The 288,358-nt window shown below is 41.4% G+C and overlaps 2 protein-coding genes, 1 long non-coding RNA gene and 1 pseudogene across 7 annotated transcripts; 2 read left to right on the top strand and 2 right to left on the bottom strand.

Annotated features, from left to right (window-relative positions):
* Positions 1-77,562: 77,562 nt before the first annotated feature.
* Positions 77,563-169,428, bottom strand: TGFB2 (transforming growth factor beta 2). 3 transcript variants are annotated; one of them, XM_061160051.1, is made up of 8 exons: positions 168,413-169,428; positions 152,135-152,218; positions 113,114-113,277; positions 88,309-88,441; positions 88,074-88,184; positions 86,383-86,445; positions 84,551-84,704; positions 77,563-80,344 (listed from the first exon to the last, which is right to left on the bottom strand). In XM_061160051.1, exons 1-8 carry the CDS (start codon positions 168,756-168,758, stop codon positions 80,320-80,322), a joined length of 1,080 nt encoding a protein of 359 aa, XP_061016034.1. In that variant the 5' UTR covers positions 168,759-169,428; the 3' UTR covers positions 77,563-80,319. The 3 variants fall into 3 exon arrangements, with proteins under 3 accessions (XP_061016034.1, XP_061016032.1, XP_061016033.1); XM_061160049.1 differs by having other exon boundaries at positions 86,383-86,560; positions 168,413-169,286; XM_061160050.1 differs by lacking the exon at positions 152,135-152,218 and having other exon boundaries at positions 86,383-86,560; positions 168,413-169,273.
* Positions 135,423-135,522, top strand: LOC133069719 (U6 spliceosomal RNA; annotated as a pseudogene).
* On the top strand, positions 168,316-172,140 carry LOC133069019 (uncharacterized). Its single transcript, XR_009695757.1, has 2 exons — positions 168,316-168,421; positions 171,895-172,140. It is a non-coding gene; the product is annotated as an uncharacterized LOC133069019 (long non-coding RNA).
* A 12,523-nt stretch (positions 172,141-184,663) lies between these two features.
* Positions 184,664-240,297, bottom strand: RRP15 (ribosomal RNA processing 15 homolog). 3 transcript variants are annotated; one of them, XM_061160047.1, is made up of 6 exons: positions 240,150-240,297; positions 239,486-239,829; positions 228,137-228,411; positions 225,530-225,627; positions 222,968-223,169; positions 198,241-199,562 (listed from the first exon to the last, which is right to left on the bottom strand). In XM_061160047.1, exons 2-6 carry the CDS (start codon positions 239,679-239,681, stop codon positions 199,371-199,373), a joined length of 963 nt encoding a protein of 320 aa, XP_061016030.1. In that variant the 5' UTR covers positions 239,682-239,829; positions 240,150-240,297; the 3' UTR covers positions 198,241-199,370. The 3 variants fall into 3 exon arrangements, with proteins under 3 accessions (XP_061016031.1, XP_061016030.1, XP_061016028.1); XM_061160048.1 differs by lacking the exons at positions 198,241-199,562; positions 240,150-240,297 and adding an exon at positions 184,664-186,089 and having other exon boundaries at positions 239,486-239,866; XM_061160045.1 differs by lacking the exon at positions 240,150-240,297 and having other exon boundaries at positions 239,486-239,883.
* Between the last annotated feature and the right edge of the window lie 48,061 nt (positions 240,298-288,358).

Below are 288,358 nucleotides of genomic sequence, written 5' to 3'. Positions count from 1 at the left end.
GTCTTCTCCACCCAGCTGCCAATTCCATGAAAGCAGATGTCACGCCCAGTGCCGGAAACACTGCCTGAGGTACGTGCCTAAAATATTTGTTCCATGAACAAATGAAGTGACTTCCCCAGGATCAGGGGGAGGTGAAGGCCAGCCCTTGAACTAGCATCCAGTCTCTAATTCGTGTGCAAGGGCCAGTTGTTCATGTAGTTGGACTGATTTATGTGTTTTCAAGATGAAAGAGAACAGTCATCGGGTGAGAGGATGTTCTGAATAACTAGGAGTACAAGCAGAACTCTCAGTAAATATTAATCAACCCAATGTTAACATTCATTCCACAGATCTTGGCTATATTGCCAAACTGTTCACAGTCTACTAAAGTCAGACTCTTGACCTTATTCGAATGGAAATTGGAGCTCCATCATATGAAACACATCATGTTATTTACTTGTTTATTAGCATCTCAAAGGAAGCGACTTTACTAGTAAAGGAGAACAAAGTTGGCATATCATGTAATTTAAATATTAACCATTTTTTGTTGTTGTTTAGTTGCTAAGTCATGTCCAACTCTTTTGTGACCCCATAGACTATTACCTGCCTGGCTTCTCTGTCCATGGGATTTTCCAGGCAAGAACACTGGAGTGTGTTGTCATTTCCTTCTTCAGGAGATTTTCCTGACCCAGGGATTGAACCCACATCTCCTGCATTGGCAGGCAGTTTCTTTACCAATGAGCCACCAGGGAACCCCTAAATATTAAACATCAGTTCAGTTCAGTTTAGTCACTCAGTCGTGTCTGACTCTTTGCAACCCCATGGACTGCAGCATGCCAGGACATGCTGTCCATCACCAACTCCCGGAGCTTGCTCAAACTCTTATCCATCAAGTACGTGATGCTATCCAACCATCTCATCTCGGTTGTCCCCTTCTCCTCCTACTGTCAATCTTTGCCAGCATCAGGGTCTTTCCCAATGAGTCATTTCTTTGCATCAGGTGGCCAAAGTATTGGAGCTTTAGCTTTGGCATCAGTCTTTCCGATGAGTATTCTGGACTGATTTCCTTTAAGATTGACTGGTTTGATCTTGTAGTCCAAGGGACTCTCAAAAGTCTTCTCCAACACCACAGTTCAAAAGCATCAATTCCTTGGCACTCAACTTTCTTTATGGTCCAATTCTCATAGCCATACATGACTACTAGAAAAACCATAGCTTTGACTAGATGGACCTTTGTTGGCAAAGTAATGTCTCTGCTTTTTAATATGCTGTCTAGGTTGGTCATAGCTTTTCTTCCAAAGAGAAAGCATCTTTTAATTTCATGGCTTCAGTCACCATCTGCAGTGGTTTTGCAGCCGAAGAAAATAAAGTCTGGCACTGTTTCTGTTGTTTCCCCATCTACTTGCCATAAAGTGATGGGACCAGATGCCATGATCTTAGTTTTTTGAATGTTGAATTTTAAGCCAGATTTTTCACTCTCTTCTTTCATTTTCATGAAGCGGCTCTTTAATTCCTCTTCAGTTTCTGCCATAGGGTGGTGTCATCTGCATATCTGAGGTTATTGATAATTCTCCTGGCGATCTTAATTCCAGTTTGTGTTTCATCCAGCTTGGCATTTTGCATGATGTACTCTGCATATAAGTTAAATAAACAGGGTGACAGTATACAACCTTGATGTACTCCTTTCCCAATTTGGAACCAATCTGTTATTCCATGTCCAGTTCTAACTGTTGCTTCCTGACCTGCATACAGATTTCTCAGGAGACAGGTAAGGTAGTCTGGTATTCCCATTACCTGAAGAATTTTCCACAGTTTTGTGATTCACACAGTCAAAGGCTTTGGCATAGTCAATAGAGCAGAAGTAGATGTTTTTCTGGAATTCTCTTGCTTTTTCTATGATCCAGTAGATGTTCACAATTTGATCTCTGGTTCCTCTGCCTTTTCTAAATCCAGCTTGAACACCTGGAAGTTCATGGTTCACATGCTGATGAAGCCTGGCTTGGAGAATTTTGAGCATTACTTTGATAGAGTGTGAGATGAGTGCAATTGTGCAGTAGTTAGAACATTTTATGACATTGCCTTTCTTTGGGATTGAAATGAAAACTGACCTTTTCCAGTCCTGTGGCCACTGCTAAGTTTTCCAAATTTGCTGGCATATTGAGTGCAGCACTTTCACAACATCATCTTTTAGGACCTGAAATAGCTCAGCTGGAATTCCATCACTTCATAATATGCTTCAAAAAGTGTCAGACTGCAACTCTACCATCATCTCCTCCGTCAATCAAGCAACTTGAGTGTTAAGTGCAAAGACACTGGTTCACACTCAGTGTCCTCCACAACCTGAACATATGAGTTCATCTCTGAGCAAGGTGAGGAGTGTTTCTGATGTGGTCTCATCGTCAAGGATTCAACCAAATGAGTCAGCATTCTCCACCAATATCAAAGTTATCTATCACTTGTATATTTGTCTGTGGCTTTTACAACATCTTTTTAAATATTTATGTCTTTCTCATTTGCTATCCCATTGCGTTCAGCTACATTTGCATTCAAACCTTCATTGTCAAATGAATGTTCCTGACTGATTTCTTTTTTCCCATCTTGGAACAGAAGCAAATGACATACATCTGAAATCTACACCTCTCATTTCTTTTTTGGTCAATCCACTAAGTCATCGGCCTCTCGCTTTTCTCCACTGAAATGGGTGGTTGTTTCACCTGATTACCCAAAGTATAGCATTATTTCACTCTGAGTGGATGAGCTGACATTAACTGTCACAATTCAGATGCTAGGGAATTGTTTGTGATCACAAAATATATAGGCTTACAAATCAACTCGGCTCAACCAGAAGGAGTCTTTGAATCTTTCCTTCAATTCAAAACAGAAATTTCTAAAAAAGATAATTTCATTACTTTTAGGGGGACATTTAAGCCCTAGCTCTTCATATTTCCTTGGAAGGGAGGAAAATTCCATTTACTCCCAAAATGGGAAAAATGAGAGAATTGTTTCTGTCCTTTCTATCTTTTATTCACTCCCTAAAAGCAAAAAGATGAATTATCTGATTGGCAGGAATGAAAGAAGGAACAGAATATGCATCAACCAGTCCTTTCTAGTCCTTTCTAGCAAATTCAAGCATGCTTTCCATCTCTGCCCATGCCAGGCACAGCCTGCCTACTCTGTGCTGTCATAAATTGGTTCGACTTATGGAAAAGAACTTAGGAAGCTTGATTATAGGCTCTTCTTTATGCCATGATTTTTAATCTGTTATTTCAAATCCAAAAGCCAATATTCATGTATCTTATCATATTTATTTGTCTACCTGGTTTAGAATATAGAGGAAGACAAGGGTAGGATTAATTACCAAATCTCAACAAATATATACTTTCCTATTTTCCCTCAGAGCCCTTGGCTGGTTACATTGCTTACATCTCGCTGCCACCAGGAAAAATGAAGGCATTTGTAATCTTACATATGAGTATGAATCCTGCTGCTTACAAGATTTGTGACCTTCGGCTGAACAAATTAACTTCCCTGTGCCTCAATTCTCTCACTTCAAAGCAGGACCAAAAACAGCCACATTATTCTGTTTTATTCAGAATGAAATGAGTTAATTAATGCAGCTAATATGCAGTGTCTGGCTTGGAGAGGTCTTGGTTGGAATCCTAGCTCTGTCACTTACAAACCTTAAGATGTTTCCTGAAAGTCCCTATAAAGATAAAGCTAAGCAGAAGATAGAGGATGTCATCTACACAAAGCCTGTTATGTTTACCTCAGGAGAGAGTGCATTATCTAAAATAAACAAATGAGTGCCTGTAACAAAAGAGAAACAGACTCACAGACTCACAAACCTATGGGGAGAGCAAGGGGAGGAAGGGTATGGGATTATAGGGCTATGGGATTATGAGATACAAACTACTATGTATAAAGTAGATAAGTGACAAGGATACATCACATAACTCAGGGAATTATAACCATTATCTTGTAATAACCTCTAATGAAGTATCATCTGTAAAAATACTGAATCACTATGGTGTATACCTGAATCTAGTGTAATATTATAAATCAACTATACTTCAATAAATAGTAAGTAGAAAATAATAATAAAATAAATATCTCAGGTGGTTTAGATTCACCAAATAGTATTCGACTATCCCTGTCTTTCCTTCTGGGAGGAGAGTGGTCTCTCCCCACCACAATTCTGCTGAGAAACGCGTGTGTAAGGAACTGCTATTTACTGTAAAGCTAGACCAAGCAGCACATGGTTACCCATTCCAGTGATAATGGAGCAGAGAGACATGATCTGCCCTTCAAGCCTGAAGCAGAGTCTTTTGAAAACCTCATTGGGAGGGTCTCCGATTTTCAGCTCTCATGAGCAAATCCAAGTGGGTTAGATGCTGAGATAAAGAGCCCACATTGGGTAAGTGGGGCCATTGTGTTTGAACAAACACCTTTGAAAGGTAAGGATAGTTTGAATTTTTCCTTCTCCTAGAAACTGAAACTAGGGCTATTTTAGATTTCTTTATCCTGCCCTCTTGTGCAATTTCCTTTCCACTCTCAACTTCATTTTGCTCTACTTGTCATCACTTCATATTGCATGGATGGTATAAGCTCTTCTTTGTTCCTGCTATTTCAAGCTTCCTCCTTATCAGGGGACCGATACATGTTCCTTCTTTGCTCTATGGCCTCAACATCAGAATTGAAACCCCTAGACATGCCGGAGCCACACTGTTGAATCCCAGAAGAGCTAAAGGGGTTCCTTTTCTTTCCTGAGATATTTGCAGTTTCTTCATTGAGGTTCAGTTGTTGTTTTTTTTTTTTTTAAGGAGTTAGTTCATCTAATTGGAACTCCTAGAACATTTTTCTTCTATCAAAATGTTATGGAAGTTAGCAGGGGGTTTCCCTGCCACTTTCTATAATGAGAAAAAGTGGTTTCAAAGGGAAGTTGTGTGGGCAGTCTGTGTTGGTTTTATTATTATTATTTTTTGGTGCTACATGTCAACAGGAAGTAGTACAGTTTTAGTATTAATTTGAACCCAGAATCAATTTTATCCACATGTGGACTGTATAACTCCTTAAAGCACTTTAGTCTCCCTTAGCTGCTTGTTGATACCTGAGGTTACTTCTGTAGAAGAGAGAGCCTTTCAATCACCAAGCAGGGAGGAAAATCAAGAAAAATGCAACCGTTTAATAAAGTGATGTCTTGACTAAGACAGTGGTTCTCCACCTGGTTTATTTCTACCTCAAGAACCTGAAGGATATGATGCACAGCTATGACAGTGGCTCTCAGTGGTAGTCATTCTCCCTAGACTGAGGAGCAGAAAGCTTTAAGAATCATAGACACGAATTCCTTTTCAAAGAATAGTTTGATAGAAGGATAGACACTAGGAGAAAGGAGCCATAGGATAGGGAAGTCAAGAGCACTAAAGATAAAGTTGGAGGACTTTTTACCTCTGCCCATGGTTGACCTTGTCAAGAGCCAAAAGCACAAACTCTTCTGTGAAGTGCTGGAGTACTGCTGATACAGAGCTGCTATGCTATGAAGACTCCCAGTTCATGCTTCCATATTGATTGCTCCAGCATCCTTATATCTGCTCTTAAGTGGATCTGACAAAGTCTGAAGTGTGCAGTGCCCCCCACCCCTACACCTTCTCAGTTGCATAAGGAGCAAGCAATCTCTTCAGGGCAAGTAGAGACCCATGGAAGGACCACATATGATACAGAGTGGATAGATGTGAAGCTACAAAGATAGGAACCTAGTCCCTGTTCATTAAGGAGTAGTGTATGTCCCATACAAAGAGGGATTTGATACATATGTAATTCTTACACCTTCTCTGTCACATATCACTATTTTTAAGAAGAAATGGAAGTTTTGAGTCTCTGAATAACTTGATCACACAGCCACAGACTCCAAAAGTCTTTGGTCTTTCTACATCATATTCTCTTCTTCTTTCATACTCTGCAAAAATATTCAGGACCTACAGGTAAATTTTCCAGCTACTGGACAGATAGACAATCCTAGCCCAATTGCTAGGGCTATTTTGCTAGTATTCACTCCTGAATACTTTTTCAGGAGTGACATTTTTAGACTCATTCTTGGGAATTTAACCTGGGTATCCTAATATGGTAATCAACTAGATTAAGCATGACTCAGGTGAGCTAAGAAAAGTGTTCATGAAACAGATCAAACAATTTGTTCATTCACTCTCTAGGCATGCATCGGGGTCAAAATTTTGAAGCTACACAAGATCCTACTCTGCCTGACAACCTCCTAAAGGAAAAGCTGGCTTTCTGCTATAGTCCTCTGTGATTCTCAGAGGAGCAGCACCAGTGGCCCCTGGAAATGTGTTAGAAATGCAAATTCTTGGACTCCCTGGAAGTCCAGTGGCTAAGACTCTGCACTTCCAATGTAGGGGGCAAGTGTTTGATCCCTTCTCAGGGAACTAAGATCCCACATGTCATGTGGCAAAAAAAAGAAAGAAAGAAAAAGAAATGCAGATCCTGCAGCCATATCCAGGCCTACTGAATCAAAAATTCTGAGGATAGAGCTGGGCAATCAGTGTTTTAACAAAAAGGCTTCCAGGAGATTCTAAGGCACATAAAGTTTGAGAACCACTGACTTTTCCTCCTATACCTTGTTTGAGGGCTTCCCGGGTAGCTCAGCTGCTAAAGAATCAGCCTGCAATGCAGGAGACACCGTTTCAATTCCTGGGTCAGAAAGCTCCCCTGGAGAAAGGCTAGACTGCCTACTCCAGTATTCTTGGGCTTTCCTGGTGGCCCAATAAATTGTGGAAAATTCTTCAAGAGATGGGAATACCAGACCACTTGACCTGCATCCTGTGAAACCTACTTGCAGGTCAAGAAGCAACAGTTAGAACCAGACATGGACCAACAGACTGGTTACAAATCAGGAAAGGAGTATGTCAGGCTGTATATTGTCACCTTGCTTATTTAACTTATATGCAGAGTCTATCATGTGAAATGCCAGGCTGGATGTAGCACAAGCTGGAATCAAGATTGCTGGGAGAAATATTAGTAACTTCAGATATGTAGATGACACCATCACGAAGGCAGAAAGTGAAGAGGAATTACAGAGCCTCTTGATGAAGGTGAAAGAGGAGAGTGAAAAAGCTGGCTTAAAACTCAACATTCAAAAAACAAAGATCATGGCATCCAGTCCCATCACTTTATGGCAAATAGATGGGGAAACAACAGAAACAGTGACAGACTTTATTTTCTTGGGCTCCAGAATCACTGTGGACAGTGATTGCAGCTTTGAAATTAAAAGATGCTTGCTCCTTGGAAGAAGAACAATGACAAACCTTGACAGTATATGAAAAAGCAGAGACAGTACTTTGCTGACAAAGGTCTGTATAGTGAAAGCTATGGTTTCCCAGGAGTCATGTACAGATGTGACAGCTGGACAATAAAAAAGATTGAGCCCCAAAGAATTCATGCCTTCAAATTGTGGTGCTGGAGAAGACTCTTGAGAGTCCCTTAGACAGCAAGGAGATCAAACCAGTCAATCCTAAAGGAAATCAATCCTGAATATTCATTGGAAGGACTGATGCTGAAGCCGAAGCTCCAATACTTTGGCCACTTGATGCGAAGAGCTGACTCATTGAAAAAGACCCTGATGCTGGGAAAGACTGATGGCAGGGGGAGAAGGGGACACAGAGGATGAGAGAGTTGGATGGCATCACCGACGCAATGGACATGAGTTTGAGCAAACTCCGGGAGATGGTAGAGGACAGGGAAGCCAGGCATGCTGCAGTCCATGGGGTCACACAGAGTCAGACAGGACTGAGAGACTGAACCCCAGCAACATACCTTGATAATTCTGTTTTCATTGGTCCAACCATCCAGGTAAGTCACAAAGATTTCACGATCCCCAGCTGTACCAGTCTTGGTTGAACTATAAAAGAACCTTCTCCACCATCAAGGAATTACATCCAGATATGAAGCAAGTACTGAACAATCTGAGTTAGCACAGAATATCATGCTGCATCCTACAGTTCAGACTCCTAGAGAGAAACATGTGGCTTTTACATATGGTTAGCAGAGATCAGTCAATTATAATTCAGGTGAGCAGAGACGAGGCATACTCAAACACCACTTCAAACAATGCAAAAGTTCTGTGGATTGCTAAACAACTGTAGCAGCCAACGGCTGGTCTGATGCTAATCCCTTAGAAATGGGGTGGTTCTTGGAGAAAAGCATAAAGGACATGATACTTAGAATCACAAACAGCTCCAGATTCTACCCATAATTGCCTCTGGCTGGAAACCAAAGGCTTGCGTGCGCAGCGTGGGAAGCACTTTTGGTCCTGCACCAAGCCATACTTGTGCCCACAGATAGTGATCTGCACATTAAAGGATTCCAATGTCAAGGTCTAGGCAGATGGCTATGCAGACCAGTCAGTATAGTAGATAAGAGAGTCATATTTTGGGTGCAACCCAGAAGAAAGGATTGAGGAGTCACACTTGATCAACGGAAAACTGGCTGTCAAGTCACCATTCATTGCATGCCTTTTGTAACATAGAGAACGCTTATTGGATATAGAAGTATAAACAATACCCACTTTTGAACTTTGTAAGGAGTTACCAAATATCATAGAAATGCCTAAAGATAACAAATAAGCAATTAAAAAGCACAAAGTAGAACCATGTAAATACAGACTGAATTGTCTGCACTAAGCAGTTATCTCAGGAGTGACTAGACCCAGATACTGCTAGCAAAGGAAAACGCAACTCAAGTATGGACAACTAACAGACGGTAAAGATCTAATATTAAGAAAAAGAAAAGAGGATGTATGATGTTTGGAGGCATAATAGGAAGAGGATAGAAGAAGATTAAGAGCCTCCATTTGCTTGAGAATAAAAACAGAACATGTGGTAAGGAGGAATGGGAAAGACTCTGGGGAGGTCAGCGGATAGGGGGCCTTGGAATCTGGGGTCTAAGAACTTAACTCCAATTCTTTAAAGTTTATGTTCAGAAGTCAACATGGAATTCTAGAAAGAATAATGCCATGGTAGAAATGATGTCTCAGGACATCTTCCTATTTATTGCACACTAGTGCTGAGAGCAAGAGGGTTTCCATCTTGCTTTGTGGTTGCAGAGTCAGCAGCCAAGGAGAGAGAAAGGGAAAAAAAAAAAAAAAAAAAACCCATCATGGGGAAAAATGAAAAGGACTGAGTGGAAAGGTAGCAAATAAGTACCCAGGACTGGGTTAGATTTTCTCAACCCAGGTGCACTACAGAATTACGAATGCCCAACCAAAACCAATTCAATTCTTCTCTCTCAAGCTGACAAGACATTGGCACTTTTGAAAACCTCGTCCAGCATTTCTACAGTACAGCAAGAGTTAAAAGTTACTACTAGTCCAGGAGTCTCTGATTGGACGTGTTTAGTTAGTTGGTTGCAAGTGCTTTCAAAATAGATTTATCTGTAGTGAGGAGGAAGCAAGGAATTTTGTTAGAGTGCAAGACAGAAGAGGGGGGTTATTAACTTGCAGGGATCCACAGAGAGAACAGATGAACCATGCTTCCATGGTTTACAAAAATAAGGAGCAGGTTAAAGAAATGGGAGCTCAGGGAATGAAAATTAAAGACAGAGGTGGAGCCTCAATCATGATATCCAATTATCATGCTATCAGGATATCCAGTAAGTGACCTCTTGTTAATACTGGGGTTTGCCTGGTGGTTTGGACAGTAAAGGATCTGCCTGCAATGCAGGAGAACCGAGTTCAACCCCTGGGTTGGGAAGATCCCCTGGAGAAGGGAAAGGCAACCCACTCCAGTATTCCTGCCTGGGGAATCCCATGGACAGAGGCGCCTGGAGGACTACAGTCCATGGGGTCACAAAGAGTCGGACACAACTGAATGACTGACACTTTTACATTCACATGTCAATACTGAAATTTGAAATTTTGAATTTCTTCTTTTTCTTCCTTCCCTCCCCTTCTATTGGACTTGATTTTCTCAAGTAATTTCCCAGCTGTATCTGTAGACTTTTCCCTGTAAGTTCTTCCCAAGAGAAGGACTATTGCTTACTTACCGTCTTGTCTCTGACCTCCAGCTTGTAATTGGCATTCCCAGTGCTGTTTCCCTAGTCTCTGCACCATCATACGCTGTCTCCTGCTTAAAATTAGCCTGTACCTTACTATATGGATAAATCAGTTACGGCTTACCTATAGTTATAGATCGAAGTATTGCAAACATCTAGGGTGATTCATACCCACTAATATTAAACTGTTTAATATTTTTTAATTGAACTAAGCAGAAAACTTTGGTTCTGGATATAAATTAATATTATTGCTTTTTTTCTGCCTCTCAGCATCAAAGTAAAATGTTCAAAACTTGGGAAAATCTCAAAAAGGCAATCCCTTAAGTATTCATCTTTTAAATCCTGCTTAACTCAAATCATTTTAGATGAATAAGGGGTAAGAGGAGCATATTATTGTGATAGGTTCAGGCTAATCATTTGCAGTGGGAAAAGTTGGCAAGTCAGCCACAGTGATCACTGTGCTGGCCAGACTCTGGCAGGTCCTCACTGTCAAAGACCATGCTTGTCAGATTTCTCCAACATCACTTTCATTGACTTTATGAAACCCTTCATATGTTGCAAAACTTGCAAAGTCACTCTGTATGCACATGGGATTGTAAACAACCAATAGTAAGAGATGGACAGACACCATGAGATGGCAAGAGATGGAACATAAATGGTGGAGCTCAAGGTGAGATCATGAGAGACTGGGGTGTGGGTTCATTTGCTACATGGTCAGTTCATTAGTGAATATTTGTATGTGGTGGTTACTCTTGCTTCCCAGTGCTATCTTGTGACTTCTGAGACTCACATGATTCATCTTCTGATGAAAATATTCTTCCTTGTTACCATCTATAGGTTGTGGTATTTGCATTTCTAAGTGTGTTTCTTCACTCTGGTGTTGAATTTATCAGACATATCTTTCTTTCATGACTTTTGATTTTGTTTGTTTCCTTATTTGTTTTTAAAGTGAAACTTTGAAACCCAGATCTGATCAAGTCACCTTCTGGCTTAATCAGTGCTTTCCCACTGCTTTTAGGGTAAAGACCAAAATCACTAAAGAGGTCTTACAGAGACAGCCAAAGTATCAATAGATGAATGGATAATGAAATCATGGTATATATAGTTGTCCTTTGGTTTCCCTAGGGGATGGTTCCAGGACTGCTGGGGATACCACATCATGTTTGCTCAAGTCCCTCATATAATGTGGCATGGTACAGTTGGCCTCCATATCCACAGATAAGGAACCAATGGATACAGAAGGCCAACTACATACACAATGGAATATTCAGTTCAGTTCAGTCGCTCAGTCGTATCTGACTCTTTGCAACTCCATGGACTGCAGTACACCAGAACAAGAGTTTGAGCAAGCTCTGGGAGTTGGTGATGGACAGGGAAGCCTGGCATGCTGCAGGAGGAAAAAAAAAAGAGGGGCGGGGATTATTATTTAGTCATAAAAAGGAGAAAATCTTGCCATTTGCAACAACCTGGATGGACCTCGAGGGTACTGTGCTAAATGAGTAAGTTAGACAAAAAAAGACAGATGCTGTATGATTTCACATATATATGGAATCTAAAAGCAAAAGAAGACTTCATAGAAAAAGAGATCAGATTTATGGTTACAAGATGTGGGGTAGGGGAGGAAGGTAAGGAATTAGAGAAAGATGGTCAAAAGATACAAACTTCCAGCAATAAATAAATACTACGGAGGTAATGTACAGCATGATGACCGCAGTTAACACTACGGTCTGATGTATATATGCAAGATGTTGAAAGTAAATTCTAAGGTCATCATGAAAAAAGAAAACTTATTTTTTTCTTTTTATTGAATCTATATGACAGGATGGATGCTAACTAAATTTATTGTGGTAAGCATTTAACAATATAGGTAAGTCAAAGCTTTATATTGTACACCTTAAACTCATAGAGTGATTTTGCCAATTACTACATATGAACTGTGGTGTTGGAGAAGACTCTTGAGAGTCCCTTGGACCGCAAGGAGATCCAACCAGTCCATCCTAAAGGAGATCAGTCCTGGGTGTTCATTGGAAGGACTGATGCTGAAGCTGAAACTCCAGTACTTTGGCTACCTCATGCGAAGAGTTGACTCATTGGAAAAGACCCTGATGCTGGGAGGGATTGGGGGCAGGAGGAGAAGGGGATGACAGAGGATGAGATGGTTGGATGGCATCACCGACTCAATGGACATGAGTTTGAGTAAACTCTGGGAGTTTGTGATGGACAGGGAGGCCTGGCATGCTGCGATTCATGGGGTTGCAAAGAGTCGGAGACGACTGAGCAACTGAACTGAAGTGAACTGAACTGAATATTTCAATAAAAGCAGGGGGAAATCCTTAAGAGAGTCTACAGGACCTTGCAGAGTGGACCACTGTCTTCCTTGTTACATACTCTGCTTTTTATATTCCAGAATTTTTTCAACGGTTCAAGTAATAAGTTTGCTCACTTTAATTGTATGATGTTTTCTTTTGTTCTCCCAAATTTTCAAATAAAAGTTTCCTTCTACAGTAATAAAACATCTTAAAGAGAAGGAATTAGTTCAATTCTTATAGTTTTCATTTTTTAAAATAAAGTTTTAAGAGAAGTTTGTCAAAATAAATTTACATTAAAAAAGTATCTTCTCAAAACAGAAGACTTGTTCTTAGGCAGCCTGTTATTATTGCTATTTAAAATGTCATGTTTTTCTTTGCTAAATATATTGTTAATTCCTCTCCCCTGTTAACCTATTATTCTCCCTACCCTGCCATTTTTTGTACTTTTTATTACCCCCTGCATTATGCAACATTAACTTGTTCTTAAAAGTTTGTATGAGTGTTTGACAACATCTACTATAAAACACAAATAGATCTTATTAAATTTGAATTCTGAAGTCTGATCCTAGGTGATGTCTTTGCTCTAAGCCATCCATTTTCAATTATGCCAAGCTGCGAAAGGGGGCAATATTTGTTTCCCCTGATTCCACAAGCAATGTAGTCTTTGTAGAAAATGGGCAGAGCCTGGAAACGCATTAAAAAAAAAAAAAACAAACAGGAAAGCAGCATAGAATCTTAATACTCAGAGATAATCACTATTATCTCCCAGGTGTGTCCACTGTTCCCACTCTGGTCCTCTGTGATGTCATCCTGGACTATTACAACAGCCCCCTGAGCCCCTCTGTTCCACCTTGTCTTCCTGCCAGATCTTCAGACAAGCCAAACTGCTCCTGTCTCTTTTGCCTTCCTTTACAAAGACATATGTGTCCCTCCCTAAGTTCCTTCAGCTCTCTGCTCAAATACCCCCTTATCAGAGAGACTGTCCCTAATTAGCCCATCTTAAAACACCCCACCCCCACCACTATCCAGCAATCTCTGTTTTCTCTCCTGCTTTCCTTGACTTCTGAGCACTTAGCACTGTCTGACGTGTATCCATGCGTGCATTTATTCATTGGCTAATGGTCTGGCTCTTCTAGAGAGTGGACACTCTATGAGAGCAGGGAATTGGTTTTTGTCTACTGCCATTTTCATAGCATAGAACATAGTACCAGGCAAGTGGCCAGCATGCCATAAATGTTTGCAAAATAAATAAATAAGGGAATGAATAGTTTGGTTGACATTCATTTTACAAGGTCTTCTTTCAAAATATGTTGACATTTCAGTTCTCCTTCACTGGTTTCAAGCACGCCTCGAAACTGGGGCCTGATTTACACAGCCTTCAGAGTTAGGTGCTTGCTCCAATCTGCCAATGGGCCGGTTTCCACACAGGTTATCACAAATAGAGTTGATCTTTTGTGCCCGTCTTAATGCAAAGCATTCATTCTTTTGTGCATCTCACTGTCAGAAGCAAGACTCAGTAGCTTTACAACAGAAAAAGTCCAAGTCATCAGCAATCAAAATGGCAGCACACAATGTCTGGAAGATTTTTCTCTGGGCCATCAAGTATGATAGCTTCATTTCCACTCTTTTCATTTATTTTCCCAGAATGCCTGAGCAGCCTAGTGCTTTCATTCTTCCTTTTGCAAAATCCCAGCTTTTAGCCACTTCATTTTAAAACTAACATTTAAAGTGAGCATTCCCCTCGAATAAAAATGATAATGATGATAATGTTGATGATGATGAGAGATGAGATTACACTATTTCTCTGGCCATTTAAATCCTCTGGTGGATGCAGCATTCTAAGGCAGCAACATTATTGACCATCACTGTAGTACCGTATGCCAGGTGCTGAGGGAAATAATAAAGGTTTGTGTTATAAAGTCATTACCTTGGCCATGGAAAACACTCAATAAATATGTGTTGAGTGATTCATTATTGAGCTCTTTGGTTTCTGTATTCACACTCTGATTCAGTTCTTCTTCTGTTAATTTTTAGGCTAAATCCAAGGCATATTTTATGAAAACTTTTATTGCAACCCAATGAAAATAACTATTGGCCAAATTAGGAGTGAAAGAGAACCCAGATAATATAAGAAAGTATAGCAATATTTCATTTGAAAGCATAAAATAACTGGGAAACTGGTTCAGTCTCACCAAAAAGGAGCTTTTGCAGTGGCAGCCACCCAAGAGAGGTAAAAAGTTATCTGCTCCATTTGGATGGTCAAATTCTATAATTCAGACTCCACTTACTCAGACCACGTGATAATTCAAACAAGCCTGAGTTGAATTGAATTCTTGCCCGACATATATTTTAATGAGTTTTGTGAGGGGACAAATGGTTTAAACAAGAGTTGAAGCGAATAGTTAACCTACTTAAGGGAACGTGGCAGACGGTGCTGGCTGCCTCCCCGGTGTGCATTCTTTTATTCCTCCTTACTAACAGAGCCCAGATTCTGTTTAGGGCAGCAGTTCAGCCCAGGAAAAGCATTCACTTTCCCAGAATCTTTGCAGCTCCAGATGGTTGTATTGCCCAGCACAGGACAACGCGATAAAGTGGATGGGGAAAAGGTTGTCTTCCTAATGAAAAGGACCAGAGGCAGTTCTCAGGTGTCTTGGTATGTTTTGTCCTCATCTCTTCTCCTGTTTTCTCAGTCTCAAAGGTAAATGTGCTCCGTGGAGGTTGAAGGAGTCATCTTGCAACCATGAGGATGAAAACCACATGGTCAGAATCGTGGGCTAGGAAACTAGAAAATGCCTGTACCCTTGGTGACTTCTTTGAGTGGCTACACCAGCCTTGAACTTGAGACCTAATTGAAGCCACTGCCCCTGGTTTCCGTTACATGCAGCCTAATGCAATTGCAACTAACAGAGGTCCCATGAATGTGCAATTTGATACAGATATGACAAATGTACCATCAGTGATTTTCATTTTTTACCTGATTGTATGTTTGAGCCTTTGCTAGCCTGGTTCCTATCACTACAATGAACCATAAAATTTTGTGTCTTAAAAACAATGTACAATTAAAAATGTTTCACTGAGAAAGTCCACATGAGTATGATTATAAAACTTTCATCTCAGAATCGAAGGATCCTTTTTTCATTTTCTATTAAAATCTTTGATGTGGGCAACTGGAGAAAGAGGGATATATCTCAGTCTGTACAATTTCATAGTCAGGGGAACAGGGCTGGAACCCTACCCCCATCCCTTACATGCTTTATGACCCTGGACACATTACTTAACTTCTCCTTTCTCTGGTCACCATCTCATAAATCCTGTGTTAGTATATTCATCCCAGTTCCTGCCACATCACTGCTGAAACCACTCATTTACTTGCTTTTCTCCGAAACTGTACTGTAAACATTTTGAAACTAGGGACAGCTTCTTACATGACTGTCTTCTCCCTATATCTAGCTTTAGTGCCTGCCCTTCTTCAGATCTTCCCAACCCAAGGATTGAACCTGCATCTCTTATATCTCCTGCATTGGCAGCTGGGTTCTTTACCGCTGGCGCCACATGGGAAGGGCTTACTGCCTGCCGCCTAGAGGCTATTTAGTGAGGATTTGTTGAATGCCAAAGTAAACTACTCTGAAACCATAACTGACTCATCAGTTCTTCAAATATATTTTTCTACAGAGGAAGTTTAGAAAACATAGAGTTTGAAGATGGGAGAAGTTAGCTGGAAAATGGCCGTCATGAGCCATCAGAAGGAATATCACCCCGGAAAGCATTGCACCATCCCAGTGCAGTAACGGCCCCTCGAATGCAAAGGCAATACGCCTTCTCAGTCTGTCCTTCACAGCTCCCTAGTGCAACACGTGGGAATTTCAGTGGCTGCTCAATGGAATTCAAAGTCAATTTGAAACAAAATGATCCCCTGGACCTAGAGTCCATCACATTCCTTAGACTTGGCTTCCCTCCTTCCCATCTGTGGAGGACTCTCTGTACCCTGGATCGGTCAGCGTGTAGGAGCATAGAAGCCCCTTCGGCACGCATGTAACTGCAGTGTTAGCATCGCGCAGCCGGGCTCCGTGTGCCCCTGGGCCTGCAGATGGGAAGTGGCGCAGACATCCTGGCCGAGTGAGTGGATGGCTTCTCTGAAACAAGAATCCACATGCTGCCATGAGTCAGAGAATCCACAACACAGATGGAACACCCACTTTATTTAAAAACAAAGACAAACCCCCTCCAGGAGCCCTACAGCTGTAGGAGAGAGCTCTCTGATTAATGATACCCACAGTTTTGATTGAGAGCTTGTCACATGGGGCCCTGTGCAAATCATGTCCCAGGTCCCATTGCCTGGCATCCTTAGGAGGTGGGTGTTTTCTACTATCTCTCCATTCGCAGATGAGGAAATTAAGGTCAAGAAAGATGAAGCAATGTACCAGAGATTGCTCAGCTAGAAAATGAGGTCATCTGGGTTTCACCTTTGGGCTGTCATTCCAAAGTCCATGCCTTAAGCACTCTGATAAACTACCTCAATGAGCTAATGTCTAATGGGAAACGTACTTACCTATACATTGCACGTATATGCATAGTCACTCATATGTACATAAACATATTTACATACCCATGTTCACACACATGGACACACACACACACACACACACACACACACACACCCTCATTTGCCCACACATGCAGCAGTCCATCTAGGCTGCCCTTCTTCCCTCTCACTCCTCATAAAGGAATTAGCCGTGGATTCTTCCTTACAGAAAATACAAAGTGTTAAAAAGTCTCTGCAAAGAGCAGAGGCCTAAAAACACTTTGCAGAACAGGAGGTGATGTTCCTGTGTGAGGCTTTTGAAATGATTTTCAATTAGGATCTTCTTATTCTTGACCTCTTGAAAACACTTTTTGCTGTAAGGAAGTTACTTGTCTTTGGTTGGTTTTGTTAAAAGTCAACAGAATGAATGCAGAGACCTGATCTTCTAGTTCAGGCTTAAAAAAAAAAATCCCATTTCATTTTGCAGGATTTTTTTTTATCACCATTTTTTTGATACGAAGAGAACTGACTCCTTTTGTTACACATGATGTCACAGACGGTGAGAAGATAATCCTTAGAGAGCTTCTATTTGAAGTGGTTCAATTAAAAGATGAGTTGTATTCTCAAAACCATTTTCCAGGTTCTGAGATATTTTCCACTTTTTTTTTTTTTCTTTCCCACAGCCAACACAAGGAAAATGGACTGTGGGTCAGGTAATGTAAGCAACAGACCGCAAGATGATTGCCAAAAATGTAACCACCCCATCAGCTCCAAAGGAAAATATTCATTAAAGTGACACATGTTAATAGTATTGAATTCAAAACACTTGTTTGGACATCCACATGTCGGAAAGTGCCATATCCTGATTAGCTGAAATATTCTCGGTTCTTTCAGATCTTCCTTCCTTATTTTGATTGCAAGTCGAGTTGCAGGGAAATTCTTTCCCACTACTGTCTACTGATCACATCGCTCAAGCATTTTAAAATCTCACTTGTTTCCTATAAGAAGAAATGGAAAGCACAACCACAAATATTTGTGTAAATGTCACCATGTATTATTGGAAGCTTTGTTCAGGCGAATTATTGCAGCAAGCTCCCCTCACTGGATGCCTCTCAAACACTTGCTACATGGAACACACACCCAGACACACCCACACGCTCCGTCCATTTCTCTCTTGGTTTTTCTCAAGTGGGCATGATTCCCACATCTTCTCCCTTCTCTCTGAAGCCTTCAGGTAGAAGGTATATGTTCCTCATAATTTCAAGCCAAAGGAAAGAAGCGAGGCCAGACAGCTGCTCTCTTCCACGGAAGGCTGAAAACAAAATCTGGAGAAAGAGAGAAAAAGCACCCTTGGAAGACCACCAACTCAGCATCCCAGCCAGTCATTCACCAAAAAGGAAGAAAAAGAATGAGGCAGCAAGATTCAGCATTAACTCTTTCCTGGAAAGCTCTGAAGCATTTGCCCAGAGTCTCATTTTTACTGAATTAGATCACAAATGGGACCCAGCTTGCTGTTCAGTCATTTGTCACCAAATAGCAAGAATGTGGTGTCCTAACATGGAAAGAATGTCATGCCCTAAACATTTATTTCTGGCCGTGTCTTTCCCAGCCTTGAGATCAAAACTTCAGCTGATAGATAAGCATAGGTCATGGACCCCTTCTGCTCCCCACCCCTCACCTCCCCTGACAGATCGCACCCGGCTTGCCCAGCGGGCAGGTCTATGTCCTCCATATTTTCGCCTTGCTGGGGCTGCCATGATCTTTAACCTCAGTTATGTTTATCCAAGGAGCCTCCCTCAAACTTTCTCACACCCATTCATCCCCTTGCTAGAATCAGGATGCTTCTTGCCAGCTTCCTTTGTCTTGCTAGTGCTTCTAGGAAAACGATTCTGTCTTTTATTGATTGAATAAATAACGATCGTCTCTCCAAGTCTGTCACTCATGCATGGCCACTTCTATAAGCAGTGTGTGTCCTTGGGGAGTATGTGTGGGAGTGAAGAGGGATCTAGTGGATTTTCCAAGCTTGCAGGTGCTAGACTGGATGATCCTCGGGCAATATGACAAAATGCTGGAATTGGCCTTGCTTCCATAAGATCTGAGCATGTGGGATGATTCACCACATCAAAATTAACAGCCTCTGGCCCAACTGTCAAAGGTTTTGGTCCCTGCAGAGTCCATTCTGTGTCAAGGCAAGTGTACTTTCTTACACAGAGAAAAATCTAGATTGGCAAGTTCTCCACATTCTTTAACACTGTGTCTGTCTTTCCATGCCTAGGACTAGCATTTGCTACATGGTAATACAGAATTCAGGGGATTAATTTGATATCAGACTTTTCCAAACTTTAAAAAAAAAAAGAAGCAAAATCCTGAAAGATGCAAAGGAAAACGTTAACAAAACTGAATGACATTTGGATCCAAAGCAAGGGTTAACATTTTATTTCTCTTCTTATCTGAGTTGTGTGCAATGCTCTGCTCGAACTGTTTGTAAAGATGTGTCATTTTACATAAGAGCCATGATACCCAAATGTAGAAATACCCTTCGAAAGACGTGGGCACAGACCTAGGGTTAGACCATCTAGGGTTAAACTTCAGCTACACTTCCTGATAACAGTGTGGCTTTGGGCAAGTTACTGAACTTTCTAAACCTCAGTTTCGGAAAGTAGAGGATAATGATAGTACTTTACACTGAGAGATTTCAATGAGGTATTTCATATAAAGCTCTTAGCTCAGTACCTGGCAGAAGAGAAAAGGTTTATCAATGTTAATTACTGTGAATGATACTCTAACAAATTCTATTTTAAGAAACTGATAGCAGTTTACTAGTTCTAAGGAATCATTTTGCAAGGGGAAAAAACTTTTGCAAAGTGAAAAATTAAGCCCTAGTTAATTGTGGCATACATATAGATGGGTGGGGTAAAGTTAATTACATCAATTTCATTAATCAGTTTTTTAATACACACAAAGATATTTACACACACAAATACACATATATTATATACACACATAGGTACTGTATATATGTGCATGTGTGTGTGCTAAGTCGCTCTTTGCACCTTTGTGTCCAACTCTTTGCAACCCCATGGAGTGTAGCCTGCCAGATTCCTCTGTCCATGGGATTCTCCAGGCAAGAATACTGGGGCGGGTTGCTATTTCCTACTCCAGGGGATCTTCCTAACCCAGGGATTGAACCTGCATTTCTTGCATCTCCTGCATTGGCAAGTGGATTCTTTACCACTGATCCACGTGTCTATGTATGTATATGCATGCATATATATATATATATATATATATATATATATATATATATATATAATTTCTTTTTCTATCCCTGAATTAAATATCAGTGTTCCACAAATTGGAGGATCTGTTAAAGACACACACCAATGTTTTATTCTCCTCTAAGGATTCCAAGTATAAAAAATCACTTAGTAACCAAGAGCTTCCTGTACTGCAACAACCCAGGCTCCTTTCAGAGGATGAGTTTTAGTGACTCATATGTGTCATCAATGTTACTCCATCTACAGTCTCAGTCTGCAACTGCCTCCACAGATCTGGTCACCATGAGTACAAGCCTCTAGGGTTACCAGTAGGACTGTGCAGAGTTCCAGCCTCCTCTTAACGTTCAGAACATAAGTCATCACTTAGGTTGAACTGGTTCACACAGACTGGGACTCACTTTCTTACTGAGTAGCAAACCTTCAAAGGATTGAATGAGAGTCTCTCTCTACATATATTTCTCTGTGTCTCTCAAAGACAGAGGAAACGTAAAGTGAGTTTAAGCCTGGGTCATGCAATGTCTCCATAAACATTTTAACACCTTCCGTTTCTCCATTCCACTCTATTCTAATTAACCGCCATCAACTGTGTTCCATGGTTAGATTTTTCTCTTTGCAAAAAAAGAAAAAGATGGAAAAACTGAAACCACACAAAGAACAACATAATATCTCACCTAATGTGCTCTTATCTCTTTGGCCAGGATTATAGCTCAGCCATTCTAGACCATAAAGATGCTATCCTGTTTGGTTTTTGCTATCCTGTTTGGGTTTTGCTTTTGTCATACTTTTAACTTTTTTGTTTGTTTAAAACCTACAAAACTACAGTGGCCATGTTGCCTCTCCTTTGACTTCCTCACTTACCTAGTAATTCTCCTAACTTATCTGCATCTAATTTTGACCACTTAGTTCACATTTTCTTATCAAGAAGTCTCCCCCCAGAAAAAGATTGCCCAAGGAGAGACAGATAATATTTTTTTAAGAACTCATAAAGGACTTGTCTTTGGGATATGAGTGTGAGAATAGGTTTCAGTTGACGTATATTATACATTCAAACCTGTGCAGATCATGTCTCATCTGTGAGTGAGCATTTTGTCCAGAAACAACCCTAGTTACCTTTAGGCAGGAGTTGGTGGGGAGACAATGAGAACTATAGTAGTTGTCCTTCATTTGCCAATTTAGGATCCACTGAAGCTTCAGGATGAAGAGGAAAGGATGCAAGAGGAACAGAGGGGGAAGTGAAGGGAGAGGAAGATGGGAGAAGTCGCTCTCTTGTCTGTACTAGCAAACAAAATGAGAGGTACTGAAAGAATTGAAGCCCTGTCTACCTCCAACTTCAAATCCTCTTGAAAGCATTTCCCACCTGCATCCAAGATCATCCACTTTGACTGCATTGCTGGGTACACTCTCCCATTGCCTGATCCGGCTGATATTGGCCAAAACAAAGAATGCTTCATTCCAAACATAAATTTGTTCATTCTTTGAATAAAATGGTTCTCATTCATTCAGTTCACTAGGTTACAATAGCCTTCCCAGGCTCTTTAGTTTCCCTTCCCGTGGATGATGGCTTGGGTCTTTGAAATAACAGTTAAAGGCACTCAGGTCTTGTTATGTTGGCCCTTAGCAACAGCCATCCCCTAGATTGTTTAAGAGTGGGAAAGTCTTGGGAAAGGAGGAGAGAAAGGAGAGACCTGCTGGGCATTATTCTAATCAGGGTTCTCCGCTTGGCAGCGGGCACAGACAAGCTCCTGTTTTGCAGAGCAGTTCTCCCCAGGGTGCTGGAGGGAAGAATAGCAAGATGGAGCAGGTGCTGGGCTGGCCAGCTCACCATCAAGAGGGCTTTCATCCGCTTTGAGGGGAAAGTCAATGAGTCCACAGTGTCTCCAGACCAAGCTGAGGGGAGCAACTTGAGAAAAAGCTCGGAGACACAAAATCATCTTGGTCTGGAGACTATAATGGCTGTTGAGTCAGCGAGCTGGGTTGGAAAAGGTCTTTCCCTCCCTTGACCAACTTACATGTTTGGAGGCACATCTCCAAATGGATGCTGTCACAGAGCAGAGACATGGACCTAGAAATTGATATCCATCAATCATAATATCAGAAGCAACCAACAGTTCAACTGAAGACCTGGTTTTCGCAGAGAAATGACTCCTCAGTGCCACATAGGAGCATCTTGCAATGAAATCTCCTTTCTCTAAGATGTGAAAAGAGCCTTACTGCTTGAAAGCACGAGTGACATTTTCATGGTGCTTTCTATTTTATTTTTGGTCAAAAGTCTATTCTTGCTAGAAAGGGGAAATGCATCCCTTCATAAGTATTAGGAAAAGTGGTATGATGGCACGGAATAAAGCAGAAGGAGTGCATGGAATAAAACAGAAGGAGCACATGGAATGGGAACTGGGGGACCTGGGGTCTTGTCCTAGCCTCAGAAGACACATGACCCAACCTCAAAAGGTCTCAGTTTTCTCATCTGTAAAATAGGAGGATTAGACCAAATTGTCCCAAACCTCCTGCCATGGTGAGAGTCTGTGACTTGTGACAGTTTGTTATCAGATATTGGTCCCTTTCTGTAATGAGGCTGTGCTGGACTTCACACTTCAATGAACAGATGTGTGTCCAGATTCTATAAAGTTTCTCTCCTTCAACTGTAGCAACAGTCAAGGGGATAAAGCAAAAAAAACAAACAATAGAATTTGAATTAAGTGCCATTAGTTAATAGCTGTTGATCTGACTGAATTGTTCATGTTTTAACAAAACTATAGTGTGATGGGGGGAGACTAAGAATGCCATATACATAAAATTGAACAGAAAACATTAAACAAATAAAACTCATAATTAACAGTAGCCAGAGGCAAAGAATTGGTAAAATGTAGATCATGGAATAAGGGTGACAAGATCACTGACATTTGATGCTAGACTTATAGGCAGTATGAAGAGAACAGAGATATAAATGAGTTAGAAAACATCTAGAAAATCTTGCCTACTAAGAAGCTATCAGTCAGCTATAGTAACTATGAGGGTTGGGGCTTCCCCAGTGGTTCAGACGTAAAGACTCTGCCCGCCAATGCAGGAGCCACAGGAGACACGGGTTCCATCCCTGGGTCAGGAAGATCCCCTGGAGAAGTGAATGGCAACCCACTCCAGTATTTTTGCCTGGAGAATCCCATGGACAGAAGAGCCTGGTAGGTTACAGTCCACGGGGTCGCAAAGAGTCAGACATGACTGAAACAACTTCAAACGTACACACACACACAGAACTATGAGGGTTACCCGGTATAAAACTCAGTTTTGTGGATTTACTCAGTTTTGTGTCTTACTGATAACCATATATCGTGATTCTATGATAGAAGATTAGAAAACTTTCCCTCTATCTGGGACACCAGGCCAGGCTCACTGAGAGAGAAACCATCAAGATCCATTAGACTGCACAGATATAGGGTGCAAAGCTGCCCATTTGAATCTCACCTCTTCCCACATCTGCCTTGTTCTCTGCTGGACCCCCAGAACATCCCACAATGTTGGCACATGGAAGACACAGGCAAAAATGTGTTGACTAAATTTGAGTAATCACCACTTTATTTTTTTAAATCTTTGTCAGTTATGCAAACCCTGCAAATCAATCACTCCACTAGTTGCTAGTGATCAAATGTGTTCTGAGCTGACACTGCTCCTCTTTAGGAAAAGTTCCCTCTAGTAAAGGAGATACACATTAACCAGATGCTTGCATAAAAATGTCACATGTAGTTATAAGCAACAATATATACCATGAAGGAAAAAGTAGGGCAAGGAGAAGGGAGGCTCCAACTTGATTCTAGTCAAGGATGAGAAGGCCTATTCCAGAATCTTCCCCACAACGATTTTGGCCTGATACCTAAAAGAGGAGTAGCAGTCAAACAGGCAAAGATCGGGGAAGGGAGACTTAGAGAATGGCAGGTGGTAGAAAAGAGCACCTCATGTTAGGGAAAATTTTGAAAGGAAATCACGGTAGCCGAGCACAGACAGTGAGAAGACAAGTTAAGAGGCAGTGGCTGTTGGTAAGGGCTGCCTCCTGCAGGTCCTTGAAGAAAGTGAAAGTGGCAGTCACTCAGTCATATCCGCCTCTCTGCAACCCCATGAACTGTATAGTCTATGGACATTCTCCAGGCCACAGTCCTGGAGTGGGTGAAGTGAAGTGAAGTCGATCAGTTGTGTCCGACTCTTTTTGACCCCATGGACTATAGCCTACCAGGTTCCTCCATCCATGGGATTTTCCAGGCAAGAATACTGGAGTGGGCAGCCTTTCCCTTCTCCGGGGGATCTTCCCAACCCAGGGATCAAACCCAGGTCTCCCACACTGCAGGTGGATTCTTTACCAGCTGAGCCACAAAGGAAGCCCCCTACAGGTCCTTAGATGCCATTTAAGAGTTATCATCTGGGGACTTCCCTGGTGATCCAGTGGTTAAGAATCTGCCTGCCAATGCAGGGAACATGGGATTGATCCCTGGTCCAGGAAGATTCCACATGCTCTGGGGCAATTAAACCCCTGGTCCATAAGTACTGAGCCCAAGCTCTAGAGCTCAAGTTCCACAGCAAGAAAAGCCATGGCAATAAGAAACCCATGCACTGCAACTAGAGAAAGCCCACACACAGCAATGAAGACTCAACACAGGCAAAATAAATAAAATAAAATAAAGCCAGGACTGCCTCTATAGACTAAAAAAAAATAAAAAATAGAATGGCCATCTGGAATAGCCCATTACTGAGCAGCTATTTTGTGTAGGGCACTCTCCCACGAGCTGAGTACACCAAAAAGGTTAAGGCTCAATCTTTCTCTTCAAACAGATAGAACTCTTGTTTTGGAAAAGAGAATTGTTTTTACATTTTTTTTTTTTTGAAAGAGAGAAGATAACAAGTATTTCCCGCCAGAGACAAAGAGAATGGGTCCCAACATTCAAAGAATGGAGTGCTCAATGGACTTGGGAAGCTGGGAGAACCAGGAAGCTACCCCAGAAGACGAAAACCGTGACCTGACAGAGAAGGAAATGGCAACCCTCTAGTGGAACCAAGTCCATGAAGGCGCCAAGTATGAAGACCAGAGGGAGAAATGTACAGAGACGCTTGGGGAGTCATCTGAAGATGCCTCGACATGAGCCACCTGATAGCACTGTGGTTGTTGTTGTTAAGTCACTAAGTCATATCCAACTCTCTGAGACCCCACGGACTGTAGCCTGCCACGCTCTGCTGTCCAGGGGGTTTTCCAAGGCAAGGATACTGAAGTGGTTGTCATTTCCTTCTCCAGGGGATGTTTCTGACCCAGGGTTCAAACCCGCATCTCCTTTATCTCCTACAGGTAGGATTCTTTATTGTTGAGCCACCAGGAAAGCCTGTACCTAATAGTGTAAAGTCAAATGAAGAGGAGCATCAGGAAAACGGCCACATGAACACCCACACAGAATATCTGTGACTGATTTCAATTGTGTTCTTTCCTGAATTTCATCAAGACAGAGAGTAGATGACACACACCAATTTATTTACTTTGTGTAAATATCCCACAAAGATTAATTTGGCAAAAACACAGTCTGCATGTAAATTTTTCCATCTGCAACAGAGGGAAAATATACCTGCTCATAGCAACCTACCCAAGATTCAAGGGATTGATCCAGTGAAGGAGGGACATGCACTTAGCCATTTTTATTATATTCCTTGGGATAAAGTCAATGGGCATCTCTACCCTTAAGATGCGTTGTCTTTCAAGCCAGCTTTGGCAATTTTCTCAACACACTATCATGTTAGTGAGCTTGTTTCTAGAAGATTTAAGTACTTCACACACATCGCCTTATTTTAATCTTCACAACTACCCTAGGTGATTAGTACTGGTGTTTTCTCCATTTTACAGTTGAGAAAACTGAGGCACAGAGTCTTAACCCAGGCCTCAACTGGTCAGGAGAGGAACTGAGATTTGAACCCAGGATATTGGGCTCCAGAGTTACACTCTTACCCTTTACATTTTGCTTGTGCTTGTGCTAAGTTAGTTCAGTTGTGTCTGACTCTTTGTGACCCCATGGACTACAGCCCACCAAGCTCCTCAGTCCACGGGATTTCCCAGGAAGGAATACTAAAGTGGGTTGCCACTTTCTTCTCTGTGGGATCTTCCTGACCCAGGGATTGAACCTGTGTATCCTGCATTGCAGGAAGAGTCTTTAAAACTGAGGCATCAGGGAAGCCCCCCTTTACATTATACTGCCTCTCTAATGTACATAAACCAGAAATATGCAAATTTTTTCTAGAAAGGCTTAGATAAGAAATATTGTCAGCTTTGCAGGCCATACACCAGCTCTGTCTCTAGTTTTCCACTGTTGCGATGTGAAAGCAGCCACAGATAATCGATAAACAAGTGAGCATGGCTAGAGTGCTCTCCTAGCAGGTCTGACCCACCCCTGACATAACCTCTCATTGTCAATAAAAAGAGGATCATTTTTTTATGTATAGACATAGTATGAAAGGGATTTTGCTTATTGGTGTGATTAGTCCTCATTTGTACTTATTCATATATTTCTTCAACAAATCTGATCTCATACTCTGTGTAAGATACTTTTTAGATACTAAAAATACATGAGTGAACTAGATAGTTTCTGTCCCCCTGGAGCTACGTTCTGGTGGAAGAGACAGAAGACGATTAACATTAGAGATATGCTAGACATCTAAGATAGTATCAGAAAAACATTGCAGATCATGGAGCTAAAGATGGACAGTGGCTGGTTACTGCAGAGAGCATGGTTATGGAAAGTATCCTTGATGGGACAACAGGTATAGAAGTGGCCTATGAAGTCTGGGAGCTGGGGAAGATCACTTAGACAGTATGTACAGTTTGAGACAATAAGAGCTCCAAGGACTGAACCTTGCATATTCCAATATTTTGAAGCTAAGAAGTGAAGGTTCCAGAAAATACTGAGAAGGGGCAGCCAGTGGGGTAGGAGGAACATTAGGTTTAAAACACTAGGCATAGCTAAGTAATTTTCTGATTGTTGGTTACTTTTAGCTGAAATGCATTGCTCTCTTACTCTACTTTTTGGTAGTCATTCAGAGGGATAGGATGTGGGCATTTTTTAGAACTCTTAGGTCACTCCAAGTAAAATGATATCTCATACACAAACCATTGTGTCTGTAGGTTTGCTTAACTAATCTGTGGGTGATATAGGAGCAGAGAAAATAAGCTTTTTTCCCATGTAAGGACTGACTGAAAGCCTGAATGTGTCCAGCCACAGTGACGATTTCTGCAGGGTTCATGACTTTGGACCTGCTGGAAGAGCAGTCATCGTTTGCTACATTCTTGAGATGCACAAACGCCTTTGGAGGAAAGGTATCTTGTTTGGAGGAAATTCCAGGAACATTTTCAAATTCCAAGGTCTAGAGACGAAAGCAAAAATTAATTAGGCAGCATCTCCAAAATCCTGTTAAGAATACATGAAGAATAATGTCAAACTCCCTTTAAGATGTTTTGCATTCAGCATTTTCTCATTTTATTCTATGCAACAGAACATACAAATTTAGTGTAAGAAGGGGGGAAATTTGGAGTAGCTTCCTGAACTCTTGAAAGGCAGTCACCTTGACATTTGTGTATCCCACCAATGGCAATAGGCAGGTGTTTGATGAATGGATAAATGCATGAATGAATGAATGAGAAAACATACCTGAGGATTATAGTGATCTCTCACACACTGTTTCTGTGGTTTCTACTGCATGATTTATTCATCGTCCCCTTGTTTATCAGACCTAAGTAATTGAAGTCCATTTCTCAGGCCAGATTTAGTGAACAAAGCCTTTAATGATACCTGACATGTTTATAACGTACTACCAGAAATGTATTGGGGTATTTTTATTGTGCTACTAATTTTTGGTTTTGTTTCTTTTCCTTCCTTTTTAAAGTAACAGATGATACTTGCTTAACATTCAGGCTATTCATTCATTCAAAACACACACACTGCTGTGATCTAGACCAGTGTCCTAAATGTGGGAGATACCAAGGGTAGCAAGGTGCCAGACATCTGTGAGCTCACTGGCTGGAGGATGAGGCCATGACAAAGCACAGGGTAATTCTAGTAACAGCTCAGTTCTTCATCACCACCCTCTTGGATGTCACTAACACTCATCTTTTAATCATCCTGGTCCAGTCATGGTATGAACCCTACTTGTTTAACTTTGGAAATATCCCCTCTCTGTGCTCATTAGCAAAAGGAATGCCCAGTAGCTGCAGCATCATTACACAACCCTTATGAGGGCAAGACCCAGGTCTCCTCTGTTTTCTCCAGGCTTCACACAAAGATGAAGACTATATGCTGTCTTGGAAAGATTTCTGTTCTGGGTTCTGATTGCTCATAATGTCAGGACCTCTCTACATTTCAGTGTCCTTGAATATAAAATAAGATCATCGGAGTTAATCATCTTAAGATCTTTTCTGCGCTCTAATGACAGTGATTATTTAATACTAAAGAAATGTTCATTACTCAGCTAGAAGGAATCTGTCACCTATATGTACGTTTTGAAAGAAGTGTAGTTTAATAGTGAAATTTGACCTCTGAAGTACCCTGAAGAATCAGGAACAGGCTTTTAGATGCAAATATCTACTTTAGCACAAATGACACAAATTTAAAAGCTCTCTAAGAGCAGCAACTAAATAAAAAGGAACTACTTTTGCTAAACATTGCACCCAATTTTCCCAGGCCAGATGCAAGCAAGTACTTCAATCTGGTCAGAGACCTTTTTTTTTTTTAATTGGATCTTCCTGTTCTGGGAAAGTCAAGGCAGAAAGTTGTAGCAAATAAGCCCTGGACTCCAAGCACACAAACTTGCCCTCCAGGTCCTACTCTAACAGTGAGGGCTGGTGGCATTAGGTACCTCCCTGGCCCTGTTTTCTTCTCCATGAAATTAAATGATCCAATTCAGCAACAGTAAAAATCCACACAATTCTATCGAAACATGGTTTTAGGAAGTCTATAACATTAGCATGGCTATATACTTCAGAAGGGGCTTCCCAGGAGGCTCAGTAGTAAAGAATCCACCTGCCAATGCAGGAGATGAGGGTTCTATCACTGGGTCAGGAAGATCCATCCCTGGAGGAGTAAATGGCAACCCACTCTGGCGGGAAGTCGCATAGACAGAGGAGCCTGGCGTCCTGCAGTTTATGGGGTCAAAAAGAGTTGGCCACTCTGAGCGACTTCACAGCAAAAACAATACTTCTGCAAATAACCTGATATTTCAGAAGTCCTATACAGCATCAAAGTCGCCACATTAGATACTCAGTAATCCAGAAAATAGTAATTCTAATTTCAGCTTAAATTAAAACAAACTCATTGTTTCCTGTACTTAAGGAAAATGAGGAGGCCCAGATCAATTCAGTTGGTAATTAAGCAAATATGCATTCATAGAACTTGCTAGACTCTATACAGGAAACAGGTAAACATATCATAGATATTTCAATGGTGCTCAAGAAACCCCAAAGGTATATACAAGATACAGTTTATTTGTTCGTTTACAGTTCTTTAGGCCCAATAGTAACAGGGTTAGATATCTTCTGTCCCAGGCTAAAAAAAATGAAACTGGTTTTAACAATGTTGTGGATATGCATCCAGGCAAGACATGCATCTTAGGAAAACTGTTTGGCAGCTGCTATCATTATGGCTTGAATTGGGAAAGATAGAAAAGAGGAAGAGATAAGAGGTTGCTGGCAGAGGATCCTTGAGTCATAAAGATGTTTATTACATAATTATTAATAGTATGCAGAAAGCAAGAAATCACCATAAGTACTCATAATAGACATAGGTTGGAATATTCTATAATTATTAAAGTACATTTGCCAGTGAAACTACTGTGTATGACACTAGAATGGTAGATACATATTATAAATTTGTCCAAACCCATGGAAAGTACAAGACAAGGACTGAACCCTAACGTAAACTGTGGACTGCAGGTGATTATAATGGGTCAATGTAGATTCATCACATGTAGTTTGTTTACCACTCTGGTGGGAGATGTTGCTAACAGGGGAGGCTGAGCATGTGTGAGGGGAGGGATTACACGGGAAACCTCTGTACCTTCTGCTTAATCTTGCTATGAACCTAAAGTTCAGTCGCTTAGTCATGTCCAACCCTTTGTGGCCCCTTGGACTGGAGCATGCCAGGCTTCCCTGCCCATCACCAACTCCCGGAGCTTGCTCATACCCATGTCCATCGAGTCAGTGAAGCCATTCAATGCTTCTAAAAAAATAAAGTCTAATAAAGTCTGTTTGCCAGGAGTTTGCAACAACTTGAGGAAAACACTTTTTATTAAGCTAAATGAAAACGTGTTACAAGATAAAAAGTATATATGTATAATACACATCTTTGCATGAATGGATAGAGACATAGGAATACCTCTAAAATACACACAGATAAGTAGCTGAAATAAAGCATATATCTATTTCTAATTAGGAAGGCTGTAGGCAATGTTCTTTCTGATATTTCTTCTGATGTTCTCCTTGTTTTCCATAATTTTTACAATTATATAATGATATGATTAGCAAAAAAAAATATTTTTCAAAGAAGTTCAAGTAAGAGATGAAGGTAACTTGAGCTCCAGTATCAGCAAAGGGAATGTAAAAGTAAGAACTCGGTAATAGAATGTGGAAGACTTGCTTTTGGAACCCAAAGAGTCTTCAACTTCCTTCTCCATTTCGGCCAATAGCATCCATCACCTCTAGCATCAAATATTTCCACATGTGACGGGCTACATGGAGTCATGTTTAATTAAGAGCATCAGCCCTGGAGACAGAGAGCTTGGGTTTGAATTCTGTTCTGCCACTGACTAGCTTGGTGATCTTGGGCAAGTCGCTTACTAAGCCTCAGTCTCCTCATCTTTAAAATGGAATTAATCATACTGAGTTCCAAAGACTGGTGAAAGGACTCAATGAGGTCATATGTTTAATCATTAATAAACTGCTTGCCACAGCAAGGACTCAGTAGAGGCTGACTACTATTTTTTTAAGATACATTTATTTATCTATCTATTTTAGTCTGTGCAGGGTCTTCATTGCTGTGCATAGACTTCTTCTAGTTGTGATGAGGAGGCTACTCTCTAGTTGCTATGCGCCAGCTTCTCATTGCAGTGGTTTCTCTTGTTGCGGAGTCCAGGCTCCAGGCCAGTGGACTTCAATAGCTGCAGCACACGGTTCCATTGTCCTGTGACATGTGGGATCTTCCCAGACCAGGGATCAAACCCCTGTTCCCCTGCATTGGCAGGCAGACTCCTCACCGCTGAGTAACCAGGGAAGCCCCGGTTGCTACTTTTGTGGTTACTGTTTGCCTCGTCCACCCTCTAAGCAAGAATCAAGAGGAAAGGGGAGGTAATAAATGAGTTTCTGTTTCATTGGAGATAAAGAGGCAGCCCCCAGGCAAATGGAACCAGAAAAAAAAAAAAAACAGAAAAACCACTACCCACCAGACTCACATTTACGGGCATGCTGCACAACTGAAGCCTATCCCCAGGCAGGGTCCAGTTACCCTCTTCCGTTCTTGGCTGGTGTTGAGACCAGACTTTGCCTCTCTCACACCTTCAGAAACACAGTGATCATCTGCTAACACCTCACCAACCCATCCCCCTCCGTTATCAGCCAGCTCTGATTTCTTGGACCCTGTTCCCACTCAACCTTGCTCCACAAGGTGTTACTGGCATTTATGATGCTCACCATGAAATGGCAGAACTGCATCACTGCTTTAAGGAACTTCCAAAGATGCCAAAAGGAAGCACAATGCCTTCCTCTTGGGACCATCTTGCGTGACAATGTGTGTTTCAGGAATTAAAATAGAAGCTTTGTTTATTGTAAACTAAAAACTGGCCAAAAGGAAATAGTGCCTTTGTACCGTGACTTTCTGTGATTTTCCTGGATCAGAAAATGGTCCTCATTACTCATGATTACAAAACAGAGGCATTTCTGTTGTTAGTGTTGAAGAATTGTGTAGCGATCATCCAAAATATACTATTGACCTTCCTTTATCCAAAGGAGCAAGTCTACTTCTTTTAATTTGCTGCTTCAATTTTTTTTTCCACTGTTTTATCCTTCCTTTCTTGCTCCTTTCCATGTTAACGTAAACTGTGCAGATGGAAATATCAAATATTCTAGCAAATAGGATATGAAATAAGAACATAAATTCATTATACAAGTGTTTAAATAAAATATCATATTTACATATAGAAAAGTGAAAGTTGCTCAGTCGTGTCTGATTCTTTGTGACCTCATGGACTATACAGTCCATGGAATTCTCCGGGCCAGAATACTGGAGTGGGTAGCCATTCCCTTCTCCAAGGGATCTTCCCAACCCAGAGATCGAACCCAGGTCTCCTGCATTGCAGGTGGATTCTTTACCAGCTGTGCCACCAGGGAAGTCCAAGAATACTGGAGTGGGTAGCTTATCCCTTCTCCAGCAGATCTTCCCAACCCAGGAATCAAAACAGGGTCTCCTGCATTGCAGGCAGATTCTTTACCAGTTGAGCTACCAGGGAAGCCCTTTTTACATATAGGCATGTAGGCAAATATTTGGGCTTCCCAGATGGCACAGTGGTAAGGAATCTGCTTGCCAATGCAGGAGATGATAGAGATGTGAGTTCAATCCCTGGATTGGGAAAGAGCCCCTGGAAGCAGGTGTGGCAACCTACTCCAGTATTCTTGCCTGGAAAATCCCATGGACAGAGGAGCCTGGCAGGCTACAGTCCATAGGGTCTCAAAAAGTTGGACATGACTGAGCAACCGAACATGCATGCATGCAGGCAGATATTCAGACTATTTATATAGCTTCATGGTTAAATGCTGCTTTTTTGAGTCAATAGATAAAGAAACTTAAAGAAAGAGAAAACAGAAAAGTTACCAATGGTACAGTAGCAGGGAGGCAGTTGTAGATCCAAGAACAGAATACAGGAGCCCTCTCTGCTTATTCTATTTAATTATTTCTCCACATTATCCCCTTCAGAGCAAAGATAACACCCAACCTTTCTTGGAAAGCCTCACATTTTTCAGGCTATGTTTCTTTTGGAGTTGTTCTGGAGACAACAACATCATTAAAATTTGAGGCAAGGGACAGACACAATGTCTATCTGGTTGCTATTAGTGTTTTGGAGATGCCAAATGAAATGCTTCTTTCTAGTTAGCAACGAGAGGTGTTGATCAAACAATAGTTTCCTAGCCAACCGCAAATAGGATGTACCCAAATGACTTTGCACTCAAGCATTAGAATTTGAGGGTCTGTGAGTAAAGCTTGACTAAGTGTGGTATCCACCTTAGGATAGTTATGGAGGACCTACTGTGCCAAAAAAAAGTATGGCAAAAATAAATTCACATATTGTGTTTATGGCATGCTAGAGACAGCACTTAACATGGCATTACCAAACTCACGATCTAAAGCAACTTTGATGCAATGCTACAGGTCAGCAGAGTTCATGGCAATCTTTTTATTTTCAATTTTTAAAAATTTTTATTGGGGTATGGTTGGTTTACAATGTTGTGTTAGTTTCTACTATACAGCGATGTGAATCAGTTATACATGTATCCACTCTTTTTAAGATTCTTTGACCACATAGGCCATTACAGAGTACTTAGTAGGGTTCCCTGTGGTATACAGTAGGTCCTTATTAATTATTGGAGTTTATGGTAGCATATTGAATAATTAATCTCCCAGACACTCTTGTGCTCCATTTTGCAAACTGGAGAAAACACTCCAGGAATGAAAATATGGGAAAGCATTCAGATATGGATTACTGAAATAACTACAAGGAACTCTCACTGCACACACACAAGTTATGTTGACATGGAAGAATATCTCCCCATCAGTCTGAGTAAACTATTACATAACAGCTAAGCTATAATAAAATCCTGATTCCAAATCAAATAAGTCTCCCAGACTTCTAAAATGAGTCACCAACAGCTTTATAAACATACAAAATACTTGACAAGGAAGTCTCTGATAATTTTTTAGTAATTATGTCTGCAAATTGTTCCTTGCTGACATCACCATCAGAAATGGTTTCCCATAAGTTTGCATCGCCTCTTCACATCTGCTCATTAATCACCAATGCTTTGAATGTTTCTATCATTATTAGGTAATTCACAGGGTTTACACGATTCCACAGCACTTTCCTCGGTGGAATTTTTAATTAGTGGAATCAGTGTGATCAAAGCTGGTATAATCATGGTCTCATGTTCCTCACAGTGTTTTTTAGGGCAGCTTCACAATATTGACATACTTTTATCCTAAGATCATATTTCACAAACAAAGATGACACAATTTCTAAACATCTCAAAAAAAATGCAGAGAAGAGAAAAAGGAGCAGGGTCACTGGCCCTGGAGGGGCCACTGAATTGACATATTTTGTGTTAAAAGACATTTCAAAGCACTGGCGTCATCTCTCTTTGTGTTGGACGTGAGATTTAAAGCTTTGCTCTGACATGTGATTCACAAACCAGCCCTGAGCCAAATATGAGTGTCAGATACTGGGTTCCGCATACTGTATTGTCTGGTAGTGAAAACAGGAGGGAGAAGGAGCTATGAAAAACAGCACTGATGCTTCAGAATAAAGACAAAGCAGCTCACAGCCTGGGCACATGGGTTCATCCTGGGAGGGAGGGTAACATGGCAAAACATTTCAGGCTTAGACCCAGGAAAGTGCTTGGGAACAAGAGGGCTCCTTGGTCTACACTAGGCCAGTAAAATGGATATGACCCAGAATAAACTAAGTCCTTGATCTCTCTGTAACTGTACTCACCCAGTGATAAACACTGGCTCCCTGGAAGCCTGAGAAAGTATAATATTTAGAGGAGTTCAAAATGTATCTAAATGGAATTTGGATTTCTCCCTAGATGACCTGTGTGGCTGGCATGCCAGAAGCTTGCCACTGGAATGCCCCTGGAATGAAGATGGTTGAACAAGCAAAGGAGTAAGCACAGTACTTCCTGTTGAAAACAAAATTGCTATCTTCATTAGGCCTGAAGCCTTCAGTTTATTATGTATAATAAATACTTGGGAAAGATATCTTCTATGGGAAAATGGAAGTTCTGAGGATAAGTTTTAGCTTAATACCAAAGAAAAGCTTTTTATCATGAAAGCTGTCCAACATAGTAATGGATTGACTAACAAGGTGGTATTTCAGAACAAGAAGTGCTCTAGGAGAAGTTGTATGTAAGTGTCATATGAGCAGTTTATTTATTAACAGCACAGTATTTATGGAGTGTCTATGAAGCATAAGGAGCTGATAATACAGAGATTAATAAGATACAGCCCCTGACATCCAGGAGTTCACAGACTAGTGGGTGAGCCACTCCCCAATACAGAAAATTAAAATGCTGTGTAGTCAATGATGAGCTGATAACATGACCCAGTTTTGGACCACACATTGAACCTGACTTTAGAAGGTGCTGGAGAAATATATATCTTTCCACTGAGCCTCCGATGGGTTGCTTCTCTGTTCTTCCAAACAAGCAAAACTTTGGATCTATTGCTCATGTTACTGGAAGAAAAAATGATGCCTAGCCCTTTAATTTAAAGAGAAGCAGCAAGTTGGAATAATAGAAGAGTAGAACAAGTCGTGCTGCCAAAAAAGTGAATCAGTAGGGGGGAAAGATAAAGGAAAAAGAAAGTAACATTAGCAGACCCTTGGAAATCATGCTTTCTACTCAAAAAGCTTCTTCTCTCTCCTCCTCTGATCCAAGAAATAAATATTTTCTCATCACTCTAATAATGAGACCCTTCTGACTTCAGAAACTTGCACTGATAGGAAAATTCACTCACACCCACACTCTCACACATGCATATGAGCCTGTTTCAATAAGCTAACCATAACAATGATTTAAAAATTAAGAGTCAATCTTAATCTCCCAATTCATCCTACCGTCCCCTTCCCTCTTTGTGTCCACATGTCCATTCTCTATGTCTGCGTCTCTATTCCTGCCTGTTAATAGGTTCATCTGGACCATTTTTCTAAATTCCACATATATACATTAATATATGATATTTGTTTTTCTCTTTCTGACTTACTGCACTCTCTATGACAGACTCTCTGTCAATCCACATCTCTACAAATGACCCAATTTGGTTCCATTTTATGGCTGAATAAAGACCTAGAGAGGCGAGATGTGAGGGTGGGAGATCCAAGAGGAAGCAGATATATGTACAAATACAGCTGATTCACTTCATTGTACAGCAGAACCTAATGCAACACTGCAAAGCAATTACACTCCAATAAAGATAAAAACAAGAGTTAACAAAACCACTAATTTTTTTTTAATTAAAAAATTTTTAAATAAAAATTGAGTCATATAACCTATGCCAAGAATGCTTGAAAATAACTTTCAGGCTCAAAGAATAGAAAAAATATTAACAGGAAAGAATCAATGCTGAAAATGAATGAAGCCCAACTATTTATTTTATACAAGATCCCTGGGATAAGGAAACCAAAAGACGAGAACCATGAACCATTGTCAATTATTCTGAGGAGCTACGAAGGACATGAAAGGTGACAGAAGCCTGGAGAGAGAAAAACGTGGATGAAGCTTCTGGACCAAGCTCACCATGGGTTCCTTGAATTAAGCAAGAAGTATGAACTTATTTCCTGTTCTGACAGCTAAGAACCTTGACTGTCTGGGAAGGGCATTTGACAAGGTGAGTCATGGTGTCCTGGTGGGGAAAATGAAGAAATGTGGACTGAAATGACCAGTCAGTTGGTGACTTTATAAGTGTTCAAACAATTGTAACTTCCATGGGATGACTATGGACAGCCCTGAGCCTAGGAGGAGGACGCTCACACAAGCCATGAGTGTCCTGTCCAGGTTAACATATTTATCACTAAATTAAATGACGATGCTGCGAGTCAGCTGATTCCATAATTAGATAACATGAGACTGAGGGGGTACCCGATGAGTTAGCTGTGAGAATTCTGTTCCGAAGGAAAACTGGGTCAATCTGAAACAATGAGTCAACTAGTAAGGGGAAATGTAATAACTCTAAATAGAAAATTTTGTACCTGATCTCAAAAAAAAATTCCAATTTCAAAAAATGGAGGAATATGATTTAAGAAGAGAAAACTTTAAAAATAACTAGGGTTACATCATGATAATACCATCGCTACTGGAAGCCAGTGTGAAATTTCAGTAGTATTCAAAGTAGGATTGAGACAGTAGAACCAAGAAATTGAAAATATGCAGATTTCAGTGCAACACAAGGGAGAACTTTCTGGTCCTTAGACCTGTTGAAAGTGTAATGGGTTTCTGGGGGAGGGTCAGAGGATATTGGAAGATATCCTTTGTGACTACTTAGATCTGTGCTGTTCAATACAGTAACACAAATGACATGGGACCTTTGAGTACTCGAAGGGCAGCTAGTTCAAATTAAGATGTGCTTTCATTGGAAAATACCCTGAATTCTCAAGACTTGGTATGAAAAAAAAGAGTGTAAAATATCTCATTAATAACTTTATAATGATTACATGTTGAAGTAATAAATGTTTTGGACATATTGAGTTAAATAAAACTGTTAAAATTAATTTCACAGGTTTCTTCTTACTTTTTTAGTGTGACCATTAGAAAATTTTTAATTACATATGTGGCTTTATTTTTGGCTCACATTCTATTGCTAGAGGACAGCACTGATGTATTAACAGTGGCTGGATATGCATAGAGAGAATGGAGGGAGTTTACACATTGCATAAGGACTGAGTCCCATCTCTCAGTCCTTCAGACTCTGAACTTTATGCTATAGATTAAAGAACCACCAGCAGAAACTGAAAAGTAATTAAAACTTCATTGCTAAATTGCAAATTCTTCTCTGGCAACAGCCATTTGTTGATTTAGGAGTCCTGCTTAGGTTAAGACCATTTGTGGAAGAAACTGAATAGCAGTGACTCATCACACAAGTGTCTTTGAATTCTTGGCATTTTCTAATGGAGTCATCACGTTGATCAGCCATCATGTTGATAACTGCCGTCATTGACTCTTAGACTAGCAAACCATGATCTTTTAAAATGGCCCCTTTTAAGAATCATATTCAAGAATTTTCTAATTCTTATTTCCTATAGCATCTTGTAGATATTAAGTAAATAGTTGAATGAAGAACTTCAGAAAAGAGTAAAACAACTCAGGCTTGAGTATTTACTCTGTGCATGAAAGAGAATTGAGGGGAGCAAGTACAATCTATATTCATAAATTTTGTATAATGGGTACTCGTCTTGTCTCAGGATCGAACAATTCATCTCCTTAACTAGATTATTATAATGACCTTGAAATCAATATGCAAGTTCCTCCTGTGAAGTGTGAGCTTTGTACAGAGATCTGGGAGGTACTAGGTAGATGCTTGCTGCATGTAGAGATAACAGTACAGCTCACTATTTGGGGAAATTAGTTCATTTTCACACAGGAGTGGAATTTTCCGATAAGGCCAGAAAGCAGTACAGAAACTGATTCGATTTCAGATGACTATACATTCTAACTGCACTCTTCCTCCCTCCAGAATCTATAAGCCCTTCAAGGAGTTTGAATCTAGCTAAGGAACTCATCATCATGGATTATAGGATATTAGGGATGACTCTGAAACCGACATCTCCTGACTCCAGCCCTGACCTCTTAAAGTTTACCTGTATCTTATTACCTAGGCATCATGTATGATTATAAAGCCTTAGCATTTTAAGGTAAGAGAGTAGTGGCAGTTAGTTTTAGGGACAAACTTAGACTTGAAATGCTCTGTTCTTCAGTGACCTTAATCACTGATGATCTAAAAATTCTGACAAAATTTTAGGATCCCAAAGCTCTGCAGAGACTGCTTATATAATTGCTATTCATCTTGCTTTATAGGTATCTGGCTTAACAGGAAGCTAACAATGGGCATTTAAAAGTCAAATGACAAGAGTCATTAAGAATAGCCATGAAGGATGATGTAAAGGCATCTCCATTTCAGGCTGGAGAGAGTACAGAAATGTTCTACCTCCTGGATCATAGATTAAAAATAGCTGCCATCTCCTGGTGCCAGGGACTTTACATGATTCTCTCCTTGAATCCTCACGGCCACTTTATGAGATGGGTGCCATGTTACTCCGTGTAATACGTCAGGAATCTCAGGCAGGGAGAGGTTTTGTTACTTGTCAGATGTTACAGTCGGTCATGGGGTTGGAACCCCATCCTACGCTGATCTGAATCCCAAGCCTGCTCTTGGGGGTGGAGACTGGCCCTCCCACCAGGGAGCTGAGACGGTCTCAGATGAGCTCTTGCTTGGATCTTAGTGAACTGGAAAGAGCTGTTTCCTCTGAGAGCCGGAGCCAGGGAAGGGGAACTGCTTGGACTCTTGGGGAAGCCTGTGCCTAGAAACCCTTTGTGATGAAGGATCTTGCTCTGAGGAATCCCAGAGACCTCATGGCTCTATCCCTCACTCAGTAAGGCAACTAAAAACAACCAGCCTGTTGAATCTATTTGCAGAGCAGCAATGGAGACAGAGAACAGACTTGTGGACAGTGTGGAAGGGAGAAGATGGGATGAATTAAGAGAGTAGCGTGGAAACAGACATTACCACACGTGAAATAGATAACCTGTGGGGATTTGCCATGTGACACAGAGAGCTCAAGCCAGTGCTCTGTGACAGCCTAGAGGGGTGGGATGGGATGGGAGATGGGAGGGGACAAATGTATACCTGTGGCTGATTTATGTTGGTGTATGGCAGAAACCAGCACAATATTGGAAAGTAAACATCTTGCAATAAAAGTTTTTTAAAAACCAACATAAAATAAGCACTCAGAAACATTAGCAGTGCAATACCAGTAACAGTCCACATCCTAACTTCCAAAGGAAAGAAGTAAACCAATATCACTTGTTTCCCATTGAAACATCTCTTCTGTACCATTTTGTTGCTCCAGTGGAACTCTGTACAGATTAAACCCCCTTATGAACTTGCTATCTTTGTTTTAGATCCAAATTCAGTTGTAAAATGAAGGCCTCTGGTCACCATCAGTGGTGTTGCGGGGGGTGGCGGGGGGGCGGTGCCTGTGTATTATTCACACTAAGCTGTAGAGTCTTTATCCACGAACAGTGTTGGATCAGAAATGTTATCTTTGGGTAAGAAACGCCAAGCGAGAAACTGTGGAGGTGTTTCTCTCTGAGATCAGCAAGAAGGGTTCCAGGAAGGCGGGATGACCCCACGTCATGGAAACCGAGTTCTGAGTGAATGGAGCTCTGACAGCTCTCCTGAGAAAAGGAGGATGGAGGAAGAAAAGAAGATGAAGACCTTTCTCTCAGGAGAAAGACTGTTAAGGAAGAATGTGACATAACTAAGGGGACCACAGTGCAACAAGAGCTGGGCTAGGGAAAGGTCAGGAGCAGAGCATCTCCGCTGTGCACTTCCTGGGCTTCAATATCTGACCACAAGTAGAAGAAAACAACAGCTGGGAAGGAAAGGAAAGGGAAGAAAAGAAAGAAGAGACACATTAGTCAGTGGCTGTGAAACGTGAGGGCAAGTCAGATAGGCAGAAAAGTGGCACTTGATGTCAATGAGAGGACAGTGAGTCAGTGGGAAACCCTTCAGGCAAGAGGACAGAAAAGCATCACATGAAAAAGCATCTGCAGACAGCTACGAAGCCAAAAGCATATTGACTGTTTTGTGCAAAACCCAATTTAGACACCACGGAGGGAAAAGTGCCAGAAAAAGAAGCAGAAGGGAAGATAAGTCAGGAGGGCGAATGGCAGAAAGGTTGAGGGAATGGATGATAGGAGGCAAAGAAAACATACATGCTGACTTTGAAGAGTTTATCTTTCGCCAGCCTTCAATATCTGGCTCACGTGCAAGCAGTAGATAATCGATTCACACAAATCACAAGTCTGACGCGCTGCAGTCCATGAGGTCACAAAGAGTCAGACACAACTGAGCGACTGAACAACAACAGAAGAGGAGAGTTTGAATAAGAAAAAAATGTGCTTGAAGGGCAGGGCAGTCAATGACAAGTACAATGCAAATGACAGATATCATCTAACTTAACCCAGTCAAATGCTGTGCTTGCCCTCACCATTAAGGAAGAGCAATTGAACAAGGAATTCAGCTGGTAAAAAGGTACAATTCAGAAAAAGAAAGCAATTTCATATTTAACACTGTGTAAAGGGAATGGTCTCATTAAGTATGCATCAAAAGGGTGCATAATCTGTACCATTATTATTATTATTTATGAATAACAGCAAATGGAACCCAATTTCACAGTGGCTGAGGTCAGCCTCAAATGGGTGACTCACACACATGGCTGATCTACATAAATAGCATGTGCTAAGATTACCATCTGGTATAACAATCTACATCACAAGACTCCACATTTCCTGTTACCCAGGGTAAGTAAATTTCAAGCATGAGGGAAAATTTTAGCAAGTTTCTCCAAGTACCTTTACTGAGAGACTAATGTGGCTTACACAGAGAGGAGGGGAAGGGAAATTATGAGGTAAAGGTTAGTCTCTCTTTCATCTCCCCCTGACTTCCCACTCCCAAGAGAAGAGAGCCGCCCCCTTAGCTCTTCTGGCTCCTATCATTTAGAAAAGCAAACCTGCCTAATTAATCTCTAACAAAGGCACTCCAGACAGACTGCGAGACAAATATTTGAAATGTTAAAAACGAGCAGTGCACACTTGAAAATCTTTTTCCCTTCCTTTCTTTTCCGATTCTTTTTTTCCTTTCTTTCTTTTTTGAATGAAGATATCAACGTGTGTCATAGACCCACACAAAGGGAAGCTGTAACCTCCAAAGATGATTTTCATATTTTGCATTTCCAGTAAAGAAATCCATATCTGAAATCGTTCTCAGACAAAGCAAATTTTGATTCATTTTAAAGATTTCCCTACCCATAAAGATGTTATTACCGCTGTAGCTAGAACTGCCTGGTTTTCTATAATAGGCAGGTAAGGAAGCTCCTACTTTTCACACCTGTGTACATGATGCCTCTTGGCACATCAATATCCATCTCTTTTTACTGAGAACCATCTCCAGGGCCCACCAATCACAGAAGCCTTCAGAGGGACTTTTAGAGCATGGGACAAGCTAGCATCTCTATTGCTGGTTTGATTCTTCAAATCCTCTTTTATTATTTAATTTTCTTTTTTTCCTTCAAATTTTCATAAATTTGGAATTTTGCAATTCAGATTATAAAATTCAGGTTATAATTCATCCAGGCAATGCAATTTTGTCTCTTTTTGCCATCTGTAAGAAAGAGTGTTGTGTTCCATTAATTAAAAGTATAAACAAAGATTTAATATAACTGGGAAGAAAAGCAAATAGTTTACAGCACCTGTTGCTTGAGAGCAAGGACTATGCTTGTTATCAATAACAGAAATCCCTCATACAGTACTTTATAGCACCAATCAATAAGCTTTTTCAGATAGTAAATATTTTAGGCCTTCTGGGGCCAAGAGGCAAAGAAGAGGATATTACGGTGGTATTTTATAACCAAAAAGAAGACGAATGTCCATAAAATCTTTATTGAGGAAATTCAAAATGTAGTAATAATAACTGAGTGCAATTCTATTGTCATATAGACCTACAAGAAAAGAAAGAATTCTTGGATAAAGGGAGTGGTAACATTTTTCATGGACTCTCCAGTAGCTCAGTGGTGAAGAATCCACCTGGTTCGATCCCGGGGTCAGGAAGATCCCCCGGAGAAGGAATTGGCAACCCACTTCGGTATTCTTCCCTGATAACTTCTATGGACAGAGGAGCATGATAGGCTACAGTCCAAGGAGTCGCAAAGAGTCAGACACGACTGAAGTGACTTAGCATGTGAGCACGCACATATTGTTTAAAAGTATTTACTGAATTGTGTTACAATATTGTTTCTGTTTTCTGTTTTGGTGTTTTGGCCGGGAGGCAGGTGGGATCTTAGTTCTTCTGCTGAGCGCACCTCTTGAGCTGGAAGGCAAAGTCTTAACCACTGGACAGCTAGGGAGTTCCAATACACATATCCATTGGCACCATGCTCTGCTGATTGTCTGGACACAGACAGGCAACAGACTCAATCTGGCCTATAGTTTGCCAATCTTAGCTTGTAGTCTTGGAAGCTTTCAAACAATCAAAGCACTCTGACATCTACTGTCTCATTTGTGCTTCATAATTCCATGAGAAGTCTAGTTTGATACTATACCCCTATACTATGGTTGAAGTTCCCCAAACTTCCACAAACAAAGAAGCTTCTTGAGGGAATACAGCGGCAAACACTGGAACCAAGACTTAAACTTCTACTTCCTAACCACTCACCCATTCCAATTTAGGGCATATACTATATCTTTGCTTCCTCTGATTTGCCAAGGAAAACAGTCAAACTAATAATGTCCCAAGATCCTAACCCCAAATTTTTGCCATCTCATGTTTGAAGCATCTATCAGATTATCTTCAATGGTGGTACATCTCTTTCCTTAGACAATATATTTGGTTTTTGCAAAAAGCTCCAAAACATTTGAGTCCAAGTCTCATAAACATATAAGCTGCATTTGATATGCAAACAAGGCTTGGCTATAATATAATGAGACATTTTCTCTGGATTGACCTTCAAAGCCAATTCGGAAGAGAACATTCGAGAAGAAACACCTACCCCTGTCTGCAGAAAGCAAAGGAATCTTCACTGGAAAAATGAATAGGCTCCTAGTTGATTAACCTTTATACAATTTTAGAATTAGAAGGGACTTCTGTGATGGTTTTTTTTTTTTTCTTATTTATAGAAGATGAAGAAGGAAGCATACTCAGAAAGATTTATTTGAAGAATAGCATTTATAAAATCTCATATTTGGCTTTCAAACCTCTTTGTCAGTAGTAATAAACATGGAATTAATTTCCCTCCAGTATACATCTTATAAATAAAACTGGATATCGCAGTTTAGTGACATTAAACCAGCAAGAATAAGAAATCTGCCGTAACATGATTGGGAATTTTGGTCTTTTTAGGGTAAGTTATTGATTCAGATCAAACCAGTCAATTCTAAAGGAAATCAACCCTGAATACTCATTGGAAGGACCGTTGCTGAAGCTGCAGCTCCAATACTTTGGCCACCTGATGCAAAGAGCCAATTCATTGGCAAAGACCCTGATGCTGGGAAAGATTGAAGGCAGGAGGAGACGGGGGTGACAGAGGATGAGATAGTCTGATAGTATCACCAACTCAATGGACATGAATTTCAGCAAACTCTGGGAGATAGTGGGGGACAGAGGAGCTTGATATGCTACAGTCATGGGGTCACAAAGAGTTGAACAGGACTTAGTGACTGAAAAACAACTGGTTCAAATAATTTCTCAAAAGCTCTCTGAGCCCTCAAAACCCCATAATACTGTGGAAAACTATACAGAGTCAAATTCAAGTTTTGTAAGTAGTGGTAAACACTAATTACTTTCCATACGTCTTGCAGAGTTCTCAGGTCTCATAATCCTCATAACACTCCTCTTTGGTATTTAGTATTATCCACATTTTATAGATGAAGACATTTGCTTAGACAGATTGGATTCTAATCTACTCAGTTACTTGGGGCTCACTCAAAAAAGCAAAATCACCAGAACTGATATATATGAGTTGGCCAAAAAGTTTGTTTGGATTTTTCCAAAGAATGTTATAGAAAAATCCAAATGAAATTTTTAGTCAGACTTTATTTTTGGGGGCTCCAAAATCACTGCAGATGGTGATTGCAGCCATGAAATTAAAAGACGCTTACTCCTTGGAAGGAAAGTTGTGACCATCCTAGATAGCATATTAAAAAGCAGAGATATTACTTTGCCAACAAAGGTCCGTCTGGTCAAGGCTATGCTTTTTCCAGTGGTCATGTATGGATGTGAGAGTTGGACTGTGAAGAAAGCTGAGCACCAAAGAATTGATGCTTTTGAACTGTGGTATTCGAGAAGACTCTTGAGAGTCCCTTGGACTGCAAGGAGATCCAGCCAGTCTATCCTAAAGGGGATCAGTCCCAGGTGTTCATTGGAAGGACTGATGCTGAAGCTGAAACTCCAATACTTTGGCCACCTCATGTGAAGAGCTGACTCACTGGAAAAAACCCTGATGCTGAGATGGATTGGGGGCAGGAGGAGAAGGGGCCGACAGAGGATGAGATGGCTGGATGGCATCACCGACTCAATGGACATGAGTTTGAGTAAACTCTGGGATTTGGTGATGGACTGGGAGGCTGGCATGCTGCAATTCATGGGGTTGCAAAGAGTCAGACACGACTGAGCGACTGAACTGAACTGATATTTGCCCTTACACAATTATAGGATTTAACTGAATGGTTTACATACAGCTGGGCCTGAAGTCAGAAAGGCAGGATTTCAGGAAAGGAAAGGTGGACATGAAGGATGGGAGAGCAAGGACAAGCTACATCTATGAAAATAAGCTAGAAGCTTTGAGGATGAACTGGAGCCAATGTTATCCCAATGCCTCCAAGTCTCTGACTTCAATGACACATATCATCTGCACAAGAGCTGGTGCATTTTGCCAGAAAACTACATGAAAACCCATCAGATTCTCAACTTCCAGTTTAATGAAACCATTGCTATATCCACTGTCTTGAGGACTAAACCCTCTAGACCAATAGAGCAGGTACAGGTAGGGAAAATTTCACTAGCTTATCCCTAGGGATGATAATAAGAGACACCATTTGCATTTCCAACTCTTAATTCCTAGAATCCAAATCCTATCTATGGGAGAGAGAGTACCATATATTATGCACCGGCTTAGAGCAGAAAATGCATTCTGGAGGCTATTTGGGCTGAAGGTTCATGACATTGTACAGGAGGCAGTGATCAAGACCATCCTCAAGAAGAAGAAATGTAAAAAGCAAAATGGTTGTCTGAGGATGCCTTACAGATAGCTGAGACAAGAAGAGAAGTGAAATGCAAAAGAGAAAAGGAATGACATTGAATGCAGAGTTTCAAAGAATAGCAAGGAGAGAAAAGAAAGGCTTCCTCAGTGATCAGTGCAAAGAAACAGAGGAAAACAATAGAATGGGAAAGTCTAGAGATCTCTTCAAGAAAATTAGAGATACTAAGGGAACATTTCATGCAAAGATGGGTTCAATAAAGGACAGAAATGTTATGGACCCAACAGAAGCAGAAGATATTAAGAAGAGGTGTCAACAACACACATTAGAACTATGCAAATAAGATCTTCATGACTCAGATAACCATGATGGTGTGATCACTGGACTAGGGCCAGACATCCTGGAGTGGGAAATCAAGTGGGCATTAGGAAGCATCATTATGAACAAAGCTAGTGGAGGTGATGGAATTCCAATTGAGCTATTTCAAACCCTAAAAGATGGTGCTGTTAATATGTTGCACTCAATATGCCAGCAAATTTGGAAAAATCAGCAGTGGCCACAGGGTTGGAAAAAGTCAGCTTTCATTCCAATCCCCAAAAAAGGCAATGCCAAAGAATGTTCGAAACTACCACACAATTGCATTCATCTCATACACTAGTGAAGTAATGCTCAAAATTCTCCAAGCCAGGCTTCAACAATATGTGAACTGTGAACTTCCAGATGTTTAAGCTGGATTTAGAAAAGACAGAGGAACCAGAGATCAAATTGCCAACATCTGTTGGATCATTGATAAAGCAAGACAGTACCAGAAAAACATCTATTTCTGCTTTATTGACTATGCCAAAGCCTTTATGTGGATCACAAAAAAAATTGTGGAAAATACTTCAAGAGATGGGAATACCAGACCACCTGACCTGCCTCCTGAGAAATCTGTATACAGGTCAAGAAGCAACAGTTAGAACTGAACATGGAACAACAGAATGGTTTCAAATCAAGAGGGAGTATGTCAAGGCTGTATATTGTCACCCTGCTTATTTAACTTATATACAGAGTACATCATGCAAAATGCCAGACTGGATGAAGCACAAGCTGGAATCAAGATTGCCAGAAGAAATATCAATAACCTCAGATATGCAGATGACACCACCCTTATGGCAGAAAGTGAAGAACTAAAGAACCTCTTCATGAAAGTGAAAGAAGAGAGTGAAAGAGTTGACTTAAAACTCAATGTTCAGAAAACTATCATGGCACCTGGTCCCATCACTTCATGGCAAAAAGATGGGGAAACAATGGAAACACTGACAGACTTTATTTTCTTGGGCTCCAAAATCACTGCAGATGGTGACTGCAGCCATGAAATTAAAAGATGCTTGCTCCTTGGAAGAAAAGCTATGACAAACCTAGACAGCATATTAAAAAGCAGAGACATTACTTTGCCAACAAAGGTCCATCTAGTCAAAGCTATGCTTTTTCCAGTAGTCACGTATGGAAGTAAGAGTTGGACCATAAAGAAAACTGAGCGCTGAAGAATTTATGCTTTTGAACTATGGCATTGGAGAAAACTTGAGAGTCCCTTGGACCGGAAGGAGATCAAACCAGTGAATCCTAAAGGAAATTAGTCTTGAATATTCATTGGAAGGATGGATGCTAAAGCTGAAACTCCAATACTTTGGCCACCTGATGCGAAGAACTGACTCATTGGAAAAGACCCTGATGCTGAGAAAGATTGAAGACAGGAGGAAAAGGGGACAACAGAGGATGAGATGGTTGGATGGCATCACCAACTCAATGGACATGAGTCTGAGCAAACTCCAGGAGTTGGTGATGAACAGGGAAGCCTGGTTTGCTGCAGTCCATGGCATTGCAAAGAGTTGGACATGACAGGGTAGCTGAACTGAACTGAACTGAATTCCTAGAATGTAAATCCTATCTATGGGAGAGAAAGTACCATATATAACTCACTGGTTTAGAGCAGATAATACAGCCTGGATGCTATTTGGGCTTCCCTAGTGTCTCAGATCCGAGAAGGCAATGGCACCCCACTCCAGTACTCTTGCCTGGAAAATCCCATGGACGGAGGATCCTGGTAGGGTGCAGTCCATGGGGTCACTAGGAGTCGGACACAACTGAGTGATTTCACTTTCACTTTTCACCTTCACACATTGGAGAAGGAAATGGCAACCCACTCCAGTGTTATTGCCTGGAGAATCCCAGGAATGGCAGAACCAGGTGGGCTGCCGTCTATGGGGTCAGACAGAGTCAGGCACGACTCAGGTGACTTAGCAGCAGCAGCAGCAGCAGCAGCATCTCAGATGGTAAAGAATCTGCCTGCAATGCAGGAGACCTGGGTTCAATCCCTGGGTCAGGAAGATTCCCCTGGAGAAAGGAATGGCTACCCACTCCAGTATTCTTGCCTGGAGAATTCCATGGGCTCTTCTTCCATCTTCCAACCTATTCACATCCAGTTGGCACTGTAACAAGTCTCATAAGGTCCTTCTACTCTTCCATCAGGCCACCTGTTTCATAGTGGTGTGGAACCCAGTAAGACTAGTGAAATACAAGAGTAGGAGCCCATTGCTGCACTTAATTTCTTATGAATGAGGTCCTCCGTTGAAAGCAATGTTGTATGGTGATCATGGCATCTGTAAGTCTATAAATGTAGTATTGGCAGATGCACTGAAGGAAGTTAAGGGAAATCTACATCTGTTCCAATGCGAACAAAGTGCCAGTGCTGTCCCTTACATAATAGAACTGGCCCGATGGAATCAACCTGCCACCAAGTGTCTGTTTAAATCCTTCAGGGAGTGGTGCCATATTGGGAGTTCATTGTCAGTCTCTGCTATTGCAGGACATATCTTCAGCAGTCACTGAAGTGAAATCAGTCTTAGTGAGGAGTCTATATTGCTGAGCCCATGTATAACCTTCACCCCTATTTCTCTGCCCACTTTGTTCATAGAGCCAATTGGGCAAGGGTAAGGGTTGCTGGGAAGAGAAACTGACTGGTATCCATTAGACAGGCCATCTGTACACCTGTTTAGGTTGCTCTTTGATGTGTGTTCACAGAGGCCCACCCACAGTCAGAGCATGCCTGATTGACACTCTTGGAGGAAAGACCTATGACCAGTAACTTCCCAAGACCTCTTTGTCACTAACTTTCCCGTTGAGTTCCTTCCAAGTTCCTGACCATCTAGGCAAACCAATAGCCAGACTACAACCCATGAATTATTGTATATACACATCTTTTACTCTCTCCTTCTAAGAAAAATTAACAACCAAGTGCACTGCTTGAAGTTCCTTCCCTTACCACTGTCTTTAGGGCCACCCCAGAGTATGACTTGTGCTCAGTCACTAAGTTGTGTCCAACTCTTTGCCACCCCATTGATTATAGTCCACCGGTCTCCTCTGTCCATGGGATTTCCCAAGCAAGAATACTGGAAGTGGGTTGCCATTACCTTCCCCAGGGCATCTTCCCGACCCAAGGATGGAAACTGCATCTCCTGTGTCTCTACATTGCAGGTGGATTCTTTACCACTAAGCCACCTAGGAAGCTCAGGACTGTAATTGTCTACTTTGGGATAGTGCCAGCATATTGCCAAAAACCATCCATAAATGATCCTTCCTTAGCTGATAACGGGGAACAACCACAGGGCCATATGTTTGAGAAGGAAGAAGCTGTATATCTGAAGGCTGTCCTGTGAGCATCTTTGCCTTTGCACATACAACTTACATTAACCTTCAGGACCTGCTCTAACCTGATCTTGTTTACAGTGCTTCCATTTAGTCATGGAATGCTTCTATGCACAAACAGTGTTATGACCCAAACATGTGTGTTTCCATAACCCATGATCTTAACTATTGTGTTGCACCTCTGTTGGAGTTCATAACAAACAAGAACCATCATATTCAGTACAGAAAGAAACATCAAGTAACCACCATTCTTTACAACATCACCACAGACATACATTATGTTAACACTGCTGATTTCAAATATAAAGCAGATATAATGGGAGAGCTAAACCCAAGCAACTCCTGAGAAAATGATAATGGAAGGTGCCTGATTTACACTCTTGGAGATAATTATCTGTGATCAGTAACTACACAGGAGAAAAGACCTTTGAAATTATATATAATTTAAATCCTAAATATCTTTTAAAGTAAATAGGTGTTTCTAAAACTTTTTCTGTTAATGATGCATTCCCATGGCAAAAGAGCAAAGTAGCCAATCTTTTCTTAACTCTTCCATTTTCTTCTCAAGCTTTCTAAAATACAACAGACATTCTATGGTAATTGCTCAAAAATATAACATTATTTCATAATCAACCTTCAAACATCCTGCATCATATTTTGACAAATGTAATAAACTTTAACTATCTGATATGCTTGATTGCCCTTTTAGGAGATTCTACTTTGATTCAAGCAAATCTGATTTCTCAACCTCTGAACAAATAGAAAGTAAAAAAAAGAAAAATAAGTAAAAGAGAAGCATTTATTTTGCAAAGCATGAAGGGAAAAAAAAACTTATCTTAGGAAACAGACTGCAAATAGGACATTGTAAAAGCACAGTTTTGATGTTAATGCTACTACTCCACCCATCATGTATCAAAGGAAGAGTCCACATAAGATGGTGCATCTATGAATAAAGAGATGTCAACATTTCACAAGTGATAACAAGACGGATTGATTTTTCTTCCAAAGAGCTCTCCAAATATTGCATCTACAAAGATTACAATCTTAAAGGAAGAGTGAGACACCCTCAGAAATTTGAGCAAGGATTTTCCTTCTAGTCTTTGTCTGACTTTGACTCTCTGGGCTTCAGAAGGAAAGCTCTGCAACTCTGAGCACAACTGCCTTGCATTTGGCACCCTGGAAATTCTCTAGTTTTTCCTGGGCTGATTTTCCCACCCTGGCTACTCTTGGATATAAATAAGAAATGAAGTTGCAAATGTAGTCATTGTCAAAGCTTCAAAAAAAGGTGGGGGAAGGGGGTGGAGTGGTGACAAGGCTAATCCAAGAACTGCAGTTACTGTCAAATGTAAGGATAATCTAAGAATTGCAGTTAAGCCAAAGAGCTTTAATGCTTGGCTTTGGAATGGATCATGAAATTGAGAGAGCCTTCTTGTTGAACTCTAACAAATACTAAAATGAGTCTATCCCCTGGGGATAACCACCAACTCCTAGTTCTGGGAGGCCAGCCTACACTTAACATTTTTTTCAGTTGAGGTCCAATGTGGACAATCCACCCAGATAAATGGAGAATTGATTTTAAATGTCAGGTGATGAGAAATGCCAGTGTGGTAAGAGAAAGGAAGAAGAGATGGGGCAAGAAGGAGGCATAATTCACATGTCGCCGGGCCCACGGTGACTCCAATCAGACCCGTAATTCTATTCCCCATACTGAAGAAGATGCTTACAACAGTCATGGGTCACAACACAAGCTCCTTTATTCCCACGGCAAACAGCATCTGAAAATGATGCTCCATGCAATTAAGGCTTGTTGCGAACTTTTTTTTTCTTTTCACATATGGCAATATTTATCTTCAAAGTTTTCCTCTTTGGCTCATGGGCTCCTTCATGAGGCAGCTGGTCTTGTGTGGCCTAATTGTGAGATGATTTGTTGTGTGATTCAGTAGCATTGTTTATTTGTACAGTGGTTCAGTGGAATTTATAAACTGCATAATATTGTTCTAGACTGTTTTCTTTTTATTAAGAAGCCACATTTTCTCCAGCATTCATGACTGGGACTATAATTAGGCAGAGGATTCAAGATATTTTCAACCTAGCTTCCTCTGTTAATTAATGACATTAAACCAGAAACTCTTGTATTTAAATAAAAAGATGGGAACAGAACATGGAAAGAGAACTCAAGTGATGAATCAAGTTGAAATCAATCTTTGTTTTGCATACAAAGAGCTTGTTAACAAATACTCAGATGTAAGTAATACAAGCTGTAAGTTGTGTCTAATTAGTCCTAGCTGTTCTCAGGAAAATCGAGACAAACCATGGAGTCTTTTAGAAAAGATCCCTTTTACTATTCTTGGTCTGTCCCTGAGAAACCCTCAGTAAATGGTCCCAGTGACTTGTCACAAGTTCTTTAATGATGAAATATTTCCAGTGCTGCCAGGCCTATAAAAAGTTCTAAGAGCAATTTGACCTTCCCATTTAGTTTCCTTTATTAAAAAGAAGCTACATGTGGGGTTTTTTTGTTGTTGTTTTTTTCCAATAGGAATATTTCTAAATAAATTATGAATGGAATTCTCAAGGGACTCTGGAAGTAAAAAGGGATAATTGCAGGACCTGGGATGGGATGTGAAACCTGACCATGGTAAGATATGTTTAAGCTGAATAGAAAGGCTTAAGACAAAATAAGGAGTCGCAGGGGAGAGCTGGTTAGCTATGGGTCAAGCAGTTTCCAACATGGCATTGCTGTGGTGAGTGAGTCACAGACCAGTCTGGCCCTTTGCCTTTGCAGTCCCGTAACGACCTTATCTAGACTCTGAGATGTAGTCAGAATCTCGAGGAGAGATTCACACATTAAGTTCACAGAAGGGTAATGAGTGAATCCAAAGGTCAATTTACTAATTTCTTATGGAGGGTGTCTACGTCCGGGTGCTGAATGCTTGCCTCTCCCATCTAAGACATCCCTTTCCATGTACTGAGTAGACAGGAAGCTGGGTTATTCATCTGAATGCTGCTTGGTTGGCATGGAACTGAAACCCATGGGTGGGGAATGTTTGAGGATCACGTTATCTAAGTCAAAATAAGGCTCAATGAAATTCCCATCATTTCACAGGAACAACACTCTACAAAGATTTCTGTCTCCCAAACTTAGTCACTTCAGTCCACTCAATACGACTTAACATAAATCATTATTTCTTTCCCCTCTTTTCCTCTGTGCTGCACATCTTTATTTAAAGGTATTAAGTTTGTTAACCAATTATTGAATGGCTATTTCTGTGGATGCCAGAAGATACACTGTCGACTTCCATTATATGCTTACTTAATGTCTTTGAATCTTTAAGACTATTCTTTTTTATACTAAGTTTCTTGGGGAACCCTTGTTTCACTCCAATGTATCATCTTCAAAATTCAGGAGTCAATTGTTCACTGAAGATATATTTTTAATCAGTTCAGTTCAGTTCAGTTCAGTTCAGTCTCTCAGTCGTGTACAACTCTTTGCGACCCCATGAATCGCAGCACGCCAGGCCTCCCTGTCCATCACCAACTCCCGGAGTTTACTCAAACTCATGCCCATTGAGCCGGTGATGCCATCCAACCATCTCATCCTCTATTGTCCCCTTCTCCTCCTGCCCTCAATCTTTCCTAACATCAGGGTCTTTTCAAATGGGTCATTTCTTCGCATCAGGTGGCCAAATTATTGGAGTTTCAGCCTCAACATCAGTCCTTCCAGTGAACACCCAGGACTGATTTCCTTTAGGATGGACAGGTTGGATCTCCTTGAAGTCCAAGGAACTCTCAAGAGTCTTCTCCAACACTACAGTTCAAAAGCATAAATTCTTCTGCACTCAGCTTTCTTTATAGTCCAACTCTGACATCCATACATGACTACTGGAAAAACCATAGCCTTGACTAGACAGACCTTTGTTGGCAAAGTAATGTCTCTGCTTTTTATTATGCTGTCTAGGTTGGTCATAACTTTCCTGATATTTTTAATATCAGGAGTGTATTGAATATAAGTGCTTCTTAAGGGGAAGCCCTTATATATATAAAGCCACCTTTAAATATAAAGCCACCATTACCCAGATGGCTCAGTTGGTAAAGAACCTACCTGCAAAGGAGACATGGGTTGGACCCTTGGGTCTGGAAGATCTCCTGGAGAAGGAAATGGCAACCCATTCCAGTATTCTTGCCTAGTAAGTCCCAAGGACAGAAGAAGCTGGCAGGTTACAGTCTGTGGGGTTGCGAGAGTCATACACAACTTAGCTACTAAACCACCACCAAACCGAGAGTTAGGTTGGGTACAGTCAAAAGCACTGAGAGAAGGGGAGATGAACTCTGCTGTCAGGAAACCTCAAATCCAGGTAGGGAGATAAACTGTAGATCCATTCAGAAGAGCAGTGCTATGCAAAACGTGGCTTGGTGCCAGAGACATAGCAGTGTCCAAAGAAGGAAGAAAATGGGATTGTCCAGAGAAAGTTTAATGGAAGAAGTAGAATTTAGGAGGAAATTTGTATAAATTCCATGTTAGGTTAAGGTGGGTTTTCTTGCTTTAAGCACTAATGATTTTGTTGTGGGGGCCTTTTCCATGTATTGTAGGATGCCCACATCTTGGGCCTCTATCCAACATGCTGGTAATATCACTTGCTCAGTGGTAAAGAATTTGCCTGCCAATGCAGGAGATGCAGGTTTGATCGCTGGGTCAGGAAGATCCCCTGGAGGAGGGAATATCAACCCACTCAAGTATTCTTGACTAAGAAGTCCCAAGGACAGAGGATCCTGGAGGGTTACAGTCCATAGGGTCACAAAGAGTCAGACACAACTTAGTGACTAAACAACAAGTGTGACAACCAAAATAATCTCCAGATATTGTCATATATCCCCTGGGGCCTGCAAAATCACCACTCTTAGAACCCTTGTGGCAAAGGTAGCCTGTCATCCAAGTAAATTATTCAACTGCTCTTTAAAGATGGAGGACCACTGTTGCCCAGGAGAGAAGTCGGGGTAAAAATTCAGAATGGAGAGTTAGCATCACAACTGTGTGAATCTATAATATTGGGGACTAGGAAGAACAGTGACAATCAAAGAGAATAGGTCACACTGCAGGCAGACTCACCATCTGAGCTACCAGGAAAGCCCTTTTTTCAAGGGCCTGAGACTGGATATAACGTAAGACATAACAGTAGTTAGGAAACATATTTTTTGAAATTAAATTGTTGTTTTGAAAACCCTTAGAACATTCCTGCCTTTATTCTGAACTGGTGAGTTTTTTGATATACGGTTCTCCTTTGAAAAGACTCCAAGTAAAGGGAGAAGTTGGCTACATATGACTAATTATCTCAGAAGACATCTAAGTAACCTATAGGAACAAACATGACTACAGGCCTGACACCAGAACCAGACGGTTTTCAAGACAGAGAGCTCCCTTCTTACTACATACTATTTTGAGTGCTGAAATATATAATTATGACAGAACACATTTCAAAATGACATGCCACATAAATAATGTCACCACAATCCATCATATAATCCCTTTTCAGGGTGCTTTTTGCCAGGGCTGCACATGAGCAGAAGTCTTCAGCATCACCAATAGCCACTGTATGTGTGTGTGTGTGTGTGTGTGTGTGTGTGTGTGTGTGTGTTTTATTAACAGTCATATCTGACTCTTTTGCAACCCATGGACTGTAGCCCACCAGGCTCCTCTGTCCATGGGATTCTCCAGGCAAGAATACTGGAATGGAATGTCATTACCTTCTCCAGGGGATCTTCCTGATCCAGGGATCAAATCTGGGTTTCCTGCATTGCAGGCGGATTCTTACCATCAAAATGCCTAATGTCACAAGTCAGCTTAGAAGAAGAAATTAATACCTCTGCCCAACTTGCGACTTTGCTGAGGACCACGGAGGGGGACAGGGCTTCCCTGGTGGCTCAGGCCGTAAAGAGTCTGCCTGCCAATGCAGGAGACGAGAGTTCAATCCCTGGATTGGGAAGATCCCCTGGAGAAGGAAATGACACCCTACTCCGAGAATTTCAAGGACAAAGGAACCTGGCGGGCTACAGTCAATGGGGTCACAAAGAGTCAGACATGACTGAGCAACACTTTCTTTCTTTCTTTCTTGGAAGGGAACCAAGGAAAGACCCACAGGCAAAGGGGCACCTGATACTAGAGTAGGCCTGTTAATATTCTGTGGAGTGTTCAGCAGGCCTGTTGTCTCCCAGATTCATTTTGTAATCATTCTAGCAGGAAGTAAGAAGGCCCAGTGACTCATGCAGAAATACATCCTTTAAAAAAAAAGAAAGAAAGAAAACAAAAACAAAACCTAGTTGACCTTCCCAACTTGTTCAGATGTACACCGTTTAAACTTTTGCTTGTTTTTAATCCACCAAAATACAGGAACAGTGGGGAAGTACAGCTGGGCCTTGGGCAGAGGGGATCCGTAAGCTTAGAAGGTGGTGGGCAGGAGCACACAGGGGCGTGGAGGAGGGCAGTCTATCTGAAACCTTTACCAGCCTCACTGACTTTGTTTCAGATCTCTTTATTCACTCTTTGCCTGGACTCCAACGTGTCAGGAGCAGCAGTGCAGAAACAACGCTGATTCAGAAAGGCTGGTTGCCAGAAACAGAAAGGATTCTGTGCTGGGAGGGCAAGCTACACATGGCAAGGCCTATTATCCTTGCACACAGGAGAAACTGTCAGAATCTTTTGAATCAAAAATATCAGAGTGGAAAGCAGCCTTTAAAAAAAAAAATCTTTTTTTTTTTTTTTAAAGTGCTGACTCTTCTCTGATTTCCAGAGTCTTCTGGTTAGGCTTCAACTGGAAATGCCACTGTGGGTGCGACTGTGTGTGCGCTCAATTGCTCAGTCCTGTCTGACTCTTTGCAATGTCATGGACTATAGCCCGCAAGGCTCCTCTGTCCATGGGATTCTCCAGGCAAGAACACTGGAATGGGTTGCCATTTCCTTCTCCAGGGGATCTTCCTGACCCAAGGATTGAACCCTCATCTCCTGCATTGGCAGGCAGATTCTTTATCACTGAGCCACATGGGAAGCCCTGTGGTGGGATTATTCCAACACAATTCCTTTTTCCCCTCCACTCTCAGACTAAACCATTTCGAGGCAGTGATCCTTTAAAGCTATAGGCAAATGTTAAGGATAATTTTTATTTTATCCAAATGCTTTTATTCATCTCTTCCTTTGAATCCTCTCCTTGCCCAGCCATTACTATTTGCTTCCTTTTAAAAAAAAGAAGAAACCACTCACGTTATGACAGACACTAGAATAGCTCCAAGTCCTATTCTTAGATTGATACATAAGGAATTCACCACTCCCTTCAGGATTAAGGAGCATTAACCTTTGGAACACAGTCTCCATAGGCATGTCAGGGTATTTTTAAGAATGGGAAAACCCAAGATACAGATAAACAACAACAGTTCCAAACGGGGTATATTTTTAGATCTGAGATTCTGAAATATATAAAGTTACAGATACCAAAACGGTTCTCAGTCTGGTGGGCGTGCCCCTCCCAACACCTCCACAGACCGCTGTCCTCTGGCTCAGCCTCATCTGTTCACAGGCACACACATGTAAACACATGCGCACACATCTCAGACCCCTTCATAAAATCTGACTGCCACAACCCTTAGTTTAGATCATAATCCAAACCATGAAGAGGAGTAGAAATATTTAACTGTTTCCTGCAGACAAAAGACATTTATTACTAAGACTTTCCCCATAATTGTTTAGCCATTGAGCTGTGTCCGACTCTTTTGCGACCCCATGCACCATGGCCTGCCAGACTGCTCTGTCCATGGAATTTCCCAGGCAAGAATGGAGTGGCTTGCCATTTCCTTCTCCCGGGGATCTTCCCGACCCAGGGATCAAACCTGCATCTCTTGCACTGGCAGGCAGATTCTTTACCACTGAGCCACCAGGGAAACCCTTCCCCCGTAAAGCTGTAATTAAAAATGCCTGGGTTTTTGCAAATTTGTCCAGAGCATTTGAATATTAGTGATTTCTCCAAAACCACTCATGGACTCTGAGGCTGTCATGCAAAAATGTTGTGGATATTACCCTTCCTGCAGTGACTACTAACCACTGATCTTTAACAATGGACAGAGAGTGGGATTGCTGGGTCATACGGTAGTTCTATTTCCAGATGCCTTCATAGAGAACAGACTTACAGACACGGGAGCAGGGGGAGGGAGAAAGAGGAGAGGGTGGGACAAATGGAGAGAGTAACATGGAAGAATATACACTACCATGTGTAAAATAGATAACCAATGGAAATTTGCTTATGACTCAGGGAACTCAAACTGGAGCTCTGTAACAACCTAGAGCAGTGGGAATGGGTGGGAGGTGGGAAGGAGGTTCAAGAGAGAGGGGACATGTGTATACCTATGGCTGACTCATGTTCATGTATGGCAGAGGCCAACACAATATTGTGAAGCAATTATCCGTCAATTAAAAAAAAGTTTAGGGGAAAAAATGGACAGAGAGCCCACAGAAAAGAATGGGAAAAACTTCCTTACATGATGTGATATGAAAAATCTGCAGTGGAAAAGAAAGTAATAACACATGAAAGTTAACCCTATTTGGACTGATCTAGAGCAGTCTTTTGGGGTTCCACAAGGGGCGTGCAGACTCATGTGCTTATTCCAGAGCTGTGAATCTATCTAAAATATGGAGTACGCTTTAATGGAGCTTTGGTTTTCTGCTAATCTAGAACACATGGCATCCTTAAAGGACTAATGGGATCTGAGAGTAATGGAACTATTTGCTCTATCCTCTTGGAAAAAGCAGCAGCCGTATGGTTCTGGCACCTGGAGGGAATCAATTTCTCTAGTTGGTTTTACCCAGATCTGAGTCTGTTTATATTCCTGAGGAGTATCATTACGCTAATGATTTGTTAAATTTGTAAAAACTTCTTAGTCACCTGATACAATATCTGGGATTTATTTCAAAATAATCTGATGGGATGAAGAGGAAAGTGAATAGAGATATAGATAAAACACTTAGAGCTGAATAAAGGGTACAGGAGGTTTATTCTACTGTTCTTGCTGCTTTTGTGTGTGTTTGAAATTTTCCATAATAAAAAGCTTTTTAAAGTTTTATGCAGTCATTCATTTATTTTCCGTCTGAACTCTTTGAGTGGCTCCTTCAAAAAAAGCACAACTTCCCAGTTTAATTCACACAGTTAAAGCATACAGTTGGCAGCCTAGTTGCAGGGGGTTGTGGGCGGGGGGGGGGGCATTCTAAAGCAATGCAAACAATAAGACATCCAGGTACCCAAATCCTGATTTCAGGGAAAATGTCTACATCTCACTCTGTGATTTTACATTTAAAACTGAAGGCAATAGTACCTAGTTTATCAGAACTGTTATGAAGTTCAAAAAAGTTAATATACCCAAAAGGGTCCTGACCCTGTAGGTGATTAATACATGTCATTTTTATTTCTCAACAAAACCACTGATGGAATATCAAATGCTGAGTTTATTTCAAACACCAAAGAAACAGAACAAGAATCTTTTAGGCATGTATCTGCCTAAATAAGAATCTTTTGTGTGATTTGAACTGTGCTGGGCACAGCACAGAATAATATATGGTCATTGCTTTAGAGGATTCTGTAGCTTAGTGGTAGGCAGAGATACAAATTTATGCCACCAGTTGGGGAAAAACCAAAACAGGGGCTTATATGCAGAACTCTTGGAACCCTGGCCAGGACACTGTGAACTCAGTCAGGGGGGTCATGGAGTGGTTAATCAGGCACTCGAATAGGGCATCTTACTGACCACTAAGCCCTGCTCCACGGCCTCTCAGGGAATCCATCCAAGCTCCCAGCCAATCCATCGCCTCTCCTGGCCATATCCTAGGTAACCAGCAGACAGCCACGGAAACGGAGCATACACAGTGGAAGGAAACCAGAACAAATAACCTCTGGCATTTCCACTCATTTCAGGACAGTCCATCCGAATTGTTAATAAACAGAGAACAGAATTGTTGGAAGGAACAGAGCAGATTGGAGGGTCCCGCTTGAGGGTCTGGGGTGAGGGTTTGATGGGGGAGATATACTAGGAACACTTGAGTTCTTGAGAAGCTCTGAGGGCATCAGGGGCAGGGCCCCTGGGGCATGGGGCATCAGAAAGCAGTCTCTTGCAGGCTTTGCTTTTGGTCAGGGGACAAAGAAAACTTGAAAACTGAAAAAGAGAAATAGCCAGCATGGTGGTACACAGCAAGAGGCAAAATCCAAATAACCTGCCCCTCCTCTTTTCTATTGGCACTATAAATACCATTCTCAAATGTTACCGTAACTTAATGAGTCTCTTTTAGGAAGCACTGGGTCGTGAGTCATCTCAAAACTATGCATGAGGCTGAACACCCTGCTCAGATTCCGTGAACCTTCGCAACTGGCTCTTACTGGGTCTGGTTTGGAATCCCATTTCTGTGGCGAGGAAGCATCTGAGCTACATACAGGCGAGGTCAATTTGGCTGCCAAGATCTCACCAACTGCACTTATTCCTGTCTTGCCCTGGGGGGCTTCCAGGAGAAGTGATGCTCGTTCAGACACTTGCATGATGTGGATCCACTTTTAAAAGACAAGGTGGGGCTAATTTTAATGAGTGAAATGTTTTTAGAAGAAGACCCTTTGCAGATGACAGAAAGTAGACAAAAGGGAAACAGACTGAAGGCTCAAAGCAGGGACAGGGATGACTGCACCAAATCTCTTGGATCCCCTGGGGTTAGGGCTGCAGGGCTGGCCAAACTGCATCTTGGCCACTTGTCTAAGGAAATCCCCACAGGTGTCCTTTTAGGGCTCATCCCCTCAATCTCATGGCTCTCCAGAAAGTCAGCAGTCAAAACCATGACACACATCTGACAGCAATCCTAGCAAAATTATTGCATTACCTTACCAAGTGAGGGCCTGATCTTCTGGTTCACCCTCACCAAAATCTATGAAGTAGGCAGTGTTTACTAGCTTTAGCGTATTAATATTATTTAATGATTTTGCCTTTTGAGTAAAAATTATTTGTATGATAGTAATGTATGTTTACTACCTGAAGATTATAAGGCAAAATAATAAACCAGAGAAATAAGAACTGGGATCCAACCCTTGGACATAAGAACTGTTAGCATTTGAATATATTTCTCTGCTGAATTGCTTGGAACTTAAGGGAATAGATATGCTTTTCATCATAGGGAACTGGAATGCAAAAGTAGAAGTCAAGAGATACCTGGAATAACAGGCAAGTGTGGCCTTGGAGTACAAAATGAAGCAGGGAAAAGGCTAACAGAGTTTTGCCAAGAGAACATACTGGTCATAGCAAACACCCTCTTCCAACAACACAAGAGATGACTCTACACATAGACATCATCAGATGGTCAACACTGAAAATCAGATTAATTTTATTCTTTGCAGCCAAAGATGTAGAAGCTCTATACAGTGAGCAAAAACAAGACCAGAAGTTGACTGTGGCTCAGATCATGAACTCCTTATTGCAAAATTCAGAGTTGAACTGAAAAAAGTAGAGAAAACAACTAGACCATTTAGGTATGACCTAAATCAAATCCCTTATGATTATACAGTGGAAATAACAAATAGATTCAAGAGATTAGATCTGATAGACAGAGATAGACAGAAAAACTACTGACAGAGGTTCCTGACACTACAGGAGGCAGTGATCAAAACCATCCCCAAGAAGAAGAAATGCAAAAAAGGCAAAATGATTGTCTGAGGAGGCCTTACAAATAGTTGAGAAAAGAAGAGAAGTGAAAGACAAAAGAGAAAAGGAAAGATATATCCATTGAATGCAGAGTTCCAAAGAATAGCAAGGAGAGAAAACAAAGCCTTCCTTAGTGATCAATGCAAAGAAATAGAGCAAAACCATAGAATGGGAAAGACTAGAGATCTCTTCAAGAAAATTAGAGATACCAAGGGAACATTTCATGCAAAGATGGACACAATAAAGGACAGAAATGGTATGCACCTAACAGAAGCAGAAGATATTAAGAAGAGGTGTCAACAACACACAGAAGAACTATACAAAAAAGATCTTAATGACCCAGATAACCATGATGGTGTGATCACTCACCTAGAGCCAGACATCTGGAGTGTGAAGTCAAGTGGGCCTTGTTTGTTTGCTCCACGAACAAAGCTAGTGGAGCTGATGGAAATCCAGTTGAGCTATTTCAAATCCTGAAAGATGATGCTGTGAAAGTGCTGCACTCAACATGCCAGCAAATTTGGAAAACTCAGCAGTGGCCACAGGACTGGAAAAAGTCAGTTTTCATTCCAATCCCAAAGAAAGGCAATGCCAAAGAATGCTCAAACTACCACACAATTGCACTCATCTCAAATGCTAGCAAAGTAATGCTCAAAAGTCTCCAAGCTAGGCTTCAACTGTACATGAATTGAGAACTTCCAGATGTTCAAGCTGGATTTAGAAAAGGCAGAGTAACCAGAGATCAAATTGCTGACATCCACTGGATCATAGAAAAAGCAAGAGAATTCCAGAAAAATATCTACTTCTGCTTCATTGACTACACTAAAACCTTTGACTGTGTGGACCACAACAAATTGTGGAAAATTCTTCAAGAGATGGAAATACCAGACCACCTTACCTGCCTCCTGAGAAATCTGTATGCAGGTCAAGAAGCAACAGTTGGAACCAGACATGGAACAACAAACTGGTTCCAAATTGGGAAAGGATTACATCAAGGCTGTATGTTGTCACCCTGCTTATTTAACTTCTATGCAGAGTACAACATGCAAAATGCCAGACTGAATGAAATACAAGCTAGAATCAAGATTTCTGGGAGAAATATCAATAACCTCAGATATGCAGAGAACACCACCCTTATGGCAGAAAAGGAAGAGGAAATGAAGAGCTTCTTGATGAAAGTGAAAGAGGAGTGGAAAAGTGGGCTTAAAACTCAACATTCAAAAAACTAAGATCTTTGCATCCAGTCCCATCACATCATGGAAAATAGATGGGGAAACAATGGAAATAGTGACAAATTTTGTTTTCTTGGGCTCCAAAATCACTGCAGATGGTGACTGCAGCCATGAAATTAAAAGGCACTTGCTCCTTTGAAGAAAAGCTATGACAAACCTAGACAGCATATTAAAAAGCAAAGACATTGTTTTACCAACAAAGGTCCATAGAGTCAGAGCTATGGTTTTTCCAATAGTCAAGTATAGATATGCGAGTTGGACCATTAAAGAAATCTGAGTGCTAAAGAATTGATGCTTTTGAACTGTGGTGTTGGAGAAGACTCTTGAGAGTACCTTGGACAGCAAGGAGATCCAACCAGTCAATCCAAAAGAATTCAATCTTGAGTATTCATTGGAAGGATTGATGCTGAAGTTCCAATACTCTGGCCACCTGATGCAAAGAACTGACTCATTGGAAAAGACCCTGATGCTGGGAAAGATTGAAGGCAGGAGGAGAAGGGGATGGCAGAGGATGAGATGGTTGGATGGCATCACCGACTCAATGCACATGAGTTTGAGCAAGCTCCAGGAGTTGATGATGGACAGGGAAGCCTGGGGCGCTGCATTCCATGGGGTCACAAAGAGTCAGACATAACTGAGTGACTGAACTGACTAAGGGAATAGATGGAGACAGCTGACTGCTTTTATACTAGCTCCTCCACTTGAGACCTATGTGACTTCTTTTGTTTTTTATCGAAGTTTAGTTGTTATAGAATATTATAAAATTACTGGTATAAAATATAGTGATCCATAATTTTTAAAGGTTATACTCTATTTATAGTTATAAAATATTGACTATATTCCCCTTGTTGTAAAATATATCCTTGTAGCTTATTTTGTACATAAAAATTTGTACCTATTAATCCCTACCCCTATATTGTCCCACCCCCTTTGCATCTCCCCACTGGTAACCAGTAGCCTGTTTTCTGTAAGTCTGCCTTATTTGTTATATTCAGTAGTTTTTGTATTCTTTAAGATCCCACATATAAGTGATATTGAATAGTATATTGAACAGAAAGACAAAGTCTTTCTCTGTCTGACTTAGTTCACTTAGAATAATGCTCTCCAAGTCCATCCATATTTCTGCAAACGGCAAAATTTTGTTCATTTTTATGGCTGAGTAGTATTCCATTGTCCCTAGAGAAGGGCATGGCAACCTACTCCAGTACTCTTGCCTGGAGAATCCCATGGACAGAGGAGCCTGGCAGGCTATACAGTCCACAGGGTCACAAAGAGTCAGACACACTCGAAGTCACTCAGCACAAGAATTCCACTGGATACACATACCACACCTTCTTTATCCATTTATCTGTGGATGGACACTAAGGTTGCGTCCATATATTGGCAATTACAAATAACACTGCCGTGAACATTGGGATGCATGTATCTTGAATTAGCATTTTTGTTTTTTTCAAATATATATCCAGGATTGGAAGTGCTGGGTCATATAGCAACCTATGTGACTTTGGCCAGTCTATTCAACCTCACATCAACCAACTCTTTTTATCTGAAAAATGGGGACTATAATAAAACTGATCTCCAAGATCATTGTACAAACTAATCTCCAGAAAGGATGTGTCACAACCAAAAGAAAAATAACAGAGAGGAGCTCAGCAGTAGAGACCAGAGGAGCAGAAGGAAGGGGCAGATTCTTCCTGCCGTTTAAGCTAAGGAAATTCCTATGCTTGATTATAAAATTTAGCTCTGAGTTCACTGGCAGCCGAAATAAAAAATAAATAATTGATGCACTGTATTTTCTCACAATCTCATTAAAGAAAGCTTCATGTTACAACAAGAAAGGCATATTCTAGTAACAGCTGACTCCAAGAGGAGCTATTGTATGGTCTTTTCTATATGGGACCATAAAGAACATATTAGGGGCTGGATTTTAAATATTTACCCAAAACATAGATACTCCTCAGGTGACTGCCTCTCATCTTCTCTGGAGGGTCTCCATATGTATAATCATTTTCTTTTAAAACTGGATAATATTTGAAAAAACAAACATAAATCACCCCACATACAACAGATTGTTCTTGATTTAGTAGCTTCTATTTGCTTTATCTTAACTTTGTGTGGTTTAATGTGGCATTTCATTTTACAGCTATGGATAATTCCTACTTATACTCTTTTTTGATACAGATGTGAAAGAACAAAATTCAGTCAAGTAAATGTCAAAAATCTTAATTGGCCTTAGTCAGTGATTCATAAATCAGGCAGCAGTCAGTTGGGCAACAGATAGAAGCTGCAAAGAGTAGTACAATTTGAGAGGGTTTCATAACCAAAGTGAGCAGGAACAAGGAAGTTATTTTCGGGAAAAGCGGATTGGCTATTGCAAACGGCAAAATTTTGTTCATATTAAGTAAAGGGAAATCTTGGTGCCTTGTCAGGTAACATGTGCTAAGAAAGCAAACAATGATAACTTACACTTCCCTTTACTGGGAGAGCCGAGTATAGAAGCTTAGTTAACTTCTGGTTTGCCGCAGGAGAGATTCCATTTTGAGCCCAACAGAGATAATATATGAATTCATTCCCCTTTAGAAGAAAGTATGAATTAAAAATTAGTGCCAATATATTATGCTAATTGACCTTTCCCTGTGGCTCAGGGGTAAAAAATCCACCTGTAACGCAGGACACATGGGTTCGATCCCACGGAGATCCCCTGGAGAAGGACATGGCAGCCCACTCCAGTATTCTTGCCTGGAGAATCCCCGTGGACAGAGGAGTCTGGCAGGCTACAGTCCATGAGGCTGCAAAGAGTCAGACACGACTAAGTGACTAAGCACACAGCACACATTTTTAATAATTAATACATTCCTATAATTAAAGACAAATGATAAAAATAAGTCAGTGATCAGAACCAGTGCTCTAGAGCTGTGAATATCTCCAAAAGCATCCATGGAACACGCTTCCTTTTTTGAATGGCTAGTTTATTTTGCAAAAGATCACAGAAACCTCAAGATAGCATTTTCTTCATGTGAAAGAAAGAGTTAAGTAAGAGTTGACAAGATTCATATTTGGGAAATGACATCACAACTTTACCAAGAGTGACATTGGTTTGCTTCATCATTTGCGTACGTTCCAGTTTTGCTGATGCTGGTCAGTGGTCCTGGAGAGGGGAGCAGGGAGATTCTTTTTATACCACCTGCAGTGTACTTCTGTGGGGGTGACGGCCACTTTCAGGATGACTGATGAAATTGAAGGTGACAAAGTTTTAAACAACTCTACTCTTCTGAAACAGTCACCGAGCTTTGTGTGTCTCAGATGGGAAATGCCCAAGTATCGCCTACCACATTAGCATCCAACGCACCTAACCTTGGGGATATTTAGGCAGGAGAAATGGTGAAATAGAAGAAATGTCCAGCATACAAATTGAGGAAGAAATTTCTGCTCTGAGGCTCCATGGCTGACTCCAATTGGTTCCCTTTATTGGTAAAGTTTTTCTTTGTGGGTTTTCTTTCTGGTCTACTGAGGGCTTGACCAATAGCCCATGGAATGTGTCAGCTCTAATTGCCTGTGTGGATTGGCACAAGTCATGCCTCAAAATTGGAATGTTGTCACATATAACATAGCCCTCCAAAGGGATAAATGTGGCCTGGAAAATGTTTTATCCAAACATTCCTTAAAAGCAATTGTGTTCTGCTATGGCGAGGGGGCGGACGACTTTCAGAGAACCAGCTGAGCCAATTCCCAGGATACCGAAGTGGTTCAACACGAGTCAGGACACTGCTACCTCCCCTGGCCCCTAAAAATCAGATTTCATCTTCCTGCCAAGGAGACAGACAATGGCCGACTGCACTCTGGAGGTAAGCTGGCACTGGTGTCAGGGTAGGTTTCCAAGAGAAATGGGTAATTGGAGAGCTGTGAAGACAGATGAGGGATCTACAGACCTGGGCTCACTTTGGGAGTGAATCTTTACACAAGCGTTGCCCGTTGTGGTAATAGCTATCAATACAGCCTTGCTACAACAGGTTTGAGGAAAGTAAGGACACTGTGTTCACAGGGGAGGTTGGCTACAAAGAAAGATGCCATGAGTTAAGGACATAATGCAATTACGGAGACAAAAGACACGGAAATCTTGAGCACCTATATGTGCCAGGTCCTGTGAGTTGGCATTTTTATCATTTTTGTCATGGGACTCCAGAGGTCATTCAAGCACTCACATCCTCCTGAAGGGTCTGTTTTCTTTAGAAATAAATTGCGGCAACCTGGTTCCTATGAGCCAATTGAGTAGTAAATGTTGTGCCACACAGACAAATCAGTTCTTTGCTTATTCACTCTCTTTTCCTCTGCACCTGGCAGACAGGTGCTAGGGAAGGAAAACTGATGCTTCAACCAAATACTATATAGTTGGGAAAACATTCATTGCATATGCCTCAAGTCCAGATAATATTCCTGTTGCCTCAGATAACAATGCAGTCCAGACAACAATCCTCCTTAAAGCCACATAGGCAGGGACTTCCCTGATGGAGAAGTGGATAAGAATCTGCCTGCCAGTGTGGCAGACACAGGTTCAATCCCTAGTCAGGGAAGATTCCACTTGCCACGGAACTGTAGCCCTTGAGCCACATCTACTGAGCCAGTGTGCTGCAACTACTGAAGCCACCATGCCTGGAGCCTATGCTCTGCAACAAGAGAAGCCCATGCTGCCCCACACAACTACAGAAAGCCCGCACAAAGCAATGAAGATCCAGCATAGCCAAAAATCAAATAAAGGCACATAGGCAGACACCAACCCCCTGCTGGAAAACTAAACAAAAAAACTAGTTACATTGGGTACATATGATGAAGCAATTAGTAGACTGATTTGAATTTTGGGAAAATGAACAAATTTTGAATTGCTCTCTTTACCATGAGAGATTGAGCTGATTGTAGACCAACAGCAAAACAGAATTCAGCACCATTTGAGGACATGCAGTCAAGGCCTGCCATCAGAGAAGGACTCTCTACCAGAGAAACTCTCAAGAAAGTTCCCATAGAAAAACTCAGGCCCACAGGAAATGTCTAGTTGAGATGATGGATCACAGACCACACCATTTGCCAAACTTCCATTTCAAGCTCCTGCAGCCACCATCACGTGAAGAAACAATTCTCCTTTTCGTCCTGGGATACATCTTTTTTGGGAAATGACAAACTGGTCTTCTAAACATTTCATGTTTGATATTTGACATTTTCCCATGAGACCCAACCTCACCACGCAATGGACTGGAGATAAAGATGCTTCTTTTTTTAGAGGCAGGCAATACTGCTTTTGGAGAGCGAGACATAACCACAAGCACGTCTTAGCAGAGAATAGAGCTGTGACAATCAGATCCCTGGAGACGTGAGTGGGAGTCTATGAGCACACAACATTATCAATACTCATCTTCTGACTGACAACTTTTCAAATATTTACAGTGTCTGGAAATGCTCTCATTAAAAAGGTCCCATTTTTACGAACATTTTCTCATAAATTTATACCCATTTGTTTAGACAATACAGTGGACCAGTGGACCGTGTAGGAGTTAGGGGTGTCAATACTCCCCAAGCCGAAAATCCATGTATAATATAAACAGTTGATATATATTAATAAAATAAATAACCAAAAAGGACATACTGTGTAGCACAGGGAACTATGTTTAGTATTTTGTAATAGCATATAAATGAAAAGAATCTGAAAAAGTATATATATTTGTATACATGTGTATGTATATGTATATCTGAATCACTTTGCTATACACTTGAAACTAACGCAACATTGTAAATCAACTATACTTCAATAAAACAAGCAAACAAGACTTTTCATCTCTCACATCCAAGAATTCAGCCAACTGCAGACTGAATAATACAATAGTATTTAATAGTGAAAAAAATTTCATGTATAAATCCTGTTGTTCAACACTCAACTGTGATTGATAAATGAGACTGCATAAGATTTCCTTGAAAGATTTTCTTTTTTTTACTGTACAATTCCCTCTCTATCTCAAAAACAACCTGATTTAGTAGGCTGGGATGGACAGGAATCTCTGGTTTTTACATTCCTCCATGTGACTCTATTTTGTACCCTGGTGTAGGACCACTGTGTATAGACAGAGTACCCATCCTAAGGAATCATGACCTTTTTCCACCCCACCACTTTTCAAAATGTCTTATGAAGGAAACAGGGTAACAGAGTTTGGTCTAATTGGCCCACATTGTTCTCTATTATTGGCACAAATGTCTGGCCATAGCAGATATGTGTGTGTGTGTGTGTGTGTGCGCGCTCAGTCCCTTCAATCATTTCCTACCTACTCTTTGCGACCTCATGGACTGTAGCCCACCAGGCTCTTCTGTCCGTGAGACTTCCAAGGCAAGAATACTGGAGTGGGTTGCCATTTCCTACTCCTGGGGATCTTCCCCACTCAGGAATCAAGCCCTCATCTCTTACGTCTCCTGCATTGGCAGACAGATTTTTTACTGCTAGCGCTACATGGGACCTACAATAAACCAATTTCATATGGTCTGATCTAAGAATTTTACTAGACTTATTTTCTGTTGCTTGTTACTAAGAACCTTAATACATTTCTAATGCATTTCACGATGTATTATTATAACCCACTAATATCATTTCCATGTGTGTGTCATCTCAAAACCATTATATTCCCAGTACCCACAGAGTGCATACTACATCACAGGTGCTCAATAAATATTGGAAAAATTAACTGCTTTTGACTTCCAGATTGTACTTTATATATTAATATTTATATACCTAGTTCTTTCAGAAGACTAAAAACTTCATGGCCAGAGATTGTGGACTTCTTTTTATCTCTGAATCTCCAGCAATTTATACAGATCCTGCTAATATTAAAAGTTTCTGGGACTTCCCTGGTAGTTGAGGGGCTAAGACTCCACACTCCCAATGAGGGAAGCCAAGTTCAATCCCTGATCGCTGAAATAGATCCCAGACAGCACAGCTAAGAATTCACACGCTGCAACTTAAGATCCTGCACGCCACAATAAAGATTGAAGATCACGTGTGCCACAACGTGTGCACGTGTGCAGCCAAATAAATATGTATTTTTTAAAAGTTGCTGAGAGACTGAATTCAAAAAGTTATTTTTTGAGAGAAAAGAGTCCATGCAGATCATCCAATTAAAGTTCCAGTTTTACACAGGCTCTTAGTTTAAGTGATAAAAGTCATGCATCTAACTTAATTACAAAAGCAAAAAAATAGTCACTGTTTCAGTTATCATCACTGTATAACCAACCACCCCAAATTGGTGGCTTAAAATAGCAACAATTATTTTGATTATTGCCTTTTGTAGACAACTTCATACACCCTCAATAGAATTTTCTATTGCTACCAAACTCGAGTTTGGCTGCTATTCACTTGAAAGTGTTAACTGGAAAGGAAAGGATGTTTTATTCAGGAGGCTGGCAAACTGGGGAGAGGGCAGACTCATGTCCAAAATCGAACTCTGAAGATTATGCACAGCCATGAAAGTTTTTAAAGGGCGAATCATTTGGGGAGGGGGTCAGAGTCTTTGTTTTCTTCCGCGTGTGCAGACTTCCTCCAGGCTGGGTGGTAATGAGGTAACAGGGCGGTGCTCCAGGAATTGTGTGCTCAGCCCAAAGCTACCATCCTCCCCCCAGGTAGGGGCCTTGTTCCTGCAGAAGAACTAGGGTCCTGTTACATATATCCGCGGAGGAGGAAGCCGGATCCTGCTTTATTGATGAATTACTGTTTCTTAACTGTTCCACCTTAGTTTCTACATTCCTTCCTTTCCCTGATTAGCAACTCCTCAAATCTGCCTTTTGGAGCTCAAGGAAGGTCAAGAAAGCTTATTTCCTACAAACAAGTGGGGGACACAGAAAGGATTGGTACCCAGGAGGGTCCCAGAGGGTCCTACTCCACTTCACTGCTAATAAAGATGTTTCCTGATGCTTGCTTTCTCCTGAGAGACTTCTTAAGACTTCTGAACACACTGGGGTTGAAATGACATTCCAGTACATGCAGTCATAACTGGAGCTCTGTAATAGACACAGATTAATGAGTAACTTGCTTTAAAAGACTCTTGGGTTGAGGTGAAAGCTTTCAGAGACACTCACACTTCTGTTACTGGGTAACTAGACTGTTATTTCGGAAATTCGTTATAGTTACTCACACTACATTTCTGCAAATATGTTCATCAATATTTACTGTCTTGTGAAATACTTGAATACTACCAAATGTTGCTGAAGTTTTGATCTAGATCAGAGTTTCTCAGTCTCTGCAATACTGACATTATTTTGGCTAGAAAATTCTTTATCGAAGGAGACTGTCCTGTGCACTGAGGGATGCTTAGCTGCATGCCTGGCCTCTACCTCCTCAATGCCAATAGCACTTTCTGAGTTGTAACAACCAGAAATGTCTCCAGACTTTGTCAGATGTCCCATGGGGGGAAGGGGAGGAGGGAAAACAGCTCCCGGTTCAGAATCATTGGTTTAGATGGAACAAGTTAGCCATGGGAGATAAATCAAGATACACACACTTAGTAAGTTGCAGTGATGATTTTGTTGATGATGCTACTGCTGGCAACAAAATCAATGTAAGTATAATTGGACTCATTGTTTCTTTCACTCTAAACTGTGAGCTCCTGGGGTGCAGAACTAATTACTGTTCACTGTGGTGGAATAAGCATCTGAAGTCCTCTTTGCTGAGTCTCCACTTGTAACAGCAAAATGCTTCCAGTCTTTCTTCCTCACGAAGAGTGGTTTATCAACTCCTTCGTGCTGGGTTATAGCCCAGCTGCATCTTGGATCGGCAAATGAGAGGCTTGGCTCCACTGGAGAAAGTATTGAAGAAGAAGGGCTTCTTCCTTCTCCATTTCCTCTAAAATCAGCCAAAGAAGTGGCTGCTGATTCCACTTCCACCAGAGATGGTCAACCAAGCCTCAGCGCCTGCAGCAAGGAAAATACAGCAGGAGGGCCGATTACAGCACTTTCTTTAGGGTTTCACTGAAGTGAAATTCAACCCCCTCTACCTGGAGCATCACCTACTGAAGGCTCAGACTGGAGGGCCTGTTTTGTTCACTTGTGTGAACCTAGAACCTAAAACCTAGAAAAAATATCTAGTGTATATGATATGCTCTGTAATTATTTGTTGAATGAGTTGTAGTGAAGAGTTGTTTCACGCTCACTGGTGCAATCATAGAAAAACACACAGAGCATCCTACCAACCAGGAAAAAGAAAAAAAGGAATTGACAAAGGACTTTGTAGATCACCTAATCTCTTTTTTTTTTTTTTATTGAAAAAGACACTGAAAGTGATATCTCTGCATCCCAGATAGTGTGTCAGTGGTTGGGTTGAGGGTATAATCCCATCTCATGCTATTCTTTGACTTTTGTCATGAGCTAAGTTGTACAGTGGGCTTCCCTGCTGGGTCAGTTGGTAAAGAATCTGCATGCATTGTAAGAGATACAGTTTCAATCCCTGGATCAGGACGATCCCCTGAGAAGAAAGTGGCAAACCACATCAGTATTCTTGCCTGGAGAATCCCATGGACAGAGGGGCCTGGCAGGTTACAGTCCATGGGGTCACAAAAGCTTCAGACATGACTTAGCGACTAAGCCACAGCCACAGGTTGTATAGTAGGTGCTGAGGATTAAGATAAATGAGGATGAATCCAGAATAGGAAATTTAGGATTGGGATGGCTCAGCGTTCTGAGGGAGACTCCTGGGCGTGAGGTGTGACCATTCCTAACACCCAGCACAGCAGGGCAGAGACTGAGCAAAAAGAATTACTTCTTCCAGTCACATCACACATGCAACTAGCTTCTTTACTTCTTAAGACACCTACTGAAAAACAATGGCACATTAGAACTCCCCCTTTGAATCTTTTGCTTGAGCTTAAGCCCAGTTGACTAACTTGGTCTGTATTTCTCACCACATTTGTTTAGCTACTTTGGTGTTATATACAGACACCAATCTCTTGACTCAATGTGTGATGCACATAAAGTCTGGTGACCATGTAACCCCCTCCCTTTCCTGTCCGCCTCCTTGTCCCTCCTCACTCCTCCCCCTTTCATTGTGCCCTGAGTGTTCACTGGTATCACTATTCCAGATCCCAGATCAAGTGGAAATAAATCAGAATTGATCCTAGTATTCCCAGTAAATTAAAGGTTCTCGCTTAGTCACAAAAGAATTTGGAAATGAAGTGATAGGTGAGAAACAGATTTATTTAAGGAGAAACACACGCCACAGACAGAATATGGGCCATCTCAGAAGAAGGGAGAGAGTGACAGAGTTTAGAAATATGACATGGCTAGTTTTCATGGGCTGGGTAATTTCATAGGCTAATGAGTGGGAAGATTATTCCAATTATTTGGGGGAGGAGGCAGAGATTTCTAGGAATTGGGACATCACTCACTCTTTTAAGATTAGCCTCGGAACTGTCATGGCCTAATGGGTGTATCATTTAGCATGCTAATGTATTACAATGAGCATACACTCAGGCTCAAGATCTAGTGGAAGTTGACTCGTCCACCATCTTGACCTATTTGCTTCTAATTAGTTTGCCTTGTGTCCTTGGGCTTTGTCATTCTTTTAAAGATTGACTGCCTCCTGTCTCTCCCCTGCCCTCCTCCCTCCTGTTTCACTAGCACCTTTGGTTGGAATTATTCCCTGCACTACACCCATAAGGGTTCTAAAATTAAAATAAATGTTAAAAAAAAATCTATCTACCTACCTACCTATCTAGCTAATCTCCTTGGGGAAAATTCTATAGGAATAATTCCTCATGGTTGACTGTAAAAGCCTGCTGTCAAGGGCTTGCCAGACCTCCCTGGGTCTTCTTCAGATCTGCTATGCCACCTTCTCTCTGTATTTTACCTTTGTAGGAATCTGAATGTAGCCAGTGGCTTTGGAGGACACCAGGGTGTGAGCAAGTAGAAGATGTACACACTTGGTGATGTAAAATTTATTACTTCATGAAATGGACAACCACTGCTTGATTGAAAGTGCTCCTCCATTTTCCGTACTTTCACTTAATTTTGCTTCAAATGAAGAAATTAGTGTTACACCCATGCTTGAGGACAAGCCAAACTACATGACTTCACATCAACTTCAGAGCTGAATGGGATTATGTAATATCTTAACTTGTTTGCTCCCAACATCCTGAGATTCAGGACTTTCTATATGAATCAGAATGGAGATTTGGGCCTGAGGAGAGGGTTTCCATCTCTAGGGCTGGCCAAGACTTTACAGTGTCACCTGAGTCACCCATCTGTGTCCTTCTAGTTGGGTTGGCATCTATGGGAGACAAAAATCCCACTTTGGGGGAAAAGCCTCAGAAATGGTATTGGGCCTTTTTCTTGCCCACTAATGTCCTGCTTTGCTGTTTAATTATGTCTGTTCTCTTGGCCTGACTGATTTTCCTAGTTTTGATCACACAGTCTCCCTCAGTACATTCTGTTCCTTTTACTAGGTCTCTGTCCAATTACAGGAACACACTCATCTCTTCTCCAAACAGCCATTACTTGCTGAAATAGAGAAACCAACTACAAAGTGTTTCAGGGAAATAAGGACACAAGCACAATCATCCCAATGGGGGAGGGGAGGAGATCAGAGCAATTCTTTCCTTTCAAACAAAGTTAATTTAAATTTGCAATTTCAGGAGAAGTTATTTGTATCCCCTGATACAACTAGCTGATATTTATATGAACTCTATCTCCAATCTAATAGGGTGTTTCAAAAGAGGTATAAAAATAACATCACTTCTATTCCTCTGATCCAGAATGTTAGAAAAACCATGGTCTTTTTCTCCTTTGATCAGCAACAAGATGTGATCTAACAGAGGATTGAAAGAGATGGGATTTAGTTTTTGCTAGAATTACAAGGTGACCATCTGATAGGAACAAAGGCATGTGCTAGCTCGAAGCCCCAAGGCCAGTTTCAGTGAAGCTCTTACAGCTCAAAATGTTCTAGCTTCTCACTTTTATGGGCCTTTTCGAAGGCTCTGACTTTAATTTTGTATTTGCAATTTTAATTTTTTTGTAAAACAAAATCCTCCCTTATATAAGCTTCTGGAACACAAAGTCTGGATCCACCCTTCCAAGACCTGTTAGTAAAGGTGGTACAGCTTATTCACAGATAGGAAAGCAATGTCTTCTCAGTGACTTGAAGGAGCACAGTGAGTATTTGGCTTTCCCAGCCCACTTCAACAGAGTAGAAAACGTCATTACAGGTACGTTAATGAAGATTTCTATGAACTGAAAATATTTGCTACAATAGTCTCTTTACCCTAGAAATAGGTTGTACTGTCTTAGTAGTGCTTTGCTGACAGGTAACCATTAATTTTATCTAGAGCTTTGCCAGTAGAGCTTCTATGATATTTGTATCTTCACTAATACATCTGTCAATCAGTTCCAACTATTAGGTTGAACCTAGGTTTTATAGGTTGAACCCTAAAGAATTGGCAACATTCAACAAATCACAACCTACAAAAAGTCTCCTAGTGTTTGACTCAGTATTGTTTAATCATAGGTTAATTACAAAAACAAAAGCTGGTCATACAGTTTATGGGAATAGCTTAGTCTTTGAACAGAGCTGTTATTGAACTCTACACCATTCTATTCTCTACTCTAGTAGACAGCTGTCCAAGAGAGGTAGAAAGAACTTCTGGCTCCATGTGTAAGGAGCTTAGGAGTCACACTCTGTCCTAACAACTAATAAAAAGCTGAACCGACTGAAAAAAATCAGCAAATCTTCTTGGATCCAAAAAAGAGAAGAGGAAACCAGGCAAACCCCCTCCCTCCAAGGATGAAGAAACAGATGGTAGCAGACATGGCAGGGATGTTGGAATTACCAGATCTGTAATTTAAAACAACTAGGATTAATATGCCAGGGAAGGCTGGCGTGCTGCCGTCCATGAGGTTGAAGAGAGTCGGACAAAACTTAGCGACTAAACAACAACAATATGCAAAGGGCTCTAATGGATAAAGTAGATGGCATGTGAGAAGAGATGGGCAGAGTAAGCAGAGAGATGGGGAAGTTCTAAGAATCAAAAAGAAATTCTGGAGAGACAGAACATAGGGTACAAGTCCCATGTGTAAGTTTAAATTTTCTAATAGTTGTATTAAAAAAATAAAAAGAAACAGGTGAAATAATTTCAATAATATACTTTATTTAATCCCATATATTCAAAATAGTATTATTCAGACATGTAATCAATATAAAAAAGTAATGAGACATTTTACATTCTTTCTTTTTTGTCCTAAGTCTTCAAAGAATGGTTTGTATATTATACCTTGGAATAACTCAGTTCAGATTCACCACATTTCAGTTGCTTGAAAGTCACACATGACTAGTAGCTAGTGTATCGAACAATGAAGTTCTCAACCCTCCTCTTACAGACTGGGTGACCTTGGACATGTCATTTAACCATTCTGAGTCTGCTTACCTCTCTGTAAAATGGAATTCTATCAAAAAACCCTACATCCTAGGGTGATATGTGAGATTAAGTAAGATAACAGAGAACATAGCTGGTGGGTGCTCAACAAACTGGAGTTCTCACAACCATCATCTTAGAAAACGGGTCCTTCAACTAACCACCTTGACTCTCTTATTTTGAATTCAGTTGGTGGATTGGAAGCAGAGTCTTACCTGAACATTTCCCCACCAGCTGAAACAATTTCTGGTCATTCATGTGACCAAACAGTCAAGAAACAGAGTGACAGAATATTCTCCAAAATAACTGATGGCCTGATTCATCGAGGAGATGAGGGTCTAGAGGTTACACATTTATTTAGTAACAAGAGGAAGAAATATGGCCCCAGCTTAAAGTCTGAACAAACGTTAAAAAGTTCATTATAACAGGATTGCAGAGCCCAAACCAGCTCGGTTTGGGAAATGTTGTTAAGACTATGATTTACTGACCATCAACTACAGGCCAAACACCAAAGTACTTTTTGGACATCCATTTACTTAACAATAGGAAGGGTACAGAAACAAACATGCAAAGCCCTGTAAAGCAGGTCATCTCTTCCTCATTTTAAAGATAAGGAAACAGAGGCTCAGAGTGGCTGACAAATTTGTCCAAGTTGATATAGCTCTTAGGGGACTCTTTTCAGAACCCTATGATACTTTCTTATTCTCACGTGTCAGATAAAGGTGATGTGGGGTGGTACTGGCCTGGTACTAGCCCCCTGCAGAGCACACACGAATTATTTCAAAGTGAAACACTTCCTCTATGAGTTGAATATAAAAGATGAAACACAAATGGCAGCAAAGGAACCATTCTCTGGTCTACCTATTCACCTGAATGGATGGCTTGTTTCTAGGTGATGTTTTTAGACAACAGGCACAAACTAGTTGTCTCATGAGATAAAGCGGGCAATCAGATAGAGCCACAATGACTTTTTTTTTTTTAATTAGTTCTATTTATTAAGAGACTGGCAACTTGCTTGCAAAGTCTGGTCTTGTAGGGAACAGCCAAGGAAGCTTGCGGGAATAAGGGGTTTTTGGTACAGCGGTAGGGGAGAAATAGAGAGACGAGTAGCTGCTCTCAACGATCAATCCCGAAGAGCACATGGCTCTTGTTATATCTGGCTGGCTCAGCAACTATCCAAGTTATGGGGCTGCAGGGGATACTGTCTAGACCAGTTCTTTTGGCCCTGGGGTTGGCAGAACATAGGATCAGAAAGCCAAGGCATGGTCCAAACATCTCTCTGCATTTTTCTCTGGTAGACAGTCAAGCTGGATGGAAACTAAATCTCCAACAATTACCAAATAGCAATAAACAAGGGAATAAAAAGACTGCACAGGGCTTTCTTCAGGCTTTGATAGATACATCCTGGCTCTTGAACTATAAAGTATGACATCTCTGGACTGAATCTCTTTGAGGAAAAAAAAAAAAAAAGCATGATCTTAAAGCTGGTATGACTTTTCTAGCTTGAGCTTAAATGCTCTCTGCATTAGAAGCATTCTCTGATCTCCACAATGGACAGGAAAAACACATCGACATATCATTGAAATAATTTATTTACCACTAGAGCACCACAAAAACAGACATACATTGTGTTAAAATACAGCGTAATCAGTCATCAAAATACAAAACAGCTATTCTTATGTTCCATTTAAAAAAAAAAATCATGCCAACCATAAAACTGCATTGCTGTTTAACACAGAAAAACTGTAGCCCCATCCCACCCACATACTAACATTTTCCCCATTCCCTCCCACCTCCCTCCCGTCTCATGGCAATATTTACTTATGGGAAATAAAGGCCTTACAGAACCCCCCAAACTAAAAAAAAAAAAAAAAAAGATTCAAGATATCTTAAAATAGAGCATTTAAAATATTATCAGTGCATTCATGAGGAAAGACAAAATAATACAAAACAAAATGTCATTCTATCTGAAAAGAAAATACCTGCAGAAATAAAAGTGATTTACATAGAATGAATAGAAAAGTGGAAGAGAAAAAAAAAAATCAACACACTCCAATCTGGGATTGGGTTTCACCCAATCCAAAGGTTGTTTGGTATTGTGGCATCCTATCTCCTGCTTTTCCAGTTTTCAAACAAATCCAATCTGTCATTTTAATAATGGCCAGGAAATTCCAAGAAAAATTCTATATCAAACAACTTCACTCTGGATTCACACCTCACTGTGCTGCTCTTTAGGTAAAACTGCAAATATTCCATTGTCTTACTATTAATGATTATTCTAAAGCTAAATAAGTGACAACTGACAAACTGACATATCCTACAAACCCAAGGTTACCTCCTCTGCAAAAATGTAGCAAATCATGTATTTCGGCAAAGTAAATTCTAGCCTCTGATTTGGTAAGTCACATTCAGAGGAAAGAAAGGACTTTTTGATCACGGGAGAATTTGCCTTGTGCCTTTGCAACCTTCAAAGAACATCTATAAAAACCTTAATTTCAGTGAAATACACTAAATGATTTATGCTGACATGGGTTTATTTTTTCTTCCTTAAAAAAATCAACTAAAATGTTAATCTTTCCATTTTTCCCTGAACACTAAAAACTCGATTAAAGAAAAAGCTGTTTCCTGTGATCTGTCTGCTCTTTTTTTTAACAGCAGAATTCTGTGAAAATACTGACTAAACCAAGTTAGAGACACCTTTCTTAAACCAGTCACTAAGACTCTGAGTTCCATTCAGATCCTTAAGCCCTTGCTAAAACTGAAACATTTCACTTCAATTATCTATGTATCTATAATCCCCAATTTTCCTAAAATAAAAGCTCGTTAATGTCTGAAATGATTAGTAATGATGCTTAGAAAATGAAGGAAAACTATGTCTTTTTATAAAAGAAAAAAAAAGGACAAGTGGACTCAGGTAGTTTATGTCATAATAATGGACAATGAACAAGCACAAGTGGAACAAATACTATCAAACATGTATTTGTAGTGCAAGTCGAAATACAGGGGCTTTATTCAAAAGTTCTGGCCAGCTAAAGGAAACACACAATTCCCAACAATCATTAGAAAGAGCCCAAATTTAAGTCCAATCTAAATCGGAGTTGGTGTTACTAGAGAACATTAAAAAAATATGGTAAAAATTTACACATTACACATAAAGTAGTTAATGTTTTGATTTCATCATTTGCAAAAGAGATCTGCAGTTGTGTTTCCAATTATACTGGCTTCTATACCCATCTATTGTAATAATATAGGTATGGTTACATACACCGAAACGAAAGAAAAATCTAGAGCGTAGCTACACAGCAATACTTTAAGGTCTGAAGTTTGACCAGTACGTATCTAAACATCTCAACGTCTCACTGGTTGACTAAACTGACAGAGAACCATTTACAATTAAAGAGAACAAAAAAATCTTACAGACTTAATCTGACTGAAAGTTTCCTTTATTAACAGGCTTTTCAGTTTTGAACCTTACAAGAAGCTTCCTCGGGCAGTTGGTACAGAGCATGTATTTGCAGGGTCTTTCTCTTTATGTAGACTCGCTCGGTCATATAATAGATCTCACTCGCATTTTTCTTCTTGTTAATATGACCTCTTTTTGCTGGCCCGTTTAAGTTCAAGTTCCTTAAGCCATCCACGGGTTTCTGGCAAAGTATTTGGTCTCCACTTTTTTTACACCTGTTTTATTTTCCAAGGGCAATGAAATGTTCATTATATAGTAACACACAATAAATAACTCACTGTTAACTCTAAGAGTAAGAATGGGAAAGATACCTATTGCATAGCAATACAGAAAAATCAAGTGAGGCATGGGATAAGAACATATGTACAGCAACTCCACTGAACGGGATTTTCCTGTTTGTTTGTTTTTTTTCTTTCACATAATTAACACTAACAAATACTTCCAGTGTTTATTTTTTTCTTAAGAAAAAAAAGGTTTTGCTTCTTGTCTCTCTCACTTACAGAGTAGGTAAAATATAGAGTAAAGCCTTCAACTTTTTTTTCATTTCAGATGCCAGTTTTAACAAACAGAACACAAACTTCCAAAGTGTTTGAACTAGTACCGCTTTTTCAATTTTTTTTTTTAACACTGATGAAGCAAGGCTCTCTTGTGTTTTCTTGTTACAAACATTGCCTTTGTCACCATCATCACCATCATCATCGTGCGATTATCGTCTTGTCACTTTTCCGAGAATCTTAGCTGCATTTGCAAGACTTGACAATCATATTAGAAAGCTGTTCGATCTTGGGTGTTTTGCCAATGTAGTAGAGAATGGTGAGCGGCTCTAAATCTTGGGACACACAGCAAGGGGAAGCAGACGCTTCTGGATTTATGGTATTATATAAGCTGAGAACCTGAAAGAACGCAGGAGAAGAAAGAAAACATAGGAAAGGCCCAAACAAAAATAAGGGTAGTTATTTTTTAAATTTATTTATTTAATTGGAGGATAATTACTTTACATTATTGTGATGGTTTTTGCATACAATATGAATATGAATTATCAATATGAATTGGCCATAGGCATACATGTGTCCCCTCCATTCTGACCACTATGGAGAACAGTGTGGAGATTCCTTAAAAAACTAAGGCAGACATTTTTAAATAGAACCATCGCACAATGTTATCAGTTCCAGTACTGAGTAGGGATTTAAATGATTTGGGGCTTACACTTTACTTATTCTCCAATTATAGTCAAATAGGGAGGCATCCCCAAGAATCCCTGAATTTATCATTTTCCCACAGAATCCTTTTTTCATACATTGGACAAAATTGCTCATTCAACAGATTTTCCAGTTTTTCCAATGAGTCTTTACTTTGATCATAGCTTTGCTGTCTGCACTTCCCAGGCCCTCAGAAAACTAGGTCCAAATACCAAACTTGGCATTTGGTCTTGTAAATCTGCCTGCAATGCAGTTCGATTCCTGGATTGGGAACTTCCCCTGGAGAAGGGATAGGTTACCCACTCCAGTATTCTTGGGCATCCCTTGTGGCTCAGATGGTAAAGAAGTGAAGTGAAGTGAAAGTAGCTCAGTCATGTCTGACTCTTTGCAATTCTATACAGTTCATGGAATTCTCCAGGCCAGAATCTGAGTGGGTAGCCTTTCCCTTCTCCAGCGGATCTTCCCAACCCAGGAATCGAACTGGGGTCTCCTGCATTGCAGGTGGATTCTTTACCAACTGAGCTACAGAATCCATTTGCAATTCCGGGAGACCTGGGTTCAGTCCCTGAGTTGGGAAGATCCCCTGGAGGAGAGAATGGCAACCCACTCCAGTATTCTTGCCTGGAGAATCCCCATGGACAGAGGAGCCTAGCGAGCAACAGTCCATGGGGTCACAAAGAGATGGACACGACTGAGTAACTAAGCACAAGCCAGCACTACACTGCTTCATAACTGAAGTTGTTTCATGAGTAGATATTTTCAATTCCCACCCAGACGAAGAGTTCCTTTCAGTCAGGGACTCCACACACCTCATTTTTTTTTTTTTTTAGTAAGTCTTCTCTGGACAAAATAAGACTCATGTGCTAGGTGAAGAAACAAATACACAAATAAGTAAGAGAATAACTTTTTCTTTATTAAAATTCTTAGCAGAATGTTAATCTATCCTTAGGTAGAGCAAAAGACACCTGTCTGCAGTGTGAAATATTTCTACGCTAAGTGTCTTCTCAGGCCAATTTAATGTCACCTAAAATTTTCATTTAAAAGAAAAAAAAGTTCAAATTTTTTTCATTTGTCATTGCTTCATAAATACAATCATGTGGAAAAAATACCCTCAGAAACAATCCATGTTCTTAATTATGCAGTTGGTTACATTTTGCTTATAACAACGATGTTAATAATAAAAACATACTAATAATAATCAACCCTCCATTTAACTTTTCATGTGGTAAACGGTAGTGGCTAAGTTGGAGGGGTGGATAGCCAGTCTGAAAACAGAATGAAAAGGAGGTTCTACAGTTTGTGCTATACCTTTAACCCTGTCCTCTATCAAAAGAGCACATGACTGCTACCAACAGAAGGATGGCGCATCCTCAGTGATGATAAAGAGACCTTTCCAAGGATGCCATTAATGTGTCAGTCAAACAGCAAGTGACCTTTTCCTCGAGATCCACGGCAACATTTTCAGCCTAAGACAGAAAATCTCTTCAGCACACCAACACTGACTACTTTATTAAGCTACCTCTGGCTTTTTGGGTAACTGTCCAAACCACATATTTGTGATCATGACAGTGATTCTTCCTCTCTCCTTGAAAAACAAGCATGGTCTCAGCCTTCACACACTCCCTCTGTGTATCAAGAAGGAGAATTATGTTTCTACTTGGCAACTGGGCCTTCCCACATTACGGCTACTGTTGCCACAGCCCAGCTGAAGCAGCCTGGCCTGAGAGCTCAGACAAAGGGACAGGCAGGAGCAAGCTTCCCTCACATGGCCAACCACGTGGGCAGTCCCGAGAGCCAAAAATCTCCAGGGTAGTCGGCAAAACAGCTGAAGGAAGGGGGGCCGTGTTTGTCAACTGGAAGTTTTGTGGACGTAAGCATTTATCAATAAATAGACTTTATCCTCCACCAACACGTGATTCTTCCACTGAACACAAGAGGAATTTTCTAAGACAGATTGTCCAAAATAATGGATATTCCCCAAACTCTCGAATTCAGCTGAACACATTATGCGATCTTTTTTTGGCAGCGGATTCATTTTCCTACCCTGCAGTGAAAGGCAATTTTTCTAATGCTCCTTTAATAAGAAGATTTACAAAGGCATAACCCCAATGTGTAGCCAAGACAGAGCAAATGAAGGCCTGCTTATAAAACCAGGAGTCTTGCGTCCTAAGCTTTGGTTTGTCACCAACTGTTTGATCCTGGGTAAGTCATCTACATGATACAGACTCTAATTTTTTTAGAAAAATGAAGGATTTGGACAATATAACCCATTTTTTGTATTTTATCTTATGATTATTTTGTTTTCTATTGAATACAGTTGATTTAAAATGCTATGTTAGTTTCAGATGGACAGAAAAGTGATTCAGTTTTATATATATATATATATGTATTGAGCTGGCCAAAACAATCACTGGGGTTAAGATGTTATGGAAAGATCTGAACGAACTTTTTGGTCAACCCTATATATATATATATGTGTGTGTGTGTGTGTGTGTGTGTATTCTTTTTCCAATTCTTTTCCCTTATATGTCATTATAAAATACTGAGCACAGTTCTCTGTGCTGTATGGTAGGTCTTTGTTATTTATCTGTTTTATGGATAGTACCACAGGGTGGGACAAGATAACTTATCAAGTCCTTTCCATCTCTAAAATTCTACATGATGAGGCATCAGGAAAGGAGCATTTGGAAAAATATCATTATTACACAGAAAAAGTCTTGGCTAATCTGGGCGGGAAACTCATGGCATCTACTCTGGGACCTGACTTCTGAATGAGACTTCATTCCTCATCAAAGTAACTGAATAAAATTTTCAGATTCTCATTTATTCTAGATTATATTAAAAAAAGACTTAGGGATACTGGTTTTTGAAATCATTGTCACATATATCATCTTATGTTTTTCACATCTACTCTTGAGTTGGACATTATTATTTCAAAAATTATTTTTATTCTTTTTTACTGATAAGAAACTGAGGTTCAAAGAAGTTAAATAATTTCATAATCGTCATACACTAGTGAATCAGGTGGCACTAGTAAAGAACCTGCCTGCCAATGCAGGAGATGAGACTTAAAAACCACGGGTTTGATCCCTGGGTCTGGAAGATCCCCTGGAGGAAGGCATGGCAACCCACTCCAGTATTCTTGCCTGGAGAATTCTATGGAGAGAGGACCCTGGAGGATTATAGTCCATAGGGTCGCACAGAGTCGAACATAACTGAAGCGACTTAACAAGCAAGCAAGTGAAGCACTCAGGCTTCCCTGGTGGGTCAGTGACAAAGAACCCACCTGCCAATGCGGGAGATGTGGGTTTGATCCCTGATCCAGGAAGATCCCTTGGAGAAGGGAATGGCACCCCACTCCAGTATTCTTGCCTGGGAAATCCCATGGACAGACAGCCTGACTGGCTACAGTCCATGCGGTCGCAAAGAGTCAGACATGACTTAGTGATTGAACAACAACAACATTGAATCAGTCCACCAAAGCATCTATTGAAGTCGTCAGTGTTCTTTCTAGCATGATAAACCCGATTGGGGTGATAACACATCCTTTTTTCAGCTAGAGAACTGGGTCCCTGCACATTTTAACGGTATCTGACACTTAGTAAGATATTGATTCCACCTATTTATGCTTACAGCTGTTGAGAACATAAAACAAAGAGAAAATTAAAATTGTCCTCAGGTTGCTTACAGGCTAATTGGAAAGGCCAGACCTACTGTCTAAACTCATGCGGATTGCTTTCTGAGTTCACCTACAGCCCGAATTTTTTCTCATCATTCAAAAGGGTTTCTCCAGCATCCGTTTATGTGTGATGACAAAAGGGCACCAGGCTATTCAGTAAAACTGTCAGCAGTTACAATCAGCAGCCCAAGAACGAAGAGACAAGTGAAGCCTATACTTACCCTACTGTGCTGAGTGTCTGAGCTCCACAGATATGGGCACGCTCCAGCACAGAAGTTGGCATTGTACCCTTTAGGCTCATGAATCCATTTCCACCCAAGATCCCTCTTGAAATCAATGTAAAGTGGGCGTAGGCAACAATTATCCTGCACATTTCTGATAAAAGAAAGAGCAATGGAGAGTTTAAAGCTGATTTTCGTCCCACTCCAGGTCCCTTATTCCAAACCAGAAAAATGACTCATTTGTTTATTCAACAAGTAAATATGAGCATTGGGGTTCCCTGGTGGCTCAGCTGGTAAAGAATCCACCAGCATTGCAAGAGACCTGGGTTTGATTCCTGGGTTGAGAAGATCCCGTGGAGAAGGGAACAACTACCACTCTAATATTCTGGCCTGGAGAATTCCATGAACAGAGGAGCCTGGCAGGCTACAGCCCATGGAGTCACAAAGAGTCGGACACAACTGAGTGACTTTCATACATACATACATGAGCATATATCACAGACATGGTTTTAATGGTTGTATAACAATCTCAGAGACTTTCATAATGGAGTGTGATGGTGCTTTGCTGGACTGCTTTCCCTTGGGAGTTCTATACTCTGACCCTCTTACCTGTGTCCTCAAAAACCAAACCCTTCCCTTGAAGGATGAGACATAAGCAGAAAGGTGGCAGACGGAGACCAAGCCCCTTCCAACCTACAAAGCACAGTTTTGCCATCCAGCCTCTATTGCCTTTTCAAATGCAAAATGAATGAAGTACAACAGCTATTTACAGAGAACCATCTCAGGCATTTTCCTTTGAGAAAAAATCCTTTATTTCATTTCCTGGCCCTGGATCTAGGGATAAACCAGAGATCAAGAAACACGGAGTCTTACTTATTAGTGCAACCACTGGCTCTAGCAAACAAAAAACACTCTTTTTCTTGCACTTTATCAGTGAGGACCTCTCACCACCCCATAGCTCATGACATAAAGAAAGAGCCTTTCTCTTACCAGGCTCACTAAGAAACCACAGAAGGACATTCACACTTTCCCTCCATGAACTCATGTGGGAATAGGAGATAAATTTATGTTACTCCCCCTTCTCTCGTGTTCCGTAGCAAAAGACACAAAAAACAGCACTTTTCTTCTGTCTCTCTCATCACTGTTACTGTCTGTGAAGGAGATCTGACCATGGGTACCCTGCCAGGTGGCATGATAAAGAACCTGCCTGCCAATGCAGAAGATGTAAGAGATGCAGGTTCAATCCCTAGGTTGGGAAGATCCCCTGCAGGAGGGCATGGCGACCCACTCCAGTGCTCTTGCCTGGAGAATCCCATGGACAGAGGAGCCTGGAGGGCTACAGTCCATAGGGTCGCACAGAACTGAGGCAGGACTGAGGCAATTTAGCACACACGCATGCATGCACACCGTGCAGGGAGACGAAAGGCTCCTACAGATGGCGAGTCTCCCCAGTTAGGGAGCCGCCATCACGCTCCTCAAACAAACCTATCTCTGCTCTGGGAGTCGAGGGTTCCTTTTCTCCTCCAGCCTCAAAGTGCTTCAGAGAGACTTGGGGTGGGGGGGAAACTCAAGGGGCTAGTTTTCTCCCTTCATAGTGGGTTTGTTGCTCTCTTCCCAGGACTGGGTTTGTTGCTAAAGAACTGATGAGGACAGCATAGAAATAACTGTTTAAACCTCTGGTGTTACAAAATACGATGGCTCTGTTTTTCTATCCCCGGCTTTAAGCAACGAGTTACGGTCCAAGTCCATTTTCAGTAAAACAAAAGGCAAAGGCAGTATAGGAGTTAAACAGAAACACAATTCCTTTTTTGTTTTCTTTTTATGTCCTTTACCTAAAGCAATAGGCTGCATCCAGGGCACGCTTCTTCCGCCGGTTGGACTGTTGGGACTCAAGTCTGTAGGAGGGCAACAACATTAGCAGGAGATGTGGGCTCTTCCCACTGGTTTTTTTCCTAGTGGACTTTATTGTTTTCTGATCACCACTGGTATAGGTAGAGGTGCCATCAATACCTTGAAAAAATGCATTCGGGTAATAAACATTTAGCTTTACCTTCATCAAGTAGAATCAGCCACACCTTTTTTTTTTTTTTCCCCCTTTGTCTATTGTCACAAACAGCAGTGAAGACCACACAGCAGCAGCAGCAGCTGGCTCACTCCCCACAGCAACGGACAGGACGAGTACCGGTGACAAGGAACACGGCTAAATGGGGCTCTTGTCAGAAGGCAGTTCAGGGTCCAAGGCAGGGCGAGTTGGTTATGAAAGTCACTACAGAAGGAGTCTTTGACCTCTAGTCCAAGGGCACTCTTTCTCAGTAGCTCAGTCAGTCCTCAGCGGAGGCTGTGATCAAGCCTTCAACGACTGATGACACGGCTATAGAACATGCCTTGTCACCCGCTGGGTGCCTCTCTTCCCAGGACTGGTCAACTCAAAGACTTTCCTCATGAACCTAAACGGAGCCTTACACTAAACTGCAGTGAATGAGGTTCAAGTGAAACAGAAGTCACCCTTACCTAATGCTGTTTGGGGAAGCTGTGAAGAAAGGGCTTTTTCATTGATTTTTATGGCATCCTCAACACTTTCCTGATTCCATCTGAGATGGAGAAACCCGAGCTTCCCAGAGCATGCTCAAGAGACTGCCAGCTTAAGCATTTAATCTCTGTACGTCTCAAGAATCATGACTAGGTTAGAGACTGATATAAATCTCTAGACTTCTGGGAGGATTTTTCCATGAGCAAGGGCCACTGGAGCCTTCAGCCAAGGGATGGAGGTCCCCGGTGGGGTTAGTTAGGGAAGGGCGATCAGCTCCCTAAGCTGGTGGTATGGAGCAAGTGCTGCACCCGTAATTGGTCCAGACCCTCTGCTCCTGTCATCATCCAATGACTTGTCATCTAGTGGAAGACATGACTTGAACCCCTGGTATCTCCTCATCCCCTTCGACTTTTGGCTAATTCACTAAAAGGTGAGCAAGACTGGGGGGACAACTAAAACTCCCTTCTGTGTTTACAAATGAATTATGAAAGCCTGATAAGGAAGCCACTTGGAATATCGGGCATCAGTCAGCAAAGGGGGTGTGTTCTGACACAGATCAGGTTAGTTACAGAGGCTGTGGCAGGAGGGGACGTCCTTCTGAGAAATCCAGTGGTGGATTCCTGATGTTGGGTTTGGGAGCATTATCAATGGATGTCCTGGAATGCATGCTATCTTTTTCTTCTATAACATTAGCACTGAGGGAATGCTGGTTTGCTTAAATGAAGAATGAAGGGCTTAATAGGTTCTTTAAGAGTCTGGAAGGCTGGTAAGTCTGTCAATTAGTACTGCCAAGTCATCACTATGCTTTGAGCAATGTAAACTGGAAACCAATCCCTTTCTGCCTTCATGTATCTTACCCCAACGATAGTTTTGACCAAACAAATGACCAAACAATTGCAATCTCATTTTCACACACAAACTGACCTCATTCCCCCAGAAGATTATCGACAGAGGCCTTCCCTCCCCCACCTCCTTTGCCCATGTTTCATTTACCTGCAAATCGTGCTTCTAGTTCTTCACTTTTATTGGGGATGATGTAATTATTCGATGGTACAAAGGTGCAGCAGGGACAGTGTAAACTTATTTTAAATCCCAGGTTCCTGTCTGGAAAACATGAAGCCGAGGAGCTCATTTTTCTGGACATCTAATACCCTTCCACCTGCCAGTGCTTTGTAAATAATTTAGGATCACTGAACATCAAAGGAGGAAAACAGAGAGCAGTGGTCACCTTTATGGTGGAGCCATTCGTGAACAGCATCGGTGACATCGAAGGAGAGCCATTCGCCCTCTGCTCTGGTTTTCACGACTTTGCTATCGATGTAGCGCTGGGTTGGAGATGTTAAATCTTTGGATTTGAGAATCTAGAGGAGGAAAGGGCAAGAGAAAAAGCTCAGCTGGCATACTGACAGCAGGACCAAACCCACACTATTAACAGAATCCCAATTCACTATCTAAGTTGAGTCCCACTCCAGTCTACCCGAGTATTGTCATCTCATGGGCACGGCCACATGCATAAAAAAGTAACACCAGGCCATTTGCCATGAAAAACAGAGCTACTAAATCAGCCATGTGTTTTGATAAAGGTGACAGGAGCCATAAAGCCAAGTGTCTCAAAGAAAGTGACAGTAATTATTTTCTTCTGCTGACACAAGCTTTGCAAGATTTCAGCCATAAATTCTATGCTATTAAGTTAATGGTTTTGTTGTTCTGCTTCCCGACTGTATTTCATATGGGGAGCTGGGATGTGGGGAGGGACCAGAGGACCAGTCCAGGTCAGAGGATCCAGGCTCACCCTCGGAAGGCTCTGAATATAAATCTTCTTCAAATAAAGAGACAAAGGCCTTAATCTTGGTTCCTAAATCCACCACCATTTTAATAAAATATGGGACATGCCTCAACTTTGGAGGTAGGTCTCTAGCTGGGATTTTTACTCTCCCTGTGACTTGTTATGATTTATAAGGATATTCCACATCCCACAGACAAAGAACGAATTTGGGCAGGAGCAGTCTGGCATGGTGTGGAGGGAGAGTCTGAAAGGAAATCAGCCTGAACGCTAACAATTTAGAAAGATGCATTTATTTCAAATAAGTTAAGAGCAACTGCAGGCTGTTCTTAGGTTTCTATAGGAAGTGAACATTTTAAGTTGCTTTTTAAAAAACCTTTCTGTCTGTCTTTAAATGATAGTGTTTTATGAACCAGTCAAACCACGACTCTAAGTCTCCAAGAACTATATTAAATCCCTACCCAAACCTGTATCCTGCCTTTCCTCAGTACTTACGGGCTCAAGCCCTGTTGCTTTACATTTACTTCCTCAGACTGAGTCTAACCGTGATGTGGTTGCTTCATGTTTATGTGTTTGGTCTCTCCAACAAGTTCATAAACCTTGCTAGGGCTGGGATCTTCAATTTGATATCATCTCAAAGCACAGCTCTTGACTTAATCAATGTCCATTAATAGGACTGCCTGCATATCTAGAAAATTGATTTATGCCCCTTTAAACCTTGTAAAACAAAAATGCATAGTGTTCCTGCAGATTTTACAATTCATTTTCCTTCCATGTGTGGACATCATTGGTTTCAAGCAGTCCAACAACAGACACTTCCTAGGAAATTTGGCATTATAGTAGACTTTTTTTTTCTGGATTGTTGTTCAGTCACTAAGTTGTGTCCAACTCCTTGCAGTGCCTAGGACTGCAGCATGTCAGGCTTCCCTGTCCTTCACTATGTCCCAGAGTTTGCTCAAGTTCATGTACATTGAGTCAGTGTTGCTATATAACCATCTCATCTTCTGTTGCCCCCTTCTCCTTTTGCCTTTAACCTTTCCCAGCATCAGGGTCTTTTCCAATGAGTTGGCTCTTCATATCAGGTGGCCAAAGTATTAGAGCTTCTTCTGGATTAAGTAAGTACAAAATAGGGGAAAAAATCATATAACTGGACCTCAGACACCCTCATGAATCTTTAGACTAACCTTACGCCTACCTCTCAAGTGCAACAAACCCCACTATGTGCAGAGAATCTAGAGGTAATCATGATCTACCATACACAAGAGATGCCCTTTGTGAACTACAGGAAGAAAAGAAACATGACTTAAGGGCTAAGTACATGGGCCCTGAGTTTGGCACACATTATTTCATTTAATTTAATCCTGTCAGGTAGATGAAGGAAACCGAAACTCAGAGAGGTTGAATAACTTGCCCAAAGCTTCACAGTGAACAAATGATTCAAGGCAATTCCAAGTTATTTTTTCAACTCTGATGCTGGATTCTTGAAGGCCAAAAGAGTTGTCAGAGTCCCCTTGGATCACGATTCACCCTTACCCCTTTCCAGATGACAGAAAACAGTCCCTGACAGAGGCAAATATTTCTAATAAGATTATAGTAAATGTTGGTAGAAGATGAAAATATACCACGTGGGACATATATGTAGTTAATGCTGACATACCTATAACCTTCAAGATGCAACTTAACAGTTATATCCTCTGGAAATCAAACCTTGATTTGATTTCCTGCCTTGGAAATACTCCCAGTTGGGGAAATAAGACACTACGCATCCAATTCAGGAAAAACAGTACAATTCACCTAACATAGAATAACAAGGGTGAAACAATAGTTGAGAAGACATTTTTAGGCATTTCCATCTGTCTCACTGACTGAAAACTGTAACATTCCCAAAGCTCACCTTTCCATCTTTAAATTTCTTTCTCTAGCTGACTTTCTTTCATGATGTATTATTTCATAACGCTTTGTGTACTTGCTTTGTTCCTAATTAACATGTGCATGCTAAGTCAGTTCAATCAGTTCAATCAGTCTAACTCTTTGTGACCCTATGGATTGTAGCCCACCAGGCTCCTCTGTCCATGGAGTTTTCCAGGCAAGAATACTGGAGTGGGTTGTCATGCCCTCCTCCAGGGGATCTTTCTGACCCAGGGACTGAACCCGTGTCTCTCATGTCTCCTGCATCAGCAGGCAGATTCTTTACCAACAAGTGCCACTTGTTGTTCAGTCACTTAGTCATGTCCCACTCTTTGCGACCCCATGGACTGCAGCACTCCAGGCTTCCCTGTCCTTCACCATCTCCTGGAACTTGCTCAAACTCATGTCTATTGAGTCAGTGATGCCATCCAACCATCTTGTCCTCTGTCTTCCCTGTCTCCTCCTGTCTTCAATCTTTCCCAGCATCAGGGTCTTTTCTAATGAGTCGGCTCTTCACATCTGGTGGCCAAAGTACTGGAGCTTCAGCTTCAGTAGCAATCCTTCTAATGAATATTCAGGACTGATTTCCTTCAGGATTGACTGGCTTGATTTCCTTGCAGACCAAAGGATTCTCAATAGTCTTCTCAAACACCACAATTCAAAAGCATCAGTTCTTTGACTCTCAGCCTTCTTTATGGTCCAACTCTCACATCCATACATGACTACTGGAAAAACCATAGCTTTGACTAGATGGACCTTTGTCACCAAAGTAATGTCTCTGCTTTTTGATACACTGCCTAGGTTTGTCATAGCTTTTCTTCCAAGGGGCAAGTGTCTTTTAATTTCATGGCTGCAGTTACCATCTGCAGTAATTTTGGAGCCCAAGAAAATAAAGCCTGTCACTGTTTCCATTGTTTCCCCACCTATTTGCTATGAAGTGATGGGACTGGATGCCATGATCTTAGTTTTTTGAATGTTGAGTGTTAAGCCAGCTTTTTCCCAGTGCCACCTGGGAAGCTCTAATTATCATAGTGTATATCTTACGCATCTTCATATCCCTAATACTTAGATGCACTGTCTAGAACAAAACATTTCTTTCATTGTTGAATTAATTACATCTGATAAGTATATATCTATTATATATCAATATCTTCAATATGTATCTGTGAGATATATGTATATATCTCATAACTTAAGATATCATATATGTCTGTATACATATATATGTGTGTGTGTATTTGTATGTGGGCCTCCCCTGGTGGCTCAGATGGTAAAGAATCCACCTGCAATGCAAGAGACCCGAGTTGGGATCCCTGGGTTGGGAAGATCCCACAGAGAAGGGAATGGCTATCCACTCCAGTATTCTTGCCTGGAGAATTCCATGGACAGAGGAGCCTGGCAGGCTACAGTCCATGGGTCACAAACATTTGGACAGGACTGAGCAACTAACACTTTCACTTTTCACATATGTGTATATATACAAATACACAGAATCTCACTAAAAATACAGAATTTTTTTAAAAATTCATGACCACATTGACAACATGGGCAGAAAAAATGCACACTAGCAAATCTAATTAAATGCGTCTTTATAGAGAAGGTAGATCTAGATTATCTGACTTTAAAATCAAATAAAAGAGGAGCAAAGAGATTCTGAATTTTTTTTCTTTTTAAATCTTACTAGAAGATAAGTGCTTCCTCAGCCACAGAACACTAGTAAGTTCCAACATCACACAACCTCATACTCTCACCCGGGTGAAAGGTCCTCCATATCTTTTTACTAGTTCAAGAACAGGCCAGTTGAAACCACCAAGAAAGACAGTCAGTGAGCTACCAAATTCTGAAACAGAGAAATGACTTTGGTCTTGTGGGTTTGTTGTCTTGAACTTTATGGCCAAGGAGTTCTTAAACCCACTTGTTGCAATTTAACTCCATTCTTTCTTATCCAGTCCTTAGTGGAAACAGGAAACAGCTGCTTTCCATCACTCATAGAATATCCCTCATATTCTTGGAGACTATTATTAAGTCCCCCTCAGCATGCTCAGTCTCCCTCTCTAAGCTAAATAAACCCAATTCCTTTAGCCCATATTTAGAGGGCCAGTTTCCCAAACCTTTAATCACTTGGGTCACCAATAAGGATGGATGATGCTGTATAAAAGTACTCCTCCTACAGCTCGGTGATTTAATTTCAGAACTGGCTAGAAAACCTTCTAATCACATCCCAAAGTCTCGAATCTTAACTTGAAAGGTATTTTCTAAGAATAGGCACACTCTCCGTATTCCCTGTTTATCCTCCATTTATCACCCACGCTAAATTAAGTTGTAAGGAAAGAAAATCAACCCACTGCATTTATCGAGTAGAATTTTCTTAAATTCAAGAGTTGACACAAAAATGACCACCTTGCTCAACTTCCCATTCTATTTAGCCTTTTCTGTCAGCCTTTCTTCTGCTAGAGTCCCAACTAGTATATTGATGTTAACAGTCCTAGATGTTTTTTTTTTTTTCCTAGAATCACAATTGTTTCTAAATTCCTTTATACGTTTTATCATGACAAAGATAATTTAGTTGAATGGTAAAAACTCTCTTAACTGGCCGCCGTTTTACTGTCCAGATTAACCAGTATTCTCCATTTTTTCTATAATAGGTATTGGCTGTTGCCCACAGCACACTGGGACTCCTTAGTGGAAAGGTACTCTCTAGTATGTTCCAAGGACTTCTGGTCTTACCAGTTGAGTTGCATGCTTAGCAAGTATCAATTGTATGTTTCTAAGCTTGTTCAATATCAAGCTGAACTTGATACTGTAATTTTCCAAGTTCTTTAGATGGTCTAGAAACTGATGAAATACAGGACCAAAAGTAAAGAAAGCTGTTGCTTCTGTGAGAACCAAGCTGAATGTCTTAGAAAGTCTTCATAAAACAAGTTTCTTTAAAAAAAGATTTTTTTTTGGAAAATAGTTTGGTGAGTCCTCAAAAATGTAAACATGGAATTATCATATAATCTAGCAATTCCACTCCTAGATACATACCCAAAAGAATTCAAAATAAGGAATCAAATAAATGCTTGTATACCAATGTTCATAGCAGCATTATTCACAATAGCTAAATGATAAAAACAACCCAAGTGTCCATCAACAGATATACAGATAAAGAAAATGCAGTCTACACATACAATAGAATATTACTCAGCCATGAAAAGTAATGAAATGCTGACATATTAAAACATGGATGAATCTTGAAAACATTATGCTAAGTCAAATAAGCCAGACACAAAAGGACAAATATTGTACAATTTCACTTACACGAGATACCTAGAATAGGCAAATTTATGATGATATAAAGTAGGACAAAGGTGACCAGGGGCTGGGGGTAGCAGGAATGGGGAGTTATTTTTTATGGGCACAGTTTCCATTTAGGATGATGAAAATTTTTCTATAAATGGATAGCGGTGATGGTTGGACAACATTGTGAATTTACTTGATGCTACTGAATTGTATACTCTAAAACATGGTTAAAAGTTAAATTCTATGTTATATGTATTTTACCATGATAATTTTTTTCTAATTTTATATGTGGGAGAGACAGCTGTCAAATTAAAAAAAAAAAACCAATATGTTAAAAATCTAGAAGGATCCTGCACTCTGTTCACTTAGCAGATGTCCTGAAATGACTCTCTTCCTCAAAGAAACTAAAAACTAGAAATCATTGACAACGCACTATGGATGTGGCCTAGGGAAAATATAAGACATGGATTGGCAATTTGTTGTTGTCATTGTTCAGTTGCTAAATCACGTCCAACTCTTTGTGACCCTATGGACTGTAGCCCGCCAGGCTCCTTGTTCATGGGCTTCTCCAGGGAGGAATATTGGAATATTGCCATTTCCTTCTCCAGGGGATATTCCTGACCCAAGGACCTTATGTCTCTCATGTCTCCTACACTGGCAGGCAGATTCTTTAATACTAAGCCACCTGGGAAGCCCCGGATTGGCAACAGACAGAGCCATAGTCAAAGAAGAGTCCTTGGTCTTTTATAAAAAAACTCAGCATTTAAACTGTGTTTGGATGTGTCTGTTAAACATATATATATACACACACATATATATGTTTTAAGTTAAAATAAAAAGTTTACCTCCTGCCTTCCCCCCAATTTTGTTTTTATAATCTCCTGCTTTAACTTACTTTTTTCTTTAAATAACAGACCAACAACTGTTGTTGACTAAATTAGAAGAGAGTATCTAATATATTAAAAATGAGATATAGCTGTCTCTTACTTAGCTACCACCCACAGTGATGCCTGAATGGTACCTTCATTATGTTATTGATATATACACATTACCTGTAATATGTGTCAAATGCCCATATACTATCTTTGGCAAAGCTCTCAGTTCTTCCCTAAATTACAAAACTCCTTGCACAAAAGGATCCATTCATCCCTCTGACACTGGAAACCAGCCAATCAGGGAATGGAGAGAGGCAAAAGTCACCAGTGTTACCCAATAGTTTAGGAACAAGAAAAAAAAAAAAGAAGAAATAGAACTCTAGATGCAGAAATATAGCCAGAGGACATCTTAGTCTTAAAGGAAAAATGATGTAAATCAATTCAGAATTTGGCTTAGAACCCGAAGAAGACACCTCTTCCACTCCTATGAAACATTGCAAAGAGTTATAAGTAAGCACTGGGAATTCTAATTTACTTTCCATATTCAGACATCAATAGATTTATAGAAAAACCTAGGGGCCCATTCAAACCAGAATTTTAATGGAGAGATTTAATCATAGGGCCGGAGAGAAAAATTAAAATGAGGTTATCTAGTGTGGGCCCATCTTGTTCCTTTTTAATTTTTTTAATGTTTCTTTCTCTTTTTAAATTCATTTTTATTGGAGTATAGTTGCTTTACAATGTTGTGTTAGTTTCTACCATATAGCAAAATGAATCAGCTATATGTGTGTGTGGTTATTTTTTGGATTTCCTTTCCATTTTGGTCACCACGAGCACTGAGTAGGTTTCCGTAAGCTATACAGTAGGTTCTCATTAGTTATCTGTTTTAAACACAGGAGTGTATATACGCCAATCCCAATTTCCCAATCCATTCCACTCTCCTTCCCTCCTTGGTATGAGGAACAGTATGAAGGTTCCTTAAAAAGAACTCCATATGACCCAGCAATCCCACTACTGGGCATATATCCAGAGAAAAACATAATTTAAAAATCCACATGCACCACAATATTTACTGCAGCACTATTTACAATAGCCAGGCCATGAAAACATCCTACATGTCCATTGACAGAGGAATGGATAAAGAAGATGTAGCATATACATACAAAGAAATATTCCTCAGCCATAAAAAGGAACAAAGTTGGTTCATCTGTAGAGACAGGGATGGACTTTTAAATCTTTTTAATGAGCATGTGTGCTAAGTTGCTTCAGTCTTGTCCGACTCTGTGCGACCCTATGGACTGTAGCCCACCGGGTTCCTCTATTCACGGGATTCTCCACACAAGAATACTGGAGTGGGTTGCCATGCCCTCCTCCAGGGGGTCTTCCCAACTCAGGGATCAAACCTGCAACTCATGTCTCCTGCATTGGTAGGCAGGTTCTTCACCACTAGCAGAACCTGGGAAGCCTGATTTTTAATGTACTTAATGCTTAAATGTACTTAAGGTTTAAATGCATTTCAGTGTTTAAAACGTTTGCTGTGGCACACACTGGCATGCAGAGTGATGAGGCAATGCCAAATTAAACCTTCATTCTGCTAGCTCCAAGCACCAGTCTCTTAGATCTACCTCACCTCGAGTCACTGATCTCTGTGTCATGAAATACAAGCATCAGAGAGGCACTTAGGGGCCATCTCTCCAAACCAAAACAATTCATCCTCTAACATCTCTGTCTTGATCTGAAGACCCCTCATGACAGTGAACTTGCTACTTGTTGAGGAAGATCATCCCTCTTTGGGCCAACTATAGGTTGAAATGTTTCTTCATCTTGAACTTAAAATTTCCATCAACTCGTCTTAGTTAATAATAGTACCATTGGTTCATCATCACACAATTATGCTAGTTTTTCAAATATTGAAACATTGTCACATTTCTCAGTCTTCACAGACACCTGTGAAGTGGACATTCTAGCCCTTATCATCTAAATACTACAGCTGGAGGAGAAAAAGCCTGAGGGACTTACCTGGATTGCCAACAGCTTGCAGAAAAAGCCTGGAGACATCTTTCCCTGTTCATACCAGTGGAGGGGGCTTTCCAACACTGTATGTTTTCTGCCCTCTGGAACAATATGCCAAGTTCTCTTTCTTCTCTATGTCAGCCCCCCATCATAGGCGGGGGGCTTTCCTCAACTTCTTCCTTCAGGACAAGGTTTGTGGAGCTCTGCCATCCTTGTCAAACCCCTTTTCAATATCCCTCTGAAAACCAGTTCCTCAACAAACTCCAGGTACAGTCTAGTGCAATATGGCAAATACAGAGAATATGCCAAATGGGGAGGGGGCTGCCTCTTGCTTCCCTTCTTCTGGTCACTATTTTTAGTGCCAACTCTTTATTTTTGGCAGCAGCCACATCACACCACTGAGTCTAAACTTTTCGTAAAATAAAACCTTTGTTCTTACACAAACCGTTAAGTCAGATTTTCCACCCCAAGTCCTTTCTGGAATGACATTGAATAAAGACAAAGAAATGAAGGAAGGCAGAGAAGGAAGGTTGGTTTTTCTAGCCAGTGGTTCTCCAACTTCAGCCTGCATTGACACAACTAGATGGCTTATTAAAACATCTCTAGAGCTTCTGATATAATAGGGATAAGAGGGGCACAAGAACTTGTATTTCTAACATCTTCCTTGGCGATGCACCAGCTGCTGGTCTCGGGACCATTCAGAGAACTACTGTTCTAGTATATACTGACACAGTTCATTTCTGAATCTAAATGCAAATTAAACTTATGTCTCCATTAACTTTGAAGTTCTTATTTGACCTGGGTTTTTAGCACTTTAGAATCTCTCTGAACCTTAACTTTGCTATTCAGCATCTCAACTATCCTTGCCATAGTACCAGTCACTATGCATCCAATATCTTCATCGGGTTGATGAAGACATTCCATACCCTCTATAGTTCCTTAGGTTTCTTTGAAAAAACCCATGGAGTTTGCCAAGTGCCTTTGGAAATCATTAGGGTAGGGAAAAGTTCCTACACTAGGCTTTGAAGTCAGACAAACATAAACCATCACTTCGTGAGTATGATAAACTCTAGGGCCACCCACGTTGCTGCAAATGGCACTATTTCATTCTTTTATGGCTGAGTAATATTCCATTGTATATATCATTATACTACATCTTCTTTATCCATTCATGTATCAATGTTAACTTAGGTTCTTCCATGTCTTAGCTATTGTAAATAGTGCCACTATCAACATTGAGATGCACGTATATTTTCCAATTAGAATTTTCTCTGTATATATACCCAGGAGTGGGATTGTAGGATCATATGATAGCTCTGTTTTTAGTTTTTTAAGGAGCCTCCATACTGTTCTCTATAGCTGCTGTGCCAATTTACATTCCCAACAGTGTAGGAAGATTCCTTTTTCTCCACACTCTGTCCAGCATTTGTTATTTATAAATTTTTTTATGATGGCCATTCTGATGGCCATCAGTGTCAGGTGATACCTCACTGTAGTTCTGATTTGCATTTCTCTATTAATAATAATTGGAGATGTTGAACATCTTTTCATGTGCACATGGCTGTCCTCTTAGAAGGACACTGCCCATATAAAATTAGAAGCCTACCCTATTTCAGTATAACCTCACGTTAACGAATTATATCTGCAATGCACCTATTTCCAAATAAGGTCATGTTCTGAAGTGCTGAGGGTCAGGACGCCTACATATCTATTTTGAAGGGATATAATTCAACTTATAACAGTAGATGTTCATACATTACACAGGGTTGGGTATTTTTAGATGCTCAATCTGACTAGGAAGTTCTTCAAAGCAAAAAGCACTTTCTTATTCTTCCAAAGAGTATTTTCCACTGCAGTTTACATGGTCTAACTTTGGTAAATTCTTATAGACTAACAGACTTCATTAGAAAGACATATATGATCAAGTGACATATAAGCCCTGAACAATCAATCTTTTAGAAGTGATAGAAACTACTCAGAATTTCATACATACATACGACACACACTTCACAGAGACTTCATAGATAGACATCTGTATCTATATATCTTTATCTCTATCTGATGACAATGAATCACCAGACAATGTAAATGATTTTATACTGCATTTTACCTTACTTAATATATTTCATTGTGGGAATGAAAATGATGACAAAAAGCAAGAGAGCTGAATTTCCAAATAATAGTAAGTGGGGTCTTAGAGCAGAATTGGGTATAAAGACTTCTCCTCCATGAGGCATAAACGTAGTCCCCCAGCCCTGTTTAACTGCAGCCTCCTTGAGCAAAGCTGGGTCACCTTGCGGGTGTCTAACAAGCTCACATACTACATGAATCCTTTGAAAAGTGGCCTAACAGACCCAGCTCTTAGCCTCCTTCTCCCGTTGCCACGTCCTGTAATTGCCATGGCTCTCCTGTGACGGCATCCCTCTAGCGGGTTATAAGGAATACGTACTTCATAAGAGCTTCATGAGATCCTGTATAGTAGAAGCCTAAAGAATGCACATCAACTTTGAAAGGAAGACTCACCTAACAATACAGTCTCTTTGGAGCTGAGAAATCTACATTATTATGTCTGATATTAACTCTTTCTCTTTACTGACCAAAGTAATGCACATTGCTATGCTCCTATGTTACACAGATCCAAGTGCAATTAATAAAGTATGGCAGACAGAGGGCTTTAATGACCGTTATGGGAATGATACTTGCAAGCTACACATATACACACACCCCACACAAATGTACATCCACACATATATACACACACATACATACATGTACACAATATATTAATACATACACAGACATGTACTTAGTCATTTATCTGTGTCCAACTCTTTGCAACCCCATGGACTGTAGCTCGCCAGAATCCTCTGTCCATGGGGATTCTCAAAGCAAGAATACTGGAGTGGGTTGCCATGCCCTCCTCCAGGGGATCTCCCCAACCCAGGGATTGAACTCAGGTCTCCTGCATTGCAGGCGGATTCTTTACCATCTGAGCCACCAGGGAAGCCCAAGATTACTGGAGTGGGTAGCCTATCCCTTCTCCAGGGAATCTTCCAGACCCAGGAATCGAACAGGGTCTCCTGCATTGCAGGCAGATTCTTTACCAGCTGAGCTACCAGGGAAGCCCATACACACACATATACACACACATACATATACATACACACACACACGCACTCACACACAGGAAAGCCTCTCCTCTCTGATGGAAACACCTCATAATTCCCTATTGTTTCCTTCACTTTTTTTCAGTCTCCATACACAGGCCTTTGTGCTGACTGCACATCTGTATAAACAAGCAAATGCATCTCTACAAGTCTGGGGGATGAAGGAGTCCTTTGTGTAAATGGAAAGTCTCTGATGCTCTGCAGCTCAACAGCATTCACAAGACCATTGGATGTAAATCATACAACATAAAAAATGATTCAAGCAGTCACAAGTCACATCCTCACAGGCGAGGAAAGAGGCACCTGCCTTCCAACCATCAGTGATGGAATCTGAAGGGAAACAAAGTCAAGACCATAGTTCTAGTCGGTCCTTGGGGCGAAGCCACACACCTCAGTACCAAGGATGCTGATAACAACCCGGCTGTATCCTACCATGGGGTGAATCAGTCCTGCAACAAAACTTCAAGCTCTCTGAGGCCATATCTTCATTTCCTCATTCAATCTCCCCTTCCAATTCTGCTGCAACTTGACACGAACACACACATACTTAGGGAACACACATCCAACCCCACTCTCCTTCTTCCTGGCTCCCAACAACCCATGTGACCTGTACTATAATTCAAGTCCCAGCTCACATTCAGCTGAGCCCTTTAATTTAGGGGGTGTGACTCTAAAGTAATGAGTCTAAAAAAACAAAGAGCCTGTCTTTTCTACCATGTTGATGGGTTACCCAAGAGCATCAATTTCACTAATTTATTATATACATATGCATGTATTTTATCTACATGGTTATTATTCACTTAACCAGAAGTAGCTCTGTATAAGTAACAGAAAATGGGTAGCTATCCATGTTTCTTTCTTCGTAAATAGCTATGGTTAGAACAAATCTAGCAGAATTTCCAAATCCAAATAAATGATGTTTCTCAAGAGTCCCCTGATGATGTTACGCTCTTATTTCCACAGTGTTCTGTGGACTTAAATCTCATTTTGAAATGTTCCTTCAGGATATTCAAAGACGTTTGTCGAGCATCATCTATGCACTCGGTGCTGTTCTGGGAGTTTATCCCCAGAGGTACAGACAAGATCATAAATAAGATGAAGATAGAGAAGATCAAGCGTACCACAGGACATGAGTATGGAGCAGAAACAAACAGTGAAGAACGGGGATGGCACATGTCAGGAAGAGCGACCTTGAGATGTCACACAGGGTGGCCAGGGAGGTCTCTGAGTGAGTGACAGTTGAAGAAAGATCTGAAGGAATGACGAGAGAGAGGCTTCTAGGAAGCAGAAACGAGCATTGTGGGTGGAAGGAACAGCAGCTGCAGACGTGAGCAGGAGATGAGCCCAGGGTGTCTGAGGAGCAGCAAAGAGGGAAGGATGAAGCACCCCCCGAGTGGCGGCAGTCATGGCTGGGGCTGGGGGACGAGTGAGCAGTGGGTCGGGGACGGCCTCACGAGGCACAAGAAGGCTGTTGGCTCTTACACAGGGTGAGGTAAGAAGCCGCGACAGGGCTCTGGGCAGGAGGTTTGGATCTAAGCCACCTCTTGGGAGAAATCAGCCCCACCACTGTGTTGCAAATGGCCTTGAACGGGGCCAGGGTGCAAACAGCGAGATGAGGCCATTGCAAAAGTCCAAGTCTTGCAACCACTCTAGTAGAGGTAGAGAAGTGGTTGGATTTTGGATCCATCCTTTAAACACTTTAAATCACATAGGAAAAACAACTTAGCTATTTTTATTTTCGACTTTCATTAAAACTTTGTTGGCTGGGACTTCCCTGATGGTCCAGTGGTAAAAAAAAAAAAAAAAAAAAAAAATCTGCTTTCCAGTGCAGGGGATGCAGGTTCGATCCCTGGCCAGGGAACTAAGAGTCCACATGCTACAGAGAAACTAAGCCCATGTGCTACAACCATGGAGTCTATGGGCCGCAACTACTGAACCCACGTGCTCTAGACCCCACGCAGTGCAACTAGAGAAGCCTGGATGTCGCAGGGAAGACCCAGCACAGCCAAAACCAGAAAGTGTGGAAATACTGAAATAAAACAAATTTATCAAAAAAGACAAAAAACAAAAACTTTGGCCATTTTCAAGAATCAACAGGATCTTTCAAACCTATAGATTTGTCCCCATTGAAGGAATTCACAGTTCAGTATTTGTAGGTTCTAAATACAGTTCTAAAACAAAAGTTCCCCCAAATATTCTGATTACTGTTGCTACCAGGAAATAAACATGTATCCTTCTTTGGAACAATTTTTTGCCCCGGTGGAGTTACAGAAAAATTGGCATACAATTATAAGATGCAAATAAAACTATTGAAGTCAACACAGGAAGCAAGTATCAAGCCTATTTGTGCGGTGGTGAGGCAGAGAGAGCTACAATGACATCCTCACTGGGGTCGGTCATTCTGTAAAGGTTTCTTCAAAAAAAAGCCAGACACATCACAAAGTCAACTCATCAGAGCTGTGTCAGAGTTCTGATAAAGCAAACATCCAGAGCGCTAACACCTTGACCGTTCCCATCATCCTGCTCTGCTCTGCTGATCCCCGGAAATGGGTCAGAGGAGACCTGTCTAACCAGAGATGAATGACATCATCCAACCAGAGACGACTGACATCATCGAGGAGTAGTTTTACGATCACAACCTCACTCTAGGGGAAATATAAACAAGTTCTAGATGACAAGCAAAACCCTGATGAAAATAATCCACTCCTGACACAGCCAATGTGCCAGACACTCTACAGCGGTGCTCTCTTCACAGAAACTCATTAGACAAGAACTGTTGTCTCCATGAAAAACTGAGGCTCAGAGAGATGAGTGATTTGTAAGAGCAGAAAACTAATATTAATAAACAAAAAAAGGCAAAAGGTGAACCCAGGGCAGACTGGCTGCAATGTTCCTTTTCTTTCCTACCCAGAGCTACTCACCAGCAATTGAATGAGACCACCACCTGAAGAGTGAGTTGAAAATATTATTTAAATAAGTCCTGAAGTAAACTCGTGGGACAGCCACTGCACACCCAGGACCTGGAGAGCTAGGGTCTAAGGTGAGAATTCTCATTTCTAAGAGATTTTGAAAAGATTGCAAATGTAAGAAATGGTTTCTGATAAAAGTTCAAAATCAGTGCTTTGGGAATACTACTACTACTAATCATTGAGTAGACTCTTGTGCTAGGAATTTCCATGCATTCACTCATGCCTTACAAAATCCTGGCCAACTAGGTGTTTTTATTTACTTTTAACAGATAGAGAAATCATTTCGGTGCTGTGCCTTTCTCAGATTCCCCAAAGTCACACTTGGAACCCACACTGGCCCAACTCGGAAGCCTGGGATCCTCCTACCAGTAGGATAAAGTAAGCAACAGCACAGCTTCTGGGGCTAGGCCACCTAGGTTCAAATCCTGGCCCTGTCTCCTCCAAGTTATGTGGCCTGGACAAGTTGCTCAACTTCTCTGGGCCTCTGTTTCCTCATTTGTAAAATTAAGATAATAATAAGATTATTATAGTGATTAAATGAATCAATCATTATAAAGCACTTAAAATAATGCCCTGCACATGGTTAGTAATGCATATGTCAGTGATAATTATCAACATGGTTACTGAGCCACATTATGCAAAAGAACAGAGAATTATTAGTTACAATCGCATGATTATTAACATTTTTTTTAATACAGTGGGGAAGGGTGGCTGTTTGCACCACTTTTGGGGTCCAGTCTGCTCACAGGGTTCCTAGAGTCTGGGTAACGTCATAACTTAATGCAAATGATAACGATCCAATTTCCTTATGAGGCAAGCATGTCATTCGATCAGTTTGCAAAAACCTGAGATATTAATAGCCTTGTGCAAACAAAGTGTTTATTATACCTCATGGCTTTTTTTTTTTAAGTGGGTTACTATACTGCGTGTGTCTCCAATGTGGCGCCAGAGTTAGGATCAGTATTAAGGGGATTGTATGCTGTAAAATTCTAGACAACAGGAGCACAGTATAACTTTTTTTTTCAGTGGCATTTTTTGCAAGTCTAATTTAACAGACAGTCAGTTTTCTTGGCTGACCTCTTTATATTTTATAAACCCTTGGGCAATATGAGAACTGAAAGCTGAACTCTGTGTGTGTGTGCGTGTGTGTGTGTGTGTGTGTGTGTGTGTGTGTGTGTGTGTGTGCAAGGCATGATGGCACATATGCGCATGTGCACATGCATGGGTTTGGGATCAGGAAAACGGTGCAGTTTTCATTAACCCCATTGAGTACTCTGGTCCTTGCAATGACAAGAACCTCATCCTTCATTCTGCAGTTTTGTTGTTGTGTTCAGTCACTCAAGTCGTGCCTGACTCTTTGTGACCCCATGGACTGTAGTGCGCCAGGCTTCCCTGTTCTCCACTATCTCCCCGAGTTTGCTCAAGTTCATGTCCAATTAGTTGGTGATACCATCTAACCATCTCATCCTCTGCTGCCCTCTTCTTTTGCCTTCAGTCTTTCCCAGCATCAGGGTCTTTCCCAATCAGTCAACTCTTCACATCAGGTGGCCAAAGTATTGTAGCTTCAGTTTAGTATCAGTCCTGCGAGTGAATATTCAGGGTTGAATTGCAGTTTTAGAGTCCCTTAAAAAGCAAGTTGAGGCCATCTACTTTGAATTTTCACTGTAAAGCCTTAGGGGTGTGCATAGTTTAAAATCTTTCTCAGAGATGAGATACAAGGTTTATTTAAAGTGGTGGGTGATTCACTCCTTCCCACTAAAATCTTCGTTTATTTATTTTGCTCCATAACCATCAGGTCACGCTTTCACTTGCAACTCTGAAAAGTCATTTCATGTGTACTGTACAGTTTAAAGCCAGAGATAAATGGATGTGACCTAGATTTAGCCACTGTTTTTGCATAGCCTTGCAAGAGATCTCTAAAGATAAGAAATCATCACATTCGACAAGCCTGTCTAAACGCAAATCCAACTAGGCATTAAAATCCAAGGATTGGGAATTCCCTGGAGGTCCACTGCTTAGGACTCTGTGCTTCCACTTCAGGGGGCATGGGCTCAATCCCTGGTTGGGGAACTAAGATCCCACCCATACAGCATGGTCCAAAAAAATAAATAAAATCCAAAGGATTAAAGAAAGGGATGAGGAAAAGCAGAAGGACAGATTGTATTTTACTTTTGTTCATCAAAGTTCTGATAGAGTATCCAGTAGAGGTGGGGTGGGAATCCCTTGTTAAGGCAAAGGTAACTTCAACTGAAGCTGAATGCTCCATCTCTACAAAAATAAACACCACTACTGTCCTTCTTATGGCCAAGGTCAGGAAATCTGTTTCCTTGGAAATCCACTGAGCTCATCTCACCCCAACACATTTATCTTCTACTGACTAACAGAGAACCACTAGCAGACTGTATTCTAGCAAGCTATCTGACAGCAACCTCTGTGGTCTCACAACAGCCCCATGTGAGAAGATGACATTTCTCTCCTGATGTTTCATGATATATCAACCCAGTATATCACATTGCCTATCAAGGAGTTCTTCTGTTTTTCTTTTAGTGGCCTCAAGCTAATAAATTAACCTAAAAAATAATTGGCAACTGACTTTGATAGGTAATTTTGTAAAAGGCTCTTCCTCTTGGAGGAAGTAAAGACTTAGAAGTCAAAATCTAAGAGATAACAAGGAAGGAAGGGAACTAACATAGATCGACTGCCCACTCTCCATCCAGCAGGTATACACACGGTTTTATTTCACCCTTAACAATAAACAGCAACTGAACTGGAATTATTAAGAAAATTTAGATCACAATACTCACACCAATGAACACTACACCATGCTGTCTCATTAAGGGTGACTAGTGAACTAGTGAATGAAAGAAAATACTGTGCAGAGTAATTCACTAAACCTACTCCTATCTCAAGCTGAAGCATTCAGATATTTCTGCTATAAGTATTGCTGGGCTCAAAGAAATATCCTGATTCAGGCAGATGGTGTATTATCTTGGAATTATCTGCCTGTCCACCCAAGGAATCAAACCAAGATGGTAGGATGTTGCCAAATCCTCACAATGCCCTTCTGGAAGAAATGAGTTCTGAGGCATTCCTCTGGATTCTCCAGATTTTACACTAGAAGTCTCTTGGGTATATTTCAATTAGTAGAAAGATGGTACTGTTGAAACACCATTTACACATCTGTTCCTCCACCAGACCCTGAGCAACTGCAAGGCACAAGCTGAGTCTGATATATATTGCTAGATTACTTATGTTGTTCAGTCATTAAGTTTGAACTCTGACTCTCTGCAGAGTGTGGACTGCAGCACACCAGGCTTCCCTATCCTTCACTACCTCCGGAATTTGCTCAAACTCATGCCCATCGAGTCAGTGATGCCATCTAACCATCACACCCTCTGTCATCCCCTTCTCCTGCTCTCAGTCTGTCCCAGCATCAGGGTCTTTTCCAATAAGTCGGCTCTTTGACATCAGGTGGCCCGAGTATTGGAGCTTCAGCATCAGTCCTTCCAATGAATATTCAGGGTTGATTTCCTTTAGGATTGACTGGTTTGATCTACCTGCAGCCCAAGGGATTCTCAAGAGTCTTCTCCAGCACCACAGTTCAAAAGTACAATTCTTTGGTGTTCAGCCTTCTTTATGATCTAACTCTCACATCCATACATGACCATAGCTTTGACTATCTGGACCTTTGTCAGCAAAGTGATGTCTCTGTTGCTTAATATGCTGTCTAGGTTTGTCATAGCTTTTCTTCCATATTGCAAGATGACTGGCAGTAATTCTGGTACCAATGCTAGGAGGTGCTCACTCAGAGTTTTCTGTCTATGACCCTGTTCAGTGTGTTGGTGTGGCAGACTAAAGATGGGTGCAACTTCTTTGACACTCTTTCTACCAAGAGATGGGGTCTATTTACTTTCCCTTTGAATTTCGCCTGGGTTGCAGCACATTTGATCAATAGAATAAGGTGAAAGGGAAGCTCTGCTAGGTTTGGACCTTGTCTTTAAGTGGACTGGCAGCTTCTGCCTTGGACCCTTGGGCCCCTGAGCCTCAGGTAAAAAAGCCTGACTCCTCTTCTGGGAAGACCACATGGGTACATCCTGAAACTACTTAGGGAGGAGGAGGGCTCAGTCATCCCATCCCAGCTCCAAGCTTAGAAGCAAATTCATCATAGATCACCCATTTCAGCCCAGCTGCAACCTGAGCACCATCAAGTGACCCAGGTCAAAGCCACATGGAGCAGGAGAACAGCCCAGTCAAGTCCTGCCCAAGTTTCTGACTCCTAAAAATCGATACAAAATTGGTATTTGAGGCCATAAAATGTGGGGTAGTCGGTTAAACAGTGACTGTTCAAAAAAGTGATAAAGGTACAAATCTTATTATCCTAGAGGTGAAAAAGTTTGAAATGCAGTAAACAGAGCCACAGACACAAAAAACAAACATCATCACCAAAGGGAAAACGGAGGTGGGTAGGCATAAATTAGAAGCTTGAGGATCAAAAAAAAAAAAAAAAAAAGAGTTTGAGGATCTACTGTACACCACAGGGATGTATACTCAATATTTTGTAATAATCTATAAGGGAAGAGAACTTGACAAAGAATATATATACATATATATATGTATATATTATATATATAACTGAATCACTTTGCTATGCACCTGAAACTAACACAACATTGTAAATCAACTTGACTTCAATTTAAAAAAAGGGGGGGGGGGCAGTAAGTGTGAAAAGGGTATAAGTTGGTGAGAGGAAGCTATAAATAGCTGGAAGGTCCAAGGTCTTTGGAGGTCAGCATCCCTAAACACAAGTATTCCTTGGTGGTCCCATGTGGCCACAAGGTCAGAGACACCCTTAAATAACTTATTAATTTCTTGGTGACTCATTTCTTCTCTTGTAAATTTGAGGACTTAGCTTCCTCCAAGGTGGCAGATTCACTTGCTCATGCTGGCAATATCCAAATTGAAGAAGATTCCTCTTTCTTATTTTTTCCCCTTCTCATAACTCTGGGCATGATTTTAATCATAAATACAAGCGTGACTTAATCAAATAAAGATGTATTCAATTTTCCAAAAAGGCTAAGAGCTCTACTAAATATTAGTAGGTTCAAAAACATTTCCCAGAGCACGGGAGCTTTATCGGAGCACATTTCAATAAAGGCTGCCTTTGGCATAGATCTCTAAAAATACAGTAAGGGTCACTGCTATTTGGAAAAAAAATTCAGTTTTCCTCTTTTTCCCCCTCCTCCTTCCCTTCATATCAGAAGGCTTTATCCCTTTCCTATTCCGTGTGATATTGCTGTCCATCAGAAGTCATATCATGATCACACCAGTATATGCTCTTTGGAGTCCGTGAACATAAGAGAAGTCAGGGATAGGAGGAGGACAGGAAGGTTTTATGTTACCACCATTCATCACGGCTCTGACAGACTATTCTGTAGAGAGGGGAAGGAGAGAGCCGCCTTGCCAAACTAAACATGATTTCCACAGAAGCTCGGGTGTCTTGACTCTCCCGGGCAGGGAGAAATCAACAGACGCAGAACCCCAGATGAAACTGACTCTGAGCATGCTCCCAGAAATGCTATCTTAGGTCTTTCCTGCCTGGGATTCTGACTCTAGAAAGAGTAACCATCTATAAGTATGGGACAGAATGACCCCCAACCTTGGGATATGTTTCAAATCTGTGATGCCCATGGCGAATGACCGCATCTGAATCACAAGGAGAGCTCTTAGAAACCACATCTGCCCACAGGGAAATCTTTTCCTCTCCAGGGACAATCAGAATCTCCAGGAAAGAGGCCATGGGCAGGCCTTGTAGAAGCTCCCCCAGGGCTTTTATAGGAAGGGGCGTACCTCCTACACCCACATGGCAGCACGCATGAGCACATACCCACATACTCTTCCCCTGCATAAAATCAGTGTCCTGAATAATCCTGATAAATCATCCATATAACCATCTAAACACCCTGAAAACCTCTTCTAGTGATCCTATCTTCCTCTAGGAAGTAGACTGTCAGCTATGTGTTAAGTAATACAGTAATCAAAGGGCATTTAGAAATTTCAGAGGTTTTGTCCTTCTGAATAGTTGAGCTCTCCAAATAGCTAAAGATCTGTCCATTTAAGTCTTTTATTTTTCAAAATAACCTTTAAGCAATTTTGGATATAAAACTCTCTAGCATTTTATGGCATGCATTCAAGTCATTACCCAAATATAATTTAGCCTCACCTACGTAACTCAAGGCTGTTATCATAAGCATCCATTTCTGCCCCCTAACAGAAGGGAGTTTTATACCAGGGAGTTTTACCACTGAAGGCTGCAAAGACTTCCAAATACACTGAAGGCAAGTGGAAAGTTGGAGAAAAACAAGCCAAAATTGGATTTCCAATGAGGCCACAGCAGGTATCAGAAGACAGGTAGGGTGCCACAGAGACAAAGATTGCGTTAACTACAAACAGGGTAAGATTTAGGAAAATTGTCCGTAAGAGACATTGCATTCTGTGACTTGATCTTCTGGACTGGCATCACTGGGGTGCACTGGCAAACACTGCAAGTCTAAAGGTTCACCTCCTCCTATCAGAGTGTCTTCCTCCAGCACTCCTTCCTATCCAGTGCTTCAAATTTCTTGGTCCCAGAGAGGACCAAAGGCTGCCTTTCCAGTGATTCAGTTCCATGTGTGCTGTGTCTTCTGTGAGGTGTTCAGGGATCTCTCTGACTTACTTCTGGACCTTGGCTGTGTTTCAGGAGGTTAGACTGCAGCATAGCTGAGCTCCAGATAGATAAGGAGATGTTAGTCTTCCTTATTTTCCTTAAAACTACCTCCTTCCCAGATTCCTGTGTTCAGTGACATTGAACAAACCCAAGGTCACAGTCTCCATTCAATGGGCTTCCATCTTGAGCTGTATCTTTTCCAATTGTTGTTGTTCAGTCTCTAAGTTGTCTCTTTGAGACCTCATGGACTATAGCCTACCAGGCTCCTCTGTCCAGGCAAGAATACTGGAGTGGGTTGCTATTTCCTTCTCCAGGGGATCTTCCCAACTCAGGGATCGAACCCGTGTCTCCTGCTTGGCAGGCAGATTCTTTACTGCTGAGCCACCAGGGAAGCCCCATCTTTTCCAATTTGGGGACTTTAATTGGAGCAGAGCTTGCTGCTCATGTCATGGGGCGGCCAGTGCTGCAGTAATCTCTGGGAACGTACACATCCCTTGAGGACTCATTAAGGTCCTCTAAATTCCAGCCTCCAAGTACAGATCCCCTCCTGGAGATGAGACGGCCTCTGGGAGGAAGATAAACCATCAGTATTCCGCTATCAGAGGTCACACCTCAGGGCAAAAAGTCAGGAGCCAAAGAATAATAGTGATTTAGCAGCTTACATTACAGGCAACAAAACTTAACAAACCTTGCATTCAATTAACTGAAGTCACATGTCACATAATTAAAACAGGGCCAGAGAGCACAATCCATCTGTATAGGGAGGCATGTAAGAGTGGCTTAATTGAAAAAAGAAGAAAAAGGAGGACAGGGAATCATGTTTTTAATTTTCAAATCATCTTATAATATCTCTGACTAACTTTGATCAAGCTGCTTTTTCAGAGAACTCAGTCTTTGCTTTCCCTCCAAATATCACTCCACCCTCTGGCCGGCCTAGTTTCTCTTATTTTTCTTCTATTCTGGCTGATTTTGAGGCAAAGAGGTAGGAAAGGATTTGCTACAAACAGCACATGTGGTGAGGAGTGAACACTTGGGAGTCAGAGTTGGACTTGTATCCCAGCCCTGCCCCCTCCTAGCTCAGTGACTCTGGCCAAGTGACTTAATTTCTCTGTGACTCAGCAACTTCTTCTGTAAAAAGAAGAAAGAATACAGGAGTAGAAAGAATATTTTAACTGGGTGAAGGTGGTCCAAAGGCACAAGCTTCCTACAGCTGTAAGATGAGTAAGTTCTAGGGATGTAATGTACAACACAGGGACCATAGTTAGCAATACTATATGGAATATTTGAAAGTTGCTACTAGAGTAAATCTTAGCAGTTCTCACCACAAAGAAAAACAGACGTGTGAGTATGTGAAGCAATGGGTGTTAGCTGAACTTATTGTAGTGATCATTTTGCAATATATACACATATTAAATCCTTATATTGTACACCTTGAACTAATACAATGTTATGTGGCTATTATATGTCAATAAATGGGGGGGGGGGAAGATGCCTCATCATGCAAACTTCATAGCAGAGCTGTGAGAACAGAGATAATATTAAAAAAGGGCTTAGCAGAGGGTCTGGTACACAGAAAGGTGACTCTGTCTGATGCTTTTAGAACGTGCCTTAAAATTCGAAGGTCTCCAAGGAAGTTACCTGAGGATCCATTATAGCAAGCAAGAATCACTGTTCATGAACACATATGTAACTAGTATTTGAAAACTCTTAACAGCTTTAACTTCATTCTCGAGATTTCATAACCAACATTTATTTGTATGATAATTTTTCCAATTTCCTAATAAATGCAAAGAAAAGTCTTCACCAAATTTCCAAACATTTACAATCCAGGACAATTAGAGGTTTCCACCTACAGATGTCAATTCCTCTCATTCCCTCAGATATGCCCACTTCTCAGTCTTATTGTCTCACATGTTTCCTCCATAACATTGGGTTTCTTGGGTCTGTCTTTGACCTTGTTTTGTCTCCCTTTACATACCTTCCCTGGAGGGCAACCCTCTCCCTGAGTCTTTCCTCATCCCCTAGCACTGAGCACCATCTCTGTAGTATCTTCTACAGGCCCCTTCAAGGGAGACCCTGTTTTTGCACAGGTGACTCCTTCTGTCAAGAATGATCATCCCTCATCCTGCTTTAACAGACGCTTCTTGAGGCCCCACCCAAACATCAAGTTCATAGTGAAATCTTTCCAACTCTGCCCCCTACATACCGTGTTTATATGACACTATGACATATTCATTATGACCATGTCTGTCTCCCCTACTAGACTCAGGGCTTTTAGCAATGCTTTCATGGGCATCAGAATCCCCTAAAGATCTTGGGTCATGCTGATGCCACATGAGTAATAAGCTATTAAGAACATCTCTCACCTCTCAGTAACTTGGCATCATCACCATCATCATCACCATCATCACCATCACCATTATCATCACCATCATTCATCACCATCATCACCATCACCATCATCATTCATCACCATCATCATCACCATCATCACCATCATCTTCATCACCATCATTCATCACCATCACCATCATCACCATCATCTTTCATCACCATCATCATCACCATCATCATTCATCACCATCATTACCACCACCATTATCATCACCATCACCATCCATCACCATCACCATCATCACCATCATCATCACCATCATCACCACCATCATCACCATCATCATCATCACCATTATCATCACCATCATCATTCATCACCATCATCACCATCATCTTTCGACACGGCTGCCCAGCAGCTGTACTTGGGGAGATGAGATGCCAGGGCTGCCTGAAATAATGCAGGGCAGAGGTGAACAGAAGATGTGCATTTGGTGGGGGATGGACTGGAAAGCCTGAGTAGAATCAGAGAGGAAGAGGAGGCTGGATGAGGTTAGTGAAGAGACAGGAGGTAGCAAAGACAAGAAGAAAAGAGAGTAAAAAGGATGGAGAGGGGACAACAGGAAGGGAAGAAAAGGAGAAAGAGATGGCCATCAGATGAGAAAAGAAAGGTGCTGACTTCTCTCCTTGGGGAGGGATTGGTCTTGCACCATATGACTTTCCAGAGTAGGGGGTGAATTTCAGGACTGGAGCCTTCCAGAGGATGGTCATTCCAGCCATTTACGCTCAGAGCTTCCCCCCTTCACATTAAAGGTTCTGCCTTCCTGAGCAACTCAGGAATGAGCTGTCACTGTGAGAGGAATAACAAATGAGGGCCTGTCCCATGATTGTGAGTATATAAAATGTCATATCAGTTCAGAAAAATCTCAGTCTGTAGTTAAGTCCTTTACCCTAAGATTTAAAATTCATTGTCCATTCAAACAACCCAAACAAAATTACCTGATACAGCTCGATCCGTTGTTCAGGCACTCTGGCTTTTGGGTTCTGTAAACGAAAGACTCTGAACTCGGCCTTCACCAAATTGGAAGCATTCTTCTCCATCGCAGAGACGTCAAATCGGACAATTCTAAAATACGGTCTGTAGAAAGTGGGTGGGATGGCATCTGTAAAAAGTTAGAGCAATCATTGAAAATGATAAAAATCCATTGTTCTCTCACAAAAGACCCTGCAGCATTAGACAGCCTTAAGGAACCATACAGGAAATATCTATAGAATGATTTCGTTTCCAATGGCCAATTTAATATCATTAACAATTGAACTAGGAAAAAAAATAAACATGTGCATTTGGTTACAGGAGTAGCCGATTAAAAGGGATTAACAAACCACTTCCAATTCCATTTGAGGGCATGAAGTTAACCCTTTCCTTTGAAAGTTGACGGAGTGGTGGAAAATCCTAAATGGTTATGAACTGGAACAAGTTCATGACAGTTGATGCCTGGAGAAAGCTGTCAGGCTTGCATACACTTTAATCAAATGTGCCAAGAAAATAGCTCCTAATGGCAAGCAGTTTGCCCATGTATTTTTTCCCTTGAAATTTTGGCACCCAAACACTCCACTCTCTCCAGGTTCATGGACTGCATCTTTTTTGGCTTCTATAATTTGGTCTTTGACACACACAGGACCAAATACACCCTCTAGTGAAGCTAGGGTGAGGACAGTTGAATGAAAATACACACATAGTGGTGATACCAGGTCCAGTCTTAAAATTCTTTATTCGGCATAAATGTTCATGGGTGGGAGGGAATCCTAGTGAATGAAGAGAAAGAATCAACCCCAAGGCCTTCTGCTCTGAGCCATGAAAAACACAGATTTGCAGGCAGCCCACGACAATTTCAAGTTCATGGGCTGCTAGAATGTTGCTGTTATTTTGAGATAACCTGTCTTTGCCTTTGGATATATAACTTGAGGTTAAAACAAAAACAAAGCAAGTTTGAATTCTATCCCCATACTTCCTATACAACACCCATTTATTCAGTACCTACACTGGGCAGGCTAGCTGTTACAGGTATGTTTCTACAGTATAGGTAGAATAGGTATATTCCTACAATACTCTTTGAAAATCTCCTGCAAACTTACTTTCATTATTCTGGAATGTATCAACCAACTCTGGTGGTTCGATGATGTTCTACCCCCTCCTCAATTATGTCACATCATTACAACATAATCATTCTCAGTTTTTATGGCCCCTTACAAATGTTTTCTTTTCTTGGGGGGGGGGGGGGGCGGGGAGTGGAAGGAGGGGCTTCCCTGGTGGCTCAGATGGTAAAGAATCTGCCTGCAATGGGGGAGACCCAGGTTCAACCCCTGGATTGGGAAGATCCCCTGAAGGAAATGGCTACCCACTCCAGTATTCTTGACTGGAGAAGAATTCTATGGATAGAGGAGTCTGGAGGGCTACAGTCCACTTACAAATGTTTTTATTATTTTGCTATTATGCTTGTTTATTTTGTTTTCCCCAGTGAAATTTTAAGAATCCTGAGGACTGATAGTATTTTCCATATATTTTTCCGCACCTACTAGAACAGGAGTCTGCACATATGAAGTTCACCCAATATCCACTGTTTGCTTACTTGGTCATCAACAGGAGTTTTGAAAGACTTAAGCATCTGGTTATTGGCAAGACTAGCTTCTTATTAAATAAATGTACCATCTCGCTGATCTTAAAATAGAAATAAATACCTTTCATGATTTCCTGGGAAATCCTTGCTCTGGGATGATCACACTGAAAAATCAAATGCTAGGAACACACCAGCATTTCATCATCTTAAGAGCTCTGCACTTTTTCCCCTCACAGAGGCTTTTCCCCATCCTTTCCCCATGTCCCGTGACACTCAGAAAGCATTTCATGGGGAAGTGATGCATTTCAAACCATGCTCTGCTTGATGACTGCTTCACAAACGACTGTGTGAACTGAAACTTTGCAGATCCAAAGTCTCAGAAACAATCAAACAAACAAACCTCCTCAAATCTAAAGCATCCAGGTTTCAGAGAAAAGAACCCACTTGCGCAGACACAGGGCTGACACACTGCATCGTTAATGTGAAACATTTGCTGGACAGTTTCAGGAGGGCAAACATTCACCCAGGCAGAAAGGTCATGGGAGCCGCCAGCACAGCAGTTTGAAAAGGTAGCTGCACCCACATTACTTGTCCACGCCCCGTGTAAGATCATTTGTGAATGAGATACTGAGATGAACCGAAATGTCATTCAGTTACCAGTGAGGGATCCTTCCTAGAATCTGCAGTGATCTTGGCCACAGCCCCCAAATCCAAATTTGTTATAGTTTGGATTTACATTGCTATAGCATCTGCCTTTGGCAAAAAAGCAATGCCTACTGACATTTTTGGTTGTTTTAAGATTGAAATGTAAAATGCAGGAGATAGTACCATTAAAAATCCAACCACCTGTGTAAAAAAAAAAAGAAGAAATCAACCTTTCTGCCGGAACATGACCAGCCCAGGATGGGACCGGCCCAGAACAGGCTGGTCCCATCCTGACAGCTCAGCTGAAAATAGGCTGGGAATCCAGGCAGAGAGGCCTGGGAGGAGGGCTTCGCACACTCTCCAGGTTGGCCAGAACCTTCCACAGGCCTAGTTTCTGCATTTATCTTCTCATAGCCTCCCCATTAGAGAGCAGAAGCTTCAAATATGCTTGGAAAGAGCATCCTGAAAGGGCAAGCCTGCTTCAGTGGGTTTCCTGTCATTAGAAAGAGTAAACAATCTTGTCGGTTTCCCCTTTCCTTTCAGTGGAAACCATCCCCCCCACCCCGGGGGCCTACACTACTTCCACAGACATGCAGCGTTCACACCCGGCCACCCCAATCTTATCCTTCCATCAAGTTTGTAAATAAGCGCTCTTGAGATTTATTTTTATTCTCTTTTGTGTTTATTAAACTTTGAACAATTTTTTTCCCTTTCTGGTCATCTGCCCGTACACACACTTGCTTTTTATGGCTGCTTCAGACCAGGAGGTCAATTTTGTTTCTCCTTCTTCTAAGCAAATCATCCAATGATCCGGTCCTAGGCGTTCGAGCTTTGAAGGGGTGTTTGCAAATATTTACGGGCGTCACTGGCTAGTTAAGTACGTTGTTCTCTTCTGCTCCCTATAAGCTGGCAATCAGCCCTCCTCCCTTCTGGCCATGATATCCGTGTTGGCTGTTTTGACTGCCTGATAATATAAATCCACATATCTGGTGCTCATTTTATAAGTCAAAGCTGTTCACGGAGGAGGTGAAATGACAGTTAGACATCCCTTCCCTCCCCGCCAGTGCCTGGGCTTTGGACTCATGACGCCGCGAAGGGACCAGGCCAGCAGGACACAGCCGTCTTTCCCAAACCCCTGCTCCAGCACCCAAGAGCAGGAGCTCATTGGATAAAGACTGGTAACTCAAGAACTGACCACCACTTCTAAGGGTCAGTCCCAGCTGTCCCCAGCTGTCCTCTGCTATGGGTGACCGGCCCCCAGCCTGGCTAAGGTACTTGAACAACTTCCCAAATACTTCTGCACTGGAGGAAATAATAAAAGTCACAGCAAATTGCTCAGACCCAGCTCATGATCCTGCCCTTACCTCTTAGAAGCTCTCAGAGGCAAGGTGCAAAGAGCTGAACACGGCCCTTCTATACCAGCCTGATGCTGAGGCTCCTTTCCCGTGCTCGTGTTTAATGGCTTGATCCAACCACCTGGCCTGGGAGGGATGCAGATTTTTTTCTCCACCTTCTGCAAGGACTCGTGTCCCCCTTTGGAATGGGAGCTCTCTCTAAAGGCCTCTGATGTTTCAACTCAGCTTCTACCCCATTGCGAGGTATTCAAGGACTTGGGTTTGACCTTTGCCAACTTGCCCTCATTTATCCTAGTTGGCACTCTCCTTTCAATGTCTGACCCACTTCTTTTTTTTTGGTTCCCAGATGCACCTTCCGCCAGCTCTGAGGATTTCAGACCACCAAACTGGTTCTGCTCCCCTACCCTACCTCTCCCTTCCCCCTCACCTCCCACTGTCCCATATGCTTTCCTGTCTCAAAAAGGCTTGCACCTAGGAGATTCCAGAATGTCACCCAATGAGCAGTGTTCCCCTCACCTCAAATCCCTGCTAATTCCCACATAGGAGAGTAGACAGAGGGGAAAAAAAAGGAGGAAGTCTAACTACTGATTTCTAAAGTCTAGTACCTTAAAAATAAAGTACATAATAAATGTCATGAGTTTGAATAAACTCCAAACCATCCCTGCTCTCCCCACTCTCCAGCCCTTGGAAGAATTGTCTTCCACAAAACCAGTCTCTGGTGCCAAAAAGGTTGGGGACCACTGGTGTACAGAATGCCCCAGTGACAGCGTCTGATCACAAGCTACTTTCATAAGCATTCTAGGTCGACTTGTCATCTGTTCCAAATAACTTATCGACTCATTGTAAATTGTCTCCACCCCATGTTAGCACCTCATGGTCAGCAATCTTCACTTAGTCCTTCGGTTCCCCATGGCCCAGGGATGGCTTCATGGGCATGTGGTCATGGCAGTTGTACCAGTTCCCAAGCTCAGAAAAGGCTCACACTGGAATCTGATATTCTGTGGTTGCCATCTTCAACCCCTTGATCATTTCACCTTTAAATTTAGGCTTCAAATGTGACATCTACTGGGACAACGGGGATGGAGTGGGGGCATGGAGCCTCACTCATGTGCTCTGCCACCCTTCCATGCTCCTGGCCTCCCCAGAATTGGTGCTGGGCCCCCTGCCCACCCAGAAAGCTGGTGCCAGTCACCCATACCCGAAGCATCTCAGAGAGGGCACGGGGGCAGCTGTTTCACCCGAGGCTGGCAATGCAACAGCACAATCACTCGCAACTCAGTGGGAGCAGGGACCGAGTCTTGCCACAGTCCCATATAATTATAGGATCTGCATGCAGGGGCTCCTTTAAGGCCACATGAATTTTAACCCCAAATCAAAAAAGGCTTATCTATGTGGCAACAGAGACAGCATTTAACTTTTCAGAGCCTGTTTCTTCATCTATATAACAAGGTAAATAATCCCCTACTTCATATGTATTGACTCAGGTTGTCAGGATCACACAAATGAGCAAATGGAACATTCGAGAACTGAGTCTAGAACAAATTTCCTCTCAGAAAAGGTCCCTTCCTATCCCCTTTTCCAGCCAGCAACAAAGGGGCTAAGTGATCCTTGGGCCTTCCTTGAATGTCCCACAGAGAGAGAAAACCCTCACACCACCTAACTGAATTAGAGGAGAAGGAGAAAAGTGTCCTGGGGCAGTTTATCAAGGACTCTGGGTATTCGATTCCTGCCCGCTGCAGAGAGGAAGGACAGTTACCACTGTACTCACAGACTCCCCACCACCAAACTTTAATATTTACCTGTTGCGCTCAATCCTGACCATCAGAAAGGATGACAAGAGAATTCTATCCTCCCACCAAACACCCTCTGCATCAAACAACTCCACCTCCCATGACAATGCTCGGATTAGAACTGTTTAACAAGGAAGTTAGTGAAAAACACAAACCGAAGAAAGGTCTTACAACATCACCAATATGTGAGGAGCTCTGGCTGAAAGAGGAGATTTGGAGCCTGAAAGAAATACCCAAGGACATCCAGAGTTCAGCCTTTAGGGGGGCAATGCTTCAATCATCTCTATCTGATGTCTATTCCCTATTAGGCTGCTTACACCATAAAACTGGTGGGGAAAAAGTGTGTGACAGACATTGGAATTGTGGGTCAAGTATCCCTGAGTATTTGTTGCATTTAGTAAAGTTTAGACCACAGCATCTGCCTCACCTGGGAACCTGGGATAAGTGCAAATTATCCAAGGAAGCCTGATGCACCATCAAAGTTTAAGAACCACTGTGCTAAAAGGTACCAGTTGGCTGCTAACTGGAGAGGCCAGTGCTACTTCACAAAGCAAGCAGATTAGCAGAGGCCAAGAAGAAGAAAGAGGCCTTAATTTCTAACAACTGCTTTCTTGAAGCTGGCACTCACAGAACTCCCAAGGGACACCGGCACTGGTCCCAACGTCCTTGGGGAATTTCTAGGAAAAGTCAGAGGGCAGTAGTTGAAAGTGAAAGGTAAAAGATATGCATCATACTCAGTCGCTTCAGTCATGTCTGACTCTTTGTGACCCCATGGACTGTATAGCCTGCCAGGCTCTTCTGTCCATGGGATTTTCCAGGCAAGAATACTGGAGTGAATTGCCATTTCCTTCTCCAGGGGATCTTCCTGACACAGGGATCAAACTCACATCTTTTATGTCTCCTGCATTGGCAGGCAGGTTCTTTACCACTAGTGCCGCCCATGAAATTAAAAGACACTTGCTCTTTGGAAGAAAAGTTATGACAAACCTAGACAGCATATTAAAAAACAGAGACATCAGTTTACTGACAAAAGTCCCTATAGTCAAAGCTATGGTTTTTTAGTAGTCATGTATGGATGTGAGAGCTGGACCATAAAGAAGGCTGAAAGCCAAAGAATTGATGCTTTAAAACTGTAGTGTTAGAAAAGGCTTAGACTGGGGACTCTACCCCAGGTAAAGGAAATCAACCCTGAAAACTCACTGGAAGGGCTGATACTGAAGCTGAAGCTCCAATAATTTGGCCACCTGACGAGAAGAGCCAACTCACTGGGAAAGACCCTGATGCTGGGAAAGACTGAAGGCAAAAGGAGAAGAGGCAGCAGGATGAGACAGTTGGATGGCATCACTGGCTCAGTGGACATGAATTTGAGCAAACTCCAAGAGACAGTGGAGGACAGAGGAGCCTGGCATGCTGCGATCCATGGGGTCACAAAGAGTCAAACAGATACGATTTAGCAGCTGAACAACAGCATGGGGATGAAGGATTGTTAGAGGCCCAGAGCTTCTGTTTGTCTTACTCCCTGAAGCACTCACTAGTTGCCTGAATTTCATTTTATGTTTTATTAATCTTTATTGGAATTTAATTGCTTTACAACGCGGTGTTAGCTTCTGCTGTACCACCAAGTGAACCAGGTGTACACATACATGCATCTCCTCTTTTTTGGATTTCCTTCCCTTTTCGGTCACCCCAGATCATTTAAGTAGAGTTTCCTGTGCAATACAGTAGGTTCCTATTAATTATCTATTTAATATATGGTATCAAGTGTGTATATTACTGAATTTTAAATACAAGCTAAATTCCTCTGTAGGGAAGAAGGTGTAAGAGGCTTACAGAGCATCCCAGGGCCCTGTTGTTTAGTGTGGATGTATAGATCCTATTCTATAGCAGGTTTCTCATGAGTGGGCATGGGGTAATGCTCAATGCTCTGCATTTTAACAAACTCTTGTGCAATTCTTATGTACCCTAAAGTTTGAGGACCACTGAAAGAAACCATGGGCTTCCCAGTTGGTGCTAATGGTAAAGAACTCATCTGCCAGTGCAGAAGATGGTATAAGAGACTCAGGTTTGATCCCTGGGTCAGGAAGATCCCCTGGATGTGGAAATGACAACCCGCTCTTGTATTCTTGCCTGGGAGATTCCATGGACAGAGGAGCCCGGCAGGCTACAGTCTGTGGGTTGTAAAGAGTCAGACACAGTTTAGTGACTGAGCACAGATGCATGAACGCCCTAGACTACAGTTTATAAGTTCACTATAGACTATAATGAACTTGGCTAGGCTTCTCCTCCTTTCAATCTCATGAACTAGTTAGGGATGAATAAAATACATCCATTCCCCCATCTCCACCCTGAAAAGAACAGTCTCAACTCAGCCTCAGAATTTTATTTCACAATCCGCTCCCATTTTCTAAGATAAATTGGAGAATTTGTTTCATTTCTGCTAAGGAATGCTAAGGAAACACCTCCTTTACAAGTTTCATTTCTGCTAAGGAGGTCTTTCTATCCCCATTTCACAGATAAAGAAATCAAGAGCAAGGAGAGTGAAATAACTTCTGGCTAAGGTCAAGGTAAGACTGGCCTGTCAATAAAAAGCTCTGGCTTTTCACCACAATATCCTGCCTTCTGCACAAAGGAGTCCCATGAGTCAAAGACATGAATCCAACCCCAGGCAGAAATACCAACACAAGTGTTTTCAACACTTGTGCAAAAAACGGGCACAAGGAAGCAACTCCTGTACAACTGTTTAACCCATTAAAAGCTCCAGAAACTTGAATGCAAAGCCTAGTATTTTCACGGATGATCCTGAAAAGAATGGCTCTGATACGGTGATCTGTGGTTGCTCAGTGCAAAAGCTCCCCCATAAGAGACACAGTGCTAAGGTCAGGATGGCTCACGATCTCTTGAACCCCCATAAAGATATTCATGATGCCTCGAGCCTGGGAAGCATTCACTGGTACTCATCCCCAGGCTCCTCAAATAAACAGAACAAACTTCTCATCCCTCTTTCCAGAAATGACTATATGTTCCCTGAAGCTCTGCAATGATCCACGTGGACTTTCAACAGCGCTTAATGAGGACTCCTCATTCCTGATGTCCCCAGCTTTGAGGGAAGTAGTTTGGGGTTCATTAGACATCCTCTGGGGTGCAGCAAGACAAGCAACCCACCGCAGGGCCGGAGGGCAAGAATGAGCTGCTGTTTGTTGTGCACACAGACACAGCCAGCAAGAAACCAAGACGATTGTGTTCGGGGGTTTTCTCCAATTTGTCTTGGCACACGGGGATAGATTTGATTTCACTCCCACAGCCCAAGCACTGCTGACACTCAAGTCACAGCAATTTAATACAAAATGACTGAGGAATAAACAGCGCATCACTAGCGGTTGCTGATTTTCTCCCCGGCCATCCCTCCTATTAAGTGTAACCCAGCCCTGGAGCACTTTTGATGGAAACTGGGTGTCTCGGAGAGGCAGATGGTGTCAGACCTGTCATGCTGCTGGCAGTCCGGAGTCTAATTGTGTCAGCATCAGCGTATGTGACTTGGCCCTCATCTAGCTACTAGTTGAGACTGTGCATGCTGTCAGCAGAACTGTTTGGGCCCCTTCTTACACGGGGCCAAAAAAAGAAAGAAAGTAAAAATCACAGTGATGCCAGCCCAGGGTGGTTGGTTTTATTGAACTATGACAGACACAGGGTTCCTAGCTTCAACTCCAAAGTTTCCATCACCGTCATAAAACTCCACTTACGTGGAGACACCTGTTCCATTTTGATTTCTCTACTTTTCTCATCGTGCTCAGAATTGTGTATGGAGGGGGCGCCTGGATCCACTTGTACAGGCAGGTGGGCCACACATGGGACACACGCCTTACGAATGATGTCACGGTGGGAGGCTCTCCTCCTGGCTGGACCAAGTGATCAAAGTCACTCTTCTCTGCCATTGTCTCATTTTTAAATACATAAAACTTTTTTTTTTCTTTCTCCCTCCTTGTCTTCTCTCCTTCCATTGCTCCACTTTTTCTCTCTTATCTTATTTCTCTTCAATCTATGCTTTTTTTTTTTCTTGTAAAAAATGGGGGCAAAGCAGTCATGACTCAATGGACATGAGTTCCAGCAGCAAGGTTTGGGAGTTGGACAGGTTCCCTGATGGACAGGGAAGCCTGGCATGCCTGCAGTCCATGGGGTCGCAAAGAGTCGGACATGACTGAGCAACTGAACTGAACCGAATGGCCAGTGACCTCAAGACATAGTTAACCACACAGCCATTCTAGATCTCAGCAATGGCCACAACACAGTCAACAAAAAGAAGGCAAATGGCAGCCAATGGCTAGGACCCTCTGCACTCCCAAACGTAGGGGACCCAGGTCCAATCCCTGGTCAGGGAACTAGATCCCACGTGCTGCAACTAAAGATCCTGCATGCCTCAAAGAAAATCAAAGGTCACACGTGCCACAACTAAGACCTGGCACAGCCAAAGAAACAAATATTTTTTAAAATTTTTGTAAAAAAAATAAGCATTGATTCCACTAACAAAGTAAACTTGGAAATGTAGGATCTCACCCTTAATCTCTTCATGGATGAGAGGCACCTTTTATTTTTAATCTTCTTCTGCAGATTGAGAAACGAGTAAAATCTTTTGCCAGAATTACACAAAGCATTGGCAAAATAAAGATGAAAATGTACCCTGTTGGACATTCTGGCTCATCCCTGTAGAGAGCTTTCCTAACCCAGAACAAACAGACATTCCCCTTTCCAGAAACTCTGCACTTTCCCTGGAGCTCTGTGATGATTGGTGTGGACTGTTTGACATGCTTAATGGGTGTAGTGGCTCTAATTAGCTTGCAAATCTTTCTCTAATCTTCCTAAAATTATAGCGGTGATGCATATAATGGCCATTGCGTGTCTTGTACTGGGAGCTCGTGTCTCTGTGCTGTCTGTAAGCCTCTTGCTTGTGGCCTGACTTCTCTGTCAGGCAATCACCTAATTACTTGGAGTCACTGTGCTGGTTTGCTGCTCTGCCCTGGAGCTAAGCTAATAAGCAACGGGCACACCCTGCTAGGATTGCAAGCTATTTACCAACTTCACCAAGTGGGACAGGCTATTATTGCTGATGTATTAAATTCATGACTGGGGAGTGAGGACATGTGAAGAGGAAGAGATGGTCTGGATTATCTCGTTTGAAAAGGAAAGTAAATACAGCTAACCTTGATTCTCCCTGAAACTTCATTGCACTTAGAAATGAGAACACATACAGGGCTTGCCTGGCACCTATTATGTGCTCTCTCCATGTTCCTGGGATCTGATTCCCTCTTGCTGCAGTGTTCTCTTGTCTCAAGACAAGAGTATCTTCTAGAACTCCTTCAGGGACAGAGACCTCAAAACTCAGGCAGATGACCTGCTGCAGTCTCTGACGGCTCCAGCTGTACAGAGTTCTTCCCCATGTTGGACGGAGATCTGCTCACCTCCAAGGTCCGTCTCCTGGGGCTGGGGCTGCCACCCAAGATGATTCACGCCCTTTTCCACATGACCCTACTCAGAAATTGTGAGGCCAGATTTCATGTCTCCTTGCCCCCATTCTTTTCTAAGCAAACATTCCTATTTCTTTTTATTATGACAGCCTTTTACCTCCACGGATGGTCTCCTCTCTGCTCCAATTTTAAAACTGAACCCTTAAATTTGAACATAATTCTCAAGTCAGAATAGAGTAGAATTATCACCTTCCTTATGGTAGAACTTATACTTTTATGAATGCATCCCAACAGTGAATTACTCTCATTCTCTCTCTCTTTTAACCTTTCTACTCATAATTTTTTCTATGTGTTTTGGGTGCATAATAAATTAGAAGTTTTCCGTTTTTTCCACACAACCTATATTTTACAGATGTCATTATCTTATGTTTCATACCCTGAGGCCTTTTTGTGTGCAAATTTTACAGTGTGCCCCTATTCAATATGCATTTATTTGATTTGACTACTCATTTCAAATATGCTCAGATGGATGTGAAATCTGATTTGGTGAACCTGTGTATTCATTTTGCAGAGGTCAGAGTCAAAATCAGAACTATTCTGCTAAATGCCAGTCTTGAGTCTTGACTAGAAGGATGGTAGGCAGTAAGAATTGCTTGAAAGGAATTTTTAGTTATCAGATATCTTTATTAGCATTTCAGTAGATGGTCATTCAGTACCTTACAAAGAATACCAGAGTTTCAAAAGATGGAGCTTTCTTAGGGTTGGTAGATGTATTCACTAAGGGCGTGGACTCTTCCCCCATCCTGTTTGTACTGGCAACACAGCTATGGGCAATTAAGATATGGGAACATACAGGAATTATAGGAATCCAGATGAACTGTGGCATGACCGAGTTCTGGAATGGAGCCGCAGGTGTTATGCTTGTTTTAAGAATTCTTATGCATTTGGGCGCTAAGCAGCTTTCTGTTCAAGTTCGAGCCACCATTTGCAAAAGGAGAAAGCACAGCTTTTAAAGTGAGAATCTCCAAGGCAGAGCTAGACCACAGATAAGTACCTTGAAATGTTTGAGTGTTTTATTTTTATTTAATTATCTGACGGCAAGCCCTACCATCTAGCTTCAATCTCATGATGTTGGTGTATAGAGGTATAACATGTACACATTTTCATCTGCTCATAGGGACTCTGGGAAAGAAAACTGATTAAATAGTAGAAGGCAGGACCTCCACAGAGTGAATCCAATCGGTCCCAAGTTACTTTACACCCCAGCAGAGGAAAAAGGCACTGTCATTTTGAGAATGGAAGGAGAATTCTTGAGGAAAAAAAGAAAAAACGTTTCTTCTCTTTGGGGAAGCTTTGGCTCTGTCTTACAGCTCTATTATCTTTCTAAGCCTTCGGAAGCCTTAGTGGTGGACTTCTTGATGGTCCAGTGGCTAAGAATCTACCTGCCAATGCAGGCACTCGGGTTTGACCCCTGATCCAGGAAGATTCCACATGCCACAGGGCAATTAAGCCGGAGTATCACAACTACTGAAGCTGGTTAACCCTAGAGCCCATGCTCCACAACAAGAAGCTCTTGCACACAACTAGAGAGTAGCCCCTGCTCTCTGCACCTAGAGAAAGTCCACACATAGCAACAAAGACCCAGTGCAGCCAGAAACAAATAAATAATGTTAAAAAAAAATTATAAAAAGGAAAGACAAAGTCTTGGTGGTAGGGGTCAAAACTCAGGCACTTTCTGAAGCTTTCCCCACTCTCTTTTCTCAGAGGTGGATGTGTAGATGGCACAGACCAACACCTTTATTTAGTTCTAAGCCAAGGGCTGGCCTGCACTTCTTAAAAAAGCATTTACTAAGCATCTTCTAAAGAAGAGCTTGTTGAAAAAGCTTCAAAAGCTTTTTGAAAGTCACTCAGTCGTGTCCAACTATTTGTGACTCCATGGACAGCGGCCCGCCAGGCTCCATGGAATTCTCCAGGTAAGAATACTGGAGTGGGTTGCCATTCCCTTCCCCAGGGGATTTTCCTGACCCAGGGATTGAACCTGGGTCTCTGGCATTGCAGGCAGACTCTTTACCACCTGAGCCACCAGGGAAGCCCCTTTGAATAAGCCAGTACTTCTTAAATGTGTTGGACTTCCCTAGTGGCTCAGACGGTAAAGTGTCTGTCTACAATGTGGGAGACCTGGGTTTGATCCCTGGGTCAGGAAGATTCCCTAGAGAAGGAAATGGCAACCCACTCTAGTACTCTTGCCTAGAAAATCCCATGGACGGAGAAGCCTGGTGTTTATGGGGTCGCAAAGAGTCAGACACGACTGAGTGACTTCACTTTCTTAAATGTGTTAGAGTGGAAGCAAATAGAACTCCCAGGGCACCATAGTGATGTATACACACATGCATAACCAGAATAAAATAATCAGCAAACGCAGGGAGAGAGACAGAACCTTTCTACAACACCAGCATGGGGTTTACCTGCATGTACTCAAGGATGCCCTAAAATCAAGGGAATAAGTTTTACCAGGTTCGGGTGTGTCTATTACGTCCCTGACCAAATTCCATTTCTTGTCATATTACACTGGTTTCATTCGACTATTCTTAAAGCATAGACAACATGTCAGAAAGATTTATGCATGTCAGAAAACTGAGAAAATAGCCAGTTTCATAATATCACTGGAATAAATTAATTGAGCTTTTGTGTGTACACGGACAGGAAGATCACTAATAAAGAAAGTACACAATGCACGACAGAGCATGTGACACTGTCCTGAGGGCAGCTGCTGCCAGAGGAGGTTTGACAGTGGAAACCTGGTAACACTTCTCAATTCCTTTCAAGGACTCTTAGACACCCCAAGAATTCTCCTCAAGGAAAGCAAGTCATGTTGCTGCTTGGCTATAGCACTCGACTGGAGACCCCCGAGGGTCAGGAAGCGGTCTGCACACATCTATTTCACCTATAGGAGAGCTCCTTTTTAGTCCTTTGTGACGAGCTGCCCCTTGGACTGACACAGGGAAGTCGGGCCCTTGGAACGTTGCCTCTGTGTTGGAGGGACAAGCCTTCGTAAGTCTCATGAGTACAGAGACTGAAACTTCTCCCTCCCCAATGCCTCCCGGTACATAATCAGTGCTCAGTAAGTATCACCATGGAGATAAATCCTTTTCTCAATGATGACAACCAGCGTAAATCACAAGCTCTAACATTTTCCCAGGATTTTATGCCCTACAATGTACTTTCACATACATTGTGAGCCTGATAACTCCATAAACTAGGTAGTGTTATCTTCATCCTACTGTTGAGGAAACCACAGTTCAGAGGCCAGTTTTATTTAAATGAGTCTGGGGACCCTTGGTGTTAACCTCTGACACCAGGCTCAGGACCCGCCCCCTCCTGTAAGATATAAATCCATTGATGGAGCCGTACAACCTCTTAGACAATGCATTCTTGAGTGAAGACTGGGGAGACCAGTTCTGAGGTCTTCATGGTATTCCAACTTGAAGAGATATGGAAACATTAAAATAAACACACCATCTGTTCCACCAGCCCTGATGCTCTCTGGTGAAAACAGTTCATTGTTATTGTGAAGGGCTATTCTAGTGCCAAGGGCACTACATGTCCAGCAGCCTCTGAGAGCATCTGAGAGGGACAGTGCTTAGAAGGGACCAAGATGGAGAACGTGACTTATGCTCAGGCAGCTACCTTGGGGATCATGACATACAATGAGTGACCTTCCCTGGAACTAGTACTTCGGGAATGACAAAGAAATTCCAGAGGGAAGAAGGGAGCAGTTGCCCCCATGTTTCAGTGGGGGGATTAAGATGTCTTTAGGACATCTCTATCTTCCACAGTGGATGAGGGAGAGACTGGGCCACAGGCAACTGCATGTGTGCATGTGTGCTGAGTCGCTTCAGTCCTGTCAGACTCTGTGCAACCCCATGGACTGTAGCCCACCAGACTCCTCTGTCCATGGGATTCTCCAGGCAAGAATACTGGAGTGGGTTGCCATTTCCTCCTCCAGGGGATCTTCCTGACCCAGGGATCAAACTTGCATCTTCTATGTCTCTTGCATGGACAGCTGGGTTTTTTTACCACTAGTGTCACCTGAGGCAGTGGGCCTAAGATTCAGAGGGACTTCCCGTAGGTCCAGTGATTGGGATTCTGTGTTTCCACTGCAGGAGGGGGCATGGTTTTGATCCCTAGTCAGGGAACTAAGGTCCCATAAGCCATATTGTGGAGCAAAAAATTAAAAAATAAAAATTAAAAAAGCAATATTAAAAAATGAATGAAAGACTCAGTGATGCTTTTTGACCATCAGCCACTACGACAAAATCACTTTTTGGTGTATAAAGTAATTCCACAACTATTCGGACATTTACTGCATTTGTAAAATTTTTTCTCTGAATGTAGGATATCAGCTGTGACCTCTCTTCCCTCAGGATGGCCTCACAGAAGTCATTCTGCCTTGAACAGGTAATCAGGGCAGCCCAAACTCAGACAGACTTTTACAAAGCCCAGCTAGTTGCTTTTTTGAAATCAATTCATCATATATTCATTATTCCTTGTTCATTGTAAGAAGGAAGCTAGGGAGCTCTCAAAGGCAAAAATGCCTTCTCTGTAGCTCTACTAGGGGTTTACCAGGTGGCACTAGTGGTAAAGAACCCGTCTGCCCATGCAGGAGATGCAAGAGGCACAGGTTCAATCCCTGAGTTGGTAAGATCCCCTGGAGGCGGGCATGGCAACCCACTCCAGTATTCCTGCCTACAGAATCCCATGGATGAATGACCTACAGAATCCCATGGATGAATGAGCCTGGCGGGCTACAGTCCATGTAATGGCAATACGACTGAGTGACTGAGCATAAAGTGAAAAGTGAAGTCGCTCAGTCGTGTCTGACTCTTTGCGACCCCATGGACTATAGCCTACCAGGCTCCTCCATCCATGGGATTTTCCAGGCAAGAGTACTGAAGTGGGGTGCCATTTCCTTCTATATAGCTCTACTATAATTGCACATGTGTCTAATAAGCCCAGGCTCATGAGTCTAACCAGAGCTTCTAATCTCACACAGGACAGACACATCTTGCTCTTGGTGGGCCTTTTGGGCTGCGTTGGTTTCCGTAAAGGATAAGGCTGAAGGGAGGAATGTTGGGGTATGCACAAGGGGTGCACAGACAGACACATGAACTTCAAGGCATGTTTAGCAACGTAAACTATCCCTGAGAAGAATCCTAGAATCCCAAAAGCACCTTATGAGTCTGACATATGGAGAGACAGTCAGCATGGACTCAGTTCTATTTGCCCAGACTTCCATCGGACCAGCTTTCCTCCCAAGTCAAGAGTGAGAAAAGAGAAGTGCAATGCGCAAGCGGCGCAGGTGTGGGACAGTGGCCATTCGGCCCGCGGAGGGATTTACACGCAGTGTGGGCGGGGCTCTGCAGACGTCAGGCAGATGAGGTCGCGGCGGTGTGACCTCTAGGGAGATCTCTTATGGGGTATCAAAAACCTCTCCGGGTCTCAGTTCCCTGGGCTGGGACTAGACTCCAAGGCTGGGGGACTCACTCCCTACCCGTAAGGTCACAGTGGCCTTTTCTAGCTTGTCAAGATACCATGGTACAAGGAAAACCCACTTTTCTTCGCAGCCATCCTTTTCTCTCTCTTAACCCCTACCCAGTGAAAAGTCCTGACAATTTTCAAACGAAGAGACAACTCCAAGGCACGCCTTGCTTTGTCCCCTGGGACCCCAACCTGCGTCCCTAGCTTTGTGGGCATACCGTCATCTCTGCTACCCTGTACCCTGCCCACCCACCCTCACCACAGCTGACTCGGCCCCAAGCGCTAAATGCACCATCTGACTTCTGATCTCCAAACATGCCAAATGCTGACACCCCGCCACGCCCCATGCCACATGAATCCTTCACCTAGAAACCCTTTACATTTGGCAAATTCTACTCATTCTTGAAGGTCCGGCCCGGTCTGTTCTCTTTTCAGAAGAATTTCCAGCTCTTCCGGAGCAGAAGCCATCTCTCCCTTCTTTGGGCGCGACAATACTCTTGTGTATGACGGTTCTCTCTTTACATTTTACCTGATAGATGAGCGCGAGGACTCAGATTCATTTCTGGGTAATAATACTCACTCTTGCTTGTAAGAATCACTCTAAGGGTTAACTAAGGTAATGACTATGAACACAGCCAGTGCTCAAGAAATGTAAGTTTATATTATCAACAGACCACTGGGAGCAGAGGGGGAAAGGCAGCATCCAGTCTCAGAGTCTGATGCCAGGAAGACTCTCCTAAAGAAGAAGTCACATAGGTCAAAACTACAGGAGACTCTGAAACACTGTGGATGGGAGGTAGTTTCTCTTGCCTTTGGAGTCAAACAAAGCACAGTCAAACCAGCACAGTCCTTGGCCCCATCTCTCCTACTCAGGGGATAACTGTTAGTATCAGGACCCTATGAGCCCAACCCAATGGACTTATTAGATTTCCTGACCTGTTGGATAACTCACATAAAACCAGGTGTAAAAGGAGATTTCTGGTGATTTTACTATTAAAAGTCACTAACGTGCAGTTTACAACATGCTTTCTTGGATATGATCTCATTTTTTACTTCAGTGACATCTCATTTAGATGCTCTCATACAAGAACAGTGCCTGCTATGAGCCAGCACCCGCCTCTCGTTGTACAAATGAAGAGATAGGTTTAGAGCAGGCAAGTCACTCATGCATACAGTTAAGAGCAGTGGCTGAAAATCGCAAAGCAAGTCTATCTAGCCCCAACTCCACACTCTTTCTACTGCTCCATGGTCCTTTCTTCCCAATAAGGGCTCATGCTGAAGTTCTTCAAGGTGGAAAGTTCCAGAAGAACAGCCAAAGCTCAGTAAATGATGAGCCACATCTAAGTGTCAGAACCATCCACAGAAGGAGTCCGAAGCCTCTGACTGGGAACAGCCAGAGTCTCAGGACAAGGAGAGATGACAGAACCCGATGTCCTTTGAAATGTGACCATCCTGACAACTTGTGACACTGTGCTCAAGCTCATTAGACAAGTCTGGTTTTCAGCCTCTTGAATCTTCTGTTTTCCTCAAAGAGCAAATATGGGGAAGGAGACAGAACACTGAGGGTTCAGAGGCTGAGCTTCTGAAAAGCCTCCTTTAGGTTTTGAAGGCGTGATATGTCTGTGTTATTGCTCCTTCACCGTGGCTCCTTACCAGCCAAGCACATGATGTGTGTGTGTGAGTTTCTAGCTCCTGATTCAATGCTGTCTGTAGCAACTAAGTTGCTGCCACTGAGTGAGGAGACTGGTCTTCATCTCACCTTGTGGTTGTGTTAAAAACCTTCAGTACAAAACTCTCAGACCTGGTTAAAGCGAGGAAGGGTTTATGTGAACGTGAAAGTGTGAGTCGCTCAGTTGTGTGTGATTCTTTGTCACCCCATGGACTGTAGCCTGCCTGGCTTCTCTGTCCATTCTCCAGGGAAGCATACTGGAGTGGGTTGTCATTCCCTCCTCCAGGGGATCTTTCCAACCCAGGGATTGAAACCAGGTCTCCTGCATTGGCAGGTGGATTCTTTATCATCTGAGCCATTGGAAAGTCCATACACAGGACTACAACTTCTTAGTAAGAATTCCCATTTGCCTCTGAAACTGTGTTGTTTTAGATCTCTCTGTGCCTTTAGAGCTCGTGACCACTTTACAGGGCTCTGGTCAGGCTCAAATATGGTGATGTATGTGAAAGGGTTTTGTTAAATGCAAAGTAATCCATAAGTGCAAGGTGGCATGACTGTATTTATGCTTATTCTTTGTTAATATCTTTTTTACATTGAAGTATAATTGACTTACAATATTAGTTTCAGGTGTACAATGGTGATTCAGTATTTTTAAACACTGAAAAATGATCACCATGATAAGTCTCACTACCACCTGTCACCACACAACGTTATTATAGTATAATTGACTCTTCCCAATGCTGTGAATTATATCTCAAGATTTATTTATTTAATAACTGGTAGTCTGTACCTCTTGGTCTCCCTCACCTATTTTACTTATCTTTCCACTCCCTCTCCTCTGGCAACCACCTGTCTGTTCTCGGAATCTATGAGTCAGTTTCTGCTTTGTTTGTTCACTTGTTTTGTGCTTTAGCTATCATGTATAAGTGAAACCATATGGTATTTATCTTTCTCTGTCTGACTTATTTCACTTAGCATAATACCCTCTAGGTCCATTCATGTTGTCATAAATGGCAAGATTTTATTCTTTTTTATGGCTGAGTAATATTCCATTGCATGCATATGTGTGTGTGTGTATATATGTATATACATCTTTATTCATTTCTCCATGGACACTTAGGTAGCTTCCTTGTCTTAGCTATTGTAAATAATGTTGCTAAGAACATGCAGCGTACATGTGTCTTTTCAAATGAGTATTTTTGTTTTCTTTAGATGAGCACCCAGAAGTGAAATTGCTGGATCTATTTTGAAATTTTGTAGGAACCTCCATACTGTTTTCTGCAGGGGCTGTACCACATTCCCTCAACGCACAAGAGTTCCCTTTCCTCCACATCCTCCCCAACACTCATTATTTGTTCTTTGTTTGGTGACAGCCTTTCTGACACTCTCACTGAAGAAGAATGTACCCGCCGCACCTCCTCAGAGGTCACTCAGAGATAACAAGCAATTGCTTACACAAGCTGATCTGTACCCCCAGAAACAACTTTTGAGGTACCTATCCCACTCTTCAGATAAGGAAACCGAGGCTCAGAGCTGGAACCAGAAAGCACTGGTAAGTGGATTATCAAACCCAAATCCTGACTCCCACCTCACCGCAGAGAAGGATCCTGCAGGTTACTATGCACAAAACCCAAGCCCTCTCAGGGGTCTGTGAGACCATAGCATCATCAGTCCTAAGAATGATACCTGCCCGCGGCCCCGAAGCATGTGTAACCAACCCTCATCTGTCTCCTTGGCTTCCCTGAAGCCCCTCAGGTCATCCCCCAAGTTGCCTTTTAACCAACAGATTTGAGTTTTGCCTTCTGTCCCTTTTTGGCCAGACCTGAGGGATGTGAAGGACTGTCATAGCCCCTGAGCTTAAGGATGAATGAGGTGGAGCACATGCACAGTAGGTACGCTGCCTCAAAGTCTGCTTTTAATATGTAAGTTACCAATAATAAAAGCAGTGGATCAGATTCCTACCTGCATTCTCTCCTTCAAACTTCACAAAAACTCGACAAGGTAGACACTCTTTTTGTTCCCATTTTGCAGATGAGGATACTAAGGTTTAGGAGGATTCCATCATTTATCTAGGGTAGGACTGATGATGAAGCTGAAGCTCCAATACTTTGGCCACCTGATGCAAAGAACTGCCTCACTGGAAAAGACCCTCATGCTCAGAAAGATTGAGAGAAGGAAGAGAAAAAGGTGACAGGGGATGAGATTGTCTAATTACATCACTGACTCAATAGACATGAATTTGAGGAAACTGAAGGAGATAGTGAAGGACAGGGAAGCTCGTCATGCTGCAGTTCACACATGACTTAGTGATTGAACAACAATATAGCCAATAAGTGATACAACTTTTAGCACTTCATTTCATAATGTAAGAGAAATCCATTTACACACAGTCTTGTTTATATTCACAGAGTGTTTAACACACCTGCTTTTCTCAGCTTGGCAAACAGACCACATACCCATTAATGCTTTCTCCACCTCAAGTTATTCTGATTCTATTCCAACATACATAACAATTTTAATTGTCTACATGAAAAAGGTTATAACTTCTAACCCTACAAAATAATAAATGACAATCCATGGTCATCAAAAAATAAGACACATATCCAGTGCACTCAAAACATGTCTGCTACAAAATTCCTTTTTTCATTTTTAAAAAAATGAATCAAGATGTTTTGGTTGAGGGATGGGGCACCCCATGAATTACCTTATACTATTTAAATGAATCTTAAATAAATTTTCCCCTTATCTCATTTCTACAGACTGTCACACCACCATAAAATTGCCACGCATGATGAACTCTGTGAGGCAGAAACGAAGGGTGGAGGGAAGGCATTCTTGTATTATTTCACAATTTCTGGGAGGCTCCAGAATGTGGTACTCTCCGGTCAGTGTGTGTTTATGCTCTACCTTTTAAGGTGGGGAAATCCAAAGGCAACAGTTTTTCCTTGAAAATGTGTTTCATGGAAAGTTCTTCAGAAGCTTGTGGTTAATTTTGTTGCAGCTTCTAACTCCTTGAAACCTGACTCATAGAACGTATCATCAAATCTGGCATGTAGCTGTGTTAAAATTCTTCAGCAAAAAACTTCCAGACATCATGGTTAAAGGGATAAACAGTTTATGTAAGGGGTGCCGCTTCTTACTGCCTCTGCAGCCAAGAGGAGCCTTTGTAACAATGAAGGTCTATGACTCCCTCCCCCACCTCACCTGCTTCGCCATCAAACATAAAAGGGACCTCTGAAGGGTACACAAGCAACCTTATCACTGCATTTCCAAATGTTCCTGTGCTTTACTCAATGTAGATTCATATTTACAATAGATGATACATTTTCTTTAAAGGCACACATGCTCTCTTGCAGCTCTGACCTTCCTAAAACAGCACTTACAAATCCCAGGAGGATTCTAATTAACAAAACAGCAGTGGGCTATCCCGTCTAAATGGGAGTGCATCTGTGCTTCTAGGCTTCCCACTGAACCTCTGTTTAGATCATAAATCCAGCTGCACAGCTCTTCTCTAACATCCCAGGGCAGCATCCACATTTCCGAGGGTCTGTCACATGGCTTCCTTTCCTCCTGACTGGGAACTGTCTTTCCTCTTGCTTTCTATTCTTCCTTGAAACCTTTCCTAACCATCTAGTGTTTAATTCAAAACCCCAGTTATTTCCAAGAGGACTGTGAAAATAATGTACAGTAGAGTTGTGTCATGTGACAACCTCCTAGCCTCCACAGACACTAATTTTCAAAAACTGAGATGAAGGGGATTTCCCTGGTGGCCCAGTGGCTAAGACACTGTGCTCCCAGTGCAGGGGGTTCAGGTTCTATCTCTGGTCAGGGACTTAGATCCCACATGCCACATCGAAGGCCTGATGCAGCCAAGTAAATCAATAAAAATAAATATTTTTTAATAACTGAGATGAGGTATCAAAAGAGAAAGGGCACATCATAGCTCCATATACCACCAGAACTTGAAAAGGAAAGCCCATTAAAGACCTGCGCTCCTAAGAAAACTAAAGACAGTATTTGATGATGATCTTAGCATTATGTTGGGAGCAGGAGTCAGTGACTTTCATCCTCCTCTTTCTAATCCTGACTCCTTTCCTTAAACACTAGCTGTTTCACCAAAGGCAAGTTACTCCTCTCTCCTCTGCTTCAAGATTTTGTTGAAGGCATCCCTTTCTGCACACATAAGCCTGTGCATTTCACTATATGCAAATAGTATTTCCATTAAGAATGGGGAGTGCTCACTTTGGCAGCACATATACTAAAGTGGGAACAACACAGAGAAGATTTGCATGGTCTCTTTGTGAATGCAAATTCACAAAGCATTCCATATTTGGGGTTGGGGGGGGCATTGAGTTGGGAGTTTGGGATTAGCAGATGCAAACTATTATATGTAGACTGGATAAATAACAAGATCCTACTGTATAGCACAGGGAACTATATTCAATATCCTGTAATAAACTATAATGGAAAATAATATTAAAAAAGAATATATATACATATATAAAACTGAATGACTTTGCAGTATACCAGAGACTAACAGTATTGCAAATCAACCATACTTCAATTAAGAAAAAAAATAATTAATAAGAAAAAAAGAATGGGGAAAAAAGAAACTAGAAGGATGACAATGCATATAAATAATTTAAAAATAATACCTCTAAGAAATGTCCTACAAAAGAAATACTAGTCCCAGGAAGTTGTACAGAAGAATCTCACTAGACTTTTAGGAAGTACATCATTCTAAACCATGCAGACTATCCCAGAGAAAGTACTGGGGAAATATCCCAACTCACTCAGGCAGGCAGTATACACTTGATGCCAAAACCGAATCAGAAAGGGAGATGTAGAGACCAAATCCACTCATGAAACAAAATCCATTCCACAAAATAGTAGCATAACCAAGGTCTGTCGTATTTATGACCCCCTCCACCACCACCACCACCACACTTTGAAATGATGAAACATCATCCTTTGGATTCAGTTCCTGTGACAAATGTCCAGTTCAGGACACAGCAGCACTGTGAAGGTAGTAAAGAAAAATTCCGAATTTCCACAGAGAAAGAAACCTGTCTACCGACTTCAGTGTGGGAGTGAAACCAAGTGCTTAAGACCAGTCCCTTTATCAGTCTCGCCAGCGCCGCTGCTGCGGGGCGTCAGGGGCCCTGCTCCAGTGTGGATGGGACTCTTGGAGCGACTTGGTCTATGCTGGGGGCGACTTCTTCCACTGACAACACTCACCAAAGAGCTTCATTTCACACCTTTGCTTTTATAATTTTCCATCTTCAGCTAAAAATACAGCTTTTTGGGTGAGATTCAACCAAAGCATCACCCACCCCACCCCCCCAAAGCCAAGGGAGCAGTAGCGAATAAGGGCTCTTGCAAGGGGCCCCCAGGCAAACTAGCTCTTCTGTTTATATTTCCAGCCTCATTGGAAGACGGCCCTGAGCACTTCGGGTGGGGGCGGGGGGCTGCTGCCAATGCTCTGGCTTCACTTTCAGTCAAACACTCCTACGCCAAAAAAACAGAAAAAAATACCAGCTATGGTGAGGGTGCTGATGGCAGCCCCCATCCGGGAAGGGCAGAAAGAACTAGAGACTGGTTTCACCATCTCCTTTTGCTGACCTTGGGGATCTTGTCTCTATTTACTCATCTGATGAAGTGATGATGAAAGTAAAATATGGTTCATTACACATGTGCTGCTGTGGCAACTGCTGACCTCTTTGATTTGAAAATCATTCTCATCTCCTCCAGCCTGTGACTGCCTCACTGTTTGTGCGTGGACACACGTGTGCACCACACACACACACACACACGCACACACACACTCTTAATCACACTGTCTCATTTACTAGCTCTGTTTATTGACACACGGGGTTCAGGATTAGGCTGTCTGAAATAGCCTCCAGCCCCTTCTCCCAACTGAGGGACACCACAGAGAGCGGTGCTTGTCCGGAGTTTTATGATGGGCTTTTGTTTGTAAGCTCAGCACTGCCAGCTGATGAAGACAGTGCTATTACGCCAGATTTAAGGTCTGGGACTCAGCAGCCCCCGATTCTGCTTTGGCTTTGTCACTTAAAAAAGCTGGCTGTGGGCACCTCTCTTCAGCTTTCTAGGTCTCAGTTTCCTCACCGGTAGGGAGCGAGGAACACCTGCCTGGCAGGGAGGCTGGGAAGGTCAGAGGAAGGGAGACCCAAGAGAGGCTACAGGGAGTGAGTCAGCCCCACTTGGCCACCTTCACCTCCTTTCTCCAAATCAGTTTTACTAAAGTCAAAATAAAGACAGACTTTGGAAGAGGACTAAATATGTGAGCTTGGGCAATCTATTTATGTCTCTAAACCACGTTGAAAGTAAAAGTCGCTCCGTTGTGTCCAACTCTGTGCGACCCCGTGGACTATACAGTCCGTGGAATTCTCCAGGCCAGAATACTGGAGTGGGTAGCCTTTCCCTTCTCCAAGGGATTTTTCCAACCCAAGGATTGAACCCAGATCTCCCACATTGCAGGCAGATTCTCTACCAGCTGAGCCACAAGGGAAGCCCAAGAATACTGGAGTGGGTAGCCTATCCCTTCTCCAGCAGATCTTCTTGATCCAGGAATCGAACTGGGGTCTCCTGCATTGCAGGCAGATTCTTTACCAACTGAGCTATCAGGGAAGCCCTGAGCTGCATCACCCCCATCTATAAAATGGGGACAAGACAGCATCTATCACCTAGAGACGTGAGGATAAAATAGGATTGTGAAAGCAAAAGCACTCTGCCCTATGAGTTTGCTGGGCACCCCAACCACGTAAGGTCTGTTATTTTTTCCTAGATTCCCGGCTGCCAGGAAAAAGGCTTGTTTCTGGCAGATCTGTGCTCACCTCCCCAGCTCCCTGCTCGTTCGGGGATGCCTCTGCACACGGAGCTCCCTTCCCAGCAGCCAGGCCCGCCCCGACTCTGGGCAGCTCTGCTCTTCATCTCCAGATGAAGCAAAAATCTGGTAAATATTACACTTACAAGGTAACAGGTCTGGAATGCTCGGCATCCCAGTGGAGCACAGTTGCTTCTTGGCATTCAGACACATATAGGCTGCAGCTCAGGGCCAACTGCATTTGGCTGCTTTGTGTAAATCAAATAAAGATATTAAAAATCCTCCAACTCTATCAACATCTGTACTGTTTGCTAATCAGAGGGGTGAGTTTTAAAAAGTCATCTGGAGAGAACTTGGCATGTTTGACTGCTCTTTTCAGTTTCATCCCAAAGGAGCGCTGCGTGGGTGGATATTCGCCACATAGGTTTCTCATATATATAAGTGATTTCTATATTTTAAGCCAGGTGGACTCTGCTTTCAGACCTCACTGCCTTTCCCCAAACAGTTTTCTGGAGCAGTTTTCATCCCAGAGTTTGTGCCCTCAACCATGACACAGCATTGCCACTTCCGTGTCACATGATCAGCTCAAGGGTCAATTAATGGGAGTGATGATGATAATGGCAGATATGGGGGGGGGGGTCCTGTTTCTTCCCCTTATTAGCTATGGAATGGGGAGTGATTTCATCTATCTCTGTGCCTTGGTTTCCTCCCATGTGAAATGGAGAAAATAATAATATCTACCTAGTATTGCCAGGATCAAATGAGTCAGTTATCTCTAAAGTGCTTAGGAAGGTCCCTAGGGTTGAAGCACTACATGGATATAAGTAATAAATGTTATTATTATAAATATTGTTCTTTTTGTTGTTATTGTTTATTTTGGACCAAATACTAATTGTGAATAAAAGAAACTAGATACAGATTCTTAGCAAAGGGTGACTGGTTGCCCCCATCAGTAAAAGAAGTTAAGTGTAATTAGGCATCTTTAGGTCCACCTTTCTCTCTATTAACTAGCAGCAAGTAGAGAAAAGTGGTAAAATCAGATTCTAACACAGCTAGTGACTTAAACTTTGGGCTTCACTGATTTGATCAGGACTGAACTTCCCTCAGTTAAGAGTACAGAAACAGGACACCGTTTTCAATCGGCTTCGTCTTACTTTCCGAATAGCCGACCTCAGCACTTTTAAAGAAAACCTCCTCCCAAATGGCAATCTTGAGAAAAAATATCAAGGCGGACTTGGAGCATTAGGCGGAAACAAAGGTACACCGCTGTCCTAAGAAGAGAGGAAATAGAGCATACTCTTCTCTCGGTCTGCTTTGACAGTTAAAGGTAATGGTGAAGCCTGACATTCCCTGTGGGTAATTCTGGAAGGTCCGGGATTTCCAGGATGACAGCTCAAGGCAGACACCCTTCTGGCTTCACTAGCCTGGGAAGGTGCTGCCCCATGAGGAATGGCCAAGTCCAGACAGCGAGCAGGTGAAGGCTGCCCCCGTCCTTTGCACACCTGTCTCCCACCCTCCCTTCCTCTCCTCCCCTCTGGGCTCCCCGTGCATTCACGACCCCTGCAGCTGCCTGAGGTCCCTACTGCGTAAGAACAAGAGCGAAAAAGCAGTACAAGACACATAAGGAATGAAAACAAAGCTGAGGGCTAGTGGGGACCTCAAGATTCCCATTACAGAGGATGCAACAGGAAGCCAGTTGTACTGGCAGAGACAGGGCAAAATTGTTTACTCGGTAAGGTTTGCTGGGACCTCAGGCCACATCCTCCGGAGACATCTATCCTGTGTCCCTATGATAATGAGGCCACAGACACCCCAGAACAGGACGGGGCTTCCCAGGGGTCAGGATGGGGCATGCGAGACAACACAGGAGCAGGCAGACCGGCCCAAGAGGGGGACTTTCTGTTCTCTGTATTGGAAGAAGGCTGCCTCTCTCGATACAGAGGCTACCACCGGGAGAGGCACTAAACTGAATGAATCACAGTGCTGATTGGGGGGTGGGGCTGGCGGGGAGGGATGTCCTTGTGGTTAACCACATTTTACTGGGCTTTTTATTGATTGCAGTTGTATTGAAATAGACATGACTCAGACATACCGTATCCGAAGCCACGTAAAGCAGTGGATTCTAATGGAATTTCAATGTATGGAAACATCAAGAACTGTACTCTGAGATGTGAAAAGCTTTGCTATCAACACAGATATCATTTGCTTCTGTCCTTTAACAGCTGAAGGAGACACCGACTTTCCTATTTCCCTTTCAATACGGAGGTTGTGGCTATTCACTGCTCAGGTACATGTAGCAATCTGCATACAATACGGGTCGAATTTTTTTTTAAGTTGTTTTTATGCCTCAGTCATTTTGTCTTTGTGTTACCATTGGTACCATTGGCCTTGGCTTGTAGATATCATTCAGCAACTTTTGAATGGTTCTGCTGCTTTGTGTAGGGTGGTGGGTATATTAACTTGTTTTCACAAATAGGGTATAAGCTACTTGGGGGCAGGTATAATAGAAGAATAACAATAAAAAGAATAAGAAGAACATTGACAAAAGCAACATCACACATTTTGAGGCACACACCCTCTGTCATGTACCCACCATGATTATCGCATTTTGGCGTGAGCTGAGAAACTGAGGCTTAAAGAAGGAGCGTGCCCAATCATTATCCTATAAAAATAAACCTGGTGTCTCCACTCACACCTGTGTCTTGTGATCACCGTGTCTTTCCCTGGGCTAGCTGTGCTGCCTCCTCTGGTGGGGGAGGGGGGTTCTCCCCTACTCTCCCCATTTTTATTCACCTCTGTGATTCAGGCAGCAAGCCCTGGAGTCAGTACATGCTCAGTGAATATTTATTGAATTAAATTGAATCAAACAATATTTTCCACATTACTGTTTTCAGGGACAGTCCAGGAAGAGATTACAGTAAAATAACACACACAAAAATGTTGTTTAAACTGAAAACAAAAGTATGATCAGGAGCCTATGTGGTGTATTTTCTAATATTTTGTTCATTTCATAGAAGCCTAATTTGGCAAACAAAAGTGAACTGGAATATATCTCAAAGGTTAATATGTATGTAAGTGTGCATGTACATCATGCATAATATTGTCCATATGTAATGAAAACCTGCAAAATGCTTAAAAATAAAGTGAAATAACAAGGGAGAGAGATGCACCACTTAGTTGCAGAAATAGTTACTAACAAAGAGAGTTCTTTTAGGCAGGTTCTGAGAATTTTGAGTCCTTCTGATACAACAGAGAATATCATTCTACCTTATTTACCTCTACCAATGTTTAAGTGATATCTCCAATATTACTTTTGTCTAACAGAAATTGGTACTATCAATTTTCTCCTAGGCTTAAAAAATATCTATCACTTGCTTTGCTCAATGTATGACTTGATATTAAAAATATGGGCTGGAATTTCTGGTTTTCTTAGAGTTCTCAAAATACAAAAAGCAGGAAAAGTTAAGTCTTTACTGATCACCTTGAATGAATGAATGAATAAAAAATATATTCACTCCCTACCACATGCAAGGCATTTTTATGTGTTAATCTCTCTCTTTTTAAGTACCATTAAAAAGAGTATTTTAAAAAATTAATTCTCATTTTAAAGAAGAGAAAAATGAGGTTCAGAGAGGGTAAGTGACTTGCCTAATATTTCACAGTCAGGATTTTTACCCAGGATTCTCCTTTATGCAAAATCTATGTTTTCTTTCTATTATATCACAGACTGTGTCACACTTGAGAGTCATCTTTGGCTCCTGTGTGAGTCACTTTCTTGGCTTATCAACAGTAGGCTGGGATTAAAAAACCAAAGGTTGACATCCTCATAGAGTTGAAAGGAAGGGACCACCGTCTGTTATAACAAAGCAAAAGAAACAGAGAGGCCCATTATATGAACTCGTCTGTCTAGACAGATGACTAAATAGGGGTCCCTCCAGGGTTAGACTTGAATTTCCTCTGTTCAGCCTGTTGGATAGTTAGCAATAAAAAAAAAATTGCTCAAAGGCTGTGGTACTAATCCAAGCCCTCCTACATTACCCAGAGAGTAGTTTAAAAGTCATTTCTATGCAGCCTGCATGTGTTAAAGTTTCAAGCAGAAATTAGATTGAGAGGCGAAGAGCCCTAAAAATATTTGTGCTGTCTGGCTGAGGACCCAACTGCCCCTTTATAACTCCAGGGACAGCAGTTTGAACCCACAGCGGGAGCGGGGGCTAATCTAGGTGTTCCCGTGGGACCATCCACGACAAGAATGCATCAACGCTGGGCTTGGCTTTCCCATGGGCTGGCAAGTAACTTGCCTCTTTCTCTCTCCACTCCTAGGGACTCTGAATTTTACCAACTTATAACATGAAAAATGCTGCTGAGACTGAAGAAAAAGGCAGTGTCCTTTCATCCAGGCTGAGAGATATAAACAGAATTCAGTGATAATAAGACTGTTCTAACCCTATTAATATTGCTGTACGTAGTGTACAAAAAGTTACCCCAGGAAGGAATTAGGAGTTGGCTAACTGACCAAGTGGCCCCCTGGAGAAACTGGGAGCAGACCAGTGGACTAAGACCTCGCTCATTTCCCAAGAAATCCTTAGCAATATGCTATTTCTATTATGGTCCATATTTGCAAAGTTCATTCACTCCCTCACTTAACAAATATTTACTGGATGCCTCAATCTGCAACATTCTTTCACATGTATGGGTATACATAGGGTAGCCAAGAGCTGGAGATGGAATTTCCAGGGCCTTGGTCTGGTACCATTCTGAACTTTTAAAGGGCATTGAAGGATTAATGGAGTAGTTTAAGAACTCAGATTTACTAGCCTGAAAAAAAAAAAAAAAAAGTTGTTCTTATATAGGGAGGAAAAAAATGAAAAACGCCAGGATTTTACCTTGCACACTCCAGTAATTACCCGGTGTGGACAAGAGAATCACTTAAGGATACCATACAGTGTACAAGTTTGGATAAGAAGCAACCATTGTCGTTCCTCAAACGGGGAATACAGGAGGTAAAGACGAGCTAAACTCAGAAGCCACTGCCTAATTCCAACATTGTCATTTAAGTCATTGGGTTCTGCTGCTCACTCTGAATTTCCATAGGTTTGGAGGAGACAAATATTGGCTTCAAAAGAAAATAAGAAAGCCATCCAAATATATCTTTTTTTTTCTTCCTTCTTCAGAAAAGAACGATCTCCCTTAAATATAGTAACATATTATTTTCACTCAGTGAATTCTCCTTTCTTGACATCGCATCCCTTCACCCCAAATATTCTTGTTCATATTTAAGTTTATCGTCTTAGGGGAGTGACCGAGTTCGATGAGCTTTGGAGCCAGAAAGACCAAGTTCAAGTTCTGGCTCTGCCACTTGTTATCTACGTGACTGTGGGGAAATTACATGATGTCTGTAAGACTCGGTTTCCTCATCTATAAAACTGAAAATAACAGTAGTGTTTATCCTATGATGTGCTGGGCTGTGTAAGTCATTCAGTTGTGTCTGACTCTTTGTGACCCCATGGACTGTAGCCCACCAGGCTCCTCTGTTCATGGGGATTCTCCAGGCAAGAATACTGGAGTGAGTTGTCATGCCCTCCTCCAGGGGATCTTCCCAAGTCAGGGATCGAACCCAGGTTTCCCACATTGCAGGCAGATTTTTTACCATCTGAGCCACCAGGGAAGCCCAAGAATACTGGAATGGGTAGCCTATCTCTTCTCCAGGGGAACTTCTTGACCCAGGAATCGAACTGGGGTCTCCTTCATTACGGGTGGATTCTTTACAAGATGCGCTAACAGGGAAGCCCTGTTTATCCTATAGGGCTAATATAAAGATTAGCACAGTGCCTATATAAGTATGCAATAACTAACAATGATCAATAGCATTACTATTCATTTTCTTATTACTAAAGCCAGGATCCAGCCTCTTCATTTATCAACAGCCCACCTAGATCTTTGCCTTTTTCCATGCAGAAATTCATGCAGAAACTCATAACAGGACATGGATAGCTAGACAAAAATCACAGTAGCAAATGTTACATAAACTCCCAAAAACAGAGGTTCTCAAATCTGGCTGCACGTCAGAATGCCCTGGGAAGCTGTTTAAAACTAAAGGTGCCAGCTCCCACCCCAGACCAACCAAATCAGAATTTCTGGAGGTGGACCCCAGTCTGAGTTTATGATTTTTATATTATACACAGTGAAGTTGAGTATCTCAGTAGCAGAGCACCCAAGTAGAGACCACAGCCCTGAGGGTCAGCACTTGCAGGAGAGGATCTGAGTGCTCTGCTATCTGAAGTCCAAGTTTTTGTCATAGTACCAGCATACCTGTGGGTGAGTTGGTCCTGACGCTTCCCCTATTCAGCTTCTGAAAACCAGTCAGCTCTCTCCCTAACAATAACACTCGAGTTAACCATCCCTGAAGCCACAGTGGCCGCGGTACCACAGGGAGCTGCCCTCCTGCTCTCCTGAAAACACACAATGGACGAGGTAAATAGCAGCCTTGAGAAAACAAGCAACTCAGAGCAGAAAAACAAAGAAGCAACCCCTGCCGTGGACGTGAACACAAACGAATCAGCTCCACTTCAGAGCAAAGATACAGTCCAACTGAAGATTAGAAAAATATGGTCTGACCGTTTAGATTTCACAAGGATCCAAAACCAATTTAGAGTCCAGTCGGTGGACAAAGTTCACATTCAGCAAAACAGCTCCAGCAGTTGCATCATCCACACAACAGGGCGATTCAGAAATACAGATGTCCAGCCATGTGCAAAACAATGCTTTCATTTTTTTCTGCTCTTTCCCACTGCTGACCCCAAAAGCAGGATGGAGATGCTCAGCATCTGCTGCTACTAAGAATAGGCTGCCGAGATGATGGGGAACTTGCAAGCAGGGAGTTACCCAGCATGCTCAGGGGCATTCAGAGAGGATGGCTGCTGCCCCTGGGTTGAGAGGGGCACAGGAGATGCCCCATGCCAGGCGGGATCATTCTGCAGTGTTCTCACTGGACACAGCAGGAAGGAGCCTGACACTAAGCCTTTGACCTCATCAGTCACTGTCAGGAGACTAAGGCTCAGGTAACATAGAATTTGAGGGAGCCACATGGTACTACTCAAAGTTTAACTCATTCAATTGGCGTGGAACTCATACAAAAGAGATAAGAAATAGGAGAGTCATGGTACCTCTAGCTACAGCTAAGCATCTTCAGACTTACAGTCTTATAGAAACTTAACCTGGATTATGAAGAACACTTACCAGATACTGCTGGGCATGTCAGGAACATATTGGCAACCTGAGACCCTAAGGCGAAGAGATGTGAGTACATGTTTTGGAGGTAAGCCTGAGTTTCCCTAACACACATAAATTTCACATAACATATCAGGACTTGCTTCCTAAACCTAGTACTACCAACCGTGCCTCTGACACCAAACAAACTTGTTTTGGTTGGAGGAATAAGTTGTATATAAAAATGAAGGGAACTTCCCTGGCGGTCCAATGGCTAAGACTGCCTTCCAATGCAGGGATGTGGGTTCCATCCGTGGTCAGGGAGTTAAGATCCCACATGGCCCATAGCCAAAAAACCAAAACATAAAGCAGAAGCAATATTGTAACAAATTCAACAAAGACTTTAAAAATAATAATAAAATAAAAGTGGAGCAGAAGGAAACTGATGTCTGTCTTACAAAGCCAACTGACTAAGTATTCAGCAAATACCCATTATAAAGCTCCTTATAATTCCATGGAGAAAGCAAAAGTGTGGATCCATCCATGCCATACCATCAACATGCAAAGTTTTTAACATGGGTGAAATCCTCTTTTCCCCAACTCCTCCACTTACACTGTGGTAGACTATACCATTTGGTCAAAATCCTCTTTTCTAGACCCACCGCCAAACAAATCTTTCTCTTGCACCCCTTCTGGCCCTATTGAGGTCATGCTTGGCCAATGGAATGTAGTTGTGGAAACTGTACATCTCCTGCGGTCCAGCCAGGAGGTCAGCATGCCCAGGTTAGATGCTGCTCCCTCAGCCTGGATCCCACAACGAAAGATGTCATGGAGCAGAGCTACTGCCAACCCACAAATCCATAGCATATAAGTGAGGGATCAACCTTTGTGATGTGCCCTTAAGAAGAAGGGGAAAGAAGCTCTAATGACTCTGAACTTGCATAATGGATTTTATACACCAAGGGTCCATTATGTCTTCTGAATAACAAATACCTGATGTAATGATCTTACCCTGTTCTCCAGCTTTACTATTTCATAGTGGGTCTCCTGTAGGTATACATTCAATTTTTCAAAGACTACATTAAGTGCTTCTGATGTTTCATGATTCATCAAGACAGGAGTCATACAAGCTCAAAGAGGGAGAAAACATGAAAGGGCAAATCTTCCCTTTCATGAAAACTGAAAACTTCCTAGTGCTACTGATTGACTGCCAAACTATCCTCCCAAAGGTCATCTTTTCAAGCAGCAAATACCAGCTCCCCCTGAGAAGGCATCCTTGACCTCTCTAGAGCAAGTCCATCAATTCTTCTGACCTCTCAGACCCTTACTTATAATCAACCACATGGTATCAGCTTCTCAGTTTGGTTGGGCTGGTTTGGTCTGCCTGAGCTCCTCACTAAGGCGAAGGCTCCTGAAGTCAGGATCTGTGTTCTATTCCTCATCCATCGGCAGAGCTCACACAGCACCTGAATGCAGTAGACTCGATTGACGTGTATTATACAGATGGATGAAGGAATCGAACCAACATCCCAGTGTACAGTCTTGCTGCTCAAAACTTAAAAATTGGAACACAAACTCTGGTCCAACAGAAATGCTTTTTGACTGATAAAAGACATAGTTTTACACATTCCCTGGCTTATGACCTCATTTCAAAGTTTAGGCAAACGTACAAGGCACAGCTGGACAGATCCAAAGAGCCTTCCAAGTCTGACTTTCCACTTCCTACAGGAAGAGACAGCTTGTCATTCTCAGAGGCCAGCTGTGGTCACCTATGAGTGTAGTGTCTTGTGTTCCTGGTCATGAATCGAGGGTGGCCAAGACTAAGCAGTCTAGTAAGTAGAGCCTCCAGCAGCGGCCATTCCACACTTGTCAGCACAAGATTGGAGACCCAAGAGGTTATTTTCATACACAGAAGGTGCAAAGGTAGCTTCTTTCCAGAAAGGAAGGGGGTGGGTTGCCAGTAATTCAGGAGTGTCCATTTAAAACAAACAAACAAAACATATTCTATATACAGAACCCATTTGTGACCGGCCTATCAAATTATCTGTTAAAGAATGAACTCAGCACAAGGGAGGTCTTGTTGAAGTTCCAAGTTGTTGGAACTTCCTTGTGCTGAGTGCCTTCCCAGTGCATTGCCAAGACCAGCTCACTGGGCTTCCTGCACCCGCCTTGGTCACTGTCCTCAATTTTGCCACAGAACCCCTTGGCTAAAACCACCCTTCTCCCCATTTGATTCAGAGGAAAAACCACAGACTTGGCAATGGCCTCCAAGTCCCCACCTGACCCATCTGTCATTATCTCTCTAATCTCATCTCCTAGGATATTTCTGATCAAATTGCAACTCATCTCCCCACTGCCCCCTCCCATTGACCACATTCTACCATTCTCATCTCATCTTTTTAATTAATTGTCTATCTTCTTTCTCCAAAATGTGAAGTTCCCCAAGGGCAAAGTTTTCTGTTTTATTCACTGATGGCATCGCTAGTGCCTAGATGGATGCCTAGTACATTGAGACAATGAACACTGGAGTGAATGACTGTATCGTAAGAATGTCTCGTATTTACCTTCGTCTTCCTGTGATCTCTGCATGCATTAGACATCTATCTTACAACTAGATCTATATTTGTAGTGCATGTAGAGACTTTTTTAGTGGAAGGCTGGCTGGGAAGTAGAATGAATACGACTAGTCATTCTTTTCCTGCTTCAATAGAAAAATGCTTATTCCCATTGTTTAAATCTGCAAAGTGATGAGTGTTCTTATAATATTAAGACTTTATAAACTTCCTGTTTTCCAGTGGTTATTAAGCCTGACCAGTATAATCCTAGGGCAGCTATAAAGTAACCACTGTAGTTAGTGCCTCTTCCTCTGGTGTTAGTTCACTGTTATATTTACTCTTCACCACATAGCAAACAACCTAGCTCTCAAACTGGTAGAAATAACAGAGAAATCACTTGGGGCACAAAGACAATTTCTGGGCATGTTTATTTTAAAAAATGCTTTTTTTTTTGGTTTGTTTAGTGATACACGGCACATAGAAGGACTGGCTAATTCTCTATCTTGATTGTCAAAAACACTACAGTAGTTATAGAATAGCCATACTGTGTGGTTGGATTCAAAATACTGGATGGTTCTAAAACAACATCAAAACAACAGCAGATCTAGGTTGCACAAAGAAAATACCAAGTCATTTATTATTAACTTTTTCTGTTTAATATCTGGGTCAGATTTTCACCTGCTCGAATACCTCTGGTTGAAAAAAAAGACCAAAACACTATTTGGAAGGAGAAAACTTCAGTTACTTGGAACTGAGTTGGGCTGAGTGAGTAGAGTTTACATTCCATTGTTGGCGAGATCCTTACCCCATGGAATGTCTCAGAACAGATTTCAGGCCATGAAGAGGTCAGCAGTGCTTTGACCAAACACTACCTCAGCGAATTAAACATTATACATTGGCTACGGCATTGTAAATTGTACATCACTTGCACATTATACATTTATTGTGAAACTGCGCTGCCCAATCCAGCCTCACACATAACCTCCCAAGGAGGCACCCACCCGCCGCCACGTGGTCATCTGCCTGCACATTCACAGCCCCTCTGTGGTGGGTGGTAAGCAGGGGTGATGTGGGATCAGCGTGATTAACCACGGACCTAACTCAATCGTTGTATGCATTTGGGGACATGGAGAGCACAGGGTGAAAACGTGGTCACGCTATGGATTCGGGGTCTCACACTTGCAGGACCAGCTGATCAAACAGAGGCCCTGCTAGATCTGAATCCTTCAGGCTGAAGGACTTGGAGTAAACAGACCGGCAGAATAGGAGCCTCCACTGCCTCAGCCTAGTGGGGACAGGCGCACCTGCACTGCCTTTTAAAGGTATAGACTCCTCAGTTCCACCCGCCCCAGAGACTCTGACTCAAGACAGGTCCGGGAATCTGCTTTGATGACCCTTTGGAACGTCCAAAAAAATGCAGGCCACGCTCTGAGAAACCCACCTTTAAATCTGAACCATGCTAACGAAAGGCATCACGCTCAGCAAATACTTAAAGAACAAACAAAGTTGGATTTGCCTTCATGACTCTTAACCCATTCCTTCCTGGAGAGACCCTCCAGACTGCTTATCTCCTGGACTCATCTATCTTAGAAGAAAAACCTTCAGGCAGGCTAAGCTCATCTCAACCTACGTTTTGGAGGAGAGTGACCTTAAAGGGGGGAAAAAATGATGCAGCAGCCACATAGGCTGCGAGGAGCAAGGAAGATGTCCTCCTCCAGGGTATCTGATGTAAAACTGAGGAGGCATCAGCGCTGCCAGTCCAAGCATGGGTGTCAGGACACGTTGTGGTAACTACACCCAGGTTAGAGAGGGAGGGAGGAAAGCCAGAGGCACCACGGGCGTCCCCACCACCCCCCGCCCCGACTCCCTGCAGCCACTCCCAACATCTCCTTGGAATGGAGAGGCGGTTCACACAAGGTGACAGGGATGACCCTCGAGCCGCTTGGCACCAGCCAGCCTCCACTTAACGAGTGTTCAGAATCACAGTCAGCATGGAGAAATTCACCCTGACCCTGGACGCCTGCCCCCTGGCATCGGCTCACTTACATTTTTACTCAATTACTATTTCTAAGAACAGAGACCAAAAAAAAAAAAAAAAAATTGCAGAGCCCCACTGCTCAGCAGTCTTGCATGAAAGGTCTGGAAGGGTCTGCAGGCTTGACTCCCAGGCGGGAAGCTGGGTGGGGCAGGAGGGCCTCCCACTGAACAAGGATCTCTTTCCCTGGCCACACCCTCTGAGACACTCCTGATTTTCCCAGACTCAGGAGGGGCAGGGTGGGTTTCCAATGTTTTTCCACCAAAGAAAGGGGGAAGCTTGCAGCCATTAAATGACCAAAAATAACCCCAAGTGAGAAGGCGTGTCCGAGGACAAGTGGAAGGGTAGACCTCTCCACTTGTTGACTATGAGGAAAAGATGAAAAGGAAATGAATCCAAAGTGGTAGGTAAGAAAATTATAAAATAATAATGGGATGGGATTCCCAAGGGAAACAAAAGGAAGGTAAAAAAAAAGAAGTTTGGGGTCTCTGTGGGGTGGTGGAGGGCACGCGGGCCAGACCTGAATTCAGAATTTGCTTCTCCTCCCTTTGCTAGTTTGATGACTGAGGACAAGGTATTCACCTCTCCAAGCCAGAGTTCCCTGAAAAATGGGGATTTCATCCCACCCTCGCCACCCAACCAACGTGTGGAGGATAAGGCTGACATGCCTTCAGTACCAGGGACATGGGGGCGGGGTGGGGCGACTGGAATTCAACACATGTTTTCCTTCTCTCATCCCTTTCCCTCGTCTTTTCCAACAAGCTGACGAAACAAACAAACAAACAAAAATCAGACAATTAACTCCTTGGTTTAGACAGTACAATAAAATACAAATTTAGAGATGGAAAACCAAACACAATCTGCCTTACAAATGGGAACTTAAGCATGTTTGAAGTCATTCACTCTTTTTATTCACATGGCAGCTTCTAGCCATTCTGAGGCCTTCTGTATGCAAATAAATATACATTCTCAGTGGAATCAGTTTTGTTTTTGAGGAAAGCCCAGCTTAGGTCACCGTAAATAAACTATTTCATTTCTTGATTCCTTGATTCCTAAGGAGCAAACTTAGTAGCTCAGTTGGTAAAGAATCTGCCTGCAGTGCAGGAGACCCAGATCTTCCCCTGGGTCAGGAAGATCCTCTAGAGAAGGAAATGGCAATCCACTCCAGTATTCTTGCCTGGAAAATCCCATGGACAGAGGAGCCTGATGGGCTGCAGTTCATGGGGTCACAAAGAGTCAGGCATGACGGAGTGACTAACACTTTCAAGGTTAGGCGTGGTAAAGTGCACATCAGGATAACCCAGGGAGTGCAGACATCTATTGGGGAAACAAAAACATTTCTCCTGTCTTTATTTGGGATCTCCACTTGAATTTAGAATCCATGTAATTCATGCTTCCTCAGGGCCTCAAAAGTGTAGAGGGAACCAATGCCAGGACGAGAAGTCCACTTCCTGCCTCCCTGAGCGTGGATCAGGGTACCACCTGGGCCAGAGTGTTTGAGTGTCACGATCACCTAAGACCTGTTCTTTGCTCTGGTCTCACGGCTCAGCAGACGATAAAAGCTGGCTGATTTATTAATGTTTCAAATCAGAAAGGGGTGAGCCTTCCAGCTTTGGTGACCTCCCCCCCACCCCAGCCTATCACACGGGGTTAGGCTCTGAGGGGCCTGCACTTGCCCTGAGGATCAGGGCTCAGTGGCAAGCTCTCAGGTTCAGCCAACTGAAGCCTTAACTGTAATCAGCCCCTTCTCTCATACAACCCATTAATGACCGTATGAAGGCCACAAACAATGATCAGCATACATTTCCCACTGTCCTCCCTCTAGAACTTCAAAGGAGAGAAAAGTCTCCTTCTTCCCTTCCAGTTCAGTACCAGAAACATTCACTGAGCCATTACTGTGTGTCAGAAATAAGAACACAGGCTCAAATAAGAGAACAAAATAAAGAACCCTTGACATTCTGGCCATACAATCCCCCCCACAGAGTATCCTCCCAGGGAGTCAAGAGATCAATCTATCAAATCACTTGGGAAGCCCTGGATCACATATCTCATAGACCCACAATCCATCCTTCCCCATATTACAATCAAGTCATCAGAGTACTTCAAAGCATTCATGAATATTTTTTGGATAGACACTCTGACTACAAGATTGGGGGCACCTGTGTGACTGTCCAGCTACGAGGCTGCACTTCAGAATTCTCTTTTGCCTCTGACAAGTCCCCCCCACCCAGGAGACAAACACTACAGATGGACCGGCTATCACTACGTCAAATGAGGTATATAAAGCAGACGAGTGTACTCACCAAGGTACCCACAGAAAACCTGGGACTGTCTGGAGCACAAGCTGCCCACTGAGCCAGAGGGTGTTGTAACAACTGGGCAGACAGCTAGGAGTTTTAAAAAGCACAGTCATTAGCTATTTTACTGAGGAGATGCCTATACAGAGCTATACAAAGATTCAATGCAGAAGAGGGACTCAATGCATGTATTTATCATTCCCCCAGAAGCAGAAGGGCCCCGCTGCTCAGGGCCAGGGGACCACAGGGTAAGCAAGTCTGGGGGATTGTGAATTCTCACCCCAGGCCTTTTGACATGCCTTAACCAGCAATCAGGCTCCTGAATATAGCATTCCCCTTAACACATTCTAGTGTTAAAATGACAGTGTACAATTTATATACTGAAACAGTCACATAAATACCTTGACTTATATTAAAGATGAATGGGAAAGGCCCTGACCTTTTGAACAAAAGACAGCCTCCCTCTTAAGAGGGATTTTCATTTGGTTGGCCTCGATGTCAGTTTTCTTAAAACCACCTGTTACCATTTCTAATTCACACATGAAAACTCCTACATCAGGGATCAAAAATTCAAGTATATACTGGTTTAGGGCTACTTAGTGACAATTTAAAAATCTAGACCTCCTTGGACTGGATTATATGCATCTTCCATGATACTTTTTGACATCCTGAAATTCTGAACTCTGCTTTCTTTAAAGACCTTGTATGCGTACTAAATGTCAGATTTTTGCATGAGATGATGTAGATGGACACCCCTGCTCTGTCATCAGTCTCCTGGAATCTTTGAACAAATGCCTCGATGCACCTAAGCCACTGTTGCTATAAAATGAAACTGACATCATGCTATTCCTGAGGGTTTGTGAAAGATTAAAATGAGATATTTAAAAGAAACTGACAAATAAAAAGTGCTCTGGGATATCATAATATCAGTTATCTAACATATCTGATAGGTGAATTCCCGATGGCCTTCCAGATCTGAATGAACAGACTTCCATCCCAGCTCCTTATATCAATTTAAAGCCGTCCATGCACCTTCCATTCACCTAGGGCATGTCTTCTAAAAGTAGCATGACCACTATTCATAAATGACTTGAAGATTTCTTTGGACAAAACATACAGATCTTGTGGACTTCCCCCTCCCCGCCCCCCTTTTCTTTTGGCCAGATTTTTATGTTTCTCTCTCAATTCTAAAGCAGATAAAGAAAATTTTTTTCCATGCCCTATAACTTACCACCTCCAACATTCAGCCCCCTAACAAGATCCCAGGGACACATTTTCACACTTGTGGGGATTACACCTGCCAGTCAAAACCCTCTTTAATTGAGATGCGGGAGGTGCCCAGCCTGAATGGCCCAGAAGATGAAGGCCCAAAACCCAGGCCTCGGAAACACATTGCTCTCACGTCGCCACCATACGCTGCTACCAGCTGACATCTGCTCACACATGTTCTCACCCACAAGCAACCACGGTGTTTATTTTCAGAGCCCTCTCTACAGCTCTACAGCCCAAGAGAAAATTCCCTCCCATCACCCGTCAGCAAAGATAGGAAGCTACAGACAGGGTAGAAACTATGTCACAACATCAGCAAGGCACACAATATCTTCTCATTCAGATCTGACCTCTAAAAAGAGATGCTGAAAGCTCTCTGCGATAAAAATCTCAAGGAACAGAACCAGAGACAGGCAGGGCATGCAGAGTGTGGCTGGGTCAGCAGCACATTCTCTTCACACGAGGGCCCTGTGCATTTCTGGGGGGATTTCACTCCTTTTCCTGGGAAATAGCACCTTCTTCAGGCCAGTGGCTGTGTGGTGCTGCAGAGGGATACTGATTCTGTTAATGGAATCCAGATCCCTGAACTCACCCCTGATCACCCAGGTCAAAGGAAGTCTATGAGAGAACAGGCAAGCTAACTGTCGTCATCTGTCATGTCCAACAAGCAGTCCTCAAGTATGCACCTTTGGTTTACTCTCGCTCTGCTATCAAGTACAGCATTAAAATCCTTTCTTTCCTCCCTCCCCTTTTTGTCTTGTTTTGTTTATTTTGTTTTGTTTTTAAGCACGGCCAAAGAACAGGGTGAGCTTCACTAGTGGCTCAGTTGTTAAAGAATCTGTGATGCAAGAGTCATGGGTTCGATCCCTAGGTTGGGAAGATCCCCCTGGAAAAAGAAATGGCGACTCACTCCAGTATTCTTGCCTGAAAAAAATCCCATGGACAGAGGAGCCTGGCAATCTACAGACTATAGGGTTGCAAAGAGTCGGACAGGACTGAGCGACTAAACCACCTCCATAAAGAACAGGGTGCTCTGGTGCTGATCCAGGGCCTCAGAAGTTAAGACCATGAATCAGATGGAGATATAAGTGATGCAAATAAGGGTGATTTACGCCAAAGAAAGTAACTGTTAGTTTTGGGTTTTTTTAATCAATTTTCAAGATCTATGTGTTTGAAGTCACACTATAATACAGGTAAACTTTTTCTATTAATAAGGTTTGGGGTCCATGTGAAATGCTTTTTAAAATGTGAAACCCTAGGGAAAATCTGAGACATGAATAGTCTTAGAGATACAATCATTTTAAGAAGTCCCTGGATAATACTCATGGATAATGGGGGAGCATGGCTCAGGTAAGTCAGAAGATAGAAACAGTCCTGGAATTAAAATTTTGCATAATTTATAAAATAACTAAAAGACAATGAAACTAACTATAAAAGTGCTAGGACTCCTTTTTGCCTGTGACGACACAACTAAGAAATAAAGCAATCAAACTTAAACACACAGGGTTTCCAAAGTGTGCTTCTGAGCTACCTACTTGAAGATCACCTGGCCATCTCGTCAAGAGGCAGTTACCTGGAGCTCACCTTGAAATTAAAGAATAATCATCTTGGTAACTCCATGGTGGTCCAGTGATTAGGACAATGAGAGCTCAAGACTGAGGACCCCAGTTAGATCCCTGGTGGGGAACTAAAATCCCTCAAACCACAAGACATGGCCAAGAAAAAAAAAACCAAAAATTAAAACTATTGAATAATAATTTGGATGGAGGGTAGGAGACAAAGTTCTGGGAATCCACACCTAGCACTCCAGGCGATCCCTTTGCTTGGTAGAATTCAAGAAACACTAGTATAGCCTTTGTGACCTAGAGGTTAGAAAGGCTTTTTACAAAAAGTTCATTTGTCCTCAAAACAACCCAATCAGGTGGATCACAGAGAAACGATCCTCTCATAAGGGTTGTCTGTTCTGGGTAATTAGTCTTTTTATGTAGCGTGAAAGTGTCTCTTAGCCAGAGAGAAAGACATTCTTGCTGCAATGACATCTCAAGCAGAATTACATGTCACTAAAAATGGGCTTCCCAGGTGGTGCTAGTGATTAAGAACCTGCCCGCCAATGCAGGGGATGCAAGAGACTCAGGTTCCATTCCTGGGTCAGGAAGATCCCCTAGAGGAGGGCGTGGCAACCCACCCCAGTATTCTTGCCTGGAGAATCCCGTGGGCAGAGAAGCCTGGCGGGCTCCATAGGGTCACAAAGAGTCACATCTGAGTGACTTAGCAGGAGCAGCAAAAATGCTGCAGTAAACTCCACATCAAATTAGTCCCTGCCTCAACCCCTCCCCAGCCTCCACACAAACGTTCTCTACACAGATATCTCTCATGATGACAACAGTTCCAGAAGTGGGCACCATTATCTCTCCCAGCACGAGATGACAGGGAGTTTCTATTCCTCTCAGAGGATTCCCAGCAAAGGTTTCTTACAAACTGCTGATCCCCAATGTCTAATGACTCAGGGTCAGTTTGGCTCAAGACCCTCTTTCTAGAATCCGGGTACACCTGCCAAAGAATTAATGAGACTAGACCTGACCCTATACACAGTTTCATGGTTGATGGTGATGCTTTCTGACAGCAGAATTCCTCTGAAATATATCTTGCTCCAAGACAAACCAGCGGCTGCCACCTCATTCCATGGAGGTGAAATGCACAGTAGGTGAAATAGTGGCCATTCAGGACTGAGTTCACACATATGAACAGCAAACTCCACTAACACACTAAACAACCTAAAGTTTGAGTGAGAACTGCTGCCTGAGAACCTTAGGTGATAGCCATCATTCTCCTTTGGTTCTGCCCAGCTACTTCTGGGTAAAAGCTGCTTCTCTCTCCTTAACTTCCGGAGCCAGATGCTAAGATGCAAGCTTGGATGTGGAAACCCTTCTTCTAGAAAGCCCTGACAGACGTCCAAGTAGGCAATTCCTTTACCAGATCATCCATCTTCTGTAAAGACATGTCCTCAGTCTGTGATTTTCTTTCTTTTTTTTTTTCCCTCCTTCTAAAGTCGAATCAGAGTTAAGTCACCCACCCATTTTTCTTTCTTTTTTTGGCCTTTCTCAGCTAGCAACTTAATGATAGGAGTTTACTACAAGGAAAGAACAACTTCAATGGCATAGTCATTAAGCTGTCAAAACAGAAGTGAAAACGAGATGAAGCCAACGGATCAGGAAATGTGCTGTGTGCTCAGTCACTAAGTAGTGTCCGACTCTTTGCAACTCCATGGGCTGTAGCCCACCAGACTCCTCTTCCATGGGATTATCCAGGCAAGAACACTGGAGTGGGCTGCTGTTTTCTTCTTCAAGGGATCGTCCAACCCAGGGATTGAACCTAGGTCTCCTGCACTGGCAAGCAGATTTTTTACCACTGAGCCACCTGAGGGGCCCAGAGAGGGAAATAAATAATCCCATAAGAAGAAAACCCCCCCACCAATGGAAGGAATAATAAAGTTATTGCTACATATGATCTAGAGAGGATAACCTTAGTTGAATTTGGTCTAAGAAGTACTAAATTCCCAATACTGAAATGACTCCAAAACTTAAAAATTAGGTTATAGTTCTTAGAAAATTCCCATTTATGGCCAATAGTATATTTTAGTGACCTTAAAATGCATGAAAAACTACTGTCTCCTCGTGTAGACAGTTCTTCCTCTGAGATCAATGTCTCTCTTAAAACCAAACTCTGCCTTCTCATTCACATGCTGGAGTAACAGACAAGGGCTGTGACAACAGCCTGAAGTTATGAATGAGCAGTTATTTGTGAACACGCTTGTCAAGACAGATGTGGAATCTGTCAGTGTGGTGTGGGTTAGATAGGGAAAGCCAAATGAACTGAGCCAAGGTCAAAGTCACAACATTTTTCTTTTTCCTCCTTGAGACTGGAAAGATGCTACAGGGCTTCCTGAAACTAACATCTCCAAAAAAGCAGCCCGAGTGTTACTCAGGCTCATGGTTGCCTCGTGACCCTCCTTTCCAAAACACCGTGTCTCTTCCTCAGGAACATGCTGCTTTCTACTGAGCCACGTGGAGGCCGCGAGGAAGGCCTGAAGGAAGAGCCACACTCTCTCCTGTGGACAGAGATGCATGCCGCATGCCAGTGTGAGAGCAAACAGCTGCCCGAGGAGGCTGGAAATGCATCTGAACTATTTTCAGAAGGTCTGGGCTTTGCAACATCCAGAAAGCATTTTCCATTTGCTTTAAGTTCCTCAAGTTGTTGTGATTAAAGGGGACATCTAAGCCCCACATTTCTGGCTTATCAGGCAGAACCAAATCCAAGGGCTCATTTCTGAGAAAGAAGGGAAGGGGTTGGTCCACAGAGAAGAACTTTGTGGGCACCAGAAGGCATTCCCCTCCTTCCAACAGCCCCTGCTGCAGCTGCTGTGTCCACCTCTGTGTGACCCTATGGACTGCAGCCCACCAGGCTCCTCTGTCCATGGAATTCTCCAGGCAAGAATACTGGAATGGGTTGCCATGCCGTCCTCCAGGGAAACTTCCTAACCCAGGGATCTTCCCAACCCAGGGTCTCCTGCATTGTAGGCAGATTCTTTACCAGTGAGGCACCAGGGAAGCCCCCTAACAGACCCTAAGCCCAGTAAACTCGATTCCCTTTGGACAGCACTGTCCTCTCACGCCAGTGAAGTGGTTTGACTCAGTGGCTCCAGGAAAGCCAGGATGCTGCGTCAAACAGAGAGAACCTTCCTCTATTGACAGCTGCTGCTGCCCAAGTGCGGCCTGTCCTCTCGGACAACACCTCCTCCGTTTTCATTTCCTCCTCAAACCCTTTGCAGTAACTTCCCACCACCCTCTCCCATTCTTCCCACCCATCCTCCTCTGGGAGACTTCTACCCTGTAATGGCATTTTGTTGCTGATGTCTGTTGCTAAATGAATTGCCTGGGACTTCCCCAGCAGTCCAGTGGTTAAGACTTCGCCTTCTAATGCAGGGGTTGTGGGTTGGGTCCCTGGTCAGAGAGCTAAGATCTCACATGCCTCATGGCCAAAAATCCAGAACTTAGAAAAAAATAAAAAAGAAAAAGAAGAAGAATACTGTAACCAATTCAATAAAACTTTTAAAAATGGTCTGCATTAAAAAAAAAAAAAGTCTTTAAAAATGTTAGAATAATATAATAATTATTATATTATTATATATTATATATAATATATATTATATTATATATAATTATATATATATTTATAATTATATATATATATAATAAAATAATAAGTAATAAATAAATAAATTGCCTGGCAGTGAAGAAACCGCTGTGGCTGGTTCCTGGTCATGAAAGTTAGATGAGGTCCAAACATCCTGGCTACCTTCTCAATAGAGCCTCTCAACAGGGGAGGCGATGAGACAAGGAACCTGAGAGAAGGGGCCGAGCGCGGCCCAGAGACAAGCTGCCCGGAAGCCCCCTCAGCATATTAGCCTTTTATGAACAACATCCTCCCCCATCCGCACCCCAACCTTTGTTGGGTTTCAGCCTTTAGGGCCCAGAAAGATAAAGAGGCGAGTATTACATAACTCATATGCATATTCAGAGAGATCAGTTAAAATCATTTCAAAAAAAATTTCCCTAGAAATGTACAGGCCCTTTGAAACAACTAGCAACACCCTGAGATGTCAAAAAAAAAAAAAAAAGAATGAAAAAGAAAACTGGATATTAATGCACTGAGCATGCCTAGCCAGACACTCCAGCTGGGAGGAATCCAGGATGCAGATCTCCTGTTTCTGGTGCCTGAGGTGGCTATTACCAGTCAGAGGCTCTGAAAATTTATTAAATAGATACGTTTCCTGAGGGCAGATATCACGCCCCCTCTTAATTTTATTTTCAATGTGTTTCTAGAACAGAGCGCTCTGCTATATACACATGGACCGCTACTCTTCCAATCCACAAACATGAATGTGACTTCCCTGATGCTAGGTATTTTTCATATTCTAATACCTCTGAAATCCCAACGCCCTCTTAGAAACAATGGCATGTTACAATTAATTAATTGGCAATGAGAGCTCTAACTGGCATATGAAATTACGGACTGTTGCTTCAGGCATGTCTGACTCTGCGACCCCAAGGACTGTAGCCTGCCACGCTCCTCTGTCCAAGGGATTCTCAAGAATACTGGAGTGGGTTGCCATTTCCTACTTCAGGGGATCTTCTCAACCTAGGGATCCATATGAAATTACGGTGCATTGTGAAATCAGTGGTGCTTGAGATTCAATGCATAATAACTGCCTACAAAGCAAGCCTGTTAAGTGCCAGAAGCAGCTACACTGGGAATTTCTTTGCACATCATCACCCATCCTCCACGACCCTAGGGGGCAGGGCTCATCTTCTTCATGACAAGTGAAAAAACAGATCAGCTTAAGTGCTGGGGTTGTAGCCCAGCCACTAAGCCACGATGGCAGAGCCAAGATCTGAATTCAGCAGTGTGTGTTAAGTCGCTTCAGTTGTATCAGACTCTTTGCACCCCCATGGACTGTAGGCTGCCAGGCTCCCCTGTCCATGGAATTCTCCAGGCAAGAATACTGGAGTAGGTTGCCATTTCCTCCTCCAGGGGATCTTCCTGACCCAGGGATCAAGCCCGAGTCTATGTCTCCTGCACTGGTAGGCAGGTTCTTTACCACTAGCACCACCTGGGAAGCCCCTCAGCAGGAAGCAGCTGAAATGTCCATGAGGCAGTTTGAGACAGCCAGGTGGCTCACCCAGACAAGAGCACATTTTAACAACTTCCATCGGCCTGGCATAGGACTTCTTGCCTTTGAAGCTCCCTTTTCCCTTTCAGCCTCTGAGATTGTTCTGGTGCAATTCCCTTTTACTTATTCTCTTTCTTTTACTTATTGGATCTGTCTGGCTCTCAAGCCTATGCTCATTAGACAACACCATCCTGCGTTACCGAATCAATTTTCAAGAGACAAGATGAATCTCCTATCAATCAAATTTAGAAAAGTTTTGCAAAGAAATGATGGCAGTTCAAGATGAAGACCAGGAGACTTGAGAGATCACAATATTTGTATCAACTACCTGCAGAGATAAAAGCAGAATGTGTTAAAAACAAGAAAAAAGACCCAGGGTTGTAGAAAAGGATTCATAAATATAGTGCCTTCTGGAGGAAAAGAATGCGGAGCTTCTTGGAATAGAATTCCTGCCAGGAGAGGAAAGTCACCACCCTTTCAGGGATGTTCTATGTCACTTTTCAAGAGGGCAGGAAAAGTCATGCTCTCCATTTCCTAAATGGTCTCTATTTAGGGCTTCTATTACTTATACCTAAAAGCCTGACTTTCAATAAGACATCACTGATAGAAATAGTTATAGCCATGTCCTCAGATGTTGCAGGAAAATACTCGAATGAACTATACAGGGTTACTTGTGAGAAGGAAATACGTGCACACATGTAAAATATTTAAAACTATGCTTGGCACACAGTGTGTACCTGCTGAGGGTTAGCTTTCATCATCATCATTATCACCATCATTTTCACTCTTATCTGCAAAACTGGAAACAGGAACTGGGTGGTTCTGAAAGGCCTGGTATTGCCTTTAGCATAGGAACAAGATCCATCAGGCATGGTTTCCCTGATAACGGAGGTAAGATTTCCATCTCTCCACATCTCCTGGTCTTAATGCTTTCAACTCATAGATCTTTCTTCTGGTGACTTAGTCTTATTCTCTAAAGGGAAACCCTCATTCATTTATTAAGTATTGGTTGAGCAAAAACAATCAGCTATAAGAACATAGCTAAGTCCAAGTGGGTTCTCGTTCTGAAGTAGGTCACCAACTGATGAAGAAGACAGATCAGGACACAGCTAGATTTTACCTACAGCAAAAGAAAAGAGGCTGAGATAGAGATGAGTATCAGGACTGTGAGAGTGCCGAGGAAGAGCTAATTAAATATGACGAGGAACATCAAAGAAGGTTTCATAAGAGGATGGCACTCACTAAACCTCGAAGGATCCTTAAAGGTGTTAAAAGATGGCTCTCTAAGTGGAAGAAACAACATAAACAAAGGCCTGACGGCAGGAAAATAAACAGCCCCTTTGGGTAAAGGCAAAGTAGGTTGCCTTTGTGATCTGGCTGGAGTGTGATTTTCATGAGAGGATTCAGTTGGGGGCAGAATGCTAAGCAAGGAGGGACCAGACCCTAAAAGGTCTTGGATGTTATCTAAGATATCTGAGATCTTATCCGCAAAGCCAAAATTCTCAAGGCCTTCCTATGTTAGGATTAGACAGTGATGGGCCTGCTAGACTACCAGCCCTGCCAGCCTCTGTTCCCACCCTCTTGGGTGGCAAAAATCACCTAAGGAGCAATCCGAGTGAGCCACAGAAACAGATCCTCTGAGGGAAAGTTACACAGAAATGAATGAGATGGAGGTCCTGAGACATCTGGGCTGGTGGGAGTGGCTCCCAGAGGGTTACTTTTAACCACATCGGAATACCTCTAAAATATCTTTTTAATATCTCATAACCAGTGGCATGTTATAGTCAATTGTCAGTGATGTTTCTTTCTTCAGGGCACATAAAATAAGGGTGCACCTTAAAATCAATGGTGTTTGGGAATCAGTGATTAATAGGTACCCTGCAAGGAAGGTCCACCAAGTGTCAGAGGCAGGGTTTGGGACCTCTTTACACAGGTCATGGTCAGTCCTTTGCAACCCTAGGAAGCCAGCATCTTCTTCATCTTAACAGGTGAAGAAACAAGAGGCATGGGTCAATGATGTTCCCCACCCTACACACGGGTATTCCAGAAGAGAGAAGAACAGGAAGGCAATCTAGAGCCTGTGGGGAAGAGGTCAACAGGGAGAGTTTATGAAGAGTTGAGGCCACCAAGCCCATCTGGCAGTAAGGTGGTGGTCACAGCGCAGAGCCGTTCTAACCTACCGGAGGTTAGAAAAGAAACGAAACCAGTGACAACCACTGAAACCGACTTGTGGTTGCAGCGCGACTCGAATTTCTCTCAAACACAGGATGGAAGCAAGCTTTGCAGTCTAAACAAACCCATCAAAGAGTCCCTAGTATGTGATTAAAGTGAAACTACCTGGAGGACACAATTCCTAGGTTAACAACTATCCTTATTTAAAGAATATTAAAAGACAAAGCTCACCGTATGGTTTCAAAATGACAATGGAAATTGTGTTTATCTCGGCCAGAGGCACGCTTCACCGAGCTGTTCAGCATGGGCCCACCCTTCGGTAGACGGGGAGAATGAGCACATTTGGGAAACCCACACCCTCTCTGCAGGGTCCCTCAGGACCAGAGGTGCTGCAGGAGGAGGGCTGAGCAGGACCGGAAGTGCTCCACGAGGAAGGCTGAGCAGAACCGGAAGTGCTCCACGAGGAAGGCTGAGCAGAACCGGAAGTAGTCCATGAGTAAGGCTGAGGGAGCTGCTTCCAGAGCTCTTCCTCGCCCTGCTCACCTTAATACTGGGCTTCCCAGGGGGCGCTAGTGGCCAAGAATCCCCTGCCAATGCAGGAAACGTACGAGATGAAGGTTCGATTCCTGGGTCAGGAAGATTCCCCTGGAGAAGGCAATGGCAACCCACTCCAGTATTCTTGACTGGGAAACCCTATGGACAGAAGAACCTGGAGGGTTACAGTCCACGGGGTTGCAAAGAGTCAGACACGACTGAGTGCACGTGCATGCACGCACACACACCCCCCCACCCCTTAATACTGAACTTGTAAAGGGGTGGGTGGGACCAGGGAGGGAGAAGGACCCCCAGAGTCCCACCTTGGTGGTCGGTTTGCACATCTCCCTCAGGGGCAGTCTCCTCCACTCTTCTTCCCTAACCTTCTAAAAATGCAGCCTGAAGTGTGTTGTAATCTCTGGGCAAAGGCCTAGCAGTCGGTGACCTCCTCTGTTCTAACCCAGATTTGATATGGGATCAACAGTGAGTCATTAGCCCTTTTTTCACATCTCCGTTTCCGCTAGGAAACAGGATCTGTCATTCTTTCATATCTTTTTATATGAAAGAGGCTGTGCCTGGGTTACATCAACTTTTCACTAGGGAGAAGGCAGCATTCAAAAAGTGCAGTTCCTTGAGTCGACCCCAGGGGTCGCTGTGGAGACACAGCCGGCTCCCGAAGCCTCTGCCAGGTCAGCGGGTCCCCACCTACTCCTCCAGCTTGACAAAGCCCAGCCTCCATCCGGTTTGTAGGGACTCCTCGGAAGAAGAGAGCGGCCTCCCTTGGCAACAAAGACCGCCCAACTGCTTCAGTTATAACCACTATATTTCTTTTAGGGGTTTTCCCAGACTTTGAAAAGTAAAAGAAAGAAAAGAGGAAACCCTGGAAGAGAAGAACGTGGCCTAAGTTAAATGTGACCACAATTAGGCACTAGAGTTAGTACAAGCAATGATGCAATTCAATACAAGTGGGAGAATTAAAACTTGGTCTGCTGTGTATTAGTAACTCAGTCATTGGGGAAGTCTAGGGAAGAAGTTCAAGTCTGTCTTTGATCTCTGTGTCTCTCTTACTCACACATCCACACACAGAGAATCTTCAAAAATGAAATCCCTATCACTTGGCTGTAGACCTGAAACTAACACAATATTATAAATCAACTATAGTTCAATAAAAGAAAAAGAAAAATAATCCCTGACTATCCAGCAAAAATACTACTGTATTCTAGCAACTGCTAGTATTTTCCTTCATTGGGCAATTGGTTGACAGTCCAGCAATGTATTGGAGAAGGAAATGGTAACCCACTCCAGTATTCTTGCCTGGAGAATCCCATGGACAGAGGAGCCTGGCGGGCTACAGTCCATGGTGTCGCAAGAGTCGGATATGACCTAGTGACTAAACCACCACCACCAGCAATATGTACATAGAAAAGATACATCCATGAATAGAATGGTAAGTTGCACCCCTGCCCCAAACCATACAGTGCTACTACTGTGTCCATTCTATGTTCCATGATTTCACTTGGAAATTTACAGGGGAAATAGAAAAGAAGATTGCCTGGTATTAAATGTTTAGCATTTATGTGAGTGAGTTACAAAAGAAACCTCATCATGTCTCCTGCTGTACAGTTTGGTTTATCTAATTCAATATGACAGAATAAACCAACATGATTATTTACTTTCTTCCATTGCGTAGCTTGGAGATTCCACTCTTCCTGAACATGAGCTGCTTATTTTCCTTGCAAGGAAAATCCAAGATAATCCCACACTTCTTTTTTCTCTGTCCTGACTAATATAATACTGCTGCTGACTGAAGTTACAGATGGGTAGAGTGACGCTACTGCTTAGGCTAAATGAATGGGAAGTTTTGATGCCTCTCATTGAAGCCCTTTAAGATCATCATAATATACTATATATCATACAAAAGAGTGAAATTCATAGTCCAACTTACTTAAGAAAACTTACTGATTATCTGTCTATTCCATGTTAATGTCCTTTTGATCCTAAAGATGTTTTATTTTTAGGTTATTACTTTGGAGGTGGTGCTACTGCAGAATTTAGCAATCCCAAATAAATCCCAGGGTCACCGGGCTTCTCCACATAGGAATTTCACAATTTTTTGATGTAAGGGGGTTGGGAGTGGGAAGAGGACCTGTCCTGTGCATTCTAGAGTGGTTAACAGCAATCCCTGGCTTCTCCATCCCCAGTCATGACATTCAAAAATGTCTCCAGACATTCCCAAACATTCCCTGAGGGAGGGGATAGCAAAAGCGGTAACATCACCACAATAAGAACCACAACACCTGCCTGAAATTTGTTACATGGGAAAGAGAGGAGAAAGAAAGAAAAAAAAAGTTTTGTCTCGTCCTTTTTCCTTTTTTGACTATCCAAGTGTCTACATATTTCAATTGTTAATCATTTGGATTCTTACTCCATTAAGTGGAATCACTCTTTCTAAATTTCTAAAGCCTAGTACAGTGTCTTTGGAATAGATGTGCCTTGAGATTCCAGTGGATTGTCAAAGGATGAGAAGTCCGCTAATTCCCACTGGGTAAAGTGTGGATTAACCTTAGCATAACTCCACTTTGAGCCTTAAACTAACAGCATGTGAAAAGATCAATACAAATAAATTCAAAACTAATCAGACCCCTTCTTCAAATGTTGACACAGTATTATTTATAACCCATAAATACCTTCTTGACTAAAATTTATCCTAGGAGATTGGCACCTGGCCAGTTCTATTCATATTTACTGTATTTATATAGTACACTGGTCCAAGGATAATATTTAAGACAAAATATGCTTCAAGGCATATACAATATCTCTTATATTTTTACTTTTAAAACTTTGCATTGCTAAAAATATTCGTCTGAACTGTATAAAATGTCCTGCAAAGGACTATCAAGAATCTGTAATGATATATAGCTCATTGAGTATAATTAGAGCATATTTGTAATATTTGAGTTGAAGTCACTCCCTGAACGCTAATAAGTTGGTGGTAAAAAATGAACCAGTGATCTTTCCCATGCCTCCATCCCTGGGGCTCGTGACCGTCCTCGGATTCCCTTTGAGAAATGACAGGCGCACTCCCTCCCCACAGCAGCGTCAGTTAAAAGTTAGGCGGAACAGTCCTAAAGAGGGAGACTTGGTATATAAGCCAATGCTGTCCTTTCAATTTGCCCTTTAAAAAATATGGTGGAGTGATTTTTTTTTTCTTTTCTCCCCTCTTTTTTTTGGAAGGGTTCTCTATATTCCAGTATAACGAGAAAGTGCTGGAAAATCAGTTAACCTACTTTCTATAAAATATCCACAGTCCTAGCACAGTAGTATCAAATCTGCTATTAATAAGACTTTCTGCTCCTAAACTTCCTTTCAGGCTTTAAGAAGCCTGCATTCTTTGTAGGAAAACTGATAGTGTATATTTTATCCTGTGCTGATCAGAGGTTTTCAGTTTCTTTGGTAGCTGGGAGTGGAAACAGAAGGGAATCCACACACCCATCTTTAATGCCAACCTCTGAAATTCTAATAATCTGAGAATTTTCCCAGTTTGGTGATGATTATGATCCCGAGTGGGATCATCTCAATTCTTGAGATTGAAGAGGGTTTGAAAGAATGAACACCCTCTTGGGTAACTTGCTCTCTCCACACCTATCTCAGGAAGAGATCAGACCTCCTCTGTGTTATAAAAATACCAGCAGCTCATTAAAGCTGTTGCAGGTAAACACTGAAGGGTTGGCTTGTTCTGATTCTACATAACATATCTGCCTGCCTGCCTGCCCAAATTCCAGTAGAACGTCGCACGTGCTAGAGAAAGCAAACTGACTCAACTCCCTGTTGGGTCTCAATGATTTTGCACTAAATTACAATGAACTTTATTTCCTAATATCTCCAGGGCTCCATCCCAGGTAGAAAGCTTTCCTTCCTCCCACCCTCCTTACCGGCCTTCCCCCCACCCAGCATCACCAAGATGGAGTGTATATTATCACCACTGTGGTGAATGGTGTCATAATTACAATAATAAAATCGACCCCCTTGCCAGGATCTATCTCAGCTCTGCTCTTAAACAAGAGATGCTGCTGCTGCAAAACAGAGGTCGCCAGGAAGACTGGGGTTGTATACGTCAGCCGATATTCTGAGACCATCAGATACAAGACATGGCAAGTCCCGGAACTAGGACTTGTCAAACTAAATATAAATACTCAAAAAGAAAATCACCACCCTGCAATTAGAACCTCTAGGATAAAACTACCAAGATGGCCATATTATCTCTGTAGGCAAGACACAGAGACTTTGTGAAGGCAGCCAGAGAGTATATAGGGCATGAAAAGGGGCGGAGAGAAATGGGCAACCAATGAAAAGTGTACGACTTGGGACTTGGAATACGCAAAAGTTGGAGCTTTTTTTTTTCTTCTCCTTTCTTTTTCTTCTTCCTGGTATTTAACCCTCTCAGGTATCAATATATGCTTCTTCTTTGCTTTTTCTTTTTCTAAGAACTTGGAAATCATTCTAAGCTAACTGCCCTCTTCCCTTCCCCCCAAGAAACTCCAACAATAAATCATTTCACTTCCATGGCTACTGTATGCCAGCTGGTTTTGAGGACACTGCCCTCAGAGAAGCCAGTTTAAAAAAAAAAAAATCGGCTGTCCTCTACGCTGAGATTCAGGAATGCAACGAAGTGACTGCAGGAAGCCTATGAAAGGGCAGGGAACACCGGGCTTCAGAGTGAGAAAGATTAACGATAAACGCCTAAGAAAAAGGATTTGCTACACCGGCGATTTTAAGAAGGCAGGTTTGAGAGGATTCTGGAAAAAAAAAAAAAAGGAAGGAAAAACTCTTTTAAACGTAGTCAGAAACGAAGCTGTCCTTTCTACCATTCCAGGTGAAATCAAAAGGGGACGTGGTTACAAGATCTCGCCTTGGCGGGGGCGGGGGGATGTAAACACCCCGTCGAGGTCAGAGATTCACGAATTGAGGGGTTGGAGGTCGGTTTTTGGAGGGGTTGCCAGATCGGGTTTCGTCTTGGCGATGCTGACTTTTTTCGGGGAGTTAGAGACAATAGGGAAGGCTCGCGGAATCAGCTGATAGGTCGGCACGGAGTGGGGCGCCTTCCGGTGAGGCTCGTTTTGAGCCACTTTTTTTTTTTTTTTAACCCTTCGCGCCCCAGTTCGGCGGGCTCCAGGCCAATCGGAGCAAAGAAAACAAACCCACCGAGGTTTCTCGGTTTAACTCGGCCCCGGGGAGCGCCTGGAGTTTGACAGAGGAGGGCTGACTCCTAGCCGGTGGCCGAGTCGAGAATTCCAGGGAGAAGAAAAAAAAGAGAGAGCGAGAATAACGCCTTCTAAAGGACGGGGGAGTTGGGGGGGGGGGGGGGAGAAATGGAGAAAATAAAGTCGCAAGTCCACGTTTTAAAACCTAATGTTCTCAAGCACACAGCTGGCAAGGAGGTGGGTGGGACGGAGGACCAGAGAAGGGGAAGGAGCGAGCCGGGGACCCCAGAGGGCAGGGCGATCCCCGGAGTGGCTGCGATTCTGGAAGCCTCGGGCAGCGCTAAGCCCCGGGGAATGGAAGCGAGGAGCGGTACTTACTTTCTGAGGGTAAGAAGGGCGGCATGTCTATTTTGTAAACCTCCTTGGCGTAGTATTCCTCGTCGCTCCGCTCGCGCTCGCAGGCGGCCGCCCTCCGGCTCGCCTTCTCCTGGAGCAAGTCCCTGGTGCTGTTGTAGATGGAGATCACCTCCGGGGGGACCTCCTCGGGTTCGGGGTAGTCTTCTGGGGGGCTGGTGAGCTTCAGCTTGCTCAGGATCTGCCCGCGGATCGCCTCGATCCTCTTGCGCATGAACTGGTCCATGTCGAGCGTGCTGCAGGTAGACAGGCTGAGCGCGACCGTGACCAGATGCAGGAGCAGAAACGCGCTCAGCACACAGTAGTGCATTTTTTTAAAGGTGGAAAAAAATTTTTTTTTCTTTTAAGTAAAAAAGTAAGAAGAAGAAAAAAAAAAAAAAAAAAAACCTAGCAACTCTCAAAGTACAGATCAGGTAGATTTTTTTTTTTTTTTTTTAATGCGAAACTTTTGCAAACAATCGAGAGTCAATGTCCGAGAGAAAAAGGTATCTTGCTTGAATTCCTTTCAAAAGAAAAGGCAACGTCGTTCCCCAAGTGGAAATATTAATACACGACGGGCAGGGGAAACCTGCACTTGAGGGAGTCGGCAAAAGTTTTCTTGGAGCGACGAGATGGAGGGGAGGGGGGGCGGAAAAAAGAGACGAGTGGCTATTAGGCAGAAATAAATTTAGCAGGAGGAAACGGAGTTCAGTATGTCAGTTTCGGGTGCGGAGTGGCGAATCTGAACTCGGCTCCTCCGGCCAAAAGGGAAGAGATGAAAAGGTCCCGGGGCTGGCAGCGGGCGCGCCGGCGGGAGGGGCGCGGGCCGCGCTGTCAGGGGGGCGGCCGAGGCCGGCCGGCTCCAATTTATATATTTCAAGAAGGAGCGGCGCGGCGCGGCCCTGCCTTCCACTGCGGCGCTGAGAGCAGGAGCGGCAGCAGCTCCGGAGCGAAGGAGCGCACACGTGTGTGAGTGTGTGAGTGAGTGTGCGTGTGAGTGTGTGTGGTGTGAGTGTGGGCGCGCGCGCGCCCGGGTGCGCGCGCTGGGGGCGAGCCCGGCCCGCGGCGGGGAGGCGGGAGAGCTTCGCTCGGCGCCCGGGACTCGGCCGGGTCCGGCGCGGGCCGCGGAGGCCGCGCAGGGAGGCGGCGAGGATCCTGCTCCCGGAGCTGCGCGCGGGGGCCGACACCCCGGCCGGCGCGCCGACCCGCCGGCTCACTCCACGTTGCCGCCGCCGCCGCCGCTGGCGAACGCGTCCGGCCTCCAGCTCCCTCCTTCTGCTCCTCCTTCTGCTCTCGCTCCAAACGCCAACCCGGCAACAGGCGAGCGGCGGCCGCCGCCGCCGTGGCTCTCGCCGCCCGCGGACCGCAGCGGCAGCCGGGCGACGCGCCGGCGGGGGAGTTTTATTCCTAGGGGGGGTGGCGAAGGGGTTCCCTCGGACTCCCACCCCGTCCCACCCTCGCCTGATTTCTCTCCCACGTGGGCTTTTCTCGCTTAGGGCAGCAGGCACTTGGCAGCCCGCAGTGGGTCCTCTCCTGCTTGCTTTCTGCAGCCGGGCAGCCCCCTCGGTTTGCGCCCGGACGGCTCCCTAGACCGTTATCCTAGCTCTCCATCCCTCTCCGCGGGCCTGCTTCACTTGCGCTCTCGCCCTTCCGTGTCTCTTCTTTCTGCCTCTCTCTCGGTCCCTCGGTATCTCTCTGGCTGACCTTCTCTCTCTCTCTCCCTGTCTCTGTCTCTCTCTCGTCGGGAGCTTCTGGAGCTCCCCTCAGAGCGAACCTTCTGCTGGCAGCAGATAACATCACGGTCCTGCCTGGGAGGAGAGATTTATAAGTTCTCCCCGAACCACGTGTTTGCCTTCAACAAAGTGACGTGCTAGGATTCCAGTCAGGAGTCCTCTCGTTTACTTAGACCACGAGCTCGCCCTGAACCGTTGAGGGGGTGTGGAAATGAGGATGGCTGAGGGGCAGGGAGGGAGGAGGTGCCGTGTGCGCCCTGACAACAGTGATTTATGGTATTTACTTTATATAGTCATTTTGGACCCGTCTGGTGAAGGACAGGCGATCAAGCCTCCCATTTTTACTTCGTGTGGCTTGCTCACGGCTTCCCAGATGGGACCACTTGCTCCAGAAGCAAGTCTTCCCTCCTGTATTGTACACAAACACACACACTCCAGAAGCAAGTCTTCCCTCCTGTATTGTACACACACACACACACACACACACACACACACACACACACACCCGCACACTTAGGCAAATGAGCATCCAACAGTTGACTCTGGGCCAGGCTGGCCCCTGAGATAGGTCATCCAAGCTCCACCTTCTTTGTAGTTCAGTCACTAAGTCATGTTCCACTCTTTGCGACCCCGTGGACTGCAGCTGCCAGGCTTCCCTGTCCTTCTCTATCTCCCGGAGTTTGCCCAAATTCATGTTCATTGAGTCGGTGATGCTATCTAATTTCTCATCCTCTGCCACCTTATCCTCCTTTTGCCTTGTCTTTCCCAGCGGCAGGGTCTTTTCGTGGTCGTTTTCTGAGATTCCACAGCACCTGTGCTGGCACCTCTGTCCTAAAGCTTATTATGGTTTGTTGTTCACAGCCTGGTTCTGCACTTGAAACAGAACTTTATCTTGTGCACCCAGAGAATGAATTGCATTTATTTTGCTGTTTGAATGAATGGATATCCTCTTAAGTTGCTGCCGAAGGCTTTCTCTTCACCTTCTTCCCCAGCTAGACCTGAGTGACCAACTTCATTTTTTCCACAGCCTATACCCAGGAAGCTGGGATTTTAAGTGTTTGATGTCTGTTGTTATACACTACTCATAACTTGACATTTTCTATTTCAACCTAGTCCAAATGAGATGAATAAAAATAATGCTTGCCCCTGTTCACTTCTCTTTTTCTTTTACCTTTACTCAAAAAACTTTTTCATCATGACTGTAGCCATACCAACTAGACAGATGATTTAAACTGCCAACTGTTGAGTTTTCCCCCAGACTCAAAGCCACTATATCATTCTGTAGTTTAGATGTTCCTTTTATTACAGAAAGGTCACAAGGAACTTTCTCTAACTTTTGGAATTTAAACTTCCCATGTGTATGGGGTCTATATTAGTAAGTAGAGAGTTAAATAGCCACAGCTAACAGTAGCAGACACATTTTACACTTAGTAATGTACTGTGCTGTGCTGAGTCACTCAGTCGTGTCCTACTCTTTGCGACCCCATGGACTACAAGCCCTCCAGGCTCCTCTGTCCATGGCATTCTCCAGGCAAGAATACTGGAGTGGGTTGTCATGCCCTCCTCCAGGGGATCTTCCCTACCTAAGGATTGAACACAGGTCTCCTGCATTGCAGGCAGATTCTTTACTGTTTGATCCACTAGGGAAGCCGGTAGATCCTTAGATGTATATATGTTCATTTAATCTTCACAATGACACTCTAAAGTATTTTTATTATCATCTCTATTTTGCAGATGAAGAGACTGTGGTATAAGAAGCAGAGCTGGATTTTGTGAACAGAATCCATTTCCATGTTCTTACCCATCATGTATTTCTAAGAAGCACTGGTTCCAGAACCTGTCTGATAAACAAGGATTCTGTGATGAAGTTAAGTTTAGGAGATACTGGGTACTATTGCCCTCTCACTGGCTCATATTTCCCACCATGTTAAAGGCTGACTCTCATGGAAAACAAACCTGTTTAACTCTTTTAACCCAGCATATTCTGAACTCCTGTGGATTTTTCCTTATTAAAACACATTGGAAAACTCTGACATAAAGGAATGGTTCCAAACCACCCTGAATAATTCTGAAAATTACGTATAAATCGACATAGGTGTGTTCCTTTCGGTCAGCTGCAAATTGAAACAGCTTGAAAGGAGTTAAGACAACCAGCTACAATTCCAATAGTCAAAGCAAATTAAGAGGCCCTACCATGGGGCTAGCAGTTTCATCACATTGTCATCCCTTTGAGTTAAGTTTGCAAACTACTCTAATCTAGCTAGACACAAATGAGGAAAACTGAATATCCTTACCCTGGGGGCAATGACAGAACATAAAGCAGGAGTGACTGAGTGAAGATGTGGCTTTGGAAGGCGCTGGTTACCTCAGGCACCATACTCTGCCAAGGACAGAGGTTCAGCCTCCCCTCAAATTAGGGAGGCTACCTTCAAGATATAAATGTAAACGCACCTGAGGTTAAGTGGATTCAGATTCCAGTGTGGATAAAGCAGCAAAAGTCCATCTCCATCACTGCTAGGAAAACAAGCTAAGCCATAAATCCTTCTGACAGCCCCCTTCCCAATATAAATACACACACTTTTGTCCATAATATTTAGTTTGTTGAACACATATTGCTTACTTTAAAACTCCTTAGACTCCTGGCCTATTCATAAGAGGCTACTTTTAGTACTTCCACTGCCTAAGGGAGGACAGCGGAGGGGTTTGTAAGAGTGGTGTGGTTGAGCAGTGTCTTGAGCATAGCAGGAGAGGAGGAGCCCTTTCTATCACTCAGGTGAGCAGTCCCTTGAAGATGCAACAGGTAAGACTTCAAGAGCCGTCTCCCCAGTTTACCATAGCCATATGGATATTTGACCTCCACAGACCATCTTGATTCCCTCAAGGTGGCAGGTGAGCATTGTGGTTGGAAAAAAAAAAAAAAGAAGGTAGGTTCCAGATTCAAGTTTTCTTGGATTCAAATATCTGTCACTTTCTGGCTTTATGATCCTGGACAAGTTACTCAGACACCTTCTGTTAGTTTATCTATGAAATGGGGATAACACACAGTTACCAAGAACGTAAGATGATTGTGAATTACACAAGGTACCAAGAGAGCTTCTAACACAACCTGGCATTTAATACGTGTTCATTAAATGTTAGTGACCACTTTTGTATTCTCTCATGGCTTCAATTTGTCAGATCTTTCCCCAATATAAATAGGATGAAAAAGCCAGGGAAGATGCTGATAAGAATTTGCTTCGTGATAATGCTTCCATGCAGTTCCTATATGCACATGCTTACTGTTATTTTAAATGTTATGATATTTTGCCCCTACTAGTTATAGGAAGAAAGGATAAGAAAATACACTTTTGGTGAATAGAACACTAAGTGATTACCAAAATCCAATTAAGTCCAAATTCCAGTTTAAGTTCTTATTATTTAACACCCTAAAATAGAATTCTTTGTTTCCCAGATCAGAGCAGTAGAGGGTACAGCTGTTTCAACCGCTAGCCCTTCTCTGCTCATTAATGGGTCTATTCATTTAACTGATGTGCAGTTCCTACAAGACCCTAAACAAATGCTTGATGTCAAAACAATTACTCACCCCTACAGAGGAGTTTTACCCCTAAGGATCACAGACAAGAGTTTATAACCTAGTAGGTCCTTCCTAAGTCTGGTGGAAGAATAACTTCATTTGTAACAATGCTGAAAGCTTCCCCAATGGTTTCAAGCCTTAAAAACCAGGAGGTACAGAAAAGAAATATATGGAGCTAATGTAATTGACTATATTTTACTCTCAATAGTTAACACTTGATAAATGAAAAATAACTCTTTAATGTTAAGACATACCAAAAGCCTTTTTAAGTTCTAACTTATATCTTTGGTTTTGTCTTGTTTACTTGCTTAGTTGTGTCCGACTCTGCAGAATCTGACTCTACAGACCCCGAGTACTATAGCCTCCCAGGCTTCCTCTGTCCAGGGGATTTCCCAGGCTAGAATATTGGAATGGGTTGCCATTATCTTTGGTAACACGATTCAAAAACAATTTTTTGGTCCATACGATGTTTTGTCTCATGTTCTGTATACATGTCTATGCAAGGTTCTCCTCTCAAAATAATGAAATGATACAGTTTTCCCCAAGAAAAATCATCCAATTATCGTTTCCATTCTGTATCTACAGGTTTATCTTAAGAAAGAAGTGATATAGGATGAAGGATAGGGAGGAAAAGAGCTGAGAGAGAAGATCACAGGTGGTAAACAATAAAGGGGTGAACTCAGGACAGGGACACAGGAAAGCAGAGCATATCAGCAGGTTGTGAGGTTTTAAAGAGATAAACTCTTCACACTTTGATGATGCACTATGGGGAACGCTGGTCTTACACCTTGGGCCTGTGATTAGTTGATGGATTACTTCTGGTGGCTTTGGGGCCCTTCCACCTGTACATTTTCTTCAGCTCCATGAGATTTCCAACAAACCTCCAGAGGCCTGTATCCTGTCAATGCCAGGGCTTACAGAAATCAGCCAGAGACGCTAGTTACTCTGGTTCTTGCCCCAGGCGCAACTCAGCCACTGAAATAGCACTTGGTGACTGGTATCAATGAATAGCATTGAGTGATAGATACAAATAAGTGAACGTCATGGGGACACTGGTCATACAGTAAAATATGGATATGTGCTTGATGAAACACTAATGCTGATCAAAGGAAGCCAGCAGCAGAGGTTTCCTTAGTTTTTAGGGCAGGGTTTGACACTTGCCTTTACAGAATCTCTGCTCCTACTTCACTGACTGCACTAGGTCAGCAGTCACCAGACTCTTCACAAAGCAAGAGACTGGAATGAGGCTGCTGGGGGAAAAGGGTGTCAGAGTAGTATGAACAAAGTAAAAATGTAAAAATGAGGGAGGAAAAGAAAAGGCAAAGGATAAGAGGAAAACAGAATGACAGTCTCACAATTAAAACGAGTAGGACAACATGAAGTGGAATTTTTATCTTTTAACATAGACAGTCTTTAAAGGAATCTTTCATCCTTTCAGTGGGCTTCGTAGACTGTGGAAAAATTTCAATGTGTAAATTTCCATAAGCAAAGGTACCAACCATGTTTCAAACAACTTTACCTTTCTGCTGCTTCAATTATCCTGCAATTAAAACAATGAAAATAAAACAAGAACCAACAGGCAGTAGCAACTGCACATGAACAGAAAACCTGGATGTAGTTTTTCTAAACATTAGGAGGAAGACCTAGCAAATACGTCCTTTAAAAAGCAAAGTGTAAATATATTTTAATAAATATTGTAAAAAGCAAAGCCATACGGTAGTAATGGTTTGTAAAAATGGAGACTAAGGGCCACAAACTTTTCCCGATATTTGTTTCAAGTCTCAGAAAAGAAGGTTAGTCCTCACATCGAGAGTATAATTCATCACACAAACCTGAATACCTTCAAGAGTGAAGAGGACGCTTTTCATCAACACATGGGACAACAGGAAGAAACCAGGACCGTCCCAGGCTGTTGCCCTAAAACGAAGCTACCTTCAAATCTGAACCTGTAACAATGCATCAGTTAAATTTCCACCTTTTCTCGGCTACAAGAGGGATATATCAGTATTTTGCATATTTTAAAGGCTTTTTTTTTTTTTCTTTGCCTATGCTACTGATTCTAGCAATCACTATCAGAGCTATAATTTGAAAATGCTGAATTGTATGATTGTAGCCTTTATATAAACATGCATCACCCCCAAGATGAAGCCCCTGAAAGGTACCTGGTCAAGATTCTTCTGAGCTCAATGAAAGCCCATCTGCCACATGGACAGGAAGAAGAAGATGAAGATGAAAATGACTGGGGATTAACAAGTGTTTCTTGTAACAAGATTCTGGGTACAGCCAACCTCACTTTTAAATTTTGGAAAGTGAGCAACAGAGAAAGAATCTGCAAGGTAAAAATAAAGTGTCCTCTTCCCATTTTAGTGTACAGAAAAAAAGAACAGAATGTTTGTGTCATTTGCTGCTTCCGGGTCATGTCATACTGACTTTTTACATGTTGATCTTTCCAGTTTAGTAAACAGTAAAGGCTGCAACAAAACCAGGTATGCCTGAGAACTGCACCACCTCTACTTCTGGTTTTTTGGATTGTTTCAGCTATATCTATGTGTCTTTCCAAGTACAAAGGCAGTTCCTATCAAATGGCAAGCTGTTTACCAAAGACCAAAGAAATAAATTCAGAAAAGAGTGCATGCTAGGAGGCAGAGAGACTTCAGCAATACATTAAAATGATTTTAGTTACCTAGTTATTAGAGATAACAACTTTTTGTTTTTAAGAAGTCTTTGTTAATTAAGTTACTTAAAGTCACTAAACTACATATTGTTATAAGATCAATCTGGTTATGTGACCAGTTATAACAATTAAATGGAATCAACACTCCTGTTGAGGGGGAAAAAAAGAAAAAAAAAAAAAAAAAAAATCAGTTAATTCAATGAGAGCCTAACTCATGCCCCCTAGAGGAGAAAAGCGGTATGTCTCACAACTTTCTATTTGTGGAGAAAACTGACATGCTCAGTTTCCCTGGATGTTTTCATCACAGCCTATTAAACAATCAGAGGATGTCACTGGGCTATAATTTAAACAGAAAAACTGCAATTAAGCATCACCTCAAGAATATTTTCCATTGACTTTTTTTTCCAGAGGAAAACTTATAAAGTTTTAGTTACCTGTTATCCCCTGGCCAATAATATTCTAAACTAAAATCTACTCTGAAAGCAGTTTGAATATCTACATTCTTAATAGCAAAAATGTCAGCCCTTACACTTTCATGAGCCATCTAATGTTATGAAGTATAACAACCAAAGTTATATCATATTTTAGCATAAAAGGAGCTACAGTCATGTTCCAATAGATACCACTCCAATAGTTAAGGTGGTTCCATTTCTGCAGCATCCAGATAATCAGATAGTAGTAAAGTTTAGTTGTCAGACATACTCAAACAAGATCTATAATAAATTCTCCAATAGCATGTTGCATAATAAACTAACCAAAACAAAGCCTATCTTGAAATTGTTTAACGTCCAAGAAAATGCCTTTTGATATGTGCTGTCCACCCCTACCCTCCACTAGCCATAGGTTCATGTCATGAGTATATGAGACTAAAAAATGTAATATGCTTTTTTTCCCCAGAACAAAGCATACATTTCTAGAATCTCACTTTAAGACATTAATATCATCTAAAATGTGAGTAAATCATTGTTGTGCTTAACAGGGTCTATGACTGGAATTTGGATTGTATTAGTTGGCTTTGTATGCTGAGGCAAGTTATTTAACCTACTACTGCCTGTTCCCTTAACTGTATGTTGGGGATAATAACAGCACCTCCTTCACAAGGTTATAGGAATACAGACTGGATGAGTTAAGGGTATTATAAAATGTTAGATAGTATCTGGAACATGGTAATTACTGTATAAAGAGTTGCTGTTATCACTTATTCTTCCAACTCATATTGGAAGGGTTGATGGGACAGTCTTCATGCAGTCACCAATTGCATCTCTCCAGTGATAAAGAATCCGCCTGCCAAGCAGGAGACATGGATTTGATCCCTGGATAGGGAAGATCCCCTGGAGGAGGAAATGGCAACTGGTTGAATATTCTTGCCTGGGAAATCCCATGGACAGAGAAGCCTGGCGCGGTACAGTCCATGGGGAGGCAAACTTAGCAACTAAAACAACAACTGTCAACCCTTAAAATGTTGTATTAAGACAGTATTTAGAGTTTGGGTTCTGGAACAGATGAAGTGGGCAGTAAATATGTCTTAGGCTCTCATTTAAATGTCAGAATCTTGGTACTCAGTGTGAGACTTGTCTTTTCAGACCATCAAAAGTTATTTTCTTAAAAAGAGATTATGTTCTTATATTCATCTGGTGAATTTCTGGCATTTGAAAAATGTACTTAAGCTAGCCATAATGCTTTTAATCTTACAGGTTCAGTCTACATGCATTCTTGACATGTGATTTCACCAGTCTTCACAGCCTTCATGTTAAATGGTAGCACACACGTGGAAGTTACCATAGTTGATTGACATTTGTATGTGTCCTCCTTTCACTGAACTTGTCTATAATTTGTTGCTGTTAAAAATAATATTATATTGTTCACTCAGTAGTTTCTATAATTGAGATCTTTTCCTGTGGAGGGTTTTTAGAAATAGAATCACTGGGTGTTCACAAGTACCTACTGTCTGCAAGGCTTTAAACTTTTATGGGGGGAACTCATTATCGAGAAGAGGAATACTTAGGATTACATAGCTCAGAAATGAATACCGTATCGACATGCACACCACCTAGTTCTCCAACTACATAACACTGTTTCTTCAGACTCCCCCTCCTATAGAGCAGGCACTGGGCTAGACAGCTGCTGTGCATGCATGATTCCACTCCCTCCAATGTAAACAAATGGATCCCTATGCCTGAGCCACATGTGTGATGGGCTTATTCGCTCAGCTGTGTCTCTTTGTGACCCTATGGACTGTAGCCCACCCGGGTCCTCTGTCCATGGGGATTCTCCAGGCAAGAATGCTAGAGTGGGTTGCCATGCCCTCCTCCAGGGGATCTTCCCAATCCAGGGACTGAACCCAGGTCTCCAGCATTGTAGGTGGATTCTTTACCATCTGAGCCACCAGGGAAGTCTGAGCTACAAACTAGCCTCAAAAAGTTTTCACATTTTTGCAAGGACACATGGCTTAATAAGAGTCCAAACTGAATTCTGAACTTAGTTTTGATTCCAAAATTATGCCTTTTGTCATTTTTAACAATGAATACTGGTATTTTTAAAAATATTCCATGTAAATTATAGGTTCATTTATCATTAAAAAGCATACTTGGGAGTCCTCATGAAGGATAAAATATGGCAGTTCTGCATGCAATAGATATTCCTATCATTTCTACCATTTGTAAAGAAGGACAATGTCACCTTGAACTTTCTGAACTCTCGAGCTTATTTACAATACACTTAAAGACAGCCCAGTGTTATTATACAAAGACAAATATTATGCAGAAACAGCCCTGATGTTATGCTTGGTACTACTCAGTATTTCAGGGTAACTGCTGTGTCTGGCTGCCTCGCTGATGTTTTGAGAGCTGATGTCAACCCATTGTTTATGTCCATCCCAGGGGAGGGGATCCATTTTTACCTCAGACTGAAGACTGGTTCTGTGAGTGTGCAGAGGCAACTGTCTAGTAGCTCAGGGGTGAATCAACAGCTGCAAGGCCACCCACGCAAAGGACACAGCTCTCAGCTGTCTCTCCATTCAGAGCCCCAGTTGGTCCTGACCCCATACAAATCTGGTGTTCCTGCTTTGATGTTTATGAACCGATTGCATTAAAGATGCAGGATAATGATTCAGGGGTTAGAGAAACAGTTATTTATACAAATACGGTTAACACCTCATCATTTTAAGCTGGCTGTGCTAATAATGCTCATGGTGCACTTTGTTTTCTGTTGTTTTTGGGTTTTTTTTTTGCCCCAATCTGCAAGCTACATTTGCTCGGGCAGGATGTCCAGTGTGCGCTGGGACAGATCAGAGCTGCCGGACACCTCGGGAGCCCTGCCACCAAAGGCACTTCCTCTGGAGACCCCCAAAATAAGGAGGCTCCTGACCAAACTCCCCAGCACTGGGATGCACTGGCTGAGATGGTACCTGCTATCTGCTGCTCCTGCAGTCCTCCAAGTCCTTTTCTGGGTATCACACACCTAACACCTATTCTTTCAGCACACAGCAATGAGACTTAAAAGTTCAGTGTGTGCATTCTGAAAGCCGCAGGTGATAGTACTAAAGACTCAAATGCTATTTGTTATGCACAGTGGCCTAACAGGTAAGGATAATAGTTACACCTCAGGAAGTAATTATAAAGCAACTTAACATATCTCTTTAAAAAATACAAGTAGTGCAAAAGACATCAAACATAATTTAGTCAATAAAATCACACCAGTATTTGTATGTATAAATTGTATCTATCATAGTTTATGGGAGAATTTGAGGTAGACTGATGATTCCAAAATTGGCTGATGTTTTATTAGACTAAGTATATGCTCTGTAACTTTATTCTGATTCCAAAATTGGCTGATGTTTCATTAGACTAAGTATATGCTCTGTAACTTTATTCTCTTCACAGATAGACATACTACCACTAGCCACATGCAGCTTTTAAAACTTTTAAAGTAATTATGTGAAATGAAAAATACCTTCTTTGTATCCTCGCCCACATCGGAGATGCTCAACAGCCACTTGGGCTCCCACATTGGGCAATGGAGATACATTCCCATCATCACAAAAAGTGCTACTGGGCAGTACTGAGGTAGGGACTACACCTGTAAAAAATTAAACCCACTTCTCCAGCATATACCCTTGTTCAACGATTCAGGGAAAAACCAAACAGCACTAACAGAAATACACACACCTGCTACGGAGGGTTGGGGGTGTGTGTGAGTGAGGTGAGCAATGTTGGGCCAGATATTGTTAACTAAACATACTTTGTAACTCTGTCTCCTAGTACACCTCATCTAAGTACAGAAGGCTCATCACACACCTCCATAAAAAGCCCGAAGTCATAACTCCCTGGAAGGATGCTCACTAGACCAGATGAAGAATAGTTAAGTGTGGTTCTAAGCTAGAAAACGTCCTTTAGAGGACTAAAATTGTTTAAGAATTGCTGGAAGATACCTTTTCAATCTACAGAGTTCTGATTAGATTCATTACAACTCTTAGGACTTAATTAAACACCAGTCATTATTCTAAACATCTTGCCACCTATCTCAGACACGGTTTTATTTCCCAATGTGTTCAAGGATTCTCATGACTGATTTTTGAAGCCTCAGTTTTTATAGCTGATGTGTGTGTGCGGTCATGTCTAACTCTTTGTGACCCCCGTGGACTGGAGCCCACCAGTTGCCATTTCCTCCACCAGGGGACCTTCCCAACCCAGGGATTGAACCATCTCTCGCGTCTCCTGCATTGGCAGGTGGTTTCTTTACCACTAGCACCACCTGGGAAGCCCCTCATGATTGATATTTTTAGTCAAGTTTCAGAAAAGCTCACCCAAAGGAAAAATTCACCAGGGGGCCTAACTGTACTGAAGTAGTAAGATTCATCTATCCAGCTGGCCCAAAATTATAGATTCCTGCTTTCTTGGGGGAAGGATTGAGAGCTTTCTGTCGACATGAATGCGTCCTCTCTCCTATTTCCAAAATTTGTTCCAACTGCCAATTCACCTCAAACAGTCTTCATACTGTTTCTGCAGAACTTAACAGACTCTCTACCTATCACTGATACTCTCTACCTATCACTGATACTCTCTACCTATCACTGATACCCGGAGTGGAGATAAACACTAGTCCCATTGATCTTAACAGATGAATTTAAGGAAAGAGCAGTTATGAACTCTGCTTCCCTCAACTGAAAATTGTTTCCAAGTAAAAATGAACTTAATGTCAATAGTGTACTGACAAATTAATCTATTTACAGACCTAATCCACTGAGTACAGACAAGCTCCATTATTCCAGGACCTGTTTCTGTACATTTATTATACAATTCTATTGTAATAGACTTTTAATGTGCAATTTAATCTGAATCTTTAATCTGTGCAACATCCACTATAATCTTTAAAAGATTATTTTTTTAACAAGTATTTTTTAAGTCACGGTAGATAACTGATTTACTTCAAGTTATCACTGTTAATCCAAACTGCCACAAGATTCAAATCACACAGTGGGTACTTACTGCAGGAAGTCAACTTTGGAAAGGAAGAGGAGGTTTGACTTTTTGATCTTTAAAGGAGTAAAATTATCCCTTATTTTGCATAAATAATATCATCACTCAAATAATTCTAGCACAGTTCTTGGAACAGGTACTCAATGAATGCCAGATTAATGTTTCACTTCACTTTCTAATTCTATTAAAAAATTTATTAGGAAATTTAAGTTAAGAAAAACAAGGGCAGCTAAAGTTATTTCATGTCTATGTAAAAATGTACCGTTTGCTATTTTATACACTGCTATGGACTGGAATTGTGCATCCTCCCCGCAGTGTGTTCTCCACTTCCTATGCTGAAGCTCTGTTCCTGATGTGATAATATCGGAGGTGGAGTCCTTGAGGAGATAACTGGGTCATGAGGGAGGTGCCCTTGTAAGAGACACTGAGAAAGACACTCTCTCCCTCAAGTAAAGACACAGCTAGAGGTCAGCTGTTGACAAACCAGGAGGAGGGTGCTCATCAGACATCAAGTCTGCCAGCACCTTGACCCTGGACTTCCCAACCTCCGGAACCACGAGAAGTAACTGTTGGCTGTCTTCGCCGCCCAGTCTACGCTATCTGGCACAGCAGCCTGGACTAGCACACACACTCCACCCCACTTCCTTAAGAAATCACAAATGTCAAAAAATGCTTACTGATTTCTTCAAATGTTTGTTTTAAAAGTGAGATTCATGTGGCACAGATGTATTAATAATAAATAATGTACTAAGCACACTAATGGTCCTCTGTGGGCATTTAAAAAGCCTGAAAAAACAAAACTCCCATCCCATTTCACTGATGACTCCTTCAACACTTATATTCATAAAAATCTGTGACGAAAATAAGTAAACATATAGAGAGAGGAAAAAAATTATCCAGAAGATGCCAAAGTGTCAACTTATTTGACCTCCTATCTCTTTTAAAGAAACATTTATGCCTTATGAAGTCTTTTACAGGCGTCTTCTTAGGCCTTATAATTCCTTTCACCCCTCAGCAACACAATTTGTCTTCAGTTTGTCCATGTTCCTGTTCACACTTCAACCTTAGGACTTCTCTGCTATTCTATGTTTGACAGGGACATCTTTGAGTGTCTATAAACTCTAATTAAATGGCTTCATGGTTCAGTACTTCATGGTCCTCAAGACCAGCACGGGTGGCTATAGATTAGGCTAGTTGATAGCCACCGAATATTAAGTATGTTTATATGTGCAAAAACACAATAAGAAGTCCTAAGAGGTTTTCCACAATTTAAACATTCCCTTCACCCACTTATCATAAAAGACAAAATATTTTAGAAGGATTGGACTTACCCTTCAATAAATCTACAACTTCCTACAGAATCATTTCAGGTTATAAGTACTGAAAGTGAGCCTTCAAACTAGTCCACCCAAAGTGTTTCCCAGATACATTTTTTAATGAATAGAGTAACACCTGATCTAGTAGAAGTCTTAAGTAACTTAAAAAATTCAGTATTTTAAAGTACTAAACTACTGTAATGATTCTAAGTTACTGTCAGTCTATAACTTTGTGAGATTGCAAAGCCTAAAAACAAAAAAATAAGTTAATTCTAAACTATGCTAATACTGAGAATATTCTCCCCAGTGATCTGAACATCCAGATAAGGGAATATGATAATACCTAGTAATTGGATTCTTGGTTAACTATTTTCCATTGTTCTTTCTAAACAAAAATAAAATCTATTTATTACTATTACCCTAAACAGTTAACCAAAACATATACCCAAATATTGTTATATTTTAGGTGTCAGAATTTAAATGTTGTAGGATAAAATATTTAGGGTAAAGATGAAAGGTTACTTAAAACATTCACCTAAAGATACACACTTAGTTTCTAAAATAATATGCTAATCCTTGGATTCAAGTATGGTGGTATTTTGCTCAATTATCTGATAGTCAATATACAGAAATACTAATACACATTCCATCTTTATGATAAAAATTATTTCACATAATTTAAATATGCTTTATAGCCATTTAGCATAAGTGATACATGTTTTCCTTACAACAGCACTTCAATTTAATTTTGGAATAAAATAACTTCTGAGAGAAGAAAATCTACAAATATATTCTCTTACTATCAGTTTGAAGTTAAACCAAGGACTATACAAAAACAACTTTTTTTTTAAACTAAATGAGAAGTTATTTACCCATTTCTATCACTTGATGTTAGTACAGGAGAATTTCTGCAAAGCTTTAATATGATTCAGAAACGGATTAATAGCAAAAAAAAAAAAATTAAAATCTTTGATTGTGAGAAGGTAAGTTTTTAGGTGCTGCAAATTTCTCAGAATTATCCACATTATTAGGTTGCACTGAAATATTTATGTGTGTTAAGTTATATTGAGATATTCAGGTGCTCATGTTACTACTGAGGAATATCTGTTCACATTTATTTATATTACACTGACAAAACAGCAGGTCCTATAATTCAAGAAGACACTAAATTTCAAAAGTTTAGATAAATATAGAAGTACATTTTGAGCTCTGCTGGTTTAAGCATTTGATATCTTGAATGTATACCTTCCTTTTAGGATAACAAATATCAGGCCATGGACTAATTTGACTCTGGTTACATAATACTTGGAACACTCAAATGGGTTTGCAAATATAAACATCTCTGCTCTAGCATAGTTCTAAGGGGAGGATTATCCTTCCACATATAACACGCAAACAAGTGCAACTGGGTAGTAGGAGGCAACTATTTTTATTATGGAAAGATGGCGAAAGAGATGAATCATAAAAAAGAACAGATCACTTTTATTAATAATTCCCCTACAAACTTTGCAGCTTAGGCCCAGTGTCACAGAAATTTTGGAATGGTATTTAAATAGTCCTGCTTTCTCATCTCTTTCTGTTTAACATCTAGACTAAAAGTCACCCAATTTAGTAATCTTTAAGGCTACTATAAGCAATCAAGCTTCAACTCAGATGCAGCTTTCTGACGCAGACTATCTATTGTCTGGGCTTCCCTGCTAGCTCAGTGGTGGAGAACCTGCCTGCAAGTCAGGAGCCGCAGAAGATGATGGTTCGATCCCTGGGTAGGAAAGATCCCCTGGAGGAGGGCATGGCAATCCACTCCAGTATTCTTGCCTGGAGAATGCCATGGACAGAGGAACACGGTGGGCTACAGTCCACAGGGTTGCAAAGAATCAGATAAGACTGAAGTGATTAAGCACACACATATGCATCTATTGTCTACCATTTCACTTGTCAGCCCATCCATAAAAGAGAATTTAAGCTGACTCAAATATAGAGAAAAAAGGGAAAAAAACCTCAAAAATAGGGAAAAGAAGAGAAACTAGAACATGTCAACTATGCTTCCTAAGAAATTATGCCTCACTGTATAAGTTAAATATGAGAATTTCCACCTCAGTAAATCTCTCATACAAAAATAAACTAACATTTAAAATAAATCTAAGTCATTATTTATATACATTACTTAGCATATAAAAGACAATATAAAAGTAGAAATTTGATACTTCTTAAATCATTATTTGCCAGAGTATCTATAGATAAAATCATTACCCCAAATCAGAAATGCTATGATTTAAAAATTGTTATTAATACATAGGTTTTCTCAATACCTCACCAAAACAGCCACCAACCCTTTCCCACAAAAAATATACATATACAAGTTTGTAAGTTAGAAGCTAAAAAATACTAACATCAAGGAGTTCATTTTAATTATAAATTGATGTTGCATTTCCACAAACACTGGTGATAGCTGAATGAAATAACAATATCCAAGAGCAGTATGTAAACCTATAGTGAACCTAGCAAAATGCACCTCTCAAGTAGAAATATTTCTTTTTACAAATGTTCTAAGGAACAATGCTTAAAATCATATAAGGTTTGAAATATAATTTTAACAAAGTTTACATGAAAAAAGGAAACACCAAAGTTGGTAATAATGGAAGTCTTTTGGCTTTCTTACAAATGCAATCTTTATAATTTCCCAACCTTCAGAGTATGAACTGTTTTCCCAGGAAAGTAAAATGTAAACTGAGCTTCTTATGTAGCTTTATGTGTCAGTCACTCCCAGACCCCGGTCTGCTGTCATCTGCTCCGTCACTTTCTTTGTCCCAGTCTTTCATGGATGCGCCCATCATGAAATCATCACGCAAGATTGTCCATCCTGGGCCCTCTTCTGATTTTGCTTCAGTCTAAGGGAAAGCACATGATCAAAATATTCAAAAGTCAATTTTACCATAAGGAAATTTTAAAACTCTAGGCTACAAAACAAACTTGTCAACACTTTGTTTTATAATAGGAGTGAAACCAAGACAAACTATAGATTAACTTTACACATTATGATCGTATACATACACATATGTAGTGCTGTGTTAAGAAATGTGGGCCTCATACAAGAACCACAGAAGCAGAATTCCATTTTTTATTTGCAGTGTGTGTATGTGTGTGGAGGTGGGGTGGGGGGGGGGTTGTTTGTGGTGATATAGTAAAATCTAGGTTTGGGATCAATTTTTCAAATCTTCTGACAATCAAAACAGACTTATAAAATGTTATTTAACATTCAGTGATAACCTATTAGAAAACATTTGGCAAATTATTTTAACACACAGAGAAATTTTTAACAAAGTATCTTAATCCAAAATTAATTAAAACAGTGAAAAATGAAACTAACCTGATACTGTGCTAGGTGTTTATAGATGCTATCACATTTAAAATTTGATAAAAAGCTGAACCAAATGTTATATAAGTTATGATCTCACTGCCTCCCCAAATCATGGACTCAAAAGACTACTCACACGCTAAAACCATAAATAACCAAAGCAGGCAATAAACATAATGGTAGTCAATTCATTTTGTTTATTCATAGGATTTATATAAAACTATGCAAGAATTACAGTCTTTTATTTCACAGTACAACAGTACCACCTTGTGGCATTAATTAAGTAGTGCAGGATGCTGAACTAGTTTCTTTTCTTCATTTCGCAAATATTCACTGAGAACTGCGTTATCAAACACTGTCCTGAGTGTTAGAAAGAATGATGAACAAAACAAAGTCCCTGTCTTCATGGAGCTAACAGTCTGTGCTTTTCTACTTACTCCATGCACAGAAATACACAATGTGGGGAAAAAAATCGAAATATACAAAACCCATTTGGTTAGAGAAAACAGTTACTTTATGGGAGCCTACTAACCTATAAAAAGCAATTATTAGGAGAAAAGATGTTAAAAACACTTACAGGGTTAAGAGATTACTTATCTAATTCTGTTGAAGCCATTTTTTTTTTAATTTAAAAAAATACAGCCCTGAATACCATTTTTTTTTTTAAAGGATGCTATCACAAACAGGAAAAAATGTCCTCTTGGCTTACTCGTCAAAGCTTTTTCCTAAATAGAACCTGAAGACTGGAGAGCATATAAATGTGAACAAAGATTTCAGAACTGACTTCGTGAATCAAACAGTACACTTGGTACTATAATTTAACCAGCATGAAGAAACAAGAGCCATCTGTGTTGGTTAAAAACCCACCATAGAACAGTTCCAAGGCTTTCTGTGCCGCACTGACAGAGCAACAAAGCAGAAAGGCAATTTATAACGCTGCTGCTGGAGGACGCGGACACGCCTCCATCCCTCCTCTCTGCAGGACCAAACCCACATTCCTAAAGGACTTCTGCTTCTGTTAGATTAAGCTACCTAACTGAATAAAAGGCCATGTTCCCTGAGTCAGCTAAAGTTTTCCCTGCCAATCTCACCTTACTTAAATAAGCGAGAGTTGTTCCCAATGAACAGAGATCCACTTTGAACCGTTAACTGTAACACCTCTGCCAAGTTAATTATTCAAGGCTTTCAAATAAATTCTAAAAAGTATATGCTTCCTGGTATTTGTTGTTGTTTAGTCACTAGTGAAGTGAAAGTCACTCAGTCATATCTGACCCTCTGCAACCCCATGGATTATATACAGTCCATGGAATTCTCCAGGCCATCGGACACTTTGCGACCCCATGGAGTGTAGCCCACCAGGCTCCTCTGTTCATGGGATTTCCCAGAGGCAAGAATACTGGGGTGGGTTACCATTTCCTTCTCCAGGGGATCTTCATGACCCAGGGATCAAACCCACGTAGGAGACACGGGTTTGATCCCTGGGCTCCTGCATTGGCAAGTGGATTTTTTTACCACTGTGCCACCTGGGAAGCTCAATCCATGAGGACAAGATCCAAACAGAAAAGAGCAACACGATTTTAGAAGGTGGAAGCAGATGGACCATGTCTTGGCAAAGCCAAGGAAGGTGAATCCTACAACTCCAATTGTCAGTCTGACAACTAACCCAATTCACCCTGCAGACTCTTCAGGGGAAAAAACCAAAACCTAGGAATAGGCAGTTCTGGTACTTTTGGAAGTAAGGGTAGAACGGAGGAATCAAGATAAAGACAACTGGGTGAAAGTTAGACTGGGAAACAATCAGACTGTTTCCCCTGGATGCCCCTCCCCACTCCCCTGGCAGAACTAGAGGCTTAACCTCTGGAGGGGTAATGGGCGGTCACAGATGTAAGCGCAGGCTTCCAAAACCAGGGCATTAAGTCACACACAGGCACATACACTTCACCTCCAATGATGAGTCCCAGCCTTCTTCTCATGGTGGACTCCCAAAATGCTGGTAGCCAGAGCTTTTTCCTCCAGGGAGCAGGTCAGGAATACGCCATAGAAAATCTAACCAGTAACTAATAAATAACAATAACAAACTAAGAGAAGGCTACATTAAAGCTCACATGTCATGTGTACAACTCCACATATTCAGAGCGTCCAGTCAACTTTTTGATTATTTGTTCTAATCATGAACAAATAAGATTTATCAAAAAGAAGAGGAAGAATAATATAAACAAACATTTAAAAAGCAACTTCTAAGAAAAAGAAACTATTCAACTAAGAAAAGAAAAACTTAGGGGAAAATACCATTAATATCCCTGAAGAGTTAGGAGATTATATTATATCTACAAGATGAGAACAGTTGCTATTTTAAAAGAAACATTAAGAGAATAACAAAGAGCTTAGAAATAAAAGCATGATGGCTGAAAAAAAAAAGTATAAAGGTGAGAAGACAAAGCTAAGAAAATCATGCAGAAGGAAAAAAGTGATGAAAAACATTAGAAAAAGTAGGATAGATATCCAGATATCCAGTAGGATAACTGCAAGAACAGCCTGGGAGACTCCAGCGTGGTGACTACAGTCAGGCAGGAGGAAAGCCTGAACAGTGGCCTCGAGGAAGACAAAACCCCTGGGGGCTGCTGCTCAGTCACTAAGTCGTGTCCGACTCTGCAACCCCATGGCCTGAAGCCCATCAGGCTCCCCTGTTCATGGGGTTTCGTATGCTTTACCAAAATAGTGGGGGTATCAATTTACATTCCCACCAGTCATACAGGAAGGTTCCCTTTTCTCCACACCCTCTCCAGCATTTGATTTTTACCAGCAACACAAGAGGGTTCCCTTTTCCCCACACCCTCTCCAGAATTTATTGTTGGTAGACTTTTTGATGATGGCCATTCTGACTGATGTGTGGTGGTATCTCATTGTAGTTTTGATTTGCACTTCTCTAACAATGAGTGGTGTTGAGCATCTTTTCATGTGTTTGTTAGCCACTTGTATGTCTTCTTTGGAGAAATGTCTGTTTAGGTCTTTTTTTCCCACTTTTTGATGGGCAGTTTGTTTTTCCAGTATTGAGTTGTATGAGCTGCTTGTATATTTTGTAAATTAATTCTCTTGTCAGTTGTTTCCCTTGCTATTATTTTCTCCCATTCTGAGGGTTTCCTTTTCACCTTGTTTGTAATTTATTTTGCTGTGCAAAAGCATTCAAGTTTAATTACATCCCACTTGTTTATTTTTGTTTTTATTTCCATTATTCTAGGAGAAGGGTCACAGATGATCTTGCTTTGATTTATGTTATGGAGGGTTCGACCTATGTTTTCCTCTGTTTTATAGTTTCCAGTCTTACATTTAGGTCTTTATCTTTGCGTATGGCATTAGGAAGTGTTTTAATTTCATTCTTTTCAACTGAGCTGTCCAGTTTTCCCAGCACCACTTACACAGGGCACTATGGAAGATGGTGAAGTTGCTCAGTTGTGTCCAACTCTTTGTGACCCCATGTACTATACAGTCCATGGAATTCTCCAGGCTAGAATACTGGAGTGGGTAGCTGTTCCATTCACCAGGGGATCTTCATAACGCAGGGATCAAACCCAGGTCTCCAGCATTACAGGTGGATTCTTGACCAGCTGAGTAATACATGGGTGCAATCTCAAAAACGACAGAATGATCTCTGTTCGTTTCCAAGGCAAACCATTCAGTATCACAGTAATCCAAGTCTATGCCCCAACCACTAATGCTGAAGAAGCTGAGGTTGAACATATACCCTAACCACTAATGCCAAAGAAACTGAAGTTGAACAGTGCTATGATGACTTACAAGACCTTCTAGAACTAACATCAAAAAAAGATGTCCTTCTCATCATAGGGGACTGGAATGCAAAAGTGAGAAGTCAAGAGATAGCTGGAGTAACAGGCAAATTTGGCTTTGGAGTACAGAATGAAGCAGGGCAAAGGTTAATAGAGTTTTGCCAAGAGAACACACTGCTCATAGCAAACACCCTCTTCCAACAACACAAGAGATGACTCTACACATGGACATTATCAGGTGGTCAATACCAAAATCAGATTGATTGCATTCCTTGCAGCTGAAGATGGAGAAGCTCTATACAGTCAGCAAAAACAAGACCAAGAACTGATTGTGGCTCAGATCATGAACTTCTTATTGCAAAATTCAGACTTAAATTTAAAAGCAGGGAAAACCACTCAACCATTCAGGTATGACCTAAATCAAATCCCTTACGATTATACAGTGAAAGTGACAAAAAAGATTCAAGGGATTAGATCTGACAGAGTGCCTGAAGAACTATGGGAGGTTCGTGACACTGTACAGGAGGCAGTGATCAAGACCATCACCAAGAAAAAGAAATGCAAAAAGGCAAAGTGGTTGTCTAAGGAGGTCTTCGGAGAAGGCAATGGCACCCCACTCCAGTACTCTTGCCTGGAAAATCCCATGGACGGAGGAGCCTGGTAGGCTGCAGTCCATGCGGTTGCAAAGAGTCAGACATGACTGAGCAACTTCACTTTCACTTTTCACTTTTCTGCATTGGAGAAGGAAATGGCAACCCACTCCAGTGTTCTTGCCTGGAGAATCCCAGGGATGGGGTCGCACAGAGTCGGACACGACTAAAGTGACTTAGTAGTAGCAGTAGCAAGGAGGTCTTACAAATAGCTGTGAAAAGCAGAGAAGCCAAAGACAAAGGCGAAAAGGCAAGATATACCCATGTGAATATAGAGTTCCAAAGAATAGCCAAGAGAGATAAGAAGGCTTTCCTCAATGATCAATGCAAAGAAATAGAGGAAAACAACAGAATGGGAAAGACTAGAAATCTCTTCAAGAAAACTGGATACACAAAGGGAACATTTCATGCAAGGATGGGCACAATAAAGGACAGAAATGGGATGGACCTAACAGAAGCAGGAGATATTAAGAGGTGGCAAGAATACACAGAAGAACTATACAAAAAAGATCTTAATGACCCAGGTAATTACGATGGAGTGATCACTAACCACACATCCTGGAAAACAAGGTCAAGTAGGCCTTAGGAAGTATCACTATGAACAAAGGAGTGGAGGTGATGGATAGTGGAGGTGATGGAATTCCAGCTCAGCTATTTGAAATCCTAAAAGATGGTGCTGTGAAAGTGCTGCACTCAATATGTCAGCAATTCTGGAAAACTCAGCAGTGGCCACGGGACTGGAAAAGGTCAGTTTTCATTCCAATCCCAAAAAAAGGCAATACCAAAGAATGTTCAAACTATAGCACAATTGCACTCATCTCACATGCTAGCAAGGTAATGCTCAAAATTCTCCAAGGTAGGGTTCAACAGTACGTGAACCAAGAACTTCCAGATATTCAAGCTGGATTTAGGAAAGGCAGAGGAACCAGAGATCAAATAGACAGCATCCAATGGATCACAGAAAAAGTAAGAGAATTCCACAAAAACATCTATTTCTGCTTTACTGACTACACCAAAGCCTTTGTGCGGATCACAATAAACTGCAAAACATTCTTAAAGAGAAGAGAATACCAGACTACCCTACCTGCCTCCTGAGAAATCTGTATGCAGGTCAGGAAGCAACAGTTAGAACTGGACACAGAACAACAGACTGGTTCCAAATCGGGAAAGGAGTATGTCAAGGCTGCATACTGTCACCTGCTTGTTTAACTTATATGCAGAGTGCATTATGCAAAACGCCAGGCTAGAGGAAGCACAAGTTGGAATTGAGATTGCTGGGAGATATATCAATAACCTAAGTTATGCAGACGATACCACCCTTATGACAGAAAGGGAAGAGGAACTAAAGAGCCTCTTGATGCAAGTGAAAGAGGAGAGTGAAAAAGCTAGCTTAAGACTCAATATTCAAAAAACAAAGATCATGGCATCTGGCCCCATAACTTCACTGCAAGTAGATGGCGAAACAATGGAAACAGTGACAGACTTTATTTCCTTGGCCTTCAAAATCACTGCAAATGGTGAATGCAGCCATGAAATTAAAAGAAGCTTGTTCCTTGGAAGAAAAGCTATGACAAACCTAGACAGTGCATTAAAAAGCAGAGACATCACTTTGCTGACAAAGGTCCATCTAATCAAAGCTATGGTTTTTCTAGTATTCATGTATGGATGTGAGAGCTAGACCATAAAGAAAGCTGAGCACCAAAGAACTGATGCTCTTGAACCGTGGTGTTGGAGAAGACTCTTGAGAGTCCTTTGGACTGTCCAGCCAGTCCATCCTAAAGGAAATCAGTCCTGAATGTTCATTGGAAGGACTGATGCTGAAGCTTAAAGCTCCAAGTCTTTGGCCACCTGATGTGAAGAACTGACTCATTGGAAAAGACCCCAATGCTGGGAAAGATTGAAGGCAGGAGGAGAAGGGGATGACAGAGGATGAAACGGTTGGATCCGACTGCATGGACGTGAGCTTTAGCAAGCTCCCAGGAGTTGATGATGGACAGGGAAGCCTGGTATGTTGCAGTCCATGGGTTGCAAAGAGTCAGACAAGACTGAACGACTCAACGACTCAAGACAGTATGGAGATTCCTTTAAAAACTAGGAATAAAACCACCATATGACTCAGCTATCCCACTAGTAGGCACATGCCTTGAGGAAACCAAAATTGAAAAATAGACATGTACCCCAATATTCACTGCAGCACTATTTACAATAGCTAGAACATGGAAGCAACTGTGATGTCCATCAACAGATGAATGGATAAAGAAGCTGTGGTACATACATACAATGGAATACTACTCAGTCATTGAGGTGGATGAAACTAGAGCCTATTATACAGCATGAAGTAACTCAGAAAGAGAAATATAAGTACTGTATACCAACACATATATATGGAATTTAAAAAGATGGTACTGATGAAGTTATTTTCAGGGCAGCAATGGAGAAACAGACACAGAGAACAGACCTAAGGACGGGGGAGGCGAGGAGGGAGAGGGTGAGATGTATGAAGACAGTAACATGGAAACTTACATTACCATGTGTAAAACAGATAGCAGTGGGAGTCTGCTGAATGACTCGGGGAACTCAAACAGTGGCTCCGTGACAATCTAGAAGGGTGGGATGGGAAGTGAGATGGGAGGGAGGGGACGTGGGTGTACCTCCCGCTGATTCTTCCTGATGTTTGACAGAAAAGCACACAATTCTGTAAAACAACTATCCTTCCATTAAAAAAATAAAGTGGCAAAAAAACAAACAAAAAACAGTGGGAGTAAACCAAGGAAGAAGAGGACACTAGATCCAGGAAACAGGGAATCTAACCCTGGAGACATTCCCAGGATCATAAGAAATTTATGTCCCAGGATGACCACTGTGAAGTGGCCCAAGAGAGCAACCAGCCCAGAAAAAGGAAAATAGAGGACTCTAGGAAAGAATGTCTCCAAGGAAGTTATTATAGTAGATACATTACCTGACGCAATTTGATTTTGAAAGACTAAAATTTTTTAAGTTAAATATGAAAAATCAAGGCAATTATTAGTTTCCCTTCTATTTGTCTTCCTTAAAATTAAGTAAGGAATATTATAACTTTCAGCTATAAATAATACTTGACTAGGCATAATGATATATGGTGAATACAGAATTAGCAAACTATTACAGACTAACTATATTGAAAAGGATGGAGGGGAAGAAACAGACAGTGTAAGAGATTGAACTCTTGGCCTACAACAACAGAAAGCCAGTAGGTAATACCTCAAATTGACAAGTGAAAAGACCTGACTCTGTGATAGCTGGGAGGTGTCTAAGGGCCAGCAGAGCCGCAGCCATAGGAGCTGGCTGCCCAGGTGGCCCTCGGGTCAGAACTGTGCGAAGCGGACAGAATGGGGCAGAAACCTGCTTCATCTAACATAACGGACTTTCTGGCAAAATGTGGTCTTTTAAACTACATGCAGAAGTGGAAATTAATTTAAAGGACAACAAGGAGAAAACCAACTATTCTTCAATTATTTCCACAAATCTGAAGTTTTATCAGTTTCCTCCAAAGCCTTCCTAAAAGATCTCCACCAAGAAACCTTTCTGGTTTTATTAACTATAATGTTTCTCTTTTCCTGTCTAACTTCTTCAATAACAAAAGAATTATATTAATACTATGAACTATATACTATGAAGCTATTATGTGCCAGACACTTTATATAATATTGTCTTGCTTCTAATTCTCTTAAGATTCTTAGCCAGAAAGCTATCATCTTTCTCATCTTTAATAAGGAAACTAAGACTCGAAGAAGAGAAGCAACTTAGTTAAGTCAGAGTTAATAAATGGCTGAATCAATACTTAAATCCAGATCCACTTGACTCCAAAGTCCAAGTTCTTTCCACAACACTACACTGCTGTAAAACTTAATCAGTATGAACACAGCTCAGTTCAGTTCAGTCGCTCAGTCGTGTCCAATTTTTTGCGACCCCATGGACTGCAGCACGCCAGGCCTCCCTGTCCATCACCAACTCCCGGAGACCACTCAAACTCATGTCCAGCAAGTCAGTGACGCCGACCAACCATCTCATCCTCTGTCACTCCTTCTCCTCCTGCCTTCAGTCTTTCCAGCATCAGGGTCTTTTCCAATGAGTCAGCTCTTTGCGCCAGGTGGCCAAAGTATTGGAGTTTCAGCTTCAACATAAATTCTTCCAATGAATACTCAGGACGTTTCCTTTAGGATGGATTGGTTGGATCTCCTTGCATAAGGGACTCTCAAGAGTCTTCTCCAACGCCACACATGAACACAACATGCTACTAAATCATCTGTTATAACCTAAAAATTACACAGTAGAATGAGTACTAAAATACACTGAGAACTGAAGCATACTTTAATTTCTATGAAAGTCAGAAGTTGGGCAAATTATCTCACATAACAGATATACATAATTGCAACTTACTGGATCTTTTCCATAAAGATGTCTTACCATTAAGTATAAAACTTCCTTAAGAAAATGAATCACCCACAAAGAAAAGGTGGATCAGAGATTAATATAAGAGAAAGAGAAAAAGCATGAGGCAAATTCCAAATGTGTTATTCACTGGTAAAATTTGCCTAAGGTGATTCCGATACTGTTGTTGTTCAGTCACTGAGTTGTGTCTGACTCTTTGTGACCCCCACTGACTACAGCCCGTCTGGCTCCTCTGTCCATGGGATTTCCCACTAGAGGGGGTTGCCATTTCCTTCTCCAAAGGATCTTCCTGATCTAGGGATCAAACTGTCATCTCCTGCATTGGCAGGCAGATTCTTTACCTGTGACCCACCAGGGAAGTCCAATCCCTAGAGAGAGTTCATTAAATTTTGAGACATCATGAGAATTAAAAGCTTTTGTTTTGTTTGTAAAACAGAAGCAATGGCAAACTGATGTAATATGATTACAAAAGGAATAAAAAACCCAGACAGTTCTGGATTTGAATTACTGGTTAACTGCTGCCTACAACACTACAAATGAGAAAGTTTAGACAGAGGTCTAAGACTGGAAAGAAACTAAATGTCCTTCCCATTCTCCACCTTGATATTAATATAATGTAAGAGACAAGTACCCACACTGTACACATGAGACTCAGACATTTACCTCCGTCAGACGAAGTTGTGTTGACTGACCAAAATTTACCAGCTTATGAAGTTTGTCAGATTTACTGCATGGCAACAATGACTCAATGACCTAAAGCAACCTACAAGACAACTCTCTGTGCCTACTTCAACTGAAAAATAAAACTGACTTAAATGCAAAAACTTAATGAAAACCATATGACACATGGAAACAAAATAGTCCCCACCCTCACTGGCCTGGCTCTGTACAAACATTTAATCACGATCATACAGAAGCAGTCTGTGTTGATTTTGAAGATGAAGACAACCCTTCAAAATGTTAATCAGCTTCCATTTCATGGATCAAACATACACTGGCAGCTACTGAAAAGGAAAACTGAAAACAGAATTTTGGGATTATTCATTAGTTTAATACCTAATAACTAAGAGCTTAAACTCATTTCAGTTTTGAAGGGGGAAAAATTAAAGTCAAATCCTAAAAAAATAAACATGATAATCATATCTATATTTAGCCATCAGCAACAGCTGATTTCATTGCTTTCCCTAAGAAGATCGTTATGTTTTCATTTTAATTTATTTTCACCTAAACTAAAAAAGGTTCACACTACTGGCTAAATTCATAATACCTTTGCTGCTGTAAATTTTTTTACACGATTTACAACTGTAGTTAGTAAATCTCCCCTACATGTGTGAAAGGCAATCAAAATGGAATCAGTAGTGTGCTGAGAGAGCCCTCTAAAACGGAGCTGAGAAGCCATTAGAAGTATGACTCATGCACACCTCTGTCTGGATGGAATCTGACCTTCTGATCGGATGAAGCCATTCAGGACATTTGCCAGAAACTCATGACAGCAGAGTCTTATCTACTTGTTGGACCTCCTACGCTGAAACAACTCATGATTCCTTAAGGACAAATCTCTGATTTGAGTCAGTCAATCACAATTCTTGGTGGGTGACTTTTGTTAAGTCCCTATCTCTTTCTCTTCCAAGATTATCCAAATCTGCCTCCCTCAAATTGTAATTCTTAAGATCCAACAAATAAGCTCTTTTCTTATTTGCAGCCTTCTGCATTGAGGTGGTGGTGGTGGTGAAAGATACTATCTTAAAGTTCTGCCTATGAAATTAAGAGCATACAAAAAACCCCTTCATATTAAAAAACGTATTCTGGTAGAAATCAACAGCAGTAAAATATAGCCCCAAATCTTTAGAATCTGAATAAGAACATCAATGGTTTTCTAACTGTGGAAGACACTGTGACATCCCACTAAAGAATTGAAAATTTAATCATAAGAACTGAATATTTTCAATCTTGAATATAAGAGAATTTCAATGAAAAGCCTACTGATTCAAGATTATATGGAAGATCCCATGTTTAAGCAAACAACTTTTCTTTAATTCTCAAAGAATTCTTTGAGATAAGAATAAGCAATTCCCAAGTGAAGAGCAACTAAACAGCCTCTTGATGAAAGTGAAAGAGAGGGGGAAAAGCTGTCTTAAAACTAACATTCAAAAACCAAGAAAATGACATCTGGTCCCACCACTTCATGGCAAATAGATAAGGAAGAAGTGGAAACAGTGGCAGATTTTATTTTCTTGGGCTCCAAAATCACTGCAGATGGTGACTGCAGCCATGAAATTAACAGCTTGCTCCTTGGAAGAAAAGCTATGACAAACCTAGAGAGTGCATTAAAAAGCAGAAACATCACTTTGCCGACAAAACAACATCTAGTGAAAGCTATGTTTTTCCAGTAGTCATGTACAGATGTGAGAGTTGGACCATAAAGAAGGCTGAGCACCACAGAATTGATGTTTTCAAACTGTGGTGCTGGAGAAGATTCTTCAGAGTCCTTTGGACAGCAAGATCAAACCAGTGAATCCTAAAGGAAATCAATCCTGAATATTCACTGGACGCACTGATGCTGAAGCTGAAGCTCCAAGCCTTTGACCACCTGATGCGAAGAATCTACTCATTGGAAAAGACCCTGATGCTGTGAAAGATTGAGGGCAGGAGAAGGGGGCAACAGAGGATAAGATGATTGTATGGCATCATCGACTCAATGGACATGAGTTTGAGCAAATTCCAGGAGATAGTGAAGGACAGGGAAGCCCGGTGTGCTGCAGTCCACAGGTTCGCAGTCGGACACAACTAAGTGACTGAACAACTGTCTTGATCAATTTTTGCCTTCTCCTTCCTTCACAGGCTTTTTCAGTTCTTTTACCTGTCTTACCATGATGGTATTCTGTCAACAAGCCCACCTGAGCTTCATTTTTATTAACTTTTTGTTGTTTCCAGATTCTCATATAGATTACCAATTCAGATGGATAATTTCTAAGATCCTAGCAAACTAGAAAAAAGCATTTAGGAGTATATCCCAGGTAAAAAAAGATCAAGATGCTGAAATCACATCACCTTTAATTATAGCCTAAGCATACATTAAATGTACAGAGCTCTCTAAGAAAAACAAATTCTGCCTGGCTTTCCAAGAATTCAGGCCTCATGCTCCTGGAAAATACGCTTCTTCAATGCATTTTTTTTTCATCCACATACTGTTTTTTATTTTTTAATTCCATTTGCTGCCCTTGACTTAACTATGGACTTAATTAACACTTACGTCCTTGCTCAACAAAGACTCTTTCTGGTTTCTTCTATTCTAACTTGCATCCATCCAGCTCCACAGAATTAAATTTTAGGAAACATTCCTGCAACTCTGATTTTCTTCATTGTGTATAATCTCTGAAGGATTGCTAATAAGTTAAAGTTGACAAAACTGCCTAAAAGGACAAAAGTAACATCTCAAGGAATCTTTTGACACAAGCCCTCTATACACTTTCATACTTGATTAGGAACATGAGATATTCAGAATACACTCCATCAGTCTCTTAAAGTACATCATTATTTTTTTATTTGCTACATTACACAGTACATATCAATGAGAATTCAGATTTATAACCAATGAGCAGAGCTGTGAATTTATCTAGAAAACAGATACCAATGTTTTAGTATCACAAACTGTTAAAACCTTAAATGACACAAACATACATAAGCCTCTCTTCTGTGTGAGAACATAGCAAGAAGGCACCTCTAATGATCCAGGAAGCAGGTCCTCTCTAGATACCAAATCTCCCAGTGCCCTGATGTTGGACTCCCAGCCCCCAGCATCGTGAGAAATGAATGTCTGTTGTTTTTAAGCCACCCAGTCTGTGATAATCTGGTGGAGCAGTCTGAATGGGCTGAAAGAATATGTGACCTGACAATTCCCTCTTCTGAAATGTGAGGGATGATAATAAATACCCCCTCTCTCACGTATTACATGCACAGCCAGCCATATAGGTCACTGATTATAAACACATGGCTGCTTTTACCACCAAACAGACTCCTTGTCAGTCTTTTAAATGTAATACATGATGATTCTCCCTCCATTCTTCTCTTTAACTTGTTGAAGAACACCATCACGGCCCTTGCAGCAACAGAATGCAGAGAATTCTTGCTAGTCCAGCACTGTAGTTAATGAGACAAGGTATCAACAAACAAAAAAATGCAAAAAAAAAAAAAAGAAAAAATTTTTTAAGTTCTTTGTAAGATCATGAAAAGCTATACAAACGAAATGAAGTTTTATCTGGTAGATAACATGCGTAGTATCAATCTACTGAAGTCAAGAAAATATCTAAAAATAAATGTATTGTCTCACTAGAGTTCCCTGTACAAACAGGTAATTCCAAGTCTGGGATACAGGAAGTTCAAGGTTCAGTGCGGGACATCTTCCTGTCCCAGAAAGCAAGAAAGCACTCAAAGAAAAATGAGGTCACGTCAAAAGGCCATGAGGGTTAGTATGCACTGGTTCTCATTACCTCATTTGTGAATTTACGTGTCAAAAAGCACAATGATTGTAAAGGACTGAACAAATAATAACTCCTGTGTCCATGATATTAAAAAAAACAAACAACAAAAAAAACAAAAACCAAAGGCAAAAGGGGAGGGAAAGAAAGTTCACTTGTGACAACTCGAGATGACTGTTAAACCAACTTCCCACTCCAGAAGGCAATAATTAAAGGGAAAGGAATCTTAGCCCCCACCTTTAGGAACTTAAATTCAGTCTTAGAAAAACAAACAAAAAGTAAATGAGAAAGTTATCATCATTCTGTAAATGACATTAACTGTTTTAGGCAAGAACAATCAATTGATGCTAAAAGGCAAAGATACACAGGGAAAGGTATACTAGATACTAGCTCCTTTCAAGTACACACCCCAGAAATGACTTTATAACTGTAGGGGGGAAATGTACCCTTAATAAGGGACTATTTATTACCACTTTAACCAAATGAGAAACAACCATCACTAATATGAGATGTGATGCAACAGGAAGTACAGAGCATTTAAGTATCACACCTATGAAACAGGCCGAGAGCCTACCCTAAATCCTAACCTTTAGTCCTAACTTCCGGCTTATGTAAAAAGGACACAGAGGAACAAGTTAGTAGAAGACATCATGACAAAATAATCAGCTGAATTCAGAATCTGGATTCATCTTCAAGACAACTGGTTTCTCTCTATACATAGGGTCTCCTTAAAAGGGGAGGGGGCGCACGTGGGATGGGGAGGACCAGGGACTGGTCAGGAAGAGGAGGGAGGGACCAAGGTTAACAGAACCAAACGTAAGGTGTGAACCCTGACTGGATTCTGGGTCTCAAAGTTACAAAGGAATTCTTTGAATTTTGTGGTATGTGAATCACATCTCAATAAAGCTCTTTCTTTAAAAAAGAGTCTCTGAGACAGTATAGAGAATATCTTCACGTAATCCCCCCAAACAAACAAAACCCAGATGGAGAGAGAATAGGCAGACAGCTGTATAAAAAAAACACATGGACAACTGCTAACAACTTCAGCAACGAGGTGAGAGAAATAGTGGTCTTTCATACTTTTTTCCTGTTAAAAAATCTTGTATAAAATAACTGAGGGGAAAAAAAGGATTCTAAAATTTCTATTAGGCAAACGATTAAATGATATCCAGTAACTTTACAAAATTTCTTGATAAATGAATGGAAAGTCAATTCCAACAGTAAACTTATAACGAATTTTCTCTTCTTTGGCCACACTGCGTGACTAGCTAGATCTCAGTTTCCTGACCAGGAACTGAACCCAGGCCCACTGCAGTAAAAGCGCAGAGTCTTAAGCACTGGACAACGAGGGAATTCCCTAAAGAATCTACCAAATGAGTTTAATAAATTTCATTATTCTGAAGTGTTTCACTATGATAATGTTTTTATCTTGCTTCCTTCTTACCAGTTTTGAGGAATAAGATTTTAAAATGAGTCATTCCCAAGTGCTACCAAGCAACCAGCGAAGGGGAGCTGAGACTCAGGAGAACTCAGCACGCTGCTCGGCTCCCCACTTGGTCCAGTCTGGGCAGGTGACACTGTGGCTCGCCAGGCAGCCCCCTTCTTTCCAGGTTATCTAGGTGAGAGAACGGAGAGTTTTCTGTTTTGCTTCTAAACAAGTACCTCACTACCCTAAGCACATAGGCACTGACAGCTAAAAGAGGGTTCTGAAGCAACACAGACTGGGTTTTGATCCAGAGTCTGTCCATTATTATCAGTGGGACCTGGGGCAGGCCATTTAATCTCACTTTGGGTTTCTCAACTCTAAAATGGAAGTTCTAGTATCTCTTAAAGTGATAATTACAGAAAAACACCTTCCATAGTATCTGGTGCAAACAATAAGACGGCCCCTCCCAGCCCCGCTACCACAATTCCTACCTAGAAATGCCTTGAGTTGTCACGCACACACAGAACTCCCAACTCAGGACATCTGTGATATTCTAATGATGCCCTGTGCTTTGCTCACAATGATGAGAATGCTCAAATAGTAGGAAAGCACACACTTAGAAATCAAAGCCTCCCTGGTAAAGAAAATCTTTTGGGTAATATATTTCAACCACAGCTTGAAGTGAGGGGTAAGAAAAAGTGGACACATTTCTAGGTCCTCAAATCTAGCTCTATTATTTTGCTAAGAATTACGCATGAGTAAACCAGATACACCTAAAACGAGAGTAGTAGTTGTTTAGTTGTTTGAGTTGTGTCTGACTCTTTGCAACCCCAGGGACTGTAGCCCACCAGGCTCCTCTGTCCATGGGATTTCCCAGTCAGTACTGGAGTGGGTTGCCATTTCCTTCTCCAGGGGATCTTCCCAACCCAGGGAATGAACCCGTGTCCCCTGCATTGGCGGGTGAGTTCTTTACCACTGAGCCTCCAGGGAACTGCAAAATGAGAGACAATTTTCTGAACACAATTTTAATTCAATTATTGGATAATTTTTGGACTATCTTGTAGTTCAGCAGAAGTAACAACAGTTTCCCTTCAAACTAGCTTCCAACTTTAGATTCATCTTTGCCTATTTGTTAGGAAAAAAATAAGAACTGAATATAAGAAATTCATTCTAATAATGACATGCAGTTGCAAACATTTATATAGCGCTAACCAGATGCCAAGCATTGTTCTAATTCTAAACACTTTACAAATACTAATCCACTTGACCCTCACAGTTATCTCTGTGAGGTGATTATAACCCCTAGAATGACTGTCTCAAACAGAGGAAAAACCTGAAGTTTGGTGAGGCTAAGCAACCTTCCTTCACCAAGTGTAGACCAAGTATTTGGAACCCAGTTGGTCTGGCTCTGGAGTCTGGCATCTCTGCCACTATGTGTAATACACGATCCATCCCTATACACATACTCAACTGCCTACAACACAGAAACAATGGTTTTTAGCGAGAAACAATAAAATATTCTTTTGATTTTAAAAAATGCACCATAAGTGCAAACACATGCTACAAGACATACTTTATGCAGGACATTTAAATTTTTAAAAAAGCCTCAATCTCACTGATGAAAATTCTATGTAGGCAGCCACTTCAACAACTTCAAACAGAACATTTCTTCAAAGAGGGCCAGAAGATGTATGGCACCATTATTAATTTTTATTTTAACAGTAACTGAAAATTTCCACAGCAGCTCCATAACTATATTCTTCACTTATACCCGTATTTTCCCCATGTCAATGCTGCACGTTACCATATTGCCAAACTTAAGTTCACTGTGATTACAACTGCTGTTCACATCAGAAGCCGCCCTACATTAAAATTAAACAGCGTATTTTAAAAGGAGTGCATACAAAGAGAAACTGGCTTTAACCTCTTCCCATCAACAGCAGTGTGCACAGTCATGTGCGTTCTCATCTCAAACTCCAGAGAGTCTCTCTTTTGTCTAAACTCTAATCTATTTAGGCATTTTCAGTAAACAAACATTAAGCTGAATTATTTAGAAAGTTAGCATTCCACACATTCCTGTTAGAGCAGCTTTTATGTGAGAGTAAAATACTGTTGCCTTGCAATGTAGGGGCAACTTAAGGACAGCATCTTTCTCTACACCCCCCACCCTCACCCCGCCTGCCGTCCACACCCCCAACTCCTTTTAAAAACTGAGGCCTGAAAATGGCTGGGGGACCACTGAGGGACATGTGTGAGGAGTCCCTCCATTCTGAGGCGTTCTCCTTTGGGAGCAGGAATTCAAAAGGTCTAGGAACTAGCATGAATGCACAATTTTAAAAGTACACAGCAATTAAGAGTCTAGGTCTAAGTTACCAAGATACCAAAGAAGCCAGGTATTTCAAAAGTATTCCCACCACTAAATATCTAGCTGTGAAGAAATTACACGGCTGCCATTTATGAGAAACAGAGTCCCCTAACTTATCTCTGTGTTTGCGCTATCACAAAATCAGAAACAAGTAAACACCTTATCTCTTCTAGTAACTTCTGCCCTTGATTTTGATCGAAATTTGCTGCCCTGCAATCACTAGGGAAGCTACTTTCTAACAGAAACTAGCTGGCACTTTCCCTTACTACAAGATTACCATTGTAGTTTCATTATCACAAAAGTCAAAATGGATATACTGGCAATTTCAAATAGATGAAAACCTTGCAGAAAGTCTGTAACTCAAGAGTGTTAAGTAACAGTTAGTCAATGATCTCCTAACAGCAGCCAATATAGTCTCCTTAAGCGACTTACAGATTTAAATTGCATCATGCTTGCTTCAGTGCCACCTTTAAGGAAACAGGCACTTAAATGCCAAGAAATCTGATTGAATTTCAGTCAACTTTTCAGGAAAAGAAAAGGAAAAATCACAACTTTAAAGGTAGGGAAAAACATGAGCAACTTTAATTACCAAAATCTTGGGTTATTCAACATACTAGGCAAACAGATCACTCTAGACTGGTATGTGTTCTGAAATGAGGGTAAGAAAGTACAATTTCCTTATGGAGTAAAACAAATCTTTCTTACACAAAATGTAAGTTTTTGTTGCTTCCTTAAACAGAGTGTCCTAAATACAATTTAATCTTTGTTTAAAAAAAAAATTCACTCAAGTCAACATCAAGGAAGCAGCCAGTGTGCCCTGCCATGTGCTGGTATGTGGCTGGTACAGTTCGTTTATTTGGTCCAACAGAGGGATTCATAGATTATAGATTAAAGAATTCCCTCCAAATAGGTGACAATGACTTATTTGAACCTAAAAATGTTAACATTTCTAAAATATACTACTGACATACTCCAACTGTGTAAACTGGCTAATTGTTCCCCGGGTGCCTGGGACCCTACAGAGACAGAAAAATTGGCCCCCCCGCACACATGCACACACACCACACACACACATACACTCAGCTATCCAGGCTGCCTGCTTCTTTGTGTCATGTTTTCTGCACTAACCCAGGACCTCTCCCCACATCTGATGTTTTTAACCTGATGGTTACTTATTGTCATTCATCTCATTTCCGATTACAACCTGGAGCAGGCCCTGCCTCCGCAAGTCTTGACCTCTCAGACACATTCCACTTCTTACAGTCTCCATTTGGTGAAAGCTGTCACCACTTCTGACTCCGGAGCTGTCACCCTCACAGTCCCTCCCTCTCCTTCATCCTTCTAAATCCTGTCAGTCCTAGACTCACGCAGCCTCCAAACTGCCTTTCAAGCCTGCTTCCCCTTTTCTATTCACCCCCCAACCACCCCATCTTACACAACCTTAGTTCTCCCCTCTTGTTCTGATTACTGCAAGAGCCTCCCACTTGTTGGTCTTCTGAAACAGGTTTTACATCCTTCAGCCTTCCTTTTCTTAAAAATCAACTCTGATCATCACTTACCTGATGAAAAATTACAACTGGTGCCCAAATGCCTAAAGGATAAAGTCCAGATTCCTTAACTAAAGGCACAAGACTAAAAAATCTGGTCCCAACTTCCTCAGAATCCCCTTTTCCAGCTCCCCATTGCAAAGACTCGACCGAGCGACTTTCACTGTCAACGATCAGTAAACACCCTATATCCCAACCTCTATAGAGGAAGAAAAGAGGGAAAAAAAGAAAATTATAAAGAATGTGAAAACCTGGAAAACTGTTAGGCTTTTCTGCCTTCGAGTAGTACAGTGATTGGCAATCCTTTTTTCCCTGACCAATGAAGTAAAAATGAGATGCACTAGCTCCTTTTCCTTAAATTAATAGTAGTGAAAACGTCTACTGATTACGGCTTCATTCTCTGATGCTCATTTAAGTGTTTTCAAAGACTGTCTCAATGCAGGCTGGTTTCAGCAACATTGAAAACTTGTTCTTTGTGACTTTCTTTATGAAATACTTCAGTTTGAAGGTAAACACTTCAACAGAAGTATCACTCACTGCCGCTTCTTCCCCTGTTATCATCTGAATTCACACAATAAAAGACGCTTTTTCAGTTACTCCAAGCACTTCCTTCACCTACAGACTAGGTTGGTCCCATGGATGAGCTAGTGCCATCACTATGTATTCTTCATGACACCAAAATCAAAGCTAAGGTCTTTAGTCTTCCAAACACATTCCTCTAGTGACATTTTCTATGAACATTCTCACACCATAACCTTTCCAATATTTAAGACTTTAATTTCATAAGCAAATATCTGTACTGCCTGGAACACATACTAAATCAATTTTCCAAATGGTTTCTCTTCTTGTTTCTATATGAACTATTTGGTAGACTGATTCATTCAAAGAACCAAACCTCCATCTACTGAATTTGATATTTGATACTTTATCCAAAATTTCTATTTTTCCAGGTAAGAATCACTCCTTTCTTAGGCTTTCTCACTTTCACTAATGATGCTCCTTTTCTTGGCCCTATCTCACAAAAAATTAATAAAATAAAGAATAAAAATAAAATAAGCCTGCTGTATTTAATAAAATTTGCTGTACCACGATATGATAGGGAAAAGAGAAAACAAGGGGCATTACTGAGAAGTGAATACTGTGTAGCGAACTCACCAGTAAGTGATATATTTCTGCACATAAGCTTTACAATATTAGGAACTTTTAATACATCCTCTGTACAAAAGCCCTGACTTAACATGATGAAAGAGATACAAAATTATTAAGAAAACAAAAATAAGCCATACATATTTAACTGAAGAAACAGCTCATTTTTTAGAGATGAAAAATACTCAGAATAATAACTGCCCCAAGCACAAATGAAGGCTTTTTTGATTTACAGTATTAACTGTTATCTCTTCTGAAATGAGCCCATCAAGCACCTTTTTGCTTTAATTTGCAGTACCCCAGCTCAGCTCCAAGGAGTATAGTAGTTAATGACTCACATGTAACTTAATGTATCTGTGTGACATGTTTTAAAATACTTACAAACCATTTCAAAATCTCTTTCCCTAAAACTGGTCTTGGAAATGCAGTTATACCTTTTCTGCCCTAAGGAAGGCTTTCTAGCACGAGTTCCCACGTGCTCTTCTGCAGAATAATGACTACACAGGGCATAATTGGGGCAGGGGTGGGGGCAGGGGTAACTCTAAGAGCAATAATATTATTCAGCTCAGCAGGATCAGAGGATGAAAAATGTCCTGATAAACAGCTAATGATACGAATGGCAGTCTTTAGAACATATCAAAAAGTACTCCAATCTACGTACCAAAAGCCTTAAAGATGATCACGGTTTTAAATGAAATAAGCAGAGTTTAAATAGCTAAGCTGTAGCTCACAAAAACAGTAAATATGAAAACATGAAATAAGTCAACTGTAGATGTATATATAGTGCATAAAGAGACTTATAAATCAGATATATGACTTATAAAGAAATGAATTAGTAATTCTATTTATCAGACTAGATAACAAAAATTATCAGACTGGTCAAAAATTTTAAAACGCGTACACTCTTTCCTTCCTTATTTTCTAAGAAAAAATGCTAAACACACATGTGCCAGAGCATGAATCTAAATATCTAAAGACTTTCAAAAGAATAGAGATAATCACAAAGACTGTTTCCAAAGAAGAAAAAAACCCAGAGAATCGAGGTGTATATATCTGTTTTCTGTGGACATCCCTTCTTTATAGCTAAAATTTTAGGAAGTATTTTTTTTAATTAATTCACTTCACTTAAAATGTCCATTATCAAAATTTCAAGGTTTGTTGTTTGTGAAATACCTTATAATCAACTTAATACTACCAACAATTCTATTAATATGATAAGATCAACCTTTTTGCTGTCAAAATAAAAAGGAAGTCTTCCATTTAAACATCAGCCATGCATTTATCTCCAATTTTTATGGAAAACTTTAATTAAAATAAAGGTATAAAAGTTATAAACATACAAGGAAACAACACAGAAAATAAGAGTAAACACAATGAGCCAATTAATTTGGAGGGGGATGAAAACTAGACAGAGTAGTAGCAACCAGCTAACAGAGAAATAAATTGACGTTTAAGTGAAAACCAGTGGGTCTATGCTCAGAAACCGAAGAAACGGGCAGAGCTGGGGAGCAGAGTACGTGATAAAAACAGAAGATGGGCTGATAGTCCGTGTAAGCAGCAGTTATTAATCCTCTAGGTTCCCTCTCCAGCCGACAGAGGCAGTGACTGACTCTAACACAGACAGTAGTTTACTCCCTGAAGATATTAAATCAGAGAGGTCTTGGATTCCAGAACACTGATTAACACAAACAGCTTATACTGAATAAAGCCTTCATACTGAATGCTGGAGCCCTGAAGACTATTCCCATATTCTGTTCCAACAATACCGGCAGCAAGCTCTTAACCCATACATAGACAGCAGATTGTTAAGAGTCTTCTCTAGAAAAGATAAGTTTCCAGAAGAAAGTCCTACAGAAAACTGACATTTGGACATTCCCCAATGAAAGAACCCACCCTCTTGATTCTTCCACAGCTGAGTTAACCAACCAGTAAACTCTGGGCTCATGCTGGAATGTTCAATCCATCCTCTTTACTCTTAAATACGAATGGACAGTGAGGATCACCATGTACTAAGGAAGGCCTCCAACTGCTGAGTGAGGTCAAGACAAACAGCATGAATGAACTCAGAAGAGATTAAAACAAGGCAGAGAAAGAGAAAAATTTAAGATGCCTATAATTAATTCCCCACAGAGAACAGACAGTGCATTTGTGAAACAACAGGGTCCCAAGAACAAAATCAAAAGAACAACAACAAAAAAGAGTTCTTCAAAAATAAAAAACATGAAGTCACATACTTTAAAAATTCAACGTAAGGACTAGAAACCAAAGAACTTCCCCAGAAGGTGTCAGAGAGAGAATTAGAGGGGAAAACGTTGTGAGAATAAGAGGATCAATCCAGAAGATCTAACAACCAATTAGCAGAAGCTCCAGAAAGGGAACACAGAAAAAAAAGGGGGCAAAAATAATCAAAGTTATTAATTCAAACAAACCAAACAATGTGTAGAGAAGGGAGGAACATGAATTTCTCACTGGGTAGACAGGGCCGTCACAGTCCAGCACAAGGAGTGAACAAGCTGCACAGGGCACATCACTGCCAAGCTAGGGAACAGCAGAGATAAAGAGACGACCCAAAAGGTTTCCAAGAGTAAAGAGCCCGAAACCAGAGTAGCACCAGACCTCTAACCAGCAAAAAAAAACAAAAAAAAAACAAGAAAATGAAACAGTAACTTCAAAGTTCTGAGGGAGAATTATTTCTAACACACACATCTATATGGTATTAGTTTCCCACGGCTGCCATATGATTGCCACCAACTGGGCGGCTTCCAACAGCAGCACACACTCCCCACAGTTCAGAGACTGCCCAGGCCGCCCCTCCTGGGACTACAGGCACGCTCTGCCTCGCGGCAATCACTCCAGCCTCTGCCTTGGCCGTCACCTTACCTGCCTCCTGAGAAACCTGTATGCAAGTCAGGAAGCAACAGTTAGAACCAGACATGGAACGGTGAACTGGTTCAAAACTGGGAAAGGAGTATGGCAAGGCTATATACAGTCACCCTGTTTATTTAACTTATATGCAGAGTACATCATGCGAAATGCTGGGCTGAATGAATCACAAGCTGGAATCAAGATTGCTGGGAGAAATATCAACAACCTCAGATATGCAGATGACACTTTAATGGCAGAAAATAGAGAGGAACTAAAGAGCCTCTTGATGAAGGTAAAAGAAGAGAGTGAAAAAGCTGGCTTAAAACTCAACATTCAAAAAACGAAGATCAGAGCAACAAGGTGGTGGAGTAGGAGGTAGATGTGGAGTGCATCTCTCCCCACGGATGCATCAGGAATACACCTTCAGGCACAGAAGTGCATGTAGAACACCAGCTGAGAGTGGACAGGAGTACCTGACCAGCGGAAAAGAATATACAGACTCACGCAAAACTCGGTAGGATGAAGGAACTAGGGGGAAAAACGGGAGTGTTAGGAGGACTGGACCTGCCCTCAGAGGGTGGGGGAACTGAAGCAGGGATCCAATTCCCACATCCGGGCAATTGTCTGAGTCAGAGGAGAAACATTTAAGGCTGAGAGTGAAACAGCTGATCTGTGGCAGCCTAAATGGAATGAGAATCAGACAGTCCTTGCCGCAGTCATACATTCCCTGGACAGGGATGCAAGTCTGCTGGAAGGTGCAGCGGTTGGAAGCTGAAGTCTAGGGATTGTGGAGAAATCCCAGGGCGAGGGCTGCTGCGGAGTCCAGAGAGACAGGTTGAGGGGATGTGAGGGAGGAGATTGTGATAGGAAATGCCTGTGGAGGAAAGCCAGGCAGCCATGGAAGCAAGGCGATACTGCTGAGTCACGTGAGGGGGTGGCACCATCACCATAGCCTCTCTCTCCCCACAGCCAGCATCTGCAGCTGAACAATAGAGGCTGGCCCACTGAAGGCCTGATACACTGAACTACAGAGTAGGACCCCACGCAGGGGGCCCCTTTAAGTGCCTGACGCTCCATTCTGCAGAGAAGGACCCCAGGCAGGGGGGCCCTTTATGTGACTGGAGCACTGAACAACAGAGAAGGGCCTCTGAGTGCCTGAAGGGGCGGAGCTACGGAGAAAGACTGGCCAAAGAGGCCTTCTGATCACCAGCCACAAGAGGCTCGAAAAAAGACTCTGACAGGGCCATGGCTCCTGCACAGGAGGCGGTCCGTGTCCCTGCACACTTGGCGCCGCCAGGGCCCTCGGAAGCCAAGAAACTGCGCTACCTTCACACTCGACTCTCACTGGGGCAGAGCTGCCACAGGCAAAAAAAGTCTTCGTCTATGCGTGCAGGGTCCCTTCGGTCGAGAAAAACTCTTTGCGACCCTGTAGACCATGGACTGCCAGGCTTCTCTGTCAGGGGGGTTCTCCAGGCAAGAACACTGGAGCGTATTGGCCAATACTGGTTGCCATCCCCTTCTAGAGCATTATATTTCCTGCTGCCCTAGCCGCCAACCCCCTGAGTACCTGGTGCTGCCGGAACCCCTGCGACCCAAGCAGCCGCACCACCTCCACACCTGGCCCTCACAGGGGCAAACCCAAGTCCTCCAGGGCAGCCTCAGGAGCAAACCCCAGTGGACGACTCACATGCAGAGGTGGAAAAAAAACCACAAGTGAAACCCAGGAGCAGTGTGGCTAAGGAAGAACACCAAAACCTTCCCACCAGCTGGACAAGCTGCAGATTAAATCCACACTATCAATTAGGCAGACTCTGTGTCTACGGAATATTCAAAATGGCACTGAGAGCTCCCACAAAAGAAAACGCACTAGTTCTGACACCTGTGGACACTGGAGGCAAGGACACACAGGAGTAGGACCAGGTTAGAGTCTGAGCTGCCCCCAGAGCGGGTCCAGACCAGCACAGTGTTGGAGGGCGTCCTAGGGAGGTGAGGTGGACGGTGACTGCCAGCGAGGGAAAGGACTCTGACAGCAGTGACTCAAGAAAATATTTGTTTTTCTTATGTTTTGACTTACTCTGTATATCCTTCTGGATTTTATCTTTTTTCCCTCCCTTCCCCTAACCCCGTTTGTTGCAGTTATTGATTTTATTGGCACTATGAAATCTAATTAAGATTGTGAGCTTTTTTACCCTCAGTCACATTTTTTATTGTTGTTATATACCTCTGCCTCTTCATTGGGCTTTGGCAACTCTATGGAGTTGTTCTTCTTTCTTTTTTTCTTTCTTTCTTAAATTTTAATTTCTTAAACCTATTATTCTTCCTTCTATATCTGTTCCTTTGTTTTCTTTTCCTACTGCTCTTTTCCCCTTGCAATTAATCTTTAATGTATATAAATCTTTTTTATCTACCTCTATTTAACTTTGCATATCAATTCTTTCTTTTCTTTCTTTCCTCTCCTCTCAATGTATTTGTTAGCTTTATTTTCATTGTTTTATTTCCCAATTGGCAGCATGCTTTAGTTGTGTTTTCCAGTTTGTGCTTTAGTTAGCTTTGTTCTTAACTAATAGAAATAATTTTTGGTTTCCTTTGTTCGCCAGGTCAATCTTTTATACTTTATTTTTCTTTCCTCTTTTTTTTCTTTCTCTTAAACCCATTACATTTTTTCTGCATTTATATTCCTTTATTTGCCTTTCCTACTGTTCTTTCCCCCCAGCAGTTAATCTTTAATGGATATAAACCTTCTTCATCTACCTCTATTTAACTTTGCATATCTATTCCTCCTTTTCTTTTCTCTCAACATATTTGTTAGTTTTGTTTTCATTGCTTTATTCCCCACCTGGCACCTTGCTTTAGGTTTTCCACTTTGTGCTTTAATTAGTTTTGTTCTTAACTGGTAAATATAATTTTTGATTTAGTTTGTTTGCCAAGTCAATCTGTACTTTATTTTTGTTAGACTGTTTTGACTTTGCTTATGGGAGTGTGTATATATGTGTGTGTGTGTGTATATATTCCATTATTTTAATTATCATTTGCCTGATTTTGTAACTGCCACTTGTCTGGGGTTCATCTTGGTTTCTCATTTCTGGGTATTTGTTTTAATCTCAGTTAATGCCATAACAAACCACTTGTGGAATCTTTGTTCCTGATCAGAGATCAAGCTCTGAGCCTTTGGAGTGGGATCACTGACTCCAACACCCTAGACTACCAGAGAACTAAATGTAGGAAGTATTAAATAGTGAGAAATCTCACAAAGGAAACCACTGGAATACAAGATCCAGCATCACCCAACCACCAGTAGCACCCTGTGCAGGACACCTCATCTAAACAACAAACAAAGCAAAAATACAAACCCAGTCATCAGCAGACAGGATTACCACCTCACTCAGCCTTACCCTCAGAGGTAAAACAAAGAAACAAACAAAAAAGTCAGCAGAAATCTCACCCTATATGAACCTTACACAAACCACTGGACAAACCTCGGGAGGGCAGAAACCAAAAGGAAGAATTCAACTTTGAAGCCTGTGAAAAGGAGACCTCAAACACAGTAAGCTAAAAAAAATAAACAATGAAAAGGCAGAGAAATATAACACAAATGAAGGAACAAACTAGAAACACAGAAAAGAAGTCCAAATAAATGAAGAGGAAATAGGCAGACTACCTGAAAAAGAATTCAGAATAATGACAGTAAAGATGATCAAAAACCTTGAAAACAAAATGGAGAAAATGCAAGAATCAATTAACAAAGACCTAGAAGAATTAAAGAATAAACAGAGACAAACACCACAACTACTGGAATTAAAAATACTCTAGAAGGAATCAGTAGCAGAATATCTGAAGCAGAACAACTCAGTGACATGGAAGATAAAATGGTGGAAATAACTTCTGAAGAGCAGAATAAAGCAAAAAAGAATGACAAGAACTAAAGATGGTCTCAGAGACATCTGGGACAATATCAAACACACCAACATTCGAATTATAGGGGTCCCAGAAGAAGAAGAGAAAAAGAAAGGGTATGAGAAAATTTTTCAAGAGATTATAGTTGAAAATTTCCCCAACATGGTAAAGGAAACAGTCAATCAAGTTCAAAAGGCGCAGAGTCCCATACAGGATAAACCCAAGGAGAAACACCAGACTAACAAAGACTAAAACACAAAGAATATTAAAAGCAGCAAGGAAGCAGCAACAAGTAACATACAAGGGAAACCCACACACTTAACAGCTGAAAGCAGAAACTCCCCAGGCCAGAAGGGAATGGCAGGATATACTTAATGTATTGAAAGGGAAAAATTTACAGCCAAGATTAAGGTACCCAGCAAGGATCTCATTCAAAACTGATCAAGAAATAACAAGCTTTTCAGACAGGCAAAAGTCAAAGAGAATTCAGTACCACCAAACCAGCTTTACAACAAATGTTAAAGGGACTTACATAGTCAAGAAATACAAGAGAAGGAAAAAGATCTGCAAAATCAACCCCAAACAATTAAGAAAATGGCAATAGGAACATATATATCAATAATTACTTAAAATGTAAATGGATTAAATGCTCCAACCAAAAGACAGACTGGCTGAATGGATACAAAAACAAGACCCATATATATGCTGTCTACAAGAAACCCACTTCAGACCTAAAGACACATATAGACTGAAAACGAGAGGACAGAAAAATATATTCCATGCAAATAGGAAGCAAAAGAAAACTGGAGTAGCAATCCTCCTATCACACGAAACAGACCTTAAATTAAAGAAGATTACAAGAGATAAAGATGGACACTACTAATGATCAACAGATCAATCTAAGAGGAAGACATAACAATTGTAAATAGCTACACACCCAACATAGGAGCACCTCAATACATAAGACAAACACTAACAGACAGAATAGGAGAAATTGACAATAACACAATCATGAAGGAGGAGACTTTAACACCCCACTTATGCCAATGGACAGATCATCAAATCAGAAAATTAATAAGGAAACACAAGTCTTAAATGATACATTAGATGAGATGGATTTCATTGATATCTTCAGAATATTCCATCCAAATGCAGAAGAATACACGTTCTTCTCAAGTGCACATGGAACATTATCCAGGATAGACCACATCTTGGGTCACAAATCAAACCTCAGTAAATTGAAGAGAACTGAAAAAGCATCTTCTCCGACCACGACGCTATGAGAATGGATATCAATTATAATAAAAAAACTGTAAGAAACATAAACACATGGAGATTAAATAATACATTTCTAAATAAGCAACAGGTTGTTGAAGAAATCAAAAAGGAAATCAAAATATTTCTACAAACAAATGACAATGAAAACAAGACAATTCAAAACCGATGGGATGCAACAAAAGCAGCCCTAAGAGGGAATTATATAGCAATACAATCCTACCTCAAGAAACAAGAAAAACATCAGACAACGTAACTTTACACATAAAAATGGAAAAAAGAAGAACAGCAACAACAAAAAAAATTTAGAAGGAAAATAATCGTAAAGATCCGAGCAGAAATAAATGAAAAAGAAATGAAAGAAACAACAGTAAAGACTAATAAAACTAAAAGTTGGTTCTTTTCGAAGATAAACAAAATTGACAAATCTTTAGCCAGACTCATCAAGAAAAAAAGAAGAATCAAATCAACAAAATCAGAAATGAAAAAGGAGAGGTTACAACAATCAATGCAGAAATACAAAGGATTCTAAGAGACCATCATGGACAACTATATGGCAATAAAATAGATAACCTGGAAGAAATGGACAGATTCTTAGAAAAGTTCAATCTTCCAAGACTGAACCAGGAAGAAATAGAAATTACGAACAACCCAATTACAAGCACTGAAATTAAAGTTATGATCAAAAACCTACCAAAACACAAAAGCCCAGGATTAGATGGCTACACAGGAGAATTCTAACATTTAGAAATGAGCTAATGCCTATTCTCCTAAAACTCTTTCAAAAAGTTGCAGAGGAAGGAACACAGCCAAATTCATTCTATGAGGCCAAGGTCACCCTGATTCCAAAACCAACGACAATACAAAAAAACTCAGGCCAGTATCACTGAGGAACACAGATGCAAAAATCCTCAACAAAATTTTAGCAAACAAAATTCAGCAACACATCAAAAAGCTCATACACCATGATCAAGCTGGGTTTATTCCAGGGATGCAAAGATTCTTCAATATACACTAATCAATCAATGTGATACACCACATTAACAAATCGAAAGATAAAAATGATATGATAATCAAAAGATATGCAGAAAAAGCCTTTGATGAAATTCAGCACCCATTTATGATTAAAACTCTTCAAAAGTGGGCACAGAAGGAACCTACCTCAACATAGTAAAGGCCATATATGATAAGCCTACAGCAAACATTATTGTCAATGGTGAAAAACTGAAAACATTCCCCCTAAGATCAGTAACAAGACAAGGGTGTCCACTTTCACCACTATTATTCAACATAGTTCTAGAAGTCCTAGCTACAGCAATCAGAGAAGAAAAAGAAATAAAAGGAATCTAGATCAGAAAAGAAGTAAAGCTCTCACTGTTTGCAGATGACATGATACTGTACATAGAAAACCCTAAAGAGTATCAGAAAATTACTAGAACTAATCAGTGAATTTAGCAAAGTTGCAGGATACAAAATTCACAGAAATCACTTGCATTTGTATATACTAACAATGAAAAATCAGAAAGAGAAAGTAAGGAATCAATCCCATTCACCACTGCAACAAAAAGAATTAAATATCTAGGAATAAACTTACCTAAGGAGATGAAAGAACTGTACACAGAAAATTATAAGACACTGATGAAAGAAATCAAAGATGGCATAAACAGATGGAGAGATTATTCATGTTCCTGGGTAGGAAGAATCAATATAGTGAAAATGACTATACTACCAAAAGCAATCTACAGATTCAATGTGATCCCTATCAAATTACCAATGACTTTTTTCACAGAACTACAATAAAAAATTTCACAGTTCATATGGAAACACAAAAGACCCCAAATAGCCAAAGCAGTCTTGAGAAAGAGGAATGGAGCTGGAGGAATCAACCTTCCTGACCTCAGATTATACTACAAAGCTACAGTCATCAAGACAGCATGGTGCTGGCACAAAAACAGAAACATAGACCAATGGAACAAGACAGAAAGCCCAGAAATAAACCCATGCACTTATGGGTGTCTTATTTTTGACAAAGGAGGCAAGAATATACAATGGGGCAAAGACAGCCTCTTCAATAAATGGTGCTGGGAAAACTGGACAACTACATGTAAAAAAATGAAATTAGAACAATTCCTAACACCGTACACAAAGATAAACTCAAAATGGATTAGAGACCTAAATGTAAATCAGAAACTATAAAAGTCTTAGAGGAAAACATAGTAGGCAGAACACTCGATGACATAAATCTAAGCAAGATCCTCTATGACCCGCCTTCTAGAGTCATGGAAATAAAAACACAAGTAAACAAGCAGGACCTGATTAAACTTAACAGCTTTTGCACAGCAAAGGAAACTGTAAACAAGGTGAAAAGACAACCCTCAGAATGGGAGAAAATAACAGAAAATGAAACAACTGACAAAGGATTAATTTCCAAAATATACAAGCAGCTAATACAACTCAATACCAGAAAAACAAACACCCGATCAAAAAGTGGGAAAAAAAGACCTCAACAGACTTTCCTCCAAAGAAGACATACAGATGGCTAAAAAACACATGAAAAGATGATCGACACTGCTTATTATTAGAGAAATGCAAATCAAAACCACAATGAGCTATCACCTCACCCCAGTCAGAATGGCCATCATCAAAAAGTCTACAAACAATAAATGCTGGAGAGGGTGTGGAGAAAAGCAACAGCTCTTGCATTGTTGGTGGAGATGTAAACTGATATAGCCACTATGGAAGACAGTATGGATATTTCTTAAAAAAGTAGGAACAAAACCACCATGTGACCCAGCAATCCCACTCCTAGGCATATACCCTGCAGAAACCATGGTTGAAAAAGGCACATGTGTCCCATTGTTCATCGCAGCACTATTTACAATAGCTAGAACATGGAAGCAACCTAGATGCCCATCGACAGATGAATGGATAAAGTTTTGACACATATACACAATGGAATATTACTCAGCCATAAAAGGTAACACATTTGAGTCGGTTCTGATAAGGTGGATGAACCTAGAATCTATGACATAGAGTGAAGTGAGTCAGAAAGTGAAAGATAAATACCGTATTCTAAAACACATACACAGAATCTAGAAAAATGGTTCTCAAGAATTTATTTACAGGGTAGTAATGAACAGACACAAAGAATAGAGTTACGGACATGGGGAGAAGGGAGGAGAGGGTGAGATGTATGGAAACAGTGACATGGAAACTTACATTACCATATGTAAAATAGATAGCCAGTGGAAATTTGCTGTATAGCTCAGGAAACTCAAACAGGGGCTCTGCATTAGCCTAGAGGGGTGGGATGGGGTGGGAGATGGGAAGGAGGTTCAAAAGGGAGGGGACATATATATATATATATATATATATATACTTATGGCTGATTCATGTTGAGGTTTGACAGGAAACAACAAAATTCTGTAAAGCAATTATCCTTCAATTAAAAAAATTAATTAATTCAAAAAATAGGAATAGAAACGAAAAAAAAAAAAAAAGCCTCCTGGCAGAACAGACTGTACATGGAGTGAGGGCCGTATAGAATTGCCAGAGGGCTGGAGGGGACTCTGGCGTGGTCATCTAAGGGCAAGTCGGGGCACTGGTCCTCTAGGGGAGCCACTACCTGGGCCTGGAGGGGAGTAGGAGGCCACCAATGGAACTGCTAAATTAAAACATGCACTGTCTGTGCATCAGAAAAATAAGGAGTAATGCATCTATGTATGGTGGACATATAATTAACCAAAAATAACATGTTAGCAGTGGGAGGATCTGGGTGGTGTCTATATGGATATTCACTCTACAATACTTTCAACTCTTGTGTATCCTTGAAAAGGCTCATAATTAAACAAAATTAAACAAACGAGCACAATAACAGACTTCTAGCATCTGTCTATAGCTGCTATTACTCTAACTGGCCCTTCAGATGGCTGCAGGGTGACTGGACACTGGAAGGGCGAGTCTGGCCCCCACACAGGCACACCTGCCGTGGTCATGGAGCTGGAGCTGTGGGAGATCAACTTTCTTACCTGTCATCACCGCATCTGGCATCAGCAACGTCCCAAGAAGCAGGAAGACGGCCCCCACCTTGCTATCTTCTCTGCAATTCTTGCAAGTGTGCTTTAATTTGAAGAAAACTAGTCTGACTCCTTAATTCAAGGAAATCTGAGAATCACAGTTCTTAGCTTCCTAGTGTCTGCAGTTTAGGGATACACAGAAGGAAATCATACAGAGTGAAGTTAAGTGGGACAGAGAAAGACAGTGATATGATATCGCTTACATGTGGAATGTAAAAAAAAATGTCACAAATGAACTTATACACAAAAGAGAAGCAGAGGCACAGATGTAGAAAACAAACTTACGATTTGATTACCTGAGGGGAAAGGGGAAGGAGGGATACACTGGGAGATTAGCACTGACACACACACTACTGTACATGAAATGGGTAACTGATAAGGACCTGCTATACAGCACAGAGAAGTCTATCTGATACTTTGTAATGACCTATATGGGAAAAGAATCCAACTATACTTTAATAAAAATTTTAAAAAATAAAATACACACTTAAAAAACAAAAAGAAGATTGTGGCATCTGGTCTTATCACTTCACGGCAAACAGATGGGGAAATATGGAAACAATGTCAGATTTCATTTTTGTGGGCTCCAAAATTACTGTGGACAATGACTGCAGCCATGAAATTGAAAGACGCTTGCTCTTTACAAGAAATGCAATGACAAATCTAGACAGCGTATTAAAAAGCAGAAACATCACTTTGGACAAAGATCCATCTAGTCAAAAGCTACGGTTTTCCAGTAGTCATGCACAGAGGTGAGAGTTGGACCATAAAAGAAGGCTGAGCACTGAAGAACTGATGCTTTTGAACTGCAGTGCTAGAGAAGACTCTTGAGAGTCCCTTGGACAGCAAGGTAATCAAACCAGTCAATCCTAAAGGAAATCAACCGTGAATATTCATGAAAAGGACTGATGCTCAAGCTGTAACTCCAATACTCTGGCCATCTGATGTGAACAGCCAACTCACTGGAAAAGACCCTGATGTTGGGAAAGACTGAGGGCAGGAGGAGAGGGAGGTGACAGAGGATGAGATGGTTGGATGGCATCACCAACTCAATGGACATGAGTTTGAGCAAACTCCAGGAGACAGTGAATGACAGGGAAGCCTGGTGTGCTGCAGTCCACAGGGATGCAAAGAGTCGGACACAACTGAGCAAGTGAACAACCACCATTCAACCCACTGCATGTATCCAACCAATACATCAATTAAAAACATGAGGATACCTAAACCCTTTCCCAGAAAGCTACTGGTAAATGTAACTATCCAAATGAGAGAGAAAGTCAAGAGAAAAGACGACATTTAATCCCAGAGGCAGAGGCTGCTGCCCAGGAAAGAGACAGGGAACGCCCAGGACAGCAATAAAGCAGAGTTGCGGGCAGACCGTGCGCACCAGGCGGAGACCACCCGTCTGGCCTGCAGCAGGGCGGTCGTGGAGAAAGCAGGACTGAGCGGGGTTAAGGGTTCCTTCTGCAGAGTGTAGGAAGGCTCTGGTGCATACGACTAAGCAAATGAGAAGAGGCAGCCATTAGTCCCAGGAAAACAGAAACTACAAGGAAATAAAGAAAATAATATTACCGTGCATTACGCTGCACAGCAATGAACAGTGTTCGTAGTGAATACTGATTCAGCCAAAATATGAATATATCATGTTAGAAAGACCAAGTATTAGATGTGTGGGGGTGAAGGAATATTAAGAATGCCAATTCTTCATCTTCCATTAAAGATAATAACATTGAGAGTGAGATAGTATAAATATTATTTAATATACGGAGGTAGATATGTAGAAAGATTTACTATCATTACTTTGGGGTGAGGGAATGAAACAAGGGGTAGAGGCAGATGGGGAAGGGTACTGGCTATTTTATTTTGAAACTGTGTTCCTACTGCTTTGAAAACAAAATTAAACAAAATATAATGATGCAGCAAAAAAAAGAAAAGGTTCTGAGAAAAGGAATTTGTTCAGGGCCATGACACAGTTAAGAAATATTTGTCACAATGTCTCAAAGTTTCCAACAGCTTGCAGGAGTATGGAAATTCTTGAAACAGGGTTCTTCAAAAAAAATAAATAAGTTTCCAAAGTCGTAAGTCTTCCTAAGAAGTCAAATACAAATCCTAAGAAGTCAAATACAAACAATCAAATGAGAACCACACACCCGACCAACAGCACTCCAGAAGTATGCTGACTCACAGATCCACCCTCTATGTTACATTATTATAACTCTACCCAGGTTTGCTTAATGTAACACTACCGGCTCCTTTTCATCTTTGAACTTTATAAATGTCACAACCATAAATAACTGGTGTAACCAGGTATAGGAGTTCAAGATATAATCCAGACTGGTATCTGGGAAGATATCTGCCAGTGAATCCACGCTGGCATGGAATGGAATCTGAAGATTGCACAATATTAAGAATATGAGATTAAAAGCCTGTGTTCTGAATACACCCAGAGAGGGACAATGAGCAGCTTCCATAAAAGCTCTTCTGGCAAGCTTGTATGAGGAGAGAAGGAGAGGCTATTAGGAAATTGTGTAGCAGCAATGGTGCTAGGACAAGGTGAAATAGAAAAGGGAAATCTTACCCTCTACTTAATTAATATCCTCCTTTATCTAGTTCATTAATGTCTGACTCACTGGCACACCAAATCTATTCCCACTTTGGCCTTCCTTCCGCCTCTTCAGTTGCCTTAAAAGTCCACCTACTTCAACTAGACACAGACTAAACTGCTCTATGTCCTAAATGGATATTGGCTACTTTGAACTTCTCTGCACAAATAGGGAAAGCCACTTAATTACAGCTGTTATACTCAGTGTAACTGACAATAACAAACAATCTAAACGGACCAGTTTAAAATCTCTATGTTGTCATACTACTCTTATTTACTTATTTCCTTGAGGTTGTATGTCTACCTGAATTGTAAGTCTTTAAAAGATACAGGACAGCACCAGGTACAAATAGGTACTTAAAAGTTTTCCTATAAATGTAAGAAAACAAACATTTTTAAAAGAAAGAAAATGTGCCAGAGTTATCACTGGTGTGGGGTAGGTAGCCCTAGAAATAAATTTTTAAAGCCAAGCTACTTTGGTTAACATCTCAAGCAGTTTTCTACCTTGTCGCAGATTACTACCATGCCTGTGATCACTGAAGTAGGAAAAATTGAAGGTCAAGAGCAAAAAAGCAAATGGTAACAAAGAAAATACAATGATGCCACTGAAAAGAACCCTTCATGTATTTTCATAACTCAGGAAAAAATTAATCCCAAAGCAAAAACAAATGTTTCTATTAAAAGTTACTTCGAAACCAACAAGGAAAAGGGGGAAAAAAAACCTTTTTCCTTTTCCATCAGCTCTTTCTCATTCAGTGCTGCTCAATATTTCTCCAATTCTTACCATAAAACATTCTTTATCATGAGTGAGGACAGTCTGTTAAGACTTTTTTAACTAAAAAGTATAAATGCCCAATCATAGCACTCATGTCTTCATAATTACTTCTGACAAACTTTGAAAGGCAGCACTAGTGAGCACACTTACATAAATATCAAAAGTCCTTTTCATATTCAGAAGATAAATCAAATTCAAACAGCTTAGAAAATTTTTGTCAAAATTAGATAAAATAGCAACTTAATCAAGAAACTTGAAAAACACTTCAACTCTAGAAGAGCATGGAATTCCTAAATGCCCTTCTTGCCAGTTTGTTTTCCCAAAATACAAACAAAAACTTATAATAGAAACTCTAGCTTCCTGATTGAAGTTCTCTTTGTTGGCAACAGAAACCAAGCCTTCAAATACTACTATGTACTTTGCTTTAATTTAAAAAGTAAATAAGCCCTTTTGAGAGTAAAGCACATTTCAGAACCTTTCACCTGGTACAGTAAAAAGAAAGCTATTGGGATTCATAGGTCAGAGGGCTGGAGAAGCAGAGCTGCATGCCAAAGATCATGAAAAGCATTTACGTTATCTCCCAGCCAGCCAAGTATCATCAAAGCTGCCTCAGCACAAGGATGAGTTCTCATCATACTTCCTAAAGCTCCAATTCTTCATTTTAGAACTATGCACCATGGCAATTACCTCTGTGGGTTAACAGTCTCAATTGAAGCTATATTCCTCACTTGACCTTCTATTCTACAAAATGCACAAAATGCAGGATTTCAGATAGGAGACCGTCCTATCTCTAAAAAATTTACCTAAATCTACCAGTTCCTGAGTTTTAACAGCAATGCCCTGGCATCTGTAACTGGCAACTTCCATATTGAATAAGTCATCATGAAACATAAGAATACAGAGTTAAAGCAGGCTGTGGGCATGTGGAAATCTTAATAACATCTGAAAAGAAAAAAATATTAATTCCATAGTACGCTTTTTTAATTTGGCTGCATCAGGTCTTGGTTGTGGCACGCAGGTACAGTATGCTTTTCAACCTCCAAACTCTAAGAGCTGACATCCATCTGATGTGCTGAATCTTCTGTAGAAGTCTTACCTGTTTGGCTTTCGAGTTCTTCCCAGCAGAAGTCTTCTCACTTGCATTTCCGTCCATCCCTCTCAGAACACTGATGAAGTCCTTCTTGGAAACCGAGGATATCAACTTAGCTCGTTTTCTAATAGAGCCTCCAGCTTCTTTAACCTTCTCATCTACATTCTTTTGATGCTTTTGAACGGCATTAAATAACTGCACCACACCCCTATGGAACACAAATGACCAGAATAATGTCATTATGTAACAATTACACTAGAACACAAACTCTTGAGGACAGGCGCGATCTATTTTCACTGCTCAGAAAAGAGGCAGTCATCTAATACACGCTCAAGTGAAGAGCATGGAAAAAATCTGCAAAGCGAACATACATTTCAATGAATGAATGTAAGTATCTGAATAGAGGATAAATACATGTGAGTTGATGTGTGGTTTTTCTCAGCTTCAATCTTTCTAATCAACTTTGGAACAAACATCTACTTCTCAAAATCTAATTATATAATGGCTGAAGACTTTAAGTGTCACTGGGATGAGCACAGGCTTTACAGTTAGCTATCTAATTATCTGACGCTACAAAGATCTCCTGGATCTTGATTTTACCTGTGAATGGAAAAAATAATACTAAGAAGCTTAGAAAGTATTCAGCAAGTCTTATTATATAAAACTAATTTTTTTTAAAGTTTATTTGAAGTATTTTGTTCTGCAGTTAAACTCATTGAAATTCTGAAGATTAAGACTTGTGGTGTCCATTATAGTAGTCACAGGCCACATGCAGCAAGTGAACACATAACCTACATAACCAGAACAATGTTGCAGTGTGCTCCAAGTTTAAAATACACACTAGATTTTAAAGACAGTATGAGAAAAAAAATTTTTAATTTCATTAATACTTGTTTTATATTTATTACATGTTGAAATAATTTGAATATATTGAGGTAAACAAAATTAATCATTGACTTTAATTTCACTTCTTTGTTTTTACTTTTTTCAAGGAGGCGCTCAGAAAATTTTAAGTTGCACGTGTGGCTCACACTGGATTTCTAGTCGATTTCTACTGGCCAGCACTGGTTCACACCACCGACACCCCTTCCAGCTCTAAGCTTCTACCGTCTTTTCATGTTGCTGCTGTAACCATCATCGGGGGAGGCGCCCCGCCACAGGTGCTGAGCATCCCCGCACGCTCCTGCTGGGTTCGGAGGAGCACAAGGCCTGACTGCTCTTTACCAGCCGTCTCTCGGGGCTGTGTCTGCGGTATGCAACCTTGAGAGATGAGGTAATGTCTCCCCCCAGACAAAGAGCAGGCTTGTTACCGTTCCCCATAAAAGCAACGGATCCCCAGGTACAGAGTTCCTCTCCTGTAACACAACCCACCGCATACACAGGCATGGATCGAGGGCACCTGCGCTGCCCCGGGGGACACAGGGAACCGGTGGGGATGTGGAGCTCTGGCGACGGCTTCAGCCGTGAGTAACAGTCCTTCGTCTCTGATCTACAAGCGTCTGTCCTCTGCCAGCATCCAAGAAACCTCGCCAACCTAGCTTATTTGTCTGTAAGATGGGTAAAATTCCATACGCTTCACAGCGGGGCAGGGACCACGGCGCTGAGAGGGAGATGCCCAGGGTATAAAATGTAAGTGCACTTACTCTCTGGCACCCATCCTGTACTCTTCTCAGCTCTGCGTGGGTATTAATTCATGTAATTCTCAGAGAAATCCTATAGCGTAGGTATAACGTTCTCTGTTTCCACGGATAAATAAACTGAGACAGAAGGAAATTAAGTAACTGCCCCGGGACACCCAGCTAGTCAGTCAGCGCTGGGATCGGTTAGCCGTCTGGCTCTGCCCTCACTCCCTCAACCATCCAGCCTCACTGGCTCACCATCCAACACCCAGATGGATTGCCATAGGCAGCTCAAAGTTAAAGGGAATTTCACTGAATGTTACTGCTGTATTCTTTAAATGGTAACCCAACTGCTACCTCCTTCATGGAGCCTTCCTCAACTCCATACACAACCTCCCATCAGATGCTCCCAAAACACAGGACATAGCTTTACTCCCAAAGAGACTAGAACCCCCACAGGCAAGTGGGCAAGGACCGTGCAGCAGCCACCAGATTCTATTTATCTCCGGGCACAGAGGGCATCAACTAAATGTTGGTGCCAGTATTTAAAAAAAAAATGCTGAGTGAAAGGACGGCACAAAGCTGCTATAATGTGTAATTTGTTAGGTCATAAATATAGTGCAAAATAACAAAAACAATCACCTCATGCCATAAACTTAGATAAGCATCCTAAGAGAAACACAGGTAGAGGTCTGATTATAATGTTCTCGTGACCATAAAACACAAGATGATCTGAAATAGGTTCATATCAAATACACACTTAGCCCATTAGACACTTGCCTCACGAGATCTCCAAAATCTGTGGCTGAATCCAGTATTAGGTAGGCAGGCTGAGATGTAAATCACTTGGCTCTGACCAGGCAGAGCTTAAGAATCAAACCTCGTCAGAAATGGATCACTACAAAGCTTTAGTGCACTTAGTTTTTAAAGGGCAAGAACACTGCCTTACCTCGTAGCAATTCTCTGAAGATTTCTCTCCGTTTCTTTGTCTTTGACAACATCTGGCTTTACTCTGCACATCATTTCCCATTCCCGCTTCTTATCAAGCTGTGTTATAAATAGTGTTATGTGAAAGAACATTAGGCATTTTTGAAAGCGCAGCACACTTTGATATGATACTCTGTGAAAGGACAAAGGTAATAAATCACTCGAGCTCTAGTCGTCACAGGGCCTTTCAGAAGCCCACCCTTTCAGGGGTCCGGCTCCGGGAGCCTGCGGTTAGCACGCGGCGTGTCATGTGAGACGCACCCAGTGAGCAGCCGGCAGGCTCTCTGACAGCAGGGGCCTGGAGCACCGCCAGTGTGCGGAGCCAGGAGGGCCAGGCTGGGGGTGAGGGAGCCCTGTGCCCAACCTGCCATCGCCAGAAGCCTCAGAAGGCAGCATCAGCAAGGCGCCAAACCACCCTCTTCCGTAACCATGAGTTTAAACACCGCGTCTTTTTATTTTTAGAAACTGACTTCCCCAGCGGCCGGAATTATTAAGAACTTGTATCAGCTTTTAAAAGAACAGCATTGGGTCCTATTAGCACTGTAACAGATAGAACCTATTTAAACAGTGACTGTTCTTCTTTCCTCTTATGGCACATCTGGCCACTGTCCTTGCTGTATATGGCTTACCAGTCACAAACTACAGCAAGCTGACTCCCTGTGATAATGCAGATTGCAGATATAGAAACAGATTAGGAAATAAGAATATCTCACAGACAACATCATCTCATTCAAAACTGTTCTCAGGGGGTTTCCTGGTCTCAGGTCCTTGATTTGATACACTTGCTTCTCCAGGTCCCCCAGGTCCCCCGCTCAGGTCAACGTATCACCAAACATCAAATATACTGAATATGATGAACTAATTATCAAGAAGCTGGTAATAAGCATCAAAATCAGGAAGAACCAGTGGGAAAAAGTCTCCTTTTTATCTTTTCCTTTTCTTCATTCATCTGATCTCTAACTTTGTATTTTCTTCATTCATCTGATCTCTAACTCTGTATTAACGAAAACATCTGTTCACAGTAAAACCAAATCTTTGCTCTTGTTATATTCTGAAGCCTTTTTAAAGAAATAGCTTCTTCCCCAAATCGGATATTTTAACTATAATGAAATTCACTGTCAGATTATACCAGAAATAAAAAACCTTACTTCTGAGTTTAAAATAGTCAATCCTTAATTATCTCTTGTACCCAGGGGATAACAGGCATGCATGATCCCCAGGTATTTTTTAACTCTGAAAGGTATTTCTCTACTTATAATTAGAAATAGGTAGCCAATATTCTGGAAGCCAATAATATTTAATATTAAGAAACAAACACAATTTACACAGACTCTACCCAGAAATACATACTCCAGAGCATTTGTGGCTGCTGGGTCGTGTTCCTGGTATGAACACACGTGCTTTCATGCATTACGTGGACAGCATCAGCTCTAGCACGCAAAGCTTTGGCCCAGAGCAGAGTCAGGAATTTCTTTCTGTTGGCTTTAAAATGTTATTCTCTTACTGAAACATTGGCACTAGGGGTAATTAAGGATTCTGATATTTTTAAAGCCTCCTCTAGTTTTTTCCAGATTAAAAAGAAAAACAAAGGTTCAAATTTTAAGTCGAAAAGCTATCAGTAAGACTTAGAGACAAAGTTGATCTTAAATAAAGTACAATGAGAATATTGAATTAGTAATAGAGTACGTTCTAAGAGCAGCACTTGAAAAGTTCCATCTTTATACAGCCTCCAACAGAGAGCACCCAGTATTAGGAACAAGGAAAACATTCATCTTGAAACAAGATAAGGGGATGGTGAACTTAAAAGGAAACAAACGCAAACTGGAACTTAAGTTTTCTCTCCTTTTTATGTATAAAGTACCTCTTGGAAATAAGTACTTTTATATTGTCAGTATGACTGTATAAAGTTATTTTTCTTTCATTAGAAAATAATACTATTTCAGCGGCAAAATAGTTTAGACGTATTATTGTCCTACTGTTCATTTATTATTGTTTATCTTTGTAATATACAACAGCAAACTTAAAGTCCAACTTCTGGCCTTTCATTAGCAGACAGCACCAGTCTAGCTTCTTCCATCAGTTGTTTAACAAAAGATATAATGAACTCAAGTTTATCCATCAGTAAAATAGTTTGTTTTCAGAACTGCAACCAACCCTGTCAATGACATCATCACAGATTTATATCATAAAATAGATTTTAAGCTAAAAGTAACTAATATGATTCTATTAGTTCAGAGTTAACTTTATTAATAAAGTTAGCATCTGGACAGGTAAGCTGAATAAAATATTCAAACCCAGGAGTCACTGGCACATGTATAAGTACTTCACTTTGAAAAGGATACATTTCCTTGGAGTTCACATTTTTATTGTTTTGCTTAGATGAATAAAAAACGTGCTCAAGAGAACGATTCAGACTAGGTTTCTGAACACAACCTTGGTTTATCCACTCACAGATACAACACAAGTTACAAACTGGAATGTTAACTGGATAAACACTGAAAGGAACAATTCGGTACCAATGAGAACTAGCCTTGACACCCCAATGTACAGAACAATTGGTAGGACACACCTGTTTCCTTTTCTCTAGTCTCTCTTGTTTTAACTTCTCTTTTTCCTTTTCCAGCTCTCTGTTTCGGACCAGGATGGTGGGTTTGCTCTCGGGAATCTTCTTGTTCAGGATTCTAGCCATGGCATCTGCCCAGCCCGCGTTAGTCCCCACACTAGCCTCTGCAGCACTGTCATTGTCATCCTCGCGGGGTTCAGCTTCATCTTCGATGTCAGCTTCTACTGCGTCATCACCAGAGGAAAAGTGATCTTTTTCCAATCCACAGCTTCCGAGAGAACCTAACAGTAGAAACAAACTGAACTTTAATACTGGAGGCAGAGTTTGGCAAGGACACGGTGAGACCCCCAGGTGCCTTCCTAAGGCTAATGGTTCTCCCTCTGTCTCCATCCTTATTTCCAAGGGCCACAGCTGCAGTGACAGTGGAGAATGGAGGACCCTCCATCCTCCTGTCACCTACCCGCAAAGACCTGGCGCGGCCATGCGGCCAGGGGAGGCCAGGCCGCCACAGCATCAGCACCCAGGCCCCAGGGAATGGAAGTAAATCCAACAGCCTCAGGGCGTCCTGTGGTCAGTGGTGACAGATGCTGCCCTGGGGCTGCTGCAGGGTGTGTGCAAACCCACAGGCTTTTAACTGCGTTATTAAACTACTTGAAGAGACTAACAAATATTATTTTAAAAACAAGTAACAACAAAAAACTTCAATCTGTCAAGAAAATGGAATAGTGTTTCCATGGCACAGAGAAGTCAGAGTAAGTTCTCTGAGGGCTTTGGTCCTGATGCTTAAAATCCTGAATCCCGGTACTGAAAACTCTAAACACTTGTTTCCTTTTATAGAATCTGCCTATAACATTAATAAACTGGGTGTTGCAACATTTTTGAAAAAATGATCTAATGAAGTGACATGTGCCCCAAATTTGACTGCACTGCTGGACGGCCAAATGAAAATATCAAGTTTTGAGTGAAGGATACAAATTTGTACACTGTGGAGGTGGACCATGCAGACCACCCAGAACCACCCAAAGAAGCATACACATGATACTATGTCATCTGCAAGATTAAAACAGCTGAGATCAGAGGGGTGGCCAAAACACAATCCAGTTGGTGGCCTCGCTTGAAAACCAACTTGCTGAGAACCCCTGGGTACTTTAAGTTTTGCAGTCTGTCTCAAATTCTGAAGCTCACGGTAGCTTAACAAGAGCACAAGCGCCAGCGAAATCTGTGTGCAACTGTATACCAGAGCCTTCTGAAGCACTTCTGCTTTGCTCTTCAAAAACCTGCGGAACTCTATTAAGAAATACTTCAAAAGTAATTTTATATTACCTCATGGCTACGATCAAAGAGAATGGAACGGACTGTATAGTCAGCTCTTCCACTCTGAGTGATCCTCCCTAACCTCTTGACTTGAAGTCATGAATTAAGACAGAACTGCTTTAATGACTTGACTTAATCATCACTACACTTGCTTTTTGGTATTACATTTGACTAATATCTTTGTTTTTTTGATTGCTGAGAACTCATGAAACAAAAAGATGGAAAACTATTTAATACATTTCAAACAAAAATTTGCAGCATATTAGAAAATGGCAAATAAAAATATATAAAACAAATCAGTTTATACATATATAAAATGAGTCTCAAGCATAGAAGTAAAAATGAAGTATCTTCAAAAAGTAACAGAATACATAAAATTAAACACGGAGAGCAAAATAATACTTTAAAAAAGCATGATCTTACATAAAGTATGTTAATGGTATCAAAAAAATTAAAGGAAATGATAAAGAAGCAAGCTGCTACTGCTGCTGCTAAGTCGCTTCAGTCGTGTCCGACTCTGTGCGACCCCATAGACGGCAGCCCACCAGGCTCCTCTGTCCCTGGGATTCTCCAGGCAAGAATACTGGAGTGGGTTGCTATTTCCTTCTCTAAAAGAAGCAAGAATCATTAATAATTCTACGGCCCTAATGTGTTTCGTATTTCTTAAAAAAGAAAAAAAAATTTTGAAAGAGAACTTAATTTGATGCATAATTTGAAGCCTCCACTGTATCCTGTATGCCTGGCAAATTTAAGAAATCTGAGGTGACAAGGATGTGACATGCAGATTTAGGTGATATAAAAACGCTCACTCTCTGCAAGAGAAAGTATACAAATTTTGCCAAACAAAAGCTGAAAGCCCTACTATTCAATGAAAATCTGTGTGTCTACTATATGCCAGATTCCAAAGCCCAGAAGCATCTCCTAGGACCAGCGTTCCCTGGAAAGTACACTGAGAAACACTCTGGGGAATGTAGTTAGGTGAAAAACATGTATGTTAATACAGAATATGTTTATTCCTCAGAGTCAGCAGCACTGGACAGGTACTAACAACAAAATAAACAATTTTTTGAAAAGTACTTCTTCTAGGCACGCATTCATCTAAATGTTAAGAGGCACAAAGGTTTGTGTCAATGAAGAATCTGAGTGATCAGCAGCAGAGGTTTTTCCTAGTTCCCGGTAAAAAATGTCAAAACTACAACACTGACACCTAGTGTTTTGTCCTAATGAAGTCACACACAAACTGCAGTGAATTTCACATTTTCACCAACACTGTAAAGGCAGCCAAAGACTTTCTGGTTGTATAAGCCACTGCAGTTCTCCATTTCTAAACCTGGGCTATTTTTCTTTGGTTTGTTTCTTACCCAGTTTGACTACCACAACATGCATGCTACGGACGGACACAATAAATTCATGAAGTTTTATAATACCATTTCATACAACCTGCACTTACCCCACCAATTAAAAAAAAAAAAAATTCCAGAAGAATTTGCTGCAGTCATGGCTTTTTATTATATTTTTAAGACACCCTAACGCAGAAGTTTTCAGTCATGCACTCATGGCCAATGGAAATGATGGTATTTTCTAGAAATAAATTTAAATATGTCAATGTTATGCGGTCAGCTAGCATACTACAAAACAAAGCTTTCTTTTGGAATACCAAAGCAAATCACTACACAAGTCAGAAAATAGAACTGACCCTTAAAAATTTACCGTGGCCAGTGAAGATGAGATTTTTTTGAATTTACAACAAACTGATATTCAACAGAAGTGGATGTAACCCAGGGATCTAAAGGCCCCAGATAAGCAAAAAATTCCTTTGAAGTCCTGGGTGTTGTTTTAAACATTAACTCTAATTTTGCATTCTATTTTAAAAACCTGGAAATTAAGGAAGGGCGACAAAGAATGCTTACTGGAAGTAATAACTAACGGTTCCAACAGAACACTGTGCTTATGGAAATGTTCTCTTATCACCGCTGCCCACCAACCACAAGAGCCTAGTGGGTCCTTCACATGCGGCTAGTACAATGAAGTCACTGAATTTTTTTTTAACTTGACGAAGTTTTAATTACTTCAGCGTGACTAGTGGCCACATTGGGCAGGGCAAGGTTAGACTTCTGAGGTAACCAGGTAGGCAGAGGCATCTCTCCATCTCTTGCTGTACTTTCTCCAAACTTCCACTAGCCTTTCAAACTTGCCATCTGTCCGTCATCCCAGATGCGGTGAGCTGCTGGCAGAAAAGTGAGTTATTTTCCTTAGCCTTTGGAACTGGGATAAAGTTTTTTAAAAAACTCACCGTCCTTCAATATCTACCAAGTACTCGTGAACGAAGATGAAGGAGCAAATGAACAATCTAGATTTTCCCCTTGAAGAAGTCAAATATTTAGCAGGATACTAATAGAAAATTTTGGTTTAAAATTTGTAAGCATTCTTCTAATAGAAAAATAACGAAGAAAAGGTTTAGGGGTATCTTTTACAAAGATGATTTCAAGTTATTTCTTAAAGGTAAAGTAAGAGCTGGAATGACAAGAGAAGGAAAAGGCCAAAGAAGTAAAATTCTACAATAAGGCCAACCGAAAGAGGCATGGGCAAGATCACTGAATCTAGAACCGAAACATTCTAAATTTGAGTCAATGTTCTGTAATAAAATTAAAATTAGTATTGTAATCATCACTACGACACTCCAGGCAGAAGAAACCAGCATGTCCAAAAAGCATGGAGATGTTGAAGAAGGTAAGATATCTATAAAATTTAAAGAAGTTCATATAGGCTGAAACTGGAGATGTGGGGATTGAATAGTAAGAACTGGGTATGAAAAGCTGGTTAGTTTATATAAATAAGCCGGTCTGATTTATCATCCAAGAAAAAAAACATACATCAAGCCCCAGGTTCTGCACTACAGGTGTGTACTTCCAGCAAGCAGCCAAACTGCTAATGCTATTTTCACCTCCCACTTACCTCAGATATCTCCTTCTAAGAAAGTTTCTCTACTGGATTAAGAAGGTCGTTCTTTTAAAATACAATTATCATCTGGGAGCATTAAGGATATTGCTTAACCTTGATCTTACGTCACACCTTTAGAGTTTACTCTAAATCAGACAGAACTTATAAAAATTTGAGATCAGTTAGTAGTGGTTAAAGAGTAAAGACACAGAACTCAGGCTGCCTGATTCAATCTTAACTCCAGACACAAACCTACGTGACTTTTCTGAAGGTTTTTACCTTCTCAATCTTAGTTTCCTCGTCTGTAAAAATGGCAATAAAACAGCACCTACTTCATGGGGTTTTATGGTAATTAACTCAGTTTCTTAAAAGAGTGCCTAGCCCATAGGGAACGTTTACAAGTCAATTACACCCCTCCCTGCCCCCCACTCCCATGCCCCTCAGGACATACACAATGTGGCTGCAGAGAAGACCGGAGCAAAGAACAAACAGCTCTAGTGGCTGGAATCTACAGGACTCACGAGGTGCTGAACGGAAAGCTTTACAGCACATGGGTTAAGCACTCAGAATATAAAAGGAGCAGATGTGGAGTTATGCCCCATTTCCATTACTTCCTACTAGCATAACCTTGGGCAAGTTACCTAACCCCCTGTGTCTCGGTAATCTGGGAACAAAAACAGTACCTATCTCACTAGGCTGTTATGATGATTAAATGGGATAAAACAGAAAAGCACTTATCACAGCTCTGGCACACAGCAGGTATTAAACAGATGACAACAATCAGAAGACAGACAAGGAGACTACGAACCTGGGAGCCAGAGGAGGGAGGCATCCCAAAAGTCCTAAAAAGGATTGACAAAAGACAGAGGCAGGGGGAATAAATTTTCCTTCTACTATAATTCCACCCAGTCTTGGCTATCCTCTAACCCATATGCCAGGTGTTCATGGTGAGCAAGACACCTTTGATTCTATTTCAGAAGCGGTCAATGTCTCTGTCCTACAGCTTTCCAAGCACTCTAAAACAGTGATGAATATTAACTAGCCAACAAGTGTTTAGGGCTAGGTACTATTTAAAGGGCTTTTTATGCATTATTACTTAATCCTCACAACACTCTCTGAGATGCCGCTATTATTCTATTTACAAAGAGAATGGTTCTGAAGCTTAGAAAAGTTTTAAAAATGTCCAGAGCCACAAGGTGAACAAGGCAGGGTGACAGGGTGCTGATTCCTAAGGCACTACATAGTTCTGATTCCAAGATTCAACTCAGACTAATGTACACTGAACTAATGCAGAGAACAGCCACAATACATTGGATTGGCCAAAAACTTCATCTGGGTTTATCCTACCAAAAACCTGAACAAACTTTTTGGCCAACTCAATAGCTTAATAAAGCCTGAATTAAAAGAGGAATTTCTCTCTAAGCCACAGCTAACCAGAACAGCCAGTGCTCACATCCCATTCTCATTTCACCCCTAGTCATACAGAGCTCCAGGAAACCACTGCTCCCCAGTCCAGGTATAAAGCATCTGTTCTATCACGCCACGTGCTCTTTCTTGCCCTTTACTACTTAATTTAGAGTATTCAAAATTGATACTTGAAAACTTTTTTAAAAAGCATTTACCTCTAAAAAAAAAAAAAAAAAAAAAGAAGTTACTCAGGTTTCCATAAAAATAGCCAAAAATAAAATGAAAGTTTTACCACGGGACAAACTGTCGGATGTGATTACTATGTGCTATCTGGGCAAGCCAGACAGAGCCTGGAAGTAGTCTGTTTCCTGAGCCTGTTCTATAAATTGCTAAACCACTCAAGTAGGACTATGATATACTTCGTTTCTTAGGCATGTTCCTTTGCTATTTTAAGTAACTTAAAGGATGCAGGAGGTTATAAGCTACAGTTTGATGAAAAGTTTATTTACTTGCTAGGTTATCGTATCTTAAATACTGCTTTGTAGTTTATCAAAAAAGGAAAGGATTGCTCCTAGGACCTTCTAACCTGGATTGTTATCAAGTCTTGTTTTAGAAGTACATAGCCATTATTCAAATATGTGACCAGAATAATTCAAAAAAAAAACGAAATTACCATTCCTCCCTACTAGTTTATAGACATATGGGCACATGCTATGCGGGAGCTGTCAATCACTTGATGGCACTGGACCAAGGCTTTTTTTACATGGGTTGATTTACTGACTAGAGCTTTTTTTTTTTAAATAAATATTACAATCTTAAGCAAGTAGGCACTGCATATAAACCTCCAACAGTGCATAAATTCTGTAGATCTGAGTAATTCAGTAGCTCAGAGGTAGAGGTTATCATTGTTGTTGTTTAGTCACTAAGTCACGTTTTGCAAGCTCGTGAACTGTAGCCCACAAAGCTCCTATGTACATGGGATTTCCCAGGCAAGAAAACTGGAACGGGTTGCCATGACTGCTCTTTATAATACTTGATATCATCACCACTGTTTTCATTTTTTTCACCTGAATTGATCTACTGACTGGAAAGGCTGTGTTTTTATTTAGACTACAAACGTAAGAGCCAAGCACACACGGTATCTAAACCACCACCAAGGTATTAATTCAAAAATCTAAGTAGTTCCAGGTTAACTCATTTAGGGGTGTCATCCTCTCCTTTATAATGCTTGCCATTTATGTATTACTCGAATGCTGACTACAGCATCTTACCTTACACATATCTCTGATTTGGGATCATTCGCAATTTTACTATGACCAAAGTTCAAACCCTACTGAAGAGTAAGTATTACAATTTACCAAAACTTACAGTCTCAATCATTTTGCTATCATTCAAGTTTATATCTCATATGACTTCTGCTAATCTGTAACCTCAATGATATCTGGCACATGAGAAAAGAGTGTAAAAATCACATTAAGAGAAGTTTCCAATTTTATAATAAATGGATGTCAAGTACTCCATCACATATCAGGATTCATGCCAAGTTCTGAAACACAGCTTTTACCAAGGCTTTAAGGTAATAGAACTAGGAAACTTCTGCAAAGTCTGACAAATAATATCCAAGAGTTTTACACTCATGAAAGCACAATTTTCTACCTTTCTTAAACGACATGTCAAAAGAAATTAAAGTCAGAAGATAAAAAATAAAAGTGCAAACAACACATAGGCTATACTCATGTTTTTCTAGGAAATATAAGTAGCATCTTGCTGAAGGAAGCTGCTTTCAAATGTTGATATAAGGCACATCCTTATCAATTTTTATGAACTAATTAAAATTCAAAGATAAGTCTCTGACTCAATTTCCTGACAAAATGAGCTGGTACACTTCAATAACAAGCCTGAAATGTGCATGCTGATTCCTCATGTGTCTGAAGTCTGCTTCAATCGCCTGCCTTTATAGTCTCTCAGAACCCAGGCTCTGTTCATTTTTGATAATATAGTTCTGCCAAGGCCACATGTACACAAATATCTGAGCTAGAAAAGCTATTTCCAGGGACTTTCCTAGTGGTCCAGTGGTTAAGAATCTGCTTTACAATGCAGGGGACACGGTTCAATCCCTGGCAGGGAGCTAAGATCCTGCATATTGTGGGGCAGCTAAACCCGCTTGCTGCAATTAATACTCGAAGCAGCCAAATAAATAAATAAATTTTTTAAAAAAGAGTAAAGCTGTTTTCATGCATCACCTTCCCAGAAATATCTGATTTCACAGGAGGAAAAAAATAATCCATTTCTTATACTAAATAGAAAATTCTGAGTTAAACCAAAGGAAAACATCTCCATCCAAAGGGCCTACATCACTGAATTTATTAAATAAAAGGCCTTTTATTATTTATCTTTATTGAAGAGACACATTCTAAATCCTGAAAGAAAAGGCAGAGGGAGACAACTAAATAGAAATCTAGAGAAGCTGGTTAAGACAAAGTGAAGGGAAAAAAAGAGTAGCTAGTGGGCCAGCATAGGCATGGTGAGGAGGGAGGAGGGCAAACATGTTCAAGAGGTGAGGAGTTCAGACACTGCGTCACCAGCAAGCTAGGCGGCAACAAGATGTGTGCCCGGAGGAGTAAACAGCCGTCAGGTCACATGCAGATCACCAGTGCACAGGGACATGGGCCATCCTCCTTATTCCCTGGATTCTGTTTTGAAGATGAAATCATGAACTCAGCTTGGCAAATATTAAGTGCACGCTATCTACAGAACAACTAGGCAGAGACAATCCATGACTGTCAAAATCACTATCACTGAAAAATAAATAGAACCACTATTAACACCGAATTTTACCAAGAAACATGATTGAATGGTTAATTATAGAGTAATAAGGACAGAATTAAGAGATAACATCTGGCATCTATGGACTGAAAAGTTTTCCACTGAGAGGCTTTCTACTATAATGGAAAACAGCATCACCAAGCCTCTGTCTCCTCATCTGGAAAACAGAAAGGCCATCAGCTCCCTTGTAGGGTTACCTGAGGAAATTCTAACCTCTTTTCTGGAGAAAGCACCAGCTTATAAACATCGCTGTTATCAAAGGCTGGAAGGCTTATTGGGTGGCCTAGAGATGGGATTAGCAGTTTTGTTAGATCGGAAAAGATGTCACGATCATGAGTCCAAATGTTTATGAGTAGGCTGTTGTTGTTTAGTCGCTAAATAGTGCCTGGCTCTTTGCAAACCTATGGACTGTAGCTCACCAGGCTCCTCTGTCCATGAGATTTCCCAAGCAAGGATACTGAAGTAGGTTGTCATTTTCGTCTCCAGGGGATCTTCCCAACCCAGGGATCAAATCTGCATCTCCTGCACTGGCAGGCGGATTCTTTACCACTGAGCTGAAAGGGTATGCTATTTATTTTATGGTTACCATGTACCAACCATTAAATTAAATGCTTCACATACATAAGCCCACTGAATCTTCACAACAATCCTGAGGAGACACTATTACCACCTCCATTTTATGGATGAACTGAGAAAAGTTCCCTCATAAGGAGCCCAAAGTCCCTCTGAAAGGCAGCACAAACACAGATGCCTCTTATACAACTGAGAAAAGAGTGATCATTTATTTCTGGAGATAATACACAGATTTTAGGAGAAAAGAAAGGAAAGGATGGGAGAAGAGAGGAAGGAAGGAAGACTACAGTTATAAATGGTGGTAAGAGTGCTATAAAATCTGACCACAAAAACACCCCTTAGTGATAGAACCTTAGAGAGTGGAACAAAAACCTGTCTCAAGACCATGGTCTGCTCATATCCAATTCTTGCTTAAGATTCTGTGGCCCTGCTCTTTTACTTTCCAGAAAGTTTTGCTTTGTTTGATCATTTCTGTGCTCCTGGTTCCTCAACCGCATCAGGGAGTTAGGGGTCAGAGTAAAAACTACAGAGCAAGCTCCAATACTAGCGGTGTCCTCTATCAACTTATCAGCTTATGCACTGTGGGAGCAAGATGTAAACTCTCTCCACCTCAGTTTCTTACAAGTAAAATGAGGATAATATTAACAATAACCCTGTCTTACAGGATTGTTATGAGAATTAAAGTGATACAGTATCTAAACTATTATTATTACTACCTACTTCTGCTAAAAGGAATATACCCCAAATTGATGGTGCTACAAATTTATTTGGAAGTTGGTTGTCTAGAAAATTTAATGCTTTCCTTCTGAAAAACATTTCGGGGGGGGGCCCTCCTGTCTTCACTGTACTTTCCTAATGCAAACCCTAGCAGAGCTTTGCAACTTTGCCTAATTGTTCTGGCACTCTACGGCAGTCACCACACAGTTAGAAGTGATTTTTATAAAGAAGTGTCATTCTCTTGCTTAAAATGTCTCAAGAGCTCCATACTGTCTACGGATAGAGAATCCAATCTTCTTCATAGGGCACGCAGGATCCTTTACAATCTGGCTTTATCCTGTTCCTAGTCTCAATAACACCTCTGAATAGCTAGGGCCACAGCCAACAATTCATTTCAACCTAACTAGCCATGTGTTTCAGGAGACTACATGGCACTATGTGTGCTTTCCCTATGTCTGAGGACACTGTGCTCTCCACCCCTAGACTTAGAAAACTAAGGCCCATATCCTTGGATTCTCCATTGGATATGATGAAATGATTCCATTCTCCATTGGATATGATGAAATGATTCCTTATTTATTTATTCAGCAAGAAAACTTATATTTAGTACCAAAATGTATAAGGGAGGCCCCATGAGAATAAAGATAAAGAAGACATGTTCCAGCACTTGAATAACTTGTATCCATAAGGAGAGAGACACGTTACAAGAAAAATAATCATACAATATGAGGTTTATGTGTAAGACTGAAGGAAGCAATGCCTCGACTGGGTTCTACAGGATATGGATTTCTCTGTCTCCATCCTTACTGTTAACTGGACCAGGATCATGAGAACTACCTTTGTAACTACCTCTCAATATATTAAGGAGCAATCTCTGAGCAGGAGGTCAGGGGTCGTCTGCGACCCCTGGTAACCTGAGAAGCCAGTGCCAAGAACGATGGTAAAGAGTAGCAGCATGGACACACCATAGTTGAAAGCCTCAAAATACATTTCCTTCCTTTCAGTATAAACGTCTCTGAAAGACATCTTTATCAACCGCTACTTTTATTTATTCTACTTTAACCATCTACGGTTCCCTCACTAGTATCTCATCCCTAAGTCCCCAACACACGCACGCACCTACTGCACAAGAAAATTCAAGTATACCATCCGTCTTCCTCTTTCTGCCTTTTCCTCCTTGCTCCCTATGGGCCTCTCTTGGACTTTCCCTCCTTGCTCCCTAGGAGACCCAACTCATTCTTGTAATCTTAGATATCGCCCTTCCTTTCGCCCCTTGCTACGATAAGCCTTTTTTTTTTTTTTTTTTTTGCTGCTATTAAAAAAGCAACAGATTCATCTTAATTACAGTGACAATGAAAATATCTAATAAAATAACTTGGAAGCTTTAACACGCGACAGCGGCCTTCCCCTGAACACCACTTTCTCAAACCTTCTCACAATGAGCCAAACTCGCTCCTTGACCGTTCTGGGGAGATGAAATTCGGGCTGCCAGCGGGAAATTCACTCGCACCCCCTGCTTCCCGCAAACTCAGCCCAGCCTTTTCTCTGAGCAGCCAAAGCTCAGCCCAAGTACGTTACCTTCATTATCGGAAGCGTCTTTGTCCTTATCTCCCAGCTCCGATGCTACTACCATTTTCATTCTCTTCTTCTTCCTTAGTGAATTTTTCAGCTTTTTCCCCGCACTCACACGTGAGTCGCCAACGGCCGCGGCCATGATTCCTAACCGGAAGCGTCCCGTTACATTTGCGTCCGGCAGTAACGGGAACTTCGGCATCTAGTTCGGCTGAAACAAGGTTCCAGTAAAACAAAGTTCCGGTGTAACAAGGTTCCGGGGCAGGGACATCTAGCGGGAGTTCGATCGATGGCTGGAGCTTCAGAATGCGGGGAAAGAGGACTTGTTGGTTGTCTTCCCGAGCTACCGGCTCCAATAAATAATAATAATAAATCAGTGAGTGTCAGTTCTCCGCTGAGTCTGCCAGCTCGCCCTGGTCCTGGCCCGCCGCCCCACTCTGCCCCCAACCCGACCCAGTCCACTTTCCTCCCGGTGGCCGCTTCCGTATCTGCCGCCTTATTTCTTGTTTGTTTATGGGGCTCGACGAATGTCCCGAACGTGCCCACTAAATGCGTTAGAAGATAGGAAGCGAGGAGATTCGCACGGTGGGATGATAATTAAGAGTATGAGAATGTCCTCCCTTCTGCCCGGATCACCACCAGCAAAGATGCATAACGCGCCAGCTCTTACTTGAAACGGATCAGATAAATCTCGCTGTGATTAACCCCTGAGTGGCTTCCAATTGCACACCGACAAGAATCTGGATTTCTTCCCCGGGGTCCTGGGTGTGAAGAACTCCAGCCACATCCTCCTGCCTCGGACCTAGCTCCGCCCGCGCGATGTAGACCGAGGCTGGAACAGCTCTGCCCTTGGCGAGGTGCCCCTGCCTCCCTCCCGGGGCCAGCTTCTCCCCGAGGTCAGCCTTTGTCGCCTGCTTTCCCAGGCGCCCCGCTTTCCCCAAAGCTGCTACCACAATCCGCCGCTACTTCTTTTCCCTGACTTGTCGGCTCCTCGTCAGTAAGGACCATAGTTCATGCACCATCCTACCCCCAAGGCCAGCAACGGGGCCTGGCCCGAGGTAGGAACTCGGACATCCATTTTTAGAAGCGATAAGTGAATGAATGACAAATACCGTTCACAAAGTTAATGAGTCGAAGGGATAATGTAGCATATTCTTATATCGTGTTCCATAGGCCGGACATAGTCTAAAGGCTTTCTGAAAGCTTAGCATTTTCTTGGAAGAGCATTTCTTGTGTGTTTTTTTTTTTTAATACCCAAAATTTCTAAAGGGGGAGGGAGCACACTTTTTCTTTGGGTGCTGTATCTCTCTGCTTCTTTTAACTGCTATTATTATATTCTTTAGAGTTCTCTTCACTTATTAGCCCAGTCCCTTGTTATTCCGATCCTCTGTGGAATTCACGGGATCTTCCCAACCCAGGGACTGAACCCAGGTCTCCTGCATTGCAGGCAGATTCTTTACTGTCTGAGCCACAGAGCTCAAACTTACATTAAAATTTGTGATCAATTTCCTAAGTGGTATCCATCTCATGATTGCCTTGACTGATACAAAGTTAGAATGGATGTTGTGATGGAAATATTATCAGTTCCCAACTACTGTCCCTGCCAGCCTACAGCACTGTTAAAAGTTCCACTAAAGGTAATTCATTTTTTAAAGAGTGAGAGGTATTAAGGGGGCTTCCCAGGTGGCAGTTATATAGAATCTGCCTGCCAATGCAGGAGATGCAAGAGACTCCAGTTGGATCCTTGGGTCAGGAAGATTACCTGGAGTAGGAAATGGGAACCCTCTCCAGTATTCTTGCCTGGGAAATCCCATAAACAGAGGATCCTGGTGGGGATACAGTCCATGAGGCTGCAAAAGAGTCCTCCCACAGGACTGACTAACGCTTTCACTTTCACACCATGTTCATGGATCAGAAGATGCAACATTATTATCACTTCTTCCCAAAGCGGTCAATACATTCATTGAAGTTTCAAGCAAAATTCCAACAGACTTTTTGTGGAAATTGACAAGCTGATTATAAAATCCTTATGAAAATTCAAAAAACCTAGGACAACAAAATAAATGAAAAAGAAGAACAAAGTTGAAGAGTTAGCACTGTATAATTTCAAAGCATTATAAACCTACAGCTACCAATACAGTGTAATATTACCATCAAGTAGACAAACAGATCAACAGAACAAAATAGAAAGTCAGAAAATAAATACATACACACATGTATATGGAAAATTGATTTTTGGCAAAAGTGCAAAGTCACATTAACAGAAAAAGGACAGTATTTCCAACCAGTGTTGTTGGAACAATTGGATATCCAGGTGCAAAAAGGTGCACTTCAATTCATACCTTGCACAACACATAAAAATTTATTCAAAAGGGAGTAGGCCTAAACATACAACTATAAATTTTGAATAAGAAACCATAGGAGAAATCCATTGTGCCCCTGAGTTAGGCAAAATTTTCTATAAGAAATCATAGGAGGAAACCGTTGTGTCCTTGAGTTAGGCAAAGTCTTTGGTACAGCACCAAAAACATGATCCACAGAAAACAAATTGAAAAATTAGACCTTATCAAAGTTAAAAACCTGCTCTTTGAAAGACACTAGAGAAGGAAAAGAAAAGTCACATCAAAAGAAAGTAGGAGTAGCTATATTAATTTCACACCAGCACAATTCAAAGCAAGAAAAGTTATCAAGGATAAATAAGGGCATTATATAATCACAAAAAGATAATTCTCTAAGAAGACATAACAACTGTTAATGTGTATTTACCTAACACCAACTGTCAAACTATGTGAGGCAAAAACTATTAGAATAGCAAAGAGAAGTGGATGAGTTCACCAATCATAGCTGGAGATGTCAACACACCTCCATCAGAAATGCAGAGATTCAGGAGACAGAAAATCAGGAAGAAGAACACAGTTGAATTCAGAGCACCATCAACCAAAAGGATGTAATTGCTATATATAGACTCCTTTATCCAACAATAGCAGAATTCCTCTCAAGATCACATGGACCACATTCTCAGCCATAAAACACAACTTAATAAATTAGCGCTGTAGCCTGCCAGGCTCCTCTGTCCATAGGAATTCTCCAGGCAAGAATATGGAGTGGATTGCAAACCCTCCTCCAGGGGATCTTCCCAACCCAGAGGTCATCCCAGGTCTCCTGCATTGCAGGCGGTTTCTTTACTGTCTGAGCCACCAGGGAAGCCCTAATAGATTTAAAGGAATAGAAATAATGCAATGTCTGTTCCTGGATCACAATGGAATTAAACTAGAAATCAATGGCAGAAAGATAAATGAAAAATCCAAAAACATGTAAAGATTAAACAGCAAGCTTCTAAATAACATATGGGCTAAAGAAGAAATCTTGAGAGAAAAATTAAAATATTTTGAACTAAATGAAAATGAAAAACAACTTATCAAAATTTGTGGGATACAGAAAAAAGTAGTGCTTAGAAGAAAATTTATGCATACATTTATAAGCATATAAAAGAAGAAATCTCTAAAATCAATCATCTAAGTTTCCACCTTAGGAAACTAGAAAGAGAAAAGCAAATTAAATCAAAATAGAAGAAAAGAAATAATAAGCATTAGAGCAGGAATCAATAAAATTGAAACAAGCATCTCAAAAAAGAAAATTGATGAAACCAAAAGCTGCTTCTCTGGATAAATCTCTAGCCAGGCTAAGAGAAAAAGAAGTTCAAAAATTACTAATATTGGAAACAAAAAAGAGGACATCATTAGATCCTATGAATGTAAAAAAGATAGTGACAGAATACAGTGAACAACTCTATGCTCACAAATTTGATAACCTAGATTAAATGGACCAATTTCTTTAAAAGTGTTTTCTCCAGATTCACACAAGAATAGACAGTCTGAATAGGCCGCTCTCTATTAAATAAACAGAATCAATAATTAGTAATCTCCCTAAATAGAAAACATCAGGCCCAACTGTATTCACCGTTATGGATTGAATTGGGTTCCCAAAGTTCATAAGTTGAGACTCTAACTGCCAATGTGACTATATTTAGCGATAGAGCTTTCAAAGAGATAATTAAAGTTAAATCAGGGCATATGAGTGGGCCTCTTAGAGCAAACTCCAGAAGATAGTAAAGGAGCCTGGCAAGTTGTAGCCAATGTTTGGTAGGAAGAGTCACACATGAATAACAGCTGAGCAACAGCGAATGAGTGGGCCTCAAGCCAATAGGACTGGTGTCCTTAAAAGAAGAGGAGAAGACAGAAGTGATGCATATACAGAGAAGGTGGCTACTTACAAGCCAAAGAGATGGACTTCAGGAGAAACCACCCCTGCTGGCATCTCAAAGCCTCTTCAATTCAGTTCAGTTCAGTCACTCAGTCATGTCCAACTCTTCTTGACCCCATGGGCTGCAGCACACCAGGCCACCCTGTCTCTGTCACCAACTCCCAGAGCTTGCTCAAGCTCATGTCCATTGATTGAGTCGGTGATGCCATCCAGCCATCCAACTGTGAGAATATAAGCATGTGTTATTTAAGCCACTGAGTCTGTGATATTTTGCTATGACAGCCCAAGAAAACTAATTTTGCTGTTGCTGTTGTTTAGTCACTAAGTCGTATCCGATTCTTTTGTGACCCCGTGGACTGTAGCCCACCAGGGTCCTCTGTCCGTGGGATTTCCAAGGCAACAATACTGGAGTGGGTTACCATTTCCTTCTCCAGGGGACCTTCCCCACCCAGGGGTCCAATCCACATCTCCTGCATTGGCAGGTGGATTCTTTACCACTGAGCCACTTACTCTCACCATGTATCTATCCTAACTTTTAGTGAGATAAATTGAGTCATAATTTAGGAAGTTTGTAATAAGTCAAGTTTTCTGTTCTTTGCATCCAGAAAGCATTGCACTAGATATACTATATGACCTTAGTCAAGTTGTTTACTTTCACAGAGGTAAATGTGTTTCAATTGCCTCATGTTAAAAATAAGGGACTAAATAAACTCTGAAAATTTTTTCAACTTACATTTCTATGCTATTATAGAATACACTTCCAGGAAGGCTTTGTTTTCCCAAACCATCCCCTCTTCACCCAAAATCTATTATTCAATACTGATATGCAAAGTTACTTGATAACTTTTCCAAAGTTAGCGGAAAAGTTAGTTAGTTAGTTCCAAAGTTAGTTAGATAGGGTGATCTAAAATTAATAGTAATAATAATAATTTTTGGTTCTGAACTCTGTTTTTTTTTTTTTTTTTTTTGGAGTATAGCAGAGTAGAAAGAATATAAAGATGAACATAAGTTCTTCTGTGTAGAAAGACTCTGAACACAGAAAAGGAGTCTTCCTTTGTGGGAAAAGAGGACTCATGGAATTTAGATGCCTCTGGAGATTGATGCTAAGGACAGAAGAAATTACTTGTAATGATCGTTCATGTGAGTCACCTTAAGGCTTTTGAAATTCACTAAGATGCTTACTCCTTGGAAGGAAAGTGATGACCAACCTAGATAGCACATTAAAAAGCAGAGACATTACTTTGCCAACAAAGGTCCATCTGCTCAAGGCTATGGTTTTTCCAGTGGTCATGTATGGATGTGAGAGTTAGACTGTGAAGAAAGCTGAGAGCTGAAAAATTGATGCTTTTGAACTGTGGTGTTGGAGAAGACTCTTGAGAGTCCCTTGGACTGCAAGGAGATCCAACCAGTCCATCCTAAAGGAGATCAGTCCTGGGTGTTCATTGGAAGGACTGATGCTGAAGCTGAAACTCCAGTATTTTGGCCACCTCATGCGAAGAGTTGACTCATTAGAAAAGACCCTGATGCTGGAAGGGATTGGGGGCAGGAGGAGAAGGGGACGACAGAGGATGAGATGGCTGGATGGCATCACCGACTTGATGGGCATGAGTTTGAGTAAGCTCTGGGAGTTGGTGATGGACAGAGAGACCTGGCGTGCTGCGATTCATGGGGTCGCAAAGAGTCGGACACGACTGAGCAACTGAACTGAACTGAAGGAGCAGCTAACTAGAACACCATTTCCTCTCAAACCAGTTAACTTTGCTTTCTAAAGAAAAAGTGGAACTCCCCACAAAGCCCACGTATTCCAAACTCCTGTTCATGTGGCTGTTTCTGAATCTTATCATCTTTAGTTTAAGGACACGTTTCAGGGTGTCCCTGGTGGTTCAGTGGTAAAGAATCTACTGGCCAATGCAGGAGACAAGGGTTGGATCCCTGATCGGGGAAGATCCCACCTGCCATGGCGCAACTAAGCCCATGAGCCACAGCCACTGACCCTGTGCTCTCGAGCCCAGGAGCCTCACAAACCGAGCCCATGTGCTGCTGCTGCTGCAGACCAAAATGCCTAGGGCCTGTGCTCTGCAACAGGGGAAGCCACTGCAATGAGAAGCCTGCGCACTGCAACTGGAGAGTGGCCCCCACTCTCCACAGCTAGGGAAAAGCCTGTGCAGCAATGAAGACCCAGCACAGCCAAAAATAAATGAATAAAATTATTTTAAAATGGAACACATGCCTCTGAATCCTTTGGAACATCTTAAGAGGAGGATAGCTTTCCCTCTGTCTTTCTTCTCCTCTAGCACTGGACTTCTGCCAGTGGTAGAATTCAGACCCAAGCAGTGGCTTCATTATTCGTAATCAGACTGAGGCAATGTTAGATTGCCTCTTTAGAAACACCCTTGTAAACAAGAAAGGGACTGATTACATCATCCGGTTGGTGTTAAACCACGAAGCAGGGGCCTACTGGCAAGACTAACAGGCATTATTTCATTTGAACGAATTACTCTTGGACCCCTGGTCTCAGAGCCCACATTAGTAAGATGGCTACTATCATGCATCAAGAAGATGTATTCCACCTTGCATAAAGCCTTCCCATTAAATACTCACCTCCCTGTGGGAGCTAACAGTCTCTTAGGCAGTATTCATCAGGCGTGACAAAATTTGCCCTGGATTTCTGAATGATCAAGCAACAGAAAGATAAAAGTGGGCTTCCTCGATCCTTCTAGACTTTCAGATGCTCACTGGTGCTAGTATCAAGTGCATCCCGAGCATTATACAAGGAACTGCTGCTTCCTCTCCATGGTGAAAGTTGAACTCAATCTACACATCCTTAATAGACCAGAGATACAGATGAAAGAGGCCTTAAGAGCTTGGCCTTCTTATTTCATCCTTCTGAAGTTCAATGGCTTCATCATCCAAGACAAGTGATTGTTTGTCCAGTGGTAAGGTCCCAGGCTCTAGCCTTCCCAGACATGACATCCGCTCATTCATTTATTCATCAAATATTTAATGAGTGCTTACCAGGTACTAGGTTCTGTTTGAGGCACCAGAGATTCCTAAAAAAAACAACCAAAGTCCTTGTTCTTATTGATGCTTACATTCTATGTGAGGGAGACACCAATAAATAAGTAAATAAAAAAATAAAATAAATAGCTACAGATTATAGTGTCAGGAAGATAGTAAAACAGGGTCATGTAATAGAGACTGATTTGGGGATAGGGTAATGGCTGAAGTGGAGTACCTTAGATAGAGGTCAGAGCAACTCCAAGGGATGACATTTGAGCTGGGATGTGAATGGTGTGACTGAGACAGTCATGTGGCAATCTGGGGAAAAATTTTCAGGAGAAAGCAAGCTCTTTTGAGGAACAAAAGCATAGTGAGCAGGGGAGATGCAGGACATGCTGAGATAAGAGGGTTAAAAAGAGGCTAGATGAAATGTGTCCTTATAGGTCATGGCAAAGACATTCGAATTTATGTCAAGAAAAGTGGGGAGGCATGGTACTGTTTTAAACAGGGCAATAACAGGATCAGAACTCACTTCTCAAAGAGGCTTTAAGTTCCTTTGGAAAATGTGGGGATCAGAGTGCCAATACACAGACCAATTAGGAGGCAACTCTAAAATTCTATGTGAGAAATAATGGTCATTCAGACTGGGGTGGATATAAATGACAATTGACATAGTAAGGGTATATTTTAGATATGGAGACAGCTGTTGGTGGTTTGGATATAGGAAGTGAGGGACAATAAATTAGAAATTAGGCCTAGATTTTTCTGTTTAGTAGCTAAGTGGATGATGGTGTCATTTGCTGATAAGGGGAAGGCTGGGAATAACAGCTTCATGGGAAAAGTCAGTTGTTTCTACTTGGACTTATCAGGTTTAAGATCTTGACAGCTAAGTCAAAATGTTGAATAAGTAGTTGAATCTCAAGAGAGAGGCCAGGGTTAGAGATATGAGGTCTAAAATTTGATAACAGAAGACCTCCTATTGGTGGGTTTTAATATCCTGGGATGGCGGAGCTTTTCCAGGTGGAAGAGAAAAATGGAGGCTACAGCTCAGGTTGCAGAAACTCCAGTATTAGGAGATGACGAGTCCATGCATGAAAATGTGGAGCCAGAAAGTAGAAAGAACTTGGAAATTAAGAAATCAAAGGAGAAAAGTATTTCAAAAGGAAGCAAGCATCATCTTTGTTAAATGTGAGGTCAGGGTAGGTAGGAACAAGATTGTGTTCATAAGGTATTTTCAAAGTAGAAATCTCTACTCTGATCTCATCCATCTCAAAGAGATGGTGGGAATGCCACACAGGGGAATATTTTCATCATCAGGCTGAGAGGGAGGGATCATGCCCCTTCCACAGAGGAGAACGAATGCCGAGGTGCAGGAAGACTCAGCCACATAGAGACCACAGTCCTCACCCCATCCCCATTGCCTCTTCCCTGGGGTTCCCAGCACTTACTGAGACCTGCCCAATCCTGGAGGGCCCGGGGTAGGGAAGGATGTACCAGGAGCCTGCCCTGAGTCTGGCCAGCATTAGTTGTCATCCTTCCTGTTTGCGGGCTGGGGCTTTCCTACTGGCCTATTGGGCAGACATGGTGGTCTTTGAAGTCTACACTGACATAACCAGAGGCTTTGCTACCAAGAGCAACAGCCAGCTGGGCACCTGAGTCTCCTTTGGGATGTGAAGAGTGCTCTCTTTTCTCGGCCATGCCAGGAACTGGAAACCCAACTTTGCCGAGGCCATGCAGCCCTTGGCTGGAACAGCCCTGACTTCTCTGAGCTGAACCCTGAATCCTGAGGTGCTTTATGGTGCGAGGAGAGACTTCCTCTGAGTAAAACAGGTCAGGTGATCTGAACCATTTTGTAAGGCTTCTCACATGGCCGTGGGAAGCTAAGATTTCCAGTGCTCTATTTACGAAGCTCTTGTACCAGGCAATGTGACAGGTGTTTAATAATCCCATTTTACAAACAAGGGTTGTTGCTGTTGTTTAGTCGCCCTGTGGTGTCCAACTCTTTGCGACCCATGAACTGCAGCACGCCAGGCCTCCCTGCCCCTCACCATCTCCAGCAGTTTGCCCAAGCTCATGTCCACTGCATCAGTGATGCCATCCAGCCATCTCATCCTCTGACAAATAAGGATATAGTGGCTCAAAAATAATCTGTGACATACCCAGAATCAAGATTTTAGCTCCAGCAGTTATTGCTTCAGGTATTTTTGAGTCTCTGTTACTTGATATGCACAAATTTAGGACTGTCAATGTCTTCCTGGTGGATTAATCATTTATCATTATGTAATGTCTGTCTCTAGTGTAATGTCTGTCTCTAGTGACTTTCTTTGCTCTGAAGTCCACTTTACCTGATATTAATATAGTCTCTCTTCTTCTATCTTCCACTGTATCCAATCTACTATTAAACGAATCCAGCTGGCTTTTTATTTTGACTATTGGATTGGATTGGTCAAAAAGTTCATTTGGGTTTTTCTGTAACTGTTTTTAAAAACCCACATAACCTTTTTGGCCAACCCAATGTTTTTCTGTTTTATAATTTCCACTTTTCCTTTTAAAAAATAACATAGTTATTTCTCAAGATTTTCTATTTTTTTATTTGTTTCAAGAAATTCATTGTTATTGTTGAGGCATTTTGTGAGGAATGTTTCTATTTATTTTAAAATATATTTTATTTATTTACTTTTGGCCATGCTGTGCAGCCTGTGGGACCTTAGTTTCCCAACCAGGGATTGAACCCGCGCCGCCTGCATTGCAAGTGCAGAATCTTAAATGCTGGATTGCAAGGGAAGTCCCGATGACTCTTTTTAAAATCTTTGTCATACTTCCAAGATCTGAATCATCATCATCTCAGAGTCTATTGATTGCTTCTCTCACTCGAGGTGTAAATGCTCCTGGTTGTTATTATTTTTAAAATTGTATTTTGGACAGTTAGGGTATAATATTGTGACACTCCAGACCCTATTGAATATTTGGAATTTTATAAGACTGGATCCTGTTTAATCTTCTTTATTTAGCTGACCGTGCCCCTGTTGAGGTGTAACATAGGGCCAGCCAGCCGTGTGTGTTGCTTCCTGCTGAATCCTCTGATCTCACTCCAGCAAAAGTAGAACTCATTCATGTCGCTCGGTTGTTTCTGAATGGAGGTGTCAGCTCAGCTCACTGTTGGGCACTGCTGACATCAGGGAAAGGGGAGTGAAGATTCGACATAAGCTTTGTGGCTGCTGGACCCCACGGACCCTAGACCTGCCCTCCTCCTGCCTCCCTCTGCCTTGTCCCACCGCCTTGCTGCCAGATGGGAGCGGAGGTGCTGCTGTCTCCTGGGCTTTGCTGCACTGTCCTGGTGAGGGAACCAGGGCACCGCCTGGCAGAGTGGGGGCAGACGGCAGCTCCTCACGTAGCCCTTGACACCATGGGCAGGCCTCGAAGCACTGCCTACTCCCATCAGGCACTGGAAGGAAAATCGGTTCCCTGTTCTTTGTACACCACCTCGACAGCATATTTAAAAGCAGAGACATTACTTTGCCAACAAAGTTCCGTCTAGTCAAGGCTATGGTTTTTCCAGTAGTCATGTATGGATGTGAGAGTTCGACATAAAGAAATTGAGTGCCGAAGAATTGATTCTTTTGAACTGTGGTGTTGGAGAAGACTCTTGAGAGTCCCTTGGACTGCAAGGAGATCCAACCAGTCCATCCTAAAGGAGATCAGTCCTGAATATTCATTGGAAGGACTGATGTTGAAGCTGAAACTCCAACACTTTGGCCACCTGATGGGAAGAACTGACTCATTGGAAAAGACCCTGATGCTGGGAAAGATTGAGGGTGGGAGAAGAAGGGGACGACAGAGGGTGAGATGGTTGGATGGCATCACTGACTCAATGGGCATGAGTTTGAGTAAACTCCAGGAGTTGGTGATGGACAGGGAGGCCTAGCATGCTGCAGTCTGTGGGATCGCAAAGAGTTGGACATGACTGAGTGACTGAACTGAACTGGACAGGAAGACTGGTGCACTACTGCCTTCGTTGGGGCAGATAGGAGAGCACTGAGGTGGGAGATCCTCTTCCTCCTGAGAGATAAGTCCTATTCTAGGATCACTAAACCCCCATCTCTGGGGAGAGGGCACCAGCCCCGGTGTTTTCAGGAAGTATTTCAGTTCACTCTGATATTCAGTAAGGTTCAGAGCCATGAAGTCACCAGTGATGATAAGAGGTGCTAAAACCCATAATGAATGAGGCGCTGAGATTGAAGGATGACAAAGCAAGGTGAATGGGAGCAAATGTTTCAGGAAGGTGTGGTTCTCAATGTTTATTATTTATTTTTGGTTGCACTGGGTCTTCGTTGCTTTCTCTAGTTGTGGTGCGAGGGCTTCTCCCTGCGGTGGCTTCTCTCATGGTGGAACCCGGGCTCTAGGCACGCAGGCTTCGGTAGTGGCAGCACACGGGCTTTGATTGCCCCACAGCATGTGGAATCATTCCAGACCAGGGATCAAACTTGTGTCCCCTACCTTTGCAGGCAGATTCTTAACCACTGTACCACCAGGGAAGTCCCAGGAAGACGTGGTTTTAAAAAGGAGAAGCGGGTTTGGCAAAGAGGAGCAAGAAGAATATTTTGGCCACATCAGGTGTGACCGGAGGGAAAAAAAAAAGCAGCCTCCCTATAAGAGATTTCTAAGGTCGTCAAATTTCACATGAAGAGGATGTAAAAGGAATCCTGAGGGAAGAGGTTGAGATATAGGAAATTTGCTGACGGCAGGGTTTGGATGATGTAGGGCCCAGGAGGAGGGTTTGAGAGGATGCCAGAAGAGAGGGGGCATCAGATCAGAGATTTTCCAAGCAGCACAGGACAAGTGTCTGGGTGAGACGGGGTAATGGGGGAAAACAGGGAGACGCATTCATGATGGAGCTCATCTGATCACCAGCTAGTGAGAGGAGCAAAATTCAGATACAGCTCAAGAGTCTTTTTTTGGTAGACATGGGCTCACTGAGAAATTATGAAATCCTATAGCAATCTAGGCAAGAGGCCATCTCACCTGGGAAAAGTGGTCTGCTGGCTTGGGGGTGATACATTCTCATCCAGTCACAGCATTCCCTTGTTGCTACCTTAGGGTAACTCCCTGTTTCCAGTCCACAGGATATTTCTCTTCTCTCCTTTGTCACTGAAAGGTATTCCCCTCTTTTCCCAGCAACTTGCTCATCATGCTGTAAGTCTCAGGGTCAGTAAAATACAAAGGCCTAGTTACCTGCTTGCAACTAAAAAGAGGGGAGAATGGGACTTCCTGGAGGTCCAATGCTTACAACTCTGAGCTTTCACTGCAGGGGGTTCAAGTTCCATCCCTGACTGGGGACTGAGATCCAGAATGCCACACGATGCCTCTAAAGTAAATTATTATTTTTCATTTATTTTTATTAGTTGGAGGCTAATTACTTTACAATATTGTAGTGGTTTCTGCCATACATTGACATGAATCAGCCATCGATTTACATGGGTTCCCCATCCTGATCCCCCCTCCCGCCTCCCTCCCCATCCCATCCCTCTGGGTCTTCCCAGTGCGCCAGCCCTGAGCACTTGTCTCATGCATCCAACCTGGGCTGGTGATCTGCTTCACCCTTGATAGTATACTTGTTTCAATGCTATTCTCTCAGAACATCCCACCCTTGCCTTCTCCCACAGAGCCCCAAAATCTGTTCTGGACATCTGTGTCTCTTTTTCTGTTTTGCATATAGGATTATCGTTACCATCTTTTAAAATTCTATATATATGCATTAGTATACTATATTGGTCTTTATCTTTCTGGCTTACTTCACTCTGTATAATGTGCTCCAGTTTCATCCATCTCACTAGAACGGATTCATAATTTTTAAAAAATAAAAAGAAGGGAAGAGTCTAGAAAGAAGAATATAAATTAATGACTCAAAATTATCTGGACTCACCATACAGAAAATACTTTGTTCAGCTAAGTTTAATTGAAAATTAAAGTGAAAGTGTTAGTTGCTCAGTCACGTCCCACTCTTTGCCACCCCATGGACTGTAGCGCACCAGGCTCCTCTGTCCATGGGATTCTCCAGGTAAGAATACTGGAGTGGGTTGCCATTTCCTTCCCCAGGGGATCTACCTGACCCAGGGATCAACCCCAGGTCTCCTGCTGTGCAAGCATGTTCTTTACCATTTGAGCCACCAGGGAAGCCCAAATAAATAATTTTTGAAAAATAAAGAGAAGGGAGGAGCTTAGAGAGAAAAACATAAATTAATATCTCAAAATTATTATCTGGACTCACCATACAGAAAATACTTTGTTTGGGCAAATTTAACTGAAAACCTTCCTTATAAAGAATCCTTATAGCATTTACTGGAACCTGAAGTTATCTTATGTATTTATTGATTTTAATCAATCAAAAAATATTTGGGGAGTACTTTTTATATGCTGGATGTTCTCCTAACTGCTTAAGATATGGCTAAGGCTAAGAACTGGGCTTCCCTGATAGCTCAGTTAGTAAAAAAAAATCCACCTGCAATGCAGGAGACCCTGGTTCGATTCCTGAGTCAGGAAGATCTGCTGGAGAAAAGATAGGCTACCCACCCCACTCTTCTTGGGCTTCCCTTGTGGCTCAGCTGGTAAAGAATCTGCCTGTAATGTAGGAGAGCTGGTTTCGATCCCTGCTTTGGAAAGATCCCCTGGAGAAGGGAAAGGCTACTCACTCCAGTATTCTGGCCTGGAAAATTCCATGGATTGCATTGTTCATGGGATTGCAAAGAGTCGGACACGACTGTGAGACTTTCACTTCAAGGCTAAGAACAAGACAAGTTAGGACATTCTTGTGGAGATTATATTCTTATGGGACTGAGTGAACAAAATGCCATCAACCGCCAAGAAATAAACAAGGAAGATGCCAGTTAATGAATCTCTTACAGATCATTCATGGAATTTTTACCATGTGTGGTAAACGCTGCCACTTGTCCCCTCTCCAGAACCTAAGATCTTGCCTCAAAAGCCTAAATAGGCTTAGGCAAATCTTGTCCATTTCCTCCTCAATTATGTTTATTAAGGTATTATTTACATGCAATCAAACTAACCAATTTTAAAAGTACAGTTTAATGAGTGCTTGAATAGAATTATGTCAGCACAATAATTAAGATACGACCCTAAAGTGTTCTTGTGTTCCTTTATATTAGATCCTCTCAATCAGCCACCAGGCCCTAACAACAGCTGAATGCCGTTTAGACACCCTAGTTTTGCCTTTTCTACAATTTCATATAAATAGAAGTGTGTAGTACATAGACTTCCCAGATGGCACAGTGGTAACGAATCTGCCTGCAAAGAATGCAGCTCAAGAGACAGGGGTTCAATCCCTAGATTGGGAAGATCTCCTGGAGAAGGAAATGGCAATGCACTTCTAGTATTCTTGCCTGGAAAATCCCATGGAGAGAGGATCCTGGCAGGCTACAGTTCATGGGATCACAAAGAGTTGGACATGGCTGAGCAACCGAGCACACAGTACATAGTCTTTTGTATTTAAGTTCTATTTTTATTGAATCTGTAATTATAATTTCCTTAACACCATCCCATTGATTCAGTAAAGATGACCGCATTCAGCTTTATCTGCAAAGATATAATGTTTTTAAACTAGTTATTTTAAAACCACCTGCCCCACTTTTGTAAATTGCACAATTAAGTACTGTAGGCAAATATTCCGGAGAAGACAATGGCAACCCACTCCAGTACTCTTGCCCAGAAACTCCCATGGACGGACGAGCCTGGTAGGCTGCAGTCCATGGGGTCGCTGGGAGTCAGACAAGACTGAGCGACTTCACTTTCACTTTTCACTTTCATGCATTGGAGAGGGAAATGGCAACCCACTCCAGTGTTCTTGCCTGGAGAATCTCAAGGATGGGGGAGCCTGGTGGGCTGCCGTCTATGGGGTCGCACAGAGATGGACACGACTGAAGCGACTTAGCGGCAGCAGCAGCAGCAGGCAAATATTCATATAATGCCAAGTGCTATGACACTGAAGGCTGGGATTTTGTGGTTTTTATTCCTAGTCTTCTCATTTGCCCCATGATGTCACACACATACACACACACACACACATGAGTAAGAGAGCATTTGAATGCTGTAATATAATAGCCACCTCTCCTGTGCTTAGCAAAAAACATGTAAATTTTTGGCACAACAAGTCAAAGTCATTAATCTATGCATAAAATTTTGAAAAAATACAAATTAAAACTGAGTGACTTCTCAGCTTGCACAGATTTGCTTACTATTTCTATGTTTTTGAAATGGAATTTGTTGTATTTTTACAAGAAAAAATTTCACTATAATAATTTTGGAGAGGATGCATATAAAGAAAAAATTATGTTTATATTTAAATATAATTTGGAGCATAATTGTATTTATTACTTCTGTTCTAAATGTCATATTATAAGGATTTTGTCTTCAGATTCTCTGCCATTTCACTGCATCATTTCAACACTGAATGTGTTTCCCTCTTAGTACCTGGAAGGGATGCTAAGCACAGAGGACTGATGCTATTACCCTACAGAGTTTTTCAGTGTTTATTTCTTATTGAATTTATGGGGATTGGTAGCACTTGCTGGGTTCAAAATATGGACTCAGCATGTGGCACAATTCACCACTCAGCCCTCAGACTTCTTTGTCACAGAAAACAAGGATTCTCTTTTCTGAATCTCTGATTCACAGATGGGTCATAACAAGAATCCTGACTTTTAGGCAATGGAGAGATTTGTCTAGCCTTTCAGTCTTGTTCTAAACATTTGCTGCCTGGTGGTGTGAGAAAAACATGCCTATTTTCAGAATGATCCCAGGCCTGTGCAGAAAAGGACGCCAATATGCAGTGTCTGGAGACTGAGTTCTCTAGTTAAGAAAGAGATTAGGGGACAATTCACCCAAAGCCAACCTCCCCTTTCTCAGCAAGCAGATTTGTTTCTCCTCTGCCTCTCATGGTCATATGAAGCCATGGAGGATTAAAAGAAGCATGTAATCTTGTGAATTCTTTTTCTGTTAATCATTTTTTTTTTTTTCTGGCTACATGGCTCTGTGAGATCTTAGCCCCCCAACTAGGGATCAAACCTGAGCTCCCTGAGTGGGAGCATGGAGTCCTAACCACTGGACCACCAAGGAAGTCCCCAGTCATAGAATTTTAATGCCTGACAAAGCTTGAGATGTATGAGACTTGAGTGGGTTGATACCGATTATGACCAAGACCACGAAGGGAGAGGAACTGTCCAGCGTTCATGGGCCTGACTCCCAGCTCTGCATGCTTTCTTCAGCACCAAGTTGCCTCTCCATGGCTAAGAAGGTTGTCCTTTTCAGGCTCTACTGAAATATTACCTTTCCAGTTTTTTGGACTCCACTACGTTGAGTGGGCTTCCCAGGTGGTGCTAGTGATTAAAAAAACAAAAACAAAAACAAAAAAACCTCCTACAATGTAGGAGACATAAGTGAGTGAAAGAGAAAGTCACTCAGTCATGTCTGACTCTTTGCAACCCTGTGGACTCTACACTCCATGGAATTCTTCAGGCCAGAATACTGGAGCGGGTAGCCTTCCCCTTCTCCAGGGAATCTTCACAATCCAGCGATTGAACCCAGGTCTCCTGCACTACAGGCAGATTCTTTACCAGCTGAGCCACAAGGGAAGCCCAAGAGATGGGGATTCTGTCCCTGGGTTAGGAAGATCTCCTAGAGAAGGGTATGGCAACCAACTCCAGTAATTTTGCCTGGAGAATTCCATGGACAGAAGAGCCTGGCGAACTAGAGTTCATAGGGTTGCAAAGAGTTGGACATGACTGAAGCAACTTAGCACATATGCAGCTTGAGAAGTCGTGACAGATTTTATTTTATTTTTTTGAGCTCCAAAATCACTGCAGCCATGAAATTAAAAGACACTTGCTCCTTGGAAGGAAAGCTATGACAACATTAGAAAGTGTATTAAAAAGCAAATACATCACTTTGCTGACAAAGGTCCATATAGTCGAAGTTATGGATTTTCCAGTAGTCATATATGGATGTGAGAGTTGGGCCATAAAGAAGGCTGAGCACCAAAGAATTGATGCTTTCAAACTATAGTGCTGGAGAAGACTCTTGAGAGTCTCTTGGACTGCAGGGAGATCAAACCAGTCATTCCTAAAAGAAATCAACCCTGAATATCCATTGGAAGGACTGATGCTGAAGCTGAAGCTCCAGTCCTTTGGCCAGCTGATTGAAAGAGACGACTCACTGGAAAAGTTCTTGACGCTAGGAAAGATTGGAAAGATTAAAGGCCAAAGGAGAAGAGGGTGGCAGAGGATGAGATGGTTAGATAGCATCGCTGACTCAGTGGCATGAATTTGAGTAAACTCCAGGAGACAGTGAAGGACAGGGAAGCCTGCTGTGCTGCAGTTCATGGGGTTGAAAAGAGTTGGAGATGTCTTGGCAACTGAACAACAGCTTTGAGAAGCTGTTGTGGTATTAAATAGATATAACTTCCCTTTAAAAAAAATAGGAATAGTCCTTTTTTTGATCAAGTCTAACTTTAGTCATTGTCACAAACAAATGAAAAATGGCCATTATCATCACCAACATTTCTTGAGGTAAGATAGAGCACATTGCCTACTTGCTTTTCTAATTTTATTCCAAACCTTGTTGATTTTGTGATTTCCAATAGACTCATTCATTTGAAAATAGAAAACATGAAATTTAAGTTTTTTAAGATGGAAACTGGGCAACATTTGGCAACAACAACAGTATTGAACTCAGTGCCCTTGCGTCTTGATTTTGCACAGAAGATGAGGAAAGGGTGGAGAATGTGGGAGTTTGCAACAGAATTCATAGCTAGCTTCAACTCCAAAGAAGTTGTCTCCATGAAGCTAGTGGTTCTCTAGTGACTTGAGATCAGATTTCCAGGTCCTAATCTAGTTGTGTTCATACAGCTCTAGGTTGAAGTAAGTGCCATGACTTTGTCTCTGTGTGTATTTACCCATGGGTCTTCCCAACCCAGGGACTGAACCCTGGATCAGAAAGATCCCCTGGGGGAGGGCATGGCAACCCACTCCAGTATTCTCGCCTGGAGAATCCCATGGACAGCGGCGTCTGGCGGGCTACAGTCCATGGGGTTGCACAGAGTCGGACATGACTGAGTAACTAAGCGACTAAGCACAGCACAGCACATATTTACCCACGGGGTTTTTTTTGGAAGAAGTGCTATTAAATTGTTCCTGGAATATGGTTGGCTTTAAGGAAATCTTGGTGCCTTTACTGAAGAGTTTTCCTCTCAGCGTCAGTATTTTTTCCTAAACTTGCCATTGAATAGGGTTCACCGTGGTAAGACTAGATATTTACAATGGCTTTGGATCAGAAGTAGGTCCCAAATGGTGACTTGTCCATTCAGTTTCTTTAATGTGAGGCATAGAAATAGCATCCTGGAGCTGCAAACTCACACTTAGAAAACCATCATTAATAGTCTTGCTGCGCCTTGAAGATCCATTGATGATCTGTGTCTCACTGATAGAAAAACCAACAAAAATGAAATTGTGTATTTTTTATTTTATAATGGGATTAGGTAATGGCCCAATTATGTTCAGCCTCACGGTGTAAAGGGTCTCTCTCTCTAATTAGTGGGTGGGTAGCGCTGACCTTTTGTTCCTCCTTATACTAATGGAAAAGACCTTATACTGTGTGAGGGGGGTCATAATGAGATGGTTACTGAAATCCACTAAATAGGGTAATAAATATAGTCTGATGACTGTTGATTTTTCTGTGACATAACCAAAAGGCAATTCTGTTGACTTCAGCAAGTGCTCAGACTGTGGTAGACTCATCGATGGTAATTTTTTTCCCCTTTAAACTTGGAATTTCTCCCTGAGTTTCATTGTAAAATGGGGATCGATGGAAGGATGGGAACTGATTCTGCAACCTTTTGGTAATCCTGCCCCCAGGAAAGACAGGTAAGATAATCAAAAGGGGCATGTATGACCTGGGCTTCACTTCAAAAGAAAATGCAAGCCGTGTCTTTCACAGTTAGAAATTATAGCAATAAATAGTAAGCAAGGAGGGCTCCTGAGTCAGGAAAAGGATCTAACCAATTGAAATCAGACAGGTATTAACAAGAAGACCTGCTCTGCTGATGTTTCCTCAAGCATTGAGTAGAGTCCAATAGAACAGTGAAAATGGTCAAAAAAAAAGATGCAGAGCAAGATTATTAATACTACTTGGATTCTACTCCCTAACATCCCTTGACTCTACCAGTTTTTGTCCATCTGACTGCCACCACCTTAGTCAAAACCTCCACTGCTCTTGAGTGTACTCCTTACCATGGCCTCCCAGTTGGTCTCTCTGCATGGATTCAGCAGGTAGTAATTTCTTCAAAATGCAAGTCAGGTCATAGTGATCTCCTACACTTCCTTGTGTGACCTGCAAGGCCCTGCCATGGCCTAGGGCCCAGTGGTTCTAATTCTCAGAAGTTGTCTCTCAAGGAGCCTTCCGGCGGTATCTGGAGATGGCTGTGGCCATCCCATTGAGACAGGCTGTTGGCATCCAGTGTTTGTGCTCTAACCATCTCTTAATGCAAATTCGTATGCCTAACACACAGTGAGGCCAAGCAAACTGAAGCATCGGAGTCTGGAGCATCTCATCAGAGGATGAGATGGCTGGACGGCATCACTGCCTCAATGGACATGAGTTTGCGTCAACTCTGGGAGTCGGTGATGGACAAGGAGGCCTGGCGTGCTGCGGTTCATGGGATCACAAAGAGTCAGACATGACTGAGCGACTGAACTGAACTGAACTTGGAGCAGAAAAAAGGTTTACTGCAGGGCCTTGCAAGGAGATAAGGTGGCTCGTGCCCTAAAAAGCCGTCAGGGTACGTGTGTGTGCTCAGTCATGTCCCACTCTTTGCAGCCTCATGAACTGTAACTTGTCAGGCTCCTCTGTCCATGGGATTCTCCACGCAAGAATACTGGAGTGGGTTGACATTTCCAACTCCGTGGGATCTTCCCGATCCAGAGATCAAACCCACGTCTCTTGCATCTCCTGCATTAGCAGGTGGATTCTTTAGCACTGTGCCACCTGGGATGCCTCCTCCTACCCCCCAGCCAAAAACAGCCTTGAGTTCCACCTCCACTCTACCCCCACCACCCCACCCAAGGGTTTCAACAAAGCTAGATGAGAAAGGAGTGTCACCGGGTCAGAGCTCAGATCCTGTACAATTGTCTGATTGGCTGATGGTGAGAAAACAGCATGGGGTCACAGGGGTTTATGGCACCAGTCCTTAGGCTCCAGAAGGCCTGGGGCTGTGTGCTCAGGTCAACAAGTAGTTAACATCTTCAGTTTGGTTCCAGGGTTTTCACATTTGCAAAACAACTCAGGAAATGTGTATCAAACACTCTTATCTAGGTACCACAGAGAGGAGCAAAGGCAGAGGTTAAGAGGGGAGAGGTGTCCTGCTCAATTACACATCCACAAGCCTCAGGACCCTGAATATTCATTAGAAGGACTGATGCTGAAACTGAAGCTCTGATACTTTGGCCATCTGAGGCCTCTGGAAAAGACCCTGATGCCGGCGAAGACTGAGGGCAGGAGAAGGGGGTGACAGTGGATAAGATGGCTGGGTGGCATTATCTACTCAGTGGACACAAGTTTGAATGAACTCTGAGAGACAGTGAAGGAGGGAGAAACCTGGTATGCCACAGTCCCTGGCGTCGCAAAGAGTCAGACACGACTTGGTGACTGACCAAAAATCAAAGGCACAGGAAAGAACTCCACATCAGAGAATTTTCTGGCCCCAAATGTCAAGCACAGAAGTTGCCAACCGAGCCCTAGCCCCTGCCCACCCCTTACCCTCACCTTGAACCACACTCTTCCTGACTCACTCTTCAGGCGTGCTTGATTTATTTCACAAAATTTCCATCTTTCCTGTTTTCAGTCCTGTGTGTTTGTTATTTTCTCCGAAGGCTATTACTCTCTCCCCTAAAATTCCGCTCACACATCATCTGAATGTTTCTCTAGGAGTCCCTTTCACAGGGAAACCTTGACCAGTGTCCACCCAATCTCTTATATACTAACAGGCGTGGTTAGGGTCATTTTCAAATCTAATTAGGGCTGATTCTGAAATCTTTACCTGATGGGAGAGCTAAGATCCCATATGCTATGTGGTGTGGCCAAAAAAAAGACAAAGAAAGTGGAAGCTAAAATCTAGAGTTTTGGCAGCCGGTAGGTGGAGAGGGCTGTGGTGGACACAGGTTGTGAGCAGCTTGATGCAGACATGGCTGAGTACTGATCCTTCCCCCCCTTAAGTTTTCTATTTGAAATGATTATTAACTGGCAGACATTTTGCTCAAATACATTGCAAGGCCCCTCTATGCTCCAGTAACTGTGTCAGGTAAGGAAGGGTGAGGGGAATACTAAGGTGAACACAACATGCTCTCCCCTTGTATATCATTCAAAATGCTGTATCATTTGTCCGGAGCAGAAGAGAAAGTGACTAATTTGATCTCTATTGGTATTCATAGTCACACAACCATTTTTTCACTAAGTATCTACTAAATGCCAAGCATTGTGCAAGGAACAGGGGATACCAAAATAAATAGCAAATACTTTTTACTCTTGAAGAACTTCCTATTCAGTGGAAATAATAGCTAACTTTACTGGGCTTCATAATTCCTTCACACCTATTGTATCTCACCCATTCCCTCCTACTTTCTCCATGAATTAGGTGTTACTATTACACTGAATTAACAGAGGTGGAAGCTGAGCTTTGGAGCAGGTAGATCAGTTCGGTTCAGTTCAGTTGCTCAGTCGTGTCCAACTCTTTGTGACCCCAGGGACTGCAGCACACCAGGCTTCCCTGTCCATCACCAGCTCCCGGGGCTTGCTTAAACTCATGTCCATCCAGTAGGTGATGCCCCCAACCATCACATCCTCTGTTATCCCCTTCTCCTCCTGTCTTCAATCTTTCCCAGCCTCAGGGTCTTTTCCAATGAAGATAGTTAAATAGAGTGAAAGCTTTTGAGTGAAGGGCCCATACCTGACTTTGTTACTGTCATAACTCCAGTGGTCAGCTGAGAGTGGGTGGTCATTGTATATTTGCTGAATGAATGAATAAACTTCCTTGCCAAAGGTCACAGCTTACAAAGTGATGTGCTAGGATTTCCAGCCTTCCAAGTTCACACTCCTTTCATATCACAGCCTTAAATGGTTTCATGCTTGCCTTCACTTAATGTCTGTTTGTCTACGAGGTGGCTAATCTATGAGGTATAAGAAGGAGGTTTATAAGAGGAAAGGAGAGGGACTTCCTTGGTGGTCCAGCCTTTAAGAATCTGCCCTCCAATGCAGGGGTTGTAGGTTTGATCCCCGGTCAGAGAACTAAGGTACCACATGCCCTGGAGCAACTAAACCCCAGAGCCACAACTAGAGAAGCCTGAAGGCCACACGGAAGACCCAGCACAGACAAAAAAGAAAAAGCAGAGGGAAAGAGCCACATAGGCGAAGCAAAAGGAATGCCCATGGTTCTGTTTCTCGCCCTCTCCCTTCAGCTACTTAGAAGCCCCCGGAATAACAGGCTGCTCTTTAATGAATCCCTGTGCACCCCTGTTAATGGCAAAGAGTATTCAATTTTACACAGAAGTTAGCTAACAGAGGAAAACTTACATAGCAGAAGGAGACCTTTAAAACTATGTTTCATTTTCACAACTATACACCTAAATTTAAGTAAATGAGACCTCCCTCGTTAGTTGTGAAGGGTTTGATGGTTTTATAAGTTCCATGAAATGCTTTGGCTGTTAACAGTAGTTGACTTTTGGAAGCAGAGTCATGAAAGTTAGCAAAGTGGAAATTATACAACAAGGTATTTTGTTCCCCTTAAATGGTTGAAACGAGTTCTTTTAAAAACGAAAACAGTAATTCAAAAAGATACATGTACCCCAGTGTTCATAGCAGCAAGATTTACATTTGCCAAGATATGGGAGCAACCTAAGTGTTCATCATGAGATAAATGGATAAAGTAGAAGCACACACATCTATAATGGAATGCTGCTCAGCCATGAAAAAAAACAGCATTTTGCCATTTTTAGCAATATGGTTGGATCTGGAGGGCATTATACTAAATGAAGTAAGTCAGACAGAGAAAGACAACTACTGTATGATATAACTTATGTGTGAACCCTTAAAAATAAAACAAACTAGTAAATAAAACAAAAAAAAGAAGCAGATTCATAGATATAGGGAACAAACTAGTGGTTACCAGTGTGGGGGTGGAGGGGAAGGTATAAATTATTGGGTATAAGATAGTATCAAGGATGTATTACACAACATGGGGAATATAGCCAATATTTTGTAGTAACTGTAGATGAGAGTAACTTTTAAAATCATGTAAAAAGCAAAAAAAATTTTTAAAGAATTCTTTGGGGAAAAGATATTATAAGAGTTATATATACAGTATATGAATAATTGTGGTGTCAAGAAGATATATACATGTATATATGCTATGTCATTAGTAACTTAGTTTGAATAGTTATATTGTGGGGAAAAAATTAGTCCCGGTACTCATGTCATGTCAGTCCAGCCCTGGACTAGTCATGAGCATTAGAAACCTAATACAAAGTGGTCTGCCCTTCATAATTCCAAACTCTGTTCTTTTGGAGTCATTAACTGTAATTTGTGGATGATACAGATAGTGGCAATTGCACATGTTGCCAAAATTGACATGGTTATGATTATCTAACCTTAAACTGAGTGCTACTGCCAGGGAATCTTGTCTGAAAAGCTCTTAGGCATCAGCCCTGCAGGAGACAATGACGTAGTGTCTGGGGATAGGCTAACCGAAACTGCCAGATTCATTTTCCCTTAAACTCCATCAAAAGTGTCTAAGCTCCAAACCTAAGCTCTGAATGCAATCAAACAGTTACATTTGCCTGTTCCTGCCAACCATAAAGAGTATGATATTTGGTAAACTTTTAGAAGATGAGTGGGAAGTGGGCCCAAGCAAGCCAAGGACTGCTTTTAGAGAAAGATATGGGAGAAGCAGGAGAAAAGCTAAGAACTACTTTTTAACTTGGGGATAGAAAGAGAAATGAATAGAAGTTGAAAATCTGTTCTCAGACACTAGAACAAAATCAAATCTCAGTGGCCTCGCTGACTGAGGGGCAGGTCCAGTTTGAGAAAGGACCTCGAGACTTCTGAGTGGTGATCCTTGCATTTAGTGTAATCAGTGCCAGTTGGTCTGAGAGGTCTGTTCAGGAGAGTATGCAAGATACAAGCACAAATTCTGACCCAGTGGACTGCTGGGAGGAACTGGGAGCAAGGAAGGAGGTCAGGTTCCTACCTGTATTAGTTTGATGCTTTCAAACTGTGGTACTGGAGAGTCCCTTGGACTGCAAGGAGATCAAACCAGTCAATCCTAAAGGAACTCAATCCTGAATATTCATTGGGAGGACTGATGCTAAAACTGAAGCTCCAATCACTTGGCCCCCTGATGCAAAGAGCCAGCTCACTGGAAAACACCCTGATGCGGGGAAAGATTGAGGGCAAGAGGAGAAGGGGGAGACAGAGGATGTGATGGGTGGATGGCATCACCGACTCAATGGACATGAGGTTGAGCTAACTCTGGGAGACAGTGAAGGACAGGGAAGCCTGGTGTGCTGCAGTCCATGGAGTTGAAAAGAGTCAGACATGGCTGAGCGAGTGAACAACAACGATTAGTTTCCTAGGGCTGACACCAAGTACCACATACTAGATGGCTTAAAATAACAGAAATGTATTCTTTCATCATACTGGAGACCAGACATTTGAAATCAGGGTGTCAGCAGGGCTGATTTCTTCTGTGTGCTCTGAGACAGGTGTTCCATGTCCCTCTCCTAACTTCTGGTGGGAGGTTGTCATCCTTGGAGTTCCCTGGCTTGGACACATGCCACTCTGTTCCCTGCCTCCGTCATCACATGACATTCTCTCTGTAACTCTGAATCTCTCTCTTTTGATAAGAGCGCCAGTTATTGTATTGAGGGCACCCTCTAATCCCGTACAACCTCACCATTTTATTTTATTTTATTTTATTTTATTTTATCAAAGCCTTTTATTTTGTGTTGGCGTGTAACCAGTTGACAGTGCTGTGATAGTTCCAGGCGCACGGCAAAGTGACTCAGCCCTACTTACACACGTATCCATGCTCCCCCGGCCTCTGCCCCATCCAGGCTGCCGCAGGACATCGGGCAGAGTTCCCCGTGCTGCAGAGTAGGGCCTTGTTGAGTCCTTCACCTTAACTTGACTTCATCTGCCTAGACCCTATCTCTGAATAAGCTCACACCACTGAGACCAAAATGAGGACTTGAGAGGATCCTTCTGGGGGAGACAGTTCAACTCATGACAACCTCCTTCCTTCTCTTAGGTTAGTGTGCCTTCCACCGTTCTTCACCTAGCTGCCACTCATTCCTGGTGTTTCACCACCCTCACTGTCCCATGACCTGAGTGTCCCCTTGAGCTAAGCATCTACTTCAGTATCCCCTTGTCTCTCCCATTAGGGACACTCTCTGGATGAGCGCTGGCCTGTAGCAGGTTGGATTTGCAATGTGGACTGCTGGCCCTTCTTTGCTAAACAGGTGGGAGTGGGTGGGGTGAGGGAGTGGGGAGATAGGGTCACACTTCTCTCATCATTCCCAGCCCCACACCCCCCTGCTCCCAGGTAGCATCAATTGCATCTGGCATCTGGGTGGTGTCTGTCATCAGCAGTGAGGCCTCAGCTTGCCTCTGAGCAACGACTATGCCATTTATGAAGAGTGTGCAGTGATTCCACATCCTCCTTTTCACATCATTCTTCATTCTCTGTTATTCTCAAATTCAGACAAAAGAGAGGACGATAATAGGGACTCACAACTACGTCCCAGCACTTGGGCTTGAACTCTTTGCCATTTCCTGTATAAAACATTTTTCTTTCTTGCTAGTACTTTTCAGGACCATGTGATTCTGAAGGGAGGTAGAGAGGTTTTGCTATTGATTGCTGTATAGTTTGAAACCATCCTTATTCTTTAGAGTACAGAAGTGATAATCTCTAGTATTAATAGACAGTGCCAAGAGGGGAAGGGATCCAGGGGGACCATATACTGGATTCTACTGTTTTCAGATTTCCAATATAATTGAAGGAGGGGATTCTTCCACAGTAGAAGCTGTAGACCTGAGTAACTATATCAGTCCCACAAATCCAGTCCTCTTTTGAATTAATTTGATAAGGCCATGATTTACAGTTTTCTTTGTATTCTTGAGGCAGGAGGTAGGTATTCCCCTCCCCACCAACCCCCAAGAGTAAAGCAATTGGAGTTTCATTCCCTGTGGACTGAAACACCAAGACAAGAATAGCAGGACAGTGGAGAGAGGAGACTGGACACTGCTCAGACCACATAGTTCTCAATCTCAAGTCAGGAGACCTCCCTGCCCACACATGCGCAGAAAGGCTCTTTGGAGGTCAAAAGGGAAGTGATGTTAAGAGATGCTTTGCCCATATGCTTCTTCTGTAGAACCCATCTTGGCTGAGAGATGCATGTGCACCCATGGGAGGATCCTGAGATATACTAAATATGGACTCAGAACCGAGCAAGTCAAAATGATCAGCCAAAGGAAACCCAGAAGAAATGCCCCATGTAAATGTTGTGAGAGCACGACTCAGCAACTCTCTCTCTCTGAATCTGTCCACATCTCCTGTGCTTTTGTTCCTCCTAATACATACTATACTTATTTCTCTACTTTCCATCTTTGAGGGAATTCATTTCTGCCAAGCTGAAGGGCCTGGGCCTTGACCTTTGGTCTAGTGGCTGGAATTTGATGCCCTCACCGCTATGACCCATCCTCAATCTCTGACCTGGAGCCCAAGCCCTGCTCTGAGTCACTGCAGGTTGAAGCCACCCAAGGTCAATCTGAACTTAATTTTTTAATTTTAAATAATAAAGTACAGGGTTTGAAGAAAAAAATTCTTTTCTGCTGAGATGGGAACAGTAAGAACTAAAAGAGAAGAAAATTGTGACTCCCTAAATCACATCTAAATAGCAAGAAGCAGATAAAAAACTTTCTGCTTTGTTAGTATCCTCTTATTGTTACTATAGATAGAATATTTTTAAAGAGAGAGTTATTGATAAAAAAATTTTTAAACACAAAATAAATTTCCAGTCATCGGAAAGGCTTTTCTTCCACTCTCTTTTCTAAAATAGAAATCCTTGGAGTAAAAAGAAAAACGACAACAGGAAAGTCACATGAAAATGGACATGGAAATCACCAGATTCCCTGAAAATACTCCCATCTTGCCTGCTTCCTTATTTGCGCTATGTTACATTTACTGCAGGGCAATCTTGTTATTGTTTCAATGTACAGACATGCAGATTTATTTACCTGACCAAGTGCAAATACTAAAGCTACTGAGAAGACAGCAATGGTTGCTTCCAGATTCAGGACTTAACAATTTCCTCTCCCTGAAGACTTTTCCAGAGCACCATTAAATGCACAGCCACGTCTGAAATCTGAAAAAGAGTTCTGTGTCCCCCTTGGTCAGTTCTGCTTTGGAAAGAGGTCTTTCCCCCATCTCTTGGGAGGGGAAGGGGGTGCATTCTTGGCCTCACTCTAGCATTCTTTATTTGCATGTGCTAGCTTTTTTTATTGCAAATAGAGCTCTAAATCTTACTTTAGAAATGGATATTGCACTGAATGTGGGTGCCTGCGAGGGAGAAGCTATCAATAATGTTAGTTATGAAAACCTGATCATAAGTGTTTTTAGTCCATTAGCCATTTCGCTTTATTTATGTCCCCTTTCAGGCAGGATTTGAAGCCAATATTCAAAAGATGAAGTTTGGATGAAGAGCAACACAAGAGGATATAAAACACTGTCACATATTTTCATGCTAGAAAATATATCTTCCTTATATCATTTTTTTAAACAGCTCCTAAAAATAAGTAAGCTCTGGGCAAATGAGAAATGCACAAAGAGAAACTGGGTCAAGCATAGGTATTATTTAACATTTATCTATCTATCTATTCCTTTTCTATCATTGCATCTAATTACTTTAACCAAAGGTAAATTGCAAAATTTTAAAAATTATTTATCACACCCCTCATAAACATACCCACAGGCAATTCGGACACATTTTTTTTCTCCATTTCAGCTCCTAACAGAAATTCAGCTCATGATTTATTAATAAAGTCCCATTTGTTCTTCTTTGCTGCTTTATCTTCCAAAGAGCCTGCAGTCTGAACAGTTAAACGTGCAAGGAGAGAACACTTCTGGGCCTTTTCCTGGTGGACAGTGGCTGTCCAATATTGAGATTGTGTGGTTACCAATTTAATGCATCCCCGAAGCGACTGCCTGATCCTGATGCAGAGAGAAGAACATGGAAATGTCAGCCCAGGGACATTGCTGCAAGCTTCACCCCAGCGTAGGGAGCAGAGCCATATTGAGCATGTCCAGTGATTCGCTCCCATTTCACAAAAATAATGCTCAAGCAGAGTAGGAGAAGAAATCAGACAGGTGAGGAAAAGGACATCTTGAATCATCTAACTTGCTACTTTATTAAAAGCCCTCATAATATAAATGCAAAGGTGAATGCATTTTTTCCCCAGGAGGTTAATAGACATTTGGGGGTCTTCTAAGATAAAAGTCAAACGTTTCAGTGGAACGTCCCAAACCAGTGGGTGATGTTGTTTCTCAGTGTTGGGTTCTGTGCTTCATCTGAGCTCTGCACCCTTAATGGAGAGGCCCTGACTTTCATGTTAATTTCCATGAATGACAAGGCAGAGATGAGGTATTAAGTCCTCCTGCACACCCAAATGAAGGCGAACCCTAGCAACTTGAGTCACCTAGTCCTTCTCTGTGGACTTATTTCTAATTGAATGTTAAGATCAAAGTTTAAGTTTATAAGAAAGAAAAACAAGTGCCTATAAATAGTTATTATCTGAAATCCTTATGAAAATTCATGACCTGCCATTTTATCAGAGACCTTCGAAGAATTCTAATTGTGAGTCTGCAGAGCTATTAAATGGCTAGTACACTTCAGTCTCTTGATAAGAAGTGAGTTAAATAATTGTCCTGTTTAACTTGTGCTTGTTAACCTTTAAGGTCAACTAGTTTGAACATACGTTTAATGAAATCCTGGAGCCAGAATTTATGATACTGCTGCTGAATGTTAAATTGGACAATTTACATAAGCAGGACATTAACCTTCTGAGCACTAAATAGCATTTTAGCACTTAGCCGCTGGGGACAATAAGGAACATGTTCTATATATTTGTGATTAGCTTGCCTGGAAACTCTCATGATGACCAATTGGCCTACCAGGTTTAGCAGCATAATTAAAAGAATGGACTCAGCCTAAGTAAATTATCAGTGCTGTGTACAGTATATCATTATAGTCTGAAGAAAAAAAGATATGAATAATTTAATAATACATTACTAATTTATCAATGCTAAGTGACTTCGAGGAGGCTTTTTGTAGTTCATTGTTTTCAATTTGATTTTTGATTGACTGCTCATATGATTAAAATTGAACCTATTTCATTTGTTAACAGAAATATGTAGAAGCAGATTTGATGTGTGTGTGTGTGTGTTTTTGAGCTGAGCAGTGTGGAGTTTTCTGCCTTGGTGAGATTACAAGCTAGCTACTACTAGGCACTGATTAGCAGGTAAGATGGGCATTTGTCACAATCAGATGCGTGCAGTCCCTGCTTCTTGGTGGCTTTCCTGAGGGGAAGGTGCTAACCCTTGCTTTGTTCATAAGCCTCGCTTGCAACACAGCAGAAATTATTATTATGGCTTGGAAGGGTCAAGCACGAGGGAAAGCAATTTGCACTTCACCTAGAAGTGTTCCTGCTGATTGTGGACAATCTATCCACTGGGCGGGCTGTCCAGGAGTTGCAGTCTGTAACCTCAATCCAACACTTGGGTGTGTTGATGGCCAAGCACATATTTGGGGAAATAGTAGGTTACCCTGAAGTACTGTCTTCAAAGACAATGCCAGGATCTTGTAGCTCTTCCCAGTGATATTCTATTTTGTATGCATTTGTATGTCTATATTTTGAGATCCACTTGGTAACATACTGGTCATGCTAGTCAGATCTTTGATTTTTCACATAACTATATGTCTTAGTGACTGATCTCTTAGCATACACTAATATGTTTAATTTCTTTTAAGGTTGCCAGTACTTTCTTGTATGTATTTGTCATAATTTATTTATTCTTCTGGCTCCATCTAAATTTTTTGTCTTTTCCTATGACACACAATTTTAAATTCTTTGTAATACATTTCTATGTTTGAATTCAAGTATATCCAGAAGATTAATTTCTTATTTGAAAAGAATCACTCTGATACAATTCCTGGTCATGCATTGGTTACTCAGCTTGGCGCCAAACTTCCTCATTATAGAAAGCAGGCTTTCCTATTAGTATATATTCCATTTTGCTCTCAGTTGATTTAACTTAATTCTATCTTTCCAAAGTAAGCTGTCTTTGGGTTTGATAACCAGAATTAGGAATATAGCAGAACATTAGGAAGTTAACTGAGACAGAGGATCTGGCTAAGTTTGAGTCAAGTGGACATAGTAAAAGGTTTAGACTCTGGAACACTACAGACCTGGATTCAAGTAGTAGCTCAGCTGATTAGTAGCGGTATAATGTGGACAAGTTACCTAGGCACTCAGTCTGTTTTTCACATCTTTTCTATGTGGCTAGTAACAGTATCGGCATTCATGTAACTGTACGGGAACGAAATTATGTAACGTTTGTAAATGCAGTTTCTGGCTCCCACTAAGCAGTCAAAAAAATTTAACTATCATTAGTTATTAATATTATTTAGATTTTACAAAATGACTTGATAGATGAGTCAATCCCAGACAAAATTTGATTGGAGACGCGTCCCAATTGCCATGCCAAGACTCGAGGAGAATCCCGAGGTGTCCCTCGCACCTAGGCAGGAGTCCTGACGTCGCTGAACAAACACGTGTCTGGTGAGAAAGGTATTACTATTCAGATAAGCATTTTCAACTGAGATCTTATAGTAAAATATTTTGTAGGTGTGAAGCCATTTTCTTTCACTGTTGCTCGTTTGCTTTTATTGTTAACTTTATATTATTCTATAATGTGAAAGGACTCACGTATGGAATTAACTGATATATACTAGCACATAGAAGAGATTAACAGCAAGGATTTTACTGTATAGCACAGGAAACTATATTCAATATCTTGTAATAAACTGTAATGGAAAAGAATAGAAAAAAAAGAATATATATATAAAACCAAATCACTTTGCTCTACACCTGAAACTGACACAGTATTATAAATCAACTACACTTCAATTCAAAAAATAAAAGAATTTCAAAGGAAGGCATTTTAACTATATGTCAAACATTAAATGTTCATATCTTTGAACCCAGTGGTTCTACTTTAGAAATTTACATAACAGATATTTGGAAAAATCTACAAATACTGTTACTCATATTTTTGTTATATTGCTTCTGCTAATAAAAAAGTAATAGAGTGAGGGAAAAAAAGAACTCAAAAAGAATGTTTGGCCTTCACTACTTTGGAAACCTCCAGGCACATATTTTTTACATAGTTAAGAGAAAAGTAAAGGAAGGAATCAAGTTAGATGTCTCCCTGTGCCTAGTCTGACTGTGGAAGGCTGGAATCCGTTCTCTTGAATTCTCTATGAGGACCACTCAGATCAAAGCCCTTTGGGATATTCAGTTTCCACTTGGAATGTACCAGCCCACCTCAAAACCTGCAACTTTGCCCCTAGATGTTCCATGACATTTCAACTCAGTGGGGAAAAAAAAAAAAGTACTAGGATCTGGAGCTTGAGTCTGTGGCTTATTCAGTTGCTTTGCACTCTGGGGAGTTGCTGAAGTCAGTGTCTTCATCTGTCAGGTTTTATAAAAATACTGACCCTACCTATCTCACAGAAGCAAATGAACTGATAGGAGTCTTTGTAAATAACAGAACATGGGAAAGAGTTTAGCAATTATTGTTATTAGGATTTTCTTAGAGACTGGAAACAATGTTGAGTCGGAGGTAGTATCTGAGGCCAGCAAAAGAAGTCATCTCTGGAATTAACTGGCCCTTTTGTTATACTTCCCATTCTGTCCAGCAGACCCTTTGTCAATATGTTCAGACCAACCTAGAGCTTTTCCACTGGCAGAATTTACGTCTTACTCCACGGTTCAGCTTGAAATTATAGATGTACATGTGTGTGTTGACAATAACACTGAATGGTTTTCACACCTTTGTTACCACTCAGGTCGATACTTAGAGCTGACATAGCTGAAACTGTGAAAATTCAGTTTCTTTTTAAATTTCTTTTAAATTTCTTTTTAGGTGATTTTCTTTTTCTTTTCTTTTTCTTTTTCCATGATCTTCCTCCTGGGCTTCCCAAGTAGCGCTAGTGATAAAGAAGCTGCCTGCCAATGCCAGAGACATAAGAGATGCGGGTTCTATCCCTGGGTCAGGAAATCCCCTGGAGGAGGGTACACAGCCCACTCCAGTATTCTTGCCTGGAGAATCTCCCATGGACAGAGGAGCCTGGCGAGCTATAGCCCAACAGATCGAAAAGAGTCAGAAACGACTGAAGCGACTAAGCACACACAATGATCTTCCTACTAGCCTGTCTTGCAAATCAGTCAGTTCAGTCACTCAGTCATATCCGAATCTTTGTCACACCACTGACTGCAGCACGCCAGGCTTCCCTGTCCATCACCACCTCCCAGGAACTTACTCAAACTCATATCCATTGAGTCAGTGATGTCATCCAACCATCTCTTCCTCTGTCATCCCCTTCTCCTCCAACCTTCAATCTTTCCGAGTATTGGGATCTTTTCCAATGAGTTGGCTTTTCGCATCAGGTGGCCAAAGTATTGGAGATTCAGCTTCAGCATCAATCCTTTAGTGAATATTCAGGGTTGATTTTCTTTAGGATGGACTGGCTTGATCTCCCTGCAGTCCAAGGGACTCTCAAGAGTCTTCTCCAACACCACAGTTCAAAAGCATCAATTCTTCGGCACTCAGCTTTGTTTATAGTCCAACTCTCACATCCATACATGACTACTGGAATAAACATAGCTTTGACTAGATGGACCTTTGTCGGTAAAGCAATGTCTCTGCTTTTTAATATGCTGTCAAGGTTGGTCATAGCTTTTCTTGGAGCAAGTGTCTTTTAATTTCATGGCTGCAGTCACCATCTGCAGTGATTTTGGAGTCCAAGAAAATAAAGTCTGTTACTGTTTCCATTGTTTCCCCATCTATTTGCCATGAAGTGATGGGACTGGATGCCATGATCTTTGTTTTCTGAATGCTGAGTTTTAAGCCAGCCTTTCCACTCTCCTCTTTCACTTTCAACAACAGGCTCTTCAGTTCCTCTTTGCTTTCTATGGTAACAGTTGTGTCATCTGTAAATCCAAGGTTGTTGGCATTTCTCCTAGCAATTCCAGCTTGTGTTTCACCCAGCCTGGCATTTCTCATGATGTACTCTGCATAGGAGTTAAATAAGCAGGGTGACAATATATAGCCTTGACGTACTCCTTTCCCAATTTGGAACCAGTCTGTTGTTTCATGTCCAGTTCTAACTGTTGCTTCTTGAGCTGCATACAGATTTCTCAGGAGGCAGGGAAGGTTGTCTGGTATTCCCATTTCTTTCAGAATTTTCCATAGTTTGTTGTGATCCACACAGTCAAAGGCTTTGGCACAGTCAATAAAGCAGAAGTAGATGTTTTTCTGGAACTCTATTGTTTTTTCTATGATCCAACAGATGTTGGCAATTTGATCTCTGGTTTCTCTGCCCTTTCTAAATCCAGCTTGAACATCTGGAAGTTCTCAGTTCATGTACTGTTGGAGCCTGGCTTGGAGAATTTTGAGCATTACTTTACTAGCGTGTGAGATGAGTGCAATTATGGTGTAGTCTGAGCATTCTTTGCCATTGCCCTTCTTTGGGATTGGAACGAAGCTGACCTTTCCCAGCCCTGTGGCCACTGCTGAGTTCTCCAAATGTACTGGCATGTTGAGTGCAGCACTTTCACGGCATCATCTTTTAGGATTTGAAATAACTCAGCTGGAATTCCATCACCTCCACTAGCTTTGTTTGTGATGCTTCCTAAGACTCACTAGACTTCACATTCCAGGATATCTGGCTCTAGTCCAGTGATCACACCATCATGGTGACCTGGGTCATGAAGATCTTTTTTGTATAGTTCTTCTGTGTATTCTTGCCACCTTTTCTTAATATCTTCTACTTCTGTTGTGTCCATATCATTTCTATCCTTTATTGTGCCCATCTTTGCATGAAATGTTCCCTTGCTGTCTCTAAGTTTCTTGAAGAGATCTCTAGTCCTTCCCATTCTATTGTTTTCTTCTATTTCTTTGCACTGATCACTGAGGAAGTCTTTCGTATCTCTCCTTGCTATTCTTTGGAACTCTGCATTCAGATGGGTATATCTTTCCATTTCTCCTTTGCCTTTCACTTCTCTTCTTTTCTCAGCTATTTGTTAGGCCTCCTCACTTTGCCTGTTAGCATTTCTTTTTCTTGGGGATTGTCTTGCAAGGGCCTCTGACAAATCACTGTGTATTCTGAAAATGCAAAATCACTAGAATATTTGTCATATCAAGATGAAATGAGAAGTGTAACTTGCTGTGAAGAATCCCAATAAACTTCATTCTTCCCTCAAAGCTAAACAGATGTGGTTTATGGATTAGCTGATAGTTTGGGCTAGCTAAACTGACAATCCTATTTAATGTGTTTGATACTCAAGTTAGAGACTTCTCTGGTGGTCCAGTGGTTAAGACTTCGCCTTCCAATGCAGGGGGTGCAGGGTCAGTCTCTGGTGGGGGGGCCAAAAATCCCACATGCCTCAGGGTCATAAAACCAAAACATAAAACAGAAGCAATGTTGTAACAGATTCATAAAGACTTTAAAAATGATCCACATCCAGGAAAAAAAAAGGTAAAGGTATCATGCCTTCTTTTTTCTCCTAATTCTTATGATTAACTCAGTGGTTTTGAGTTTTCCGGCCAGCAGGTGTAGTAAGAAACTATTTCTGTCTTTGCTTCTGCATCTTCTTTGTGGCACAGCTTCCCTTGAGACTATGTCGCTACATTAACGTGACTAGGATGATTAGGTATGGAGAAAACTATTTTTCATAATATTTTATTTATTTTTAAAATTTTTATTGAAATACAGCTGATTTATAAGTTGTGTTAGCTTTAGGTGTACAGAAAAGTGATTGAGTTGTACATACACCCACGTATTTATTGTTTTTTAGATTCTTTTCTATTATAGGTTATTATAAGATGCTAATATGGTTCCCTGTGCTAGATAGTAGGTCTATGAGATACTAGATAGAAGAAATAGAGGAAAACAATAGAATGGGAAAGACTAGAGCTCTCTTCAAGAAAATTAGAGATACCAAGGGAACACTTCATGCAAAGATGGGCTCAATGAAGGACAGAAATGGTATGGACCTAACAGAAGCAGAAGACATTAAGAAGAGGTTGCAAGCATACACAGAAGAACTGTACAAAAAAAGATCTTCAATACCCAGATAATCATGATGGTGTGATCACTGACCTAGAGCCAGCCATCCTGGAATGTGAAGTCAAGTGGGCCTTAGGAAGCATCACTATGAACAAAGCTAGTGGAGGTGATGGAATTCCAGTTGAGCTATTTTAAATCCTAAAAGATGACACTGTGAAAATGCTGCATTCAATATGCCAGCAAATTTGGAAAACTCAGCAGTGGCCACATGACTGGAAAATGTCAGTTTTCATTCCAATCCCTAAGAAAGGCAATGCCAAAGAATGTTCAAACTACCACGTGATTACACTCATCTCACATGCTAGCAAAATAATGCTCAAAATTCTCCAAGCCAGGCTTCAGCAATACGTGAACCATGAACTGCCAGATGTTCAAGCTGGTTTTTGAAAAGGCAGAGGAACCAGAGATCAAATTGCCAACATCTGCTGGGTCATCGAAAAAGCAAGAGAGTTCCAGAAAAACATCTACTTCTGCTTTATTGACTGTGCCAAAGCCTTTGACTGTGTGGGTCACAATAAACTGTGGAAAATTCTGAAAGAGATGGGAATACCAGACCACCTGACCTGTCTCTTGAGAAACATATATGCAGGTCAGGGATCAACAGTTAGAACTGGACATGGAACAACAGACTGGTTCCAAATAGGAAAAGGAGTCCATCAAGGCTATATATTGTCACTCTGCTTATTTAACTTATATGCAGAGTACATCATGAGAAAAGCTGGGCTGGAGGAAGCACAGGTTGGAATCAAGATTGCTGGGAGAAATATCAATAACATCAGATATGCAGATGATACCACCCTTATGGCAGAAAGTGAAGAAGAACTAAAGAGCCTCTTGATGAAAGTGAAAGAGGAGAGTGAAAAAGTTGGCTTAAAGTTCAACATTCAGAAAACAAAGATCATGGCATCCGGTCCCATCACTTCATGGGAAATAGATGGAGAAACAGTGGAAACAGTGGCTGACTTTATTTTGGGCGGCTCCAAAATCACTGCAGGTGGTGACTGCAGCTATGAAATAAAAAGATGCTTACTCCTTGGAAGGAAAACTATGACAAACTTAGACAGTGCATTAAAAAGCAGAGACATTACTTTGCCAAAAAGGTTCATATAGGCAATGCTATGGTTTTTCAGTAGTCACGTATGGAAGTAAGAGTTGGACTATAAAGGAAGCTGAGTGCAGAAGAATTGATGCTTTTGAACTATGGTGTTGGAGAAGACTCTTGAGAGTCCCTTGGACTGCAAGGAGATCCAACCAGTCCATCCTAAAGGAAATCAGTCCTGAATGTTCATTAGAAAGACTGATGTTGGAGCTGAAATTCCAATAGTTTGGCCACCTGATGCGTAGAGGTGACTCATTTGAAAAGACCCTGATGCTGGGAAAGATTGAAGGCAGGAGGAGAAGGGGACGACAGAGGATGAGATGGTTGGATGACGTCACCGACTCAATGGACATGAGTTTGAGTAAACTCCAGGAGTTGGTGATGAGCAGGGAGGCCTGGCATGCTATAGTCCATGGGCTCGCAAAGAGTGGCATGACTGAACGACTGAACTGAACTGAACTGAATATAGTTCCCTGTACTAAATAGTAGGTCCTTGCCGATTATCAATTTTATATATAGTACTGTGTATATTTTAATCCCAAATTCCTAATTTATCCTGCCCACTTTTCCCTTTTGGTAAGGGTAAGTGTGTGTTCTTTGTCTCTGAGGCTACTGAAACTGGTAGACTTTGGTATGTAAATAGTATTTTGGAATCTGTAGCGCCCCCTAATGGTTGCTATGTTTATCCATTTAGATAATTTACTTTTTCTCTTTAAACATATTGCTTGCCAGACACTACAAGATTAGTTTCAGGTCAATTTTCAAAGAATGCAAATGATTGCTTTCAATAAGCATTTGATGCCTTGTAAGCATTTTTTTTTGTCTCCTATTTACTGTTCTTTCATGTTTCCTATGTTTTCTTTCTTTTCTCGCCTTGGAATAAATTACTTAGTTGCATAAGGATAACCTTCCATTATTCCCAATCAATACTAGGCTAGAAATACATACAAATTTTTTTCATCTATAAGGATAAACTTAAAGCATTTGAAAAATGAAATGTGTTCTTGTAAGCCATCTGTAAAGATTTGAAACATTCTTTCAACTTTAGTGCAACCATTCTCCTGCTTTGCAAAGAACATGCTTCCTGTTAACTGGAAGGAAAAGAAATTTCCCTGACATTTTTTCCACTCAGCCCTCTTCAAGATAATTCCTTTCATTGCTTTGGGAAGTCAATCACACTAACGGGTACCAGCAATTCTGTGCCTGCCTTGGGCTAAATAGAGCAGGTGACAAAAACCCTTTCAGGTTGTCAGGTATTAATGTAAAATACCCTTAGACCTCACTGCTTATTCATCTTCATCTAGTTGACTAATGCTTTTCCCATGTTGTTACATGTTGGTAAATTAAAGAAACCTTCCAGACAGTTCTGTCAACAGTTTACTGAAACTTACCTCATTAGTGAAGTTGAGCTGTCACATGAGTGTAATTTAATTCCATTGAATTATCACTCAAAAATGCCGAGATGCTTGGTTTTTATATACCAGATAGAACATAAGGTGCTAACATTGTCATGTTTCCAGTTGATGAGAGAGGAAACAAGGAAAAAATATTCAGGGCCCCTGTCTCCACCTGCCCCCCTTCCCCAGTATAATGATATAATGTCAACTCCTGAGCGGAATATTATGTTTCACTGTAGATCAAAAACATCCCCACGGATCATTTTCTTTTCAAATCTACAAAGGAAAGCATGAATGCACTGCCATCTTTATTTCCTTGTCCACCAGCAGAAGAACTCATTGATACACAGACCAATCTGAAGGAGGAAGTCGGTTTGCAGAGTCTAGGTGGCATTTCTTTAATGTTAGTGGAATTTTTTATTGTAAAATATTATTTCTGACCTGTTGTAAGTAATATCATGTGTCATCGATAGCAAAACAGCACATGAAATTAATTATTTTGCTTTAGTTCTACCTTTATTGTGACTTTTACATTATTCCGAGGTGAGCTGTGTCAAGAGAAGAATAAGAACTGATGATAAGGAAACCATGCATGCTTCTGGAGAAGGCAATGGCACCCCACTCCAGTACTCTTGCCTGAAAAATCCCATGGACAGAGGAGCCTGGTAGGCTGCAGTCCATGGGGTCGCGAAGAGTCGGGCACGACTGAAGTGACTTAGCAGCAGCAGCAGCATGCATGTTTCACATTTTGTTAAGCTCTCCTTTGCAGAACACGTTTGCAACTGTTTCCTTGGTTATTCCAGTAATCGTCATGACTAGATCAAGGTGTGAATTTTTTCATTATTGTGTTCTGCCAAGTTGATCAGCCTAACCTATAGAAATTGAGGATAGGTAAAGTATATTGTATGTTAGTCGCTCAGTCCTGTCTGACTCTTTGTGACCCCGTGGACTGCAGCCCGCCAGGCTCCTCTGTCCATGGAATTCTCCAGGCAAGAATACTGGAGCGGGTGGCCATGCCCTTCTCCAGGGGATCTTTCTGACCCAGAGATCGACCCCAGATCTTGTGCATTGCTGGCAGAAGTCAAAGTTATCCAGCTCACAAACGGGAGAATCAACATGTGAACCCCAAACCCGTGCCCTGAACATCGAGGCAGCACTAGGGTCACAATTATGAAGTCACAGAGTCAGAGCCTGACTGTAAGCTCTGGATGCTCTCACTGGTCCCGAAGCTTCTCTTAAGCGCTACAGTGCAGTGGCTTGCATTTGGCCTGGTTATCGGGCAGGGAAGCGGCAGAGTTCTGCAGTGGTTGTCCTCTTCTGTCAGAGTAGATTAGCTCCGGCCCTAGAGTGGGCCTTTTGTGCAGTGCCGTGCAGGTCACAGGATAATGAAATAAAACCCTGTAGTTTGTGGAGGCCTGGCTAGCCCCCGTGACAGCACACTCGACCTTACCTGCATACTGTGTTCTCATGGTCCTGAAGACCGTAAATTAGACGGCTGCTTTCTTAGCCCTCTTACCTTCCTCCAGCCTCTCTCCGCCGACCCTCCGTGTACCTGTCAGGCTTCACCAAAGATGCACTAAATCCTAACTGGTGGAAAACGGACTCTGCATAATGGCGCGTGAAAAAGGCCAGGTGGCCTTATATTCCTATTCAGATGGCAGTCCACTTTACCTGAGAAATAAAGAGGGAAACACCTGGGAGAAAAATCTCAGAAAGAACACATTTTTATACTCATTTTTTTTTTCTTATAAAAGTAGAGCAAAGAGACCAAAATCAAACTAATGCATGTGCATTTTTTTCTGTTTCTAGTGATGGAATAAAATCCATAAGCACCCTCTGAGATTGCTATAGACACAGAACTTAATGATGTCCACTATTCCTTAATTATTTCTGCTGTAGCTATTTTATATGGGAGACACAAAGGCAGGGTGCCAGTGGGGGATTGTACCAGATCTGGGAAACCTCACCTAAGAAGCAGAAAAGAGAAGAAGAGAGAAGTGGAGAGAAGTTGGTTCTGGAGTATGAAGCTCAAGTTCTACCACTATTGACTTGCGTTACATAATGTTTGGGAGATTAAATAAGAAGATCTCAGAATTCCCTTTCAATTCTAAAATTTTAAGTCAGCCGACTCATTTGAAAAGACCCTGATGCTGGGAAAGATTGAGGGCAGGAGGAGAAGGGGACGACAGAGGATGGGATGGTTGGATGGCATCACCGACTCAATGGACATGGGTTTGGGTGAACTCCGGGAGTTGGTAATGGACAGGGAGGCCTGGCATGCTGCGGTTCATGGGGTCGCAGAGTCGGACACGACTGAGAGACTGAACTGACTGACTGAACCGGAATATGATTATTTGGGAGTGAATATAAGCTCACCTACCACCACTGACACCGTATTTTAGTCTCAAAGTACAGTTCCTAGACCAGCAGAATCAGCATCACTCATTAAAAATTCAAAGGCTTAGCATCACCCTGTTACCAAGTCCAAACATGGTATGACAGGGTAGTAAATTGAGAGAAGGGTTATTGGGGCAATGCATAATGACTTTATTTGGAAAGGCAGCAGATTGACAAGGTGGTGAACTAGGGTCCTGAAGGATCATCTTCCCCTTGTTAGAATTCAGGCTTCTTTTAAACTAAAAGAGAAGGGGAGTGAAGACTGGTTCCAGCCACACTCTTTAGAGGATGCATTAATTTCTTTCTTCCTGTAGCCATTCACAGATCAGGATGTTTCCTGTGAGCAATACAAGGTATTTTTCCTTACCCTCATTACCTGGGAAGCAGGGTTTCTGGAGATAGACCATTATGTAGAATTTAAGCTTATAGGAAGTGATTAACTTGTAATAGAATATAGAAGTTTTCCCCTATTACAACCTAACACCTACTGTATTAGTGATTCTGGTAGTGGGGCCCCAGTAATACGTGGATTAACACAACTTCCAGGTGATCATCATGCATGGCCAAGTTTGAGACCCACTGACCTAACACTTGTATGGCAGTTTGTTTACACATATGTTTTTCCACATATTCTATGATAAACTTCTTGGAGTGGAAACTGCGTTGGTTTTGCTCTAACTTTAGCTCATAGATTATGAATAAGGCATGGCCTTTGCTTTCCCAGAGATTATGATCAAGTAAGGAACATAAAACTAGCAACTCTCAATGTATGAAAGAGACAGGCTCCTCTTATCATTCTGAGAATTACGAGTGTGGGAGTGATATTTGAAATCATTTGTGGTAATTTTTGATAACAAAGTATAAAATGCAACTTAAAATTCATATCTACTGATCAGCTGGCAGAGAAACATATTTGACTCTCTACAAAATGATAGGCTTGCCGATATCACCTTTTTGGACATGTCAGCAAATGTTTTGATACAGGGAAAAAGAACTGAGTATGATACGCCAAACCTTTTGAAAAACTTACCACAAAACTTCACAAGTGAGGATGAGAGAAGAGTTCCCAGTAAATGAAAGCATGTTTCATTGTCACTCCTTGCCTCAAACCACATTGAGCCAAGCCACAATTAGTGTGAAAATGGTAGCAATTTTCAGATTTTACCTTCTCTTCACCCTTTTAATAAAAGTGAGCCTACCTTTCTATGAATTTGTTAAAAAAAGAACTAATAACAGCATGCGTCTTGAGGTGACTTAAGAGCTAGCGCATCAATATGCTTCCCTTCACCGTTTCTTCTTTGTCTTATTTTTCTTAATAAACTACACATGCATAAATTACATGCACACAGCTCTTCATTCATTCATTCATTTATGAAGTGGGCATACCTATTTCCCATTCCAAACCTTTTTATCCTATCATGCCTGGTCAAACTCTTTTGCCTGTCTCCCCACACATTTCTCCATCTTCCACTTTCTATCTCTGCTTTTCTAATTCCATTTTGCTTATCCTCAGGATCATTCATGTTTATTGCATGAGAAGGTGGAGGGTGTAGTAGCCCTGTTTACGTGGGTGAGAAATGTTGGAAGGGACTAGAAGGTGAGTAGAAAGGACAGTTTGGACTTGGTGTATTTGAGGTGCCCGTGGAACAAACATGTGGACCTTCTTCCCAATATGTGCAGATCCAGGGCTCAGAGGGAAGATGTATGATGAATTAACGACATACGTGGTAGTTTCAAGTCCAGATATAGATGAGATCATCGCAGAGATTAAGTAAAAGGAAATGAGTCTGAACTTAGAGTAGCTTCCCAGTAAATGTTTGCTGTTTGTGGCATCTTTACTTGGATATTTACTACCAGTATCTGTGACATTGGATCTTCCCCAACAGCTCAGCAGTAAAGAATCCGCTTGCAACGCAGGAACAGAAGTTTGATCCCTGGGTTAAGAAGATCCCCTGGAGGAGGAAATAGCAACCTATTCAAGTAACTTGCCTGGAAAATCCCAAGGACAGAAGAACCTGGCGGGTTACAGTCCATAGGGTTGCAAAGAATTGGATGCACCTGAGCACTCACACATGTGTGTCAAGATCCTTTTACATTGTCATGACCTGCACCCTTGCGGTTGTTAAACTTGCTCTTTCCCTATGTTCATTATGGATTCTAACTCTCCACTTCAAAAGTCACTTTAAAGAGAAATTCCTAGAAAGTTTTGGATAATCAAATGGCAGCTCAGTGGATGAAACACTTCCAGGATAAATACTGAAAATAGGTTTTAACCCTCACCCATTTTGAGGATAAGAAAAGAACTATTTTGTAGAAGAAAAATCCAACAGAAGCTATAATCAGAGAAGAAATACTGGCAGGGACCTTGGAGACTGAAGCTGAAGCACTTACTTCCTATGAGACGAAGCTGAGGCAAAGAAAAGTTAAGAAGCGAATAAGGGCTCCTGCTTAAAATTAGCAGAAATCTCAAGCCATGCCAACTGAATAACAGATTTAAAGATAGGATATTTACTATAAGTTCTGATAATGCTGAGAGTGCTCCCTGGAACTTAAAGGGTCAAAATAATGGCCTGTTACCTAATTTCAAATTAAAGCTTTAAAATTTCAATTATATTTTTACTTAATTAAAAATGGAAGGCAAGTTCTGTTATTAGTGAACTTTTAAAAATGTTTTAGAAAATATAACAATAATAAGTATTTAATAAATAATAAACATAGTATAATTATTATAATAAATTTAATACTAATTTTTATAACTGTTATTATCCTGGCAGCACTGTGCTGCATGCAGGATCTTGGTTCCCCAACCAGGGATTGAACTCATGCACCCTGCTGCGGAAGGGTGGAGTCTTAACCACAGGACCACCAGGGAAGTCCCTAAGCTGACTTCTTGACTTAAGTTTCATTGTTTTTTTTCCTTCAACCTTTTTTTTTAAGAGGGGAATGTGGATTGGAATAGGTAGTATCAGGTAACTTTTAGCTCCAAAGGGATGTGGCTTGAAACAGATAACATTAGGTCATATTTAGCTTCAAAAATGTGACATCCTATAATTTTTGAAAATCACAATATACTTGTGTGAGGAAGGATGAGAATGCCAGTAAATCAAATACTAACCTTCGTGCTGACATTTTATAATTTTAAAAAGATTCAAAATTCTTGACTAACACAATCAGTTGTAAAGTGAAGATTTTGCTTGCTTTGTTCCATTTTGACAATCTGTATTCACAGCTCTTCAAAACGCTTTTTGAATCATCATAGATATGGATGACTTCTACAGTTTATAGAACCATACTATAACATTCAAAGGAAAACTTCAGGCTACTTTTACTTTAGAACAAGCAAAAGTGACAGTTCCTTCTTTCTTTATATCCTATGCTTTTTTCCTCCATGTTAATGAATTTTTTAAGTGTGAAAGCCCAAACTTCCCAAGTACTTACTCTTCCTTTAAAAAGAACAGACACTGCCTTTTCTCTGACTTCCCACCACATAAATTGGTAGTGGTGCAGGGATGGGAGGAGTGAGTTTTAGTTATAAAAGAAATGATTGTCTCCAACATTCTCTTGCAGTTCTACAAGTGAGTCACTATAGCTAATATCTATAAAACATCTTTTATGTGCAGCTAGAATTCAGGAACATACCAATTATTTATTCATCTGATGTTAATTTTTTATTTATTATTCATTCAACAGACATTTTTCAGCCTTGACTTGTGAGCTAGGTAATCAGGTAAAAAAAAAAAATCTGATGTAACACCTAGCAGTTGTTTTCGCTGAACTGTGGGAGGAAACTTCTATTAGGCAGAACTTTTCAAAGACAACTTAGAGCATGATATGGAGTAATTACGGAGGTTGATCACTAAAAGAAAAAGAGAGAACACAACTCCATCATTGCCCTTGTCAACTCAACTCGTAAAATCATTAGGAATCTCTAAATCTTTTGACAGATTCACAAACAGGCAAACAGAATCACAATAAGATGAGAGAAAGTTTTACTGTTCAATATGAACATCAAACAGTAGTTTTATGGATTGCAGAGATTTATTTCAGAGTTTCCTCTCTTTCCCCCATGGCTGTGTGCTCAGTGGTTCCGTCCTGTCCGACTCTTTATGACCCTACCGACTGTAGCCCGCCAGACTCCACTGTCTGTGGGATTCTCCAGGGTAGAATACTGAAGGGGGTTGCCATTTCTTATTCCAGGGGATCTTCCTGATCTAGGAATCAAACCTTAGTATCCTGCATTGGCAGGCAGACCCTTTACCACTGAGCTACCTGGGAAACCCTTTTCCCCATAAAACACATACAAAATACTTCTGAAAGTCAACAAACAACCAAAGTCAGTCAAAGGTTTTGATTTCTTGGCTAGCCATCCAAAAATGATCAGCAGGTTTTAACAAAATAAAACCATAGATTAGGGTATATTTTTGGATTTGACATAATCATGAAAAAGTTTCCATCTTCATTTTGTCATGTAATAATTCTGGACATTGTCTTCTTTTTTGACTTCGTTCCCAGCTTGCCTCCATCATCCATGGAACAGTTCATCATTTCTGTCTCCTCTAGTCATTGACTTTGTCCACATTTCTCATTTTGCTCATGTACATTTTTGATTACTTTTTCATACTCAGTGTTGATTATTTATTTACACAAGAGTAAAGACATTGATTGTTTTATTACTCTTTGCATTTCTACAAAGTGTCTAGTGCAGTGCAAACACACCATAAGCCTCCCAATAAATGAGGATTCAATGAATAAAGACTGACTCACATTCCACCAAATTATGATATAAGCACTGTTGATTCCCAAAGAGTGATTTGTTTACACATTCATATCAATGCTGCCTTTGTTCTTTCTGTTTAATGTTTAAAACATAATGAACATATCACAGCTGAAATTTATCTGTAAATACTACCAGATGTTATAGTAGATCTAAGCTTTATAGCTACAAGAAGGATTCTAAGAAATATTGTTGAGTTTGTATCTATTTTGAACCCTTAAAGTCGCTGAATAGGATACAACCTTGCATCTTTGATAAGTATGAAATGAAATGAAGGTAAGCAAAATCTTAATTATAAATAAAGGCAGCCCCCACCTCCATGCAGTTCATTTATTAAATAGTTGCCTACCAAATGGCACTGGACTAAAAATTCCTTGCCAAATATTGAATTTATAGCATTCTGTGAAAACAAGGGATCATGATATGTCAATATGACTTTTAAATAAATGTCATTAGTTAAAACTGAGAAAATATTTCAGGCTTGCTTTCAATCCAACAAATGTTTACAGAATACCTATTATATGTTAGATGCTTTTCTGGGTACTCAGCACATAGCAGTGACCACACTTTCAGTCCTTAAAATTTACACACAGTCTGTATTCATTTGCAACTAGAGGCATATAGAGGAGATAGTAGCTTACTTCTTAAGTAAGTTAATAAATATGTTGTTTGCATTTTCTGACATATTTAATTACTTGATGATTCAGATTTCATATGAAAGAATTAACATAGCAAGGAAAGAAGGCATGAGTTCTTTCTGTATCCTTTCCAAATATTTTATTTAAAAACTGTTTAAAAGACTATTTAAAAACTGTTACTTAGAATGCTTCAATAATGATTTGGTGGATTCCCAATTAGGGTGATTTTCTATTTTACTTTCTAATTTACTGTTTTCCTTATGTGTAATTATTATTCCTTGCCTTGTAGAAATACAGTTACAAATAGCTATCTAGCTACATATTTAGGCAATAGGTTCAAATTTAATGTTTTATTTTAAAATAAACAGAATTTGTCTGAGGATAGGGAAAAATAAGCAGGAAAAAAAAAAAAACTTACCTCTGGTCATTAGTATAAATCCAGTTGCCTGTACTTTATAGGGAATTAGTCGCTTTTTAGAAAGAGCTTTTAATTGCTTAATCTAAGTAATGTGGGCAATGGCATACGTGTTTTATTTTAGAGTCTATCTAGCCCACTCAGAAAATGTAATGGACCTAATTTTCATTTAGTATAGGTCTGTGCAGTTCCTAAAACATCTAAATGGCTATTAATTTAATCAGGTAATTTAACTATAGCTCTAGAAAAGGCCACCAGCTAGTTGTCACGCAATGATTACGAGGATGACATTTCTATCCCATGATGCCAGAGGCAGACTTTGATACATCATTTTCTTTTTGAAGGTTAAACTCAGATAACCTGCCTTTGGCATTTAATTAGCTACATATTAAACACTCTTTTAATAATAAAATGATTAAAAATTTTATTGCTTCTCAAATGAGGCCCTTTTAGATAGATTTAATGACTTGGTTAGAGCTCTATAGTTTGTGAACCAAACCTTACTTAGGCCAGTATGTAGTAATGATATGCTTTACAGCTTGCGAAATCTGTATTTTATTCAAATGATGGCCATAATCATTTTGGATAAAACTTATAATGCTTTCTTCTGTATTTTTAAGTCTAACTGTTAAATGTCATTGGAAAGTAACCAGAAACCCCTCAATTCAAAATTTCCAGAAATTATCAAGTTCAAGATGAGTAAAGAGACCATGAAATGTGTGTAATGTGCTGAATCTTATATACTAATTGTTTACCCTTTGAAAAATCACTTGTCCCCACTGAATACCTGCCAAAAAATGCATAAAATGATTGTAGAAATGACAGAGAAGTGTGAGTGGACTGCAAATCCTCATCTATATTTTCACTTAATACTAGCTCTTCAGTGAAAACGGTCATCCAGAGACTCTTCATTGTTCATCCTGAGCATGAACGAGGAGTTAAAATACCTGTACCTGTAAAATAGGTTGAAGAAACCAGAAGCTATCACACAAGCACATGTAGTAACTACAGTCTGAATAGAAGTGATCATTGCCCTCTTACTCTTTCTTAAAATTTTAATTGCAAACTTATTTTATTATTCATATGTGCACACGTTTTAAGTGCTCAGTCCAATGACATTTGATGAAAATCTCCAACAATATAACCACCACCTCAGCTGATCTATGGAACAATTCAGTTATCGCTCACCCTTCCTCATGCCTCCTTCTAGACAGCTGCCCGTGGCTATCCAGCTGTTTTGAATCCACCCTATCTTTATAACTTGTATGCTTGTTGTAGAATATTACATAGATGTCATTACGTAGGATGCATACTTCTTCTGCTCATCACATTGTTTTTTAGCTATATTTGATTTTGCTCCTATCAGTAGCTTGTTCCTTTTTTAAGAAATAATTTATTTATTTATTTGGCTGCCCCAGGTCTTACTTGTGGAGTGGATTCCTGACATCCACGAATCTATAGAGGGCATTTTTTTCTCCAAACAACTGACTTATTAGTATTTTAGTTATTTCAATTAAATTTTGTGCTAGTTTCCCCGTTGATAAGGTGTACATTTGGGTTCCTTGGGTCAAAGAAGGAACTCAAGTGTAGAATTTCTTTGTTAATTCTCTTTCTAAAAATATAATAGAGAAAAATATATATATATTTTTAAATTATTGATTTTGTTTTATCAAAGAATAGATATTGGAGAAAAAATTTAAATGCAAATGTGCAAAAAGGAAAGACTAGTGGTAATTCTGTGACACAGAGTCACTAACATCACAGCAATATTCTGCAAGTTTTTTATGTTTTTATATATATATTGTTGTTGTTATTCAGTCACGCAGGTGTGTCCAACTCTTTGCAACACCATGGATTGCAGCATGCCATCGTCTTCACAGATCACTGCCTTGTCGCGGCCAAGGGGCTTGCGTAACTCAGTGAAGCTATGAGCCATGCTGTGTAAGGCCACCCAAGATGGACAGGTCATAGTGGAGAGTTCTGACAAAATGTGATCCACTGGAGGAGGGAGGGCAAACCACCCGAGTATGCTTGCCGTGAGAACCTCATAAACTGTATATACGTGTATACTTAAAAAACAAAACAGTAACCAATTTCATTCATCAAACAAAGTACAGAAATACCTTGTCAATACGTATTATCTACAAAACAATTTTGAATATTTGAATCACAGTCTATTGTATCACAGTTTATGTAATCATTCTCATATTGTTGGACGTTTATATTGTCTACAATTTTATTTTCTTATACACAGTGGTGAAGTAAATATTTTTGTAGACAAAGCATTTAACATATACCTTTGAATTTCTTTCCTTAGGATAAATTTCTACAAGTAGAATTGTACAACTACTAGATATGCATAATAAAGATTTTTAT

The sequence above is a fragment of the Dama dama genome, chromosome 14 (genome assembly GCF_033118175.1).
Source record: "Dama dama isolate Ldn47 chromosome 14, ASM3311817v1, whole genome shotgun sequence".
Taxonomy (NCBI): Eukaryota; Metazoa; Chordata; class Mammalia; order Artiodactyla; family Cervidae; genus Dama; species Dama dama.
Note: the sequence above shows the minus strand (reverse complement) of the source record. Positions and strands in the feature narration are given on the sequence as shown.

Excerpts from the sequence above, each read along its gene's own strand:
- TGFB2 (XM_061160049.1), bottom strand. The coding sequence starts at position 168,758 with ATGCACTACTGTGTGCTGAGCGCGTTTCTGCTCCTGCATCTGGTCACG. Across the intron at positions 152,219-168,412 it reads GCCCTTCTTACCCTCAGAAA|CTGTCTGCCCAGTTGTTACA; the intron begins GTAAGTACCGCT and ends TAAAACTCCTAG. Across the intron at positions 86,561-88,073 it reads ACTAGAAGCACGATTTGCAG|GTATTGATGGCACCTCTACC; the intron begins GTAAATGAAACA and ends CATTTTTTCAAG.
- RRP15 (XM_061160047.1), bottom strand. The coding sequence starts at position 239,681 with ATGCCGAAGTTCCCGTTACTGCCGGACGCAAATGTAACGGGACGCTTC. Across the intron at positions 225,628-228,136 it reads GACTAGAGAAAAGGAAACAG|CTTGATAAGAAGCGGGAATG; the intron begins GTGTGTCCTACC and ends TTTATAACACAG. Across the intron at positions 199,563-222,967 it reads AGAACTCGAAAGCCAAACAG|TGCTGGACTAGCAAGAATTC; the intron begins GTAAGACTTCTA and ends CATTAACTACAG.